The sequence below is a fragment of the Mirounga angustirostris genome, unplaced genomic scaffold (genome assembly GCF_029215605.1).
Source record: "Mirounga angustirostris isolate CCGP_5_RB_7025 unplaced genomic scaffold, mMirAng1.0.hap1 SCAF_3, whole genome shotgun sequence".
NCBI classification, from domain to species: domain Eukaryota; kingdom Metazoa; phylum Chordata; class Mammalia; order Carnivora; family Phocidae; genus Mirounga; species Mirounga angustirostris.
The window spans coordinates 35,272,604-35,560,961 of NW_026991711.1; the positions used below are offsets into that span (position 1 = coordinate 35,272,604).

At 35.2% G+C, this 288,358-nt stretch overlaps 1 long non-coding RNA gene across 1 annotated transcript; it reads left to right on the plus strand.

Annotated features, from left to right (window-relative positions):
* The first annotated feature begins 15,269 nt into the window (after positions 1-15,269).
* Positions 15,270-211,451, plus strand: LOC135363739 (uncharacterized). The gene is made up of 4 exons (XR_010409795.1): positions 15,270-15,411; positions 18,966-19,016; positions 85,794-85,886; positions 211,411-211,451. It is a non-coding gene; the product is annotated as an uncharacterized LOC135363739 (long non-coding RNA).
* Positions 211,452-288,358: the final 76,907 nt, after the last annotated feature.

Below are 288,358 nucleotides of genomic sequence, written 5' to 3' on the forward strand. Positions count from 1 at the left end.
GAAAAAGCATATATTTAGGTGTCAGGCATATATATATTATATATATATGTTATATGTATGTTATAGAACATACATATATATTATGTATTATATGTAATATATAATATATAATTCCCAGTCATGCCCTTGAAGAATTTACTTCCACTGAAATCAGATTTTTTTTTTGTTTGTGTTAAAACTTATTGCAAAGTAACAGTACTTCATTTGTCTTTTCCTCCCTCAACTTATCCCTTTTAAGCTCAAGGATTTTTTTTTCCAATGTGCAAAATTAGTGCAAGTTTATATTTTTTTTAGGTAGCTCTTTTCATTTATGATGTCAAAACTTTTATGATATACCTATTATCTTTTATCTCTCAAGATCAGAGTCAATGATGTTTGTTTTCCTTTGGAAGCTTCCCTATTCTCATGTCACTTTATTTATCATTTAATGGCTTTTTATATCAAATTATTTTTCCTGTTATCATTGATGAGTGTCTTCATTAATTCTATCAATGATTGAAAAGTTATTTATTGAGAATATTCTATGTGTCAGGCATGGTCTAGGGAGAAGTCTTGGAGATCAAGTGGCAAATAGTTCATCATGGTCTCTGTTCCCACAGAGTTTATAGTCTAGCGTCAGGGATAGTCCAGTAATAGGTAACTCTTTATGGTACATTTAAAATACTTTCAAAAATTCTTTGATCCTCCTGCCTTTAAGAAGTGGAGTTAAATTCTCCTCCACCTTGAGTTTGGGCTGCTTACTACTCATGTCTAAAGAAAAGAATAACGTAGAAATGATGGTGTGAGACTGGAGATTAGGTGATAAAAGGTCCAGCAGCTTCATTCTTGCTCTCTGGGTTTGCTCACTCTAAGGAAGCTAAAAGCCACGTCAAGAGAACTCCCCAGCAACTCCCTTAAGAAATCCATGTAGTCAGGACCTGAGGCCTTCTGCCAATGGCTATGTGAGTCAGCCATTTCGGAAGCTGATCCTCTAGCCCCAGGCAAGCTTTCACATGCTAACAGCTCCAGTTTCCCTGAGTCAGAACTCAGCTAAACTATTCCCCAATTCCTAACCCACGGAAACCAGGAGAGAATAATTTTTTGTTGTGTTAAGCTACTGAAGTTTGATTTTGTTGTTGTTGTTATGCAGCAATAGATAACTAGTACACTATTGTAGAGTGGGTAGGTCTGGTTGGAGGAGAGGTAAGCATAGGATTCAATGAGAACTTGGAGATGTAGCATCTACACCAATCTGATGTTTTTGGCTCTAAGTAATGTTTAAGCTAGACTTGGTGAAGGAAGAGAAATTATACAATATTACCGATTTATTTTTCCCTTTTATCTCAGGCTCCTACGTGGTCCGGTTGATCTGTCTCTATTCAAAATTTAGGTTAAGTATATCATCATGAATTCTTTGCATTCTTATTATATATTTTTTTTAAGATTTTTTTTTTTTTTTTTTTTTTGACAGAGAGAGACACAGAGAGAGAGCAAGCACAAGCAGGGGGAGCAGCAGAGGGAGAGGGAGAAGCACACTCCCCACTGAGCAGGGAGCCCGATGCGGGGCTCGATCCCAGGACCCTGGGATCATGACCTGAGCTGAAGGCAGACGCTTAACGACTGGGCCACCCAGGTTCCCCTGCATTCTTATTGATTGTTAAAAATATATCATTAAAATGTTATTTGTCTCAATTTTTTTTTTAACTCCCTTGAATTTTGCACCTGGGCAAGTGCCTCACTAGCCTCATCCTTGTCTCAGCCCTGCTGAGAGAAGAATAACATTTCAGGCATTGGAGAGTGTATGTGCAGAAATTGGGAAACAAGAGGGAACACAGAGCTTATAGTATTTTCATAAAGAGTTGTGACCAAATATTTCAAAGGATGCCCTAAGTAGTGGCCACCTTCTGTTACCAACACTCTGTTATAATAGCTGGAATTATTGTGATGTAGGCAAAAGAAAAGTCTATATAAATTTTAGATTTGCTACTTCTGAATTTATGATCTTCTGCAAGTAACTTAAGCTCTTTGAGCCCCAGTTTTTTGAAAGGTGAGAACCATAATGCTCATGTCACAGATTGCTATCAAGTGAAGTAAGATAATGAACTTGATACTACCTCATTCATTAGAGGTAGGTCAGCATTTAATTAACAATAGTTCAGTTAGTGACTGTTGGCTTGATTCTTTGGGCTATTTTAATTGAGAGCTGAGTACAATTATCTTTGTGTTAGAAAAAGAGTTTGGTTCTTCTGTTGTAATTATTTTCCAAACTGTAGTCTATATATTTTTGCCTGTACAGACAATGTGAGAAAGCTCTCCGGTGACTTATTCTGGCTTAGTATCTTATATGGTATTAAAAAAAAAACAAAAAAAAAAAACATGAGTAATATTATGAAAGATACAAAGGTGGTATTAGTTTGTGCTCATTGCACGCCAAGCACAGTGCTTAGCACATTAAAGATACTGTTTCAGTCACAAGAGAGATATTGCTATTGCCCTATTATACATCTGTGAAAACTGAGGTCTTGAAAGTTTAATAGATGACCCAGGATTGTGCAGCTAGTACATGATGGAACTTGGATTTCCAGGCAGGCATTCTGAGTGGAAAGACTCGACTCTACCACTCTGGGTCCACTGCCTCCCAACATTTACTTATGCACCCACTTTTTCATTTGATTTAGAAAGCTCTTGATAGACTGACTCTGATTTTATCTAGGAAATGCCTGACTTTGTTTACTTTTTAAAATCAGTTCTTTCACCATCTCGTTTTTCCCTTGTAATTAATTCTGTGTTAACTCACATTGTAAGAAGTCTTTTGGAAGTAACCTTATCAAAGGCTTTTAAGTTTCTAAATATATGCAATGTATTGGTTGTTCATTTAATTCACTTACCTCCAAGAAATTGATTAGATTTACAAGGTATGTTTGCCAGTTTCAAGGAAGAATAAATACCTTTTAGATATTTGCAAAATAGACAATACAGGACAGCACACAGGTTGTTGAGTGATTTGTTCAGCCATTCTCTGTGGTGGTAGTCTGATCTGTAACATGCCGGCTATTTTCAGTAAAAATAAGTTCAGCAAAATTTTCTTTATTGTAGTATCAAAGAGAATTAATTTAGATATCATGTACTTTAAGATAACTGTCTTCGTATCATCTCTGCTTTCTTTTGGTCTACTTCTATTGTTAATAGATATAGAGAGAGACATACAGAAATATGTAAATACTTGTATGCACATACACATACATACACACATATATTCACATATTTCTGTAGATACATCTCCTCTTTATTCAAAAAAATTAAATTACAGTTTTGTGTTTAGAGTTTCTGCTTAAATTTAACAAAAATGCACTAATTTTTCATTACATATGATGTTGAAACCATACAGTGATTTATATATTGCACTGAAATGTCGTCAAAGGAATATATCATTGGTTTACAACATAGTGTAACCATTGACCTGGGCTATGTTCAGCTGGTGACCTAGGATTGATGTGCTCTGCACATTGTTACCAGAATAATTAATCACAAATATGTGAACATAAAGAGATTTTAGAGAAATTGGCATCTTCCTAATGATCAAGAGTACTTGCTGTTATCACTGTTATAAATATTTGCGGGGGGACTTGCTTAATTAAAATTAGTATTTACTCTTACTTTTTTTAGAAATTATCTTTCCTTACACTTGGACTTAAGGTATATTGAATACATTTTAAACCCTTCAAAGGTATCCATGGTAGCCATGTTTTCTTTTTCTTTCAAAAAATTTTCAATTGTTATCTGCAAGCAATTTTATTAATCAGGCAGTTTCGAAGTTTTCTATATTCCTATAAAAATTTAACTTTGTTATGTCTGTAACTAACTTTCTTAACAGACCTTATCAATTTTTGTTGCAATACATTGCATTTTCCCTAGAGCAGTAATGCCCTTTTCTGGAGTGGTAGCTAGTACTGTACTACGGAGAATGAGGGAACCTGATTAATTGCTTTTAGAATAGTAAATGAAGCCTTTTAATTTAATGAATATTTCAACAGAATCAATTCACTTTGTCTCTCTAAAGGCAAAATCCATAGGGAGAATTTCTTTGGGGTGACCTAGAGAGCAAATTGGAACCTCTGTGAGGTTGGCGCACAACAATATGTTTTCACAAGCACTTAGATTTTCCGAATACCTCTAATATATTACCGCTAACCTACAATGCATTTGGTTTCAAGAGTTTAGATTTACAAATTATCCTTGGGTATTGTGAGTTGTGAGGCCAGGGCATGGGTTCTCTCCATCTGAGATCTGTCTATTCTAAGTATACCACTGCAGTTGGATCTCTTAAAAGGCTGGAGAGTATAATGGATAGGTTGGTAGACTAAGAGCATGTCTATGTGTGGTAAAGGGAATGAACTGCATCTTAAATCCTGTGAGCATGACACAATACAACTCATTTATATGACATAGCCATTTAGATCTTTGAACTAGCTGGATTTTATAATCATAGTCTAAGATTATAAGCCAGAAATCAAGGCAATCTTTTTCTACTTGTTTAACCATTTGCATATTTCCTTTACTTCCTCTGTTGGGCCTCATTTTCCATTCATTTGAAAATGTAGTAACCACATTGATTATTAAGTAGCTTTCTCTGAACATTCTTTTTCTGTGATGGAAAATTAAAGAATGATAACTTGATAATGTTTTATTTAATTTGAATAAACTATTGTCATGTCTTCATTAATGTATATACATAAATATGTATTCAGGAAAATTTAAGACATTAAAATATTACCGTCAGAAGTAGGGTCAGTATTTATTTATTTATTTTTTAAAAGATTTTATTTATTTATTTGAGAGAGAGAATGAGAGGGGGGAGGGTCAGAGAGAGAGGCAGACTCCCTGCTGAGCAGGGAGCCCGACGTGGGACTCGATCCTGGGACTCCAGGATCATGACCTGAGCCGAAGGCAGTCACTTAACCAACTGAGCCACCCAGGCGCCCAGGGTCAGTATTTATTAAAAGCAGATGCACAGTTTGATCTTTCTGATGCTCTTGGCAATTTAATTTTGCTGATTTTTACAGAATATTCAGACACGTGCTTCATGACTGCTTAATACAAATGTACTAAGAATAATGTAGAACAATTTAAAAATTGTAAGATAATGGATGCTAGCATTCTACCACTCAATAATAAGCCATTTTATATCCATAACATGTTAAAATAGATTGCAATTTCTTTGTTTGCATCTATTTATTTTATATTTTATTTACTTACGATTATATCTCTCCTTTGGCTGTCTGGTTTGAAATTGATACTTCTAATCTTCAGTCCAATAAGGTGTTCTAAATATATTCATTAAACTCAGATTAGTGGAGATTTATAAATATGGTGAGGTACAAAAATTAAGAGGTCTAGCCAACAGAGCATAAAGTTGAATGATACAATAAAGTAGAAAAAGAAATTGCAAAAGCTGTCTTCAGAAGTCTTATTTTTACATCAAGTCAATCCACAAAGACATGAAAACTAGAAAGACATCTCGAAACATCTAATTAGCTATTTGATTCCTTGTATATTAGCATCAACAAAATTGGAAAATAATAAAATTTTATTCCTAATTTTTAGATATTCAAAAATTAGCAATTCAGGTAAATATTTGATGATAAATATAAGTGATATTTTTCAAAAAGTTTTGACCTAGAATGTGTATTTGGAAATAACCTTATAATGAATCTCAGAATAGGACATAAATAAGATAAAACTGGATTTCCTGTTTAAATCTGTGGAGTATCAGAGCCTGTCTGCTTCTGTTTCCTTTATCTTTACTCTCTCACCCCAGCAATCTTTGGGAGGTTTCTGAGGAGGCCATTGGTTGAAAACACCTGAGAAAATTTTCTGAATGGAGGCAGAAAAATTGAAAATATCCAGCTAACAGTGTTCCCCAAATCAAGTTCATTTTCTATATCAGAATAAGATCACATTAGGAAATTTGTATTCTCCACTGAGCTGTTTTACTTTGATTTCATCTCAGAATCTATATTCTTTCAAGGCATTTGCAAAAACACTCATTTTACAACAGTCATTATTATCCATGAAGTGTTTTAAGTTGGACAACTCATATTTTCTCTTTGGAAGGGTAATTTGAACAGCTTGGAGTAGAAGATTTAGGGAGGACATGAATATATGAAGATCCTGAAGAAAACTAATGTACTAGTCTAAAGTTTATAGCTGCCCTCATTAAGCAGCTAGCCGGAACTAAGCTGCAAGAGTGTTTGTTACCGCTGTGAAAATGTGTTTGACCCATTAGGGCCGCTCCCACAACTGGTTAGGAAGCCTCATTCTATGTCACTGTTTCTCATATTTAATAATGCGTAGAACTCATTTAAAAATGAATAGCTTCTGCAGTGTTGAATATCTTTGGGCAGCTATACCAAAATATCACAAAGTAGGTATCTTATAAACAACAGGGCCTGTCTCATTTCTTGGTTTAGTATAGCTAGAAGTATATTAATTTTGTTGATATTTTCAAATACGCAGTTTTAGGCTTTATTGATATTCTTTATTCCTTACCTTTCTATTTAATTGATATTCACTCTACTTTTTCTTTCCCCAAAGTTGTTTTGCTCTTAAAGTGCTCTTCTTTTTCTAGACTTCTGAGGTATAAGCATAGAGTTTTGGTTTGGGACTATTTTTCTTTTCTACAAAGAGCATTTAAAATTGTGACTTACCCGCTAAATATTACTTCAGCTTTATACCACAAATTCAGAAATGTTCTGGGTTTTAATTATCGTTCAAGATACTAATTTTCCTTCTTATTTTTTATTTGACTCATGAGTTGTTTGGAAGTGTCTTAATTTCCAAATATTTATAAGTCTTTTTAAATTGTTAATTTCAAAATTAATCCTCTTCTGCTCAGAGAACATACTCCATATGATTTTGATCCTTTTAAATTTATTAAAACTTATTTATGGACTATAATATCTATATTGGTTAATATCCCCTATCACTTAAAAAGAGTGTATATCATACAATGCATGTGGCAATTTGTTGAAGATAGTTTGTATATTAGTACAGATTCTTTTTGGTCTAGTTTTTTTTTATCAGTTACTGAACCAAGTGTGTTAAAATCCTGAATGTAGGGCGCCTGGGTGGCTCAGCTGTTAAGCGTCTGCCTTCGGCTCAAGTCAGATCCCTGGGGTCCTGGGATGGAGTCCCTCATTGGGCTCTCTGCTTTGTGGAGAGCCTGCTTCTCCCTCTCCTCCCTGCCTGTGTTCTCTCTTGCTATCTCTGTCTCTCTCTCTCTCAAATAAATAAATAAAACCTTAAAAAAAAATCCTGAATGTAATTATGTATACGTCCTTTTAGTTTTGTTGGTTTTTATTTTGTTTATTTTAAAACTCAGTTATAATGTATATCTATATATATAATTATTATATTTTTAGGGAATATATAAATTTATCATGATGAAGTGTTCTGTATTATTGTCTCTAATAATATTCCTTGTATTTAAGTTTTATTTTTCTGATATCAATTTAACTACTCCAATTTTTTTAAGCTGGTTTTTTTTTTTTTGGCAAGGTACTTTTCTGTTTTTACAATTTCAACTTAAGTGTATATATTTGAAGTGTTTATTCTGTAGAAAGCATAGATTGTCCTTATTTGTTTTTTGTTGTGGTGGTTGTATTATTTATGGACTAAAATATGATCTATATTGGTTAATATCCCATATCACCTAAAAAGAGTGTATATTATGCAATTTATGTGGCAGTTATTTGAAGGTGGTTTGTATATTACTACAGATTTTTTTTGGTCTAGTGTTTTTATCTAGTTGTTGTCTTTTACCTCATCTCAGCCTTTTGATTTTAATCTGAGCCTTTTGATTGGAAGGTCTGGTCAATTTGCATTTAATGTAATCAGTGATACAGTTGTATTTATTTTAAACTCTGATATTTTGGTATTTGTTTTCCCGTTTGCCTTCAGTTTTTTGTTTTTGCTTTTTGTTTTTGCTTCTCTGTCTCTTCTTTCTTATTTTGTGTGAGTCAAAAACTATAATATTCTTTCTTAATTCCTTTTGGCATTCTACCTGAATCTATTACATTAATTTTTATGATAGTTTTGAGGATTAAAATATGCTTCTTAACTTATTGCAATCTCCTTATAGTTATTATTGAATTATTTCTGCTACAATATCAGAAGTGTGCTTGCAGTGACTTATTTCCTTTTATACCCTTATTCTATTGCTAATATTTTCATATGCATTATATTCATAGGTGGTGATGATATAATGCTACAATTTTTGTTTTAAACAGTTACATGGGTTTAGGGGAAAAAGATGAAAATGAGTGTGTGTATTTTCCCACATACTTACCATTTTCAACATTTCAGTATTTCAGTGCTTTTCATTCGTATTCATCTTGCCATCTGGGGTGATTTTCTTCAGCTTGAAGAACTTTAGCAATTCCTGCAGTGCAGGTCTGCTGGTGATTAATTCTTTTAAGTTTTGGTTTATATGAACATGTCTTTATATCATTTCATTAAAAAAATAAATTTGCTGGATACACAAATTTTTATTGGCAGATTATTTTTTTTAATATGTGGGATATCATGTTATGTTATAATTGTAATGAGAATCAGTCATTAATTATATTGTTTTCTCCTGTAGTAAGGGGTTTTCTGCTGTTTTTGAAGTGTTTATCTCTAGCTGCTTCCACGATGTTCTCCGTACTACTCCCTTTCAGCTATACTGATTTTTCTTGTTTTTATTCTGTTTGGGGTTTATTTATCTAGAGAAACTTTCTGTCATTATTTTTTCAATTTTGTTTCTGCCTCCTTGTCTTCTCTCACTTTGAGAGTCAAATTTCACTTCTTATTTTCCACCTGCTATTTTCCCATGGGTCTCAGACGCCTTTCAGTTTTCTTAAATCTTTTCCCTCTGTTCTCCAGGTTGAATAATTTCTTTTGATCTGTCTTCAGAATACGAATTCTTTCTTCTGCCATTTCTTTTATTATTATTATTATTTATTTATTTGAGAGAGAGAGAGAGCATGTGCGCACAAGTCGGGGGGTGCAGAGGGAGAGGGGGAAGCAGACTCCCCACTGAGCAGGGAGTCCGACAGAGGGACATGACGTAGGGCTCAATCCCAGGACCCTGGGATCATGACCTGAGCCAAAGGCAGTCACTTAACCAACTGAGCCACCCGGACGCCCCTCTTCTGCCCTTTCTAATCTGTGTCAAAACAATCTGGTAAGTATTTTATTTCAGTTATTATATTGATCAGCATTAGCATTTCCATTTTTTATAGTTTTTATATCTCTTTTTAGATCATCTGTCTCTCTCCTCTTTATGGCTTTTCTTTTCCTTTGATTACTTGAATATACTTGTAAAAGCTGTTTTGAAGTCTTGGTTTGCTGTGTCCAACATCTGTGCTGACGGATTTGAATCAGTTTCTATACACTGCTTTTTACTCTCAATATAGGTCTTATTTCCATTTCTTTGGATGACTATGAAGTATTGGTTGAAGGGCGCCTGGGTGGCTCAGTTGGTTAAGTGTCTGCCTTCAGCTCAGGTCATGGTCCCAGGGTCCTGGGATCAAGTTTCACATCGGGCTCCCCACTCAGTGGGGAGCCTGCTTCTCCCTCCACCCCCATCCCCCGCTCATGATCTCTCTCTCTCTCTCTCTCTCTCAAATAAAATTAATAAAAGTTAAAAATAATAAAGTCTTGGTTGAAAATGATCATTGTAGGTAAGATCTAACAGTGACTCCAGTTCTGTTTTCCTTTTCAAAGGATTCTCAATTTTTGTTCTGCTCTGCTGCTTATTTTAGCCTACTTCCTTTTTACTCTACCTTCCAGAATATTCCTCTGCAGTAGTGTAGTTTGGTGGTCAGTCAAGTATTTAGGTATGATTTATACATAGATTTTGGGCTCACCCTTTTTGTTTCTATGAAATACCTAATAAATTTCTAGCTGTTTGCCTGTCTTGGTCTCTGTCTTCTCAGAACTCAAAGAGTTAGGTTTTAGCTTCCTGCTGCCTAAGCTGTGCAGAGATTATAAATGCACTCAGTTAAAAACAATAACAATGGCAAACAAAAATCTCACCAAGTCAAGCTTTGTCTCTAAAGAGTATATTCTTCTCTGGGCTCTACTATGAAGGAGGACCTTCATAATTCATAGTGAAAATATTTCAAGCCTTTAGTTCCATAGCAAGGTGGTCTGTTAAATATAAGGTTAGCAAAATAACATTTCAGACATGCAAGATCTCAAAAACGTACACCCTATCTCAGAAAGCTACTGGAACAGATTCTCCCATAAAATGGAGTGAATCAGGAAAAAAAACAAAAACAAAAACAAAACACATGAGAGTTTATCTAGGAAAAAGGGGATCTATCTCAAGAAAATGACAAAGTTAGCCCCCAGAATGATAATGAAGGAAGCATCTGTGTTTATGCTATGCATCCAAAATGGCAGAGAAGAAACATTTCTAGGAAACAGAAAGTGATGGAATACTTGAGGTATGTGAGGGAAATAAAAGAAGATTTAGGCTGTTAAGAAAAGTTTGTGTATAAACTGGGTTTAAAATCTACACAAATTAAAAAGTTCAAGAGGAAAATTCCAGAGAAAACAAAAGGTTGTGCAAGAAAGGTTACGATGATCATGGCAAATATAAGGCTCATTTGTGAATAGTTTACAGGATCACAGTTGTGTCCCCAGTGAATGATACTCCCATCAAATGCTTACATAATTATATTGAAAGATTGAAGAGGGATAGGGGTACCAAGTAAAATACAGGATGTTCACTTAAATTTGAATTTCAGGTAAACAATTTTTTTGTATAAGTAAATAGGATTTAAAACATTTTTATACCAAAAAAATTGTTTTTGTACCTTATTTGTACATTAAATTCAAATTTAGCTGGCTGTGCTATGTTTTATTTGATATATCTGACAACTCAAGGGATGAGAAGTGGTGAGGTGGGAGTACATGAAAGAAAGCTAAATTCTCACCTTACCCGTAGAAGATAATAGAGAAAAATTAAAATTTGAAATAAAAAATAGGCAATATACTTATATTTTTAGAGACTTGGAGGTAAATACCAAAATAAATAGCTGTAATAGTTGAAATTAGTTGCCTCTAAGAGGTACAAAATATGTGGGAGTTGGCAAAGTTTTTTTTTTTTTTTTCTTTAGAAGTATTCTAGAACCGTATGCATAAAAATGTAATGAAAAGACAAACAAGGATGCCTGGGTGGCTCATCAGTTAATTGTCTGCCTTCAGCTCAGGTTATAATCCCAGGGTCCTGGGATCGAGGCCCACATCAAGCTCTCTGCGCAGCGAGGAGCCTGCTTCTCCCTCTGTCTGCCGCTCCCCCTCCTTGTGCGCTCTCTCTCTCTCTGTCTGACAAATAAATAAATAAAATCCTTAAAAAAAAAAAGGAAAATAGAAACAAAATAAACAATTTAAATGCAACCAAAAGTACAGAATAATAAAAATTAGAAAAAATAAAATTAATTTAATGAAAAACAAGTTTTTGAGGTTGAAATTGAAACCTCATTCAAACTATGAATCTGGTGTAACTCCAATAGCCATATTCTTTGGAGTTTGGCATGCCTATGCTGGACATAGGTTCCATGTGTTCACTCTAAATGAATTATTTTAGACTTCTATTTTAACTATTACAGAACTTTATTGTGATGGATCAAGATATCACTACGTTCATTTAATAATGAGTGTCTATTTATGTATTAAATATTCCTGTCATTTTCTCATTAACAAACAACATGAAAAATATTATGATGTGGTGCTAATGAGATCATGAACATAAAGACAGGAATGCTAAAATTATTTACTAATGCTTAGATTTAAGTGATTGTCCAGTGAACAGTGTTCTAATGCTAACATTAATTTTTAGTTTAATACTAAAATGGAAACATGAAAGTAAAATATTCATGTGGAAATCTCAGATATCCCTGAGATGACTTTCGTGATACCTAAAATTCATATATGACATTGTGGACAGTGGTGGCTGCCTTGCTTATTTTCTTTCCTTCCTTCCTTCCTTCCTTCCTTCCTTCCTTCCTTCCTCCCTCCCTCCCTCCCTCCCTTCCTTCCTTCTTTCCTTCCTTGCTCCCTCCCTCCCTCCCTTCCTCCCTCCCTCCCTCCCTCCTTTCCTTCCTTCCTTCCTTCTTTCTTTCCTTCCTTCTCCCTTCCTTCCTTCCCTTTCTTTTTTTCTTTCCTAGATTAAAATAAAGAGAGAAATTAAGATATTCAGGTTGTACCTCTAAACTCTCACTGAATAGTCAATTGAAAGGAAAATCTAAATGGCTGCAGAGTTGAAATTTTCATATATATATTAAATATAAGAAATGACTTCTAGATTCATAGAAATTCTCAAACAAATCCTCTTTTTTTTTTTTTTTTTTTTTTTAGAGAGAGAGAGCTCACAAGCGGGGAGGGGCAGAGGGAGAAAGAGAATCTTAAGCAGGCTCCACGCCCAGCTGGAGCTGATGCAGGGCTCCATATCACAACCCTGAGATGATGACCTGAGTCGAAATCAAGAGTCAGATGCTTAACCAACTGAGCCACCCAGGTACCCCAGAAATCCTATTAAGTAGGTTTCATTTTGCTCCTTTTAACAGAGGGGAAAACAGAGCCAGAGAATTTAGGTATCCTGTAGTTAACAAATCTACAGAGGTCAAATATCCAGTCAGAGACAGATGATTATACCCCAAATGCCTAACTTCATTTTCTTCTCTGAGGCTGGGTTGCTCCCTCTAATCTATTAAAAAGTGGTTGCTTTCAATTTAACTATACAACTCTAACCATTTTTGAGCAAAAGCCTATGCTTGCCCATCTTCCTTTGTTCAGTGTCAGTATTACTAATTTCAGTGCATTCAGTATCATTTTTAATAAAATTTCATTCTATGATATTCATAAAAATAAAATATTTTCATAAAAATATATATAATGAAACATATGTTTCAGTGTCTAGTGAGATCACTGTTATCATTAGAGTGCAAAGTTTAGGGCCAATCTCTAACAATTATGTTTGTTTTGAATCTGATACGATTCTGAAAACTGTTTCTTGAAGATGACTTTTTCTTATCTCCATTTAAATTTCTGGATATTGTAGATTGCATAGGAGAGACTGTGGGAAGGTTAACTGCATAAACATTTATCATTTTTAAAACAAAATCACATACTGCAAAAGACACATAGTGAAGCACCAACTTCTACATACCATGAGATTATCCACTTCCAGGATGAGAACCAAAAATGGATCAGCATTCTATGTTTGGTTTACATCTGCCTTTTATGTATTAGGAAATACTCTCTCAACCACTCCTATTTACTTCATCTTTTCAGATGGGAAAACACTTTTCTCTGAATTGATGACTACTTATTTTTCAGCTAAAGTAAATACAGGTCTATATCTCTTTTCATTTGTGTGAGAAGCTGACACATTCTGTCACAACATCGCTTGAGTAAATGGGAAAGTGACAGCTTCCTGGCAAAATTTTAAAGAGATAAACATGTATTTTTGTTTAAACAGCCACTAAAAAAATCAGATAGAAGCTTTCCAGGTTGAAAGGATAAAGAATGCATGAGTGGTGCAAATTGGTAAATGAATGCACGTTCAAAAACTTCTGATGTTTGCCTCTGCAATTTTAACCACAGCTCAGTGTTTTTTGGGATTAAATAATAAGTCTTCAAAGAATAAATTCTATCAAGATGATAGAATTATCAAAAAGTAGATTAACAGGATTACAAAAACCACACAATAATATCCTTAGAAACAATTCCAAATTGAAATATCAAATATTTGCTTTTCCCAGCTTTTGAAATTTGTTTATTTTCGATTCCTAGAAATTCTATTACTGGTTTGAAAATGGCTCTGAGAAAATTACTGTTACTTAGTCTTTAATACTTTTAAAATAATATGTTTTATAATGTTTTCCCTTTCTAGCTATTTTACTGTTATCATATAAGCATTACTATTTTTATCCTGGCTTCTCTTAGAATCTATACACATAGTGTATATATACCAGTATAGTCAATTTTTATCTCAAGTAACAATGTTACTTACAAAACTTGTGTTTTTCCTTCTTTTTGCAACTGAGTCTTTAAAACAGAATTTTATAATTTACTATCAGTTTTTATAATATAGGACGAGTGAACACTTTCTATTAAATTTAGCATAAAGAATTTGGTAAATAAGAAAATTTGTGTTAATTCTGGAGACATAAGATCACATGAATGTCAGAGGTAGGTATTGAATACATCATTATTGGATTTTATGGTTCTCACATTTATAATTCCTGTTGATAGTAACCTTCTCTATATCACTGCAGGATTCTTCTTCAGAATTTCCTGGAGCAAGTAAACTAATGTTTAATCTTACAGATTCTATGTTGTTCCAATAACAGTCAGTGAGCCTTCCATTGAAACAACCATAATGTATTTCTGTATTCCTGTCTCATCTCATTCCACACCTCTCCAACCAAATCACAATTCTTGGAAGATGAGAACAGCAGGGGATTTTAATTTTCTTTTCAGTTACAAAACAGAGGTTGAGAGTCCTAACCTTTACTTCTACATACTGTTACTGATTAAGTAGAATCATATACTGGTAACTGATGAGTTGTATGCTTAACACAATGACTGGCAAATAAACCAAACCAGAATAGTGTTCAAACTATTCTGATACTTAAGCTAAAAATGGATTTTCTTTATAGAAGATAATTGAAGAAGAGTCATAGATTATGAAATGTAACCTGGGCCCAAGAGTGCAAGAGTGTCTGGCTCTGAGAGTCCCAGACAATCCACTTGTCACTGACAAAATCCAAAGGCAGAGGGACAGTGGTAGCGAAATGAGAAAGGAATATATTTCAGTGAGGTCAGCATCAGTGGACTAATGTCCCAAAGCCTATCTCCAAAGTGCTGAAAATACTTCTAGGTTTATACAAGGACAATGTAGGACAAAGGTCAGTGGGTCCATGCAGGGAGCAGTAAAGGGCATGTTGGTCATTGTCTTGGAGTCAATCATACAGGGTCTGGCTGGCTTCAGGGCAGTCATTATTGCCTGGGGTGGTAGTTTCGGTTTCCTCTCACAGGATGCTTTGCCTGAGTTAAAAGATAAACTGGAAAGAAGAACTTAATCAGTTCTTCGTTGTTTCGAAACTTTTGGAACATGTACTGTTAAGGTTTATATGTGAAAAAAAATTTACTAATCTACATATTTATAGAAGCATCTAATCCTGAACTCCATCATGAACTTTATCATGTGCCTCCTCTGACAGTCTTTCTGATTTCCAAACAGGGAGACCTTGGGATTGCAGTCAAGATGTTCAGGAAAAAGCAGAAGTGGATCAGCCAAAATGATATTAACTGTGATGACCAGGATCTCCATTTTTCAAACCTGAGTATCGAACTACTCTGAAGCAAGAAGGAAGAAAGGTGGGCTGAGATTTAAATAAACAGCACATTCATTTTTACATTGTAGTCTCTTGATTAACAGTAGAAGACATCACTCCTGAAAGCATCTGCAGTGTCAGTAATTCCATTAACAAAGAAGCCACTTTATTATCAACATACTGTAGATTCATTTTAATGTGTCATTTGCACTTCAAAGTCACATAACTTTTATTATGGTAAATCAATTAAAACTATTTCTCATGATAATTTATCTTCTGCAGAGTTTATCATCTCAGAGAATGCAATATTTCCCAATTTAACTTCCAAGACAAAAGTGATGTAATTTGAATGCCTTTTACTGAGCTTATTAAGCATAAAGATCACAGAAATTTCAAACCCTGAAAGATAACTGTTTCATCTATGTGATAAAATGGAAGCCACAGTTTTTTGTAGTGGACTATAGGTAGTGGAGACAATATGCTAATTAGTAATATAACCTCATTTACTGATTTTCTGTGTCTCCCATTTTAAAAGATAATCTAGTAAAAGCAGATAGTTTCTCTGATATTACTTTTAAAGAGAACGTAAAGATTTATATAAAAACATTTTATTGAAGATTTGCAGATGAACTGAATTTGAGGATGATAAAGTCACCTGTTTTGTTACTTTCAATGACTTTATAAGAGGATGCTTCAAAGATTTAATTCTTATCTTTGAAAAATGCCAGTATTTTTCAACAGTTATTGAATATTTCTAAAATAAGCAGTTTTAATATCCTTTGCAGCCTAGAAAATGTTTGTGTGAAATGAGGAATTTTAGCTTTCCTAATTTGAGTAAACTTAAAAGATATATTCAAACACTGGCCACATTTTTTTTTTTTAAGTTTATTGTCCAGTTGAATTTAACTCAAAAATTCTATCAATACAGAGATAGAATCAAAGATAAAAGTCATAATTTCTTTATGCATGGTGATCAGAATATGTTAGATAAGTACTGTGTAAAGTACAGGGTATATTTACTTATTAATGCAATTTTAGTAAGGTTCAGTTTATTTTATGATAAAAATAAGCAATTTAAATGGCATTTTTTCCTTCTGAGATATTTATATTTCTTGAAAAACCTCATTAGAAATGGATGCATTATTCATTTTCTTATCATTGTCTCATTTTGTTTCTAAATATTAAGAAATTTGTGCCTAACAAATATCTTTGTACCCATTCATTTAATTTCTGCAAGGAGATTGTAGTATCTACAGGAGAAGTAGCACTTACAAAAATTAAGTTACTATACACTATCAGAAACAGTGTCCTTAATTTCAGCGTTTGTAATGGAGAAGTTAGAATCTAATATAAAAGAGAATTTTGCTTATAAAAATGACTAGAGAGTAAAATCAAGTTAATTATAATAAACTTCCTGCCTCCCACCATCATAACAGTGCCTGAAGGATTTCCTGAAGTCCTTTGGGTCTTGGCAGAATAATTTGGGCACTGAGGACATTGTTGAAAATCATGAGGATTGAAACTGGAGAGACCTAGTCTAAAACCTGATAGATGTTATGTGTGGTTTTTTTGTTTTGTTTTGTTTTTTGCTTTAGAAACTTTACAGTATCCCATACCTCTTTTATTGTTAGTGGTGGTGGTAATGGTGGTGGTAGTAATGGTGAAATGTAATTAATATCAATTATTTTGAGGATAGTACTGCAAAGCATTTGGAATCTAGTAGCATGCAAATCAAAGGAAATACTTCAAGCTAGGACTCTGATCCCCTACCAGTCTGTACCTCTAACCTAGAGATTTACAGCATCCCTGAACCTCATGGCTATGTATTCCAAATTGTAATTAGGTTTCCACACCTAAGAGATCTTTTTTTTTTTTTTTAAGATTTTATTTATTTATTTGAGACAGAGAGAATGAGAGAGAGAGAGCACATGAGAGGGGAGAGGGTCAGAGGGAGAAGCAGGCTCCCCGCTGAGCAGGGAGCCCGATGTGGGACTCGATCCCGGGACTCCAGGATCATGACCTGAGCCGAAAGCAGTCACTTAACCAACTGAGCCACCCAGGCGCCCTACACCTAAGAGATCTTGAATTTAATCAGTCCACCCTTCTTTTCTTCTCACTACCATACAGTGTGACTACAAAAATAGACCTATATCAACCGGAGGAGGATTTGCAAATGAACTAAATTTCAAGATGTTGCAGTTGCCTAATTTTTTTTTTTTTTTGCATTTACCTATCCTGATAATTTTAATGACTTTGTAAGAAATTACTTTGGGGCCTTACATCCGTTTTTTATCTTTAGAAACTGCCAGGATATTTTTCCTCCTTCCTTATTGAATCTTTCTCAAATAAGAAGTTTTAATACCCATTTGCAGCCTGAAAATGTTTGTGTGGAAATAAGAACTTTTATGCTTTTGTAAATGGAATCTAGATATTCTGAGGTGATATCCACACTTTTACATTACATACCTCCATTATATTACATGTATATTTATTGATGTATAGAGCATATCTGTGAACTTTTATACTAATGTATTATGTATTTCGAAAATATAATTTAGTAAGATGTCTTCCTAATAAAAGTGGCTTAACATTATCTCAATGTAACTAATATCTCAAGGGGAAATGTACACTTAAGATAAGGCTATTGGTACCCATGGGTGTAAGTCTACTTTTCAATGCAGTTTTCAATTTCAAATCCTGATAACTTTGAATTATTTTGAACAACTTCTTTTTAGACATGGTTATGTCACAAATGTGTTGCCTCAGAATGAGGCAGATGAAGAGAGTTTTGAGCAATAAACTACCAACTCTGCTATAACCTTGTTGCCCTCCTGTACTTAAATCACTGGGACTATCATCAATCCATATTTTGTAGACATCTTGTTTAACTCACTTGTCCATTTTGTATGGGTTGGTTTAGTTAAAACTGGATGATTAAGTAGCAAATCCATCTAATTATGGAAATATACAAGAACTGTTCAGCAATACACCAAACTCCTGAGGATAGCTCCTTCATGTGGAAATCCTGCTCTCCTCTCAAACTTCCATTATAAATGCAACAGACATGAAATAGACCCGAGAAAGCTTACCATGTCAATTAATGCATTCAAGACTTAAATACCTTAAAGGAGCTATCATTTTTAAAATAAAAATTAAAGATAAGTAGAAATTTTAACATTTTCTTCATATATCTGTGTAGTTTGTCTTGTACAACCCCTGGTGTGTTTTAATTCTGTTTTAGAGCTGAAGTATCAGATGCTGCTATTTGAGCACTGTGATTCAGTTTTCTCCCTCCAGATACCAGCACATATATTATAGGAATTCTTTCTCCTGGGGAAATGATCTTACTTCCCATTGTTAAACTTGATCGAAACACAAGATTTCAGCTCTTTGTGTTCAGCTCCATCTGTTACCATTGCAATCGTCTTCCAGAGAGGCTCCCAACCAGAGATGTTCTAAAGTGGAATTGGCTACTATTTGAAACGCTAAATGCTACCCTTTCTGCCTTTGAGAACCACACCCAAATCTTTGGCAAGTTTTACTTTAAAACCAGAGAAAAACAAAGGGTTTTTTATCTTCATTTCCACTCTCATCCAGGACCATGCGAAGACTCATGAAGCCACCAAAGTTATGCAGTCCGTGTTCCCAGTGAGTTCTCCACTTCCTTCCTCAAGAGATGCCATCTTATAAATTCAGTGTTTACTTCTTGTTATTATTTTAAGGAAGATCTTGTCAATGATCCCAAGATGCTAAGTCTGCTCTACATGAAAGAGGGGGGAAGGATCACTGGTAATGGTAAGGCACTCTTTACAGGCCCTCCCTGAGGGCAAGTGCCCTCAGTGAGTAAAAATTTATATGTAGCATATCCTTAATAAAGAGCAAATGCGAGAGACGATGGACTGTGAAAAACAAACTGAGGGTTCTAGAGGGGAGGGGGGTGGGAGGATGGGTGAGCCTGGTGATGGGTATTGAGGAGGGCACGTTCTGCATGGAGCACTGGGTGTTATGCACAATGAATCATGGAACACTACATCTAAAACTAATGATGTAATGTATGGGGATTAACATAAGAATAAATAAAAAAAAAAGAAAAAAAATATAGAAAGAGCAAATGCAATTTCTAAAGAGAGAGAGGATGCCAAAGCAAAATAAACAACAAAAAGCTCTTTTAACACTTCTAATCCTTTTTGCTATTATCGCTTTCCCCTCTGTTGTAAAACTTCTTGAAAAAAATTGCTCTCTTTCTTATTGACATATTCCTAAATTCTAAATTCATATTCGTGTAATCATCGTATAAAAATGGTTCTTTGGAATGTCACCACTGGCTTCTCTTCCTTGGGAAATGAAACCAACCACATTTAATAACATTAAGTACCAGGAGAATGTCTTCATTTACATAACTTTAGCATTCAACTGTCTCCATTAATATAATGATATGAGTCTGACAGGAAACATGAATAAAAATATAAAGTTACAGGTAACTTTATTGTTTGTTTCAGGAACTTCCTAAGAATCTATTTATCTGATAATACCACTAGTCTTCCTCAAGGATCCTTCCCATAACAATAGATTATTCAAAGGAGTTCAAAAGATTGTGTACTATTGGAGAGTTCTCTAAAACTCTTCCTCAAAACTCCCTTACCTCAGCCTGTGCCTCAATTGTACCATTATCTAGAAAATATTTCTCAATCTTATCAAACCCCTGCATAAAAAGACCTATCTTATACCAGACCCCCAAACATCCTGCCCTTGTCTTCCATTGACTAAAGAAACAAAAGAGCAAGTTATTTTACAACTGACTTTATAACAGTGGAATTGCAATTTGGGACAAGCAAACAATGGCAAAGCATGGCAAGTCCAAAGAAACAATGGAAAGGTCCGCTTGCATTCAGTTTCAGGAGAAATTGAGGAGGACTGTTTTGAACAAAAAGTTCACTGGAGAAGAACTTTAAGAGTTTGAGGTTGTGGAGGTTTCTTACTGGTTGTGAGGTGTGACTAGTGCCTTATGGGGCAGGGGGTGATCTTCCTTCTTTCTGCTAATTAAGCAGGCAGTAATGAGTGGTATGTGTATTTGCACGAGAGCGCCTCCTTCAGGGCTTTCCTTCATTTTAAATTAGGTTGCCCTTTATTCATTTTCATACTTCCAACTTCCAAAAAGGCACTCAAACTCTAAGGTAGCACCTTCCTTTATTCTAGGAAGCAATGACCTCAACTATGCTTTATTAGCTCGTTATTTGGTGGTGTGGTTTGTTTGCTGTTTGTTTTAGGGACTTAGGTATTTCACATATGCTCATCTGTTCACTTGTTTGTTGTGATATCTTAAAAACAAGTATATATATAACATATATGTACATTCTAAAGAATAGTGTTAATAATTAAATGTACTTTTGCTTTCTGATTATTTATGGTACTGTTATGGCAACCCAGCTTTCCTGCTGTAAACACTTGAAAAGATCATATCAAAAGATCAAAATCACACAAATTTTAAAAGCATCATAGCGATACGAGACAATGAAGACTAGATGGACTAACATTCCAGAGAGTGGAGATTTCATTCCAAAGTGCAGTCACAGTTGCCTTTCCTGGCCAGAGAGAAAAATTTATCTTTGCTGGCGCAGCCTGAATTTATGTAGGGGAAAGAGAAACCAACAAAATTTTTAACAACTGCGTGGGGTTAGAGTGAGAAAGCAGAGAACTGAGTGTCCTCAATTGTATGGTCCTTTGCTCCACAAGACATTTTCTGTATTCTGAGGCTCTGCAGAAGGTTAAAATGCTCGGTAGAAAGCTTCTGAAAAATAGAGCAAAATTTTATAAAGTTTACCAGTCTTTAAAAAATAGAGATCTGTGGTGAGGGGTGGGGCTGAGGTGGGTAGAGTCTTTCAACAAAGAAGAAATTAAAGTCCTAGAAGGAGAGTTGAATGGATTCTGAGGACCTGTAGCCATATTTCCTCTGGGGGCACTTCCTGATTCTGGGTGTAGGTGGGGACCAAGAATCTAGGCTTGGTCTCTAACAGAAGGTTTTTGTGGAGGAACAGGAAATCAGCAGAGATTTTGCATTCTCTCTGGGTTACAGTGATGAAAGTGGTGACTGGATGGGCCTGAAATATGTGACATTTCTGTATATCAGGATGTTTGCTGAAGTCTGAGGCTGTGGGGTGCTGAATGGCAAAGAGCAAATCTAAAACCTTCTGAAGGACAGAACTGAGTCTCCTACTGCCTTCCTAGGCGGAGGAAGTAAAGAATGGTTATGTCTTAGAATCAAGGATAAACTAATGACTGACTACAAAAACTGCAGTCCAATGCCAGCCTAACAAAATTTTTGATTTGATTGAGGCTATCAATTAGATTTTGATGTCTTAACCCAAAGAGAAAATGATGGACTGGATACATCTTTGCTGCTTTTAGCCTACTGCCTGAGCTGGTGGGAGTTTGAATTGGAGACCCTTTACATAATAGCTCGATAGCTGAATTAGAAAAGAAAAACCCCAAATCACCTGCATTGATTGGAGGTCATTGGAGATATTTGCCAGTCTCACCTTTGGGAATAGGGGGACACTATTAAATAAGTAAGGAGTAGTTAAATAGCTTCACCAGAAGTATCCATTTAGCACCTTATTGAAGACCAATTTTTGTTTACATATGTGAAATTTCAACGTGGAGTTGTTTACTTTCTGCTTAAATTTAGTCTGCTTTGGACTTTCCTTATTCCCTTACTATTTTTTTTTTTTCCTGGATGATTATATCTTTAACCTTCATTCTTAAGTGAATATAAAATTCCAAGTTTATAATTAATATCTCTAAGTTCTTGGGCTTACTCAATTGGTATCTTTTAAGAATTTTGAAAACTGATCACCCCATTATCTCTAGATACTGCTATCTTCCCTATTCTATTAGATGCTTTGGGATTTTATATGGACCTAGTGATGTGCTGGTAAATGTTTAACATTGGCTTTTCAAAATAAAAAAAGACCTGATTATAGCATTTTCAAATTTCCATGGTGTGACTATTACCATCATGGTCAGTTGTGAGCTACCAAAGGTGATGTTTACAAACAGACTTGGAAAGAGATAATGTACAAACATCTCTTGCAAGCTGATCAGAGCTGGTTCTAGCAAACTATTTTGTAGACTTACATTATTCTGTCTTACTGTGTCTTCTGTGTTACATATTTTAGTTGTTCCTCCAGGTTTGTAACATTTGCCTGAGGTATGATTAATCTGCTAATGCAGACCTTGAGTTTTAAATTTCAGTTTTAGGGGCACCTGGGTGGTTTAGTCAGTTGAGCATCTGCCTTCAGCTCAGGTCATGATCCTGGAGTCCTGGGATCGAGCCCCATGGCGGGTTCAGGGATCCTGCTTCTCCCTCTCCTGTTCCCCCTGCTTGTGTTTTCTCTCTCTCTGTCAAATAAATAAATAAAATCTTAAAAAAAATAAATTTTATTTTTAAATTTTTTCATTTTTGGGTTATGTTGAATAAGTTTTTAAATATGCTAGTTTTCTGCTTTCAAGCCTTATATTTATTTCAACAAATACATATATGTTACATATAAATTACATATATGTAGTTATGTATATACAATATTTTGTTTTCTGCTTAATTATTTCAAAATTGTTTTTGGAAATTTTGTCTGTTTTTGCTGGTTTTGATGCAGAGAGCCTTGTTTTCTTTCATGTTTTGTGATTTTTGACTGTGAACTGCTCATTATTTTTGGAAACTTGAGCTGAAGTTAAATTTCCCAAAAAGGATACATGTTTGTTTCTAACAGTGATTTTTAAAAAATTCTCTCTCAAGGTTTTAGACTGTGTACTATAATTTCCTAAAACAAATCAATATGAAAACGAAACCACCTTGTGGTTACAGATTCTCCAGAGATTTGTCCCTTTCCACCTCGTTCCAGAATTGAAAATGGCACGTTTTCTTGCTGTTATTTTCAGTAAAATAGTCTTTATCTCTCATTAATTGTTATTCACAGTATATACTTTGAGGTCCTGGTTTTACACAGATTTCTCCTATTAGAGTTCCCATGTTACGTGGGCCTAGGGATTTATTTCCTATTCTCTGCAATCTTTAAAATAGTCTTCAAAACAGAAGCTTAAGGTCTCCAGCATTTAGCAGATACCGTCAGGGGGAATCTTTGAGATAAAAATTGGATTTGGTTCTCATCTGATTTTGGCATTCTGGATTTCCCAATTTGGGGGCTGGGAATTGCCCTACCAAGTTTTTGTTTTTGTTTGTTTTGAGGGGTGTCAATTTAACAGTGAATTTTATTTGTATTTACCTTTTTACTACTTTTTCAGAATGTTACTTCTTTCACTGTGGAAAGTAACATGAAATATCTGATCTCTCAAGTTACATACCAAAACCTAAAAACAGGATTTTTTTTTTTAAAGCCAGAATTTTAATCTAATGAAAATCCAAAGCACAGAATACAGCAGACTATGTCAACACTGAGAGAAAAAGGTTGTGCTTTTAATCTTAATTGATGCATGTTTTATCTTTTCACCTAATCCACTTTTAAGGAGCATTTTCAATTTATAATAATTTAAATTTAGAACTTTTTCAGATTGTTAAATTAGATTGAATTTGCCTAATTAAATTGACTCACCTCACTTGTTTTACCCAAAGGTTTTTCCAAGTATAGAATGTAACAAGCTAGTTGAGTTCCTGTTAACCACAGACAACTGCATTTAACATGCATTAGTAACATCAAAATAACTTCTGAAACTGAATTTTACTCTTTAGTTGAGGTATTTAAGAAGCATTTGTTTTGAAGTTCTTTTTCTGGTGTTTAAATTTTATCTCTCTTTTCTCTATAGCTTGTGGTAAAACAGGGTATTTCTCTACTTAATAAAAATTGTCTTCACTCACTGATAGATACAGATTATCAGACCCTTAAAATTGAAGGATTACATTTTAATATTATACCTTTATTGTGGTTCCAAAATTATCTAACAAGAAACTGGTAATTTTTTTCTTTGAGTATGGATATTAAGAATCAAAGCGGGACTTAGTCATTAATAATATACACCTGTCGGGGGAGGTCACCCAAAAGACGTGACCTCTGATTGGCCTGTGAGCTGGACTCAGGCACTGGGAGAGTTCTCTGTCCTTGGTATGTGACTTCCACTTGCTTTTTCTGCTCACAGACCTAGGAATCAAATTGTATATCAAACAAATGTTTTCAGCATTTTGGATTGTGGTAGACAGAATAATGGGTCTCCCAAAATGTCCAGATCCAATTCCCTGCAACCTCTGCACCTGGAAATAGCAAACTAAAACTTGCAAGGTTACATGGCAAAGGGGAATTAAGGTAACATGCAATTAGTTTTGTTAATCAGTTGACTGTCAAATAGAGTAACCTGGGTTACTCAGGTGGGCCCAATGTAATCACAAACATTCTTAAAAGCAGACGAGGGAGGCAGAAGAGAACTAGAGGAAATCCTGACCATGGAAGCGTGGTTAGGGAGCTGCAGTGCTGGCTTTGAAGGTGGAGGAAGGGGTTGTCCCTCCAGGAGATACAATTGGTTGCTGGCAACTGGAAAAGGAGAGAAAATGGAATCTCCCCTAGAGCCTCCAGAAAGAAAAGCATACCTGTCTACACTGAGTTTGGCCAGTGATACCTGAGATGAACTGACCTCCAGAACTGTAAGGTAATATAAATTGGTAAAGTTTTAAGTCACTTAGTTTTTGGTGATTTGCATAAATCTTTTTTTTTTTTTAATTTACAGCTTTAGTGAGATATAACTGACATGTAACTTCTATGTAAGTTTAAGATCTATAGTGTAGTGATTTGATACACATAACAATTGCAAAATAGTTAACATTCGTGGTGACTTGTTACAGAGAAAACTTGCAGAGATATCTGTTAGAGTTCTATGAAATTTATACTTTTGGTACTTAACATTTCATCCGCATTATCCAGAAATCTATTAGTGAACATAATGCAGCTATTTAATACTATTTTCAAAACACTTCGCTAGAAGTTAAAGGTACAATAGTAAACAAGACAGAAATCCTACCTGTGCTCAGAGAATACATAATAATATAGAATTTCCAGCGTATTAACTTTATTATTAACCATAAAAGCAAGCTCATTGGGTATAATACTCTACATAAAGGGATGAAAGCCGTGTCCTCAAAATATCGTTTAATTTTGGAAATTTTGTGGGTATAGAGGAAGATTTACTGGAGCAGACCTGAGGGTGTTGGGTGGAATAATCTCTCCGTCATACCAAATTTCAGTTGCAAAATTGGCCTGTTTGCGTATCTTTCACCACAGTGTCTTGCTGTGCTAGAGCAAGGTTCTCCAAATGAAGGCTGCTCCTTTGTACCTCTGAGTCTTTACCTGTACTGTTCTTTTGTTTAACTGCTCTTCCCGATGCTATTCACTTGGCAAACCCATTGCATTACTACTTCTTCACTTTCCCTCAGACTTGACTTATAGGAAGCGTCCATGATCCTCTTACTAGCCTAGGTTATTTTGTCATGTTTGTGTTTCCACAGTTTTCGGTGCTCATCACTATCCTATTTTAAAAGCATATTGAGGGGCGCCTGGGTGGCTCAGATGGTTAAGCGTCTGCCTTCGGCTCAGGTCATGATCCCAGGGTCCTGGGATCGAGCCCCACATCGGGCTCCTGGCTCAGCGAGGAGCCTGCTTCTCCCTCTGCCTCTGCCTCTCTCCCTGCTCATGCTTTCTCTCTCTCTCTCTGTATCTCTGTGTCTCAAATGAATAAATAAAATCTTTAAAAAAATAAAAATAAATAAAAATAAATAAAAGCATATTGAAAGGAAAATTGTTATGTGACTATAATAGAAAATAGGTGCAAAAGTAAGTGTGTGAAAGAAACCGATTCAGAACCTACAAAGGAAACCTCTGAGAACTAGTTCATGACTAAGCTATAAATAACATTGAAAAATGTAAAAGTATCCTAACATAATATAAAGTATATCAGTATGACAAAAGTGGGCTAATGAGAGAACAGAATTTCCTTGAGAGAACCCTTACCACTTTCTGATGCCGAAAGCATGCCCCCACACCCAGGGAGAAGGATGGAAGTTACTATCTTCCTACCTCAAGATTAGTGCTTTTTTTTTTTCCCTCTCAAGAGACCACTCAGGGAGCTTGGCCTGCATCTCCTGAAGTGGAGATGCTCTGCAAACTGGTGCCTGTTTCACGCCTGAGCAAGCCTGTGTGCCTATGTTGTGGCTGGATGAGCAGGTAGATACTAGCGATAGTATGCTACATTCCTAACAAATGATGAGGCGAGGGATATGAATGTTCCCCAGGGGTCAGGAGAGTTGCTCTGGAGTCCTCACAGGGTCTTCCCATAGTGGTGAAGTATTTACTGACTTTTGTTTTTATGCTCCTTTGATTATAGAATTCCATAGATATTACGTATTTATACCTCTAATACATGGCTGGTGCATTGTTATACAGTAAATTGGATGTTGAATGATGAATGAATGTATGATAAATTGATAGGTTACTGTTTTTTTGAATATTAATCCAAAAAGGTGGCCTTTTAAAAAAGACAGAGGGGTGCTTGGGTGCTTAGTCAGTTAAGCGTCTGCCTTTGGCTCAGGTCATGATCCCAGGGTTCTGGGATCGAGCCCCACATCGGGCTCCCTGCTCAGCGGGGAGCCTGTTTCTCCCTCTCCCTCTGCTGCTCCCCCTGCTTGTGCTCTCTCTCTCAAATAAATAAAATCTTAAAAAAAAAAAAATTTACAAAACAACACTTTCCCCTCTAATTTTTCTTAATATTTATCTTAGGTAGAGAAGACATATTATTAGTTCTGTCTTTCAGATTAGGTAACCAGCTCAGGAAGAAAAAACTAATTATATAGTTAATAAGAACAGAATTTGTTTTTCTAATTCTTCTTTCATTGCATCATGTTGATTTAAAATGTCAATTGAATTAAAATGATGAAAGGGTCCCTATTTTGTGTACATGGAAACATTAGATGAACTTTTTGAAAATTGTCATTTTAATTATCATGATAATCAATATGTAATTTATTGGTTGAAAGTTGAAATGAATAGAAAACCGAGAACTTAATGTACCAGGCATACTATCTCAAAAATCTACATGGATGATAAAATATTCCAAGTATTTTTACTTTTTTTTTATTAATAACATTGCTAATTTAATAGCCACACCTTGACCATGCAGCTTTTTTATAGAATCCACTTTCATTACTAGTCAGTTTTGCCAAGTAAGCTTCAGGGGGAAGTAATTAAATTTAATAGAAGCCACCTTCATTTTGAATCTGCCGTCAATTTAAAGCCATGGGGAAAGGTAATTACATTTAATAGACACTACAGTTTCTAGACGAAGATGTACGGTATGTGACGTTAATCATTAGCCCAACAGTCTGAAAAGTAAAATCTCACTTAGAACAAACTCCCTGTAAGTAAACTAGACCTTCCTTTTTCCTTTTCAACTTAATAGAAGTAAAAAAATGATGCCTATTTGGCTCTTAAATATGTTATTGAACTCTTACTCAGAAGATCCAGTTCATTGATTTCAAACAGTGAAACGAAGTTAGATGGCATTTATGAATCCCACTGCGGTATTATTAACTCTTAAGGAAATATATATTGATAATATTTTTAAATATTTCTTAGACTCAATAACCTCTTTCTCTTTCCTAATTGCTGAGGTTGGCACAATAAACTACTGTTGTTGTTTTAATCCATTCTTATATTAGTTTTTTATGCTGTGCTTTATGTAAATTAAAGATGTTTGTTAAGTTTCAGTATATAGGAGTTTTAAATCAGTGAAAGATCATAATAAATATGAAAGCAGAACATTCCTTTTTGGTAAACACATCTATAAGCCTGACTGCATTTCACTAAGCGTTTTATAGGTTCATTATGCCATTTGGCTCACATTGAAGTCACCTTAGATTTAATTTTTATTTCTTCAGGGTGTATGAATAATTTTTGGCTTCTGTTTAGACATTTGATTTTAAAAATAGTTTTCAAATCAAATTTAGATAATGAGCTCCTATATAGTTCCCATGGAATTTCCCAAGAGTTCGTGGAATTAAAAATGCATCTAGAATTGGTAAAATTTACAGTGCTATTTTAGGAATCTAGGATTATTACTCTTCAGTTATAGTTTTATTCAACACTTTCTTACTTGTACCTATTCAGGCTAGCATAGTCCTATATAGAGAGAGACAAGGAGAGAAGAAGAATATGAATGGGAATAGTTTTCAGGATTGAAGACAATCAAAAATAATATCTTAATTGAAAATAAAGTTGATCTAAATAGCATCTTGCCACTTAACTAAAGAATAGTAATAATTATAAATCTATAACTGTTAAGACAATTTTTTTAGAACTGAAACACTGTAGAAAATTTTGTAAGGAAATTTTAAGAAGTTGGACATTTACCACTTGTGATAAAAACAAAACCACAATTGTCCTTTTTTAAAACATCTATACTTCTCACTTTTAACTAGCAATTTTTTAAGAACTGTGGTGTCTGTTTTCTTTTTTACTTCTGTTGAGTTTGCTCATTTTTCAAGTACTTATTCAGACTCCATTGGTTCATTATCTCAGGGGATAGGTTTCTTTAAGACTAACAAATAGTTATGGGGTCAGGTTTCACTGGATTTTTAAAAAGATTCATCGTGTTTAGTGAAGTACGATTAAAACAGTTGATTGATCACATCAGGTACCCTGGTTGGATGTCTAGAGGCATCCTCCATATTTATGAATTAAATTTGTTCATTTTCAAAAATCTTAAATATTCAGTATTCATTTATAGTTTATCTGAACAATAAAACCTGAACAATTAAACAAGCTCTATGGTTTTCTTTTTGAACTCAACGTTGCTTATCTTACATGTTTGCAACAGCCCAAGGATAGTTAAATTCATACATTTTTAATATTAGTAGTTTTTCTATTCCTCAACCTTTTTATCATACAGTTTAAGTATAAAGGGGAGTTTTATATCACTATCTACAAAGTTTAATAGTCTTTAAAACTTTTCAGTGTAAAGTTTGGTGTTAAAAAAAAAAAAGTTTTTGAAAAGTTGCTTTTTATTTAACCCATATCAATTGCAAAGAGAATGCTCCAAGTGCATCTATTTACACAGACTATTCCAGTGCCCAAGTGTTAGAAAATAATATGCCTTGGTCAAATGATATTTCAAAACTGTTTAAAATTTAAAGTTTTACATTTATCTTTTTCAAATGCTGTATATAAAGAAATACCATTAAAAGCTGCTAAAGCAAATAATCACAAAAAAAATTTTGTAAATTCAATGAATTTTTGATCCCTATGGATTTAAAATATAGCAAAACAGATTAACTCCAAAATTACGGTGTGGTGATTTAGGAATAAGGGTAATATTTTCAGAATAGTATTGTTAATTGTTAGTATTGGTGGATGTTGCTTGAAACCAACCTCCAAATAAGGTACCTGATACCTTCATATAATAAAAATACATTTTACTTGTGGTACATTGTGTACATCCATGCTAAAGCAAGTATACTCAAGAACCTAAGTTTATGAGTATTAGAGTTGAATAATAGAAAAATACAAATTGACTAATCTGTAGCCCATACCCAGCCATGTTGATCCTTATTGTTAAACTGTTGCTTCACAATGTCCTTTATAGAAACTTCCATGTGAAATAGTCTCTGCTTCTCTAAGAGGTCTGCCTACTATGGCATGAAACTCTAATATGTTGCAGTAATACTTTGTATCCCCATTAATATATTTGTCATGTTCATCTGAAAAGTAAAGGCTTACTATAAAAAAGCATGCCTGTTGGCACTGAATATAGCAACAAACAAAATCTCACATGGATTATACAATTAAGTGTATTTTAATACTTTTAATGAATCTGTTTATCCCATTGTGGGCTGAACTATTATTTATTGAAATGTTACTTATTATCCATACATTAGTACGTAGTTTCGACTGGTACAACAAAGAGCTCCAAGAATGCAATGCCCAAACAGGATAGTTTATTTCTCAGTTAAGTAATAGTAAAAAGGAAATGGGAAATTCCTGGCGAGTAGATTTTTGCTCCACAAAACTGTCCAGAGATCCGGGTTCTATTCATATTATTACCACACCATTCTCTAGAGTAGCATTGTGCATCAGAAATATAAGGCAAATCAAATCAAAAATTAAAAAAAATTCTAATCCTATTAAAGATAAAATTAGTTTTAATGTATTTTATTCTAATATATTTCAGATCTCCAGCATGAGCTCTAGATCAATTATTGAAATATTTTACCTCTTTTTTTTTCATACTATATCTTTTCTTTTTTTTTTTTAAGATTTTATTTATTTATTTGACAGAGAGAGAGACAGCGAGAGAGGGAACACAAGCAGGGGGAGTGGGGGAGGGAGAAGCAGGCTTCCCGCCAAGCAGGGAGCCCAATGTGGGACTTGATCCCAGGACGCTGGGATCATGACATGAGCCGAAGGCAGATGCTTAACGACTCAGCCACCCAGGCACCCCTTTTCATACTATATCTTAAAAAAATAGGTGTATATTTTGTACTTGCAATTCATGTCCATTTGGATTAGCCACTCAATTTGGATTAGTGTCTGCTATACTGGACCATGTAGCTATATGAATGGTGGAACCTGGCTCATGACCACTATATTTAGTACCACCCTTAGAGCTGGGCGGGAGGGACTGCTTCCTTGCCTTCCATGCTGCAGAAGGGTCCTGCTCCTTACTCTACACTTCTCAGCATGTAGTGGTGAGCCCAAGAACAAGGGTATATGTGACCTGAAATCTGTGCTCCTCTTTTTAGACTGCAGTCAGAGTACCTGGGAACTCAGAATTTCCTTCCAAAAGTTTCTTGCCTACAGGGCCAACACTTTTTCTGAAGGTAAACCTGACACCAGTGTGGATACCCATTAACCTAAAGGATGACAGTTTGGTTGGGATATACATGGGGCTTGGACGTGTGGTGGTCTGGAGTATTCATGCATGTCTGCAGCCAATCTCACTGTGAAGAAAAGTACATGAGGCAGGAAGAGTGTACTAATCCATCATGGACTTTGGTCTAAGTGCCAGGTTTTCGAGTATTCCTAGTTGTGACACCGTATGTAGATGAGTGGAAATTCTAGATTTAAACCTGGACTTTCAGGTGGTTAGGAAGGTGAAATTATCAAGTTAGAAGGCTACAGCATACTTTATATAACTGTTATATTGATATGTCTCTTAAATATTTCTACATGTATGCAGATGTCCATTTGTACTCTCCAGTCCTTGCAAATGTTAAGGAGGTGCTTGGTTGCATCTGTACTCCGCATGTAGGTGAGCGAGTAAAAGAGGGAAAGGTATTCCCACTCATGTTAAGTGTAATATTCAGAAATTTCAGCCATGATCTCTACTCACAACCCATGATGAAAGCTTAATTACCTAGATTCAATTAACTGTGAAAGAAGCAAGGAAATACTGAGGTGAGAAGCCATTTGACTAGTTAAAATATCTGTAAATGTATTAATATATAAAAAAGAAAATGAATATGGGGGAACAATTAGAGGTATCAGCTACAGCCCAGCATGTGCTTAACATTTCCATCAGCTTTCCTGGTGCTAAGTAATCACCCATGCCTTCAAAAAGTTTAGAGTTTAGTGTGGAACAAGACAACTAAATAAGCCATCATATTACAGTGTAATGAATCTTGTAATAGTGTTAAACATAGTCCAAGTTGCTTTGAAGGGCCAGTAAGAGCAGCGGCCAGTATGTTTTTTGGCAGAGGAAAAACTTGTCTAACCACATTATTTTATCATAAACACATGATAGTACTCCGTGAGTATTTGCTGGATGAGTTAGCTTCCATTAGACCCATTAACAAGCATGCCATAGTTCTTTGTTTTTACATTGAGTCATTTTGATCATAGATTCTCAGAACATGTAGAAAAAACAAGTTATGAATGGTTATTCAACTTCTTAACCAGAAAATAATTCTTTATGGTATTTGTTAATATGTCCTCTAAGTCCTGCTTTAACTTCAGCTACTTTTCAAAAATGTATTCTTACTAATTATTCTAAGCCTCAGGGCATTTTGTGTATTTCTCTAATAGAGACACATTATATTGTGATATACTTATTAGCTCTCTGTATCTATGTTTCCCTTGCTAGAGCGTGGCCAACTCAAGATGAAGCTGTATCCTATTCATCTTTATTTTCTAGCATATGTCCCAGTAGATAACATAGTAAATACTTAGTAACTAAAAATGCTCAAACAATTTGTAAAAGCTTCATCTTTCACAGCTGTGAAAGGTCTAACATGTTCTTCTGCTTGCAAGCTAACAAATTAGTCCACAGGAGCCCAGAAATCTCTAGAAGAGAACAGAGCTCACAAAGCAATCTTATCCATTCCTCCAAATAGCCATGAAGCAACATGAGGGCTTGGTATCCCCTGCATGTACAGGAGTTGAGGCATAGAAGAACCCCAAAGTTGGGGAAACTTGGAGTTTATATAGGGCAGCTGGCTCATCTGTTCCTCTGCACCTCAGGAGAGTGAGAGAGAGACCCTTGCTATGGAATACAAAGAAATCCTCTCCAACCTTCTCCGTAGGACCTATTTTTAGCTTTTCTCCATCACCCTGGAATGTAAACCCATGGCTTCCAGGGGTAAGGATACTTTAAGCCCTTCCAGAGCAATACATTGTGTGCCTTCTAAGGTAACCTTGTCATTCAGTCATCCTTTAACCCAGGAGCTAATGTTCTTTGCTCAGAAAGTCTTTATGTGGGGGAATGTGAAAAATAGTTTCCCAACCTAGTTGGTAAAGTTCAAAATAAGAACCATTTGTGAGGTGGTTTTAGTTTTCTAAAGTTTTAGAAATGAAATCTAACTAACCCTATATATATGTTGGCTGTTAAGTCATTTGAAGCTATGTTCCTGTTATCCCTTTTCCAGCTTCAAGATTTCCAGTCCCTTCTACTTTCAATTAAAGAGGCATCTAGAGTTCTTTTTTTTTTTTTTTTTTTGTAGAACTCATTATGATTATTGAGGTGTCAGTATGAATTTTTTAAAGAAGGAATTAGCCCATTAATAAATTTAACTTGAACTTGCTGAGAAAAAACATTTATTAAATACCATGATCTAGGTAAGAACCTGGTATTGAAACAGACTGGTTTATCTGCATCAAACATGTCTAGTTAGACTACTTTCAACCTGTATAATTGTTTTGAGAGGGAGAGAGCAAATACACATTTTTTCCTCTTTAATTTTTTATTATGTTCAGTTAACCAACATATATTACAACATTAGTTTTTGATGTAGTGTTCAACGATTCATTAGTTGTGTTTAACACCCAGTGCTCCTCACCACACGTGTCCTCTTTAATACCCATCACACTGTTACCCCATCCCCCCTCCCTTCTGTAACCCTCACTTTGTTTCCTGGAGTCCAGAGTCTCTCATGGTTTGTCTCCCTCTTTGATTTCTTCCCATTCGGTTTTCCCTCCCTTCCCCTGTGGACCTCTGCGCTGTTCCTTATGAAAACAGTATGGAGGTTCCTCAAGATGTTAAAAATAGAGCTACCCTATGATCCAGCAATTGCACTAGGTATTTATTCCAAAGATACAAATGTAGTGAAAAGAAGGGGCACATGCACCTCAATGTTCATAGCAGCAATATCCACAATAGCCAAACTGTGGAAGGAGTTGAGATGACCTTCAACAGATGAATGGATAAAGAAAATGTGGTCCTCTTTTTTATTTTCATCACTGCAAGTATTTTGAGCCCATGGTCTTTTAAAAATTGTCTTACATTTCTTCCCAACTTTGATTTTTTTTTTTTTTTTTGAGCTTATAGTTCAGCAGAGATGGAACATGCAGTAAGTTACTAGTACATTACAGTGTGGTAAATGCTATTCCAACATAGAAAATGGGCTTTCCTATCAGACTGCAAGGTCAAGGGTGATCTCCTAGCAAGAGCAATGCTTGAATAGAAGTTGAAAGGTAGACTAGGATTTAACACTAGAACACAAACACGGTCCATCAGAGTTCTTTGTCACTCTCTCACGGAATGGCCTTTCCTCCAATTTACAATACCACATTGCACATCACCATCGGAGACCTCCACAGACTAGCCCTTACTGTCCACATTTCCAGCAACCTCTATTCAGGATTACTAGGTATTGTTTAAGAAAACCAAGGCTTTTCTCTACTGCTCTCCTTTTTTTCTTAGCCCTCATTAAAATCCTCCATAATGTCTATTCACAGCAATGCAGGCTTTTTCTAGCAAGCAGCTTGAAACTCTTCCAGCCTCTACCCATCAACCAGTTCCAAAGCTGCTTCTGCATTGTAGCTCTTTGTTAAAGCAGCACCGCCATGTCTCCATTACCAGTTTCTTAGTCCGTTCAGGCTGCTATAACAGAATACCATAGATTAGGTGGTACAAAGAACAGAAATGCACTTCTCTTCTGGAGGCTGGGAAGTCTAAGACCAAGGTGCCCCATATTGTGTCTGAGTCTCCTTCCAGCTTCATAGATGGCGGTCTTCTCACTATGTTCTCACATGCTGGAAGGAACAAGGGAGCCCTTGGGGACGTCTGATTTTTTTTTTTTTTTAATTTTTAAATTCCAATAAAGTGAACATATAGTGTTATATTATTGTCAGGTATATAATATAGGTAGGGATTCATAATTTACATTACTCTGTATGCATCATGGTAAGTGTACTAATAACCCCTGTCACCTATCTCACCCATCCCCTCACCTACCTCCCATCTGGTAACCATCTGTTTGTTCTCTATAGTCAAGAGTCTGTTTTTTGGCTTATCTTCCCCCCCCCCCACTCCCCGCCTTTTTGTGTGTGATGATTTTTTTTGTTATTTTTTTTAGTTTTTATTAACCTATATCATTTGTTTCAGGGGTGCAGGTCTGTGATTCATCAGTCTTACACAATTCACAGCACTCACCATAGTATCTACCCTCCCCAGTGTCCATCACCCAACTACCCCATCCCTTCCACCCCTGCTTCCAGTCCAGCAACCCTCAGTTTGTTTCCTGAGATTAAGAGTCTCTCATGGTTTGTTACCCTCTCTGGTTTCATCTTGTTTCATTTTTCCCTCCCTTCCTCTGTGATCCTCAGTCTTGTTTCTCAAATTCCTCATATCAGTGAGATCATATGATACTTGTCTTTCTCTGATTGACTTATTTCACTTAGCATAATACCCTTTAGTTCCATCCACGTTGTTGCAAATGGCAAGATTTCATTCTTTTTATGGCTGCATAATATTCCATTATATATATACACCACATCTTTATCCATTCATCTGTTGATGGACATCTTGGCTCTTTCCATAGTTTGGCTATTGTGGACATTGCTGCTATAAACATTGGGGTGCATGTACCCCTTCAGATCCCTACATTTGTATCTTTGGGGTAAATACCCAGTAGTACAATTGCTGGATCGTATGGTAGCTCTATTTTCAACTTTTTGAGGAACCTCCATACTGTTTTCCAGAGTGGCTGCACCAGCTTGCATTCCCACCAACAGTGTAGGAGGGTTCCCCTTCCACAGAAGTTGCTGTGGCTGAGGTTGAAGAGGTTGCTACCTGTGCTCTCCTTTAGGATTTTGATGGACTCCTGTCTCACATTTAGGTCTTTCATCCATTTTGAGTCTATTTTTGTGTGTGGTGTAAGGAAATTGCCCAGTTTCATTCTTCTGCTTGTAACTGTCCAATTATCCCAGCACCATTTATTGAAGAGACTCTTTTTTCCATTGGACGTTCTTTCCTGCTTTGTTGAAGATTAGTTGACCATAGAGTTGAGGGTCCATTTCTGGGCTCTCTATTCTGTTCCATTGATCTGTGTGTCTGTTTTTATGCCAGTACCATACTGTCTTGATGATGACAGCTTTGTAATAGAGCTTGAAGTCCGGAATTGTGATGCCACCAGCTTTGCTTTTCTTTTTCAACATTCCTCAGGCTATTTGGGGTCTTTTCTGGTTCCATACAAATTTTAGGATTATTTGTTCCATTTCTTTGAAAAAAGTGGATGGTATTTTGATAGGGATTGCATTGAATGTGTAGATTGCTCTAGGTAGCATAGACATTTACACAGTATTTATTCTTCCAATCCAAGAGCATGGAACGTTTTTCCATTTCTTTGTGTCTTCCTCAATTTCTTTCATGAGTATTCTTGACACTCTGTTCTTAAGTCCAGTACTTTTTTTTAATGGTCATTTAAATTCTCTATCAGGTATATTATCTCCATTTTTGCTTAGCATGCTTGCTGTGTTTTTTTTTTTTTTTTTTTGTCCTTTCATTTGGGACATACTCCTGTCTCCTCATTTTATCTAACTTTGTCTCTATTTCTATGTGTTAGGAAAGTCTGCTACATTTCCTGGTCTTGAAAACCGTGACCATATGAAGAAGAGGTCCTATAATGCCCTGCAGTGCAATGTCACCTCTTCACCAGAACCTGGTGTTTCAGGTATGTCTCCTATGTGGGTTGCATGTACCCCACTATAGTGGCTGAGCTGCTTTTGCCTTTAGTCCAGTCATCTGCACTGACTTGCTGCTTGTTGTGGGTATGGTTTGGTCTTGTTTTGTTAGTGGACCAGGCTGGGGTCACCTAGGTGTTGAGTTGAATAGACTAGGTGTTTGCCAGAGATGCAGTATCATGGAACTGTAGGGCATTTTCCCTGTGCTGTCCCCTGAGAAGGTTTTGTTGTTGGGCAGGTCCTGCCATCAGACCAGATGTCTGCCCCAGTCCACTGCTGAGTCTTCAGTAGGATTGGCATCTGTGGTTATATTTTACTCTCCTTGGGCAGGGGGAGAGGGGTCACTTTGGTGCTAGTTCCTGTCTGGGCTGCTTACATATTTCCATACTTGTGGCACTACTTTGAATGGCCTCTAGCCAAAGGTATATTGAAGGGGTCAAGTTTGCAGGAGAATGTGAGGATAGGGTGTGGTGATCGAGGTCTGTTGTAAGAGGTGAACTGGTGCTGCTTTAGAAAACTGGGGTGGGGTGGGGCTTTTTTGCAGGAAAGTGTGAGGGCAGTGTCCTTTGCCAGCCGGATATATGAAATGAAGCCTCATGAATCTCCCAGGGCCTGTTTGCTGTGCTAAGGCTGGGGACTTGTGTCCTCTTGCTCTCCTGGCTCTCCAAGAGTAGAGCCTACTGATTTTTACATTTCCAGGTGTGAAGTCCCATTGATTGTGAGAATTCACAAAATTATGCCCCTCTGGTCTTAATGTGGTCCCTGTGCCTGGGGTGCTTGGTATGGGGGTCTATCTTTCCCCCCTTTTTGCACCCATGGTCTCCCTCCCTCTGGTAGACCATCCCAGTGGTCCATTTAACTCCAGACCATGTCTTTGCCCTTCCTACTATTTACTGTTTCTCTACATTTTTAGCTGTGGAAGGTCTGTTCTGCCAGTCTTTGGGTTATTTTCTGGGTTATTTATACTATGTGGGTGTTACCTAGTTGTATCCATGGGATGAGGTGAGCTTAGAGTCCTCCTACTCTTCTGTTTTCCCCCATAAGTACAGGGATGCATTCTATGGGTCCTTTTTTATAAGGGTGTGAATTCCATTCATCAGATCTCTGCCCTTATGACCTAATGGCCTCCCAAAGGCCCTACCTCAAATCCTATTACATTGGGGATTAGATTTCAGCACATAAATTTTGGAGGAACACAAACATTTAGTCTATCGCAATTATAAATTAATTTTAAATTTATATGAAGACTTTTGGCCAATTTTTACTTGTTCATGCATTAGAAACTTTCTAATGATAGCAATCATAGTACAATAGTACAGTTATGTTGTATAGTTGTTGCTGTGTATGGAATTAGTAATATATTTCAAAATATGGATGTATTACTGAATTATAAATATGCATCTTCATTTTTATGTATAGATCAAAAGAGCATTACAGGAACCACACTTAAAAATGGAACAGTTACTTCAAAATGAACTTGAAAATGCATTAAAAGTAGAGGCAGGTGGCGAATGGGCAAAATGGGTGAAGGAGGATGGGAAATGCAGGCTTCTAGTTATGGAATGAATAAGTCATGGGAAAAAAAGGCACATCATAGGGAATATAGTCAATAACATTGTCATAATGTATGGTGACAGATGGTAGCTACACATGTGGTGAGCCTAGCATAACATGTAGAAATGTTGAATCTGTTGTACCTGAACCTAATGTAACATTGTATGTCTACTATACTCAAATAAAAATCATTAAAATATATTTTCTATGATATACTTAATTGCCAGAAACTGATGTTGTATAATCTGTCACTTCAGTAATGTTTCCAATATATTCTTATTCCTTTTACCAGTGCTATTAAGTGGATTGACCACTCTATACAGAGTATCATTTCTCACCTTTCTCAGTGTTTGAATTAATTGAACTTCAGGGATAGCTTATATTACATTTCCAATTTAAAATAAATATGTTGATATAACCTAACTTCTTTCTATTTCATTAGTTTAACAATACCAAATAACACATTGTTTTCTTAGTTTTTTTGAGTAATTTGTAGAAATGTAGTTATTATTGGGTCTTCTAAGTGTTTTAGAGTAAGTTATAAAGCATACTTTCAATACAAAATGTGAGTATATGAAGATAAATTTTTTATTTAAATTGAAAATATTTGTATTTAAGTATCAGTGAAGATTTAGTCAATAAACAAACCTTCAGGTAGCTCCAAAGCTAATGTTTAATAAGCAGGACTCTTAAATCTACCAATGCTATAAATCTTCTTGGTTAGCTTAGGAAGCATGGAATGTGTTTCCTTTCACTTGTTCACCAGTAGTGGATTAGAAAACCTAGCTGTGCAAATCACTGCTAGTTCTGTCATTAAGACATCAGAAATATCACTTTATCTCCATTTGCCTAAGTGAGAGGACATTAACCATATCTTCTAAGCTCCATTAATAGCACAGAAATATGTACCATTGTACTTTAGGGGAAAAATCCATTTGATATACATTTTGTAACTATCTTTCAGCAGGGAAGAAAAAGAACCAGAACTCTATGCAATCTTACCACTTTTAAAAAGTTTCTAAATTCCAGGGTGCCTGGGTGGCTCAGTCGGTTGAGCGTCTGCCTTCAGCTCAGGTCATGATCGCAGGGTCCTGGGATCGAGCCCCAATTGGGCTCCCTGCTCTGCGGGGGCCTGCTGCTCCCTCTCCCTGTGCTGCTCGCCCTGCTTGTGCTCTCTTTCTCTGTCAAATAAATAAAATCTTTAAAAATATATATATTTTTTTTAATTCTAAATTCCATCTATAGAGAAGTAAGCAAACGCATAGGGATTTATATCTAGATGTACTGTCCAAGCATCACTAGTCTATCACATATGCAGGATCTCATAAAATGGGTTTTGCTAGAATAAGTGTATGTATGTTACATGTTTTTACAAAGTTGAGTGTGATTGATTTTGTAATTTTTATAAAAAGGCTATGCATACTGGAATTCAAAATTGTTCAAATAAGATTATGAATTTTGTAAATTTTTGTCAAATAGTGGAGTTTTGGGCAACTCAATTTACCCCTGAAGGCCACTAAAAGTTTACTTTTACTAAAGCTATAAATAATAGATTTTACTATTAATGCAGAAACAGATTGAGATTAGAGCCCAATTATTTTCAGGGATACCATCCACTTGGTGACTAGCAATGATTAAAAAAAAAATACCAAACTATTTCATCTTGAGGGTCTCTACCACGTTTCTACACATGCATCCGGGTGTGTGTGCGTGCTTGTAAACATGCATACCTATACCTATATTCAAAACTACGCAGTGCATAAATGTAAAGGAATAAAACAAATATATGTATATATCTTAAATTTTTATGGAGGTTAGTTGACCTACAATGTTAGTTTCAGGTGCACAGCATAGTGATTCTATAATTCTGGGCATTATGCGATGTTCACCGTAAGTATTAACATCTGCCACCGTATATTACAATATTATTGACTATATTCCCTATATTGTACTTTTTATCTTCGTGGCTTGTTTTATAACTGGAAATTTGTACCTCTTAATCCCCTTCATATATTTTGCCCATTCTGCAACCCTCTCTTTTCTGGAAACTACCAGTTTGATCCATTTATGAGTAAAATCATACAGTATTTGTCCTTGACCTGTTTCACTTAGCGTAATATTCTCTAGATCCATCCAAGTTGTCACATATGACAAGATTGCATTCTTTTTTATGGCTCAGTAATATTCCATTATATATGTATATCACATCTTTATTCATTCCTCTGTTGATGGGATGCTTAGGTTGCCTCCATATTTTGGCTGTTGTGAATAATGCTGCAGTGAACACAGGGGTGCATTATCTTCTTGAATTAGTGGGTTTTTTTGGGTAAATAACCATCTGTGGAATAACGGAATTGTATTTCTATTTTTAATTTTGAGGAACCACCATACTGTTTTCATAGTACTTACACCAATTCCCATTTTCACCAACAGTTGCATGATGGTTCCCTTTTCTCCACATCCTTGTCAACTCTTGGTATTTCTTATCTTTTTGATACTAGCCATTCTAACAAATGTGATATCCTTGTGGTTTTCATTTGGGTTTCCCTCATGAGTGATGTTGAGCATCTTTCATGTGTCTTTGGCCATTGGTATGTTTTCCTTAGAAAAACATTTATTTTTGGTCTTTTGCACATTTTAATTTTTTTATTTGTGTGTATCTGTGTTCAGGTATAGGAGTTCTTTATATTTGGGACTTTAACACCTTATCAGATCTATCATTTACAAGGATCTCTTCCCATTCAGGAGGTTGCCTTTTCATTTTGTTGGTTTCCTTAGTTGTGCAAAAGCTTTTTAATTTGGAGAAGTCCCAATAGCTAATTTTTGCTTTTGTTTTCCTTGCCCAAAGAGCTAGATCCATAAATATGTTGCTACGGGTGATGTCCAAGAGATTACTGCTTAGGTTTTCTTTTAGGAGTTTTATGGTTTCAGGTCTCACATTTAGGTCTCTGATCTATTTTGAGTTTATTGTTGTGTATGGTGTGAGAAGGTGGTCCATGTCCTTCCTTTGCATGTAGCTGTGAAGTTTTCCTAGCCCCATTTTTGAAGAGACGGTCTTTTCCCCATCATATATTCCTGTTTACTTTGTCATGGATTAATTGACTAAGTATAGGTTTATTTCTATTCTGATCTGTTGATCTGTTGGGTCTGTTTTTGTGTCAGTACAATACTGTCTTGATTGCTATAGTTTTTCAGTATATCCTGAAATCTGGGATTATGATACCTCCAGCTTTGTTCTTAAGATTACTTTGGCTACTCAGGGCCTTTTGTGGTTCCATACAGATCTTAGGATTATTTTGGTTCTGTGAAAATACAATTGGTATTTTGATTAGAAATGCATTAAACCTGTAGATAGCTTTGGGTAGTATGGACATCTTAATAATTTTCCAGTCAATGAGCACAAATAATATTTCTATGTCAACTTCAGTTTCTTTGATCAATGTCCTATAGTTTTCAGAGTATAGGTCTCTTACCTATTAGGTAAAATTATTCCTAGGTATTCTTTTTGATGCAGTTGTAAATGGGAATATTTTCTTAGTTTATCTTTCTGCTACTTAGTATATAGAAATACCACAAATTTCTGTATATTTATTCTTGAATCCTGTAACTTTACTGAATTATTCTAATAGCTGTTGAGAGTTTAGTTTTTTTTTTTTTTTTTTTTTTTTTAATGCTGTGTCATGTCCTTTGCAAATAGTGACAGTTCTTTTTCTTACCGATATGGATGCCTTTTATTGCTGGGGTGCCTGGGTGGCTGTTGTTTAAGCATCTGCCTTTGGCTCAGGTCATGATGCCAGGGTCCTGGGATTAAGCCCCACATCAGGCTCCCCGCTCAGCGGAGAGCCTGCTTCTCCCTCTCCCACTCCCCTTGCTTTTGTTCCCTCTCTGTGTCTCTGTCAAATAAATAAATAAAATCTTTAAAAAAAATAAGATTTTCAGTGATATGTTGAATAAAAGTAGCAAGAGTGGATATCCTTGTCCTGTTACTAATTTAGGGGAAAAGCTTTCTATTGTTTAACATTGGGTAGGATGTCAGCTGTGGGTTTGTCATATGTGGCCTTTATTATGTCCCCTCTATATCCACTTTTAGTGAGTTCTGAACATGAATGGATATTGAATTTTGTCAAATGCCTTTTCTGTGTCCTTCATTTTGTTAGTGTGATCTGTCTCATCTATTCTGTAGATAACAAACCATCCTTGCATCCCTGGAATAAATCCCTCTTGATTGTTGTGAATGATCCTTCTAATATGCGATAAACTTCCATCTTAGTACAGTTTTCTTAGTGACACAACGATTTTGGACCATTGTATTTTTACTTTCATTTGTCTGGAAGTATGTTTTGACTTCCTCTTCAATTTCTTCACTGACTCACTGGTTATTTAGTAGCCTACTGTTTAGTCTCCATGTGCTTGTGAAATTTCTAGGTTTTTTTGTTTGTAATTTCTGGTGTTCTGTTTTTGGGGTCAGAAAAAATGCTTGATAAGATTTCAATCTTTACTGAAACTTGTTTCGTGGCCTAACATTTGATCTATCTTGGAGAATGTTCATGTGCATTTGAAGAAAACCTTCCAAAGATAAAATGTTTGTTATATATCTGGTAAGTCTGGTATAATGTGTCCTTCAAAGCCACTATTTCCTTACTGATTTTCTGTTTGTATGATCTATCCATTGATGTGACTGGGGTGTAATATATGTATATTTTATAGATGTATTAGATGTATCCTTATATAGGTCATCCTGTATGTGTGTTCTTAAACAAAACACATTAAGAACTATATATGTAACAATATGGCAGTAGAGAGAGCAAGACAAAGTTAATACTTTTATGAAAAGAAACAAAGGACAATAAAAAATATTTATCCTTGAGAATGGCAGGGGAGAGAAATCCAGGTAAAAAGTACAGTGTAAGGAAAAAGTTACCCAGAGGGAATGTGCCTGGTATGTACCTAAAATGACTGTAATTAAGCTCTCCAGAGGAAGCAGAATACTAGAAAATAGAAATGATAAAGCATTAAAGAGTTTGAAAATGAATTTTGAAATCCATTATTTTGAAATTGGAACTGCCTTGATTTTTAACTTTTTCTTTTCTTTTTTTTTTTTGAAGATTTTATTTGAGAGAGAGAATGAGAGAGAGCACATGAGAGGGGGGAGGGTCAGAGGGAGAAGCAGACTCCCTGCTGAGCAGGGAGCCCGATGTGGGACTCGATCCCAGGACTCCAGGATCATGACCTGAACCGAAGGCAGTCGCTCAACCAACTGAGCCACCCAGGCGCCCGATTTTTAACTTTTTCATACATCAGCTATGCACCCTTGGACAATTGGCTTAATGTGTTTAAGGCTCTGTCTATATACATACAGTGGGGTTAATAATGGGACCTCCATTACCATCAGCAAGTGTTCACTGATGACTAATTTCACAAGTAACCTTTTTTTTTTTTTTTTTTAAATGAGGATAGCCTCTGAAACCTGAAGAGCTATGACCATATCTGTACACGTAGCAGGCACGTGTTGGGATGGTCTCAAGATGGAGGCTAAGCATTTATCCCCTATACTACTTTCTCACAGAAAATCTAATCAAAGTACTTTAAACAAAATGTTTCCAAAAGATGGTAAACATTTCTTCTTTGAAACTATATTTGCACCAATAGTTAAGATAATTGGGAAATCTGGAGAGAATGAAGTTGCATTCAACTGACAAAGGGTACTTTCAATCCAAACAGGTGAATATGCCAACTGGTGAGGTGAATGTCATGTCTAATAGATTTTTCACAAGTTTAAGGGGGGAGGAAAATAGATTTTCTGTGTATGCCTCAGTTTAATACTAGAAAACATGAACAGACCCTCAAAGTATTCTTAAAAGTAATAATTTCCAAGTAACTTAACTTGCTCCTCCAAAATTAGCTTCTTTTAGCTTTAGCATCCTATCCTTTATTTTCAATTACGATTTCCTCAAACTTGAGTCTAGTTTTTAAGCATGATCATTTTGTCTATATTTTAAAAATTGAAACTTATACACAGACATGACAAAATTATTTTGTTTAGCTTGAAACTCCTGTTTTTTTCCTTCTTGAATGATCGAACTAAAACTTTTTTTTCTATTGACAAAATGTCCTAAATCAGCACCATATCTCCACACACAAATTGCATTAAACATTTTTTACTCTTTATCAGTAGAATACATTTCATTCTTGCAGAATTGAAGGATGTTAACTTCTAAACAAGATTGCTGACATTAGTGGGAATGTACTGAACAGGTCCTGTCCCTCTCTACATTCTATTCTGTCAGAATATAATTAAGCAATTAGACATGACAGTGTGTATTGTAATGTAGGAATAACACAGATCCTTGGATATGTTGTGCAGTACAAGACTGAATTCCATTAGTTTTCTCCCCTGCACCAAAAAAATAACCCCACACACACACACACACACACACACACACACACACACACACCAACAACAATTTATTTACAAGAAGAAACCTTACCCTTAACTGAGCACTCCAACAAAACAAGTTTATGTCAGGTCACTTTTGGTGGATTATGGTAAAGTTGGAGAAAAGCAAAGGCTACATTTTGGGTGGTTGTATTTTTCTTTACAAAAACCTATGTTCTTTTGCCTCCAGCTATTAAAGTCAGTTGGCATACTAGAGATGCTATTTTTAATTCCATCCTAAAGTATGAATTTTCTACAGTTTCCTAGGTTTCCAAGTATACCTTCTAAATATAATGTAAATTTTAGTTCTTAAATCTTAAGTCATTGAACCTTTTTCTTTGAAGGCTTGATTCTTATACCTGCATAAAAGTTATTAAAAGGGGTATCATTGAATTTATCTGTTCCAATATGACCAAATATGAATCATAACTAAAAAAATAGGTGTTGATTTCCATATGGGTATGTTTGAGAATTCTAACTTATAGAACAAATATATATGTTCTATAACTTTAAGCTTAGACATATTTTTAAATGTATGAATGTATGCAAGTCCAAATTTTACTATACCGTGAAATATAACCATGTGAAGGCTATGTAATATTAAATAAAAAGATGACAGCTTAAATTTTTAAATCTGTAAAATTTTAAATTTAATCCTATTTAGTTGCAATAGGAAAGTATGAATATTGATAAAACTTTAAAGTAGCTTCTATGAAGGCAAAGACTTTTCTAAAAGAATATTCCTAATTTACAGGAGTAAAATTTACAGTTGACTGTGAAACTAATCAAATTCATTACAGGACGGTTTTGTGTAGTGTATATGTATTGGTTTAAACATGTGTGTACATATAAACATACACATATCTGTAGGCTTACTCTGTATCCAAATTTGTATATAAATTTACTTGAAAACATGTATGTACACATACTTATATGCATATACATATGTGTGGGCACATGTAATATACCACAGGTAGAAAAACTAGATGAATATATTTAGGCCAAATTGAATGTAATAATTCAAGTACATGTTTATTGTTCATACTTGAGATGAAAATAATCCTGAGGTTAGTAACCACTTGTGAGACCTTGAGCCAATCACTAAACCTCTGTTGTTATACACACACACACACACACACACACACACACACACACACGCCCCTCCTGAGTCTGGTTTGTCTCTTTTGGCCCAGCTTGAGGCACTCTTCAACAGTGGGCCCAGGAAATAAGAATTGAGTCATGTCAGTAATTCTGCATAGAGAGAAATACTTTATTTCTATTTAAAACTGCCATTGGACATTATAAACACAAAAGGTAAAATCCATGTTAATTTAAATTGTTCTTAGAATCATATGAAATAGCAAATAAAAAGTAGAAAGAGGGAGGAAATGGGAGAGGAGGGAGGGAGACAATAAGAAAGGAAATACGCGTTATGTATACCTGTTAATGTTTTTTTTTTTTTTTTTAAGCAAGGAGTCAGGCATGTTCATTTTGCACAGGGGCCCGAAATTTGGGTAGTTGGCGTTAAGAACCCAAAAATGTTGTGTTCCTATTATAAAGATTTTTTTTGAACTTAAAGTGCACTATGTGGTAGATTTGGACAATTTGGTACTTGGTTTTACTTTATTATAATTTTCCCATTTGGATTTTCAAGATTAAAACTTTCTTTTTAATCTTGTGTGAATGTATTATATACACAAATGTTTGGTCAAAGTAACAATTTTCATTTATATTTCTGATAAACACTGAATGTTTGTGATGAGAAAATAGAAGATATAAAATAAAGCCATAAGTATGCTATGCAAATTATGAATAGTAAATTGGATACATTGATTGGATTCTTAGGTATAATAAAAAAAAAGTGTCAACTAAGTTTTTGACAGTGTCAAATACACAACTATTTTAAATAAGATTAATTAGCAGAATATGCTATGTGCACTTTTTATATTAAGTATAATACAAGTGACTTATGGTGTGAAGACTACTTCAGGAATTGATGAGTTCTTCAGGTCACGTCTCAAAAACATGTCCAAATTCAGTACTAAATTCAAGGTTTTACAATGTAATAAGACCATGATAGCATTGCATACTTCCTACAGGAGTAATGCATTCCTTGTAGGTGAAACATACGATGCCAGGCTGCTTCTGTATCTTAGTGTGGCCATCCAAACTCTAATATTACAACGAAAGGAAGATCTCTAGATATGGGTTTGAGAGTCCCAAGTTCAAGTTACAACTCAGTCTTACTATCTGTGTGACTTTGGGCAGGAAATTAGCATTACTAAATCTTGGTTTCAGGATCTGTGAAATGGGTATAGCATTCCCTGTGTCTCATGCATAGAATGTAGAAATTTATAGAAGAAATAGTAAACATAAAAGCACTCTGTAAACCTTGATGGACTACACAATCGGGAGTTTCATTAACATTAATGGAATGATTTCCACTATGGGCTCAGTTTGTACTTATCCAGAGAATAACATTGGTAACCCATTGTATTATGACTGTTTGGGGTGTACAAATAAATAACCCTGTGTACAGATTTTTTTTTTTTTTTGTCGAAGACTAATTGTTAGTTATAGCAAGTAACACGACAAAAATAGTTGTTGAGCTGTAAAATAACTGGAGAGAAATGAAAAAGTTCCTAACTTAAAATGAATGGTCTGATAATACTGCTGTGATGAGGAGGGAGCATTTGAGTTGAGTTCTTCTGGATGAAAAAGCTAAATAGGGAAAGTAAACATAAGGCAGAGAGACCGCAAATAAAAAGTAAGGGACTTTGAAATGCAGTGGAAGACCATTTGAAGGGTTTTGCATAGGAAAATGTATACTTTTATTTTTTATTTTTTTATTTTTATTTTTTAAAGATTTTTATTTACTTATTCATGAGAGACAGAGAGAGAGAGGGAGAAGCAGGCTCCCAAGGAGCAGGGAGCCCGATGCGGGGCTCGATCCCAGGACCCTGAGATCATGACCTGAGCCGAAGGCAGACGCTTAACCATCTGAGCCACCCAGGCGCCCGGAAAATGTATACTTTTAAAGGCTCATTTCAGCTGCAGTGTGGACAATGATGGGACAAGGTGCTTAATGGGAGCAGATGAAATAAGAAGCTACTGGGGTAGTCCTGATGAGAGGACCTGGGCTTGGGCAGGACTGCTGTGTACAGTTGTGCAGTGTGTACTTGCAGAGCTCTAGGTCTGCCACTTGTAGATTGCAAAGTGAATGGATCTCTCTAGAGTCGTACAGTTTTTTGTTGTACAACTGTACACAAAGATTCTGCTTGGAGCAGGCTAGTGGTATTGGAAGTGGTGAGAACTGGCTTAATCAAAACATCGTTTGGAATAGAAAAAATTATGCTCTTTAATGTATGGATATCGGTAGAGAGAAATGGGAGAATTCCTATTCTTGAACTTGACAGGTATTTGTTATTCTTAACTGGTTCTGTGCTTTCTTTTTATGTTCCTTATTCTAAACAATTGAATAATTCTTTAAATTTGTTAAAATGGGGGCTCCTGGGTGGCTCAGTCGTTAAGCGTCTGCCTTCCGCTCAGGTCATGGTCCCAGGGTCCTGGGATCGAGCCCTGCATCGGGCTCCCTGCTCAGCGGGAAGCCTGCTTCTCCCTCTTCCACTCCACCTGTTTGTGTTCCCTCTCTCGCTGTGTCTCTCTCTGTCAAATAAATAAATAAAAATCTTTAAAAATAAATAAATTTGTTAAAATGGCTTTTATATATTTTTCATCCCTTGGACAAATAGGCACCTTATGTATGTATATGGTATGAGTTTGGTTTGTCAACATGGAGACATTTTGAAAAGATTAGCTTAACAAATTGGAGACATTATGATCTTTCAAAAACTCAGATAATACACAGTAAGTGATCAATAACTATTTATTGATGATGCTGTCTGCCCTTTGAGGAGCTGTTAATACAATGCAAACCATGTGCTTCTGAAATCACTTGAATGGGGTATTTAATAACATGATTAGACTAATTTGCTGCAAGATTGAGATTCTTATCTGGCATTAATGTGGACTATAGCGTAGGCCTCTAAAAGTCACAGTTGTACACAACGGTGTTTTTTTTTTTTTTGAAAATAAGCTTTTGTAGATTTATATAATATGTCATTCAGATATTGATTTAACCTATTAAATTCAAAATGCTGAAATTCCAAGGCTTTTCTACTTTTCGTTCTGCCCAACAAATCACAGCATGTTGATTCTTTACAGGGTTTAACACATTAACTTGGTCTTAGAGGATTGGTATTTAAGAGCAAACAAAAAACTTCATTGTAAGGAGAATCTTCAAGGCTCCCTTTGAGAGGCTTGGCAATTGATTCAGTATTTCAGTGCGGTCGCTCTGTAATCCGTTGGTGTTCATAATTCTTCAGAGATACTGTAAAGATTAACCAAGTAGTTTGTAAAGTATTTTATCTCTTCAAATGCAAGTTCTGGGAGCTGAACATTTAGAAGCCTCATTATATATAAGCTGTAGTGCGCCAGAATCCTTAAACTGTTAGTAAAACCACTTAAGTGTTGTACTTTATCACTGCTGTCTTGATAATGCAGGGCTGTGCCTATCATATCAGTTTTTGTCTCTTGAAGACTGTTTAAGCATAGTACTATTTATATTTGAAGTACTATTTATATTTGACATTTATCAGAGTTACAGTGATCCTTTTAAATTTGGAGACTATAGAATCTTTAATCTATCACCTACTATTACCTAATGTCAGATCCTATATAACCACAGCCCAGTATTACACAAAGAGCCGTGCTGTTTAATGTACAGAGTATGTGTAACAAACCTCCCAGAGTTTTGCTCTATGACCTAATGTGTTCTCCCAAAAGAGCTTCAAAGTATAGGAAGCTTCCCTAAGCTACCTAAAGAGTAGTACCTCCTATCAATGCAACTTCCCGGATCATTATCATAAATAATGTTGATTCCAGAATGTAATTTCTTCTAGAGAAGTCTTTAATTTCTAGAAAAGAGAGAACGTAAAGTTCTCCAGAATTTAGAATTACCAAATTCTACCGTGTGGAAGAAAGAGGCAATGAAATAGAGTTGTAAGGGAATTCTATAGTGACCAAGCACCATTCTTTTGTTTTGTTTTTTTGTTGGTCACCATACATTACATCATTAGTTTTTGATGCGGTGATCCATGATTCATTGTTTGCATATAACACCCAGTGTTCCATGCAGTACGCACCCTCTTTAATACCCATCACCAGGCTGACCCATCTCCCGGCTAACCCATCCCCCCACCTCTCTCCCCTCTAGAACCCTCAGTTTGTTTCTCGGAGTCCATAGTCTGTCCTGGTTCATCTCCCCCTCCGACTTCCACCCCCACTTCATTTTTCCCTTCCTTCTCCTAATGTCCTCCATGCTATTCCTTATGTTCCACAAATAAGTGAAACCATATGATAATCAATTTTTCTCTACCAAGCACCATTCTTTTGAGTGGTGGGGAAGTGGCTGGATCCTCATTCACGGCTGCTCACAAGGTTTGGGGGCAATCCTGCTCAGGAAGGGACTGTCACTGAACTTACCAAAAGGAAAAACTGCCCATCACTTACAGGCTAGCATTTCTTTTGAGGAGAAAACTTTAATCTGGAATAACTTAGTTGTAAAACATGTTTCTTTTTGCTATAGTTAGAGGAGTAGGGTCAGACTGTATATTCTGGGGGAAAATAAAAATTCAAATTTTGTTATACGATCCACATTAAATCTATATCTAGCTTAATGACGTAAACAGTTGAGATTATTGAGAATAACTTTTTTTTCTTTTCTGATTGGCTATACATTTGTCAAAGTATTTCCTAAGGTTAAGAGTTTCTGATCTAAATATATCAAAACATGTACACCACTGAACTGAAGAGAAGGTAGTGAAGACAGATGAATGAAATAAGAACAGATACCTAAAAATAGGCATAAAATGTGGGGGGAGAAAAGGTCTAGGCATTACGATTATGCATTAAAAATGTCAGTGCCTTTTATTTCATATTTCTGGTTTTCTCAAATACTGGTTTTTATTTTTTATTTTTTTATTTTTTTAAAGATTTTATTTATTTATTTGACAGAGTTAGCGAGAGCAGGAACACAAGCGGCGGAGTGGGAGAGGGAGAAGCAGGCTTCCCGCCGAGCAGGGAGCCTGATGCGGGGCTCGATCCCAGGACCCCAGGATCATGACCTGAGCCGAAGGCAGACGCTTAACGACTGAGCCACCCAGGCGCCCTGCAAATACTGGTTTTTAATCAAGATAAATATTTTTTGAATCATGAATGTTATTTTAATCAGGAAGTGATCATGTTCCTCCTAAGCCGTTTTAAACTACTTGTCACTTGGTCGCCTTTATGCTATATTAGAAGGAAAACATTTCATTGACATGTATCTTGTGTCATTTATATAAATATCTTCTGAAAAACATTCTTACAAATCCCTCTGTTTCAAAGTATAAAAACTATCACCTACCACTGACACAGATTTGGCCTGTAATTCTCAGGTTTAGTTTAAGACTTCATTTATGTAAGAATTTGATTTCTTTACACTATAATGTTTCTTAAAATTTATCTTTGCTGAAAGTTTCTGCTTACATTGACTCTTTGCTACGTATCAAGATGCACTTCATAATGTGTTTCGTTTTTGACAAATACATTAAATCATTTGACAATTACATATCATGATAGTGATATTTTAAGAGGCCTTATATATCAGGTATACCTAATGCTATTTTCCAGAAGTTTTCTACTTGGACAAGTAGGAAATAATTTAAACATTAAGGAAACTGCGGGACAGTTTATGAATGTCTTAAGAGTAAAAAATGAGTTCTCTCTCTAGATACAATTATTGGTGGCAAAATTAGATGCCTCAAAAGATAATTTTTAAAAGCCCCAAATAATGTGAAACCTGTAAAAATTAAAAATTTCAGCTAGTTGGAGTATTCAGTATTTCAGAGGTAATATTGAAAATTCATAACACTTTATAAGAAGTTACTCTACCAGAATTGTCAGCAAGACAATCAAAGGGGAAAAGCGCCACCTATTGATGATAATATGCAAATTATTTGGTGGTCTTTGAGCTTAGCTATGAAGCTGCATTGGAGTAAAAGAATTCACTAGGTTGAACGTTTTTAGCTCTTCAATATGAAATCCTTTATGTCTCTTTCATTCTTAAGAATATCATTCTGTTTAAGGCTATATTCAATGCATCTTGAAACCCTGTCTTAACGGACTTTTTTATCCTATTGTCTTTATGAGCGGCACATCCCAGTGCTCTCAACAGTATGTTTGGATTGTCTTCTGAAATAACGATATATAAACACCTCTCCTTTTTATTCAACAATAAACTTTATAAGTAGAATAAGTGTTCATAATCCTGGGAAACTGGTGTTTAAAAAAAACCACATTTTAATGAAAGAGTTAGATTAAGGCCAAATGTGAATTGCCTGACATGACATCATACATGTAGCTTAACGTGTTTAATGTATATAATTATAAATTGTCATTAGCTACGTATTTAACTTTAAAATCTTAAGGCTTGATAATGAACACTTAATTCGTTGAGTGACATTTCAACAAATCGTATTAAAATTCATGGACCATGTAGGCTGTGTGAAAGGTAACTGTTAGTATTTTAAAATAAACTTTTATGTCTTCATAGAATTGAGAAAGATTGACCTTCATGTGGGAGATCTCTGTTCTTCTGTTATCAATAGAACAGTATTCTTCATCCATACTAGTGTCTCTTATCCTTTGAATGCATAGGAGATTATTGGACCTAAATCCTGAACGTATCTACAGGCAGAAACGGCCCTCAATCTATGAAGTTATGGGGGAAACAATTTAGAGTAAAATTTTAGTGTAGTTCTAGCTTAGCAAAATCACTTAGCCTTTAAAAAAGAAACAATACTGTTAGGCAGTTGAAGGAACTATAGAACTGTAAGTATGACTAATTAGATTAAAATGTGCTAAAATTTTCCTTAAGTAGGATTTCAAAGATACGTTTACAGAAAGAAGAAATACCCAGATGTGCTTACTTGCTAAAGACGTAGGACGTTTATAATTTGCGTATCTGTTTTACTCAATGTGATTGTAATGCCTCCATTTTACTAGCCCCCTGTGAAACTTTACAGGTTATCTTTGTTCTTTTCCAGATCAATAAAGTAACAGCAGATAACTATTAATATATTTCTTTGCATCTGCACAGTGAAAACTTTAAATATTAAAACGAAATATTGCAGCCCATATATCATCTACTCTTACAAGACAAGAATGACAGTATTAAGATGCACATTCCGGATAGCACTCTTTCTACTTTGAACGCTGTCAAGAACAAAGTGCTTTACAGACTTAAAATAAATCTAGGTACTAATCCATTGAATTTCTGACAACAGGAGCCCAAGGTTTCCATGCACTTAGCTGAGTACTGCATAAGAGCTTGTGCATTATTTATGTCCACTAATGGTGTTGCAGTGCGCTTTGTGTGAAGCCGTGACAGTGCAATCTGCTAAGATAGCTGCTGCTGTGGACAAAGCCATACATTTTCTTGAGCTTGAATTTTTGACAGAATACTCTATTAATGCCAATTCTGCTTAAGTAAATGTTGAACAGGGGTCAGTTGTTCCTTTTTCCCCCACCCTTCTCTTATTATTTAAGAAAACAGTGCCATAAAATTGAAAATGATGTTCTGAGGTTTGCTGAATTTTTCAGTACAATAGGAGCCAATAAAGGTCACTCTACTTTTTTGGTCTACTTTTATGATTTCGTGTGATGGTCCACAGACTCGCTAGGAAAGCTCTTAGCACTAGGAAAGGGAGGTGCTATTAATTCTAGTTTCAGTGCCATTATACTCTTCAGCAGATCAATAGAATTAAATGAGCTGAGATATTAGGAAAATATTGGGAAGAAAAAAAAAGGGCAGGAGGGTTGTATTGTTTGACCAAGGTTGGGATGAGTTGAAAATAAAGAGCCATCCACGGCAGCTGTCAATAAATCAGGAAAACTCTGCTCTTACCAAATAGAATACAGCATAAAGCCTCAAGTCTTAAATGCCTATAATATCTATTGTGGTTTCTCTAATTAAACAGTTTTGGAAATAACCATTGTAGCTCTCTTCTATCAAGTAAATTTTAAAGTGCTCACAAAGGGAATATTCCGCAAATGACCTAAATGAGGACAGTTCTGTTCACAAACTTAATATTTTGGTGTGTGAAGCACATCAAAAACAGGGAGATATTTCCGATGTTAAAGATTCAAAATTCTGCTCATCTTTGGGTACCTCTCTAGGATACAACTTTTTATATCATGTATAGAAATACATGGTTGATTTTTCTCTCATATATTGCAACATTTTGCCATTTAAATGGTAAGAAGTCAATACATTTTAGTCTTAATGGCAAAAAATAGTGTGTTTTAGCTGATAGAGATACATATTAGATTGCACATTACTAATTGTCCTTTGAAGAAATAAGAGCAGAAAAGACTTCAGTCCCTGGAAGGGTGAAGTATGCAGCACGATATAAAGTAGGTCACAAGCCACGTGTTTAATTCTTCTGTCATTAAGCCTTACTAGAATTTGGCCACATTTTAAAATGATCTTGCAATGACAAATTTAGGATTACTGTAGTATTTTCAAAGCTAACTTCAAAAATATTGAGAAAAATATTTTTCCTGTGTCTAATATGGTGGAGACTGCAAATTGCTCATCCAGAGATACAGCCTCTTTAAATTGGGCATATTTCTAGACATGTTCTTCGGCCTTTGCAGTTGGGTGTGGGCATTTCTAGAAAAGAATTTGGAAGTGAATGGTGTGTACCTTTTCGAGATTAAGATATTTAAGAGGTGGCTCTGCCACCTCCTGCCTTTTTTCCTCCCTGCATCTGAATGGATGCAAATGATAGTAGGAATAGTAGAGCTACAAAGAGGGAGCCGCAAGGGCACTGGAATCACTATGAATGGGGACACAGGCTTGTTCTGTTATGAAACCAAGAATAATCCTCAGCTCGGTCACTGAATCAGTTGTGTTTGGTTTGCTACCACTGTTTTGGCTTCTCACAATAATAGAGACAATGTTACATAAAGAGTCCATAGTTAACACATATGGTTGTAAAAGAGAAACATGTTACCAATAGAAAGCTCAAATTGTTTTTGAGCTTCTGAGTTTTTTGGTTTGACATAAGTAGCGATTTATGCTATGGTCCGTTTTCCCTTTCATGACTTAGAATTTGTCCTTTTGTGAGCGGTCCTCTCCTGTTTAAGATAGCCCAAACGAGTTTAATTTGACAACATTTTCATTAGGCCATGCAGATACATGCATTGCCAGCAGGATGAAATACAACTGGACGGTCATTTCATTTGTTCTGCCCCCCAAAAAAGTTATTTTAATCATCTTTCTGAACTAGAAATTATAGTTCTCATTCTTGAGAAGAAAACTTTTGATTTCTCTCAGAGCAACCTTTGCAGTTGAGCACAAGTTTGTATTTGGACAAGACGGAATAAGAATTTTGGGTTTCATTTTCTCTAACTTCATGTAGATGCATTCTAATCTCTTGATTTTTGATAAGGTTTCTTCAAGTTTATAAAGAACAGTTGGTTGAGGTAAATGATCTCAGAACTTGGCAGTAACCCTTACATCCATCTTAAATTGAAGACCAAATTTTAAAGAGAACACACTGAACTTTTAAAAGAATAATCAATTAGAAAACTTAAAGTTGTTTTAGCAATGATTGTTTTTCTTTCTAGTTTTAAAGAGATGATAATTGTGTGGAATTAAATATAAGTTCCGTCATCTGTAACTTCTTTTCTCAAGCCTTAGGATTTAGATTGCATAGTATGTTCTTTTCTATGTATATCCTTGACGTCAGCCCATATGTACTTAAAAAATGAATTAGTCTTTATATGATATCAGAGGTTTTTAAAGTTCTAATAAGAATTTAGTACGTATTTGTAAAATGAACACATGAATTAATAAGTAAAATGTTGGTGTCAACAAGTATACATGAGATTTTGGTTTCCCAGGAACTATTTTTAACCCTTAAACTTCCCTAAACTTCCATATCTCAAAGCATAGGAGCAGCTTAACATCTTACAAAACCTGTTAATCACGTGAAATAAACAGATTTCTAACAGTACCTTCTTTAGTTTGAAACTCTACAACTGAGTATAAAGACAGTGATGCAAGAATTCCTAGGACTCTCATTACTGTTAAGTGGTATAGCAAATGTTAGCCCAAAGAATGAGGAATTACTATTATCTGCGTCCTTTTTCTTTTTTTAATTTTATCTGAAATTCCAGGCTTATAAATTTGGTGGAATCAAAAGAAAAATTGAGGAAAATTAATGAGTCCTAAGAAGGATCAAGATTGGTTAAGATCTAATTTGTGGGCAGGAAAAGCCGGCTCTGATTGTCATAAAAGTGAAACTTGTTTGAAATATATGGGAATATTTTACAGTTGCAGGAACCACTGAGCAACAGATTTGAGAGGTGAAGGAACTGGGAATGAGGAGAGTTTCAGCAATAGAAATACATGCATCTTTCTCGAAAACAGTGTTGTTGGTCATGTTCCATTAGTGGCTCCTGAATTCTGCTTAGTAGGCCATCATCAGTACTTAAAACAATGGGTTTTCCTATTTTCTATTGTATTCTATCATAATGCCTAGGGTAATTATTTTGTAGAAATTTTTCTTAATATATACATGTGTGTACTAATTCTGTTCTGTATTATTATCATCCCAGTCAAAAAATTTAAAAGACCTGTATTGACTTAACTCAGTTTCACTGTATTCAAAATACCATTGCAAGGAAAAACCTCTAATTATTTTATCCTGGGCCATATGTTCACTCAAGGGTCTTCATTCAGCTATGTCCACTAATGCAAAGTCCAATAATACAGACCTGGGGCTGTTCCCTGGGCAGCTGCCCAGGAAAAGTAGACTTAATGTGAGATCTAATTTACTGTATTCATTAAATTCATGGACTTCTTTCTGAAACCTAGTGATGATTTTTACTAAAATCAGAAATCTCATTGGAATACTGAATCTATGAAACAATGTACTCTGTTCGAATCTGTAATAATTGGAAAAACAGAACCAGGGGTATATGGCAGTGGTTAGAGTGACTTATTCTTTTTTTTTTTTTTTTTAAGATTTTATTTATTTGTTTGACAGAGAGAGACAGCGAGAGAGGAAACACAAGCAGGGGGAGTGGGAGAGGGAGAAGCAGGCTTCCCACTGAGCAGGGAGCCCGATGCGGGGCTCGATCCCAGGACCCTGAGATCATGTCCTGAGCTGAAGGCAGCCGCTTAACCAACTGAGCCACCCAGGCGCCCCTAGAGTGACTTATTCTAAGGTTGCAGAAATCACATCCTTCTTATATTAAGTGAAATGCAGTAAAACATATGCAAATGCATAACCTCTATTTTGTTTTCTTGAAATGTCTTTTTGTGGAGAACATGCTGCAAAAATATTCTGCCACAGGCTATTTTGGTGTGATGTCAAAATCTCTTTCCTCTTCTATCAATCTGTATGTGGGAAATAACCTAACCTGCCAAAACAATAGTAATGTTCTCTTAAGTACTTTAATAATTTCAAAATACAGATTTACAGTTTTAATTTCAGATAATTTTGTATGTAGCTATTACATATCACTATTACATCTTTCTTTTTCCTAAAATCAAATTTCCGAAATTCATATGTAATTTCAACCTTCTATAGATCTTTCCTTCCAAAAGTAGAATCCCAAAATTTTGTCTTTGGTGACAAATTATTGGAAGTGGTTGTAGTTCAGAAATCTTCTACCAATAGGGAATTTCCTGCTGATTGAAGAATTTTCCATTAACTTCTTAGAGGGACGTTGTCTTAAATTGTGATACAGACAATAATCTGGTATTTACAAGAATTATTTTGATTTCTACTTCTGCCTCTTGCTATTAATACTTATAAATTTTGTTTATCATATACAATTTTGTAAAGTTTGGCTTTAAATTCACCTCCTTCAGCAGCACATTTCCAACTGGACCTAAGTTGTACAATATAGTTTTACTTATTTTTCAGATATACACAACATTGTAGATACATGTAAATGTTTTATCATACACCAATCCTTCTCTCAGTCCTCTAATGTCTCCCCTTTTCCTCTGCCCTCTTCCCTCACCCAGCCTTCATTCCAGCTGCAATAAAAAAAAAAAAAGATAATTTGCAATCAAGACCAGGAATACAGCTGAGGGTCAATAAAGTCTGAAATCCAGGTCCTTGGGTATCACCCAAAGTCTGTGTTCATTCCCTCCATCTCTTCTGTTCCTGCATATTGGTTCAGTATACACATTGTTTTTTTAAACAAAAAAATGGCTGCCACAGTATGGGAGTTTTGCATCTCTCAGCTTCAGAGATCTTTTTTTCTGTGATACCTAGTCCTTTCTTAGTCCAGAACCAATATATCCAATACTGGGTTTGTTGTCCCATGTTAGGTCAGATACTCAAGCATGGACCAAATAACTGTAGCTAGTGTCAAGGTCAGGAAGCTGTTGTGATTATTATAATTACTATTTTAGTGTTTTGTGGCAGAAAATTACTTGGTCTGGTATAAATGCTATGAAATGTGTTGAGATGACATAGGAGCTTAAAATGTGACTGTGTTCAGGATTATCTGGAACCCTGTGGTGAAAGAAGTAAAATCAAATATGGGAAAATAATTCCTACCTATCCATTGGAAGATAATCAGCAGGGAATTGGCTACATAGCTTAGTGTGGAAGCAGCATTGGTTAAATCCATATGATGCAATAAATGGACATAAAAAATGTTCTGAAAGAATGCGTAAAAATAGATTAAATGACTTGGAAATGAAGGTCAAATGATAGAATATAATTTCTTAAAAATCTATGTTGTACAGAAATCGACTCGAAGTCATGCAGAAATCATGATTTCAAGGGAGATTAGGTATGAAACTTACTGTTCTTGCAAAAAAACTTGGTAAATATAGACTTAAATATCTTCTTACTATAAAAAAAAAATGTAACTTTAAGGGCACCTGGGTGGCTCAGTCGTTAAGCATCTGCCTTCAGCTCAAGTCGTGATCCCAGGGTCCTGGGATCCAGCCCCGCATCGGGCTCCCTGCTTGGCGGGAAGCCTGATTCTCCCACTCCCTCTCCCCCTGCTTGTGTTCCTGCTCTCACGCTCGCTCTCTCTGTCAAATAAATAAAATCTTTAAAAAATGTAACTTTAATTAAAATACATGAAATGGGAATCATAAAATTTATATGTATGTGTATATGTGTACATGTATATATACACACATACCTATAGTTAAAGCTGGAGTGGTTCTTAAGAATCCACTAATTCAAAGCTCTAAATGGAGAAATTAAATGACTTTCTCAAAGTCAAGGAACCCAAAGGTGAAAGATCCAATAAGTTTTTACATTTACATTCAAAGTCTAGCCTCTTTTCAATTGTACTACATAAATAATGTAAATTTTCATTAATTTTTGCCATCGTATATATTTTTCTTACAAAATAAAGTTGAATACTTGAGGGTAAGAAGAAATGTTTTTTAAACAATAAACAAAATGTCATACTTCTTTAAATTTAGATCTCATTGGTAATTTCTTTAAAGGCTTACTGGGTACCCAGTTAGCTCTGAGTCCAGTATGTTCACATAGCACTCCTCTTTAGGGTTTATAAAAATCTCTTAGAAGAGCTATCAATAAGAGTGACTAGTGGGTAGGTTCAGACCCAAGAATAACATGACATTATTTCAAAACCACATAATACTGTTGTCTATTGCAAGTGTTCAACTTAAGATTCTTAGAATGATGTCTTAATTGAACCAGATTCCTAGTAAAATTTCCAATGTATTTGTTTGGAATGTATTTATTCCTTACTCAGACATTATACCTTCAGTGCAATACATAGGTCTGAGGAAGGAAAAAAAAATAGACTTGGAATTATAACTTAAAAGTTGTTCATATAAACCTGTATCTCTAGTAAATATATAACAGATGTGCTAATGTGTCCTAAGGTAAATGCATAATGGACAAAGGTAATATTTTCTCCACAATAACATTTTATTTCTTTCACCTGTTCATCTTTTATGCACCTGTGTCTTGTTGGCAGTTTGCTCAGTTGCAATTTGGAAGACGTAAGTATCAACAAAGTGTAACTCCTATTTTCTCTTGTGTGTTGTAAATTGTTCATAAAATGTTCACATAGATTTTTGTATGCCCTTAATTATACTGAGAGTCAGGCTTCTTGGTATTTCTAGTTTGTCTTGACTTTCCCCAATTTTTTTTTCTTTTAATGAAAATGAAGGAATAAAGTTGTCAGAATATTCTAATTTGGGCTAGTATGTATTTAATACTTCTCAAATGTTTGCTTTTTGGTGATTTTGCTATGATTCTAAATTTCTGTCATCCTATTTGACCTCTGCAGCTATGATTTTGGGACACTACCTTTTTGTTCATAGGATGGGGAAGAATAGGTGTTCTTATATGGATTTTTAAATCTTGTTATTCACTATCACAACTGTTATGAGTGAGTAATACTTTTGGTCCAACAGCCAGGGTTCTAGTTATTTAACTCTTAAAGGAAACTGTTTGGAAAAATCTGTATTTTCTTCTAGTAACCATGAATCATGTTCACTTAGGGATAGATTAAATGTTGTCATTGGATATTATGCCTGCCTTATTATTGTCACTCAAAACTTTAATATTCTTACCTAAACCAATGATAAAACTGTACATCTAAACTATATTAACCATTTCTTTTCAGATATGTGTCCTGTCTAATTTGAATCCTAGAAATGAAATAAAACAGAACTACCAAATTGAACTACCAGGAAGTAAGGCTACAAGTAAGCTAAATAGAGCAAAATAAGTTACCTGTTATGGAAAAAAGATGGCAGAAGGTAACTTTGTTTTCCATTATAATAAGATATTGTCTGACAGATGCATGAATTATTCCCACATAGAATATGAAAAGGATGGAATTACTTAATACTACCCATGGAATCCTTTTTTTTTTTTTAAGCCAATAAAAACATAGTAAGTGAAGTATATAGGATAGGGAAGAAAATTTTTCTTCTTAATTTTTTTAGGCAGCCTAAATGTAGCATGGCCAAAGAGTAGGGATGATACTCATATAACTTGTCCAATTCTTAATCTTTTAGAGTTACTATTCAAGTTCAAATGTGGCATCATAAACTACCTATATGAATGTATGTGCCAACTATACTACATAAGTAGTAGAATTCTTAGGAGTATTCCTTTTACTTCTTCCTACATCTTCGCTATGAAATTCTCATGAAAATTTAAGTTGTCATTAGCTACATGTGGCTCGTGGCTACCATTATCAGGCAGTGCCCAAATTTTCCATTATTTACAGCAAGTGTTATGGATAGCACTGCTCTAGACTACTTGCATCCATTTCTTCAGTGTATGTACTTCAGAACAATTTCTAAGCCCACCATTTCATGCTTTCTGTAGAAAAGAAGCAAATACAGAACTTCAGGGTATCAGTGTAACTTAACAAGGATTTAGTGCAGGAGGTAAGAGTTTGTTCTACTTTTCATAACCTGAATAACTTTGAAAATAGGCTTAATTTCAGGTTCTTTGTGTACAAAATAAGACTGATAAAAATATGCCCTCCTTGGATTATTAAGGTTATGTAATATCTAAATCATATAATACAGGGTCAGGTCAGCTACCTAATAGCATTCGGTCAGTATTAGCCATTAAAATATTTATTGATCAGTAGTTCTCTCAGATGAAGTAATAACATATGGTTTACTTCATTATAATATTCTATCCCTTATTCTGCTTTATTTTATCACTTTTTGGGGAACATCAGCAAGTGCTGTGAGGGGAAGAATCTTCCCATTTCCGTGCCTTTTGGAATCGGAACAGTATCATTCTTCCGTAAACTCATGGGGGGCATTTAAGCTAGATAAGCCAGTTAGAAAATTGAAACTAGTATTATAGTATCATGGAGTTATTAGCTGGTCTCTGGATTATTCAACAGAAGTTATAGCAAGTAGGTGAGGGATTTCTAAATAAACAACCTTATTAGTAAATGCAAAGTCATCTTAATCATTTGCCTTCTCAGTCTTTTACACCAGTGGCCTTTGATATACTGCACTTACCATGAATATATAGTATATTTCCCTTGTATGATAATTTCTTGCATGCTCACTTAGGCATTAGAGCTTAGCACCAGATGTGTTGCTGTTTTCGTGTTGAACCTTTTACTGATTTTCCACAAGGAGCAGTAGATTGGTTGTCTATAAATGTACTGAGTGTAATTTTCTGTTTTGTTCGAAAGCAAAGCACTCTAATCATAGAAACTAGAATGAAGCATTTGCTTTTACTTCATTAAAGCTGTTAAATTCTAGTGAATTATTTAGCAATTTAGGACCTATTTAGTCTATATAGAAAGGGTAAGTCTAGAAAGCTAATCTTATTCAGTTAGAGTAAGTATTAAACACTGGAGTTTGAATCATTCTACCACATTTAACTTCATGCCTAATGGAGGTAGATCTGAAATTACAGTATGTCATATACGAAGACTTGATTTAGGAGCTCTTGGCTGTGTGTTCTTCACAGTGCAGTTAGTGAAAGCAATCTGATTTAGTGAGCAGTTGTTAACTGAAAGACATTTTGCAAAAAGCACATTTAGTTTTTAACATGACATGTGTATGCATACGTACATGTTAATATACATGCACTACCACTTTATATGTCTCAATTCTGTTATCTGGAACCAATTAGAAATATGTATTTGTCATCTATTTCTACTGTATATTTTCCCTTTTATTTACTGGATAGTCTTTCAAAATTGCTTGGACTTCCTCAGAACTAAGCTGAAGATGTTGCTTCCTTTTGCTCCACTCGGGATCCCATGATAGAGCCTTGCAAATAGGGAAAGATGGGCTTGAATTCTAGATCTTCCCATCCCATTTGTGGGTCTCTTTCCTCATCCAAGTTTCTTTCCAGAAATGCCAGTATATGAACATGTGATAATTCCTTCAGCTTGCTTGCTGTCCTGATATCAGTCTCAAGTTAACATATCATTATTGAACAGTGTCTTCATGGGGAGATCATTTGAAAATGGGGCTTCCAGAGACTGATTTTCTTAATGAGGTTAGAAATGAAGGAGAATGAAAACTGAAGAACTTACCACAGACTGGAAATCCTCTCTGTTTCTTCTAAGTTAAAAAAAAAAAAAAAGTTGACTGCATTCCAATGCCTGAATGAAATCCGACTTGCATTTTTGTTTTCAAATAAGTTCTAAGAGTAATCAATGTATGTATACTAGAATTTCAAACCTTGGACAAAAATCGTATTATGTGAAGATACTTTCTCTGGATTTAACTTTTTAAGGCATGACAACATTGAGATTGAGTGTAGTTCATATCTTTACTGAATGATTTTAATTTACTTCATTTTTCCAGTAATAAATTTGCTAATATCCTACAGTATAGTTAAAATAACAATCAGTGGTTAGATTTCAAAATCCAGTAAGATTTGATACAGGATTATGATGATCATATGAGGTTACTCTTGCTCTTGATCTTCTCCACTTAAATTTTACAAATAATCCAGATATATTTCTTTCTTCCCATCAAAAAATGTTAACTATGGCATGAATCGAGATGTACCCCTTGTCAAAATATTTTCCTTCTTCTTTTTGACTATTTGTACCCATTTGCTTTGTATCACTTGTTAGCTCTAGATGTTCATAGCTGCCATTGTTTTATAGTTAAAGGAAAACCAAGTTGCTTGGAGATGATACTTAGCCTTAAACCATCAACTGGGAAATCACCAGTATTTCACTAAATGGCTAATGTGAGCTCTTTTTCTGTTTCTGCTGTGTCTGTAATTTTTACTTTCAGTCCTTGTCCTACCTTTGGTTTTTGTGTTCCCCTGTAACTGGACTCCATGATTTCTGGTTTACTTGTTAGTCTGAAATTCCAGTATTTCTGTATCATGAATTCTTCCTGTCTTCTCAGTTCCTTGAGAGCATGAGTTGCATACTGGTATCAAGTGTAACTAAGGATGTTTCCATCAGAGCTGGGATCTGTTGTTTCTAGGATCTACTTCTTAGCATGTTTTCTTGTGATTGGAGAGTCTACAACTTTGGATTTTGGTTTCTGTCTCTTGGGATGCATGGGTTTGAATAGCACTTTTGGCCTTCTTTCACTAGACCACAAGCTCGATGAAGGCATACATCTTATATTTCTGTCTGCCTGCTTCATGCTGATCAAGCGCCTTGAAGAGTAAAACATGCTTATGTATCAAGAGAATCTAATCTGTAACTAGCCACTTTAGCTTTCCTAAAATGTCATAATCTCTGTGAAAAGCAATATTAATCACTCACTTGATATCACTCAACTAAGTGTCATGGCCAGAATTCAAACAAAACTCTAATTGCTGACTTTTTCAGTACATAACTTTATTCAATCAGGAAGAAGAAATAAGAAAATGCTTAGAAATATCTGAAACATAGGAAATAGCCTACGTGAGCAAAATGACTAGTTTCCCGCTAGAAAAAGGTCGTTGGTAGCTTTTACTATATTTAAGAGCTTGAACTTTGAGGTCTAATGTATCTGAGTTCAAATCCTGTCTATTCCTTCTCCTTGGTATTCTACCTTAAACCTCACCAACTAACTTCTTTATGTCCCAGTTTTCTCATTTGTAAAACTAGTTTTAAATCAGAAAATGAATATAAAATACTTTATACACTGGTGTATTAAATATGTGAGCACTTATTTTTGAGACCTTAGATTTCTCCTGTGTAAAAAAACTGACGAATATGCAAATGTGTTTGCTTTTCTCTCCTTCATTACACATATTTCTAACAGAAGGGAAGAATGCTGTTTTTTTTTTTTTAAGATTTTATTTATTTATTTGACAGAGAGAGATGCAGCGAGAGAGGGAACACAAGCGGGGGGAGAGGGAGAGGGAGAAGCAGGCCTCCCGCTGAGCAGGGAGCCCGATGCGGGGCTCGATCCCAGGACCCCGGGATCATGACCTGAGCCGAAGGCAGACGCTCAACGACTGAGCCACCCAGGCACCCCAAGAATGCTGTTTTTATAACCATTGACTCAAATTCCAATATAAAAGACTTATACCTTCTGAAGGATAGACAATTTTTTAATCTAAGATGATATTAATACTATAAAATGAATTTCTGGGTCTACACCCCCTTTATCTTCCTGTGAAGCAAAACTGGAGACTTAGAGAATCCGTACATACATATTCTTATGCTTAGATGTTATATAATCCTATCCCCTATTTGTGTCAGTTTGATATAATTAATTAGAGATGACCAAATAATAGAAGTAGAAAAGCAAGGAAAAGCCTCACTTAGCACTTGGTCCTTTTCAGATTTACTTCTGGAAACACTCTAGCTTCAGTAAAGTAAATAACAGAAATCTAATTGTTCCCAGAAGTGTAATATTTAATCCCATCACAACATGCTGTCTATAACATTTCATACTCTACCTTGATAGAGTAAATTTGGCAAACAACTTTGTTAGAAGTGGTTTTGTGTTTATCATGTTCCTTCTTTCATGAGGTTTCCAAGAAAAGAGGGGTTACAAGCTTGACTAACTCACAACCAGCAGAAATTTTATTGCCATTCTTTTTTAGTAGTTTTAACTGGTACTTATCCCAGAGGGATATATACTAAAAGACAGATGTTGGTTGATTCTTTTTTCTTTTCTTTTCCTTAGGCTAAAAACTTTTCTATTTATTAATCAAGGGTAACATATATACTGACTAATTACTACTCAGGCTCTAAAACTATACACCTTTGTAAATTTTTCTCTTTGAAATCTTTGAAAACAAGAAACAAGGCATGGTTCTTATTTCAGTTTAGCATAAAATAGTTTGTCAAGTCATTTGAACTGACTAGCAGACAAAATGATTTTTTTTCTCTTCAAATATTTGCTTTTTTATTAAGATAAATGTTTTCAGAATGCATTTAACTTAATTTCCATTTGCTATCTTAACTTTTCTTTTATAACCAGGAAAAAGAATCCCTATGTAATTAGAGTATATAGAAGTAAAGATAAAAATGGCAATAACAAAAAATGTGGAAGTTCCTTCCTAATACTTTCAGGTGAACCAGAAAATTTATTCCTTGGCAACAGTGTCTTTCCTTTCTCAGCCAAAGAACAACAAAGGCAACTTCTACTCCTCCTATATAGAATGACATCATAGAGCACTAAACTGTATTGAATGGAAAGAAATCTTCGAAAGTATTAGTAAACTTAAATTTTAGAATAAAAATTAGGAGTTTTCTCAATATATCTAAAACTATTTTAATTTACTAGAATAAAAATTAAATTATAGGAAGCCTAAAAAAAACACTGTCACCACCAACACACACACACACACACGCAAATTTGTACTTTTAAGAGAATCTCACCTCTTTTTTTTATTTTTATTTTATTTTTTTTAATTTTTTTTTAAAGATTTTATTTATTTATTTGAGAGAGAGAATGAGAGACAGAGAGCACGAGAGGGAAGAGGATCAGAGGGAGAAGCAGGCTCCCCGCCGAGCAGGGAGCCCGATGCAGGACTCGATCCCGGGACTCCAGGATCATGACCTGAGCTGAAGGCAGTCGCTTAACCAACTGAGCCACCCAGGTGCCCCAAATCTCACCTCTTTAAAGTATGTAAAAGCATAACTAGGATAATGAAAAATTATATTTGGACAAATATTTCCTTTAAAAGGGTTCACTTTAGAAACCCTTCCTTGATTCTCTACTTAATGAAATAAAGCAAACAAAACTTCTCAGGATTGGATCTGTTCGGTGTATAGGGGTGTGTGTGTGTAGCCTATAGAATTCATATTAGGATCTATTTTATGTGTGTAATGCACTTGATATTGCTAAGTATGTTACTAAAATTTTACAAACTTTATTAACATCTGAAAGGAAGTACTGCTCAAAAATTTCAGTATCCCTCTTTAGAATATAAATCCAAAAATTTTTTTTTTCTGTGTTTGGACTGCAAAGATCAATGTATACAATAGCTGATACTTATAAAGAGATGCCAATTTTTAGAAATATAGAGTGTTTGGTACTGGAAATTATGTAACCACATTCTACATTTGAAATTAACCTGAAGATTAAAAATTGTTTATGAAAAAAGTGACAATATGAAAATGACAGTATACAAAAAGTATTTTCAACATGGCCTTAACATCTTGACTTGAAGGAAGGAAACAGAATTATACAGCAATGCATTTTATAATAAGGAATAAAATTTCATGAAGTATAAATGATACAGGAAGTTCAATTGAATACGGAAGGCCTCCATGTGGGTTCATTTACTGTAAGCTAGTTTTCTATACTCCTTTCTTTTAATGCTTATACACCTTTGAGTTTAGCTTCCTTAACATTTTACAGTGATTCACCAAGAATACGCCATGGTCATCTTTTTTTGTTTTGTTTGTTTTTAATAATTGTCTCCCTGCAGGCATCAAAAATGTTGTATTTTTAGGATTAATCTTTATTTCATAAAACTTCAAATAGCAGGACTGGAAATATCCTTACCTTCAATTAGAAATATCACTAAAGTTTCTAAAATTTGTCTTTTACAATACTTCAAAGAGAGGCACATACAGAATTCTGTGACACACACAGAGAACCCATTTTTGTTTTGCTAATAAGTATCTTCTGTAGCATTAAAATAGATCAGGTCTAGTTGAAGTATTAATTCTAAGAACAGAAGTATGAGAGAAAATAAAAAAAAAGAGTACTTAAGAAATTTCTCTATAGGAAGCAGTATTTTGCTGAATAGCCAACAAATCAAAAGCACACACAAAGGGACTAGTCAAAAATCCATCACTAAGGTACTCATGCAGATCCTTACAGTCATGAGGAAAAACATACAGATGAGGAATATGCAAAATTTCAATTTGAAAATTCCTGTGATCATTGGGGAAGGTAATGTTTCCTAACCATTTAAGGAAAAGTCAGTGGTCTTCTGAGGCAAAGGGTTACTGGGAAAAACCCCACCAAAATATGTAATAGGAGACAGAATACCAGCAAAGGCTTTACGCTGTCCCCGGACGGCACCCAGGTTAATATCTCAAGCAGCTGTCCTGATCTCTGTGGTCTAAGCTTTTAACTAACTTTAATTAAATGGAACCTTTGGTGTGCAAGGGTACATATGCCTGGGATATGAATAAAAGAAACAAACAGCAAAGCCTGGCATATGGTTGCATACACATGCATCATTTGATTTTTGATTTTTTGCAAGGATATTTTAACATTCATGACAGGTAAAAAAAAAAAAAAAGATGAGAGCAGAAATAGAATTGTCTCTCTGGACTTTGACTTTTTGCCTACTATTCTTACCATCACAACTAGCATTAAGAAACACTAGGTCTTAATTGTCAGATGCACAATCTGCAGTATTTAAATGGACCCTGTGGATTTTGGTCCAAAACCAAACCAATTGGTTGCAAGCTATTTTTCTCTTCTATTAGATGTTCTGCTGCAATATTTGCATAAATGTAACCGTGCTGTCCGTCTTTTAACTTTCACTCAATTAATTATGCTTCCAGCCCCCTGCTGATGGACAAAAATGAGACTTCATCTGCAAATAGCTTCAGCAGTTTACAGCTTATTAAATGCCAAAATCTAGTTAAGACAGTTTGAGAATTCTCGTGTCAGGCATTTCAACATGCCATTTTTAACACAAAATTCTTATTAAAAAAAAAAAAAACTACTTCAAGTCAGGGGGAAAAAAATCACTGGTATAAAGGTAATGAACAGATTAGAATTTTATACAAATTGTGTACTTAGCATATGTAGCTTACTCTGAGCACACTTAATTGGTTTGCCTAATAATGAAACTGCTATGAGAAAGACTACCAAGTTGACAAGAAAATGGTCTTTACAAATTACAAACAGCTTTCATCTATGGAACCACCTTTTATAATTTATATAAAAGTCTGTGTATAGTCTAGAAAAAAGAACGATGAATAGGAGTTATATACTCAAATATTCTTTTAAAAATAACTTTTACTTCATGTGACAGGTTTTACATATTACATCAGACATCTGGTGCATTCGTGATCTAGTATTCTTTATGCCATTTGGGGTTAGCTCTTCATTTCAGCCAGAAAGAGAGAGAGAATAATATATCCATTAAAGCCAAATGAATAGATAAAACCTACAGCATTTTGCATCCTACTCTGAAAGGATTGAAATAATTCTTTCCATAATTCAATGTGATAATTTGACCTCCCTACATCCCCATGAGCGTGCTTATGAAATTAGATAAAATCAAGATGTCCTTGAGAAACACGTTTTGTTTTTTTTTTTTTTTTTCCCAATCAGGTGCCTCGCAGTAAACGTTTAGTTTCTGTAGACACTTTATTCTTGGTTTATTTTATAATATTTCTAGTAATAAGATACATGTGATTCAATTTCCTTAGTTTGGGGAGTGGGGGAAAGCATTCTGATTATTCCACTGAAGGAATTAAAATACTTAGATACGTTTGTGTTTAATTCTGCTTTAAGAATATTTTAGCTATTGTCACCTAAGAGTCAGCTTAGGTTCTTATAGCAATTGGCCATCCATCTCAAATCTGAGGTTGTTGATTTCTTTCTTCAGTCTTATGGCCTATCATATGGTACTTTACCGTATTGGATTTTATTGACAAATTGTGTCATGTTTATGTTCTCTTCTTATAAACTACCATGATAGAGCTGAATGTGACATGATGATCTATGACAGAAATGTCAGATTATTTTAAAAGCAATTTATGTCTGATCATATACCAATTAACAGCTTTCATAACAAATCCCCACATATGTAGTTGGCATTTGATCAAAAGCAACATATTTTATTGCTGATATTTGAATATTTGAAACATGTTAAAGGATTCATGATATCCACTCAGTGGCTAGGACTCTGGAAACCCTCAGTGGCTAAAACTATTGCTTTGACACACAATATTCTACATTACTCCAAGCACATGTTACACACCCTCTTTCCAGAGCTTCTGGTAAAAGGCGGGGGGTGGGATAAAAAAAAAAAAAAAAGTCAAGTGTTTTCTGAGTTTTAATGAATCTGGCATGATTTCTTATGTATGTTTGCTATTAGCAACCAGAAGGGTAGATTTCTACAGCTAGATAGAAGCCACCAAGATAATTTGACCCAGAAGGAAAATTTATAGTAGCCGGAGCCTTACATTATGTACAGTGTTTGCAACGATCTGTAAATTGTGTTGTGGACATGGTTAAACAGTTCTGGGATTTCTTGGGACTTCTTTCCATGGGTGATTTATGTGCAACAAGTGGGATGATAGAGCAGAGGGCTTGCTTGACTTTTTGTTTCTTAGTTAAAAATGAAGAATCTTTCATTTTTTTCATTTTCAGAAAGACTTTGAGATATAGCTGTGTGTGTGGTTGTAATGGGAATCTTGGGATGTTTTATGGGTGTCTGTCTATTGGGATATAATAGAATGTAGAGTGTTTCCTCCTCAGCAAACATTTCAAGTATGTTTGTTTTTGTTTTATCTTATTTTGCTTTAGTTTTCTTTCTCTGCCTCTTTGTGCATTATCCCTCATTCATTTCTGGGCTTCTGGTAGAGGATTTGCATTGTTTACAAAGTTGAAGCAGAGTTGAGAAATACTGCTCTAACTATGGCATGGATCTCTCTCTCTCTCTCTCTCTCTATATATATATATATATAGGCTAAAAATTCTACAATGTTCTAGCAAAAATTAAAAAAAATAGAATGTAGAGCAACTGCACCTGATCTGTAAGGCAGGTGATTTGACCGTTTTATCTGCTACAGCAGAATTCTGACCTACTCCTCCAAGAGGGTCACAGATACACAACTTTAGTGCCACAGACATAACCTAGGATTTGTTAGGGAGAAAACCTTAAAAGCAGAGAAGTAACAGCACACATACAATCCTCTGAATTTCCATTATTGCAGAGCACAGACCAGGCATGGGTGTTTGATGTGTGTCATGGTCAAGGTTCCAGCAGCTGAGACCGGCCTTAGCAGCCTGGAGATGGGCCATATGATGGAGTGGGGCTCTTCAAGAAATAACCAGCTTCCCCTAAACCCACCTGTTTGCTTTGCATATTTATAGGTTAGCCTGAGAGGTTGGGGGGTACTTGAGTAAAAGAAATCTATCCTCAAGGGGTCTCCATACCCAGAAACACCACTAAGGATTATGCATACTCAGGCCCTTGTCTGCTGGGAATGATTAAGTCAGGCCAAGGCCGCCTCTCTCAGCAAACTGGCTTCGTGCAACTGAGCCAGCTCTCTAAAAAACCAAAGGCAGAAAGGAAATAGGGCCTAGGGCCATCCAAACTTCTCTCTAATGAAATAGAAACTTAGTCTCAGACTTTTCATGAACTTTTAAAAGTTCTTTCCTCTCCTCCTACCCGTTCAGGAATTTCACATTATCAGTCACCTTTATGGTTAAAAAAAAAAAAAAAAAAAAAATTCTATCTTTGTCCTCTTATGTTTTTCCAGCTTCCTGTTTCCTTCCCCTCATAATCAAACTACTCTGAAGAATTGGCTGCACTCGCTGTCACTTTCACTTCCCTAGCCTCTAAACAAAACTGGCTTCCATATCCACTCCATTGAATCAGTGGTCACTAAGGCCACTAATTACTTTCATAACTCCAAATCCAATGTCCATTACTCAAGTTTTAACACTTTTTTGTAGAACGTGTTCTTCTTTTGGTTATTTTGTCACTACATGCTCTAGGTCCCTTATTGTTGTCACTACCTTACACGTTTCTTTATAAATTCATTCTGTCACTTGACCAGTATATACTGGAGAACTGTAAGACTTGACTCTATCCCATATTTTCTTCTAGAGTCTCACTAGGCAACTTCATCCATGCTTATGGATTCAATTAGTGTCATAAAGGTCATGGCTTCCAAAGCCATAGTCCCATCTAATATCATCCTTGAGCTCCAGAAACATGTACCTTCTTGTTAATATTTCTACTTGGATTTTTCAAATCTACCTCAAACTAAACTCCAAGACAAAAATCATGATTTTCATCCCAACACTGGTTTTCTTGTGTTCTCAAAAACAGTGAGTGATAACACAAAACATCCAGCTGGAATTAACACCTGCCACGTACCTCCCCCATTGTTCTATCCAGTCTCTCAGCAAGTCCTGTCAATTTTACCATGTAAATATCTCCTAAATTTATACATATCTATCACCACATCCTTTACTGCAGTCTTACCTAATATTTGCTTAGATTATCTGTAAACCCTCTCTTATTGCAGCTGGACTTAAATTTTCAAAATAAAATCTTACCATTAAAGCCCCTCAATGACTTTGCATTTTTCTTAGAATAAATTCCTTAACACAGGCGAAGATTTTTGTGATTGTAACCATGTTTATCTTTTCAGTCTCCTCTTGTACTACTTGTTGCGCTTTGCCAACTCTGGCTTCTCTGAAATTCATTCTAACATCTAGAATTATATAGCATGTCTGCTCCATGTCCCTTCCACCAACACCAAGGTTTTCCCATGTTGTCTGCTCCCTTTGTCAGAGTACAAACCCAGTGTTAACAGCCAGTTGTGAGGCCATTCCTTTAACTTCATAGAAGCCTGAGGATTTTCTTTGACCTAATCCTCATTGCAGTGTGAAATCAAGGAGTTTATAGACAGACACGGAATCCAAAATAAATGAGAACCTGAGAATCCGATGTACAGAGACAAGCACCTGTCCCTTATTGAGGTAACTTGCTGAGTAAGGAGTAACTGGTATTAATGAGATACAACTGCACTGGAGAATGGATTCTATTCGCATGTCTCTGAGGGGTACAGAACTATACAATATAAAATCCAAAGGAACTCACAGCTTATTGATTCCCTGTTACAAGGTAGTTTGCCCCAACCTCCTGGGCACAGTAGGCATCCCCAATGTAACTGCTCTGAGGCTTCTACGATGCTTCCGTCGTAAACTTGAGGTCTCTATCTACCCTATCACCTCCCTAAAGCAAAATAAATTGGTGGTGGGTGAAACTCAGTCTACCTCGTATATTTTATCAGGCCGAACTCAAGAACACAGGTGCTGGACAAGCAAAATAGATGTGTCACATGGAGATACATTACTATGTGCACAATAGCCCATTACTTATGGTCTTCCTCCTCCTAATCTCCCCTCCATTAATATTTCTGCAGTGAAAACTTCTTTTAAATAGCAATTTAGGTTACAAGTTTTTACTGGAATTTCCTTCAGATCCCTATGTCTAAAAATAACAGTCTTTCGTGTGATTTATCTACCTAATTTACCTTAGCATCCTCCTTGATTTAAGTTCCAGAAGAGCAGATACCATATCTGTTGCATCTATCCTTGAGTATCCCTAACCCCTATCATTATGCTTGACATGGAGGAGAGTTAGTAAGTACTTGTTAAATAAAAGAACGCAGGGGCAAGTTCTGTGCTATCTCACTATAGTCTAATAACCTGGAGCTTACTGCTACACTGCTGGAAGAAGTAACATTAAGCTAAAACCTAAAGTTGGAGTAGTGATTGGGGAAAATTAAGAGTATTGCATTTCAGGCAGAGAAAATATCTGTTCAGGTTTTGATGTGTGGGGAGGGAGGATGGGGGATCATGCCACACTCAAGAATTGAAAAACAAAATTGAGTAAGGTCAGATTATAGCTAGTGAGACAGGGAGAGAGACTATAGAGTTAATCGAGCATTGAATCAGGAAAGCTTGAGTGGCCATTTTAAAGACACTGTTCTACAACTTAGTTAATGGAACTCACCGAAGGAATGTCAAAAGATTTTATTTTTCCTTCTATCCAACTTGCACCTGAATTCTTAGCCTAATTCCTAACCCATTCTACTGGTAGTACCCTTTGCAACTTCTTAGTCTCATTTTCATTTCTGTTATTGGTACATATTACTTGATGTAAGCTAACACTTATAAGTCACAAAAGCTAAGTGGCTTATACAAAGGAAGTTTATCTTCTAGGTTACTTAATGGTTGAAATTGGTGTAGCTGATGGGTGGGATTTTTTTCTTTACATATTTTTCTCAGAAAACTTGGATTCTTCATTCTTATGACCCTTCTAGCAACTAAAGCTTTGGCCAAGACAGGTACACATTTCTTCCATTCATATTTTACTGGCAACATTTTGGGCCACACTTAATACAGGGTGACTGGGAAATCTATCTAGCTGTGTACCCAAGAAGAAGAAATTCTGAGCCTGGTAGATATTTAGAAATCTCTGCCATAGTTACCTACAACTATCTGTACATACTATACTTACAAAAACAGAAAATACTTCTCCTTTCCACAGAGTGTACTATCTAAAATTTCATTGAGTCTGTGCATTTGGTTCAGTGTCAGGCATCACTGTTTTCTCCATTAGGTCTAATTATGGTTCCTTTCAAGCTGGTCTAAAAGACTTGTTATCTACTTCCATCCTTATACCTCTAGTCCCCAGTATACGCTTTTCTCAAACACTCAATGTACAGCTGTTAAACAGGGACAATAAAATGCAGTTAAAACTCATTCAGGAAAGGGGAAAGTGTGCGATCCAAAGAAGTCACTGTCTGTTAACAATAACAGAACTTTTCTTGGCAGGCATTGTAAGGCACTTTCTCTGCCAGGGGGAATTTTCTTGATTACCTCCCTAGGCCTGTGAATGAATTTCGGAGGGTTCTAGATCCATAGACCCACGAAATCACACATGTAGGAAACCTGCTTTCTTGCCCTTAATGCCCTTTTTGAATGGTTAGATGAGGAAAATAAATAAACTTGTGTTTGAGACCTACATTTTGGGGGTTGGTTTGTTAGAGACACTATCATTTCTCCAGCTAATCATACACATTGCAAAAGCAATGTTAGTTTGAGACTAAAGCCATGTTATAGGAAGGAGGGAGCAGTTGCTTATATGGGGATGTCGTAGCATCAGAAAGAAACAAGAATGTGAATGCTGTGACTAATTCTGTTGGCTGGTTTGTAACAGATAATATGGGGATGATAAAGATGGTGATTTATTTAAAGATCGCTGTGTGGTTTTTAGAGAGAAAAACAATTACAACTAAGAGCTTTCTTTCCATTAAAGAGAATATGAAGTGAGTTAATAAAAGTGATAAGCATGCATTGATCCATTGAGGGGAAGTGATGAATATAGGCCCTGAAACATAATGTTCTCATGTTAAATCTCAAATTTACTAATCAGTGCATTTCTTGAATTAAGAAATGAGACATTAAAAATGTAAGGGTTTTTGAAGGAAAATTAAATACTTGCATGAAACAAATAGCAAAATTGCTTATTAGAAAATCATGTAGTAGTGCAAAGTATTTTCCTGAATTAATGCAAATTCTCTTTGTACATGCCACTGTAGATGACTTTTGTCACAACAGCTCTGGGAAAACACACTACCAGCTATGTTCTAGAGACAAGTTACAATAAGGCTCAAATACAATTTTAAAAATCTTATATTTGTCTTATTCCATCCTTTATTCCAAGTTTCTAAACATTCAGAGCCCACTGCCAACTACTTCTACAATACCTTACTGTCACTAGCTTTCATTCAGTGTCTTCCCAATCAAACTATCTGTTGTGTCTCATTTCTTCAGAACTATATTTTCTTGCATAAGACTTAATTTGATAAATGTGCAGTGTTGATTTTGAGTGATGATATTAGGGTGTCTTCTAGGCTTTATAAGGTAATATCTATCATACAGAGTTTCCTGAAGACATAGCATTAATTCATGTGAATAACATTAAAGATAGGAAGTCCCCAAAGATAGCTTTTTTCACTTCTTCAGTCCACATATTCATTTTTTGAGCACTAGGTCATAGGTACAGGCGTGTATGTAGTAATGAGTTTAATAGTACCTGTCTACACCCTCTACTCTAGCCAATACGTGCTTTAGCAGGCTCTAGAGTATGCCAGGTTCTCTTACCTGTGAGTCTCTGGACATATGTTTCCCCTAAACAGATTATCTGCAATGACTCTTGTGCTTCATTTTCAACAAGTTTTTTAAATACAGCTTAAGATCACTTCTTCATGATCGTGTTTTCCATTCCAGTCTGCTATTCATCAGAGTATCCACTAGCTGTCCTCTAATATATTTGCTTACCAAATTTTATCGTAACTGTTTTCTAGTTTATCCATCTTAACATTAAACTTTGTAAGTTTGAGGACAGTTTATCTTTGTGTCCTTGTAGAAAGCAGCACTTTTCTTATCTTGGTAATCAGATACAAAGAGATGTTTGTGGAATGGGTGAATGAATGAATGAATGAATGCAGGAGTAAATCTGCAAAGGGAACATTGTGGCAGATAAACTATAGTAAGATGGAGCCAATATATGAATTAGAGGTGACATTTATTAGAGGTGCAAATTATGTTTGATCTATTAAAGGTATCTGTATTGTGGCAGACTACCTTTTCTTTCACTATTATAAAATATTCCAAAGAACACCTTGTCATCTGTAATCCTTTTGAAATTCACATTAACATATTCTTCTTTAATTAAAATCTTTCTAAGCCATCAGAATAACCCAATGTTTTGTTTTACTAGGGGCATGAGGAATAAAAATTGACCTTAGACCAGTTTCCAGAACTTCCCGATTCAGTGGACTCATATGGGATCCACCAAATTATTCCTCCCTTGGGCACTAGAATGAGTCTCAAAGCTTGTCACTAGATACAGTCATGAGCAACATCGCCCACACTTTCACGCCTGTGTCTGTTTGTTACCTGTGTCTGGGACAGACCCACATCCCCTATAGTATACTGTCTCAAAGCATATACCATATGTCCTAAGAAAACACCTCAGCCTTACAAGATACATCCTTTCTGCTTTAGCAGTGCTAGATAGGTAGTAGGCCTATCTACTATTCTACAAGGCCATTTTGTCCTGTATTAGATAACTGGGTGCATACTAAAACCAGTGAATTCGCAATGGATTATCTCATTACTTCACACTGGGAAGTAAATTTGGATGCTGTGGTTTGCAGGGTATCATTTGATGAGTATTTCTGGAAAGGACAAGACAAAAGAAATCTAAATCAAGAATGAGTGTCTCTTGATAGGGATTGCATCAAAATACTATCAACTCTTTTCAAAGAAATGGAACAAATAATCCTAAAATTTGTATGGAAATACAAATGGAAAAGACCCCGAATAGCCAGAGGAATGTTGAAAAAGAAAAGCAAAGCTGGTGGCATCACAATTCCAGACTTCAAGCTCTATTACAAAGCTGTAATCATCAAGACAGTATGGTACTGGCACAAAAACACACCTAGATCAATGGAACAGAATAGATAGCCCAGAAATGGACCCTCAACTCTATGGTCAACTAATCTTCGACAAAGCAGGAAAGAAAGTCCAATGGAAAAAAGACAGTCTCTTCAACCAGTGGTGCTGGGAAAATTGGACAGCCACATGCAGAAGAATGAAACTGGACCATTTCCTTACACCACACATAAAAATAGACTCCAAACGGTTGAAAGACCTAAATGTGAGACAGGAGTCCATCAACATCCTAAAGGAGAACACAGGCAGCAACCTCTTTGACCTTAGCTGCAGCAACTTCTTCCTAGAAACATCGCCAAAGGCAAGGGAAGGAAGGGCAAAAATGAACTATTGGGACTTCATCAAGATAAAAAGCTTCTGCACAGCAAAGGAAACAGTCAACAAAACCAAAAGACAACCGACAGAATGGGAGAGGATATTTGCAAATGACATATCAGATAAAGGGCTAGTATCCAAAATCTATAAAGAACTTATCAAACTCAACACCCAAAGAACAAATAATCTAATCAAGAAATGGGCAGAAGACATGAACAGACATTTTTCCAAAGAAGACATCCAAATGGCCAACAGACACAGGAAAAAGTGCTCAACATCGCTCGGCATCAGGGAAATCCAAATCAAAACCTCAATGAGATACCACCTCACACCAGTCAGAATGGCTAAAATTAAGTCAGGAAACGACAGATGTTGGCGGGGATGCGGAGAAAGGGGAACCCTCCTACACTGTTGGTGGGAATGCAAGCTGGTGCAGCCACTCTGGAAAACTGTATGGAGGTTCCTCAAAAAGTTGAAAGTAGAGCTACCATATGACCCAGCAATTGCACTACTAGGTATTTACCCCAAAGATACAAATGTAGTGATCCGAAGGGGTACGTGCACCCTGATGTTTATAACAGTAATGTCCACAATAGCCAAACTATGTAAAGAGCCAAGAGATCCATCGGCAGATGAATGGATAAAGAAGATGTGGTATATATACACAATGGAATATTATGCAGCCATCAAAAGGAATGAGATCTTGCCATCTGCAATGACGTGGATAGAACTGGAGGGTATTATGCTGAGCGAAATAAGTCAATCAGAGAAAGACATGTATCACATGATCTCCCTGATATGAGGAATTCTTAGTCTCAGGAAACAAACTGAGGGTTGCTGGAGTGGTGGGGGACAGTGGGAGGGATGGGGTGGTTGGGTGATAGACATTGGGGAGGGTATGTTCTGTGGTGAGCACTGTGAATTGTGTAAGACTGTTGAATCACAGACCTGTACCTCTGAAACAAATAATACATTATATGTTAAAAAAAAGAAGATAGTAGGAAGGGAAAAACAAAGGGGGGTTATCGGAGGGGGAGACAAACCATGAGAGACTATGGGCTCTGAGAAACAAACTGAGGGTTCTAGAGCGGGGGGTGGTGGAGGGATGGGTTAGCCTGGTGATGGGTATTAAAGAGAGCACGTATTGAATGGAGCACTGGGTGTTATACGCAAACAACGAACCATGGAACACTACATCAATGTGTGGTGATTAATACAACATAATAAAAAAAAAGTTAAGGAATGTTTGCTAACTATGTTTTCCCCCTGACGGAAGGGTCCAATTTCACCAGTATGCTGAAGACTGGCAGTGTGGAACTATATCAGGAACTCTGGGCTGTTAAGTATTTGAGAACTCAGCAGTGAGTTGAGTGAACTCATCCTTGGTAAGGGAATGTTTGTGTTTCTTACACCATGAAGATCCTTAACCCCTGAGACTGTTTCCATGAGAACAAGCTGCTTTGTCGTTTTGTCTGTTTTAGTCCTTATTTTGCTGCATCACAGCCTGGAGCAGGGTCTGGCACGTGACAGAAACGTAAATATTTGAATTAATAACCCCTTTGTCCATGGGTGCTTTGTTTTTGAGCCCATTTTTTTTTTTTCTGTACCAGTTAGGCTGACAAAAAGAGCAAGTAACATCCTTAGTATGTGTTCTGACCGTTTTATTATTTAAAAAATACATCATCGCTGATACATCTTTGAGAATTTGCACAGAAATAGTTGATCTCAGATTCTGGGCTATTCCAAAGTGTGCTTCTATGAATCTCTTCCCATCGTCCTTTTCACTAATCACTGTACAGCTTAGCCACTGCCCAAGAATATGTATAGCTGTGCCTCATCCTGTCTTTTCTAAAAACTATGAGAACCATATCTACTACTTGGAATTATGTTTATAAGATTTCCTCATCTACTAGTCTATACAGGCTCCAGAATCTAGGCTCTAATTCTGACTTTTTATTCAAAAGCTTGGTGTGTGTGTATGTGTGTGTGTGTGTGTTTGTTTTTGTTTTGTTCTTTTCTTTATCAGGCTATTGGATAGAAGTAAATGCCCTATGTGACATAGATTGGAGAGATGACTTTCAGAATAGTTTCTTTGCTCTTCTTCCATGCCAGAGGAAAATCACCTGATAAGCCGGAATTGACATGGTTTCTTTAAACTTAATCGAAGAACCTGGTTGTCATAGACCAAGTGGCATAATGGCAGCAGGACAGAGTTAACAATTACATCTCTGGAAATGAACTGACACTGAGGTGCTTGAATATGCCTAATGAATAAGTGGGTTCCCAGAAACAAATGTGACAGGCAAAGTACTGAGGCCTCATTTGATTTTTATAACAATCCAAACAAAAAACACCTACTTTCAGCAAACAGAAGGGTTCAGACACCATATTAGAGACTCTTGGATCTTAATTTTATATACTTGAGTCATTTCACAGAGTTCTTGAATGAAGGATAGGCTGAAGGTGCCCTTGAGCAAGGACTCAGTATTGGTCTTTTGAACAAACAAGAACAACAGGTGCTTCTCACTTTCTGTCTCTTATACAACTTACACCTTCGCCAGTAGCATAGAAAATTTTAGCTCATCATTTCTGTATGATAAATAACTGTAATTTCATTTCACTTTTCTCATATTGAAATCTTCTTCCATTTTAGAATTTATATTACCTCCTTGACACACAATTATGAAGTCTTAGAAAGCTATAATCAAGTTTTATTCATTTTTTCCCAACATCATACCTTCCCCTATATTTGCTGCATTTCACTGAATGGAAAATGTAGTTCCTTTCAAAGTATTTTTTTTTTCTACTTAAAAACAATGAACCATAATAAAGCCTATTTTAGAAATGTGCTTTCTCTCAATTTCATCATTTTTTAGACTTAGCATGTTCCTAAACAATGATTAAATGAAGGAAGAATATGGGGGGAAATTCCCAAATCTTTACGTGTGGCAAAATGGTAGGTTATTTAAAAATGAAAACAAATATACTTTAAAATATGAATAAGTGCTCTAGGTCTTCGTTCTGTGTTAACATTGTTGGACCATAGACAGATACATTGGCCAACTAACCATTGAGACCAGCTTTGTCAATGGTAACCAAGAGTACAAGCAGAAAAGAGGAAGCAATTGCATCATGTTCATGATCAGTAGAAAATGTAGCATGATGAGATACGGAAATTTGAAAGCATTTTCTCGTTTTGATATCCCAAAATACATCAATACATTAATTTTTAAAATCCAAATAAATTGCATCATTCTTTATTAAAATCAATCATTACCTTTCCAATAAAATCAAAATTCCGTAGTGTGAAATATGAAACCGATCATGATTTTGTCTCCGTGCCAGTTCTATGGCTTTATATCTCACTATAAGTCATCTCTCTTTTCCAGTTTATTTCTTCTCCTTTGCCTCACTTTGGGTTTTCTAGAAGCAGATCCTGAGATGAAGTTTGGGAAAAACTGTTAGGGAGTGGGAAGGTGGGACAGAATATGTGAGAAAATGTGTGCTGTCAAGCAAGTTAATGTTGGGGGGAACTGGAGTTGAATCCTGTGGGAACTCTGGTAACATGGAAGACCACAGCCTCGGAGCTGTCCCGTAAGAGGAGTGATTGTGCCAAACTCCAGCAGCCATTGTGTAGTCACGGATTCCTTTCTAAAAGTTTAGTTACCTGGGCGCCTGGGTGGCTCAGTCGTTAAGCGTCTGCCTTCGGCTCGGGTCATGGTCCCAGGGTCCTGGGATTGAGCCCCGCATCAGGCTCTCTGCTCCGCGGGAAGCCTGTTTCTCCCTCTCCCTCTCCCCTTGCTTGTTTCCTCTCTCGCTGTATCTCTCTCTCTGTCAAATAAATAAGTAAAATCTTTAAAAAAAAATAAAAATAAAAATAAAAGTTTAGTTACCTGACTTATCTCTATTATACCATGAATATATATTGTTAGCTTCCTATTCAGCTTTTTGTTTTGTTTTGCCATGGGAACAAATGCTCAAATTTCTGAAAATTAATAATTATGATGTCAAAAAGTAGAACTCTATAGTGTAGATCTGAAAATGTGAATGAATACTTCAAATCTCGGTTTTTATGGGGGAAAAAAAACCTGGAAGAACATTCATAAGGAGCATAATGAAAGTCTACATACTCATCCTTACATCTCTTAGTCTTTTTCTCTGGAAAATTAGAACAAAGTAAGCAATTTTAGCAAAGATGCTATGCAGGTTTATGTTTTGTTTGGGTTCTCAATGAGAATGGAGGAAACTCTTCACTATTTTGGTTTTCATTTGCTTTTTACTGTTATGATGTCAAATCATATACAGTATATCACAGTAAAAGCAAACATGTTAACCTTATGGTGCTTTTTTGAGTGTTAATGATGATGTTTTTCGTTATTTGTTTTTGGAACAAAGCATTATGGTGCCAATGGAAAAAATAAGCCTTGTAAAACATTTTATCACCTATTCATCTTAAACAAAAGTTTCATATATTTCAATATGGTGCAATATTGCAGTACAGAATTACGCAAACTAAAAGGCATTTCCACCTGCAGAAAAACTGATTGTTATTACAGAAGTGGAGGAATGAAAGCAGATGAAGAAAGTCACCTGTGTTGTATTGTGGCAATAAGTTTTTTTTTTTTTTTTTTTAAAGATTTTATTTATTTGAGAGAGAGAGAATGAGAGACAGCATGAGAGGGAAGAGGGAAGAGGGCAGAGGGAGAAGCAGACCCCTTGCTGAACAGGGAGCCCGATGCGGGACTCGATCCCGGGACTCCAGGATCATGACCTGAGCCGAAGGCAGTCGCTTAACTGACTGAGCCACCCAGGCGCCCCAATGGCAATAAGTTTTAAAACATTCATAATCTAGTGATGTCAGTAGCTCAGTTATGATCAAATATATATTTTCATTTTGTGTCAATGTGCTGGCCCATGCTGACAACAAGTAAGATACCATCAATCATAAAGTGAGAAAATAAAGCTAAAAGCAAGTGACACAAACTACAATACTGAGTGTTATTCTATACTAAACAAAGTTTGTAAATCATCTTGAAAGATATAAACAAGTATTGGATCCCAGAAGAATCTATATAAAATATAAGCTCCTAATATCAAATCTAAACTGTGCTGAATAATATTTTGCACATGTGGTCTGTAATGTGGTCTCCTATTTAGAATTCTGGATTCCAACACTTAATTGGTTATAAATCTTACCTCTCTGGACCCACTGCCTGATGTATAGAGTGTGAAAAATAAAAGCCCTCTCAAAGAGTTGCTGCTTTTTTTCAGAGCATCATTTCTCAAGGTAGGCGCTGTGAGCGTCCCACCTCAGAATTTCTCACGCACATGCTGGAAAACCATGACAGTGTCTAGCTGAGTGAGGATCAGAAGGATCAGTGGGAAAGGGGGGAATCCACATTTTTAACAAGCTCTACTGCTGATTTTCGAGACCTCATTGCTAATCTAGTGAAGATTTTGGTGGGACTTTAATTTTATAAGTTTATTATGTTCTGAGATCCTTTCTCAAGTATTTGAATACTGATGTTACAAAAGATGATAAATGATTTTTTTTTTCTAAGCCAGATAAAAGACCTTTTAAAAATACTATAGTCAGGAATAAACCTGTTTCACATAATACTTTGGCAAAAGAGTGTTTCAAAACTATTGTGAAAGAAAATGAAATTTTGAAGTATTTTAAGTTGTCTTAAGGAGTGCTCATTGTTTGCCATCTGTGTCTGTATATAGTTATCTTTGTCTAGGATTGCTGTTCTTTTAAAATTTTGGTTCTCAAGTCCCATAACTGTTCCTATTCAGGCACTGTTCTACTATAGCTGCAAAATTTCAGGTCTGGCTGTAAAATAATAAGGTTAAGCATGTAGAATATAACTCTCCTGACTACTAAAGTACTATTTATTCTGTCTTATTCCAAAGGTACTTAAAATACTTAAAATACATCCCTTCCAGATGAGTGTTTTTAAAAGTAGTACCAAAGGTATATAAGAACATTGTATTATATAGAAATATATTCTGTAAGTTACTCCAAATTCAACTTCCACCCGATGCAAATAATAAAAGGACAAAAGAATACTTCTGGAGCTGTTAGATGTGTTTATGGCATAGATGGGTGATTTTATGGATGCATCCTTATTTCTGAACTTCCCAAGTTGTATACACTAAATATATACAGTTTTTATGTCATTCATACTTAAAGTGGTATTTTTAGGAGGCAATTAATGAATAAATTAGTGGACTAGGTAAAATCTGAGGTAATAAATTTTTCTGTGTGCTCTGAATTGATCATGTGACCCAGTTTATATACCTTAACATATAAAAATTCACAGTATAGAGTTCTCAAAGAAAGCCAGCTTCCATGATCTGTGGTCCTTGGGCTCGCACTCAAGGTTTGGATGCCACCCCTACTGGCTCCCATAATAACCTGTGAATAACTCTGTTGTCACTCTCCATACAACATTTTAAATATCTGTGAATTGTCATCCCACTGGACTATAAAATCCCAGAGAACGAGAGATGTCTTTCTTGGCATCTCCAAACACTAATTTGAGTACTCAATAAGTATTAATTAAATGTTATGAATAAAGGAGCACTCCCTATACAAAAGTGGGAGCTACCTTCATTTCATCTTTTGAGAGAAATAATTCCAATGTCCCAGGTTCCACTCATTAGTGATAAACTCTTGTTTTGCAAAGAGATTCACTTTATCTTTCTGCAAGTTGAACTCTTGGTTCCTGATAAAAACTCACAATTTACATACGTAGATTACCTTCTCCCAGGGACTGTCCTTAAATTCACAACATATAGTAGATATGGAATGGAGATCATTTAATTCCCCTAAAATATACTGTGGAGAAAGCAAAGTTCAACTCAGCTTGTCAAACTACAGAGTTAAACCATTGCATGAGCTTTTACAAATTCCGTAGCTTAGATTACTATACAATAAGTCATTATATAAATAGGATCTGTTTCAGCCAAGAATATTTTAATTTGGTTACATATATTCTCTGGTAGTACTCATGATCTAAATAGGATACCACATAAAACTTGAGAAAATTGCTAGAAACTTAAAGCTGGCAAAGGTTGCTTGCAAAGAGGGGAAAAAATAACTGAGGTAGCAGTAAGGTTCATGTCACCATGTTCTACGAATCTTAGAATATCTGAGGACATTTAGACATAGAGTTCTTGTACCATTAAACTTTTTGTTCTGAGGTGTTTTTTTTAGATTTGAGTTTTCACAGATCAATAAAGTTGGCTTGCATTTGTTCTGTTTTAGGTATAGTTTTCATCTGGTCCTTCGTAGCTATTTCTTCTGTATTGTTAGAATGCCATACTTTCTTAGTAGTTTCTAAATGGGAATCACTTTAATAAATTTTGCTAATGTTACTGGGGGGCCCTTTGAACACTTAGGACCTTTTCAGCTCAGAAATGTTCTGTTTACATTTATTCTTTTTTCTTATTTTTCATAAGAAATACTACTTGCATGGACTCTTGACTTTTGTCACCCAAATCTATTATTTTCTCATATTTCTGTTTTTTTTTTTAACCAAGGAATTATTTGAATTCTATTGGTATTTCTCAAGTGTGAGCTGTGTATCAATGGTTTTCTACTCTATCAAGTTTGGCATTACAAATACGTCTTTTATACAGGATTAATCCTCTCCCATCCCCCCCAGTATTTTTTTTTTTTAAGATTTTATTTATTTTAGAGAGAAAGAGCATGGTAAGAGGGAGAAGAGGAGGAGAGAATCCCAAGCAAACTCCCTGCTGAGCACAGTGCCTGACGCAGGCTCGATCCCATGACCCAAGATCATGACCTGGGTTGAAATCGAGTCAGATGCTTAGGGACACCTGGGTGGCTCAGTTGGTTAAGCGTCTGCCTTTGGCTCAGGTCATGATTCCAGAGTGCTGGGATCGAGTTCCACATCAGTCTCCTTGCTAAAGGGGGGAGCCTGCTTCTTCCTCTGCCTGCCACTCCCCCTGCTTGTGTACTCATGCTTTCTTTCTGTCTCTCTGACAAAGTCTTTAAGAAAAAAGTCAGATGCTTAACCGACTGAGCCACCTAGTTGCCCCATTATCTGACCTTGTGACTTACTTCCCTCTGAGGCTTTTGTTGTTGAGGTTTTGATTTTGTTTTTTTTTTTTTTTTCCATCCATTTCCTCTAATTTTATTCTTCTTTAAGGGAGGTTATGAGTTCCTATCTATTGGAATCAATGAATAATTTTTCAAGAAATATATTCAATTTCTTTTAGCAACATTCCTTTGTTGTGCTATGGAAATTTCACAAAGACTGTTTTTCCCCTCCTTTCACTTGATTTGATAATGCATTTTCTATCCAACTCTATAGGAGGAGAAGTTTTGTGTGTCGCCTTTAGCCCATTCCCTGTTCTTGTGATCCATGCAGGGAGAAGCAGAGAGCCTGTGAATGAGGCAGGCAGTCTTCCATTGTCACTGCACTTCTGGATGGGATGCTGACTGTTCTGAAGAACCAGAGGAGGTATGTAACTTTAAAAAGTAATAATTCCACTAATGACATCAACCAGTACAATTTTATAAGTACCCTCTATATACCAGATGCAGTACTCCTATTGACTCTCATTCAGTTATTGACCCTGAAGTTTAGGTATTGTTATTACTGAATCTTATAGAGGAGAGGACTAGAGGTAGATTTAAATTGTTCTTTTCATGTATTAAATTTTGATAGAAGAAAAAATATGGATAGTCAAGTAATGAAAGAACAAAGCTTTGATAAACAAACATGAAAGAACGAAGCTTTGAGAAACAAACATGGGGTCGAATTCTGTAGTTTTCAGTATTCATTCCAAAATACTCATACAAGAGTAAATGCAAATTAAAATGTGTTGTGAGAACTAAACATTAGTGATTTGGTGATGTGTCTGTAAAACTTAATCCGAAGTGGTATTTACATAAGTGGATCTTCAAGACGTGATCAGCCTGTGCAGTTTTATTTCTCCAACATTGTCTGAGGTAAATGAACACTAATGCAATAAAATTACTTTTAAACTATTGCTATTAGGAAAAATTTATTGAACTTTTTTTGGCCATTTTACCTGGTCACGTTTTCATTTCAGTCTCACATATACAGATGTCTTTGGCACTTCAGTTTTTCTTGCATAGTATGGGGGGAATGTGCTATATAGTTGTTTAATAATGTTTGCTGTTTCTATTTAAGCTTCTTGAAAATAGGTTAAGGGCAGCTAAATGGATCAGGATTATGTTGTAATTAGTATTAGTAAAATCTAATACTTCTTTGCCTAAATCACAGTATGCTTTTCCTCAATTTACTTTCATCAAAGTAAGTCATTATTCAAGAACATATAATTAGCTTGTTTTAATCTTATCATTTTCAGATACCTGCTAAAGTAATTAGCTTTCTTTTCTTTTTAGTTAAAAGATAGCTAAAGGATCAATGCACAATACATCATTTTCTATTCCACAACACCAATTACTTTGACCCTCAGTGTAAATTTATTGATTTTTCTTAATAGTACATTATCACCAGTTACTCACAGCATGGTATTTATTAATTAGTAAGAGAAATATAGATTCATTTATGAATAGCTATCCTTTTAAGTTGCTTGTCTAGAATGTGTGGTAGTATGGTTGGTACCTGCTAATCGCATGTAGAATTTAAGAATTCAGGTTTATTTGTCATTCCCAAGGTTTCCATATTTTTCCTCTTGAGATGCATCATAAACTCAAAGTTAGTAAAAATAGAATTTCTTATGTAAATTAATAAAAGTTTCATTTTTCTGGCTTTATTCTCAAACTGATTTCATTTCTTTTTCTTATGACCAAGAAATACAAAGCAGGTGCATTGAATACCTCTTTATAATATTGGTTATTGCAATATTGTATCAAATTGAAATGATAAAGATGAAGTACATATAACTTGGTATAATGAGGGAATACACTTTTTGGTTATTTTTGTGCATTTATTAACCTCCTACTTTGAAACTTTCTAGACAGCAAAGAAAGAAAATGAAAGATAATTTTGAATTTTCTCATCCACAGTCAGGGCTTATTTTACCATTTATTCAGTTTTGTTCACTTGCCTGGCATTAAAGATGCATAGTTTTTGCCATAGAAGTCTTAGACAGTTCTTATTTTATTCGTAGGTACTTCATTGGTTTTATTGATGTCTTTTATGAAATATGTTTGTACAATTGGCTATTTATGTGTTATGTAATTCCTTTTAGTGTTTTAATGGATTTCAAGGGAGGAGAACAAAGCAAAATATCTTCATTTTCTGTTTTTTTCATTTTTATCTAAATGTGAATTTTTAAAACCTCAAACTTGAGCAGCATCATTGCACCCTTATATAATTAATTAAAATTCATATTGCTTCAGTGAGCTGCAGAAACTGTAATTCAGTACTGAAAGTAGTGCATGGCTTTAGCAGACTGTCCTGAAGGAATTAAGTTTACATATCAGAAATGTTAACATTAGGGTTACCAGTGTCTATATATTATCTACATTATGCTTTACTAAGTTTACTAAGAAGAGTAAGTTCCTTGTAAGTAGCTTTGAGGACCAACATGCTCCCTGTTCTCTTCCCTACATCATTACTATGCTATTGATCTTGAATAGGATTTTTATTTTCCCTGCTGTTTAAATCCATTATTATTGATAATTATGTAAAACACAGTTGGAAGGACCATCAAATGAGTAAATACAGATGTACTCAGGCCTTGCTGAAGATAGGGTGAATTTTGTTTTACATTTTGATTACTAGAAAAGTGTAACGTACGTGTGTGTGTGTGTGTGTGTGTGTGTGTGAGAGACAGTAACATAGATCACTTTCATGGGCTTAGTGCCCTGAATATTTCTTTAGGGCTGGTGTTACCAGTTAGTAGTTTTGACTAGGTCAAGTGTTAACTCTTAGTTCTTGGCTTATGTAAAGTAGTTTTGAAAGAAAAACAACCTAAATCCTATCATGTACAAAACAGAATACTAACTGATACGTTGATTCAGTGATGACTGTTCACCTCTCTGTTTTATATGATCACCATTGCCTTCTTCAAAGCCCTAACATCTGTGAAGGGAGCTTCTTCTGTATTTCTGTCATTCTGTGAGCACTCCTTACCGCTTTCCTATTATGACAGCCTTGATGTTCCAGCCTATAAATATAATTATATCTCAGTACTTTTCTTGGTATTGTTTCAGAGTTGAGGCTCTCGAACCAGACATTGCGTTTCAGCCTAGATCCCAACACTTTACAACTGTATGAACTTGGGCAAATTGGCTTTACTACTCTGTGCCAGTTTCCTCATCTTTATATGACAAAATAGTAATTGCCTCATTATTATGTTTCTAACTGTAAATATATTATTTTACATATATTGGCTAGTACGACATCTGACATTCTTAGCAAGTATACTGTGAATTTATTCCCTCCCCATTGGGGCTTTTACCTTCTGTATTGGTTCAACATGTATTATTCCAAGTAACTCCATCAAATGTCATGATGATTTTGTAAGTTTTATAACTTTCAGATTTAATGATTCAGTGAAATTAATTGGATTTTTTTTTTGGTGTTGCATTGTATAAGTTTGTGTGAATTGGTTGCAATTTATTAAACTTTAAACAAAAATGAAATAAGGAAATTCTATCACTGAATGTCCACACAGTGAATATTAAAATTTCTAAAAACCTTGAGGTGCCTGGGTTGCTCACTTGGTTAAGCATGTGATTTCAGCTCAGGTCATGTAGTCGGGGTCCTGGGATCGAGCCCTGCATCAGGCTCTCTACTCAGTGGGGAGTTTGCTTCTCCCTTTCCCTTTGTCTGTACTCCAGCTTGTGCTCTCGCTCTTTCTCTCTCAAAAAAATCTTAAAAAAAAAAAAGTTTTTTCTAATAACCAATGTTTAGGCACTCAATTTTTGAATCAAAAGGAATTTGGATAAATGTTTAAAGTGAAAAAAAATTCAGGTTAAAACAAGAATTTATAGTTAAGAATTTATAGTTACTGGTATAAAATGCTTTCATAATATTTCATCATATTATAGCTCTGAAATTTTTGTGTGCATTATCAGTGGAAAGTGTTCTCTTAAAATGTATAAAGTCACATAATTTAAGTGACTACAATTTATCAGAGTTTAGTTATTTAAACTTAGTGTAGACCACTTAATTTTTAAACAAAAAATTCAAAAGTTATAGAAATAACCAGGCTAAAAATTAGTGTATAAATCAGGGAAGGAGGCATTGTATGAATAGGGAATGTGCTTAGTCTCCGATCAGCTCCTCCATGTAAAGTGTTTCTGTATTCTGTGATTCTGTCCTATTTCTTGGGTGGCTCATTCTGTTTATGATAAGACGGTATAACTTTTTTTTGGATATGACTTTATCTTACTGTGTTGGGAACTTTTGTTCCGTTCTTTCCCTTCAACGAATCTTTTTTTTTGTGCTAGACAATGAAGTCCATTTTCTAATAAGGCTGATAGGACCCTGGCCTGTGAGGTTGATTCTTTGTCTTTGGCTGTGTCAATCCAGACAATTAAGATGAAAAGCACATTTATATGAAAGTAGAAAACTGAGATTACAGAAAGCAGTGTTAGCTTTTGTTATCTTAGTAATGTTCTAAATTTTATTTGCTCTGGTTGTCAAGAATAGTGGAGTACAAGGGATTTCTTTCACAAAAGTTAGTTCACCTGAAAGTGAGGTTGATTTATTTAAGAGACAGGAAGAGCATAATTGATGGGGCCTGTGGCCCTGCTATCTGTTTTACATGCTTGCATGATTTCATAGGGTTTTTCCCCTATGAGTGGCTGTTTTTCCATGTGTTTGGAAGGGCTGGAGTAGGGAAAGCAGTAGGGGAGGTGGAAGAGAAGGAGAAAATTATTGAAAAAAATACATAATCCCAATGGAATGATAACTCCTGGATTGTTGCCACACTAATTTCCACCCGTCTTATTTGTTGTACAGTGTCTGTGACTTCATTATGAAGTGATTCTGCACTAGAGTATTCTAAGCATGTATATTTTTAGAGGATATTTTGATATATGTATATCATATTATGTATATATTACATATATATTAGATATATGTTTATATACATAGATTTTCCATTTCCGTGTATCTGTGTGTAGTATACACAAAGATATAGATGATATAGATATGGACCCAGTCTCCCTGTCTATGGAAATTACAATTGTATGCTTTATTATATTACCTCAAGAAATAGTATTATGGGGTTGTTTTCCTTTGTTGTCATAAAAATAGATGTAGCAAAGACTGAGAATACCAAACTGGTTTCAAGTAATGTTTCCATTCTAAATGATTATTAGTAGTTTCCCAAAACCTTGGATTAAGAGGTCCTGAAGACTTGTTCTGGTAAAATGGGACAGAACTGTGACTAATGCTAAATATCTGAGAGATACTGTATGTATGTATAGCACTGAGCTGTATGCTTTCCACCCCTGTCTAGATAATCAGGCATTAAGAAATGTTTATTTCTGGGGTGCCTGTGTGGCTCAGATGGTTAAGTGTCTGCCTTTGGCTCAGGTCATGATTCCAGGGTCCTGGGATCGAGCCCCACATCGGGGAGCCTGCTTCTCCCTCTGCCTCTCTGCCTGCTCTTTCTCTCTGTATCTCTGTGTCTCAAATGAGTAAATAAAATCTTTTAAAAAAAGTTTATTTCTTCATATTTTAGTAGTTATTTTAATCTTAGCACTTAGCCTAAGTTTACTTGCATATTCAATTCTTTCCAGAATATTTTTGCTTTCACACATATTTCTCACAGGTGTTTAATGTCTGTGACCTTTGAGTCTGGAATTATTCTTTTATTCTTTCATTCTATACATGATTCATAGACCACTATGCATCTAGGTGTGCAACTCCTATACCTAGGTCATCATGTTTGACTCCTCCTACTCTGTGCCTCTCCCATCATATTCATTCATGGGGCACATTGATATAGCCTCCAAATTAAGAGCCACAAATGTATAGATGCAACCTTACCAAAGACTCAGATTACTAATCAATCAACATTGTGGCTCCGTCAGTGACAATTTGCATTTGGATTAAAATTTGTCATTTGGATTCCAAATATTTATCAACTATATCCACTCTTTTTTTTATTTTTATTTTTGAATACTTCTTTTTTTTTTATTCTTATATTAATCCCCATACATTACATCATTAGTTTTAGATGTAGTGTTCCATGATTCATTGTTTGTGCATAACACCCAATGCTCCATGCAGAACATGCCCTCCTCAATACCCATCACCAGGCTAACCCATCCTCCCACCCCCCTCCCCTCTAGAACCCTGTTTGTTTTTCAGAGTCCATCGTCTCTCATGGTTCGTCTACCCCTCCGATTTCCCCCGCTTCATTCTTCCCCTTCCGCGACCTTCTTCTTCTTCTTTTTTTTTCTTAACATATATTGCATTATTTGTTTCAGAGGTACAGATCTGAGATTCAACAGTCTTGCACAATTCACAGCGCTTACCAGAGCACATACCCTCCCCAGTGTCTATCACCCAGTCACCCCCTCCCTCCCACCCCACCCCCCACTCCAGCAACCCTCAGTTTGTTTCCTGCGATTAAGAATTCCTCATATCAGTGAGGTCATATGATACATGTCTTTCTCTGTTTGACTCCAAGCTAAGCCCGCAGGGCTCAATCTTATGACCTTAAGATCACACCCTGAGCTGAAACCAAGAGTCAGTCACTTAACTGACTGAGCCACCCAGGCGCCCCTCTCCACTCAATTCTAACTCAACTTCTACCTTCCTCATTCAGGCCAGTGTGAACCAGGATTGTGGTAGTGACTTCCTCACTGGCATCCTTGACTCCAGTCCCATTTTGCCTTTCTGTTAATCTCCAGAAAGTCACCAGATTGACCTATATAAAGCAAAATCCTAAAATGATCCTCCCTCCCTGATTCAATTTCACTGTCTCTCCATTGCCTCAAAATAGAAACTCCTCTGTATCCTCACAAAAAAACATGATCTGATCCTTGCCTACCCCTCCATTCTCATCTCAACCTCCTGCCTCACTTTTAGTCCTTTACGTACGTACTTCATGATATTTGTCATCTCAGTTTTGGTTGTTGCCTACTTGTCTAAAATTAGTGATTCGTTCATTTAAAAATATCTATTGAAGACTTTCTATGTGTTGGGCGCCATATAAGACACTAGGAATGCCTATTTTTTCACCTCCCAAAATTTCACTTAGCAAATGCTTATTTTTCCAGCATCACTTCACCAACGGAGATTCTTCCCACTGTTTGTCTTCCCTCTGCAGACTGGATAATATAACTATTCCCTGTTCCCTTTGTATTATTGACCTCTTTTTTGTTGTGTAAATGGCATTTTATTATATAGCTGAGTATTTTACTAATAGAACATTTATGTTTAAATTTTCTTTTGAAATGTGTTTTTTAATATTATACATAAGCATAAAACCATGATTTATAAATGTTAATTTTTGAAAAGCATAATATTTCTGTAATAATTGGTTACAAACCTTCATTTTTATTACCTGTGTGACATTATTTGAATTCATATTGCCTCAATTTTTCCATCTTTAAAGATCGAAGATACCACCGTGCCCAACATAATAGACATCAATAATACCAGCATAGGATTCCTATTTCAAACTTAATATCCTATGAGTTGAGTTAGGTGAATTCATTTCTCTGAATTATGGCATACTCATATAAAATACGGTAAAATATATATACATATAGGGTTCCTATCGCTAATATAATCAACATAAAATTATTTTGTGTATTATAAAGCATTATGGAAATATAATATGACCAGATATTTTGAGTTAATATTTCACTGGTAGTTGTGTAGCATTATTGGTGTCCTCTTCAGATCCCCAAGGTACCAGATGGCCAGTGTACCAGGCCCCAGCTGCTATGAGCCTTGGCCGTTAAATGGCACCCTCGACCTGGCCATGTCTCTGCAAATTTGCCCTCAGGCTAAACAGGAGCCTCTCCTCACAGGAGTTTGGATACCACCACTCCCAGCCTGCGTACAACAACTGCTAGACAAAGGGGTGTAAAATGCAAGTTTGAATGACTATGAGCTGCAGTTCCCATGTGGACATCCTGCCCTTGCTCAGCTCCTTCACCTGCCCTATCCAGCTTCCTTCACTCTTTTTCTCTTTTAAGAGCAAGGCCTGAATATATCACAAGTTCCTCAACCCTTCTCTCAGGATCTACTTCTAGGGAACCCAAGCTAAGACAGTGCCTTATGTGAATTAGCACCCCTCATTCTCTTCTATTTTCTCCTAAGCCTCTTAACCTACTTGTTAAATATTGAATCCATTTGGAGAGAGCAGGACATTTTAGAACACAATAAAAAGCAATTTGGAAAAAATGTCAGTGCTCTTACCTAGGATATTCAACATTTCAAAGTACATTCAAAAATGATGAGAAAGTGACACTACCTCTGGATGAAGGGAGATGCACAGAGAACTGGCATGTTTGTTTTTGGGGAAAAAATTTTAGTGGGTTTTTCAATGATAATGTGAAGAAGAAAGATTCGTCTCATGAAGAAGACTGTCTCCTAGATTCTGTTTCTTAATCTACTTACATTGCTTTCTCCAACCTTTCATTTTTAGTTAAAGGTTAAAACACATAATTTCTGCCTACTTCTTTTTCCTATATGATTCAGAGTATCTAAAGAGCTCTAGATACACTTAGGAAAAATGCGTTCCCCCCCAGTAGGAAATATAAATACAGGAAAAAAATTATTCTTTATAAGTTCCAAAATATTTAAATGTGCCTTTCCACATTAGCAAATGACTAATCCCATTATCATAATTTATTAACCAGATCTTTTGTTCTATGTAGTAATACACTGTGTTTCCATGCTGTGTGTTTTTTATCCAGTGACCTAATTTGCTTAAAAGGAAACTCTTAAAACTCCCTTGTTGTAATGAATAAAATGTTAATGAAGAACTACAGAGAAATCCCCTCTGCATTAGTTCCATATTCCCAGGAACATCATCATAAATGTGTTTGCCTGCTTCTGACAATGGTAGTGATGTTCCAGCTGTGCAGAAGCATAGTAATGCTAAATGGTTCTGATGGAAGAGTTAAAGATGTTCAAGGCACTGTCATCTGGGATGGACTCCGGGAAGTTATCTTTTGGAGGGAGGATTTGATGGATTTGGCTCTCGTCCAGTTTTTTTAACATTTATTTTTTGCACTGATAACTATATTACTAGAAGCTTTTTCAAAAATTACAAATGGAAACTATTCAAACAGACATGTTTTCAGCAGAAAATGAAAGATTTTATTTTATTTATCTTTTATTATGTTATGTTAATCACCATACGCTGCATCATTAGTTTTTGATGTAGTGTTCCGTGATTCATTGTTTGTGTATAACACCCAGTGTTTCATGCAATGTTTGCCCTCCTTAATACCCATCACCAGGCTAACCCATCCCCCACCCCCCTCCCCTCTAGAACCCTCAGTTTGTTTTTCAGAGTCCATAGTCTCTCATGGTTCATCTTCCCCTCCGATTCCGCCCCCCTTCATTCTTCCCCTCCTGCTAGCTGCTGTTGCTTATTTTTTTTTTTTTATAACATATAATGTACTACTTGTTTCAGAGGTACAGGTCTGTGATCAGAAAATGAAAGATTTTATATTGGTGGTTTTTTTCTCTCCAGATTAGCCCTCACAAATTTCTTAATTGTGTGGGTATAAATATAAAATTTAATGACTAAACCATTAAAATGCTTTAAAATTATTCTTGATCATACTATTTAGCTTAATGTTCATATTTTTGTGCCTAGACCTCTGCTCTGCATGATGAATATGCAATTAATTTAAAAAGTAATTTGCTTAATATTGGTAATTCAAATCAACTCCTGTGGATATTTTTCATTTGAAGTGTTGATAAGTTTAAGTGTCACTGATAAAAATTGCTAAATGCTGGTAGGAAAATTGATACTCAGCTTGAAACTTGAGTGTCTATAAAGTGTTTAATCTTCTGTATCAAAATCTAGAATATATTTTCACTCACCTTACAAAAATATTTCATTTCAGAAATACTAAGATCATAATACGTTAGTATCAATTTTAATTCCTCTAAAAAGTGATAAGCTAGATAACCAGTAAGTGGGTATGCTTTTATATCCACAAAAGAACTCAACATGTGTTTCTACATTGAAAATTGAAAAAGCTCAACATCAAACTAAAATAGCAATTAAGGATATAGAAGCTGTAGATCAGAATGAAGACTATATATAGTTAATGTCTTTACCATATCCCTGGGGTTGTTGTGTGTAAAGAGAAATATATATTTTTTTAAAAAGATTTTATTTATTTATTTGGGAGAGCGAGAATGAGAAAGAGAGAGAGTATGAGAGGGGGGAAGTTCAGAGGGAGAAGTGGATTCCCCGCTGAGCAGGGAGCCTGATGTGGGACTCCATCCTGGGACTCCAGGATCATGACCTGAGCCGAAGGCAGTTGCTTAACCAACTGAGCCACCCAGGCGCCCCCTGGGAAATATTTTTCAATACTTTTGCTTTGGGGTATAAAACTCTATCATTCTTTCAATTTGGTTGTCTGCATTTTTATCAACTTTTCTAACAATCTAAAAACGCTTTCTCTTGTTTTATACTCAGAGGATCTGTATAGTCACTGTTTTTCTAACTTCAAAGAGAATGCCTTGTTTATATTCACTTTGAAACAGATGCAAGATAAATAACAGAGGTCTATAGTGTAAGCAACATATTTACCTTTGTGAAATATTCAGAAAAACAAAGGAAGAACCCCAAAATATGTAAAAAACAATCATGTTAATTAGTCCTCAGTGCTTCATTTGAGTTAAGAGCTTGGGAGAATAGGATATAATAGAATGTCTCTAATATTGAACTGTAATCTTTCACGTTGTGAAAATCTCCACATTTTTACAGACATCTTGTTAGAGATAGTTATCCTTTTACTTATAATAGAAAATTCTGTTGAAGTGGCAAGTGTTGAAGGTGAAAGAAAATAGAAATTTGATAACTATTTTGAGATTTAGATATATTTTAATTTTCAAAGATCCTATTGTATAGGTATTACTGTACCCATTTTATAGTGGAAGGGGACAGGATTTGAAAGTTAAAACTTCATATAGTTCGCAAGTATGGGTGGGTACTACAAATTGTATTCAAGTATATCTGACTCCAAATCCCATATATTTCCCACTACAAAATAATGCCACAACATTAATAAATAGAAAACTTTAACACACTGCAAGGCTGATTAGCTATAAAGTTATGAAGTTTTATCAGTAACCTTCAATTGCCCGAGTGTCCAACAATGCTAAGGGTCCTATGTTCACATATAGTAATATTATCTTCTCAAATTTGTGAAATTAAAATACATTGATGTAATTAGTTTTTACTTACATTTTTTGGGTGGGAATCACCCAAAATAGAATGTATCTCAATTTCTGTGTTTCTAGGACAAATTCATTACAATGCTACAAAAAATGCATGCATCTGCATGAGATTGCTTAGTTTCTTTTTTTTTTTTAAAGATTTTATTTTTTTATTTATTTGACAGAGAGAAAGAGAGACAGCTAGAGAGGGAACACAAGCAGGGGGAGTGGGAGAGGGAGAAGCAGGCTCCTGGCCGAGCAGGGAGCCCGATGCGGTGCTCGATCCCAGGACCCTGGGATCATGAACTGAGCCGAAGGCAGACGCTTAATGACTGAGCCACTCAGGCGCCCCAAGATTGCTTAGTTTCTTCACATACAATGACATTTAGGGTTTATCTCCAGTGACTGTAATTTTGCATAATTAAAACGTTTCAATTCAGATGTCTTGTTACCACAGTTTACGCTCAAGATATTACCTTTAGAAGAAGAAATCAACTATAGAAAAACCTAGAAGGTACTGAAAGGTTCATCTTTTTGTTTTATACATACACACACACACACACACATATATATATATATGTATGTATGTATATACATACACACATGTGCATGCATGCACACTGATGGACAGAACAGAAAGAGCATGGGTCTTGCTGACAAGGCCATGATGTATATACAGTGAGATGGGTATCAAATGGAGAAACAAAATCCAAGATAAACCAAATATAATGGAAGGCAACAGGTATTACAAAATGCTTATGGCTGTATCCTGGCCAGAATCTAAGACAAGAATGTGAATATTAACCCAGTAAATTAGAAATTTTTCATTAAGCTATTCCTTTGACCTTGTAGGTATTGCTAGAAATTGATGGAATGGTGCTCAGCACTAAAACATGGCAGTGGAAGAATATATTTTACTTAAGACATGTTTAATTTTTATTACAGATGCATATCATATATGACCGGAGCTTATTCATGAATGCAGATCCATGGGAAATACTTAGAAATGAGGACATATCTGCTATCTCTATAGAAATATGTAATAATAATGATGGGCTTCCACCCTGCAGATGTCCTTTATAAGGAATTGTTCACTGAAACGTAAAATTTGCAGTCAGATTCCTCTAAAATATTCAGTCGCTGTGCTTTCTGTGAAACAAATTCCAAAATGCTATTCACCATTTTTTTCCCCAGAGGAGCAAAATATTGAAATATAGACAAAGAGCTCAGATTTTAGAGTCCTGTTGGTTTCAAGTATGGCTGAACTACTTCATGGTTGTGTGAATTCCCTAAAGCAAAGTTTCCTCATGAAAAGTAGAGATACGAATTTATAACTTGTCAGTTTTTATTTTTTTAAAATGATTTAAGGAAATGTGTATGTAAAGTGTCTAGCCAGTTGAAGGCCAGTAATAACTGGCAGGTATTACTCCTCTCGGGTGTTTACTTAATTGTCAGACCTGTGCTCTTCACTCCCCTAATTCAGTTTTCCTGGATTTATTTATTTCTTTATACATTGAAATTGTACATGTTCATTCACAAACGGCACGGGAATCTGAATCCTCCCTTTCTAGAAGTTCTCACACTAGTTTTGGTTGTTTGATTAATGCCAATCTAGCCATGTGACTGAGATTTTATTTCTGCATTTCAATTTATTTATCATATGGGGGAAGAGCAATGATTTCATTTCTAGGTACATTTGACCTAAAGAATTCAACTGTATCTGTTTAACAAAAGTCACACAAACCAAACAAAACAGAATACCCCAAAAAAAAACAATTTTCATGAGTCAAATGTCTTGTAATGAAGCTAAAATAGGAGAGATTGTTTCCCTCTCAGCATTTCAGATTCTGCACTATTCCCCTACTGAGGGAAGTCCTGCTGGGGACCACTGTTGTCGGGTTTGTATTTTTAGGTTTGCTTGATTGGTTGATTTGTTTGTTTGCGTATAATGTGGCTCTTAATGCAAATCGACTACCTCAAGTAGTGCTCAATTTGAGAAAACATTACCTTATTTGAAAGTGAATCCTAAAAAAAGAGATTTTTGAAGCAAAGAAGCTAGTACACATGAAGTCTTATTAAATATTAGAGTGCTCTCCCATATAATAAAATTTGATTTTTGAAAGGATATATTCTAAAGATGGAAGGGAGAGCATAGAATTTATGTGAATTTAAAAGAATACCATAAGCTTCATTATATCTCAAGGTACTAGTAATGGAAATATCCTGAAGTCAACAATAGTTATATATTAAATATATCAAGATTAACAATAGGAAAGAAATGTGACTCTTGCTTAGGATATATAATATGATGGTGTTGAAAGGGTCTAAAACATGTAATGCACAGAATGATTGAAAAAGCTAAGGTCTGTAGTGCTGGCTGTGATCAAATATGGGAAGTGCTGTCATGAAGAGCAATTTAAATTCTTAGGTTGGGGCACCTGGGTGGCTCAGATGGTTAAGCATCTGCCTTCGGCTCAGGTCATGGGATCAAGTCCCACATGGGGCTCCCTGCTCAGCGGGGAGTCTGCTCCTCCCTCTGCCTCTCCCCACTGCTTGTGCTCTCTCTCAAATGAATAAATAGAGTCTTTTAAAAAAATAAGTTCTTAGGTTGTTTCAGATAGCAGAAAAGAAACTTAAGGATAAATGTAGAATATAATTAAGTTAAAGTTATTTTCTAAATATTAAAAATTAGAAATATGTGACTTTCCAAAGAATGAGTATATTGTTACTAAAATATTCAAACAAAACAGGCACCCATTTGTAGTCGGTTTCTTTTTTTTCTCTGTGAAAGATTTGTTGGTACTTTGATAGGAATTACATTAAATCTATAGACTGCTTTGAGTAGTATGGACGTTTTAACAATATTGGTTCTTCCAGTCTTTGAGCATGGACTGTCTTTCCATTTGTGTTATCTGCAATTTCTTTCATCAGTGTTTTATAGTTTTACCTTCTTGATTAGGTTTATTCCTAGGTGTTACTTTTGGTGCAGTTGTAAATGGGATTGTTTTCTTCTCCTTCTGCTACTTCACTATTAATGTAAAGAAACACAGCAGATTTCTATTAATTTTGTATCCTGTGCTTTACTGAATTCATTTATTCTAGTAGTTTTTTCGTGGGGTCTTTAGGGTTTTCTATATATAGTATCATGCCATCTGCAAATAGTGACAGTTTTACTTCTTTAGTGATATGGATGCCTGTAATTTCTTGTCTGATGGTTGTGGCTAGGACTTACTAGGACTATGCTGAATAAAAGTCCTGAGAGTGGACATCCTTGTCTTGTTCCTGACTTAGGGGAAAAGCTCTTTTTTTCACCATTGAGAATGCTGCTTGCTGTGGGTTTTTCATATGGCCTTTATCATGAGGAGGCATGTTTCCTCTAAACCTACTTTGTTGAGGGTTTTTATCATGAATGGGGTGTTGTACTTTGTTAAATGTTTTTTCTGCATCTATTAAGATGATCATATGGTTTTTATCCTTCCTTTTGTTGATGTGATGTATCATCTTGATTGGTTTATGAATATTGATCCACCCTTGCATCCCAGGAATAAATCCCACTTAATCGTGGTGAATGATTTTTTTAAGATATGTTGTTGGACTTGACTTGCTAATATTTTGAGGATTTTTGTGTCTGTGTTCATTAGAGATATCGGCCTATAGTTGCCTTTCTTCTTTTCCTCCATCTCTCTGTCTCTCGTAGTGTCTATACCTGGTTTTGGTATCAGGCTAATGCTGGCCTTGTGGAATGGATTTGGAAACTTTCCTTCCTCTTGTATTTTAGAATAGTTTGAGAAGATTAGGTATTACCTCTTCTTTAAATGTTTGGTAGAATTCACCCGTGAAGCTGTCTGGTCTTGGGCTTTTGTTTGCTGGGAGATTTTTGATTACTGATTCAATTTCATTGCTAGTAATTGGTCTGTTCAGATTTTCCATTTCTTCCTGATTCAGTTTTGGAAGGCTATGTTTCTACAGATATATCCATTTCTTGTAGATTGTCCAATTTGTTGGCATATAATTCCTCATAATCTCTTGTATTCCTTTGTATTTCTGTGTTGTCGGCTGTTATGCAGCAGTTTTTATATAATGAATAACTAATGCACTGTTTTGAGACTAGACTAGATAAACTCTCATATTTCATTTGCCTTTAAAACTCCACATCTCTCTAGTGTTTCTGAAATTTATATTATTTTGAGTTTGTTCTCTATCTTAATTTACATAATCTATGATTTGCTCCAATGTCCAAATTATTGGAGAGAGTGGAAGCATGAGGAGGGAGTACGTCTGGCCATCTTTATCAAACAAAAAGACCCATAAGACCTAAACCAAAAGGAAATAATTGTCCATAGTATGGTTTTTTTCAGTCTGTATCCTGTCTAATGAAATTTTTTTCTAATATCTATAAAAACTGGACATTCATCCACCGTATCAGCAAATTAAAGAATTTTTTATATTGAACACATAATATGTGCAAGCTCTTATTCTAGGCATATATAAATACATACTATGCATATATGTCTAAACGTGTGTATATTTGAGACTATGAGGTATGTATAGATCTTTATATCTTTCTATACCTCATAGTCCCTATCCTCATAGAACTTAAATTTAATGAGATATTGAAAGTGATCTGATAAATGGAGTACAGTGTTATGGGAATCCACATAAAGGACATCTAATTCCACTTTTGAAACTGAAAAGGTCTTTGCAAATTTCTGAGAAATTGTGAATTTTCTACAGGAAACTTCAACAGTTGAGGCTGGCAAACCAGACATTTAGTCTCCTTTTTGTATAGACAACCAATAAAATGTTATTGCCTTCTGTACAAAATATAGGTAGTTTTTGAAGGACAATTTTTTAAAGATGATGTAGTTTTTGCTTTTAGCAGCTTGAGATCTAGTTGGATAGAAATATCTAAACACATGGAATATATGGGATAATGAAGATGGTGACAGAAAGGAGAAGTATGATAATGATGTTGTAAAAATGATACTGTTGATCCATAAGATTATAACATAGTTTCACATATATTTAAAATATTAGATAGTAATATCTAGATAGTAATATGAACTTTGATTTTAGCTTTAATTTTAAAATATTTTTCAGTTAAAATTTGCATTATATATCAATTCAATTTGATCATCTCAAAACTCATACCAGGAAAACATTTTGATCCAAATTTTATAATTGATAGAGTACATGACTTGTTCAAATCATTTGGCTGGTAGGTTGATGTTTCTGCATATAACATTAGATCTGATGACTTAAAGGCTATTTTCTTTTAAAATGAAATATATATTGGGCGCCTGGGTGGCTCAGTTGGTTAAGCGACTGCCTTCGGCTCAGGTCATGATCCCAGGGTCCTGGGATCGAGTCCCACATCGGGCTCCCTGCTCTGCGGGGAGCCTGCTTCTCCCTCTCCCACTCCCCTTGCTTGTGTTCCCTCTCTCGCTGTGTCTCTCTGTCAAATAAATAAATAAATAAAATGAAATATATATTAAAATACAGACGGTACATAAATAACTGTTGTAAGAGATGGAAGTTTTATATGGATTAAGTAAATTATGACACTGCTCTTAGAAAAGAGGAAGATACTATCATGTTAAGTTATGAAATGTTTTATCCATTAGGTATCAATTTATAGGGAGCTCATAATGTCCTTTTATATAAAGGAACTATTAGCTCATAAAATATTAGATTAGAAGAAGTCCTTAGACTCTGAAAAACAAACTGAGGGTTCTAGAGGGGAGGGGGGTGGGAGGATGGGTTAGCCTGGTGATGGGTACTGAGGAGGGCACATTCTGCATGGAGCACTGGGTGTTATGCACAAACAATGAATCATGGAACACTACATCTAAAACTAATGATGTAATGTATGGGGATTAACATAACAATAAAAAATTAAAAAAAAGAAGTCCTTAGATATTTTTAAGTATAATTATGTCCGATTAGAGTTACTTGCAACTGCCTTCTTGTTCCTAATTTATAAAATGAAGACCCCTAAAAACAAATGTGCCCAATTCTAGCCTAAAATGTGTAATTTTATATAAGTATTTTAAGTCATTCCATTATCAAAAGCATTATTGATTTGACCAATTTTGCTTAAATTGAAATGTTCTTGTACTCATCTTATTAAAATAGTTGATTTTCAATATAAAAATTAATGAAAAGAGCTTTTCACCAAGAGGCACTAACTTAAAATAGTTTTGTGGAGTTAAGTGTGTCCATTGAAAGAAAAATTGAAAAAAAAAAAGTATAACCTTGATTCCAAGGTATAGCCAAAGGCTAAGAAGAGAAAAGTTTAGTAAATGACTCTTATTAATCTAGCTTTAAAACGGATGAATAATATGTTACAACCTCCCTGACATATGGTGAGGTTTGCAGCAAGTTTGGCATAATGGTTTCACTTAATAAACACCTGATTAGCATTGTTTAACAGGTTTGGAGTGCATGAAAACAGTCAAATAGCAACATTCTGTCTAGTTAATTCCTCATTAGCAGACTCACAGTCACTGCATTTGACAGATTGTATACCAGTCTTGACACAAGGTGACCTCTTGCTTGGACCTGTTCATCACCTTCAGTCTGTCATAAATGAAGTCAGTATAAATGTCAGAGTGAATGTGACATCACCAGAGACTTCATCTGATGCCTTGAAGGTTATTATTTTCCCAATATTATTATTATAGACACAGTGAAAATATATGTAGCTATAAACAAAATGAGAATGATAAACCAGAAAAAACTGACATATATGAAAGCTTTTGATTAATGTATTGCTATAAGGCAGGTGACCCATATATAAAATTCGGCAGTATTATTTCAATTTCTTGATATCAAATATTTTTGTAAATAATGCTTAAACTACAACCTAAATTGACAGTGTGTTTGGGGTTTAGAAGATTAATAGTGAAGCTCAACTAATTATTAATAATGTTCTTTCTATTTAATATACCCATAGCAATAGCTTTCCTTCATAGTTTATATATTTTTTAATGAAAGAAAACCAAACATTGAAATAAAGTTGAAGAATTGATTTGGATTAAAAACTGTAAATATGAAGAAAGCTTTTAAGGAACATATTTTGTGAGAAAAATCTTTGATCATTATAACATTAAGTATTTGTAAATTCAACATTTCAATGAGAAAATTCTCCAAATTCCAAGGAAATACTCATTTACCATTTTTGTCATCCTTGATAAATTATCTCTACTAAAGAGCCTCTTTTGAATCACAAAATCAATTATACAATTGTACAACATTTATATTCTTCTTCTTGACAAGAAGAAATTGAACCAGTTTCAATTTATCTGAACGAAGCCTTGATTAATGCAATATGTTATTATAAACAAAACAAAATAGACTTAATGCATTCTTGCTCTTTCCATCCCTTTGTAAATTTTTATAGTCCTAAAACTTAAAACCTAAAATAAATCAGAGGGTACACATTGCAAAGAAAGAAAATAGTCATTTGATAAAGGCTGATTTTAGTGCATAGAAAGAATTATGTTCTCTACTGATTTGGATTTTTAAGTATCAAAAAAATTAAAAATCATATTTTCTTTGTAAGAAACAACCTTTAAGGCATGGACATAAATAAGACAATTTTTTTTTTAAATCTGTATTTTGAAGAGATTATTTTAAAAATTACATTTTATGTGAAGTTTTTCTCTAGCCTTATTTAAGTTTTGCAGTTTTAAATAAAATGGTTATAATTGACAGTTGCTGAGTATCATTTGTACCCCCTTTTAATATGTCTGCCATATTTAATTAGATATACTGATTTTGAGGAATTTAGCAAATAAATCATCGTAACCAAGGGTAGATAATTCTAAGGATGAATGAAGAAATTAGAAGTTAGTCTAACTTCAGGTTTGAAATGATTCCATACATCAGGTTCTTCTTGTAAGCTAGGTCTTTAATACGTTACTATTATCAGCCCTTGATGCAGATCTTCATGTCTTTAACAGGGGAGGAAAGTGAAGATGAAAAAAGCTAAGCAGCTTGCCCAACGTCCTGCAGCTAGTAAATAAGAACTGGGGGCTATAAATTGAGCTCTGTTATTTCAAGAGTCCACGGCTACAGTATATCTAGTCATTGGTTACGAATGCATGTTACGAATCCATGACACACTGTTTTCATATCTTCTTAATAGCTCATTCTGTGTTATGATTTTTTTGTCTTCATTGTTTACCATATATTTTTCTTTCAATAGTAGTCTTTCTGTAATTGCGTCTTTGCTAGGTTTATATGTGTTGTATAAATGTAGACTTATTTTCTTAATTATATGTTTTTCTCATTTATAATTTTGAAATATCTTCCATTGAATCAGCATCTTCCATCGCCATTCATTAATTAAGTATAGTCCATTTCCTTTTACCCCCAAACTAATTGCTAGTGATTCAGTGTACTGGTATACAATTTTCTTAATAATCTATGATATATCACATCAGGGGCAGCTGATCTATAAATGCTCATTTTTTCAAGTACAATATCCCCTTATCTGCCTTTCTCAAATGTCATTCTTGAATGCTTTTCATTATTTTCTAATTGTCCAAATGTATTTTGTACATTTTTATTGTCAAAGGTTTACCTGAGGCAGGGAGTTAAGGATATGAAGCAATTCAGATCCATTAATAATTTTATGCACTGGCTTAATTGTCTTTATTGTCATTTTAGTAATTATTTTCTAAATATCAAGAGAAATTTATAAATAAAAAATCTCTTAAAACTAACCTTATAAATGCGTCCCCGAATTCTTGTGAAATTGAATAAAAATAAGCAAATTCCCTTTTGTATTCCTTATAAGAAATTAATATTTTACAAACAGGACTTCCAAGAATCCTGCCTCATTGTGCTGATAATAGCTAGAAGCTTAAGGGAAAGGATAGCAAATAAATGGTCTTGTTTATATTAAGTAAATTTTCTTAGAGATAATCTGCTGTATTAGTTTCTTCCTGTTATTATGTTAGCTTCATTTACTTTGGAACTTTGGATGATAATATTTAAGAAATAAGCACAAACAAAACAAAACAACAAAAACAAACAAACAAAAAAACACCAAAAAACCTCCCACAAACCTTTTTGGTAAAATGACTCTCTGCTTTCCCTTATTTTGTCGGGGAAACTTGAGAGGCCACCCTGACCTGAAGAAGACAGGGACTCCTGTCTGCTACCTTTGTATAAACTCAGGTTAGTTTCAGTTTACATTTCTGGTATTCATTCCAGAATAACAATAAAATCTCAGGCATGCTCTAGACTCTAGGCTTGTTCCTTATTTATTCCAGTCCTCCTTCTCTCCAGTATGCTTGGTGTATCTGATCGATGTTTCTCATGCTGATCAGATCTGGGTAGAATTAATCAAACATTTTGGTGCATTCTTAGTCTCCATCTCCGTTCTCTCTCCCCTCTCCCTTCTCTTTCTTTCTCTTCTTTCTCTTTCCCTTTGTGTTTGTTTTATCTTCCTTGTAAAAATAGAGCCTGTGGCATGTAATTACTTTGATTTCCACCTCCCCCCCACCCCCCAGCCCCCGGTTCAGTATTAGGGCCTGTATATAAACTAGAATGCATTATTGTTTCTTCACTAAATTAAATTTTATTGAAAATGCTCACTTTGCTCATTTTCTTAGTGGTATCATTTGGTTAAATTTAGGGCCCTAGAACATTTTTATGGAGGTTGTATCTTCTCAATTTATGGGCTGATGAAATACTTACCATTGGATTTCTGTTGGCCAAGAACTTAGGTAGGACTTCAGTAGTTGCTTTAGGAAAATTACACAAAACGTGTGTGAAATTTGAATGACTCACATGTTTGAAAAATGCAAAGTTGTTTGAAAAACGCAAAGTTGTTCAAAAAATTTTGGCAGAGAAGTGTGTGGACAGGTCTTTGAAACAAGTTGAACCATTTCTGAATCTGATGATTGTCGGTACAGACTGAGCCATTTACGGCAGGATGTGTATAATGCATCATGAGTATTATGAAATATTACTCGTTTCTAATTCATTACAAAAATACTTTCCTAAACTTGCATATGTGATGGATGGCAAGAAACCAGGTATTCACATCTAATTATAAAGGTTTTTCTTTGTGCTAAAATGGACTCTATTTATCTATCAGTGCAATCAATCCCTGCATTTTTCTTTATGTCTGTCACCGTCCTACCTAAGCACTTAGCAAAGATATTAAATTAGCCAAAAAGTGTGGAGTGGGATGTTTTCCTTGTCTTTACTACATTTATCTAAGCCAACCTAAAGCTAAGCAGACTGTGACTAATATTGGAAGCCTTATTCTTATCGCAGACAGAGTTGTTTTCGTTCTTGTTATTATTAATTGGTTGAATGCCAACAGTATATTCAGCACAGGACATAATTGCACAATATGTTCTCTTTCCTCCAACCTAGAAAGGGATCCACTGCTTTCATCTACTAACACTGATGCCAGAGTGATGAATGCCTCTTGATAACCCCCAGTTTCCTTTTCTGCCTCTCTGCGTGGACCTACTACCCTCACCAGTTTCTTTAAAAAAGAAACCCATTAATAGTTGTCTCTTAATTTTAGCAAAGGATTTTAGGGGGAAAAAACATAGCTATTGTTTTTTTTATTATTTTAATTTTTTCAGGGTTTTTTTAAAAAAATATTTTTAATTCCAGTATAATTTATCATAGAGGCGTATATTAGTTTCAGGTATGTAATATAGTGATTCAACAATTCTATACATTACTCAGTATCAAATGTAGAGGTATAAAAGAACAAATGTATTTGTCTGAAGATAATACGTGCTTGCAGTTTCTGGTGATACACTTCTGGGAAAAACATCAATATATGTATTTAACTCTTAAATTGGATCTATGATCTATAAGGTAAAAAAGTAATAGATTATGGATATGAATTATGTTTCTGATACCCCATACATACCACAAGATCTTCAGAGACCGATTTTCATACATCCCTTTTTCTCAAAGAAGTTACTGATACTAACATTTTGTACATTTCACTCTGACTCTGTGTGCATCCTCTAAGAAAGAACAAGGGCAACTTCTGTTTCTTTGGTTTAGCTTCAGAGCTGCTTTCCTGGAAAGGCTCCTGGGTTTTTGTTTTTTATCTTTTTTGAGCTATTTAACTCCTTGAGAATTGTGTAAAACTGTCAGCTTTGTTAAAAGTAGGAAAAATTAAAGAAAATTTTTTTTGCTCATTTATATACACATAGTAAATGGAAGTGTACTTTCCTTCTACATATTACATTTGGTCAAGTGGAAATTCAGGCTGGATGGATTGACAGGGAGCCAGTGGCTACCAAACCTAGGGAATGGGAACCATGAATAGTATCAGAAATGCACACTTGACATTACATAGACACTCAGGAGCAGGGACACCAGTGGTGCAGCATCATTACGTAGAAGTTACCCTTTGTGATTTGTCCTGCCATGATCTTCTTTAAGATTTAGCTCCAGTCATACTCCGGTATGGTCCAGGACCTGAAAGAGGCCCTATAAAGGAATAAATGGGTGCATTAGCATATCTGATTGAGCAAAACACAATTTCTAATTTTAATATGTTATAAAGGCTTGAAGGTACAGGACAAAGGCTGAACTGAGTGAAAATATTCGAAGAGCTTTCTGTAATAAGAGATCTATAAAAGAAACTATAATATATGGCAGAAAGTATAAAGTAATATAAAATTACAAATTGCCATGGAAGTTCAGGAGAATATAAATCACTTAGCTGGCATAATCATGGAACTCATCTACTTAAACTGGGCTGATAGAAGAAATGCATTTTAGCAAGTAATAATATTTGTAACTTTCTATGACTGTAATAAAATTGATTTTTAGGTGAAGTTTTCATAAAATTGCAAAGATAATTCTTCAGCTTAAATTAAGAATAACAAAGTAATATAAAAAAACTTAATTTGGGGAAGAAAAATCTACTCTGTGTATTATACAGGTAAACAGGAATTAGAATCTAAAGGATGCCAAGATGTAAATCTTTCATATGTCCTATTTTGTATAAATTTAAGCATTTCACACTAATTCAGAATCACTGATACACCTAAATATAAAAAATAGTCAGCATTTCTTTATTTTAGTACTTAGATCGGTTTTATTTTCTAGAAGTTCTTTAATTAAAGTAGAAGTTTAATCATGAAAAGTTTTATACTTGGAGTCCTAGTATCCTTCTTCAAAAGTTTTTTTTATCCTTCTATTTTATAGTATTTTTCAGTAGAGGGAAAACCAAGGAACATGAGCAGTAGATTGTTAAGTGCTTAGAAATTCTGTCTATAAATCTTTAATGCTTAAAAACATTAGAAGTTTATCATGCTCATGTAAAATCCTGGGCAGATGCAGAGGTCATGAGAGAGAGACTCTTTTCCACAAAATTATGCAGAAACCCAGACAAGAGATGCTCTGTCATCTCCCACTTCTAAAACATAATGGTTATGTACCAATTTTCAAATTACCAGATGGAAAAAAGGAGTATTTTAGGGTAGTTTTACGGGCCAGGCCCTGCAGTGGTATACGTTACTTCTGTTCATACTCTTTAAGGCAGAGGTCAGTCACAGGTCCGTACCTAACTGCAAGTGTGGCTGAGACATCTGTCTAGCTGGGTGTTCAGGTTGAAGAGGAAAATGTAGATTTTGTGACAACAAGCATTCTCTGTCACCAGCCACTTTCATAGTTACTAAACATATGCCCAATTCCCCCACACAGAAAAGTCAGTCACCTTGTCTCTAAGGAAATCAATACAAAGTGATTTAACCAATAACTGCATACAGCTCAAAATCCAGGATTTACATAATTCCTCACGGTTTGAAGATCCATAAACTAGACCAGTTACCTGCTTCTATTTCCCTCCTAATATACAATTGAGGAACAGATAGGAAAAGTGCACACACAGTAAACTATGCGTGTTCCATTTTGAAACAAGGATAAGAAGCATAAAACCGTGCTGGTCCATAGCCATAATATAACCTCTTGGGGTAAGCATTTTAAAGACCCTCTTCCCTTTTCCAGAGAAAATTCCTTTATTGTACCCAGACTCTGCTACGGTATAAACTCTTACCGGTTTTTCTCATTTACCCCCTAGTTCCACCTACTGGGAGGTCCTGTCTCGTCCATTACCTCTTATGGCCACATCTGAAGTAGGTGCTGGGAGTATGTTCTCCTTGAGGGCCTCCCAGCTCACATGATCTGCTTTCTTCTGATGAGAGTTTGCAAATCGAAATTTGATTTGCTCACACGGGCTTTCTCAGCACAGAGTCAAGGAAATACACCCCCCCCCCCCCCCCCCCAGTATCTGGAACGCTTTTGACCAGTTTGCTTCAAGGCAGTTCTGGGACCTATAAATAGACCCAAAGCTTTTTACTTGGCCTAGTTCTCAAATATGTTTTCTTTGCTTCTCTCTCTCTCCTCATCCTGGTGAAACATGGGTAACAGATTTTAATGGGAAGGTACCAGCTTTCCACTAAGTACCTGATCTTTATTCAAGGGCTGGATGCTTTTTTACTTTTTAAGCTGAGAGGTCTTTATGGAATTTGTTGTTCTCAAACTTTTTTTAGACTTCTGTTTAGAATCCAGAAACAGCTGCCTTCTCTAACCCTGTGAGTTTCCAGTTTTATGAATATTCTCCTTTCCCTTTCATTTACGTTTGCAACCTGGCCAATTCTTTTTTTAAATCATTTCTTTCTTGTAATATGTTGCTAAAAACAAGTAAAAATGATACATAATACCATTTTGGGTCTTTCCAACATTTCCCTCTAGAGCCACAGGCTTGGTAAGTCCTTTCAAATTGTTAGTAGCAACAGTTAAACCAGATGTTATGCAAAAGTACAACAAACCCCTCAGGTTTCCTAGTCTACTCTGTGTTCTTGCTGTCTGCTGCCTGCCTTTCAAAGCACAACATAATTCAGCATCCATAGTTTGATTGTTTTTACAACAATATTCTATTTAAGGTAAAACTTCTGTATCAGTCAAAATAATGATAGCAATTCTTACATATAATAAGTCAAATATAAATAATAGCTCAAACATAGTTTATTTCTTGCTGATCTAATAGTTCTGAGTGAGCAGAAAAGACAGCGAGGCAGGACAGTTCTCCTTCATACTGTCAATCAGGAACTCAGGAGGGTAGATGTTAGGCCATTTCCAACATTTGTCTTTATTTTTTACTTTGGCCATCTTTACTGTAGCCAGCTGGAAAGGGAACAGAGCATGGATAAGAACATAGAGAAACCGTTGGTAGCCCAGCCCGGAAATTGGCATATATCACTTCTCACAGTCTGTTGGCTAGATCTTAGGCACATGGTCATCCTTTACCACCAGGGAGTCTGGAAAATGTTGTCTAGCTATGTCCCCTGGCAGAAATTGAGATCAGTCTCAGATATATGGTGAATGAAATGAAACTTGTATTCTAGCCTGTCGGCCAACAACTTACTACGTAATAAATCTGTGAATTATAAAACACAAAGGCAAAATAAGTACCCTCTAGTAGGCCATATTGAGTAGTTATACTCAGTAGTTTATAGAACTATGCAAAAATTATTAGTCTTATTTCGAAGTTATTGTATAAAAGGGGTGGCAAGCTCTGTCACTTCCGTCAGCATATTATAGAACATCAATAAGCAGTGATTCAATGGTAGATTGCAGTAACTTCTAGGCCTATAGCACTTTAAGTTTTACTACTCTCTGAAATAATTACAACTTACTGAAGTAATGTGTATTGGCTTTCCGTTCAAGTGTCATCATCAACTTTTGAACATATCCATATTTTCTTAGGAAGAAACCTCTTCCCTCTCAAACTCCTTAGGTGGTATAAGCTGAAGAAATTATTCTTTAGTATGAGGTCCTTTTATTGCAGAGAGAACATTGCCTATAATTTTAAGTTAGTTGAACAGATTGCACTTTCAATTTAGATATTAGAGGAAAACCTTCATTATAGCAATGAACTCTCATTCTGTTGGTGTAAAGGATGTTCCTGACAAATTATACTTTTTGCTCCATTAAAAATGATTCTGAAAACTTCCAGACTGGTGGAAAGTACTATTCAGTTGCAGTTGATATGAAATGGGCTTTTTAAAGTGCCATTTTTCTGCTTAACAAAATCAATAGTCTTTATTATATACAATAAGCATAACCTGCTGCCATTTCCCAGATCAATAAAATCTCCTCTTCCTTTTTGATATTCAAGTGCCTTGGAGACAATGTAGCCATTTGAATATTAATTCTGCTAGTGGATACTATGTCTTTATTAATTCTTAAATCAGCAACATGTGTCTTAATTTCTATTGAAAATAAAATGGTAAGCCTATTTTGGAAAAAAGTTATGGATATTAAATATTTACCATGTTCACTCGATTCAAAGATTTTTTTGAGATTATAGAGATTCCACTTGTTGATAATCAGAAGTGGTATACCTAGTTGTCTGCTTTGGACATGGTAATCAACTGCCCCTTCATTTAGATTGACTAAACAAAATGCTGGATTCATTATATTTTCTTCTTAAAGATCATTTCTTAATTACAGCTTCTATGTCACTGTCACAGAATAGGGTGCACCGTGGACAGTAGTAAGACATGAATTCAAAACATTTGCCAGCTTCATGCAGGTCAGAGGAAAATTCCATCACTTTGTTTTTCTCTTATTTACAGAGCTCACCAGCTTATTTATGTTACCTGGGTTTCAAAAAGCACAATGTGTGTTAAAGGTACTAGCTAACTCTCTTCTATTAAAATACTACATGGGATTTGTCACGCTGCATCAAAGAAAACATTTGGTCTTTGCAGCATCTGTGTATTCCTGAATTCTTTTATGCTGGAATACCTTATAGTGAGATTCTATATTCACTTATTTGAAATGTATCCAGTGTGTAGGTATATAACTTTTAAAATTAAATGTGTTGTTTTTTAGGTCTGATAAATGATACAGAAAATCAGTCTAGTAAATTCAATGTGTAGATGAATAAAGTGAGGTTTGTAGAGATTAGGCGACTTACTGATGATCAGTTACTTTAGAGGACAAAGACTAGAAAAATAGTTCTTCATCTCAAGCTGATACTTTTTATATCATCAGGCATATTTTTAATTGAAATATATTTATCATATAGAAAATAACCCTGCTCTTTAGAAATGTATTGTTGAACTTTTCCTGTTCAGGTTTACGGCCACCTGACAGATGGACACGGGACATAGATTGCTGGAGATAGAATTACTAGCAATATCAATAAATTCGAGGTGGATGTATGTTTTTATATGGATTAAAAAGTTAATAACTTTTGCTGCCCCTAAATAATATTTCCTTACCAAATATGACATTAGTGTCTATATTTTAATATCATATTTTATATCTTATAAAGAATCAAAGTATGGTAATGAAGCTTTCAACTAAAGAGCCTTTTGAAGTGGGGAGGGGACATTTGAGGTTGTCCACGTTACTCAGGGATGCTATTGTTGTTTAACGTCTGAGCTCTGAGTGATAAATGTCCTCCAATGCTTGAGTCATTCCCACGTTTAAATAGGATACTAGTTGAGGACCAGCTATGAAAGGAAGCAGCTTTATTTTTATGAAATGTCCATTTCAGGCCAGTCGAGGAAGTCCTAAGTTAGGCCTCTCTACTCAGGGGCAGAGTACGAAGGAGGATGCTGCCTGTCTCCTGGCAGGTAGATCTAAAATGATGAGAAAGGCATGAGTGGAACTGAGGGTGTCTGCCCATGACCCCAAAGTCACCAGTCGGCTAACTCATGAATATATGACTAGAAGCTGTGTTCTTCCTCCTCTGAAGAACAGGGAGGTGGCTCTTCCTGTTTGTCTCTCTTCATTCTTCGTTTTTTTCCTTTTTCTTTTATTCTTACTCCCTCCCTCTCTTCCCCTGTCTCTCCATTTCAGTGGTGAGAGATTTGTTCTTATGAGGACTTGCAAAATAAGTAAGCAACCGTAGATTTGTTAACTTTAGCCATGATGGGCATTTCTGGGGGCCTATGTTGCTGATGCCTTAGCCATCTGCTCATCAGTATCTTTGGTACCATAACATTACAGAATCAGGATTTAAACTGTATCATTAACAAACATAAGGAGAAATTGACACTATAAGAAGAAAAAGAGAACATTCTTGAATATCTTTAAATGCCTTTATATTTTGTCATGTGAAAAATAAAAATCTTAAGTTGTATATTGCATTTAGGTGGGCCACAAAAAAGTATTAGAGGCAAGGTATCAAATATTCATTGAATGTAGGGTATCACTGCCATGCAATAAGCATGTGCTATAAATTGGCAAGGGAAAGTGCATGCTTAGCAATATGACTGGGAAAAACTAAAATTTATTAGATTTTGTATTGTTGTAATAGGTTAGATTGTATACAATTAGTCTCTAGTTTTTATTTGGTACTGCCATTCGCTTTGCCAGTAAAAACAGAAACACCTCACCAGGGCAGATGTTCCCGAGTACATAATCAAAAAGTTTTATTTTAGTGTCTGAACAGAAGCCAGCATGATTTCACCTAACTAAATATTAGCACCCTTTTAAGCATGTTAAGGAGAATAAGAAAAAAAAAAATCACTGAACTTTCCCATAACTATTCCATTATTGTCCAATTGTGGAAGCCTAAAAAAGTAAAAATACCTACCTTCTTCCTTTATAAACTTGAATAAACCCTTTTCTAAAGAATCAGTAGAGGAAAAAATTGCAAAAGAAAATAAATTTTTAGAGTATTATAAAAATTTGAATCTCCTTAATATTGTTAAGTTTTATAAATTAGTAATAAATGGTGTGCCTGGGGGGGGGCATATTTAATCCACAACATAGTTGGCGGCAGAGGTTATTATCTCCTCTTACAGAGAAGAATCTGAGAATCATAGAATTTAAATAACTTTCATAATTTCATTAAACCAGCCAGTATTGAAGACAGAAATATTATCCAAGTTTACCTGATTCCAAAGCCAGAATTCCTAGCTATTTTCCACTGAAGAATCCTCGATAGCCTAAAACTGAAGAAGTCTTGAATCCTACTTATTAGGCAGATATGGACACAGAAAAGTAAAGCTAATTTTCAAAGCAGTATTTATGTTTTTATGGAGAACAAGACAAAGGAAACCTGCGGTTGATAACTCGGGGGGAAACAACTATTCCTACTGATGTGATATGCTAGTTCCTTATTCTACCTTCCTGTAGGTAAAACATATTTCTTTTAAAATATAATCTATAAATTTTCATTGGAAATTAGAGTCAAGACAGTATATTTTTTCTATTAATATCAGTGTCTGATTATTCATTAAAGCTAAAGATCATTGTTAATTTATAATATGTCTAATGCTATGAATGGGCTATACTAATTCATCTACAATGAAATTAATATGATTGGTATTTTTTGCTTTTTTAATAACTACTTAGGGTTTGATAAAAAATTAAAATTGCCTTTAATTATATCCCCTCTACCATCTCTCTATTTATTTTGGCAACAAATCTATTTTGCAATCATAACTTTTCAAGTTTGGAACGTTATTTTGTTCAGCTAACCAAGTATTGAGGTGATTGTGAAAAGAAGTTAAACACACCAATATAAGTTTAATAAAAACAGATATGGTTAACAATGTGGACTTCTTTTTGCCAACAATATGCTGGACTGTACTGTTAAGTGTGACCTAGTTTGCTAATAAGTGCTCTTGAGCTGTTGGGAGAGGAAGAAGTGTACCTTCTCTGATCTGAGGACTATATGTACACTATTTTAACTCTTGCAGTAATCCTAGGGAAATAAATACTCACATTTCCTTAGAAGTAGAAAGTGAACTAATATTTAACTTACCTAAAAGACCATTGTAGAAAGTATTGGCAGTAGAATGGGAGCAGGGTCAGCCTAAGCCTTTCAGGCTATTCCATCAATTCTGCCCTTGCTCCCAACTTCCCCATCCTCCTCGCCTCCATTATTAGACCTCCCTTATAATCTGTGTATCCTATTAAAGTGTGGCCTTAGGAATCAAACAGACCTGGGGTGAATTTCAGGTATGCCACTTACTAGCTGTGTAACTTTGGGACAAACTACTTTAAGCATTCTTAGTCTGTTTTTATACTAGTAAAATAATGGCAGCAATAACTACCAAAGAGGGTCATCATGTGTATTAAGAATAATAAATACAAATCACTTCACAGAGTTTTCTCTACATTCATGGTATTTAACAAATTCTGTTGAGTATGTTAATGTAGGGTAAAACAAGATAATTGATTTAAAAAGGGGCAGTTGTATCAAAGTTCATTGCAGTAATTGAAACAACAGTGAAACAATTCTAGATATTTTGAGGGGAATGGAAGTTAACATGGAGTATTTGATTGCTTACAAAATTTGGAAGGGCCAGAGAAGAAACACATTTGAGTATATCCTGAAGTCAGGGGGCCAGGACACTAGCATTGATGTTGCAACTGCCACTAATCCCATCCTTGGATCAACTGCCTCTTTTTTTTTTTTTTTAAAGATTTTATTTATTTATTTGACAGAGAGAGACAGCGAGAGAGGGAACACAAGCAGGGGGAGTGGGAGAGGGAGAAGCAGGCTTCCCGCGGAGCAGGGAGCCCGATGCGGGGCTCGATGCGGGGCTCGATCCCAGGACCCTGGCATCATGACCTGAGCCGAAGGCAGACGCTTAACGTCTGAGCCACCCAGGCACCCCTCAACTGCCTCTTGACACTGAGAGTCCATTATTCATAATTGGAACACAGAGTATCGCCACTCCTCACCCACTCCTCCATGATCTCATTTTCTAGAATAGCTGTAGGAAGATGGCTTCACTTTTACTACTGTCTTCAAATCTGGCACCAGTACTCTTGCTTGGAGAAACCTAACTACAGTAGAAGACGGGGGTGGGGTGGGGTGGGGGGGCATATTAGTGAAGTAGCAGTGACCAGAAAGATAGGTGGTAGACTTGAGGATACTATTAAGTTACTTTTATTATTTCATCAAACCTAATCTTAAAGCTATTGGCAGTGTTGTTTTTTTTTTTTTTTTAAAGATTTTATTTATTTATTTGACAGAGAGAGACACAGTGAGAGAGGGAACACAAGCAGGGGGAGTAGGAGAAGGAGAAGCAGGCTTTCCACCGAGCAGGGAGCCCGATGCGGGGCTCGATCCCAGGACCTGGGATCATGACCTGAGCCGAAGGCAGACGCTTAACGACTGAGCCACCCAGGCGCCTTAAATCATCTTTTAAAAAAAGAGTAACTCCCTTGACCTGTATCTCCCACTGTTTCCTCTGCTTATAGCAGATTTTATCAAAGAGAGCTGTAAGGGGTCTCAATGACATTTTTCCCATTTCAATTTGAATAAAAGCTAAATGTGTTACCTTGGGGATAAGGCCCAATGGAATCCACATGTTAAACACTAAAACCGTGCATGGCTGGCACATATCAAATGTTCAGTGTAAGTCAGGATTGCCATTGTCTTCACTGCTGTTTGATCTGTGCATGCTTCTTACCTCGTCTTTCTCATGCTCTCTTCTGGCCACACTGACCTTCCTCCCTCTCTCTCTTTCTCACATACCCAGCTCCTTTTTCTGAGCACTTGTGTGTCTCTGTTCCCTGCACCTGGGATGCCATTCAGCGAATTTCACATCTTTGCCCTTGACTGCTTTCTATCTTGGCTTACTGGTAACTTCCATAGAAGCCATCTGTTTACTCTCTCCATTCATCCTATACCTTGTTCTAACATTTTCTTTTTACAGTATCCCTTCCCACTACTGAAGGTATCTTATGTATTATTTTATATGTTACCTCTCTCCCTTGATTATTACGGAAATTCCATAGGAGTGGAAACTATGTGGTGTAATACTGAATGATATTCAGAAATTTTTTTAATCTAACAGCATATTTCACTCTTAAGTATATAATTACTTATTATGTAGGAAGTCTTTATTTTGATTTTTATACAGTTCAAAATAAATTATTCTGTTTAGTATCAAATACGATGTCATTTTGTCTTGTGTGTTGTACTCCTATACATCTTTTTCACCTGCAGGAAACAATACCAAAACAATTTATCTTCAGTTTTTTGTTTTGTTTTGTTTTTTTAAGAGAGCACACACAAGCAGGGGTGGGGGTTGGGGACAGAGAACAGTAAGCAGGCTCCGCACCCAACATGGAGCCAGACATGGGGCTTGATGTCACACCATGAGATAATGATCTTGAGCTGAAATCAAGAGTGGGACACTTAACTGACTGAGCCACCTAGGTGCCCCTTATCTTCAAATTTTACCTTTAAATTTTTATTGCAACATTCACCATAGGGCATTATATCTTTTGTTTTCCAAAGTGTGGTGTTCTTATTCTGCTATAGATTTTGCCCAAACATACTTTATTGATTAAGCTGATGCATGTGACTATATAAATTGATTAGAGTACAATATTAGGAAATGATAAACATAAAGAGCTATAAACTAGTTTAATATTTAATTGATACAGTTATTGTAATTATACTCTGGAAATTGGGTTATAGGGTTAATATTATGGCTATTGAAATAGAAGCTATAGTACAATATTCATTTGTTCACTAACAACCAGAAACGTAATATGCAACTGGGCTTTACAGTCATTTTAATAGATTGTTCACGTGTTACAGCAGGAGCTTTAGGGTTCTTTTGTAGCTATTTTACCTGAAATTTTATTACCTGAAGTTTTAAAAAAACAATTACTATGATCATTGTAATCCTAATCCGTATCAAAATTCCTGTAGGTACTTGTTTTTGCCTTTGTATTTATAAAGCATCTTTAAGAATTGTAAAGATTTACATACATGCCACTCCATTCATCCTTTTGAAACTCTATAGATTCTCTTTTGTTTATTTCCTTTGAATTCTCCATTGAACTTTTCAAAGCATTCTTTTGTAACATTAAAAATTTATAATTTTTATTGCTGCTATAGAGCTAAATGTTTCATGAACATGCAGTATGTAGCATTATTTTCTAACTTCTTTTATGAGTGTCAATAGCATTTATTGTACAAGACAAAATTCTGCAGCCACCATTTTTATTACAAAAGCGAGAACGAAAAATTTCCCATTATTTTGCTCTATTGTCTCACCTTGAAGATGGTATTAGGCTTAACTCCCAAGTCTTCAGTAAAGCCTTGCAAAAGGAGTGATTCTTTATCTTTCAAGCAAACCAACACAGCTAGTTTTAAATATTTGCCTAGGTATAAATGTTCCACAGGGGAAGTAAAGTTCTTAGTTATAATTGCAGGTACTTGAATGCTCTCCTAAACAGCCAAATTCCTCAGGGACTGTCTTTGTAAATACCTGGCTTTGCAAATAGCACTTTAATAAATGAATATATGTTTCTTGAGAAAGCAGTCATAACCATGTATTGAGGGTACCCTGGAAAACCATTCAGTACATAAATCTTATACCACCAGTCTAACCAGACTACATTTTTGTTGGGCTTCATAATCTCTAAATTGATACCTGAATTGAAGGTCACCATAATTGTCCAGCTGTTGGATGTTAATTTACAAAATTCCTTAGAATAATTGAGTTTAAATAAACAACCATATATAATATCACAGACAGTAGTATTAATTCAAGTCTATCCCATAAAAGTATAGAAATGATTCAAGAAAGAATTGCTTATCATGTAATGTTTCTCACCCTGGATTACCTGGATAATTACTAGTATATAAACTTTCATGGCGGGGGGGGTGGGGTGGGGAGGAAAACAAAATTTTCCCCCTAAATGGAAATAACTCAGTGTTATTTTAGTAAATGTTATTCTAATTTTCAGTCTCAGTATGAATGGTTTTGGCATTATATTAAAATTAAATTTAAGTTTTAAGCTAGAAACTTTTTCTGGAAGTCCATGGTCATCCATCTTGAACTCCAGGCATGTGGGAAGACATAGGTAGAAGTATATTAAATCTGACAAATGACCTCCCATGTGCAAAGGAGGAAATAAAGATTCATTCTCCGTGTTTGTGAGATCATTTTGATGAAGGAAAGGCTAATTGAGGATGACATACATTCTAAATCTAATTCAAATCAGCATTTTTACATGAAGACTCATCACATTTCCAATGGTACACGCTACCATAAAACAGCTTAGTAAAGACATTTTGAATTTGATTCTTATAATTTTTTTAAATGCTTCATCAGAACTGACATTTTTAGGGGTAATGAGTTTCCAGTCTTAGTATTAGCTCAAACTGGACACCAGTGGTATTTTACACCTTTTATTAAAAAAGAAGCATTTTTCTTTAGCATAATTAAGTCTTATGTTGCAGAGAAAATTGCAAATAATATGCGATTATGCTTAGAAAACATGTGGGGAAAGTGCCAACACAGGGTTTCTCACAGTAAAAGCAAATCACCTTGAAATGATTAAAATGTTAAATTATGAAGGACTCCTCCTTTGGCATTCAAAGAATAATCATATTCCAAGACCAAGTAGCACTACTGTTGTTTTTAAAATGAAAAGGTGATTGCTAACTCTTCCTCTTGAAATGCTCCAAAATTAGCTTTAATATTATCTTATTAACACACAGTTAACAGCTCACTCTGTAAAAAAAACCACCACATCTTTAATAGGTAGTTCTGTTAATTCTGCAAATTTCATACTGTGGATGTCATTTGCTAAAAGTCAGGGTCATTTATGTTTTATACTTAGATAAAATTGTATCTTGACTATATTTACACAGTGACAACTCAAACCATGGAGGACAGCCACTTACTAAGAGGTTAGACGGAAACAGTATTCAGGAATTGCTGCTTTTAAGATGATATACTATATTCCAGTCATTCTAATTAAATTTGGAAACAAACATTAGTATGCAAGTCAGTGGTTGTAAATATGTCCTTTACAAAGATCATGAACATGGCCTGTTTATGGTATTATATTCCCACCCATATCATGGCCATTTGGCTTTCTTCCAAGAGTAAAACAAAACAGAATGTCTAGATATCCAGTTTTGGATTCAAGAAAAAAGTACTTTTTTTCATAGTAGAATTTATCTGTAAAAATATGTCAACTATATTTTCAAGATTGAGAATTTGGAAAGATTTGATCTTACCTAAGGATTGAACAATGGGCCTCTTTCTATCCTGTATATTGTGAAATATCTCCTATATCTTGATGGGCAGGTATAGGTGTAGTTATGCACCCTGCCTCACCTTAGTTTCTGAAGTTGTGTATTTACCTTTCAAAGCAACTTAATATCTAATTCATCTGCATATTGCCAAAAGGAATGCCTAAGGAATTATGCTATTGATCTCTAAAGATAACAGGATATAATGGGTATCACCTATGGTCATTTACATTGATGGAACAATGTACAATCAAGTAATTTGCTCACTTATAGGCTCAAAAATTAAAAAAAAAAACGACTATGAATCTAGATTATTTTTCCGTAAACTCCTCATATGTAGGCCTAACGATCTATCCCTAACAGTACTGGAGATTCCTAGAATAAGTTTTAATTAAATTTATTCAAAACATACAATCATTAGATTATTTTGCTGGCATGTTGTCACTGAGGAAATTGAGAAAGAACATGAAACACTGACTTTTTTATGTCAGAAAATTCTTTGGAATTCCATATATTTTCAAAATAGTTTTAGAGTTCTGAATCATACCACATGAAAATAGATAATAGTTCTAGATATTCATATATACTCTTTGGTTTGTAGATAAGACTTTATCAAATATATTTTGAGTTTGGGTGAAAAATGGATTTTGGAGCCAGCATTACTTTTACCATCTTTGTTAGCAACACTGCTGAAGACTAAAGATATGCAAAATTTACTGTTCCAAACCCTTTTCTCAAAATATTTATAAAAAATGTACACAGTGCACCTATGAGCTTGTTAATAGTCTATACATAAGGAGACTGAGACATATAAAAGCTACATAACTTGACAAAGGTCTCACATCTACTCAATGGCAGGGCTAGGTATTCAGTCATCAGGGTCATTACTCTTAATAAAAATAAATTAATGAAGAAATACTCTGACATGAGAAAATACAATTGCAGGAAGGATATTATAGTGTTCTTTTTTTTTTTTTTAAGAAAAGTTAATACATCATTCATTGGTTCATTAAAAACACATTCTTAATATCTAGTATGTTGCTAAAACAATAAAAGTGACTCACAATCAAAACATTAAGGGCAACGTAGGCAAGTGAGAGAAAACAAAAACAACTTGTAAGCAAATATAGTGGCAGTGCAGAATAATATAATTTGTTAAGGAGATGGAGTGGGTTGGACCTTTAACCAGGATAGGGATAAGTCAGGGAAAGGTGATATTTGAGTCATAAATGGGTGGGAGTAGAGTGAGTGCAAAGGGGTGAATATTCTAGGCAGAAAAAAACAGAGCCTTAAAAATCTACACTCTGGTGTGGAAATTGCACATATTTTACTATGGCTGGAGATAATATTAAGGTTCGGGGAGTTGGAGTGATAAAGTTAGGCAAAAACGAAGACTTCAAAGGACCTGGCTTAGAATCTTAAGAAGGGACAAACTTCTTGGCAAAGTAATTTGTAGCAAGTATAATGTTGCAGAAATATGATTCTGGCAGGATCAAATATGGTAGATTGGAGGAGGACATTCCTGGAAGAAGCAAACCAGCCGGGAGACTGATTAGGAAGGCTAATTGATGAATGTGTTGAAGGTGCAAAAATCATCAAGACAATGGAATTGACTGGAAATATATATGGGCAATGGCTTCATAAGACAATATAACTTGGGTAAGACTGATTAAATAAGTTTAAGATAGTTTTCAGGTTTCTGATCTGGGTAACTTGAAGGGAGTTGGCAAATAAGGATGTAATTAGGTGAGACAAAATCCAGAAAGAGGGGTGGGTTTGAGGAAAGCTGGTGAGTGAGGATTTGTCTGTCTACCCAGATGAGATGTCAAGATGCAACTGGATATACAGATCTGAAATTCATTAGAGCTCTGGGTTGAAGAGCTGGGTTTAGTAATAGAGAAATTCTTTGTTGACTGCCAACTGGGTACAACTGTTGAACCTAATTGGGTTCTCATAAAATCCATGAAAGGACTGTACTATATTCATAGAGAATGATATATATATTTATTGAGGAAATTGATGCTCAGAGAGAGGAAGGAAAAAAAAAACTTTTCTGCAGTTAGGAAGTATAGGGCTGGAATTTAAGTCGTGACACTAAACCCATGTGCCTTCCACTCATCTACATGTTCATTTATTCCCAGGCAACACTTAAAGCTACAGGAATGACTGAGATTACAGAAGGAGGGTATTAAGGGAAAAGAAGGCTGCAGACAGATTACTGGAAATTTATAATTTTTAAGAAGCCAGAGAAAGAGAATCCAGCAAAGGAAACATAAACAGAGAAAAGAGAAAATAGTGTTACAAAAGCAAAACCAGAATTTTTTAAAGATAGAAAAATCCACACCATCAAATAATGAAAAGAAATTAGGGGAAAAATACCTTTTTCAGTTAGAAAGGGTTTGCTTGCTACCTTAGACTGATACTTCCTGGGAGTTAAAATTCCACACTTTATGCATCATTTAAAACCATCGGTTTTGGGGCACCTGTGTGGCTCAGTCGGTTAAGCGGCTGCCTTCGGCTCAGGTCATGATCCCAGGATCCTGGGATCGAGCCCCGCATCGGGCTCCCTGCTCATCAGAGAGCCTGCTTCTCCCTTACCCTCTGCCTGCCGCTCTGCCTACTTGTGCTATCTCTCTGTCAAATAAATTAAAAAAAAAAAAAACCATCGGTTTTGAGGAGATAAATAAAAAGATAAATAAAAACTGTATGTAATATAGACATTTCTGACTGGTTATACTTGTATGGACATGAGAAAAGGATATGAGATCAAAGTCTTCAGCTCAGATTCCTTTTATGAGGGTGAGATATGAGGAGGGTGAGATAATGAGGAGTGGGAATGATGACATTTTGAATTTAGAGCAAGATTTTTCTGGAGATTAAGTGGAGATTTTTCGTGGAGGTGCAGTGAGAGGATTGGAACAGTTAGCTGTGAGACATAGAGGCTTCAAGGTGTTCAGTTATAGCTCTGGCCTGATATAGATTATAACTATCAATTATCAATTTTTCAAAGAGACATTTATCAGTGACAGCTTTGAACTTCTAAGAAACAACGTCTACTTTCCCACAATCCTGATTCTTAAGAAATTGCATAGTTTCAACATGCCCTGTGAATGAGGTTTATCTGGAAGCCCTCAAGAGCTGATGTAGGTTATTTTCTTACTCTGTACTCTTTGCTTAGGAAGGCACATCCATGCCCCTGCTTTTTAGTTAGCATCTATCCTTCAAAGACTTTACACAGTTTTTCAGCTCAGAAGTCTCTGAGCACCACAACATACCCGTCCAACTGCTTTTTCAGCTCTTTTATATGAATGCAGCAAAGAGACTTGCCTCTGATGCATCTAAGGGTCATCATGGTCCTTCCATGAAATCTTCATATCTTCTTTCTCTGAGTTGGATTATTCACTAAATTGCACAAGGTGAATCCTGGAAGGGGTTTTTGGTTCATCTTTCTATTTTACCCTTTCCATGTCTAATCTATCACCAGGTCCTACTTCTTTCCTTTTAAATGTAAATGGAGCATGTTTGCTTTTCTCTATCCCCACTATCTATACCTCTGTTGTCCAAGCTCCTGTCATCTTTGGTTGGAATTACTGCAAAAGCTCTTAGCTGCTTTCTTATAATCACTTTTGCACATACCCACCCCTCCCAAATGCTTTCTCTACATTGGAATCAACTGGATCTTTTAAAAGCTCTAATAGAAATATCTTAATTCCATATTTAAAATACTTTAAGTTCTTTCCATTTCTCATAAAAATGGCAAAAATATCTTAAGGTAGTTATTAAGCCCCATATATTGAACCCCAGCCTACCTGTATAACCTTCTCTTATGCCACACTCCCTAGCCATTTGCGTACTCCAGCCACATGGACTCATTCTCCATCCTCATGTGTGTCCTTGCTTCCTGCTCAGTGAATGAATTCTTGTTGTTCCCTAAAATGGTCCTCATCACTTTGTCTAGTTAATTCCTGTTTGTCCTTCCTTCCATCTCAGTTCCAAGATACTTTCCTAGGGAAGTCTTGGCAATCCCTTCTCTAGTAAGTTCAGGCCTTCCCTCTTTATGTTGCTGCACTCAGAGCACTCTATATCTTATTCCATGACACTTAAAGTGACACTTAGAAAACCTTTTAACACTTAGGAGGTTTCCAATAATGTGAAATAAATATTGAAAAATATGAGGTCAGTGTTCCCAGTATTTTTTTTATTGTATATGTTAATGAGAGACAATACAGATTCTTCTGAAAAAAATTTATATAATTAGGGACACCTGGGTGGCTCAGTTGGTTGAGTATCTGCCCTCAGCTTAGGTCATGATCCCAGGGTCCTGGGATCGAGTCCCGCATCGTGCTCCTTGCTCAGTGGAGAGCCTGCTTCTCTCTCTGTCTGTCACGCTCCCTGCTTCTGTGTGTGCACGTGCGCTCTCTCTCTCTGACAAATAAAATCTTAAGAAAAATTTTATATAACTGTATAACTATATATAATTTAATATATGTAATATGTATATAAATCCATGGCATAGTAAGGTCTTGGAGACTCAGATATTACTGAATAACTGTTTTAGCTTTATATAGGCCTGGAAACCACCTTATGACTTTTTTCATTAAATACACTTAAGTCTGAGAATATGATATGTAAATATACTTTGCAAACCAGGAATTCTAAAATAAAGCTCAGTGACTTGAAGAAATTACTTCCTTTATCAATGCATACTATGTGATATTTGGTGTTAAAATATGGAAGTTGACTCCACATTCTATTCTTCCCCTGTGTCTTTAACATGTTTTTGCTTGGGCTGAATAAATTAACTGCAAACAAATAACTGCTCTTATCGGTTTTCATTGAGCAACAAGAGTGTATTAAAATTACCCATGAATAGTTCAGGCATTCAGGTATCTGTTTTTGGTGCCTGAAGATGCGTGCTTTAAGAATCTTTAGTCATTAATATCAACTCAGAAGACACTAAGGGTAAAAGGCCCGGTATAATATATATCTTAAGATGCTCCACTTGTAATGATTGCATTGTTCTTTTAAGGCTTCATTTATTCTTGACAGAAACAATTATGTGAAGTAATTATATCTAAAGTCAGGCATTGTGCAGTGTTCAATTTGGAAGGTAAAGAGCATTGTTTGACTGTTGTTACTAGGCACATTCCTGATAGAGAACAAATGCTTACATCAGTAGGAATCATGCACTTCGTAATTTATTCTTTTATTTCGCATATGCTGTTATAATAATAAGTGCCAGGTTAACCATCTTAAACACAAGGACAAAATTACTAGAATAACATCAATGGGGGAAAGCAATATAGAAGCAATTCATCAGTATTTTGCTTGCATGGCTTGTTATTTTATAGGGCTCTTTCTCTTTGCATGGCCAAATGTTGCATAATTGACTGGACAGGATTATTCCACGAGACATCCAAACAAGATTGAAAGACCAATGTCCTTGGTGATTAAACTGGATAATACTTAGAATTTAAAACAATTAATTCTAACAAATCCTGAAAATTAAATGAGGTATTCTTTAGATATAAGTATTTCTCACAAATTATTTCATTTTTAAAGATAGATGCTTGGATACAAATGATCTACATTAATATTAATTCCCTTGTAGTTTGAAAGAGTTCTCAAATTCCCTGAAGTTGTCTAAATTGTAACCAGCCAAACTGGCGTATTGGTTCTTTGCTTACATCTAAATAACTGCATATTATATAAATGTACTAAGCAATTTATGGTAAAAGAGAAAATACAAATAATGAAGCATTCGTCCTTGAATCTCTAAGTCTTGTTTCTTTTCAGTGTTTTACCTGAAAGGCATATATATATATATATATTTCAAGGTGTCTTATATTTATTTAAAGCATTCTCTTACAACAAATCAACAATTCGGCATAATTATGATCTTTAGGCTAGCAAGCATCTCCAGACATTGTATTGAATATACCACTTTGCCTTGTCAAAAAAAGATTGTTTTATTCCTATCAAATACTTTAAGTATGACTATTACAGCATTTGTTTCATTCCATAAAAGTATTCTATCGTATGCAATAGGCTACTTAATACCAAAAGGAACTGGCCAAAATAACCAGGTTGAAATGATTAGCAACTCCGAGTACACATTTCATCTTTACTCCAAGAGAATGTGAACAGCAATTAACTTTACAATTGTATGTAATATAGTGAAATCTTTTCAGGGTTATCCTTCTTCCTACTGCCCTAGTACCTTCAGTAGTGAAGGAATGAAACCTTAGTATGGTCTCCAAACTGAAGTTATTAATTAAGTAGTTAATGCCAGTGATTCTAGATCCTACATGTGCAGAGTTCTTAATTTGAGTTATGTAAATTTCCAGGAACGAGAGATTACCTTTAAGGATCCATGAACTCTTGATATGGTGTGTAAGTTGTTGATTGTGCATTTTCTAGGGTCAGGGTAAGCAATTTTGGGCATCATGTCAACTATGATTCCTGTAACTAGTTATAGTGGCTAATCATTACTTTGATTCTGTAGGCCTTATTGTCTATCCATCTGGAACTAACATTCTTCACCCAGATTCCATCCACATAGTTACTGTTGAAATTGACATACTGAGTATAGTGGTGGAAACATGACCCACACTTAGTCCCTACTGGGAAATGTACTGATAAAATTGTGAGACATAATGGTCTCTCTAGCTGAACTAAGTTCTAAGTTATAGTATATAAAATCTGAAGCTATAAGAGGCCACATTTACTTAACATAGTGCAGAAAAACAGAGGAAGTCAGCTTGTTGAGAGATAAACATCAAAGGAGACACAAGACGGCATCAGAAGAAAAAGATAGTCCTAATGATAGTTGAAACAATGGGATGCAGTTTATGAGTTCCTGTAGAATAACTGACCTCAAATTATATAAAACCCCTCAATAATTTGGCTGAAATTGTTTCTTATAACCAACAGAGCAATAAATAATCTGTTAAATATGATTTTTAAGCCAGTATTCTTGAGGAAAGATGGTGATGTAGAAATAAAATCACCAAACTCTGTATTTAAAAAAAAAAAAATACAGTAACAAGATGTATACAGGAGAAAAAATGTCAACTCTCAGACTAAGGGAAACTAAGGTGTAAATACTAAAAATACAATATTATAGGAATCAATTCATATCCTGTACCACTCCTCAGATGTGGTAGTGGAAGGAAAGAGGGGGGCAAGTGGAAAGAAAGTAAGTACAAAATTCTTAAAAATCTCATTTGGATCCCTCAATTTAGAACACAGTGAATGGAGGAAGTTATGCTAATAGACATGATGTGGTGTTCTGTAGTGGAAAAAATTTCCCACCACCATGGAAAAATACACCAAAAATGGAAAGGCCAGGAGTCACCATTTTATTTTTTCCTAGTTTGGAGGAATTTATATTAGGGCACAAAGAATGGTTGTTCATGTTTGTAGTTCTGCAACAAAATAATGGAACAGAAAATATTTAAAAATGAGAAAGTAGGAGACTGCTGTGAAAGATAGATACAAGGAAGGGTATGAAAGTAGTTGTAATGGTAAGTACTGTGGTGACTGAGCAATGAATTACATGGTTGGGGAACACTGCACTAAGAAATTATGTGTAAGATCCCAATAAGTTCCCCTTCTTCACTAAAAACTATTAACATGATGGTCAAAACCAGTATCTTTGAAATACTCATTTTTCTAACTTAGAGAGGTTACTACCTTAAAAAGGAAATGAAATTCAGTTTTAATGGGGAATAGTGTTAAAGAAACAAGAAAGGAAATGGAGGAGAAAATATAAAACTGAAAGACAATAGAAAAGAGCATAATGGATAAGAGAGCAGATAATATTTCAAAAATCAAATTTCCAAGTTATAAAAATAAGCATGTCCAAATTTAACAGAACATTTTTTTTTCTGGGATTAAAAAACAAACACTGTAGGTCAAAAAGGTACATTGTGCTATAACAACATTGTTACATCATGATTGTTCCTTAGATATATCTTAGTGAATTCTATGAACTTCAAGTTATAAATGTCCAGGCAGAAAAACAAAGTGAAATGCAATGGGGGGGGAGGGGCAGACAACAAAAGAAGATAAAACAAAAAGTGAACCCAGGCATTATGAGAAAATTTAGTATGAGAGTGTATTTAATGTAATTCTGACACTAATTGCCTGGAGTTAGTGCAGACCCCACAGCTTAAGGGCTCAATTCTACAACACTGACTCCAACTGCAAGTGGTGGGTCCCCAGGTTATCCACAGCCTTGTCTGAGTTACCTACAAGCCAGAGATTCCTAAGACTTCCTCCCCAGTTTTGATCCCTTGCTAGAGCTGCTCACAGAATTCAAGACACAGTTCATTTACCATTACTGATTTATTATGAAGGCTATTGAAGGATACAAAAGAATAGGTGAAGAGATAGAAGGCAAGGTCTGGAAAGGACCTTCTGTCCCTGCAGTTTGGGGTGACCACAACCTCTCACAACCTGGATGTGTTCTTGTTCACCAACCAGGAAGCTCTCTGTACCCCATACTTTTGGGATTTTTATGGAGGCTTTATTACATAGATATAGTTGATTAAATCATTGGTTTTGGGGGATTAATTCAATTTCCAGCCCCTCTTCTGTCCCCAGAGGTCAGGGGTTGGGGCTGAAAGCTCCAACTCTCTAATCACAAGGTTGATTTCCCTGGCAACCAGCCCCACTCTGTGGTTATCTAGGGGCTTTCCAAAAAATCACCTCATAAGCATAAATTCAGGTGTGGTTTGAAAGGGGCTTGCTATGAATAACAAAAGACACTCACCTTTATTGTTCTGGAGCGATTTCAGGAACTGAGTACAAAAGATCAAACGTTGTAACAAAAGATGCTCCCATACCTCTTATCCCTTAGGAAATTACAAGGGTTTTTAGGAGCTCTGTGCCAGGAATGCGATGAAGACCAAATATATATTTCTAATTATAAATCACATTACCACACATAAAAATTAACAGAGTCAACGAAAATAGAAAAGCCCATAAAATGAAATGCAAACCTTTTAAGTAAAATAAAAAGAAAAAAAAATATTTAGAAGTACCTTAAAAAATAACATGCCACAACTTCACTACAGTGGATTTTAGAGGTGTTTGAATGATGCAGAGTTGGCAAGTAAGTGTTCATTGGTAAAAAATAAAAACCACTAAATTCGACAAATTTCAAAATATATGCTTGATTTCAAAACAGGAATATAGGAATAATTGTCATTTTTATTGATTATAAAACAATTGTCTTTCACACTGTTGAAGAGGAAACAATTTTATCAACCCTTCAAGATTCTTCTGTCTGACCTAAGAATTGACAAGACAGATTAATAGGAGAAAATTAAGTTTAATTCACACTTGGGGAGATCCCATAGATATAGGACCTAAGAAATGACCAGGGCAGGAAGCTGTTATATTTTTTTTTAGATAAAGAAGCATAAATCTTTGAGTAATTGATAGGACAAAGAAAACTTAGGTTTTCTTCAATTAGTATGGAATTCTAAACAGAAATTGGCCTGGGGTAGTAAAATCAGCAAAAATAAGTTTTATTTGTATTGGCTTCTCTGACCCTGAACTCCCTGTCTCTGATAAGGATGCCTCTCTCCCCCCGCCTCTCTCTCCCTTTCTCTCCCTCTCTCTCTACCCCTCTCTCCCTCTCTCTCTACCCCTCTCTCCCTCTCTCTCTACCCCTCTCTCTCTCCCTCTCTCTCTCTCTCTCCCTCTCTCTGTCCCTCCCTCCCTTCCCCCTCCCCCCCAATCTCCTAGTGCAAGGGGAGGGTACCTTTCACATTGGAGATTTATTTCCTGCTTTCTGGAGACAAAGGAGCATCAGAGTGTTCTTGGACTGGATTTTTTTTTTTTTAAGATTTTATTTATTTGAGAGAGAGAATGAGAGAGAGAAAGCATGAGGGGGGGAGGGTCAAAGTGAGAAGTAGACTCCCCGCTGAGCAGGGAGCCCCATGCGGGACTCAATCCTGGGAGTCCAGGATCATGACCTGAGCTGAAGGCAGTTGCTTAGCCAACTGAGCTACCCACATTCCCGGCACTGAATGTTTCTTAAGTAACTTTAATTCAGAATCATCAGTATGACACTGTGGCATATCTTGGGGCAGCCTGCATGTTACAGGGCAAAAGCACAGAACATGTATCTTCTGAATAGGAGATCATTATCAGATGTTTCCTTTGCAAATACTTGTAGAGTTTCATAGAAATAAAGTCATGCAGCTTATCATAATTTTGTCTTTATTTTTCACTCAGCACAATTATTTTGAGATTTATCCATATTAATCGTGTACCAGTAATTCATTCTGTTTTCTTGCCAACCAATATTCCAATGTGTGGATGTTTCACAGTTTGTTCATTTTTCACCAATTGATGGATGTTTAGTTGTTTCTAGTTTTTGTCTTCAGTTTGTTGACATGGTGAAATACATTGATGCGCTTTTATACTGCAAAAAGTCAGACAAAATGATTTACACAATATACCATATGGCACTCTTTAGGAAACTCTAGGCAATGAAAATTTACAGTAAGAGAAATTTTAGTGGATATGAGGGACTATGGGTGGGGGTGGGGGAAGAGGAAAGAAGGATTGAAAAATGAGAAAAAGAAACTTTAGGAGAAAAAGAATGTTCACTATCTTTATTGTGGCAATGGTTTCACAAATGCATCCATTTGTTAAAATGTAAAATTATTCACTTTAAATACAGGGAGTTTATTGTACACACTTATATCTTAATGCTGTTAGAAAGCACTGGGTGTTATACGCAAACAATGAATCATGGAACAGTACATCAAAAACTAATGATGTAATGTATGGTGATTAACATAACATAATAAAATTTAAAAAAAAGAAAAAGAAACACCCTAAAATTTAAATAAAAGCAAAGAAAAAAAAAAGACAGGTTTCATCTTTCATTCTTAGCTTATAGATGGCATCTGAAATGCTTTTGAAGTATATCTGCATTGATGGGGACATACAGGATCATCCTTATTTTATAAGTCTTCCCCATCAATAAGTACACCAAAGTTCATGGTGACATCTGTCAAAGTGTCTGAGTTCTGTAATGTATCAGGGCTAATGCCTAGGTCCTCTAAATCCTGAAAGTAATGGTTATATAAATTATAGTCCATGGTTTGGCAATAAATGGATTTTACTTTAATTTGTTTTAAGAGGAAGGCAATTTTATCTCATTGATTTTCAATCTTTTTGTACTCACCTGTTTATTAAACATGGCTTTATCTCCCTTTGGTTCATTTTTATCTGCAGTAAATATTAATTGTTGATAATGAAGACGATATATATCATATTTCCATTCAGAAGGATAGATTGCTTAATGCAGAACTTCACTTAATATTTTCTGCAATATGTAAACATTAAATGTTCATTTTACAGATGAAAAGCAGACATTAAGCAATTGTTTTTTTTATCACAGTTACAGTAAAACCAGGATATAACATGATAAATTATAAGGATTCTGGAATATCAGTCTCCTGTCATATAGCTTTCTGCATACATTAACCTATCATCAGTAGTCTTCACAAGTGCCAAGTGGGTTCAACCAGTGATGTTTCCTCCATTATATCATAGTTGTCTAAAAATGTATACCGTTTTAAAGGATTTTTGTGATATGAATGTGTTTTCAGTGAATCCATCGAAAAAGAGGGACCATTTCTTATTGAAAAAGTTTGAATATGTAGTTAAATGAAATAGTGTATAAAAATATTAAGAGAAGGGTGCATAGTATTCCATCTTCTTTATCCATTCATCTGTTGATGGACATCTTGGCTCTTTCCATAGTTTGGTTATTGTGGACATTGTTGCTATAAACATCGGGGTGCACGTACCCCTTCGGATCACTACATTTGTATTTTTGGGGTAAACACCCAGTGGTGCAATTGCTGGGTCATACAGCAGCTCTATTTTCAGCTTTTTGAGGAACCTCCATACTGTTTTCCAGAAATCTTGCCATTTGAAATGACGTGGATGGAACCAGAGGGTATTGTGCTAAGTGGAATAAGTCAATCAGAGAAAGACATGTATCATATGATCTCACTGATATGAGGAACTCTTAATTTCAGGAAACAAACTGAGGGTTGCTGGAGTGGTGGGGGGTGGGAGGGATGGGGTAGCTGGGTGATAGACACTGGGGAGGGTATGTGCTATGGTGAGCGCTGTGAATTGTGTAAAACTGTTGAATCACAGACCTGTGCCTCTGAAACAAATAATACATTATATGTTAAAAAAAAAAAAGATAGTAGGAAGGGAAAAATAAGGGGGGGGGGTATCAGGGGAAGATGAACCATGAGAGACTGTGGACTCTGAGAAACAAACTGAGGGTTCTAGAGGGGAGGGGGTGGGGGGATGGGTTAGCCTGGTGATGGGTATTTAAGAGGGCACGTACTGAATGGAACACTGGGTGTTATATGCAAACAATGAATCATGGAACACCACATCAAAAACTAATGATGTAATGTATGGTGATTAATGTAACAAAATAAAATAAAAAAAATACTGAGAAGAAATGATTGATACAATAAGGAGAGAGGTAGGGGTACTGGGGAGAGCTGATGTCTAGGAAGCACTGGTGTCTAGCTGATGTTCTTTGTACAAGCCTGCTGTGTTCCAGAGTGAAGTTAAGAGCTGTAGATGAATAACCTGGCCTTAAATTTATTTATGACCAAACTGGGACCTCGTCTTCCACCAGAGTAGTTTATCTCAGAAATACATTTAGACATTTCACTATCTGATCACTTCCTTTTACTCTTCAGGCTTTTCCATTTACTTACTCCCTCACAAGAGATCTCTATTTGGTCTGCAGCTTGTATTCGAATCTCTTTTAAGTGTAGTCAACAATATGTCCCATTACCTTTTAGTCTAATTTTCTTGCAACTCCTCAACTTTGAAGGAATCCAAATTTTTCTTGTTTTGGCCTGTAATGGAGTGTGAGGGTGAGGGGAGGGTTCAATGTTTCTAGAAAACAAAAACAAAAACAAAAACAAAAAACAACTCCACATACCAGCATCTTTTCCAATGCATGCTCAACTGTCCTACAGGCCCAACCATTTTATTTTTTTAGTTTGCTCTCCCATATGCAATAGATATTTAAGACATTGTCTCAGTTCCTTGAATCCTCCTGCCGTACCTCCCCACTTCCCTCTTGTTCTCAGTAGCTGGTTTCAACACACTCAGCACTGCAACAAGTGACAGAGAAACACATCTTACTGATCCATGTCCCTAATGAATTCCACAAATTCAGTCATCTGCATTTGCATTCTCCTTTTCCTCTTCTTTTCTAGATGAAGTGGAAAAATACATGCTTTCCTGTTAGCCTGATCCTGCTATTTTCACTCTAGATGTTGTCTCCTTCCACCTTCCCAAGTAAGAAAATGCCTCTATTTTGTCTGTCTTGTCTCTCTCCCTTTCTCTCTCCCACAGTGCCTTCAACCTCTCCTTCTCTTTTGATAAACTTTTGTTACCTGTATTACTTAAGGCATGTATTTCTTCATTACAAATTGATTCCTTCCTTCCCTATCTTCATTCTGCATATACTTGCCTTTACTTTTTTACCTTAACCTATTACAATTTCCCTTCTACTTCCATGTCTGCAAAAAGACTGTCTTCATTTAAATTCTCACCCACCATCACATGTTAAGCTCTAACAACACTGGACATTGTTAACCTGTTGATCTGTTTTGAAACTCTCCCTTTATATCTAAGATTTGCCTAGAATTTTTTCCTACTACTATTTTTTAGCTGCTCCTTCTTGGTCACCTTCTCTGCCTCTTCCACTGTCACATGTGTTGAGATTCCTCTGGATTGTAACCTAGGAGTATTTTCCTTCTCACTCTACAAACTCCCCTAGATGTATATCATCCATGTCCTGATACTCATTACCCATTGCTTGTGACTAACCTCTAACTCAGAGGACTCTCCTCTCTCCTGAACCACATTTGTGTAACTACTGAACTTCTCTATAATCACAAAACTGAAAGTGTAATCTGAAGTAACCATTTACCATTTTCACCACTATTATGTTCAACAGTAATGAAAAATAAAGAGTAGTAATACCTATGCCCTATTATCACAGCCAGAAACCAGTTTAGTTATGATCTTTTCCTCTTTCCCTCATCTTCACATTTTGTTCTTAAGTCTTGTCAACTCCAAGTTTGTCTCTCAGATCCATCTAATAATTCCCTCTCTCCAGGGCGACCCCTTGGATTCATGTTTCCAATGCCTCTCAGTCTACCCCAGCCCTGTTACACAGAATTGCTGTCTTGTCTTGACTGTCTGTCATTCTTTTATAGGTCTGCTTTTTAATGGTGGGAGAAACTAAGTCTGGAATCGGACTAGTCTTGGAATGGAGTCCTGCCTATCCTACTTGTGAGCTTGTGTGATCCTTGAGATGGGCTTAACCACTTTTTCTCACCAGTAAATGTAAATAATCTTTGTTTTATCATGGAGCTATTAGGAGAATATGAAATAAAAGCTTCATAAAAATACCCATATCCTGAACTTGAAATATGATCAATAGATGCTACCATGGAGAAACATTGTCATTATGTTAAAACAGAAACTTCATGCTGTTCTCACGTGTCCTAACTTCCATTGTCGTTAGGTAAAATCCCCAGTTCCTTCACATACCTAATGATGTCCTGAGTTCTGCCAGGCTTCCTTGGGTCTGTTTCATACCTCAGCCCTGGCCCATTCATGCCATTTGTGTGCATACCATGGTACACCGCTCTCCATCTGAAATGGGACAGAAGAAACTATTTTAGGCAGCAGTAATGACCAAGGCCCTTTAGGTAGGAAAAATGTTGGCAGTAAAAGACCAGAAAGGAGGCTGCATGGCTCAAGTGGGAGTGAGTGAGTGAGGAGATTAGTGAAAATTCTGTTGGATTGATAGGCTCCCAATCACTGAAGACTTAGCAGGTCAAGTATTTTCAACTTGAGCACTATTGACATACTGGACCAGATAATTATTTGTTGTGAGGTGTTACTCTGTGTATCTGAAGCTGTTTAGCACCGTTCCTGGCTTCTGCCCACTGGATATCAGTAGCACCTTTCCAATTGTGACAATCAAAAATGTCTTCAGGTATTGCCAATATTACCCAGGGGACATTTTGCCTAGTGGCAAAATTGCCCTTGGTTGAGAACTGTTACAGACTAAGAGTATGCTTTTTTTTAATCTAGAAGAGCGAGAGAGAGAAAAAAGATAGCTGTGAGAGATTTTAAGGAGTAGTGTGACATGTTCCGATTTACATTTTATAAAGATCACGTTGACAGTGAGGTTGGAGAGAATATACACATAAACATCAGACCCTTCCATATTGGTAATAAGATTTGATGATTTGCTATGAAACAGGTGCTATAGCCTCAATTAATAAGATATCAAGGTAGTTGCCTTGGAGCTAATAAACAGCTGCATGGAGATAAAATAAGAGCACTGTGGTCGTTTTCAGGAGGCTTAAAGGAAAAGCAAATTTTTTTAACAGAGTAGTGGGGGAAGTTGCGGAATATCATGCCTGCTCCCTGTGGAGGTACAGAGGGACAGAAAAGCCTTACTAAAGGAGACAAATTGAGGAAACCCTGTCTCAGGGAATGAACTGATGTCTAATCCCAAAGTTATCACGTGAAGGTTGGCTGTAGAAGGTTGTTTCCATTAAATTGGAGTTGTTGTGGGTACAGAGGGGAAAAAAAAATGGAGTTCAAAAGTGGGAGGAATATCAGAAAAGGAGTGTATAGCAATATACACACAAATCTGATCATCTTATTCTCCCAAAAGAACACTTTTCTGACTTCTATTATCCTTTGGAAAAAACGGAACTCTCTGACAGGTTTTATGAAACCTGAATATGTTTAGCCCTCCTTTCCTGTCTAGCTTCTAATCATTCCATATGTGCCCTGGAACCATTGTACTTTTTCCAGTTTCCTCAGAGTTTATTCATCTATTTCTTTCAGGTTCTCTTCATTTTTGGTGGCCATCTTCTACTTTCCCCTGAATATTTAGCAGATAAAGGATAAAAATTAATGTGGATAAGGGGGTGCCTGTCTGGCTTAGTCAGAGGAGCATGTGACTCTTGATCTTGGAGTCGTGAGTTTGAGCCCCATATTGGGTGTACAGATTACTTAAACAAAACATAAAAAAAAAATAAAAGGGATAGGAAATAAAGAGGGAAGAAAACTCATGAAAAAGGTGGAGGAAAACATGCAGGCTATAACGTCTTTTTTATCATTCTGGAGCCTATTATCATTTTCAATTTTGGTTTACAACCATATCTGTAGTCTTCACTTATTAAGAAATATTAAACACTTATTATGCTCTAATATTCTCTTAGTATGCTTTGGTGCTTAGGACAGAAGAACACAATAATTTAGAAGCCTTGTAGAGCTTACATTTTAGTTGGCAGTGTGCACAAATTAAAAATTATGTTAAATAAAAATGAGGCAAAAAGGGAGGATGGTGAGTTGGTGAGTTCTGGGTTTCTAGCTTACATAAGGGCATTAGGGAAAACCTCAATGCCAAGTGATACTTGAGAGTGGGAATGTGAACCCACTAACCCCTGCAGGCACCATTGTCTTCAGCCTTGTTGGAAACAAGATTGTGCCGGAGATAGAGGGTGGGCTGGCATAATGCTGAATCACCCTATAAAGGTTAAAGATCCAGAATCTGATAGGGAAAAAAAGATCATGAGTTTAAAAACCAGATTCATATGAAGATTTTCAGTCAACTAAAGCTCAGATTAGCATCTATCCTTTTATTGCAATTTGAAATTATATATACACACATATCTGTATTTATTTTGTTTTGAGTTATCCTTGTGTTTGTTTGAATTCTGTACTAGCTCAAATCCCTCTTAGATGAGGACTTGATCTCTTTACCTATTGTATTTTTACTGCCCAGCAGAGTACCTGGAATTAAGGAGGTTCTTCACTAAAATTTGTTACTGAATAACAGTACTTAAGGTGATGGGAATATCTACAATTAACTAAAACAATCCATTAAAAATACCAATGATATGGTCTGTAATTTAGACATTTTATGTATGATGTTCATGCAAAGTAAGAGGATATAGTATAACCACTTTTACATGGATGACACAGTGTAGTTAATAAAAAGGAAGTAGATTGCTCATGGTTATGTATCTAGAATATGAGAAGGGGCAAAATTTAACCAAGGTCTCTTAGGTCCAGTATCTACTCATGCCATTATATCTCAGTGCCGCTCAATGTAGACTAGAGATTGCTTTCAGAAACCCATAGTGAAATTTAATATTGTATTATGTATATCCTTTTCATGTATTTTCTCTCATGAGCTCTCTTGCTTGCTGGAATCTTTAAAGTTCAACAGAGGATTACAGCTAAGAGTATAAACAAAATGCTGGCTAGTCTAAGAATAGGTATACTTGAATATGACTGTGAATACTTAATAAAAGCCTAGGTCTTTTTAGACCTCATTTATTAACTGAGGATTGTATGCACTGTTTTTCTTCTACTTGCTATTTTTTTTTAATTCTGTTGGGAATTAATATTGATAACCTGTCATAATTTTCACCTGAAAAATCATCTTTTTTATTGTTCTTGATTTTTATTGCCTCTGGTCTTAACATTTCCTCTCTGAATATCTGGTCCATTATTTTATTAAGTATTGATGTCATTCTTTCAAGTTATTGGAGATCATTCTTTTTAACTCTTAAAAGTAATCAATACAGCATTTGTTTCCCTCCAGTCTTCCTTGTCTCCCCAGATCCCAGGAATTTTTAAAAATATTTTTAAGTGGTTTAGTAAGTAGGTTAGCTAATACTTTTAAAAACCTAGTACATAATCCATCCATCACTTATATTTGCTATGCATGACACCTTTCATGCAAACATCTCAGAATGCTTTCCTGTTATTACTGTATAACAGAATATAAAATTAAATGGCAAGTTGCAATCAATAAGTCTAGACTTGATTTAAACTTAGCCAACTTTTTGTATCAGTAAATATGGAAGGGGAAAGATAAAAAAATAAAAGCAAAGGTAAGCATATGATTATCATCCAAACCAAGAGAAACACAAGATTTGGATCCAGCAAAAGTTTGATTTGTGCATCTTTTTTTCCAAACATAATTGAAAAATCATATGAGAGTAATTATTTCATTTCTTGGAGGACCCATTAGGAAAAATGGAAATTGTTTTATCCCATCTCTTTAACTAGATCACTGAAAATCTGAAACCCATAAAGTGTTACAGATTCTACATCTTCTGTCTCATCCAAACACCTAAAGGTCTTGCCTCCTTTGGTGGGAAAAAATAATTCCTATCTCCTAGACATTCTTTTGGGAATGAATTGGAAATTTTCTTTTTTTTTTTTTTTTAAGATTTTATTTATTTATTTCGCAGAGAGAGACACAGCGAGAGAGGGAACACAAGCAGGGGGAATGGCGGAGGGAGAAGCAGGCTTCCCGCCGAACAGGGAGCCCATTGCGGGGCTCGATCCCAGGACCCTGGGACCATGACCTGAGCCAAAGGCAGACACTTAATGACTGAGCCACCCAGGCTCCCCTGAGTTGGAAATTCTCTGTGGTCCTTCTGTGTATATTTATGCAATTATATTATCCTCAAAGATCTTACAAAATGAAGCTTATAGAGAAGCACGAAGGCATGCCAAAGACTGTCACCAGTTTCAGGCTGGTGAACTTTTACCCAAATGTTTTAAAAGGTAGAAAAGGAGAAACCTCACAAGAGGCAGACTGTTTTTGTTTTTTTTTTTTCTCCTTCAAATTGTTAACCATTCTTTCTTGCCTGTCAATAGGGAGTAGATCCAATATAAAACATGACTTGCTAAAAGAACCATGAGAGATTTTTAACTTTTCATATGTTTTTCCTTCTTGAAAGCTAATAATGCTGACTTATTTTGATCCCTTAAAATATACTTTTAAAATAGGATTCATTATTTGCAGTACCTCAGGCATCAAGGACAACAACTTTAAAACAATTTTTTGACCACAGATGCAAGTGAACTAGGGGACAGGACTTGAAAAACTGGATTTTGACATGGTATCCAGCTTAGGCCTACACATATATTGAAAAACTAATAATTTTATTGTACTGATTGGTACATAATATACACTGTAACAGGAAGTATAAAAAATTCTTTATTCTGGGGCACGTGGGTGACTCAGTTAGCTAAGCGTCTGCCTTTGGCTTGGGTCGTGATCCCAGCGTCCTTAGATGGAGCCCTGCATCAGGCTCCCTGCTCGGTGGGGAGCCTGCTTCTCCCTCTCTCTGCTGCTCCCTCTGTTTGTGCATGCTCTCTTTCTCTCTCTCCCTCTCTCTCAAATAAATAAAATATTTAAAAAAAAGTTTATTCTAAGATCCTCTCTTCTCAAGTCTTTCATTTTTAATGTTGTAGTCCAGTTATTTCTCCTGTTTAAGTAAAGCCCTGTTTAAGTCAGATGCTTTCTAGATCTTTCCTTATGTAAAAAATATATATAAGGTTGCTGATACAATCTCCCTGTAGAATAAAACACATCTTCAATCTGTGTAGAGAAGTTGCAGAATAGAGAATAACACAGTGGGAGAGACTACTGATGAAATGAGCTATGGGCTAATATTTCAACTAGCTGGACACTGATAACAGACTTCCATACTATTTACTTTAAGAATGGGTATATGTACCAATTACCTAACTCACAAAGATGTTTTTTTTTTCCCCCTAAAAGCATATTGAGATTTGAAAGCCTTTGTGTACATATATTGTATTTTAAAATTATGGTTTTAATCGTAAGTGTGACAAGGCATTTATCTTTTGTACATACTCTGTATGTCTTGTATATTCTTCTACCCTGTCATATTTTCTTTTTGTCACTACCAAATTTTATTCTCTTTTCTAATTACTTTTCCTTCTTTTTCCTTTAAATTTTATTTGTGCATGTACAACTTTCATATAGGGATATCCTAATTAAATCTGAACCTAATCTGAATATTCAACACAAAACAAATTATTTTCAAACTTTACAGGTGAAAATTTATTGTTTTCATAATATAGTTATGCTTGTATGCATTATTTAATCATAACAAAGGAGAACAACTAAAAGGAATTAAATAAGTTGCCAGGGAATGTATGTATTTTTATTAGATAAGGGCTTTTTTTTTTAAACTTTTTTTTTAAAGATATTTATTTATTCATTTGAGAGAGCGAGAATGAGAGAAAGAGAGAGCACATGAGAGGGTGGAGGGTCAGAGGGAGAAGCAGACTCCCTGCTGAGCAGGGAGCCCGATATGGGACTCGATCCTGGGACTCCAGGATCATGACCTGAGCCGAAGGCAGTCGCTTAACCAACTGAGCCACCCAGGTGCCCCGTAGATAAGGGCTTTGAAAGTTCAAAAATAATTGATCTTTTCTCTTGATTGATATTGGTTCAGTAATTTACTGATACGATAAACAATATGAGTTCATAGATCTAATTCCTATGGCATTATTACTTACACAACTTAGTTTCTACCATTTTTAAATGATACGGTTGACTGAGATTACTTCTTTTTTTTAAATTTAATTTTATTATGTTATGTTAGCATACATTGCATCATTAGGTTTTGATGTAGTGTTCCATGTTTCATTGTTTGCGTATAATACCCAGTGCTCCATTCAGTACATGCTCTCCTTAATACCCATCACCAGGCTTCTAAGGTCACCTCCATGATTAAGGTTCTTTCATCCCTCTATTTTTTTCTCCTTTTTCTGTTATAACACAATTTTTATCATTATTTGTTCAGGTCATTTGGGTAATATTTTGTCTACATAATTTTAAAGATAAATGAATTGTACCTAAATACAAATATGGTTTACACATATAATTTGGTAATGTAGTTAAATATTAAGGATTTCATCTTACCACCATTTTATTTCTGGAGCTCCATTACTTGGTGTTAGATTTGGCTTTACTACTTGATTATATGCTTTCGATCACAAAGCTAGAATAATTATTTCTGAAACAGTACTATTGAAAGGATAAAACCATAATCAAAACCTATCCTCTTTTTTTTTCCTCAAATAGGTTGTATTGCACATGATTCAGAAAGAACTATATGAAGTTGAATATTGTTTTTCCTATTAGTTAACTCCCTTATGTCCATTTGTCTATGTCTCTGAAATTCATTACAGTGGCAATAAGGAATCAATGAAGTTGAAACTAAATAAAGGGTAAAAGTGTATGTACCATTATGCTTTGAAATAATTTTATATAATAGGGCATTGTGACATTTGTATAAAAGTTCAAAGAGAAATGTAGGCTATGACTTCATTGAGAATTTATTTTTAAGACTCTTAGATAATTCAGCAGAGAATTCAGACCTGGAATGCAAAGGGCAGAACAAGAACTATTAAGTAATTCAGTCCATTCTATAAAGCCAAAGAGAAAGGGTATGAAGGTGTAATCACTCATTTTCTGAAAGCTAAGATGTAAGAATCAGCTTAAGGATGGTGAGGATATTAGTATGAGATAGAAAGATTCAATGGCTGCGTTAAGTTGACAGCAATTGTCTGGCTGCTTCTATGAACCGAGGTTACTAAACAAAATTATGCTTACTCAGAGAAATCATAACCAACATCATTGAAACTGAAAACTACAATACAATTTATTTTTTGCATTAAGGTAATACCACACAAAGAACTCTGTGATACATCATTTTTCTGTCATTAACTTATATTTATAAGTTGATTTAGGTTGATAATGAACTCCATTATATCATTTTTTTCAACATCAAAAATGGGACAAGGCATAGAAAAGATACAACTTAAGTTAATGGATATCCTAGGCGTGGTTTCATTTCTGCATATGAAGGCACACAGTCCTGCAAACATAATTTTATTTTAAGAGTAGCTAATCATTCAAGAAATAAAGTTTCATAGATAAAGGACAAAACTGGGAAATATCCTAGATCATAGGCCCTAAAATGCAGAAATTATATAATTATAGGAAATCTTTTTGGAAGAGAAACTTTGAAAACATTGATTTATATTATACCAATTGTTCATATTGTAAGTAAGTGTAATATTCTTTGAAGACTGTGACTTCTGAGTAAATTTATTAGCTGTTCTTTAATTATTAAGCTATGGAAATATGAGCTATTCACAGGAGATTCTAATCATCTTATTGGTTAAGACTCATTTTTATATCCTATTATATGACCCATGTGTATATCAGAGTATTTATAAAATGAATAAAAGAAAAAAATACATGGATTAAAACCTTGATAATGTACTAAATTATAATAGGGAAGACCAATTAACAATTTCAACAGTCAGCCTATATTTACACTTTTATCAGGAACTTTAAAGTGATATGTATTTTACTAAGTAATATTTTCTTAAGATTTTGGCATATTTCAAAAAACGCCAATGCATGTTAATTTTTGCAGATATGTTTAATTTTTTCCTTGGGTATAGCACAATATGATTTAAAATATACTGTAACATCTTTGAGGACAGGAATTGATAATATATTCTTTTGGTCTGTGAGAGTAACTGATCTTGCTAGGTTGAATTTAAAACCTTCTCTTAAAAAGAATTTCATTCATTTTTCATTTTTACAGTAAGACTTGAGTTCTGATTCTGTAACTTTGAATAATCCCAAACAAATCAATCTTTATCATGCTTGTCTTACATAAGCTTATTTAAACTCAATTTACTTTACTGTATTCAGGCATTAAGAAACATATACATCCAATGTTATGTTACTCAGCTTTAAAAAGGAATGAAATTCTGATATGCTACAACATTGGTGACCCTTGAAATCACTATGCTAATAAGTAAACCAGACAAAAAAGGTGTATGGTTGCACTTGTATGAAATACATAGAATAGGCAAATTTATAGAGACAGAAAGTAGAATAGTGGTTACCAGAACTGGGGAGATGGAATAATGGAGAGTTACTGTTCAGTGGGTATGGAATTTCAATTTGGGATGATAAAAAAGTTCTGGAATTAGATGTTGATGGTTGCATAGCACTGTGAATGTATTTAATGCCTTTTAATTGTACCCTTAAAAATGGTTTAAATGGTATATTTTATATTATGTGTATTTTACCACAAAAAACTTAAGAATATATAGGCTTCTTTACTTTTAAATTTTTCCTTACTGAAACAAGAGTGATGGTATGTTAAAATATCACTCAAGTTACTGTCTAAAAGATAGTGTAATTTTTAAAAATTTTTACTCAGATTCATTTACAGAATCATTAACAAATGATTCTGCAAATTAACAATGTAAAATTTTTTTTAACATATGCTGGCTAGATTTATTGCTGGTTGGATAAATGATTCTGGCAGTGTTTTACCTGAGGCAGTTCTACGGGCTGTGTACCCTTAACATTTGTTTAGCCTATAATAAATGTTGTGCAAATCCATCTTCTTGATACGGTATTATGAAAGTAATGCTTTTATTTTTAATGAACTTCCTTGCCAATTTGGCCAGAATCCAAGGGAAAATTAGTTCTAAGTTACCAATTTGGGGGGAAAAAGAATATAGTCCTAAGTCATATGGGAATTGAATTTTCATTACTGTAGCTTTGTTAATTCTATAGTGAAGGAACTTTACTAAATATAACTTTCATTTCAAATGACCTATTGGTTTCAATATAAAAGGATTTCTTGTATTTCACACCTTTATGAATGCATAGTTTGTTGGAATTAGGAATTACGTGCTTTTTTTTTATATAGTTTTGTTTACTATCCCTCTTTAAAGTTTGGCTTTTTGTAAAATGTGTATTTCTTTTAAAGTATTTTATACATTAAAATGAATATACTCTCTTTTGAGATAACTTGTATACTCTTAATATTTAAAACACCATGCCTAGATAATTGCTTTATGTAATTGCCTTTTGCAACAATGAATGTAATTATCTTACAATTTACTAGCAAAAGTAGAGAAGGAAAGTATTATAATGTACTTATGTGGTCACACTACTGGATGAGCTGAAGCCAAAGATGCACATGCTAACATACAAGCTTTACAGTTAACCCTAAGGGTGATTTCTGAGGATGTACTGGGAACATTCCCTTTAAAGTAACTCTTCATATTACTATCACAGACCTGGATGAAGACAGAATGCATATTTACCCAAGCCTAGCCTAACAAGGATTACAGATTAAGTCATAGAAATGCATATCCTATTAGGGATTTTTTTAAAAAAATGTAATTGTCACATTAAATTTAACAAGTTTGTATAATCTTGTTTATTCTGCCACAGAATAATACTCACAGTATTACTGTATACAGGAAAATGATTTTAGAACCATATATATTCTACTTACACTGCTGAGATTTATATATATTGCTGGGGAGGAAAATTTTTCCTTTACTCTTAAAGCTTCAGCTGCCTGTTCTAAGAATTAAATTGACATAAGACAGACTAACAGGAAAACAGTTTACTTCATATGTATGGAAATCTCATAGATCTGGGACCTAAGAAGTGACCAAGACAGGCAGCAGCTATTATACTTAGAAACAGAAATATTATACAAAGAAACAGAAGTCTTTAAGGAATTGACAGGACAAAGAAAACTTATGTTTGGGAACTTCAATTAGTACATAATTCTAAATAGAAATAGGGTTGGGGTAATAAATCAGTAAAAGTAATAAGATTTGTTTATATAGGCTTCTTTGGCCCTGAATTTCCTGTCTCTGATAAGGATGTCTCCCTACCTCCTGGTACAGGGAGGGTACCTTTCACATGGGACATTTATTTCCTGCTTTCTGGAGACAAAGGAGGGTCAGTGTTCTTGCACTGGCTGTTTCTTAAATAACTTTAATTCAAGGTAATCAGTATGACATATCTTGAGGCAGCCTATCCTGGGCCCCCACAATATCAGCCAAGGCAAACATCAAAGTCTCGTAAAGGAAAGAAAATCCCTGTAACACCTCATACCAAAATACAAGGGAGGAAAACATTTTAGGTAGTCAAGGAATGAAAATATGAACTAAGATTTTTTATTTCAGCCAAGCTGACTTTACGTATAGAGGCCAGAGACCAATAGTTATTAAGTTATTAATATGTCAGAACTAAAGGATTGCTCTCTTGAGAGCTTCTTGAGCAATCTCCTAGGAATGAACTTCAGACAACCAAGAAAAAAAACCTAGAACAAACTTCAAAAAAATGTCTGGTGGAATTGTTGAAGTATATGTAAATGCAATTTTTGTAAACAATACTTGAATTAAGCTGAGGGGGAAAAGATTACCAATTGCCCCACAGGTATTAGTTTGTGATTAAAATATTACTTTAAAATAAATGGGGAAAGAGTGACTGAATGGAGAATAAATTACTAGCAAGTTTAATTATTGCACAGAATGAGGATATAGAAAATTTTAAAACCGTATAGGAGCTAATTAGTAAAATTATTCTTTTGAAAACTAGATACAAATAAATATAACGAGAGGGGCAGTTAATTTAACAAATAGGTCCTATTAATGAATATAAATGGCCCTATCTTACCAATCAAAAGAAAAAATATAGTTGCTAACAAAGCAAAATTCAACTCCATTTACACTGTATATTATATAGTAAAATACACATAAAATGAAAAAAAAAAACAAACCAAAATCCAAAAAAGTAAAAAAATAAAAAGACATGTAAGGATATACTAGAAAATGAAAATTAAAATAGGGTAGTGATCTTGACACAGGACAAGTACAACTTCAAAAAAAAAAAAAAAGATAAACAAAGACCATTTATAATGGGAAGGTCTACAGTCCACAATGAAAACACACCAACACCTTTCACAAAAAGTACCAGACAAGCAAGGAGAAATACATTAAGTACAATAATATGAGATACTAACACAGCTCTCTGGCCAAGATGTATTGAGTTTGCAACAAATTAACAAGGATGTAAAATATGTAAACAGCATAAGCAATATGGTAAATATCAATAGGGATATTTATCTAATTCTGAACCCAAGCTCTAATGAATGTCTTTTCAACTGCACATAGAACATTCACAAGAGCTGACCATATATTAAGTGAAAAAGAAACTATAATACTCTAAATAAAATGATACAACCAACATTATCTAACCACAACATAATACACATTAAAATTCATTTCTAAAGTACAATTAACAACAAAATAACAAAACAACTCCTTTGAATTAGAAATCCTAAAGAAATGCCAGTAAACAACTATTGGTACAAAAATAAAATTGGAAAATACCTACAAAAAAAAAGGATATATATATAGGAGAATCTGTGGGACATTGCTAAATCAATGCCTAGAAATAATTCATAGCAATCAATAATTCTACAATCAAAAAATGAGGAAAAATGATTAAAAGTTCAGTTTATAAAATATCAGCAAAAGAAAACAAGAAAGTATAAATTAACACAAAACATGATTTGAAAAACAGGACTAATTAAAACAATTATAAAACTATGTCATGGAAAAATATTTAATAAGCAGTCAAAACCCTACCCAACTAATAAAAAACTTTGAGAGGATGTGTAAACATCAAGACAAAAATGTAAATGACAAAGAAGAAATAGCCATCAAAAAGTAAACATCTTAAAAATGACATTAAACAGCTCTCTGCATATAAATTTGAAAGCCTTTAAAACTTTTAAGAAAATATGTTTTATCAAAATAATACCTGAGTAATATTAGAATGCCTCAACAGAACTTACAGAGAAAAACTGGGAAGATATAAAAGACTAGCAGGTAAAAAGAAAAACCACGAGATAGGAGTTTTCATAGGGCATTTAATGACTTCTATCAGGTAATTCCATTGTTACTTAAACTATTCCAGAGGATGGAAAAAGAAGGAACAGTTCCATATCATTTTATGAAACAACAGCTTTTGAAAACAAATCCTGAAAATCATGGCCCAGTAGAAGAAAATGTAATGGCATATATTCTAAAGGAAAAGAAAATTTACTGAGAATTGTTTTTGGTTTTTGTTTACCTTTCTCCCTTTTTTTCCTTCCATTTTTTTTAAAGATTTTATTTATTTGACAGAGACACAGCGAGAGAGGGAACACAAGCAGGGGGAGTGGGAGAGGGAGAAGCAGGCTTCCCACTGAGCAGGGAGCCAGATGTGGGGCTCGATCCCAGGACCCTGGGACCATGACCTGAGCCAAAGGCAGACAGTTAACCATCTGAGCCACCCAGGTGCCCCTTTTTTTCCTTCTATTAATGAACATTGAGATACTGTTTTCACTTACTGGATTTTATAATCTAGCAATCAAGATCATTGCAGTATGTCTTTGGGCACATGTTCAACTTCTGAGGAACATACACGTAGAAATAATAAATGATGTGCATTTTAAAATTTGATGGAAATCACAGATTTGCTTTTTAAAAAAGCTGTTCAAAACCCACTGTAGCCACTAAGATATGTAAATGTCATGTGTGCATGCATGTTTTTCCACATTCTTCAACACAATGAATATCTCCATTTTCTTTCATTTCTGATTTTGTCAGGTAAGAGATGTATCTCTTTGATACATTAATGCATATTTCTCTGAATTTTAGAAATAATGAACATCATATATTTTTTGGGTCAAGTCTCAGCATGGTTCTACTAAGAAAAGGAAGAATATTCATAGAAGAGCTGCAGGGGTCTGGATAATATGTATGGGCAGGAACTCAAGAGTATGCTTTCAAATAGACCTTGAGACTCCTGGTCTAGGGGAACAGAATTTAAACCTGGATAAGGGAGAGTTTGTTGATATGAGAGCATGCTCCCCATGGCTAGGATTTAATGTCCTGGCAAGGGTACCTGGAGCTGGTCCTAATATATTCTTGGGTTTCTTCCTGAACACTTGGAAAATAATGTTGACTCACATTAAATGAAGTGGAGGTGTCATGTCTCCCCTGGTACAATGCTGAGAAAGGGATCAAAAAGCTCTGAGAGAGAGATCCATGCTAGAGTGGATCTATAAGCCCAGGAACATAGCAGATGTCTCTGTCTTTTGGAAGATTCCAGGGGGTACTTCCCTCACTAAAGTCTTAAGGAATGTACTAGTCAGAGGACTCCAGCATTATCAATGAGCTCAGTAGAGCTTGTGCTTTCTAAGACAAGACTTTGAACAGGAGATGCTGTTATAGAACTGGGTCTCCTAGTGTGATCACAGAATTCTGGAATAGCAGAAGCTGTAATAGCACTTCAGTCGTCAGAGTAAAGTGGACATAATCATCATCATGGCCTTAATTGTTAAGGACAAAGATGGAATGGAGGGAGGCTGACTTAAAAGAATCTATGATGATAGCTAATTGTGATTGGAGTTCCTACGGTTAAGGTAAATGTCTAGGTTAAGATAGGCAGCTAGAAAGAGTATTGTTTGCTTAAAATAAAGAGATCAAGAGTGGGTAGGAAAATGGCCTGACTTCTAGTAGCCATTGCCAAAACTTGGCCTCTCATTTTGCATCCTATTATTCCCACTGCTATCACTGAACCTAGTTCTATTATCAACATCTCCTCTTGCCAACCATGGCCTGCAGAGGGGAGCCTTTATTGAGCTTCTTAGTGTTGGTGTTGTCCTTCTCACCTATACATCGCTTGTGCTTCAGTAAGCAGTATATTCTGTAGGCACTCTCATGGAACAAGATCATCTGGTGAGTTTTCTAGTATTCCACTGAATCCACTCCCTCAGCCTTTTACTACCTTCTCCCACTGTCAGCCAAAATGGAATTTGTACCTTGCTCAATGGACTGTTGCTCTCTCCATGCTTTCAGATCCATCCAGAAGCATATTAACACCATTTTCCAGGGTCCTTGATAGGGTCTTTATATCTGTAGTCTGAAAGAACACTCCCATTCTGATAAATGCTCCCTGATACAGCATCCCTTGATCCTGCATCCCCAGAAACCAGCTCTATAAATTCTCACCCAACTTCTGATGGCACTTGTCAGCTCTGCCTTGCAGCTCCTTTTGGATAGAGTCCCTTTCCTTCCTTAGCAGGCCCAGCACTCCCCCCGGTGGATTCTACTGTGATTTTATTGTTTATTGGCCTGGTTATAAAGAGGGGAGGTGTGGGTCAGATCCTAGGGTCACATATTGTTTACAGGGAAGAGGCATATGCATCATATTCAAGGAAGGGTGATGCACCATATATTAAGGAGATGTGGGTCACATTTGTAGCCTCAGAGGATTCAGGGGAATTGAAAATTGAAGATTTTGGGTGTCCTCGTCCCCATTACTTAAGTTTCATTACTCCTAAGCAGGACCTGACCTTCGTATAACAGATCTAACCAGATTGAGGTTTTGACCTTCTTTGGAGTTCTTCTAGACCAATAACCCAAAAAATAATTAAGTCCAGAGTTAGGACCTCTGCTTCCTCTTCCCTTGGCTGCAGACGATGAGCCTCTTTTTATTTGCTACCAATATGGAGTATAGCTGCCTCTTAATCATTTGCAGCCTTTTATCTTTTTCAAAAGCATCGATGACAATGGCTGTCCAGTTCCATTGTTCTTATAAGTCTGATCCCTCCCTTGTTTAGCAAAGACCTGATTAGTACAATTCTTTCTGTTGGTATACTCTTCTACTTCACTATCAGTGGAAGTTCTACACTGCACTTCCAAGTTCCAGGTGATTTCCACTCCTCTCCAATAACAAGCAATGAAGTCCTCCTTGCCATGTGGCTGGCTGCTAATCAGCTGCAAAACCCCATCTCAGCACTGATGCTTCAGACAACTCTTGGCTCCAAACTTACAGACTTATGTTCCTCGAAAGATTGGTATAGAGATTAATAAGCAGGACATTTTAGAGATAATTTTAGCATCCTTTAGATTCGTCCTGAATTGGGGGTAAGGAGGCTGAGTTTCCATGTGCTTGTAATGTTTATCATTGGATGCACGTTGCCCCAAAGAAGGGATGGGACATTGGGAGAAAGACCTATCTCTAGCCAAGGACATTTCTCCAGATGGCTGACAGCTCTAGAGGATTTTCAACTGACAATAGTTCCAGCAACTGGAGGAATAATCCCTTTGGTCCTGAAGGGGAATCTTAGTTTTGTTATTGCTGTTGTTGTTTTAATATTTATTTGCTAAAGAGAGAGAGAGTGTGCACGCACGTGCACACACACACAAGTAGGGGAAGTGGTAGTGGAAAGAGAGAAGCAGGCTCCCTGCTGAGCCAGGAGCCCGATGCGGAGCTCAATCCCAGGACCCCAGGTTCATGACCCAAGCTGAAGGCAGACACTCAACTGACTGAGCCACCCAGGTGCCCCAGGTAATCTTCGTCTAGAATACTGTGTTGGGACACGTGAGTGGCTCAGTTGGTTAAGTGACTGCCTTCGGCTTAGGTCATGATCCTGGTTTCCCTGGGATTGAGTCCTACATCCAACTCCCTGCTCAGCAGGGAGTCTGCTTTTCCCTGTAACCCTCTCCCTTCTCATGCTCTCTCTTTCTCTCATTCTCTCCCTCTCAAATAAATAAATAAAATATTTTAAAAAATTAGAAAACTGTGTCTTATCAAGCCAGTTACTACTGTAGTTAGCTAAAGAATAATTATAGTGATGAACTCTGGAAGTCATACATGTTTGAGAATTATCCTGCCTGAGAGGCAATGAAGCTGTGTATTTATTAGCCTTTGCATGGTGGTGGTTCTGGCACAAACTGGAAAGGGCGATGATAGTGATAATTGTCTGGCCCTTCAGTGTGAGCACGTGTGTGTGTGTGTGTGTGTGTGTGTGTGTGTGTGGAGAGTGTAATCCAGTTGCCAGAAAATACTTCTGAGCCTGAGCATGGAAATCTGTATATAATCTATAGATTTGAAACTAGTAATTTGTACAAATTATAGGGTATAGAAAAAAGGCATATAGCCTTGCATGGGATGTAGAACTTACCTCACACAATATCATAAAATGAGAGATAACATGAAAAAATTATTCTTCTCTAGCTCCTTAGAGAATGATATTCTATTGAGAATAGATGGAAAATGAATTCATATAATAGCATAAACATATTTAAAAACACAGATTTCGGTCGGGGGGAAGATGGCGGAGGAGTAGGGGACCCTATTTCAACTGGTCCCTGGAATTGAGCTGGATATCTACCAGACCACTCTGAGCACCCACGAAACCAGCCTGAGATGTAAGAAGATCTGGATCTCTACAAACAGAATATCGCAGGCGGTTGGTTTTGAGGTATGAAGCGGAGAGCCGTGATTCTGCGGGCAGATATCGAAGGATAAACGGCAGCGGGAGGGTGCCTGGCCGTGGGGATCCTACACCGCCGGTGAGTGACAGCCTCACATGCTACAGACGGGCACAGACTCCCAGACCGGTAGCGTCGGGAAAGGACTTTAGGGCAGCCCCCGGGGTGGAGGACCAGACCGGCAGGGTCGCGCGCACGCGAACTGCAGCCGCCCGGACAGAAACCCAGAGCGACGGTCGCGCGCACGCAAACTGCAGCCTCCGAGACAGAAACCCGGTGCACCGGGGTCCCGCCGGTGAACTGCAACCTCTGGGGTGGAAACCCCGAGTGGCAGAGTCGCGCGCTCGCGAACTGCAGTCCCCGGGACAGGACCCCAAGCGGTGGAGTCGCGCGCGTGCATGAACTGGGAGTGCTGGCGGTTTTAGAAGCACAAAGGGCAGAGACGTGCCCGACCTGGAGGCAGGAACTGGGAGCGCTGCAGAGGGGCGCACAACCCAGGACGCTGCAGTTTATAGCAGCACCGACAGAAACGGAGACGGTGTGGCCTGGAGAGCTCACGGAAGAACAGACTGAGGTCTCCCTGCTCTGAGGCAGAGGGTTGGAAACGGTCTCTTCTGCTCTGACTCACGGAAGAGACGCAGAAAGCTGCCAGGGAAAGGTGACAGAGAACAAAAGTCCCAAAGACTGATTCCCACTGAGCCCATCCCCAGCCACAGGGGCGCAGGGCAGCTCCGCCCAAACAGGGTTGCCTGAGTAACAGCGCAGCAGGCCCCTCCTACAGAAGACAGGCTGGGAAAACAAGATGCCAGCAACCCTAAGGTCCCAAGAAAACAGGTGCATCTTGCTTGGGTTCTGGTCGATAATTTGGACTCTGTACATTCCCTCAAACACCCATCAACAAAATGACTAGGGGGAGGAGCTCCCAAAACAGAAAAGACTCAGAGATTATGACTTATGCTGCAGATTTACAAATGGATGCAGATATAACCAAGATGTCGGAGATGGAATTCAGGCTAGCAATTGTGAAGACAGTAGCTAGAATGGAGAAATCAATTAATGGCAACATAGAGTCTCTAAGGGCAGAAATAAAAGGTGAATTGGCAGAACTTAAAAATGCTATCAATGAGATCCAATCCAATCTAGATAATCTAACAGCTAGGGTAACTGAAACCGAAGAGAGAATAAGCGATCTGGAAGACAGTATAATAGATAAGAAGGGAAAGAGGAGGCCAGGGAAAAACAACTCAGAATCCATGAAAATAGAATCAGAGAAATAAGTGACACCATGAGGCATTCCAATGTCAGAATAATTGGAATCCCAGAGGGAGTGGAGAGAGAGAGAGAGGGCTAGAAGATGTATTTGAGCAAATCGTAGCTGAGAACTTCCCTAATCTGGGGAATGAAACAAACATTCGAGTCCTAGAGGCAGAGAGGACCCCTCCTAAGATCAAGGAAAACAGGCCAACACCCCGGCATGTAATAGTTAAACTTGCAAATCTTAGAACCAAGGAAACCATCTTCAGGGCAGTTAGGGGGAAGAGATTCCTTACGTACAGAGGGAGGAACATCAGAATAACATCAGACCTATCCACAGAGACCTGGCAAGCCAGAAAGGCCTGGCAAGACATATTCAGGGTACTAAATGAGAAGAACATGCAGCCAAGAATACTTTATCCGGCAAGGTTTTCATTTAAAATGGATGGAGAGATGCAGAGCTTCCACGACCAGCAGAAGTTGAAAGAATATGTGACCACTAAGCCGGCCCTGCAAGAAATATTAAGGGGGGTTCTATAAAAGGAGAAAGACCCCAAGAGTGATCTACAACAGAAATTTACAGGGACAATCTATAAAAACAACGTCTTCACAGGCAACATGATGACAATTAATTCGTATCTTTCAATAATCACTCTCAACGTGAATGGCCTAAACGCTCCCATAAAACGGCACAGGGTTGCAGATTGGATAAAAAGACAGGACCCATCCATATGCTGTCTACAAGAGACTCATTTTGAACCTAAAGATACATCCAGACTGAAAGTGAAGGGATGAAGATCTATCTTCCATGCCAGCGGACCTCAAAAGAAAGCTGGGGTAGCAATTCTTATATCAGACAAATTAGATTTTAAACTAAAGTCTGTAATAAGAGACACAGAAGGACACTATATCATTCTTAAAGGGTCTATCCAACAAGAAGATCTAACAATTGTAAATATCTATGCCCCCAACATGGGAGCCGCCATCTACATAAGCCAACTGTTAACCAAAATAAAGAGTCATATTGATAACAATACATTAATTGTAGGAGACCTCAGTACTCCACTCTCAGCAATGGACAGATCATCTAAGCAGAAAATCAACAAGGAAACAAGAGCTTTGAATGATAGATACATTGGACCAGGTGGACCTCATAGATATTTACAGAACATTCCACCCTAAAACAACAGAATACTCATTCTTCTCGAGCACACATGGAACTTTCTCCAGAATAGACCATATACTGGGTCACAAATCAGGTCTCAACCGATACCAAAAGATTGAGATTATTCCCTGCATATTCTCAGACCACAATGCTCTAAAACTGGAACTCAATCACAAGAAAAAAAATTGGCAGAAATTCAAACACTTGGAAGCTAAAGACCACTCTGCTCAAGAATGTTTGGGTCAACCAAGAAATCAAAGAAGAACTTAAACAATTTATGGAAATCAATGAGAACGAAAACACATCGGTCCAAAACCTATGGGATACTGCAAAGGCGGTCCTAAGGGGGAGATACATAGCCATCCAAGCCTCACTCAAAAAAATAGAAAAATCCCGAATTCACCAACTAAGTCTACACCTTAAAGAACTAGAGAAAAAGCAACAAACAACGCCTAAGCCACGCATTAGAAGAGAAATAATTAAAATTAGGGCAGAAATCAATGAATTAGAAACCAGAAACACAGTAGATCAGATCAATAAAGCTAGAAGTTGGTTCTTTGAAAGAATTAATAAGATTGATAAACCACTGGCCAGACTTATCCAAAAGAAGAGAGAAAGGACCCAAATTAATAAAATTATGAATGAAAGGGGAGAGATCACGACTAACACCAAGGGAATAGAAACAATTATTAGAAATTATTATCAACAACTATATGCCAATAAACTGAGCAATCTGGATGAAATGGAGGCCTTCCTGGAAACCTATAAGCTGCCGAGACTGAAACAGGAAGAAATTGACAACCTGAATAGGCCAATAACCAGTAATGAGACTGAAGCAGTGATCAAAAACCTCCCAAAAAACAAGAGTCCAGGGCCTGATGGATTCCCTGGGGAATTCTGCCAAACATTCAAAGAAGAAATAATACCTATTCTCCTGAAGCTGTTTCAAAAAATAGAAACAGAAGGAAAACTTCCAAACTCATTTTGAGGCCAGCATTACCTTAATCCCCAAACCAGGCAAAGACCCCATCAAAAAGGAGAATTTCAGACCGATATCCCTGATGAATATGGATTCCAAAATCCTCAACAAAATCCTAGCTAATAGGATCCAACAATACATTAAAAGGATCATCCACCACGACCAAGTGGGATTTATCCCCGGGATGCAAGGGTGGTTCAACATTCCCAAATCAATCAATGTGATAGAACACATTAATAAGAGGAGGCAGAAGAACCATAAGGTCCTCTCAATTGATGCAGAAAAAGCATTTGACAAAATACAACATCCTTTCCTGATTAAAACTCTCCAGAGTATAGGGATAGAGGAACATTCCTCAAGCTCATAAAATCCATCTATGAAAAACCCACAGCGAATATCCTCCTCAATGGGGAAAAGCTGAGAGCCTTTCCCTTAAGATCAGGAACATGTCAAGCGTGCCCACTCTCACCATTGTTGTTCAACATAGTACTAGAAGTCCTAGCAACAGCAATCAGACAACAAAAAGAAATAAAAGGTATTCAGATTGACAAAGAAGAAGTCAAACTCTCTTTTCGCAGACGACATGATACTTCATGTGGAAAACCCAAAAGACTCCACCCCCAAATTACTAGAACTCATCCAGCAATTCAGTAATGTGGCAGGATACAAAATCAATGCACAGAAATCAGTTGCTTTCTTATACACTAACAATGCAACTATAGAAAGAAATTAAAGAAACGATTCCATTTACAATAGCACCAAAAACCATAAGATACCTCGGAATAAACCTAACCAAAGAGGTAAAGGATCTATACTCTAGGAACTACAAAACACTCATGAAAGAAATTGAAGAAGACACAAAAAGATGGAAAAATATTCCATGCTCATGGATCGGAAGAATAAACATTGTTAAAATGTCTATGCTACCCAGAGCAATCTATACCTTCAATGCCATCCTGATCAAAATTCCAATGACATTTTTCAAAGTGCTGGAACAAACAATCCTAAAATTTGTATGGAATCAGAAAAGACCCCGAATCGCCAAGGGGATGTTGAAAAAGAAAAACAAAGCTGGGGGCATCACGTTGCCCGATTTCAAGCTGTATTACAAAGCTGTGATCACCAAGACAGCATGGTACTGGCACAAAAACAGACATACAGACCAATGGAACAGAATAGAGAGCCCAGATATGGACCCTCAACTCTCTGGTCAAATAATCTTTGACAAAGCAGGATAAAACATGCAATGGAAAAAAGTCTCTTCAATAAATGGTACTGGGAAAATTGGACAGCCACATGCAGAAGAATGAAACTCGACCATTCTCTAACACCATTCACAAAGATAAACTCAAAGTGGATGAAAGACCTCAATGTGAAACAGGAATCCATCAAAATCCTAGAGGAGAACATAGGCAGTAACCTCTTTGACTTCGGCCAGAGCAACTTCTTCCAAGATACATCTCCAAAAGCTAGTGAAACAAAAGCAAAAATGAACTTTTGGGACTTCATCAAGATAAAAAGCTTCTGCACAGCAAAGAAAACAGTCAACAAAACAAAGAGGCAACCCACAGAATGGGAGAAGATATTTGAAAATGACACTACAGATAAAGGGCTGGTATCTGAGATCTATAAAGAACTTCTCAAACTCAACACCCAAAAAACAAATAATCAAGTCAAAAAGTGGGCAGAAGAGATGAACAGACACTTCTCTGAAGAAGACATACAAATGGCTAACAGACACATGAAAAAATGTTCATCATCATTAGCCATCAGGGAAATCCAAATCAAAACCACACTGAGATACCACCTTACACCAGTTAGAATGGCCAAAATGGACAGGGAAAGAAACAACAAATGTTGGAGAGGTTGTGGAGAAAGGGGAACCCTCTTATACTGTTGGTGGGAATGCAAGTTGATACAGCCACTTTGGAAAACAGTGTGTAGGTTCCTCAAAAATTTAAAAATAGAGCTACCCTATGACCCAGCAATGGCACTACTGGGTATTTACCCCAAAGACACAGATGTAGTGAAAAGAAGGCCCATATGCACCCCAATGTTCATAGCAGCAATGTCCGCAATAGCCAAACTGTGGAAAGAGCCGAGATGCCCTTCAACAGATGAATGGATAAAGAAGATGTGGTCCAGATATACAATGGGATATTACTCAGCCATCAGAAAAGATGAATACCCAACTTTTACATCAACATGGATGGGACTGGAGGAGATTATGCTAAGTGAAATAAGTCAAGCAGAGAAAGTCAATTATCATATGGTTTCACTTATTTGTGGAACATAAGGAATAACATGGAGGACATTAGGAGAAGGAAGGGAAAAATGGGGAGGGGGAATTAGAGGGACAGATGAACCATGAGAGACTATGGACCTGAGAAACAAACAGGGCTTTAGAGGGGAGAGGGGAGGGGGGATTGGTTAGCCTGGTGATGGGTATTAAGGAGGGCATGTACTGCATGGAGCACTGGGTGTTATACGAAAACAATGGATCGTGGATCACTACATCAAAAACTAATGATGTATTGTATGGTGACTAACATAACATAATAAAATTAAAAACTACAAAAAATAAAAATAAATAAAAATAAAAAAAACCCCAGATTTCAACCATACATATATTCCAACTATACAAATATATAGAAGTAATATGGATGTATATATGCCAACATATTTACTATATTCCAATCTAATATTGGAAAAATCTAAAATGTTTTACATACACACATTTATTTATTTATTTTTTTGAATCTTGGTCATGATTGTCCAAGAGAATGTAAATTATTCTAGCTTGGCTTTGATTCAAGAAAGGAAGAGCTATGCCTGATGAAGCTATGCCTGTGAAGATCAAGGGTAACATGTTTCCAGGTATTCCTTAAAAAGTTAATGGCTATGAGAAAAATCAAGGATGATCCAAAATATCCCCTTTGTACTTTGTTTGACATTTCTTCTATTGGGATCCCCTGCTTATCTCAAGACCAGTGTTTGGGGTTTTTTTGTTTTTTGTTTTTTTGGTTTTTTTTAAAGATTTTATTTATTTGACAGAGAGAGCGAGAGCAGTAACACAAGCAGGGGGAGTGGGAGAGCGAGAAGCAGGCTTCCTGCCGAGCAGGGAGCCCGATGTGGGACTCGATCCCAGGACCCTGGGATCATGACCTGAGCCGAAGGCAGACGCTTAATGACTGAGCCACCCAGGCGCCCAAGACCAGTGTTTGTTAAACACTAAATTACTGCCGCAGTCAAAAACAATTCTTTTTCTGGATTACTTTTTATTCTGTCCTTATTATGATTACATTTTATTATAATTTTAATGTAGTCTAAAATTTCCTTTTAACAATCTCCATTATCCTCTATATTTTACATCTATTTGGGGAGAAATGATATATTAAAAGCTGTTGCTGTATGAACTTGTGGGCCTGGAAGGAGAGCTGAATTTTCTTTTGAAACAGAATTAATATATTGTTGGAAGGAGTAAAAATTATGATAGATCATAAAATTATAAAATATAAGGCATGCAAGTATAACATAAATTGGAGACATTTTAGACATAGTTTTAAATTATAAACCTTGTCACATAATAAAATTACATGTATTTGGCTTTAACTGGGATATTGTTTTGTAGAGTTTGTTAGCTTGTTTTATTTTAGATTTTATTTTGTGGGAGGAATTTGTTATGGGTATGAGGCTTGGGACTGCAAGTAGAAATGGTCTCTTATATGGAGAGAAAGGCTTACATATTTTTAGGAACAATGATGTGTTGGATTGAATTCAAAATTATTTCTTTTTTAAAGTTTTGTATTTTTTATTATGTTCAGTTAGCCACTGAAAATTATTTCTTATTTTACTGATAAACCCTCTTTTACACGTAAAAAGTCAGTGTCTACTACACATCAACTTTATGGACATAATCCTTCAGTAAATGAAAGAACAAGGATGAACATCTCGGTGTTCCAGGCAGTGGCTAGGTGTCAAAGGAGCGGAAGCCTGAGGCAGAGCTGGGACATGAGTATGAGTTCAACAATTGTGGATAAGTTAGCTAAAGAAAGATGTGAGTCAGAAGTAAGCATTATGCCAACCATTTCCCAATATCACAGGTGACTGCTGCCCCGGGTAGTGAAGGATTGATGGGGAAGCAATATGATCCTCTTATGTATAGAATGATCACTTGAACAATTTAATTTAGTAAGTAGAGGGAAGGGTGATGCCACCCTTGTGATATTCAGCTGACACACTCTGTGATTTCATGTGTAAGTTGTGTAAAACATTTTGACACATTTTATTGATTTATTAGATTTGCAAGTCTTCCTCAACAAACAAGAAAACAAATTGTTCATCATTGTCTCTAAGGAATCAGTTACCTTTGGGATAAATAGGTTATTTTTTCTCCTGGGGGGTTCGGTGAGATGAGGTGGGCGGATGTAGACACACACACACACACACACACACACACTTCTAAGATAATGTATAATTTTTCCCACTGGTCATAGATTCACAGTTCAATAGATTCACATATGCAGGGAGTTTAAGCTATTTGCTGTCTTTTTTGCCTCTGACCACTTTTATTGGTACTTGTTATCTGCAGTAGATCAGCCATGCATTGTACAGCTGGACCAGTTTGCCACTATTAAAGGAAACCTGTCCTTGCTTGCTATGTTCTAAATCACGTGTGACGGAATTGTTTTATTCTCCAAAATCTGGAATCGGTCTTCATTTAACTAGGAGCTACTTCCCTGTAAATTGGCTTCTTTTTCGCATTTCCGCTCACTGCAGCCATGAGAGACAGGCAGATACATCCCTGAAGGGAATAATATCATCAACCTCACACTTGGTAATATCTTATATTACAAGATTATATTATAAGGAAGTTTGCTTAGTTGATTAATTCTTTCATTTACTAGTTATTTTCTTTTGTAAAATATGTATGGCTTGTAAATTTGAGATAATCTTATTTGTAGAGGAATTCAGAGTTAGCCATATGTGTTAAATATTCACGACACTGAAGAAGTTCTGAACAACTACTGTTTGGATTAATTCAGCTTCTTAGTCAATGTATTCTATTATGTGTTGATCACTTTTACCCCCAATTTATAATGTATTTCCTCTTCTGCAGAAGAGTCCTTTTCTTTTGAATGAATGACTGAAAACTTGCAGATACTGATTTTCTAATATATCTAAACTATTTGTATTATATGAATCAATGAAAATTATGTGAAGCATGTCTCTGAGACTAGGGTTCTCTCCGGTGATTCATTCAATTTCCCTATAGAGCTTTAATATCCAATAGTGGTTTTATTTTTTTTGCAATTAAGATTAAATGCCAAGTTCCACAAATCTTGGCATAATGAAATGCTATTAACTGGTCACTGTCCCATTGTAACATTGTCATATTCCAATTCTGCAAGTCTTAACAGACGACTTTGGTTAAGAGTCTCTATACTCCAATGCTGAATTTTAGTATCAAATGAATATGTGATATCAAGAACAGCAGATAAGAATAATTGGACACAGTTGAATTGACAGTGCTACTTGACACTTTATTTTCTATTCACAAAAATATTCTACATCTTAAAAATTCTTCTAATTTCCAAAATTCTATCAAATTTTTTATTTGAGTGATGTTTTTCTTCCCATCTCAGTTATATTTGTTAGTCTATTGAGTAAAAAAATATCCTTGTATGTCCTGTGCAAAGCACTTTAAAAAGCATATTAATTAAGCTAGAGGAAAGAAAACATTATTAAGAAAATCATAAAAAAGAAAATACATTTACAGTGTTGTGTTGTATTAGGAAGGAAGGGAGGAGAGAGGAAAGAAAGAAAAGGGAAAGAAAAGGAAAGGAAAGAAAAGAAAAAAGAAGAGAGAAAGAAAGAAAAGAAAGAGAGAAAAAAAGAAAAGAAAGGAAAGAAATCATAGCAATGCATGAATATAGTTGACCCTTGAACAACATGGGTTTGAAATGCATGGGTCCACTTATACAGGGATTCTTTCTTTTCTTTTTTCTTTTCTTCTCTTTTTTCTCTTTTCTTTCCTTTTTCTTCTTTCTCTTTTCTTTTCCTTCCTTTTTTCTTTTTCTTTTCTTTCTCCTTCCTTCCTTCCTTCCTTCCTTCCTTCCTTCCTTCCTTCCTTCCTTCCTCCCTCCCTCCCTCCCTCCCTCCCTTTTCTTTTTCTTTTTCTTTCTTTCCTCTCTCCTTCCTTCCTTCCTCCCTAAATACAACACAACACTGTAAATGTATTTTCTTTTTTATGATTTTCTTAATGTTTTCTTTCCTCTAGCTTAATTTATTGTAAAAATACAGCATATAATATATGAAAGTGTGTTGACTGTTATTGATAAGGCTTCTGGTCAATAGTAGACTATTAGCAATTATGTTTGGGGGAGTCAAAAATTATTCTCACTGGACTGGAGAAAAACAAAACAACACAACAATCAAAACAACAAAATACCTTCTCCAGAGGACTTGTAACAAAACTCAGAGTTTAATTTTACATTATTTGAAATGTACAGATAGAACCCAAAATTACTGGACAAAGATTCAGGACTATCCAATAAATATTCAAAGGAAAATTCAATTGGTAGAAGCAAACCAAGAGAACCCAGATTTTGGAATTATTGAAGACTTCAAAGCAGCTATTCTAAGCACACTCTAAGAAGAAAGTATGTTCCTGAAACCGAAATATGGAAGAACTGAACATATATAAAGTGACCAAATAGAAATTTTAGAACAGAAAAATATAACAATACTCCAAAAAAAGTCACTGCTATGAATGGATGAGATCATTAGAAGAGTGGAAAGAACAGCTAAAAGAGTCAATAACATTGAAGATAGAACAATAGAAACTGTTGAATTTGAAGAACATTAAGACAAAATATTATTGGGAAAAGGAACAAAGCCTCAGAGGCCAAAAACAGTATTAAAAGTTTAATACTTATGCCATTGAAAACTCAGAAGGGGAAAAGAAATTTCACTGCAGAAAAAAAAAAAAAAATAGGAGTAAGTGTTGTAAATTTCCCCAATTTGTTGGAAGACTAGATCAAGAGGATCAGCACACCCCAAAGAGGATAAATTGAAAGAAAAGCACACCCAGAAATACCATAATCAAGCTGCTGAAAACTAAAGATAAAAGGACACTTTGAAAGCCTCCAGCGGAAAAGAAAATTGTGTATTACATATAAGAATATAATAAATGCCTACGAGTTTGTATTCAGAAACAAAGGAAGCAAAAAGAGAGTAGAACAATATTTTTTAAAGTGTTAAATGAAAAAAAACTGTCATCCCATAATTTTGTGTAAGGCAAAAATACACTTTGAGAAATGAGGGTAAAACATAGATGTTTTCAGATATAGAAAAACTTAGAATTTGTTAATGGCCAAACTGCTCTAAAAGAAATACTAAGAGTTTTTCACTGTGAAGGAACATGATACAAGAAGGAAACATAATACTTCCAGAATAAGGAAAGAATAGGTAAGATCAATGTCTGACTAAATATATACTATTTTTCTCATTTAAAATCTTTAAGAATGTGTGTAACTATTGATCCTATAACGTTGATCTTTAGTAATGTCCTGATTATACTACCTGATGTTGGCAGTAGTTAGATTCTCTCTCCCAGTCAGTCTGGTTGGACTTTTGTTAAATTTATCCCCAAATATTTTGTTTTGGGATGCTATTATAAACTGTTTTCTTGATTCATGTTCAGATTATTACTCGCTAATATAAAGGTATTTTATCTATAGATACATGAGTAGGTAAGAAGCATATGAAAAATGTTCATCATTATCATTAGGGAAATGCTAATTAAAACTAGAGTGAAATACCATTACACAACTAATAAAATGGCTATCATTGAGAACTAATGGTACCAGGTGTTGAAGATGGGGAGAAACAGATGGGAATGTACAATAGTTTAGCCACTCTGGAAAACACTTTGGCTTTTTCTGAAAAAGGTAAACATATTGTATAGTAACATACAATTCAAGAATTCCTCTCCTAAGTATATATTCAAGAAAAAGGAAACATTTGTCCACACAAATTCTTGAACATGAATGCTTCCTATAGCATTATTTGTAATAGTCAAAACCAGGGAATAGTCCAAATGTCCATCAGCTGATAAATGGATAAACACAATATAGTATATTACCAGAAATGCTAAACACATGGATGAACTTAATATATTTTAATCAAAAAAGATGCTAAAACTACATAATGAATTATTCCACTTAATATGAAAATTCTAGGGAAGGCAAATTTCCAGAAAATGAAAGCAGATTATTTACCTAGGTCTGGGAGTGGGCAGGGCAATTGACTGCAAATGACAGACTGAACTTTTTGATATGAAGGGAATGATCTATTACTAGATTGTAGCTATGGAACTATAAATTTCCTAGTTAGCATTGACATATCTACTTACCATGAGGGAATTTTATGGTTTGTAAAAGGGTTAAAATACATATTTCTTTTAACAATTATTTCTAATATTCCTTTGAAAATACTCATATGCTTTGACATTCTTGCTAAACTTTTCTGCTGGCTGAGCGACACAAAAGGTAGGGGATATCAAAAGAGCAGCAGGCTACCTGGAGCAGTGTGATTTTTCAGACTCCTCTCATTTCTGAATGCTATTTTCCTGGTGATTCCCACATGCACATAATTTTGGAGTCAGCTGGGGAACCGGGCAGAGTTTGTAATCAGGTTTTGATCCCATTCCCGGGATTTTCTCTCTAAATTTTCAGCAGCTCTGCTGATTCATGACTGTGTCCTCTGCCACCTAGATCTAGCAAAATTGTGAGTTTTGATAGAAGGGAGAGTACCTGCAGACACAAACAGCCACAAACTTAAAATTCTTTTTTTAAATTTTATTTTATTATTATGTCCAATTAGCCAGCACATAGTACATCATTAGTTTTTGATGTAGTGTTCAACAATTCATTAGTTGCGTATAATACCCAGTGCTCATCACAACACGTGCCCTCCTCAATACCCTTCATCTGGTTATCCCATTCCCCCCATCCCCCTCCCTTCTGTAACCCTCAGTTTGGTTCCTGGAGTCCAGAGTCTCTCATGGTTTGTTTCCCTCTCTGATTTCTTCCCATTCCGTTTTCCCTCCCTTTCCCTGTGGTCCTCCATGCTATTCCTTATGTTCCACATATGAGTGAAACCATATGATAATTGTCTTTCTCTGATTGACTTACTTCACTTGGCATAATCACCTCCAGCTCCATCCATGTCGATGCAAATGGTGGGTAGTCATCCTTTTTGATGGCTGAATAATATTCCATTGCATATATGTAGCACATCTTCTTTATCCATTCATCTGTCGAAGGACATCTCAGCTCCTTCTAGTTTGGCTATCGTGGACATTGCTGCTGTGAACATTGGGGTGCATGTGCCCCTCCTTTTCACTACATCTGCATCTTTGGGGTAAAGACCTAGTAGTGCAATTGCTGGGTCATAGGGTAGCTTTATTTTTAATGTCTTGAAGAACCTCCATACTGTTTTCCAGAGTGGCTGTACCTAAAATTCTTATGCATCATAATATGTTTCATTTAAAAAGCTCTGTTGCCTGCATAAACACTTTCTCATACTTTCAAGTAATTCTTTTTGTTTGTTTGCTTTTAATACTTTGTATTTCTAGGGAATAGCTCTTTATTCTAAATTGATAAAGCTTGTTTGAGATCTACTACTTTGAAGCTATAAAATCATTTCCATTGCATACCATGGAAACTCAAAGGGTTAGAATATGACTGGGGATTGTGTGAAAATGTTTTGCTTGAAACTGTGTGAAAAGAACATAGTGATAAAGATGATGTTTCTAGTACAACTGTGGTTAGGAAATAGAGAAGAAGTTTTGTAATCTTCACTCAATAATAAGGGAATCTAATTTTTCCTTTATCTGTCTATATATATTGCATTCTTTATGAGAACATTGGGAATCTTGTATAGATTTTTGTACTTCCATTGAAAGCGATAAGAAGCTTATGTTAGCTTGTTAAAAAGGAATTTATTAGAAAGAAATTACGAGCACGTGGACTAGATGGGAAGGCTGGCTAAAGTAGGTCTGAATATTGAAAAGACTCCAAGAAAGCCTCCAGAGGACTAGGAAGGAGGAAGTAAGAAACTGTTCACCAGTCAAGGTGCAAACACTGGGAGAATTAATCACAGCTGCCTTGGCTTTCCCTTTGTTATTCACTCAAGATTCAAATATGAAGGACCCAACTGGCCAAGCTCAGATCGTGTGCTCACCTTGGCCTTACTGGGAATTGATTGGACAGGCTGTACTTAGATTGCTTTCAGTATTCTCAAATAGACATCTGTGTTTAATTTTCCCTGGTCTACACAAAAGGTAGAAGAGGCATCCAAAAGGAAGTTGTGATTCTATAATGTGATGGATACATAATCGATACATTTAGTGTAGTTTCTCTCTCCACCATTACAATAAACTTACAAGCAAGCTCTATCTTGTTCAACTTTCAACTCCCAATATATAGGCAGTCCCTGACACATAGTTAGTTCATGTTTACTGACTGACTTAGCATCCTATTAAATAGAAATCCCTAAAATTGAATGATAAAATTTTTTATTCATAAATCTTAAAACTGATAAAATAATTTATGATATCTTTGCTTACGATTTTCTTTTAGTATGATTAAACAGTATAAATAATGAGTAAATTCTGCCATCATAGAGTTCCTTCACTTAATTTTTAGTGTTTTAATAATTGAGAAAAACTAACATTATAAATTGACTGGGAAAGCAGAAAATGAAGTCAGGCATGCCTGTAACAGATGGTAAAAACAAACTCATCATTGTTATCATTTCATCATTTCTCATCAAATTCATTATTGATTCTAACACTTGTATTTGCACCATGTTTCCCAAGATAGAAGAAAAAATGCTTTGTATATTACTCAAGGGGAGAGAGAAATGCCTTTGATGATCTTTACATATAAAGAATGGGATTTGATTACTTATAGTTACAGTTACTTGCTATTCACATAATATATCTAGAGACAGAGTGAACCAAATCCTGAAACAGGCTGAATGAAAAACAGGGGCAGCAGAGTGAAGGCAAGAGGTAGAAGTAGACAAATTGATCTCTCCTGCAAAAAACAAGTTGGAATATCTAGAAAAATGTTCAGTTGTGCTAATGTTATTTGACTTAGAGCAGTAGTGGAGTTTGCGTCTTGCTTTACTGAAGTCTTCCCTTCTAATAGATGATACAAACCATTGAAAAATTCTAAAAAAAAAAAAAAGGATTTGTAATATATTAATCTCTTAAACTGATAACCTGTTTCTGAAGACCTGTGCCCTGTAAGAATTACCGTATTCATATCAGTGGCATTTAAAATCGGTCCATTTCCTCTCTGAGTTTTGTTATACCCTCGTTCATTTTGTGCTTACATATCCTTCAGGTCATTCTTTGCCAACATGAATCAGAAATTCACATGTTAGCCATGTTAGCAGCAACTCACCTAAAATGAGTTTTCCTACTCGTAGCTGCTAGTGTGAAATCCTCCATAACAGCTGTCAAGCCCATGTGAATCATGTAAATGACACTGACACATCATTATGGAATAGACTTTATGACAACTCTTGAATCCTTTACAAACAAGTAGTTTCTCTTATGAATTCACAACTATCCCAATGTCTGAGAATGTTGGCATTGTTCTCTAAAGCAGAAATGGGGAGAAGGAAATAAAGGAACAAATGCCAAAAAATTTTTGGTCCTTTTGACTCTGGGCCAAAATAGAGAATTGGGATGGAAAAGAAGAAATTGATGAGAAGGTAGAAAAGGATTTAAGGAGAATGTCTTCCTTTTGGTGTGTGTGTGTGTTTGTGTGTGTGTATGTGTGTCTGTATTTACTTTTTCAACTTTTTAAAAAATTTTATAGAAAAGTTTGAATTAATATTACTTTCTGCTCATTTTATCTCACAAGATTTGTTCCTTTTAGAAAGACGAAACTGATAAATCTCTAAGTGGACAGGCAAGAAACATGATTCAATATATCCAATCAGAGCAAGGTCAAAGACACTGATTGGTAAGAGATACAAAGTTTTATCTCAGAAATAGTAATATTTTCAGAAATACAATTCACAAATCATAAGCATCCTGAGATTACAAATAAATGATAACACTTTCCAATGGTGAAAAAATTGGTACATTACTTTTTCATAATTCACTTTGTCTCAATTGCTGTTTTACAACAGTGTAAGTTAAGCAGTACATCATTAGCCACAACTGTAGAAGAGGCAACGGTGATTCTGGAAAGTGAGTTAACTTGATTTGTGGAACATTATTACATAGGGACAGAATCAGATGGAGAATCCCCTCCTACTGATTTCTGGTACAGGGCATTTAATTCAGTATTATACTTCCTGAGTGGAAGTTGTTTGAGTAATAGAGGAGCTGGAAAGCTAAACTCATTTATATTTTATTTTCTTGCACTACAGAAAGCACACACAGGTAAAAGGACAGATCCACATCTGGTAGCCTGCATAGCCCTTGAACCTGGGGATTCACATAGAAATGCACCACCAAATACGGTTTTCTTACCTTGTGGTAGAAAATATTGCTTCCTTTAGTTGGAATAGGTGAAAGGCACTAAAGAAATCAGAAGGTTAATGGTATTAAATAAGATAATCATAGAAGTAAAAAATAGAAGCAGTTACATCCTAATTGGATTCCACATGTTTTGTTAAATTTCAAATTCATAATGGAAAATAGTTGTTGAGCTACATTTAAGAGCCTAGCACTTTACTAGGTGTTGAAGGGGGCAAAAGAAAAGTCCATTTTGCAGGATATTTCATTCTTTTTGAATTCCTCAAGATCCATGTTAAGAAATAACAAATTATCTATTAGTCTTTGATGTTATTGTAGTTTAGTAAGAGGAATCTTGGGGCTTTGTTCCAAATATTATGGATACATTTAAACCAGTTTTTCCCATTTAACAGAACTTTTTTTTTTCCTTACACAATGAGCAATCTGATAGATGCTATGAAAAACTGAAGTTCATTGTTCAATAATTTTGTGTAAAAGTTAAAGTAAAACTATGTTGTTACCATGAAGTTGAACAAAGGAAGACAGGTATTATAACTTTAGCACTTATTCAAGCAATTTACAGTATAATTTTTATGAATCCCCTAGTGAGGAATATAAAATGCAATACTTCTGTATTTGCAATCGGCTATAATCCAGGAAGTAGAATGTTAAATGAAACTCTTGCCTTGCACACCTTTGTATTCTTAGACAAATTACTTAAATTTGTAATTTGTAAGATTGTAACTTTAGAGAGATTACTTAAGTTCTCTGATTTTTCATTAGTAAAATAGGTAAATGTGTACAGTTTTGAGGGGACTTATAATTTATTACCCTAAAAATTAATACTTCCATAAAGTCTCTGTGTCATAGAGCACATCACTGAACTGTTATTTCCCAAAATATGCATTTGAAAGCCCTGAAATATTTAATATTTAATCATCTAGGAACCAAAGTTATTAGGTACATGCCATGTACCCGTTAGTTTCATTTAATTACACACACGTAAAAAAAAAAATTTAGGCAATTATGCCCAGTGCTTATGATGAAACAGAAGTGTTGTTACTGGTCTTGTATTTTATGGCTAGGGAAAAGAAGATGTGGGGTTTGAACTTATATATAACTGACTTGAAAATTAAGACACTTTTCATTATACTGCATAAAATTTCTAAAATGATTATTAAGTGCCTGTTATAATGGAGTGCATCCATAATGCACTAGGAATTTTATTTACACTAAGGCTGTTGTCTCTTAAGCTGGCCCCATGAAATTCTTGAAGTCAAGATTCTGTTCACACTGAATCTGCGTGTCTCATAAGTGGCCTAAGACGTGGTTAGTTTCTGATAAGAACTTGTTCAATGAATGAATGAATGTTTACTCTAAATTTGAAAGATGCAGAGATAGCAGGAAACCTAGTGAAAGTTGGAAAAATGTCTAGTGGAAATGCTTAAAATTGTGGTGGCCAGGTGGTGCCTGGGTGGCTCAGTCGTTAAGCGTCTGCCTTCGGCTCAGGTCATGATCCCAGGGCCCTGGGATCGAGCCCTGTATCAGGCTTCCTGCTCCGCGGGAAGCCTGCTTCTCCCTCTCCCACTCCCCCTGCTTGTGCTCCCTCTCTTGCTGTGTCTCTCTGTCAAATAAATAAACAAAATCTTTAAAAAAAAAAAAAAAAACTGTGGTGGCCAAATATATTCTGGCAGTAACATTGACTAACATTTAATATTCAATACGGTTATTTTAGTTTCCTAAGATTTAAACCCGTCCTTTATCTCTCCCACAAATCTTTTAAAAATTCTATTGCACTCATAAATTATTTGCATGGTGTTCGTTGTGAAAAGGATTTAAGGAAGGGTGTTCATTTCTGTTAATCTGCGTAGCACAGAATGGAGCCAGAGTGAGATAATGTAAACTTTGTAAACATTTGCAAAAAGTGTTAAGATGGCTTTTCTTTTAAGGATTTTCTTCATTCCTTTCGCTATCATCTGGGTTATGGACCACTGCACAGTTTATTGAGGTTTCTTATGATAATTGAATGTTACAAATTAGATGCACCTGAAATTTTATACAAATTTTACTTAATGACAAAATGGATTTGTTTTACATCAGGATTTGCTTTCTTATATGAAACTCAGAAGTTATAGGATATACCATGATCATTTTTTTTTATGAAGAGCTTACACATTTTTCATTAGAGAAATTGATCTCTTGGCAAATTATGTACTCCCTTGGTGACAGAGTATTTCCTCTCCTGGGCTGCCATAGGAATAGAGCCAATGATTCTCAATTCAAATAAAACTTCATCTGAAGCTTCAAAAAGCCATGTTATAGTTTGAAGAGATGTTATTTTGCTTATTGAGGGAATTTGTTTTCATAAAATTAAAATGTTAAAGTGACACACAAGCATCTAAGCTAAAAGAAAGATCTCTAAATTCCTATCTAAAATATTATTAAATATAATTATATAACACAATATATATGTAATACTAGTCTACACAAAATATATGATGTTATAATAAATATAAGGGATGGAATCACTTGGTGAGATAACATGAAAAATTTGTTCAGATAAAAATGTCCTTGTCCCTTTCCATTGACAGTTACCTTGCAACCAAAGATTATTTTTGCAGATGTGCTCAGGTTGCTTCTCTTCACTTTTTAATACTCTTCCATTCTCTTAAGATAAAAATAAAAATACTTGTTATAAGGCTTTACATACTCTGGTTTCTATCTTTTTCTTTGGAATCCTTGCTAATCAGCCTCCTTCCCTCTTGGCGAATCACTCCCAGTGACCTTATTTTAGCCACACTACCCTCTGTTTTAGATTGCATGGATTTTTTTTCTCTCTCCTTATTTTGCCAGATTGCCTTTTACTTAACCCGTAAATTTTATCTGAGATAGCCTTCCTTAGGGAAACTTTGCTAATTATCCAGAGATGGTCATCTCTCTCCTGATCTTTGTTCTCATGCTTTAAAGTTCTTATCAAAGTTACTCAAATAATTACTCCATCAATTTGTGCCTCCAACTGTAATCTCTATGAAGGTAAAGGTCATGACCGGTTTCTTCTTCACTCTATACCAAGACTGTTCTTGATATCTGTTGAACAGAAGAATCCTCAATAAATATCTTACATGTCTAGCTTAAATTAAATAATCATATGTTTACAATTTTATGGGCATATTATCAATGATGGGATAATGGAAATTACAAAAACACATTTCACAAATAGTAACTAAATTTCTAGCTTTTTTTTTTAAGATTTTATTTACTTGAGAGAGAGAGCAAGAAAGCACAAGCAGGGATTGTGGCAGAAGGACAGGGAGAAGCAGACTCCCCACTGAGCAACGAGCCTGATGCGGTACTCTATCCTAGGACCCCGGGATTATGACCTGAGCTGAAGGCAGACGCTTAATGTAATGAGCCACCCAGGTGCCCCCTAAATGTCTAGTTTTAACATTTAATACTGCTACTGCCTAAACCCTGTGGAACAACATTTTCCACATTTTCAAAGATGAATACAGTAAGTTTAATAACTTATTAAATATAAAATATATATTTTATTTTAACTATATCTTGGTATCTTCTTTTAATGAACTTTATGTATCAGATAAAGCTTGTTTTTTTAAAGATTTTATTTATTAGAGAGTGTGAGCGAGCACACAGGGGAAACAACAGGCAGAGGGAGAAGAAGGATTCCCGCTGAGCAGAGCCCGACATGGGGCTCAATCCCAGGACCCTGGGATCATGATCTGAGCCACCCAAGCACCCCAAATTTGGGTTTAAATAATAATTCTTTTCCTTACTGAAGACTGGTCCAAATAATGCTGCATGAATTCCCAACCTAGGATAGAAAAGGAAACACTTCTTCGCTTAGCCATCTTGGGATACTCATCCTTAAGCCCCACCACCATGAAGTGAGGATGCGCAGGTCATGTTGTAGGGGTTCAGGTAAAAACCCTGCTGAGGTCTGGTCACTTCCAGAATCAAATGCCACATATGAGTGAGGAAGCCTTTAAGATAACTGAGGCTTCACTCCTGTCTGATTGCAGGTGTGTGAGAAAGTCTGAACAAGAACTACCACCAGAGTCCATCTAAGCCACAGAATAACCAATAAGGATAACCAATAATTATAAATGATTGTCATTTTTTATGCCACTTGGTTTTGGGATTTTTAAAAAATATTCATTTATTTGAGAGAGAGAACAAGCAGTGGGGAGGGGCAGAGGGAGAGAGAGAAGCAGACTCCCTGCCAAGCAGGAAGCCAGATGTGGGGCTTAATCCCAGGACCTAGAGATTGTGACCTGAGCTGAAAGCAGATGCTTAACCAACTGAGCTACCCAGGCACCCCTGGTTTTGGGATTGTTAACAGCAGATTAATCACAATAAAAAAATACCAATGAAATAATAGACATTGTAGTAGAAACTATCTCTACTGAGGTAAATAGAAAAATAAAAGAACATCAGTTACCCTTGGGGAAATACTAGATGTTGTAATTGAAGTCCCAAGAAAAAAGAAGAAATATTTGAAGAAATAGTGACCAAACATTATCAATTTTGTTTCAGATTATAAATTTAGAAATCCAAGAAACTGGACAAATCTAAAGCAGAAGGATGATATAATTAAAAATGTAAAACACATGGCAAATTGTTTACAACAGTGATAGATACATTTTACAAGAGTCAGAGCAAAAGAAAACACCACACACAGAGAAATAGAAAAAACAATTACAGTAGGTATGTTATCAGATGACTTTATATATATAAAGACAGTTTTTATAGCAGTGAAAAACTAAAGCATGCCAGTATAAAGTCGGCGCTGAAAATATCTTACAAAAATGAAGACAAAATGAAAACTTTTCTAGACAAGCAAGAGCTGAGAGAATTTATCACCAAGGGCCTATACTTCTGAAAATGGATTTTTTAAATTTTAATTCCAGTATAGTTAACATACAGTGTTGTATTAGTTTCAGGTATAAAACATAGTAATTCAACAGTTTTATACATTACTCAGTGTTTATCATGATAAGTGCATTCCTTAATCTTCACCTATTTCACCCATCTGCCCACCCTCCTCTCCTCTGGTCACTATTAATTTTTTATAGTTGAGTCTTGGTTTTTTTTTTGTTTTTTTTTTTTGTTTTTTTTTGGTCTTTTTTCCTTTGCTCATTTGTTTTCTCTCTTAAATTCCACATATGAATAAAATCATATAGTATTTGTCTTTCTCTGACTTATTTCACTTAGCATAATACTCTCTAGCTCTACCCACATCATTGCAAATGGCAAGGTTTCACTCCTTTTTATGGCTGAATAATATTCTGTGTGTGTACCTTTTTGTTGTTTGTTTACTTATTTGAGAGAGCACATGAGTGGCGGAAGGAGCTGGGGTCGGGGGAGAGGGAGAGAGAGAATCTCTCAAGCAGACTCTGCACTCAGCATGGAGCCCAACTCAGGGCTTGATCTCATGACCCAGAGATCACGACCTGAGCTGAAACCTAGAGTCAGAAGCTCAAACAACTGAGCCACCCACTTCTTCTTTATCCATTCATCTATCAGTGGGCACTTGGGCTGCTTCCATAGTTTGGCTATTTTATACTGCTGCAATAAACTTAGGGATGCATTTGTCCCTTTGAATTAGTGTTTTTATATTTTTGTGTGTGTGTAAATACCCAGGAGTGTGGTTACTGAATTGATTACTGAATGTGAAAACTCTCCATTAAGAGAGTTCTGTTTTTAATGTTTGAGGAGCCTTCATACTGTTTCCTATATTGGCTGCACCAGTTTGCATTCCCACCAACAGCACTGGAGGGTTACTTTTTCTTCACATCCTTGCCAACACTTGTTTCTTGTGTTTTTGATTTTAGTCATTCTGATGGGTGTCAGGTGGTATCTTACTGTAGTTTTGATTTGCATTTCCCTGGTAATGAGTGATGCTGAGCATCTTTTCATGTATCTGTTGGATGTCCTCTTTGGAGAAATGTCTTTTCATGTCTTCTGCCTATTTTTAATTGGATTATTTTGTTTTGGGCTGTTGGGTTTTAGAATTTCTTCACATATTTTGAATGCTGACCATTTATCAGACATATCATTTGCAAATATCTTCTCCCATTCAGTAGGTTATATTTTAGTTGATTGCTTCCTTCTCTGTGCAGAAGCCTTTTGTTTTGAGGTAGTCCTAATAGTTTATTTTTGCTTTTATTTTCCTTGCCTCAGGAAACATATCAAGAAAAATGTCACTGTGGCTGACATTAGAGAGATTACTGCCTCTGCTTCTCTTCTAGGATTTTTGTTTCACGTCTCACATTCAGGTCTTTAAACAATTTCAAGTTTGTTTTTGTGTATGGTAAAAGAAAGTCGTCCAGTTTCATTCTTTTGCATGTAGCTGTCCAGTTTTCCCAAGACAATTTGTTGAAGAGACTTTTTCCCATTGTGTATTCTTGCCTCCTTTGCCAAAGATTGACTATAAAATTGTGGGTTTATGTATGAGTTTTCTTTTCTGTTTTCTTGATCTATGTGTCTATTTTTGTTTCAGTACCATACTGTTTTGATTACTACAGTTTTGTAATATTTGAAATCTGGACTTGGGATACTTTCAGCTTTGCATTTCTTTTTCAGGATTGCTTTGGCTATTTGATGTCTTTAGTGGTTCCATACAAATTGTAGGATTGTTCTAGTTATGTGAAAAATGCTGTTAGTATTTTGATAGGGATTGTATTAAATGTGTAGATTGCTTTGTGTAGTATAGACGTTTTAACAATATTTGTTCTTCAAATACATGAATATGGACTGTTTTTCCATTTGTGTCATCCTCAGCTTCTTTCATCAGTGTTTTATAGTTTTGAGGGTACAGTTCTTTCACCTCTTTAAGTTTATTCCAAGGTATTATTTTTGGTGCAATTGTAAATGGGATTGTTTTTTTCTCTTTCTGCTGCTTCATTATTAGTGTATAGAAATGCAACAGATTTCTGCACATTGATTTTGTACCCTGCCATTTTACTGAATTCATTTATCAGTTCTAGTAGTTTTTTGGTGGAGTCTTTCTGGTTTTCTACAGTGTCATCTGCAGAGGGTGAAAGTTACACTTTTTCCTTACCAATTTGGGTGCCTTTTATTTCTTTTTGTTATCTGATTGCTGTGACTACCACAGAAAATGTAAGTCCTTCAGAAAAAAGGAAAATGATGGTAGATGGAAATATGAATATAAGCAAAAGAATAATGTCAGGAATGGTAAATATGTGAGATTGGCTTGCCTAAAGCAAAGATAATAATGTACTGTGTTGTGAATCACATATGTAGAAATGACACATGTGACAGCAAAAGCACAAGATGGTGAGAAGAGAAAAATTAGTGTACTGTTTTAAGGTTCTTGAATAACAGATGATGTTTTATTATTTGAAGATATATTGTGCTAAATTAAAGATTTCAGAAGTCACAGAATAACCACTAAAAATATAAAGCAAGGTATTTAGCTCATGAAGCTAGTGGTCAATTAAGCAACAAGAAAGCAGAAACAGAAGAGAAAGGAAACAAAATTGGGGCAAATAGAAAACAGAGGACAAGATGGTGTATTGAGACCAAACTGTATCCACAATTCCAGTAAATGTAAATGCTGTAAATACTCCAATTATAAGGAAACAAATATCAGCTTGGATAGATAATGTAAGAACTAACTATAGTCAGTTTATGAGAAACTCACTTTAAATATAAAGATGCTCAATAAAAGTAGGAGAATGGAAAACTATCATGAAAATAATTCCCATTTTGAGTAACTATATTGATATAAGGCAAAGTAGAATTTAGTTAAGAAATATTACATAGGATAAAAGGGTCAGTTTATCAAGAGATAGCAGTCCTAAACGTAGATTCACCTAATAATACTGGTTCAAAATCCATGAAGTGAAAGTGATAGGCATAAGAGAAACTTAGGGATTTAAGTGTTAATATTATAAAGTAAGTATTAAGTTTAGTGGTCTAAGCATCTACTTTAAGAAACTAGAACAGAAAAACATAGTAAATCCATATAAATAGAATGAAGTAAATAACAAAGGTTAAACAAAAATCAATAAAATAGAAAATAATAGAAAAAATCAATGAAAATCAAAGTTGGTCCTCAAAAAATGATAGAACTGATAAACCTATAGCTATATGGATGAATACACACAAAAAGAAAAAGGAGAGGTACTAATACATATTCTATTAATATTTTAAAAATAATGAGATAATGGGGTACTTGGGTGGCTCAGTCGTTAAGTGTCTGCCTTCGGCTCAGGTCATGATCCCGGGGTCCTGGGATCGAGCCCCGCATCCGGCTCCCTGCTTGGCGGTAAGGCTGCTTCTCCCTCTCTCACTCCGCCTGCTTGTGTTCCCTCTCTCGCTGTGCCTCTCTCTCTCAAATAAATAAATAAAATCTTAAAAAAAAATAATAATGAGATATTTCAGCTTTATAATAATAAATTTGACATTTAAATGCCTTGAGACACATGTATTGCCAAAGCTTATTCATGAAGAAGTAGATAATCTAAATAGCTCTACATTTAGATGATTAATACTGCCACTTTCAAATTTTACCACAGTATATGCTTCTAAAGGTAGACCCTTACGCATTCATAATGGATTGGAAATAACCAAATCTCTTTAAGTAAAAAGTTTTTCACATAAATCCCTACTCTCAGATATATTTCCTAGTTCATACTTGTTTGTTCATACTTAAAAGATAAATCTACATTTAATAAAACATTATTTTTGCATATCAATTTATTTTTATCCTAACATTTTCTATAGTGAAGATAAAAAATAATTTTATTACTATGATAAAATATTTCCTTAAATTAGAAAATGTAATATCTTGAAATTTCAAACTATAAATCCATGTTTTAAGTGGTATATTTTAAATGCTACAGGTCTAATTAGTATATAAGTCAGATGGTTATTTGGCAGTACACCAAAGTTATAATTTAAGACTGTTTGAAAATCCTAGTTTGATCCTTTTCTGCTTCCTGTGGCATATGCTTCTTCTGATGGAAGATCAGAATATGTGATGAAGCAAATGATAAAAAAGGACATATGGTATATATCTGTCCATTTTTAATAAAGTCCAAGAGTTTAATAATTGTGTTTAAATGCTTCAGTGAATCTCAAACTTAGCAGTGTGTTATTGCATTTAATTATTTTTGTCTTTTCATAATTATGGAGTTATTTTAATAACTGGTCTCTTCAGTTAATTTTGAGTAAAATTGCTCTATACATTCTGGGAGAAGATGAAATACATTGTTTAATCTCAAGGACAGTAAAGTCAGATAGTTCGTAGTTCACAGTTTGTAGACTGTGCCAGCAACCTAGAATTTTTTTTTTTTAAGATTTTATTTATTTATTTGAGAGAGAGAGAGAATGAGAGAGAGCAAGCACATGAGAGGGGGGAGGGTCAGAGGGAGAAGCAGACTCCCTGCCGAGCAGGGAGCCCGATGCGGGACTCGATCCAGGGACTCGATCCAGGGACTCCAGGATCATGACCTGGGCCGAAGGCAGTCGCTTAACCAACTGAGCCACCCTGGCGCCCCAGCAACCTAGAATTTTTGTAGAATGGCATTTAATAATAGTTCCTGGGAGTATATCAGTGATTAAATAAAATAATGTATGTTAAGGATTTAGTAGACTACATTTTGAAAATATTGAATCATTATTATTATTGTTAGTATTCTATCAATTATTCTGTCATTTCATCCACATAATGATGTTAGTTGTTTTTCTGGTAGTCATTATAAATATATGCTGTATCATTTATATAGACAACATGTTTACATTTTGTTCAACGTACTAGAGAATTTTCATCTTTTTAGATAGCATCTTAAGTTGAGGTACTTTGGCTTGTCAAAAGATCCAGTAGTCCCTATATAGCGGTGACTACTGCAGCTGTTAGGTGGGTATTCTAATCTTCCATATACTCAACCTGTAAAGAGACAACATGCCCAACTGGCTTTGTTCATGCTTTTTATTTTCTGAGTATAGTTGACACACGATGTTACATTAATTTTAGGTGCACAACAGAGTGATTCAACTTCTCTGTGTTATGCTATGCTCACACGTGTAGCTACCATCTGCCACCATACAAGGCCATTAGTTAATTACTTAACACAGACAAGATCAAGATCAGCATGGAGTCTGTCATCTGTGTGACAGAACTAGAGGGACTAGATAGTTGGTGTCATGAGCCAGTGGTTTGATCTGCCACCAAGAAGCCAATCTAGACTGTATTTAAGTGGTTTTATAAGGGAGGTGAGACTAGCTCTAGAGAGGTGGATGAGAAACTGCCTCCAGTAAGAGGGGGAGCCTCCCACAAGATAGAGAGGTAGATGGAAAATGGCCCTGTGATAGCCTCTTACAAGACTGCCTATCTTGACATGTTCTGGGAGAATCAGAGGGCATTCTGCCATGTAGGTTTTGGGTGAGACTGCACTTGAGCTTCACCTGTTTTACTTATATGGAGATGTACAAGGTCACCATGATGCCATGGCAGACCCTTCACCTACGTGTCTATGAACAGACTTCTCTCTTTTTGTATGAAACTGACAGTATTTTTAGAATATTATTTTTGCTTAAAATTTTGTCGGTGTTCAAGGTTATTTTATCTCTACTGATACTGCCACCACCATTGTCATCATCATTGTGTCGTCACTACAGAAACCTTTATAGGTTCCAGACACACGTATCAATACCATTGAATCATCACAGCAGCCCTAAATGGTTGGTAGTGTTAATATCTCAATCTACAGATGAGTGATGTTAAGTAAGTCATGAAGCCTGAATACAAATACATGGTCTGTCCTTCCAGAAAAATATTTTTATCAGATTTCTCAACGTTCATGAAGTATTTAGCCCCATCTCCAGATGAATTGACTTTAAAACATATAGCTCTGTATTCTTTGGGTAAATACCTAAGTAGTGCAATTGCTGGATCGTAGAGTACTTCTATTGTTATCTTTTTGAGGAACCTCCATACTGTTTTCCAGAGTGGCTGCACCAGTTTGCATTCCCACCAATCGTGCAAGACGGTTCCCCTTTCTCCACATCCTTGCCAACACCTGTTGTTTCTTGTTTTGTTGATTTTAGCCATTCTGACAGGTGTGAGGTGATATCTCATTGTATTTCCCTGATGACGAGTGATGTTGAGCTCTCCTGTGAACCCTCCACATAAACTAGTTGATGGGGGCATAGATCACTTTCATTTATCTCTATGTTTTAGAAAAATAAAAGTATATAGAGATCAGCCTGATGGGCATTCAGTCCACGCTTTAAATCTATGTGTGCTATATAGTTTTCTTACTTTGTTCAGGACCAACAAAAGCCTTATAAACCTTCATTATTTTGCTTTTCTTAATACTGTTTTGGTTAATTGTAGCCGGCCCTTTTAATATTGCCCTATTTTTAAAAGCTCTTATTAAAAGAACTCTGAAACTCTTTGTATAATTATAAATACTGTTGAGAATATTGTTAAATAGTTACTTTATCATCTTTATGTAAGTATACAAGATAAATTTCTGATTTTCATTACGGAAGTTTTGTCCCTTTTTGAGTAACTAGTTTCTCCTTTTGATAATTGTGAATAATTTAATTCAGGCTTTTAAAAATTCCTTTTTGAGGAAATTCTGCCCTGGTTATGTTTTTAGGTGTTTTAGGATTAAAAAAATCCCTTTCACTAATAAGTATGTTGGCTTAACCAAGAAGTTAATATAGGTCACTTTTTTCCCATGTTTTTCAAACCTTTATTATGTGAAATTTGAACTTCCTAGAGAGGAGTATAGTATATTGAAAAGAAAAGTTTACTTGATTAAGTATCTTGCTTTCTCAGTGCATCAACCAGTAATTAATAGTGAAACTGATTTCATTAACCATATTTTTCTTTACCCTAACTGCTAAAAAAAGAGATACCTTAGTTATGGCCCCATATTAGGAAGTGGGTAAGACTGAAGAGTAATCCTGGTTTCTTATTTTTATTGTTCTTTTCTCTGAATTTCTCAAATATTTTCTTTTTTTTTAAGATTTTATTTATTTATTTGACAGAGAGAGACACAGCGAGAGAGGGAATACAAGCACTGGGAGTGGGAGAGGGAGAAGCAGGCCTCCCGTGGAGCAGGGAGCTCAATGCGGGGCTCCATCCCAGGACCTGGAATCATGACCTGAGCCGAAGGCAGCTGCTTAATGACTTAGCCACCCAGGCGCCCAATTTCTCAAATATTTTCAACTGCAATTTCCTTTTATGTTTTGTGCATAAATACTTTCAATACATTTTTTCAAACTAAAATAGTTGATAATACAATAAATGTTGAACTGATAATGTTTTAATTATAGAACCATTCCTAATTATTATCATCTCTAGTCACCTAAAACTCATGGCAGCACAGTAATAGTATATGTAGCTTTTTTTTTTTTTTTAAGTGCAGTTTTATTATCTGGAATATTGTGTAATTTGGTTCAATTTTTAGACTTTGCATAAACTGTACCATTGAGCCTAGTGTAGAAAAAGCATTTATTTCTAAATTATTTTTTATATTATAATAAGATTATGAAACAAGCATGCATTATTAAGCCAATTGAATTTTCTTAAACATTTTCAACTCATACTACAAGTTCACAAAATCCGCCTCAGGCACTAAAAAACTTAAAAGCCAGTCTGATAGTGTTTCTTACAAATATTCTTTGAATTTTATGACTTGTCTCCCACATGAGGCGTAATAGTTTCAATGTTCTAATTAGTACTTGTGTATATTGCTATTACTTTGTCTCTTTAATCACATTATTAAGACTGTTATGGAGATTCCTTATAGAATCACACTTTATAATAGTGTTTCTAATTTGAATATGTCCTTTTTTATGTTGTCTGATTCTGAAACATCATAAACTCTTTTTATGGATCCTTTGATAGTAGTCACTTTCCTTCTTTATGCTTGATTAGAACATACAGTACTAAGTAATAAAGAAATTTCCTGAAGCTTTAGAGTTTTAGCATCAGGAAGAAAAAATGAACTTCCTCTCCCTGGTGTTTTTATGCTGGGACAAGACAAGGTATTTTTAAGCCAATACCGTTTTTGAATTCTTTATTGGAATTCTGCTGAAGTTATATTTGAATTTGTTTTTTTTTTCTTTTATTGAAACTTAATTGCCCGAGCCCTGATATCCTTAAGACTCTCATCTGTAAATGAATGTTCTGTGGGCTAACATGCATCATTTTAAAAAGAAATCCCTTAACTTTTTATATTTTGATAAACAATACAATAGGAGAGTGAAAGCCTGATACCTTTCTAACAGCTCCTGAAATGAGACTTCAAGATCATTGACTAAATCTCTGCCTTTATTTCTATCATTTTCCCTGAAAAGAAAAATTGGAGAATTGAAAATGGAAAAATTTGGCAAAAACTAAGTTAGATGTTGTGGCCTATGTGTATTTAGGAATACTTTCATAAAATCCTTTGCCTGTATAGGGAGTTTTAGTCTTAAACTTTCAAATGTTTTGCCAATCACTTGGAAAATGCCTCATATACTATGACATAGACTTACTCCAATCGAAACAAACATTTTAAAGATTTATTTATTTATTGAGGGGGGTAAGGGCAGAGGGAGAGAGAGAGTCTTGAAGCAGTCTCCCCGCTGAGTGCGGAACCTGACATGGGGCTCGATCCCTGGGCCCTGAGATCATGATCTGAGCTGAAATCGAGTCAGCTGCTTAACTGACTGGGCCCCCCAAGTGCCCCAGATGCAGAAACATTTTAAAGGCTTACATGCATTTTTGTGTTGGTTTAATTTTGAATCTCTAGAACAGAATTACAGAAATTCTTCTCTACCATTTGCTTAATTCTTTTTTCCATTTTAACTGTCCAAATCCCTTATATTAAAATAATTTCAGCCATAGCTGTGTGCTTCCCATTAACCCAGACACATCTGTAAATCCCATCACCATTATAGTAAAAATAAATATGCAGATTGATTTCACCGACCATAAAAATCTTCTAGAATAGAAGTTCTGTTTTCTCACTGCTTTCTCTCATTGCTTTGGAAAAGAATTTGATATAGGGTTATCAGATTTAGCGAATGAAAATATAGGACATCTGGTTAAATTTGCATTTCAGATAATCAACAGATAATAGTTGTGTCCCATGGAATATTTGGGACACATGTATACTAAAATACATATTTGTTGTATATCTGAAATGCAGATTTAACTGGATCTGTTAAATTCTAACTTGGCACAGAGAGGGCACGGAACAACTGTTAACTCCTTCTGTTCTAAAGGTGGAAAAGTGTGAAAGTAAAGCTTCTGTATAAGTGCTTTCTAGTTTGCCAAGATAGTTGGATTATACTTGTCACACTATTTCCACTTAGCATATGTAATTTAGAATATAGTCAAAAGTCACTTTAACCTTAAAATTTAAATCTTAAAATAGGACTTTTGAGGGCGCCTGGGTGGCTCAGTTGGTTAAGCGACTGCCTTCGGCTCAGGTCATGATCCTGGAGCCCCGGGATCGAATCCCGCCTCGGGCTCCCCTGCTCAGCGAGGAGTCTGCTTCTCCCTCTCCTGCTCCCCCCCTTGTGCTCTCTCTATCTCATTCTCTATCTCATTCTCTCTCTCAAATAAATAAATAAAATCTTAAAAAAAATAGGACTTTTGAAATCTAAGGCACTAGTTTCACTATATCCACTTAAAGATCAGGGAATGACAGTTCTGGCCAATGTCAAAAGTATTTTTGTATCTTGGGGAGCTTGGGTGGCTCAGTCGGTTAAGTGTCTGCCTTTGGCTCAGGTCATGATCCTGGGGTCCTGGGACTGAGCTCTGTGTGGGGCTCCATGCTCAGTGGGGAGTCTGCTTCTCCCTCTGCCTCTCCCTCTTCCTCTCCCTCTTCATCTTCCTCTTCCTCTCTCTCTTCCTCTCCGCCCCCGCTTGTGTTTTCGCTCTGTCTCAAATAAATAAATCTTTAAAAAAATATGTTTGCATCTCAACTGAAGATATGCTGAGCTTTAGTTGAGCAAGTGGACTGGGAACTTACACAGGTGGTTGAAGAATTAGGTGAGGACCACCAGATAGGACACAGCTGGAGGGCAGTTAAACACAGTTTATCACGGAAAGCAAGTTGGAAAGGCAAGCCAACCAGTTAGCATCAGTAAGAGCACGGTAAACAGTCTAGAGCTGTGGTTTCTAAGTGTGGTTTTATGTCCATTTACACAGGTGAGAAGGTCTGACAAAAGCAGATTGATGATAATAGAGGAGTTAACATGGCAAATTACATATGACGGGCTCCACCCTAGGACATTCAGTCTAGTATATCTAGTAGGGCAGCTGTCATTTTTAAAAGAACCAAAAGGAATTCAGGTGCGTAACTGTGGTTGAGATCTCTGGAAAGATCTCCTTTGCTTAAAATATTTTAATAGTAGTACAGTTTTTCCCAGTGTATCATTTGTATTTTAAGACTCCTTATGTAATGATTATATTGTACATTCCATAGACATGTGGAATTTAAATTTGTATATACATATGTGTGTGCATGTGTGTGTGTGTGTGTGTGTTTATGTAGGAAATAAAATAATATTTATAGCATTCCTCCATTTGTAGTGCCAGGAAAAATTTATTTAGGTTAGGCCAGGATATTTTCCTATTCTACTTAGATTAGATGCACAAGTAAAATATGCTCTGAGTTCTTATATATATTTCAATAGGTTCCTTTCATGATAACATGCAAATATTATCTTGACTACTTAGAGGGTTTTGGAGATTTCTGACCCTTTCTCTCATTAGTTGGTATATGCTACTCTATTCTCATTTAGCTCCCAGTGTTGGAGAAAACATATAAAAGTGTAATGCGAATTCCTTTGTTAGTAAACTTTTGTTTCTGCCTAAGAGGCTGTGGGAAAATCCCATTATATTTAGATTTCAGGAACTGTGAAAAGTTGCATTCTATCAAGTTTTTAAACTTTCTTTGTTGAATTGGGAGTATGTACTACTATAGAAATGGTCTATTAGTAATATTTATGTGCCCCAGCAAATAAAATTCTATTTGATCTATAATATACTATGTCATTCAGAACAAATGTTCAATAAGAAGCCTGAGTTTCGCCTGAAAAGGCCAACTGGCCAACTGGCCACTGAGAATAACCCATACATGGGGGTGGGAGGATTCACCATTGTCCATGGTTTGAATGTTGTGGCTGAGAAAACTACTTTTGTTATTGACCCAAAGTTGACCATGCCCCAGACCATACTTCAGTTTGGAAAGTTCATAAAATGTGAAGTATATAAAACACAATATGAAAGTATTAATTTATAGGGTCACCTGGGTGGCTCAGTCGGTTAAGCATCTGCCTTCGGCTCGGGTCATTATCCCAGGGTCCTGGGATTGAGCCCCACATCGGGCTCCCTGCTCAGAGGAGAGCCTGCTTCTCCCTCTCCCTCTGCCTGCCACTCTGCCTACTTGTGCTCTCTCTCTCTCTCTCTCTCTCTCTCTGTGTGTGTCAAATAAATAAATAAAATCTTTAAAAAAATAAAGTATTATAGTAAGTGGTAGAATAAATGGGAATGCAAGATGTTGAAGTTAGCCTAGCTAGCATATTTTTCTCCCCGTAGCCAGCCTACACTTATATCCATAGTGTCTAGAAGTCATATAGTGATCATTCTTTTATTTAGGAATAAAAAAAGTATTGTTTATTGAATGTCTACCATGTGCTACGTACTGTCCCAGGTGTTGGATATAGAGCAGTAAATAAGAGGCATGATTGATGATTCATGCCATCAGTAAGCTTATATTCTAGGGGGAAAGACAGATATTTTACAAACAACAAAAAACTAAATGTCAAATTACTAGGACTAAGAGGCTAATGGTTTTCAGAAAGTACAGAGTATGGGACATAATGTAGTTTGGAGTCAAAAGGAAGTATGCCCTGGGAAGATGATATTCTAGCTAAGATCTGAAAATGGTTCATTAGGTGAGGAGGTTAGTAGAAGCACATTGAAGATAGAAGACTGCTTGGTATGCTGACTCCAAGGTAGGAAAGAGTTTGATTTTCAAGTCACTGAATGAGCCTGGAGGGATGCCTATGCCTGGAGGGATAGAAAGCAAGAGCGCTAATGGTTAGAGAAGAGAGAGAAATACAGAAAGGGGGCAGGTCATGCAGGGTCTTCTAGGCATTACAGGTTTTATTCTGAAGGTAATAGAAAGTTTTTGAGCTGTTTTAAGTTAATAAATAATCTGACTTTTACTAAAAAAAAAACCAAAAAAACAAAACACTCTCAGTGCTGGAAGGAGGACAGGAGCAAAATGTAAATGATGAGACCAGTAGAGGAAGAGAAAAGAGACTGTGCAAGTTGGAGTAGGGTTACATCAGTAGAGATGAAAAAAAAAAAGAAAACTTTACATGTATTTGGAGATGGAAATCACAGAATTTGGTAATGGCTTGGATATGAGAACTAAATAAAGAATAAATAAAATAAATAAAAATAAATAAAATAAAGAAGTTAGTGGTAATAAGTTTGAGCAAATAGATAGATGGAACAGTCACCTAAAAATACACAGAATGTAGAAGGTAGAGCGGATGAGAAGGGCAGATGATATCAAGATTTGAATTTTGGAGATGCTAAAGGACAAATGTGACTAAGATATAAAAGTAGAAATATTGACTGAACATTTGAATATATATGGAGGGAGAGAGAGAGCGAGCGAGATCTGACCTGGCACTACAGTTTCAGAACGACTGGCGTAAAATGATATTTACACCCCATGGGGATAGAAAAGAGTTCCTCTTAAGACTATGGAAAGTGAGAAGTAAAGAGAAATTTATCCCTGAATCTGAGGAAACTCCAGTACTTAAAAGGGGGCAAAGAAGAGCCAAAGAAGACTAGAAAGGAACAGCCAGACACATATGAAAGAAATAAGAAAAAATGTTGGCAAAGCATGCTTACAGGAAATTAAGAAGAAACCTCACAGATTACTTGGGCTTAACTAAGTTAATTATCTTTCATGATCCTAACAATTGATAAAACCAGTAGAGACTGAGTTGATAGGTGAATTGAGTAATAAGTGATGAAATGAAGATTATGAAGGTTGTTCAAGAAGCAATGCTAAAAACAAAAGAGAAAAAACAAAGCAAACGAAATGAGATTGGAGGTCAAGAGTCTGCTCTTTTTCAGAGTGAGGGAGATTAGAGCTGGTTTCATATTAAAATTATCCAGTAGAAAAAGACAGATTTGAAATCCAGAGAAGTATGAAGATAAGCATGTTGAGAATGCATGAGATTCCAGCATATATGAGAGTGTTGACATTTGAAAGGAGTTGGTTCTTCATTCCCTGTAACTGGAGTGAAGAATATTCTGGAAAAAAAAAAAAGATACCAATATTGATTGTCTTTGGTGGAGAGAAAATGGGAAGTCTGAATCTTACAGCTATTGTTTTTTTCTCACCAGAATATGAAGGCAGCTGAGGTTTGGAGGTGGGAGGTAGAAAATGAGTACTTGGTTCAGAAGGAGTTAGAAAACAGAATGAAATATGTGATGTAGTGAGTAAGAGAGGAAGCTTACATTTTACGAATAACTGAATGGGAGAAAGAGAATTTCATTGTATTTCAGGAATATATTGAATGCCTATATGAGAATGGTGATCACAAACGTATAATAATTCCAAAATTTCCTACTTTCTGACTTTCTTCATCAGGCAGAGAGGAGAATTTTTTGGGTTAATCTGAGACTAGAATATTACAGGCGGATTACAGATGTGTGATATGTAGAGAGAACAAGGGATTCAAAGTTATATGCAAGAGGTATGATTAAAATAAAGATGTGTACTAGGATGCCATTTTAGCTGCATTGAATAATGGACAGATGCCAATGGCTTAATTAAGATAATTTTTCATGAAACAGTCTAATAATCAGTCCAGAGTTGATACAAGAATTCTGTAATGATAGGAACCAAATTTTTCTATGTCTCTGCTATGGCAGCCTCAGTATCAGCTTCCATATTGTGTTCTACTCTTATGCACCAGCTCTGCCATTACATCTACCTTCTAGCCAGAAGAGAGAGGAGAAAAACAAGAGGAAACCTGTCACTTTCCAACTAATGGCTTAAGTCAGGACTTGAGCTCAGCACCTCTGTCTATATTCCACTGAACAGAATGTATTTATATGGCCACATTTGACTACAAGAGAGCCTAGAATATGTAATCTTTCTGACTGTTCCTATGCCTAATTATAATTATTACTAGAGAAGAAGAGGAAAGCTAGCAGTGTCTGACACAGGCAGTATGGAGTGTGTGTTGAGAAAACAGAAGGGAGAGGAGGCTACTTAGTTAATAGCTCCTGCATGTGTTTGTCTCACTTTAGAGAAAGGTAATCAGAACAACATGGATTTCAAGTATAAGTGTTGTGTAGCAAAGGGTTAACTCATTGGGCTTGGGATGCTCAAACCCTGCATACTCCAAAGAAAGAAATCATAAATTAGAAATGACATTTGTTTTGGAACCAACAGGAGTTTGACAAATTAAAAATAAATGTCAAATTTGATATATGTGATGAGTTTTTTAAATCATGGAAACAGAGTTTTGGTTTTTTTTATGTACCTTGACCTTATTTTTGTTTACACTTTAACAATAAAACTGGATTAGTCCATAATAGGACTAAATTATTGGAACATGATCTAGCCTCAAAGGTTAATGAAAATATAATTAGTATTGCTTGTGCTACATGTAGCTGAAAAGAGTCATAAATCCTATTAATCCTTCTTAGTTCACAAATTATTGACCTGATAGGCAATAATCTCTTAGCTTTATTATGTCAATTTAGCTAAAGTATTTGAAAACTATCTTGAGCTTAAAATTCTTTCCTATTTTTTCAGTGATTTAAAGAAACACAGAATATTTTTTGAAACAGAATATTTTTTAATGAAGAACAGACTATATAACAGAAACTTAATAAGATTTTACATAAGTCTATATATAAACATTTATTTATGTGCATATATATGTATAAGAAAAATATTTGGATATAAAATATTTGGATTTAAAACTAGGAAGTTATTTCAGAAATACTTCTGAATTTCTGAACATAATGTAAATAAATATATCTTAGGCATTGATACAATAATTACAGGTTTTATTTAGTTATATTGGAAGAATTTGTATTAAGATTACTCAGCTTTGAAACTTCTTTCAGCCTACTCCAGTCAGGTAAACCAATCATAGTATGGAGATTACGTGTTATAGTGAAATTGATACAAACTTGGGGTGAAGGTCTTGGGTTTATATTCTAGCGTTTTCTACTAAAAGCTGTATAACTTTGGTTGTGTTTTAAAATCTTGGTAATTTTCAATTTCTTATTGTAAAATTGGATTGATAACAAGGACCATTCATTTTTGTTGTGGAGACTGATTTATCAGTATATGCAACCCTCAATAAATCCTAAATGAATCCAAATCTGTTGAATGAGCACTGACCTATATTTCCAGAATGCTCACTTAATCTTTAGAGTAGAGCTCTTGTCTTGCTACTCCTGATGCTTCTCAGCATTTATCATGATGTGTTTTTCAATGCTGTGTTAACTTGTGGATTCTGTGCTTTAAATGCCATTCAGTTATTCGTAAATGAATATGTATTTAAAATGGTTAACTCTCTTCAGATTCATTTTCTTTTTTTTTAAGATTTTTATTTATTTATTTGAGAGAGAGAATGAGACAGAGAGAGAGCATGAGAGGGGGGAGGATCAGAGGGAGAAGCAGACTCCCCGCGGAGCAGGGAGCCTGATGCGGGACTCGATCCCGGGACTCCAGGATCATGACCTGAGCAGAAGGCAGTCGCTTAACCAACTGAGCCACCCAGGTGCCCATCTTCGGATTCATTTTCATCCTATACCCCTCAAAGTAACATTTACTTAACTTCATTTGTCATTAGGTCTTACGATGGAAACTTTGCCCTATCATTTAATTAAGAGACATAGTATAACATTCAGTAGTTGAATCTTTTAATAGTAATGAAAGCAAATCTTGTACTTTTAAAAGACATTGAGCTACTCTATAAACTGTGATAATAACTTACTTAACTTATGATGAAAATTGAAACTAAAAAGTTGGATGAACACTAATATAGTCTGTAATTTTATTATGCCATAAGCATAGGCTTTTATTAGCTTTAATTAAGGGATGAATTAATCCAGAATCTTTCAGTTGTAAATAATAGAAATCCAACTCAGTCTTGCTTCAGTTAAGAAATTGTTATTGTCAAATAACTGGCAAGTTCACAAAAATATCATTACTGATAAATGGCAAATATTAGATGAGTGCTGTTTTGTTTTGTTTTTGTTTTTGGCAGGGGGATAGTCAGTCTCTTACAGACAGTCTTCCAAACCCTGCTCAGCCCCCCCCCCCCCCAAATACACACATACACTGGGTCTTGGGCTTGGTACATGTCCATATCAAGAGATAACCCACAGAGCTTATCATCTTGTGTGGAAATGTCTTTCCTGTCCCAGGCTCAATGAGTCCTCTTTTGTCTTTGCTAAAAGCATGTACATCATGTGGCATGTGGTTAACCCCACTGCTGTGTGTGTCTTCTGCACATTGAGCAATTGCCCTGTGTCGACCAAAGAGAGAGATACCCTCTGGCCTAGAAGATGGTCACCCACTATTGGAGCTGATCTTGCTTTGTCTTCTCAGTAAAATGTTCCATCCGGTGCTTGATTCTGTTGTTTTCCTTGGTGACTCAATACCAAGACACCATAGCCAGAACAGTCTAGATTACTCTCCCTTGAGGTTCGTAATTGGTGCACAGTACTCTGCTTGACACACTCTTAGTTTAAGATGGAGGGCATCTGAGCATGCTTAATATACTTTGTTTGCCTCTTCTGGGGCACAGTTCTAAGACTTCCTTGGAAGACTTTCCCTGGAGCTATAATCCTGATCAGAGTAACCCACCTAGCACTAGAGTCCCTCTATGCCTGGCTTCTGCACAACTTAAGACCCATCCTCCTTCCTGCAGTCACTGTCATCTTGCTTTCCATGCACCAGATGCCCAGGTGCCTAGTCTGAAATTCAAAGTAGTCCCTGACAGAAAAGTGCAAATCATTTTTCACATCTTGTCTCATCTACTTGTTAAGATACCTTATTGCCTTGTATTGACTCTTAGCCTATGACACCTACCCTTTTGCTATCTGGATGAAATTTTCTCTTAGGAATGGGCTTTCTTGCAGCATCAAGCTGGCAAGACTTCTACAAAATCTTGCCAAACTGTCAAATCCCTATACTTTCTTAGAAAAGGTATAAAATCATCCAGTGTATCTAGCAAGCATGGTCATTTGGAAAAGTATGGCATACCTGTGGAAAGGCGTATCACAATTTCTGAAATCCAAAGTGGTGCTCGTGTATGGAACAGAAAAAAGTTTTTGTTCATTCCTCTTGGAGTGATTATGAGACTTCTTTACAAGGAAAGGCCTATCTTAGTTAAAAATCTTTGCCAAGAGTAGAAAACCACAATAGAAATAGAATAGAAAACCAGATCTTAAGGGGGCCTAGCACTATCAAGGGTAGTTTTATTTTGCTGCATCACAGTAAAGGGAGAGAGATGGAAAAATAGGACTCAGAGCTACAAGACAGCGGAATGCTGTAAATGACATAAACTCCTTCCTCATAACATCCTAATCTTCGATTATTTCCAAAACTCATTAGATATTTCATGTGAATGGATATTTTTCTCAAAACCACTGAAGGGGATATCTGTGAATCCAGGTTAATATGGAAAAGGACTGATCCAGGAAATTAGAATTCAGAATAAGAAACTAGCAAATCATGAGGAAAGAGCTTTCATAAAGTCACAGTATCTAGACCCTCACAAGTTGTGAATTTGGGAACTGAGTCATTTTTCACAATCTCCATGTGGCCTGGGAGTCCCAGCTAATTCTGAATTATATGTAGGGGAATAGCTAGCTAACTTCTAGATATTAGACACATTTAGAAAGTGTCACCATTCCTCTGGGGGGGGGGGAAGTATAATGTATTGTCTTCAATAATTTATAAGTAATTTGGTGCATATATCGAAGAATAGGTCCTTCAGTGTTAGTAATGCCCCCCACAAAGAACATATGTCTTTCTGTTTACACAGAATAGGCAAGTAATTATGTGGTCAGGCATAATTTCAGAAAGGATGGGAAAAATCCAGAAAGACAAAAAAACCCACTACCCTCCAAATGGACCACATGAAACTCTTGGCTAAACTGTGTAATGTTTACTATGTCAGGCCCTTTTAAATCACTTTAAAAGTATTAACTCATTTAATCCTAGCAATAATCCATATCCAGCATTACCTTTCAGATAAGGAAAGTAAGGCAAGAGAGCTGAAGACCTAGCTGAAATTCCACAGCTAGTAAGTGACAAAGGCAGAATATAAACCCAGGCCCTCTGACGCCCCAGAGTCACATCATGGATAAGGCTTTGGAGAAGTAAATGATGAATTGTCATGTATAAACATGCCCATTTTGAGCAGAGTGTGGCAGAGTAACAATTATGTGAAATAGTTCTTGCTGAGAGAGAATGCAGGTGCCCCAGAGGGGACACGAAGAACAAAAAGGCAGCAACTTAAAAATCTGTACTCTTCTCTCTTTGTGAATCCTTCTCTGTACAGAGAGAAGATCACCTCAGAAACAAGAAGATATTTCTTGTTTCAAGGAGCATTGCTAGGAATTGTCCCAAACAGTACTGTACTACGAAGACCTAGAATAATTGAGAAAGAGAAGAATGAGCTGGTTGCATAGAAGCACTCTAAGGAAAGGGAGTTATTGACAGCAATTTTACTGACAAAATAGGATCACAATATAAATAGCTTACTTTTAAATAGTACAAGCTGTTTCTTGAAGTAAATTTATATACTACATTAAAACATTTTACCATAATCTGCAATTCTGCTGTCTCTGATTCACTTGGGCAGTAAACATTTTCTCCTTTGTTTATAACATGTTTATTTTAAGTTACTCTCTGATAACCTTTCCTAATTGGTGAAGTTATTTTCACAGTTGTTAATAAAATAAACTCAACTATTCATGTATAGTCACCAGTGAAACTAATTGACAATCTTTCTGTCACAGTTGATTTCAAACATCTCTGTAATGAATCCTTTGAATAATTAAATGAATAAATTCTTAGTAAAATAAAAGTAACTGTATTTATAAGACAAATTTTAGATAATTCAGTACAGAAATAACCAGGAAGAGGCAGTGGGAGAATTATTAAAGAAACTGTTAAAATAACAAGTCTAGAAAAGCAATTAAAAACAAACAAAAAGAAATAAATATTAGTATTTCAATTTATTCCCTGTAGCAAGCTTAAAATTCTAAATATTTAGCAAGAAAATCAAATATATAATGCAAATGAATGAAATTCATGAAAATGGAAGATGGAAATATGAAAGAAGAGATATTTAATGAATATGAAATGAGGAAATATTTAAAATTTTAATGTGTCTGGATTTTATACATATGCACACACAATATTTTATACTTATATATAAGAGGAACTAAATATTATACTATTTTAATAACATTTAATAATTTATATACTTATTACTAAGTAAGAAAGGATAGGAAAACAGTGAAAAGCAACTGAACATCATAATTGATATCTTTATCAATCAGACTATTCTAGTTCCGATGAAAACACTTACTGCAACCTGTAAAAAACAATACTGCCAGTAACTTTCCACAATAAGACCCCACTAGGCCACGTAGGTAATTTCTAAATACCAAGGCTAATTGCCAATCTGATCGATTTTTCACTTTAACAGAAAATAATTTTTTTTTGCCTCTTTATATCTCTTTTTTTTATAATCACTCACATCCTGTAAATAATCAAAATGATTGTTAGACCTATGTAAGGGTCCTAACTTGATGACTCTTAAGACTCTGGTAATACCGAAAGTAGCCTTCTTTTTCACTTGTCAAATATGATGGTAAATTTTTGAAATAAACTTTCCTCCAATTTACATGTTATATTTTTTTTTATTTTAGTGAAAAATTTGTCATTTTTAAAATGAATGAATAAGCTACCTCTTTTTTGCACTACTCTTAATTGAATTTCTGCTTTTTGTTGCAACAGTACTCCTGACTATCCTATAGCTCTTTCTCTCTATGCTTTTAGTTATCATAGACCCCAACTAATCTTAACTTCAATCTAAAACAAACATTAAAACAAAATAATATAAATTGTATAATTAAAACAATATAAAACTAAAATATTACAAAATATTTAAACTATGTTAGGAAAAAATAGACAAACATAGGAAACACACAAAAAATAAATACTATAATGGTGAACCTATATTTTACCATTACATTAAATGATATGGACAAAACAATACAATTAAAAGGCAGAGACTAACAGATGGATTTAAAGAAAATCAGTAACTGTTTTCTACAGGAGACACATGTTAAATAAAAAACTACCAAGTATTTTGAAAATAAATTGATGTAAAAAGATACACCATGTTTATAGTATGCATAAGAAGCCTGAAGGTGCTATGTTAGTAAGAGTGATGTATGTCAAGAAGATTAATAACAGAGAAAAAGGATACTTCATGATGATAAATAAGTCAGTTCATTAGGAAGACCTAGCAATTGTATACGTACATGTGACTAATCATAGAACTTCACTAGACTTGCAAAAATAGAATTAAAGGAAAAGCAGACAATACCATAATAATTGTTAGAGATTATAAGCCCATCTTTCAGTAAATTGATAGAACAAATGGAAAAAGTCACAACCCATAGATGATTGAAAAACACTATCAACCACATTGACCTACAATATAATCAACCATTTCAGAATAATCTTGATTTTTAAATGCACACGATTGACCATATGTTGGGACTAAAACAAATCTGGTTGCATTCAAAGGATACATATCATTCAGATATGGTGAGAGAACAACCTTAAATTAGAAACACATATTTAGATACCTTTTTGATAATTATTTTAAATAAAAAATATAAGAATAATAGAAATTTGGGGGATTTGAAAACTATACTCAAGAACATTCTATATCTCAGGGCGCCTGGGTGGCTCAGCCGGTTAATTGTCTGCCTTCAGTTCAGGTCCTGATCCCGAGGTCCTGGGATTGAGCCCTACATTGGGCTCCCTCTCGGTGGGGAGCCTGCTTCTCCCTCTGCTCTTGCCCCCTCCTCATGCTCTCTCTCTCTCAAGTAAATAAAATCTTAAAAAAATATATATATATCTCAACATTTCTGAAACAATATTTACATTAAGAAATAAACCATGAGTTTTACATATTATGCTCAAACATTATAATTAGATAGCCAAAGATAAATTATTACTGAATAAAAATTATGAAATATTTTAATATTATGTTACTATATATTTTCTTATGTCTTTAACCTTCCTTTAAAGCAATATATAGATCCAGAAAGAAAATCTTAAATGTGTACTTATTTTACATTTTTCAATCCTGGGAAATCATAAAACCGAAAATAATAATATATTGGTGATTCTGTTCACATCTCTTACCAGCAGAGTTGATAACTTTGATTGACAGTGGCCAGTGCTAGAAACTGCAGAAACTTCTTTGACCAATGTTAGCATGTGTCTCCTTTTAGTCACACAAATATTTATGTTTCCTTGTTCTTTTATTTTTTTATTTCAATGATATTTTGGTTACATATTTCAGATTTTTTTTTTTACTTAAAATCAATTTTCTAAAAGAAAATAATCAACAACGTTATTTCTTCAAAAGTAAAATAGCAGACATATATCTGTTAGGTATTTTATCACGTTGTGAATAGGAAACAACGGTTTATAACCATGTACCTATAGATAATGCAAGCTCGACTTTCATTTATGTCAAAAACTACAATTTACTGCTTATTTCAAGATTTTCTCTTGTTTTGCTTACCACTTCTACATCATACATCTAGGTAAATGCAAAGCAAACCTAATTGTCTTAACAATTTTTATTGTATATCTAGGAATGATTGTCAGGTCAAATGTTTTATATGTTATATGTCTTACATTTCATGTCTTAAATTCGCTTTCCTATTTCATTTAAGAGTATATAATTAGTAATATCTCAAGGACTGTAAGAGCTTGAACCACCCATTGGGAAGTAGGAATTTCCTCTATAGATTGTCCAGTGTGACCATATTCATGCAAAGGTCTTTTGATATTTTCTTACCATATAAATTATTCATTTCCTTTCATCATTCTCAGTTATGTGAAATGTGTTAAATATATTGGCAAAGGCGTGTAATTGCATGTATGACTTTTTCTAAGGCCCATTTTTGTTCTTCCTTTTCCCTCCCTTGCTCCCTTCCTTTCATCCTTCCTATTGTCCTTCCTAACCCGTTTCCATGGGTACTATATCAATAGGGAGTTTCAAATTGGCATCCCCAGATGTTTTGTCTTCTTGAAATAGTGTTGTCTACATAAATCTGATTCTCACTTAATACTAAGAGAAAGTACATATCAGTTAGAATTACTATTTTATTTTTCATTTCTTCCCAGTAGAAAGTATTTCCATATACTTTATATTCACAGTGATTGATATTGTAACTAGAGGCCATTGTTCAATAAATTCTAGATTCCATCTGATTTGTGTACATATTCCCAATTCAGACTACAGATTTTTATAGAAGTGTGGATTATAACATGAGAATCAAGTCAAAGTTATGTAGTTGTTAACTGAGGCAAGGAAAGAGCTGTGTCTTTTAAGTAGAGCCCCCAAATGAGCAGTAGTCTAATTCCTCTTTTCCAGAGAAAATAGGTTCAGTGTTTTCCCCCAGTATTGGTCATTGGTGAGCACCTGATCTGAGAGGTGTATCTGTGAATAGTTAAGTATTCTCTTGCTCTTTAGTACTCCCTAAATTGGGAAAATTGGAATTATGTTAGACTTTTCCTGGAAAAGTGTGGAGATGTTTAGATTTAGGCCCTTTATTAGTTGAAATAGATTTTATAAATTAGTTGATACGTTTTTGCAGTTTAGCTACGAACATGTGTATTGGGATGAAATATCTGTATTCTCATACTACCTTGAAGTAACCTAGTAACTAGTAGGAAAAGTAAGTACTTCAGTATCTATTTAATGACATATAATATCTGTATGTTGAAAATTGCAGAATGCTGCTAGTAGAAATTAAAGAATACCTAGATAAATGGAGAAGGCCACGTGTTCATGGATTGGAAGTCTCACATGGAAAATGTGTGTTTTCCCCAGATTGATCAATAGGTTTAAAGCAATTCCTATCAAAATGCCAGCAAGGTTTTATGTGTACATAGATAAAGCTTCTATTTATATGGAACAACTCCAATTTTAACTATTGAGGAATTTATAAAATATTGTAGCTGATTTAAGAACTAATTGTTATAAAAAGACCCCGAATGAGGTCTACAAATGCTAATGTCCTTCATGTCTTCTTATAATATGACATGGGCACTATTTTATCTGCTATAGTTATCAAATTCTGTTTATAATATAAAATGGGCCCATTTTCCATGTACAGTCATCACATTTTGCTATTTATAACATAACATGGAGGTTAGTAAGTTGTCAGTAAAAGTCACTTGTATGACAATTTTATGGGATGTGCAGTTTTATGCCATGAATTTAGGTAGCATGTGAAAAACTTTACTGGAATTATGAAGCATGTGAAGAAAACATTGGAGATATTTATGTTATCTATTTACACCATGTTAAAATTAAAAAAAAAAAAATATATATATATTCTGAAAAGAAGTACATTTTTTAAAAAAGCCATAGTAAAATGCTGGTGTACTTCTTAAAAATTATACTTTCCATGAGTTTAAAGGCAAAAGAGGCATGAGATTATAAAAAACTTAAATGAACTCACATGGAGTTCATATTTCATGTCATGAAGCACATGTAATAAAAATTGCCAGCACTTGGTATATTACACAGGAGTATTACAATGATTAAATTAGTTAATGTTTATAAATTATTTAGAGCCTTGCACCTGTAAATACTAATTATGTTGATTAAAATAAACGTAGTAGAAGTAAGCTGAGAAATCAGAAGTGGGTTGAAATTATTACTTCACCACTTAGTTTTATGCCTTTTTTTTTTTAAGATTTTATTTATTTGACAGAGAGAGACACAGCGAGAGAGGGAACACAAGCAAGGGGAGTGGGAGAGGGAGAAACAGGCTCCCGGCCGAGCAGAGAGCCCAATGTGGGGCTCGATCCCAAGACCCTGGGATCATGACCTGAGCTGAAGGCAGACACTTAATGGCTGAGCCACCCAGGCACCCCAAGTTTTATGCCTTTTTAAAAGGTACTTGACTGTCTCAACCTCATTTTACCATTTGTAAATTGAGAATAATACCTAACCAATTTTGGTGGGAATAATGACAAAATGTTTTAAATACTTAGCATCATGTTAGGTGCATAATAAATGCTTGATAACCTTTAGATGTTAGGTTAATAAACACTGTGGCATGACCACCATATATACATATGTATACATGTTCCATATGTTTATATGTATACATGCATATATGTATACACACACCTATATATGTACGCATACGTATATGTAAATATACACACATATATAGATGCATGTATAAACATGTGTACATGTGTGTATGTGCATATAGTATATGACACATATACATATATAAAATGCATGTGCACACAATTTATGTACATTAATAAACATGGTGACATGACCACCATATATACATATGCATATGTGTTTTATATATACACATGTATATGTTTTATATGTATATATGTATAAATACATTATACATGCACACATGCATACATATAAATATGTTGTGCATATAACATATAACAAACATGCACATACCTATATACAGATGTGTACATATATATGTGCATACACTATATGTACACACATATGTTGTATACATACATCTATACATATATTGTATGTGTGTGCAGATACATATGGACATAAACATGCATTGTGTGTATATGTATATACACATATACATACATATACAAATTTAAAATATGTATGCACATATATTTTATAGATACACGATTCATTCAGAGTTAGGTTCTTTAGTTATAAATCTAGATTGAGTTAATGTATCCATAGGTGGGATTAAGTTTAAGTAATGGCTTTTCATAATTTATAAGGGACCTGAAGCTAAGTGACTACAAAATGAGAGAAGGTAGCTGCAGAGCTTTCTCCAGAATGACTTTAGTAGAAAGAGCACTAGACTAAGACTCAGGAAACATGAGTTCTTAATCTCAGCCTAACTACCTAAGTATTATCTCTTCCAAAATTCACTTCATCTCTCTGGATCTCAGCTTTAGCATCTGAAAAAAAATGTGTGGAGGTTGATGCCAGTTTTGTCTCCTGATAGGATTATGGAGATGATCAAATGAGATAATTAACACATGTCTTTGAATTTCAAGTATCGTGAAGCACAATATCATGAATGGTGAGCCACGCTGAGTAGTTATACGAGCAAACCTAATCTCCAACCTATCAGATGCCTAAACAATGTTTCTGACAGCAAGTGCAGTTAGGTGTGCATCTGGTGGCCAGATGAGTGTTGAGCACAAAGTAGTAAAACATTTTTTTGGTTTTAAAAATCAGAAAGATCAGGAGCAGTATAACTGGTAAAGCCTGTGGGTAAAACTGTGTTACAGACCAAATCTAGTAATTTGTATGGGGAAAAAATCATCACTAAGATGAAAAGTCAGGTCCCTCTGGTGGTGATATGTGAGGGGTCATGCACTTGAGCCAATGTGGTCATTCTGGGTACAGGTGTCAAGATACTTTCAAAGTTGAAATAGAAAAATGCAGGTGTTGATTTTGATGAAGAAAGAGACGGAGAGAAGGGTAGTTACATATGTTTGTGCATTTTCTTTCCTTACACAGGTGATAGCATATAGACATGTTATTTTTTTCTGTAAAATGATTCCTGTAAAATGAAGGAAGCTGATCATACTATAATTGATTAGAAAGCAGGTATTAACAGTGTTGATGGGAGTAAATCACACGTTTGACATGTTACTGCAATATATATAACTCCCTTACCCCCTTAATCCCACTTATATTCAGAAGAACCTTTTTTTTTTTTAAAGATTTTATTTATTTATTTGACAGAGACAGAGATAGCGAGAACAGGAACACAAGCAGCGGGAGTGGGAGAGGGAGAAGCAGGCTTCCCCCCGAGGAGGGAGCCCGATGTGGGACTCGATCCCAGGACCCTGGGATCATGACCTGAGCCAAAGGCAGACGCTTAACGACTGAGCCACCCAGGCGCCCCAGAAGAACCTTTAAAATCAGGATCAAAGGGTATGATAAAATTCCCAATGAATAATCCAATGTTAGCATTCAATTGCATCCATTTCTGTAGTACTGCCTGACTGAATGTCTTTCCACTGCCTATCACAATACTTTTTTTTTCCTGTTAAAAAACCAAAAAAATTGATAAAGTTGAATTTTTAGGAGAAAAAATGCCATTTAAACTTTTCTTTAATGTGCTTAGTTTCAGGAATACAGAAATGCAGAAACACCCACACGATAGCCATATACATTTTATTGAAAAGAATAAAACGGACATTATTCAATTCCATTTTAAATAAACTCTTTGAATTTTCTAACAGGCACTTATTTTAATCTGAAAACGGACTGTAAAGGGGCAGGCCATCATCATTACAGGAAGCTGGTATTTACAATAAAATAGACCTCTCAAATTTCAAAGATGTGCCTTAAAAATCTATAATAGGTAGTAAAAAAAAAAAAAAGAATACTGAGAAAATTCTGTGGTTACATGAGTTCAGATGAGTTAAAAATGCTTTCCTGTTTAGAGAGAGGTTACTTCAAATTGCCCAACCGTGAATTTTGTAAATCCTAAATGAGGAACTTAACTGAATTACAACACAAAACATTAAAAATTCATTAAATGTTAAGTAATATTTCTAGATGTATTTTAAATCATGTTATTACTACATATTTAAACTATAAAAGCTATAATTGTGACTACCAAGATGCAAATAACAGAAAACTGGAAAATCAGACATAGGAAAAAGGGTACCCATATTCTCCATTCCACCCGTTTTCAAATCATTATCACCATTAGCATCTTTGAGAAATGGTTACTCTCATACACTGATGATAGGAGGGTAAATTGTATCCTTTGGAAACACAAGGTGTCTTAAGATCCAGCTCTGATATTGTTTGTAAATAACATAAGATTATTTATGTGCATCATTAAATCAAAATGTTACAAGAATCAAAATCTCTATATATCAAACCTTGAATGTTAACATTAGTATTCAGGTTTGAGAAAAATGATTTACTTCTATTGACTATTTTGAAGGATTTCAACTCCTAACTATAAATATTTAGATTTTTTGTTTGTTTATAAGAAGAGAGTACAGCCCAGTATAGCACAAGAAATGACTTATTTCTGACATATTTATTTGTTAGATTTGGGTGATACCATACCCTGCATGAGTTAATCAATATTGTGATGCCCTATTAATTGTTATGAAAGGTACTAGTAACCCCCAAGCAACCCAAAATATGACTACCTCAGAATGAGCATGCAACACGCAAAACATCCCTCAAATACGTGCACTTAGCCATCTGCCTAGTTGTCTAAAAACTTTGCCCCAGAGAAAATTGTGAGAAGTCACTTTAAAAGAGTTTATATATGTCAGTTACAGCTGTTAAGAAAGCTTGGAAGAGCAGCTTAGAGTTTATAGGCTATGCTGATTCCCAGCTTGAACAGTAAAATCTGTATTAAATGGGGTAGGGATAGTTTGGGATGAGTTCCTGTTGCCACATTATTCTCTGAGGACTTCTGAAGCTATTCTTTTTGTTTTCAGCCTGTTCAATGTGTACTTTTGATATAAAGGGGAAGATTGATTGAGCCCCTAGCCCATACTTATTTTACTAGCTAAGAGGCCCAGGAGAAACCTGAAGATTTATATATCACTAATTTTTTTAAACTAAATTCATTCATTCAAATGTTCATTCACAGTCATATTTGAAAACCTACTATGCACTAGGCCCACAATGGCCTAGTAATTTTGGCAAATATTTTCAGTTATATTATGTTATTCATTTATTTAGGAAACACCTACCATTTCTTAAACTTCCAAAAAATACTCTTTTTGATTTGTGTGAGGCAGCATGGAACTGGTTTTTTTTGTTTGTTTTTTTCCTCTTCCAGGTTTATTCTATTTCGCTTAAGTCTTCAAATTTACCTTGGCATTTTTATGAGGCCTTTTCTAAATGTGTTGACATTGTTATCCCTGATCATTTTTATTAGAATAAAGACTTGTATTTTAGAAAACCTTAAATGTCTAACATCTAACAGAGATTTCACCCAGTATTTTTGAGCATAGATAAATGAACATTCTAGAAGCAAGTTTTTTGTTTAAGGGTAGCCTTTTCTAGAATAATAGTTTCACAGCACAGATGGATTAATTCTTAATCAAATAGTTGAAACTAAGCCTTGTTTTCTTAACCATATTTTCCCTTATGCATTGAAATAAAATGTAGAAAAATAAAATATGATCTAAAACTTAACCAACAGTTTTTGATCATACTGAAGATACATATAAAACATGGCATATATAGCAAGCTCTGCCCACTGTATCTCTGTTTAGGATTATGTCATATTAAAGATCATCTCTCTGTCTTTCTAGAAGTTTCAGAAAACAACAAAGCCAATTTCTAAAAGATTAAATTCAAGGATTTAATAACTGGCTGTCGTCCATTTGTAGCCTTCCCACTAATGAGGCAATACAGACAAGGAGGTGATATTGTGTAATAAACAGGACCTCAATTCCCACTGTAAGATAGAAGCTATAACTAAATACTTATTTAAGTGAAATGAATAAATTTTGATCTGATTTCTCCTTTTTTTTAAAGATCTTATTTATTTATTTGAGAGAGAGAGAATGAGAGAGAGAGAACACATGAGAGGGGATAGGGTCAGAGGACGAAGCAGACTCCCTGCCGAGCAGGAAGCCGGATGCGGGACTCGATCCCAGGACTCCAGGATCATGACCTGAGCTGAAGGCAGTCGCTTAACCAACTGAGCCACCCAGGCGCCCTCTGATTTCTCCTTTTAAACAGCCTAAAATATAAGATTTTATTGATAGAAGATTCTATTTGATAGTTATGATTCTCTTTTTTATAGCTTGGCTGGTGTTCTTAAGCTTCAGATAAAGGTGCCCGCTCAAAGACAGAGCAAGTAGAGCTGGTTGGTTAGATGCTTCCTCTGATGATTTTTTTTAATTGAACTTAAAGGAACCCAAGTTTTCAATTATCCCCTCTTAAAGTGGGAATGATAACACTTACCTCATTTTTTTCATCAGTTATATTCATTCATTTGGGGAATAGTTAAATGTGTTATTGTTGCTAGACAGTGGTCCATGGGTCTCATGCACTTCTGTTCCTCTTACGAAGCAAAGCATTAACTGCACTTTGTTACAGACCAACTTTTTAAAGATACTTGTGTAGTTGGATGATAGAGATAGTATCTCCCTCCAGAGCAAAAGCCAGGCATCCTAAGAGTCCAGTGTAAGAAACACAAAGCCTCCCTTTGGAGACATGCCTCCATGCATGCCTATAGCCCATTATAAAGATTTGAGTTTAAACCTTAAATTTCCTGTCCTTCATGCAACTCGCTATGTGTCCAGAAGTCCGTGTGGTTTATTTGTGTTACTATTGAGGAATTGGGGAGGAAGGATAAATGACAGAAATAAGCTGATCTCATGCTACTTTCTCTGAGTCATGAGTCTCTTCTTGCCCGGGAGATTCATACCTTATGCCAGCAGTCAAGAAACTGAGGCAGGCCAATTTGAAAGTAAGGTGATATAGGCATGATGCTTGTAAATAGGGTAACATATCAAGTTCCTCACGGTTCTTGACAAATGTGGGCCAGAAACCCAGGTTGATGCCAAACTAAAAAGATGAGTCTGATCTCATAACTGCCTTTGAGAAGTTTGATCTATGCATTGCTACAGTTCAGGTTATGCTGCTTGTGAACTGTGGAGAGATTTGTGGGGTTACAGAAGGAGGTTATCTCTGCTGGCTGAAGGGATGATATGCAGTGGGTCACTGCCACGTGTTAATATATGATGCTCATCGTGTATGAAATGCATTTACATTCTCCCTTTAAAAAATATTCTTCTTTGTGGAATTATTTACCAAGAATGGATTTTGAATTTTTCCAAATGCTACGTTGAGATTTATCGAGATATTTTTTCCTAAGACAACTGTGATATAATTATATCATTCTATAAGAGTATAAGATTTATAAGATTTATCCTAATATTGCAGCATCCTTACTTTTGTAAAATAAACCTCATTTCATCATGGTTTACTATACTTTTAATACGTCTGTTGCCTTTGTGAGTATTTTTTACATAAATATACATAATGAGAGAATTTGTAGCTTTTTTTTCCATTTAAAATTTCAAAGTTACAGTATTATTTTTACTTAAGGATTTGGAATGTGGGTTTTTTTCACTTTTATATGACTTGTAGCTAGTAATATTGAATTTATCCAATTAAAAAAATTTTTTTTAAAGATTTTATTTATTTATTTGACAGAGAGAGACACAGCGAGAGAGGGAGCACAAGCAGGGGGAGTGGGAGAGGGAGAAGCAGGCCTCCCGCTGAGCAGAGAGCCCGATGCGGGGCTCGATCCCAGGACCCCGAGACCATGACCTGAGCCGAAGGCAGACGCTTAACGACTGAGCCACCCAGGCGCCCCTCCAATTTTAAATTTTTGATAGAATTCCACAGTGAAAACATATATGCTTAGTGCTTGTCATCAGGGAGAAAGTGGGAAAGGGTTGATCTCCAAACCTTTCCCTAATTTTTTCTCTGGAAATTAAGTTTGCTTAACTGTTCCAGAGTCACTTTTGATAAATATTTCCAGTACAGTTCCTACAGATTTTTAAATATTTATTTTAGAAAATGTATCTTATTGCTCTTATGTTTCCTTATCTATGGATAATTTCCCTTAAGCATTTTGGTTTGTGTATTTGTGACCTCTTTCCGAAACTTTTCTTTTCTTAATTGGGTTAGCTATTGGCTTCTCTGTTTTTTAATTTTTTTGAAATGAGTATTTATAACATATTTATTCCAGTATCTTCAATGCATTATTTTTCCCTTTGTAATATCACTTTTATTTCCATTCTGTTTGTATTTTTTCTCTAACTAGCCAGCTTGGATTATTATTTAACTTTATATTTCATATCGGTGTAAGCTTGAATGCTCTGCATATTTCTCTGAGTTCTGATATGGATATAGTCAGGTATACAACAGAACATGGTTGTTACATTAAAAGGTGTTACCTTAAAAAGTTAATGAAAGGACTATTATAAGAGTGTGGGATGGGGCAAATATATTTATCATTTTGTATTGCCAAGATACATACAATTGACATTACTTTCTGTAATTTTAAATTTCACATTAGTTTTAGTTAATAGTTGTACCATCAAATGTATTCATTCTTATCAGTCCTTCAGCTGTAGTCTTCGCAATCATATTTTCATTGCTTGATGTTTGTTTTCCAGTCAGTTTCTGAATAGTGGCGCACAGCAATAATATTTCCTGTGTTCTTTCATGTTTATTGCTATTGAATTTGAATGACTGGAACAAAACGTTGGTTACATTTTCTTTGCTTGAGAATTCTGCATGTATTAGTGTGAGCCAGAGGATACAATTTTTGCCCATAGAAGTGACAATATTTTGCCTATCTGCCAAAACAGAATCCCCTTGAAATTCTGAAAATATTGCTAGGATCTGAATCAATAATTATTCTTATCTAATTTACCCTGACATACCATGTGACCTTCCATATTTTTAAATTTGTTTGGCAAATATTTTGAATTATACACTTAAGGTTTTTTTTTTTTTTCCTTACTTCAGTGTTTCCTGCAGCTTCTAAAATTTGTGTTTTATTTCCTTGTGCTATTGTCCATTTAATTTTTAAAATTATTTTTATTTGCACATTTTTGTCATTTTTGTCCTCCAAGTCTCCTACCAAGCATATCACAATCTCTTATTTCTTATATTTATTTTTTCAACTATTTCTCTAGATGTTTTTAATGCTTTGATATGAATTTCCATGTTCTATTTTCTTATACTGAATCATGCTAATTCTTTGAGTTCCTGCGATTCTGCTTTGTCATAATGCTTCATAGGAATAATTGCACTTTTGAGGGTTTATGCTTTTGTTTTATTTTGATTAATAAAATTTAGTCATAAATTTCACTCTGTAATATTTTTCTGATGAAGTTTCTTTATAATTATTTCTATCTTTATTCCTTCCTTGGCACCATCATCCTTTTTTTTTTTTTTTATATAGTATCTTTGTAATGGTGCTATATTGACTCTTTTTTTTTTTTTTTTAATTAGCCATTGAAAGATGTAGATTTCTCCAGGTATTTGGAGTAGTAGTGTATTTGGTTTGCTTTACTGGTAGGATGGTATAGGGCTCTACTCCAAATTAACTGAGACTTCTTTTAATGTTAGGTGTTGAGATGTAGCCTTAATGATAGCAGGTCCAAACTGGAAATGAAAGGCTATCAACAATGCTCTTAGGATTGCAGTTCATTAAGCATTCTAGATTTTATTTTAGCCGACATTTGTTATTTTTGTTGTCATTTTTTAAAATTCCAGTATAGTTAACGTACAGTGTTATGTTAGTTTCAGGGCTACAATACAGTGATTCAGCAGTTCTATGCATTATTCGGTGCTCACCATGATGAGTGTACTCTAATCCCCTTCACCTATTATACTTATTCCCCCCAATGACCCCTCGAATAACCATCAGTTTGTTCTCTATAATTAAGAGTCTGTTTCATTGGTTTTTCTCTTTCTTTGTTGTTGTTTGTCTTGCCTCTTAAAGTCCACATATGAGTGAAATCATATGGTATTTGTCTTTCTCTGACTTCTTGACTTAGCATTATACCCTCTAGATATATCCATTTTGTTGAAAGTGGCAAGATTGCATTCTTTTCTACCCACTCATCCCTTGATGGACACTGGAGCTGCTTCCATAATTTGGCTATTGTAAATAGTGCAGCAATAAACAAAGGGGGGTATATATCTTTTCAAATTAATGTTTTTGTGTTTTGGGGGCATAAATACTTAGGAGTGGAATTAATGGATCATATTGTAATTATATTTTTAATTTCTTTTAGGAACCTCCATTCTCTTTTCTGCAATGGCTGCACCAGTTTGCATTCCCACCAGCAGTGCATGAGGGTTCCTCTTTCTCCACATCCTCACCAATACTTGTTGTTTCTTGTGTTTTTGATTTTAGCCATTGTGACAGAGGTGATATCTCATTGTGGTTTTGATTTACATTCCCCCTGATAAGTGACATTGAGCACCTTTTCATGTGTTGGCCATATGTATGTCTTCTTTAAAGAAGTGACTATTAATGTCTTCCCCCCATTTTAAATTGGATTATTTGTTTCTTTAGGTTGTTGAGTTGTATAAGTTCTTTATAGGTTTTGGATACTAACACTTTATCAGATATGCCATTTGCAAATATCTTCCTATTAAGTAGGTTTTCTTTTATTACTCTGCAGAAGCTTTTTATTTTTATGTGGTCTCAATAGTTTATTTTTGCTTTTGCTTCCCTTGCCTCGGGAGACCTATCTAGAAAAATGTTGCTGTGCCCAATGTCACAGAAACTACCGCCTGTGTTCTGTTGTAGGATTTTTATGGCTTCAGGTCTCCCATTTAGGTGTTTAATCCATGTTGAGTTTATTTTTGTGTATGGTGTAAGAAAGTTGTCAAGTTTTATTCTTTTGAAAATAGTTGTCCAGTTGTCCCAGAAGCATTTGTTGAAAAGACTGTCTTTTTCCCATTGCATATCCTTGCATCCTCTGTGGAAGAGTAATTGACTGTATAATCATGGGTTTATTTCTGGGCTCTTTATTCTGTTCTGTTGATCTATGTTAACATTTGTGCCAGTAACATACTGTTTTGATTACTACCACTTTGTAGTGTATCCTGAAATCTGGGATTGTGTTACCTCTAGTTTTGTTCTTTTTCAAGGTTGTTTTGGCTTTTTGGGGTCTATTGTGGTTCTATATACATTCTGGGGTTATTCTATTTCTGTGAAAAATGTTGTTAGATTGCATTAAATATGGAGATTGCTTTGGGTAGTATAGACATCTTAACAATAATTGTTTTCTCACTCCATGAGTGTGGAATGTCTTTCCATTTGTTTGTGTCATCTTCAATTTCTTTCATCAGTGTTTTATAGTTTTCAAAGTACAGGTCTTTCACCTCCTTGGTTAAGTTTATGCCTAAGTATTTTATTTTTTGTACAATTGTAAATGGTACTATTTTCTAAATTTCTCATTCTGTTCTTTATAGAGTATAGAAATGAAACAGATTTCTGGATATTGATTTTGTATCCCGGGACCTTACTGAATTCATTTATCATTTCTAGTAGTTTTTTTGGGGGGGAGTTTTAGGGTTTTCTATATATAATATCATGTCATCTGCAAATAATGAAAGTTTTACTTCTTCCTTACCAATTTGGATGCCCTTTATTTCTTGTCTGATTGCTATGGCTAGGACTTCCAGTATTGTATTGAAGAAAAGTGGTGAGAGTGGACATCCTTGTCTTGTTCCTAATCTTTGAGGAAAAGCTCTGTTTTTCACCGTTGAGTGTAATGTTAGCTGTGTTTCTTTCATAAATGGTCTTTTTTGTTGTTGAATTAAGTTCCCACTAAACATACTTTGTTGAGGGTTTTTATTGTGAATGGATGTTGTTCTTTCTTAATTTTTTTTTTGCCTCTATTGAAATGATTGCATGGTTTTGATCCTTTTTCTTATTCATGTGATGTATCACATTCATTGGTTTGTGAATATTGAACCACTCTTGCATCCTGGGAATAAGGCCCACTTGATCATGGTGAATGATTTTAATGTATTATTGGATTAGATTTGCTAATTGTTTGTTGAGGATTTTTCATCTATGTTCATCAGAGATACTGGCCTGCAGGTTTTTGTTTGTTGTTGTGTTGTTGTTGTTGGTAGTGTCTTTATCTGATTTTGGTATCAAGGCAATGCTGGCCTCATAGTATGAATTTGGAAGCTTTCTTTCCTCTTCTATTTTTATTAATTTTTTGGAACAGTTGGAGAAGTTAGGTATTAACTCTTCTTTAAATGTTTGGTAGAATTTACCTGTGACGCCATCTGGTCCTGGACTTTTGTTTGTTGGGAGTTTTTTGATTACTGATTCAATTTCATTGCTAGTAATCAGTCCGTTCAAATTTTCCCTTTCTTCCTGCTTCAGTTTTGGGAGGTTATGTATTTCTAGGAATTGATCCATTTCTTCTAGGTTGTCTAATTTGTTGGCATATAACTTTTGATAATATTCTCTTACAATTGTTTGTATTTCTGTGGTGTTGGTTGTTATTTCTCCTCTTTTATTTCTGATTTTCTTTCTTTTCTTATAAATCTGATTAAAGGTTTATCAATTTTGTTGATCTTTCATAGAACCAACTCCTGGTTTCATTGGTCTGTTCTATTGGGTTTTGTTTTGTTTTTGAGGTTTTTTTGTGTTTTTTTTTTTTTTTTTTGGTTTTGTTTTTGGTTTCTATTTCATTTTATTTCTGCCCTATTCTTTATTATTTCCTTTCTTCTGTGGGTTTTGGGTTGTTTGTTCTTTTTCTAGCTCCTTCAGGTGTAAGGTTAGGTTGTTTATTTGAGATTGTCTTGCTTCTTGAGGTAGGCTTGTATTACTGTAAACTTTCTTCTTACAACAGCTTTTCCTATATCCCAAAGGTTTTAGACCATTGTGTTTCCATTTTCTTTTGTCTCCATGTATCTTTTTTAAATTTCATCTTTGATATCTTGGTTGACCCATTGTTTAGCAGCAAGTTATTTAACTTCCATGTATTCTTTTCAGATTTTTTCTTGCAGTTGATTTCTATTTTCATAAAGTTGTGATCAGAAATGTTGCATGGTATGATCTTTTTGAATTTTTGAGACATATTTTGTGGCCTACCCTGTGATCTATTCTTGAGAATGATCCATGTCCATATGAAAATGATATGTATTCTGCTGTTTTAGGATGGAATATTCCAAATAAATCTGTTAGATCCGTCCAGTCAAATATGTCATTCAAAGCTGCTGTTCCCTTGATGACTTTCTGTTTGGTTGATCTATCCATTGATCTAAGTGAGGTGTTAAAGTCCTCTAGTATGATTGTATTACTATCGATTGGTTTCTTTATATTTGTTATTAGCTGCTTTATGTATTTGGATACTCATGTTGGGTGCATCAATATTTATAATTGTTATATCTTCTTGTTGTTATTGTTCCCTTCATAATTATACATTGTTCTTCTTTGTCACCTGTTACAGTTTGTCTTAAAGTCTCTTCTGTCTGATATAAGTATTGCTGCCCCAATCTTCTTTTCACTGTCATTTGCATGATAAGTGCTTTTCATTATTTTCACTTTGCATCTGCATTTGTCTTGAGGTCTGAAATTAGTTTCCTGTAGGCAGCATATAGATGGGTCTTGCTTTTTTATCCATTCCATCACCCTGTGTCTTGACTGACAAGTTTAGTCAGTTTATCTTCAAAGTAATAATTGATAGGTATGTACTTACTGCTGTTTTGTTACTTGTTTTGTGGTTGTCTTTGTAGTTCTCCTCAGTTCTTCTCTTGATCTTTACTCTCATTGTTTGCTGCCTTTTTTTAGTGCTATTCTTGTATTCTTTCTCTTTATTTTTTGCATACCTATTACTGTTTGTTTGATTTGTGGTTTCCATCCAGTTTATAAATAACATGCATATAATAGGCTATATTAAGTTGAAGGTCACTTAAGGTTGAACTCATTCTAAAAGCACTAAATTTTTGTTCCTCTCCCCCCCCAGGTTTTAGGTATATAGTGTCATATTTTACATCCTTTTATTTTGTGAGTCCCTTGACTGATTTTTATAGATAAACTTAATTTTACAACTTTTGTGCTTCTTACTTTTCTTACTTACTTCTGCTTATGGTCTTTCCTTTTTATTCAAAGAGTCCCTTTAACATATCTTGTAGGGCTAGTTAAGTGTAATGAACTCCTTTCACTTTTGTCTGGAAAACTTTTTATCCCTCCCTCTACTTTGAATGACAGAGTATTCTTGGTTGCAGGGTTTTGTTTGTTTGTTTGTTGTAGCACTTTGCATGTATCATGCCACTTTCTTCTGGCCTGCAAAGTTTCAGCTGGGGACTTATGGGGTTTCCCTTGTTTGTAATGTTCTTTTATCTTCTGCTTAAAAATTCTCCTTTATCACTAGCCTTTGCCATTTTAATTAATATCTGTCATAATGTGGACCACCTTGGGTTGATTTTGGAGGGAGACTGTCTCCTGAATCTGAACTTATAATTTCCTTCCCCAAATTGGGAGAGTTTTCTGCTACTATTTCTTCAAATAAATTTTCTGTCCCCTATTTCTCTCTTCTCCTTCTGGGATCCATATAATGCAAATGTTATTACACTTGATGGTTTTGCTGAGTTCCCTTAGTCTGTTTTCATTTATTATTATTATTATTTTTCTCTCTCCTGTTCATTTTGATTGCTTTCCACTGACTATATCTTCTAAGTTGCTGATCTGTTCTTCTGCTTCTTCTAATCTACTACTTATTTCTTCTGGTGTCTTTTTAATTTCATTTGTTGTGTTCTTTATCTCTGATTGTTTCTTCTCTTATATTTTCTTTCTCTTTGTTGAGAGTGTCACTGAGGTCTTCCATTCTTTTTTAAAGTCCAGTGAGTTTCTTTATGATTATTACTTTGTATTCTCTGTTAGGCATATTACATATCTCCATTTCATTTAGCTCTCTTGTTGTGATTTTGTCCTATTCTTCCATTTGGGACCTACTCCTCTGTCTCCTCATTTTGTCTAATTCTCTGTGTCAAGAAAGTTAGCTATATCTCCTGCTCTTGAAAGTAGTGGCCTGGGACGCCTGGGTGGCTCAGTCGGTTAAGCGTCTACCTTTGGCTCAAGTCATGATCCCAGGGTCCTGGGATTGAGTCCCGCATCGAGCTCCTTGCTCAGCAGGGAGCCTGCTTGCCACTCCCCGTGCTTGTGCTTGCTTGCTCTCTCTCTGACAAATAAATAAAAATTAAAAAAAAAAATCTTATTAAAAAAAAAAAAGAAATAGTGGCCTTATGAAGAAGAGGTCCTATAGTGCCCTCAGTGCAATGCCCCCTGTTCACTGGATCCTGGTGCTTTGTGGTATCTCTTGTGTGTGTTGCATGCACCCTGCTGTTGTGGTGGAGCCATGTTTGGCTTCAGTCTGGTCATCTGAAATGGCTCTCTTTGCCTGTTATGGGCAGGATTTGGTCCCTGTGTTGTTAGTGGGCCATTCTGGGGCCACCTTGGGCTTACAGTGAGTCCGACGAGGCCTTAGCCAGAGATGCAGTAGCACCAAACTGCAGGACCCTATCCTTGTGTTGTCCCCTGAGAAACTTTGCTTGGTGGATAGGACCTGTGTCAGAGCAGATGTCTGCCCCTAGCCCACAGCTGGGGCTGCCATCTGTCTGGTATGTGTGATCATCTTCTTCTCTCTCCAGGTCAGGACACTGTTTGGAGTAGTGCTGGCCCCTATCAGAACTGCCTGAATACTGCCAGGTTTGTGGCACCACCGTGGATGGGCTCTGGCTAAGAATGTACTCAAAGGGGCAGGTCCTCAGGAGAACATGGGGTGGGGTATGTGGTGTCAGCAAGGTCTACCCTGGTCCACTGCAGGAAGGGACTTGCATCTGTCTGGGAAAATTTCTGCATGTGCTGGCTGGGTTGGAGGGGTAGGAACCTGCAGAAGGGCATGGCAGTGGTATGTGGTGCCAGCAATGTCTTCACTTTTTGCTGTGGGAGTGGGCCCTGCAGCCACTTGGAAAACTCTTGTCCAGACCAGATCGAGGGGTGGATCTGCTGAAGCATGCAGGGGCAGGGTGTGCTGTTAGCACGTTGGGTGGAGAGTGCTGGGGCCGTGCTGTTTCCCCCAGGGGTCCGTGTATCTAGGCTGGAGGGGGCTGCTGACGAGGGAAGGAAATGGCACCTGCTAGCTCTTTGGTTCTGGGAGAAGTTTCCCAAAGATCTCTGCCCATTTGGCACAAACTCTGAGGTTAGTAAATAAATTTCTTTCCTGTATACTCCAGCTGTTTTTCACACTGCTGCTTCGATGCTGCATCTCTGCAGTGCAGTTTGTTCTGATATATTTTTTTAAATTTTATTTTATTATGTTATGTTAATCACCATACATTACATCATTGGTTTTTGATGCAGTGTTCCATGATTCATTGTTTGCGTATAACACCCAGTGCTCCATGCAGAACGTGCCCTCTTTAATACCCATCACCAGGCTAACCCATCCCCCCACCCCCCTCCCCTCTAGAACCCTCAGTTTGTTTCTCAGAGTCCATAGTCTCTCATGGTTCGTCTCCCCCTCCGATTCTGATATATTTTTAAAGGTGGGGACTCAGTTTTTCATCTTTCCCTCCCTGCTCTCCCAGAGCTAAGTTCACTGATTTTTAACATTCCAGGTGTTAAGTTCCACTGATTGTAAGAAGTAGCAAAGTTGGGTCCCTCTTGTTTTCAAAGCCAAGAGTTGTGGGGATTCATCTTCTCAGTGTGGGTCTCTGTGCCTGGGGTTCCTAGAATAGAGCTTATTCCTCTCCTCTCTGTGTGCCCACCATGTCTCTCTCTCCCTCCATGGACAGTTCCCTCATGGACAGTTCCATGAGCCCATTTGGCTCCTGACCCCATCTCCTTTCTTCCTACCCTCTTCAATGGGGCCTCTTCTCTACATTTAGTTGTGGAAAGTCTGTTCTGCTCGTCTTTGGGTCATTTTCTGGATTATTTACACTAGGTACACATTAGTGTACCTAGATGTAGGTGTTATCTAGTTGTATCCATGGGAGAAGATGAGCTGAGGGTTCTCCTATTCTGCCATCTTCCCCAGGAGTTCTGTCATTGTTTTGTTTTTCTTCTCTGCTTGCTCTTTTCTGTGTTTTTTTTTGTTTGTTTGTTTTTGTTTTTAATTCTGAAAGCAACTACTCCAAGCTCATTAGCTCAAATTCAAAACCAAGATTTTATATGTAATTGCAGTTTGAGATTTAGATCTTATCTCATTGAAATATCAGAAATATCCCTGAGCCAATGGGTTAGCTTTTTCAAAATCTTTCCTTAGCGATATAACTTTCTTCTCCATTCTTCTTAAAATTATCCTTCATTTTGTGCAGTAACCCTAGGATAGAACAGGGTCAGAATAACGTTTGCAGTTAGGTAACGAATCACTGCCTTTTTTTTTTTTTTCTTTCTCAGAGTTTCCTGCTCCAAAGTAAGAGGGACTCTCAAGAGGGTCCCTTTACTTATTTCTATCTCATTCAAAAGAAGTTCTGAAAGTCTTGAGAAATATCCTAGCTGCCTTCATAGAAATTACTAAACAAAGCCATAAAGAGGGTATTAACTTACATTAGGTAATGATGTTAAGAAGACAGACTGATGAAGAGGAGACATGTATGGGCCCCAATTTGGAGAGTACAAATTAGAGGAAAATGCTAAGATACCACTTCATCTCTACCAACTATCAAAATAAGATAAGGGGACACCTGGGTGGCTCAGTCGGTTGAGCACCTGCCTTCAGCTCAGATCACGTTCTCAAGGCCCTGGGAATCAAGTTCCACATCGGGTTCCCTGCTCAGCAAGGAGCCTACTTCTCTCTCTGTCTGAATTTCTCTCTCTCTCTCTCTGACAGATAAATAAAATCTTAAAAAAAATTTTATTTATTAACACTTACTAAAATTACAATTCCTCCCATTATTATTATAGCAGGCTAATGAAATATTGTAGCTAGATTAGCCTGACCTATTGTCCTTTAAAAACTGCTGAGGTCCTTTGTCTTATCAATTTTATGAAAAATAATAAATTGTATAACCATAACAGATAACATAAAAGTTTATTTAACACCCATTATTTAGTAGAGTTTTGAGAAATATAGGGTGAAAAAGATAACTAATTCATTCATCAAAGTGCTTTATTTTCTCACAAAAACTCTCCTGGGCTGACAGAAGCAGCACAGCATTAACAGCTAAGGTAACAGATGTGGAGAAGAAGGTGCAGGAAACCACATGTTTAATAAATAGAGGAGATTCCTCATCCCCAACACTGAGTCTTAGGCATAATCCATTTTTAGTATATGTTCATGAAATTGATAAGACAATAATATACAAGTATTCACAATCTGTAACTTTTTGGCACAGAGCCCTAGAGGCAGATACATTTAGGGGCAGCAACTATATTCATAAAACAAAGAGAATAAATCAGAAAGGTGAAAGATGAACATACAAACATGCAACCAGTTTGTACCAATAACATGTTTTTCTATTACATTATTTTAGTTCACTTTTACAAGCTGTATAATTTGATTGAAATGTATGTTACATTTTACAAGTGGGGAAGCATCATAGAGATCCCACTATACATCTTTTTAATTTTACAGTCTGTTTTTCTTATATAGCAAAACCCAATTATTTCTTGTTGATTGCCTGACTGAACACACACCGTACAGAATTTAACAGAACGTTACTTGACCTGTTTATCGCCATTCTGCAGACCACAAAGGATGAAATGCTTTCCTGTCTAAAGCCATAGAAAAAGACTAGACAACTCTGTATAATATAATATTTTTGGTTTCCTTCTTCCAGGACAGTAAGTCCAGGCTGACAGAAATATCCACTTATGGTAATAAGAAGTAACTAAGTAGATAACCATGATATATTTTAAAATCCAAAAAAGGCACATTTAATACTATTAATAGAATGAAATTAAAGGTTTTAGAACCCCAATTCCAGCAGAACTGAAGGAAAGATCAGAGAAAAAGGAGATAATTCTGCCAAGTTCTGAGATCATGTTTCCTACAAGACCGAAGATGTGAAGTTACATGTGGAAATGGATTGGGATAGTTCTCTTCACAGTCTTAGTGTTTTTAAAAGGAAATCAAATTAGATTGTCATTATAAAATCACAGACGTATCCAAATTCCCAAAGATGTTAAGAAATGTAATGAAAGTGATGGAAAGAGTACATGAAATATACACTCAGTAGTCAATTCATTTGCGTTTAGAACATTTGAAGACAGACACAATTTTAATTTTATTAGTGTAAATAAGACTGATTTCTTCATTTCCCTAGAGACATTTATGCTTGATAAGAAAAAAAAAAGTCTTTTTAACAAATCCCAAACCTTTTACCTCACCCCAGCTGTTAGATGACTAGGGAACCAGGAAGGCAGAGATTTGTTTGTACACACCAGCATAATTGTGTGCTAGCTTTATTTGTATGCATTCCTGTAAGAGTACAGTCCTAATGTATTTTACTTGATAAATTTTTATGCAGATCTTACAGCACATTTTTTGACCACATGTTGGAACATTTGTGCACAAAAAAATTCCCATCTTTATGTTTGAAATTTATGGGAACACAATTAAAATGAGAGGGGTCCAAAGGTATCAAGATAATTACATTTTTCTAATCTTACTAAACAAGATAAATTACCTGCAGGCCCTCTTATAAAAGATGAAATCTTCATAATAAGTGAATTAATCAAGCAGCAGCTTGCTACTGCACTTGCATTTATAACAGAAATGATTCAAAGACTTATTTTATGGGGAAATTAATGGAAACAGGCTTTTCATTCTTCTGCACCAATTGAAAACCTCAGCAACCAGCTGCCCACTTGTCAAGAAAGCAGAAAGAAGCTGGAAACAAAGATAAATAAAAACACCTTTTTCCTGGCACTTTTGAAGAGGAAAAGGAGCTCTCATTTACAGCGGCCATCTGTTTGTTATTTAATATGGGTGAATTACATGCTGTAATGAGTTTGTTTCTGCATCACTCAGTGCGATGGAACACAAGTTCACTCTCATAATGTGCAGCAGTTTTTAAAAGCTAATCATTTAATTGGACACAATCGTCAATGACAAATGGAGATGTAAAAACTTCAGCCAGCTGTAGAGTGAATATGTAATCATTGTGAAATCATATTATTTTACACGCTTGAAGACTTCTTAATAGTATCTGATGTTGGTCATCACTGCAGACTGAAGAACTGAAGAAACATGGTGAAAAACAGCCTTTCAAAATGGCTTTATGTAATTGGCCCACGTTAATGCTGCTGTTAGAACCACGGTTTGACTTTGGTACCTAGAGTCTCTCTAAAGTGTCGGTTGCTGTCCTAATTCCAGTTTTGATTTTCACGTATTTTTCAAATATTCCGTGGTTTAGTAGGCAAGAGTTATTGTTCAGGAGCAGCTTGGGTATTTATATTTTTGAATCAGCTTGAGTAGAGGCATCCACTGATTTGTTGCTTTTGCACGTGACCTCACCTACAGATAGACACAGAGACCTGGGAGGTTGTGTGCCCGCAGATTTTTTTTTTTTTTTTAAATCACACACAAAAGCTCTACTTCAGGAAACCAAACCTGAGTGCCTACACCTGCATGCATTACAGTCAGAATTTACCCAATGCTGCCATAGTCTTTAATAGAAGAATAAAAATCTCCATTACAAAGAATTTTCCCTTTGGATTTTCCACAAAGGCACTGTGCTTATTAGCAAATTTCTACAATGACAGTCATCTTCCAATTTCTAGGCATCACAAAGAAATAAAAACAAAAAAAATCAAGTTATTGAATAGGCTATTTCTGTACTTAATTATGCAATTTCCGGATGTTTTAGGTATTGTGTTATTGTGGGGGACATTATAACAATATATATTTTCATCTTTATTGTCCTTCCAAGAATGTTAGATTTAGTAGAAAGTTCTCAGGACTGAAAAATGTATTGGGCATATCATTATGTAATCAATTTTCTGTAGGTCTGTCTCTATACTCCATTTAATCTTAGACTTTTAAAACATATTTCAGAAAGGGAAATGAGAGAGAAACCCCATTTCAGAAAACTCCTGCTATCCTATCTCCTCTACAAAAATATTTAAAACATAATCATTCAATTCCAATATTACACAAGAGTTCCTGTCCTTCGAACAACTCCTATCTCAAAACATTGTGTTTTCTTTGTTATGCGAATTTTTGTTCAGATATGCTTATAATTGTATGTGTCCTTCTTTTATATTCAAAATCAAAATTGTTTTTCGGGTGTGCTAGCCCTTAAAGAACGAATGCGACAATTTTGTTGGTTTCTCTTTACAGCCCTACCAGCCTTTTAACATAGGGACCCCTTAACAAATAGTGTTGAACTGAACTTACAGTTTGTTAAAGAGAAAGCAAGCAAACTTCGAACTCTCTTGCAGAATAAACACATGAAGAGGGGGCTGTTGTTTTAATCTTTTTGTTAAGTGTCACATTACTGTTTATATATAGAAATTCTTGACATTGAAAATGAAATACAATACTAAAAATGTAAGTCCACAACCAGAAAAAAAATCGCATTAACACAAAGAAACAGACATTTAAAAACAGAGCAGAAAAGCAACTTCAACATACTAGAATAATCACCCAGGAAATAAGATAAAGACAGATGCCTTGTAAATTAAGAAAACAACCCAAATGTGCAATGCAAGTGTGAGCTGAAAGAAACCACTGTGACATTCTTTTTAATGAATGATTAACAGGAAAGATAGGAAATCTGAGTAAATTAAAAAGTGAAAGAGAGTTACTATGAAGAAACCAGAATTCAACCCTAAACATAAATTCACACAACTGCAATTAGCTAGGTAATTATTCTTGGGTGAACCTCATCCAGTTAAAATATTTAAGTTGCATTCATTTGGAAAACCTATTGGGATATGAACAAACAATGGCAGAGAAGCTCCTTGGAGTAGAGACCCATGGACTTGGACATCAATGATATATTTAAATGCAAATTACACATAGGAGACAGTGCCTTATTTTTCACTTTGCCTTGATTTGCTCTCAGAAGTACTACTTAGCGATAGAAATCAAAGAAGAATTCCAAATGAAATAGTAGTTTAAAAAGGAGAAATGCCAGTTGATTCCAAAGTACCCTTGCAAAGAAGAGGGAAAGTAGTATTCTGGGATTTATGTTCTAGAAAGGTACATGTGATCACCAACACCTCACAACTGAAAATCTTTCAATAGCTCCCCATTGTCGTGAACATTTAATTTGTGAAGACCTTTCACAATGCTTTCATATCTCTAATTTCATGTTAACTGCTCTTTACAGAAATACTTCAGCTAGGGGTGCTTGGGTGGCTCAGTCGTTAAGCATCTGACTCTTGATTTCAGTTCAGGTCACGATCTCAGGGTCATGAGATTGAGCCCACCTCAGGCTCCATGCTGGGTGTGGAGCCTGCTTAAGATTCTCTCGCTCTCTCTCTTCTTCTGCCCTTCCTTTACCCCACCCCCACTTTTACGTGCTTGCTCACTCGCTCTCTAAAAACAAAACAGAACAACAACAACAACAACAAAAAAAAAACTTCTGCTAAACTGGAAGGGAAGACATTTTAAACATTTGCAATTCCTAAGTTGTTATGCAAGATTTTCTTTTCAAAATATTGGATTCTTGACTCTGGGAAACAAACTGAGGGTTGCGGAAGGGGAGGTGGGTAGGGGGAAGGGGTAACTAGGTGATGGGCATTAAGGAGGGCATGTGATATAATGAGCATTGGGTGTTATATGCGACTGATGAATCACTGAACACTACATCTGAAACTAATGATGTACTATATGTTGGCTAATTGAATTTAAATAAAAAAAAATACATATATTGGATTCTGTTACTCCAAAGCCAGGTTCATGTATCATCTCTTCTGTTGGGGTCGTCTCTGTGGTCTCAGTTCACAGTGATGTTGCCCTAAGCTAAATCTCTAAAGGACTTGTCTGCACCATTTATGTGCAGTTACTGCATTGTTTATGAGCATATTTTGTTCTGACTGCTCTTTTCATATGACAAGTGTTCAGTAAATATTTGATTAGGTGGTCATTGAAACTTTTTGGAGGACAAAGTTAAATACTGTTTGCATGATACTTTAAATGGGTCCAGCCGTTGATATTAACAGTGCCAATTAGGGCTCATGTAATTGGTGATCTCAAATGTCAACTTTTTCAAAAGCTCATGGACCTTTTAAGAGTCACTCTCCCTATCACACCCCATAGTCTGTTATAAACACACAGTACTTACCTTGTTATAATACAGTTCTTTATTACAGTTCAAGGGTTTGTCTTATTCTTTTTTGAGACTCTAATGTCTTGCCATAAATTCTGGAGCTATTTAGAAAAAAACTTTGGATATTTACTAGTATCTGTAATGCAGAAAAAATTATCATAACTTCCTTCTCCTATTTCTGAGCAACCCTGAAAAAAACAGCATCACCAATCATATATTTTTCCATCTTATTGCACAGAGAAATAAAATCTACTTATACAGAGATCATTATAAATTTGGAAACAAGACTATGACTAATATTATTTTAATGAATTATAGGTGTGAACATCTTTCTTTTATTAGGTATCAGAGATTATTTTCATGCCAGTATTTTAGTACTGAAGAACACTACTGATTTTGTAACATGTTATTTAAGCTCCATGTACTTGTGGTCTTTTTTCTTGTGGTTGGCTTTCCTACTTTCCTAGCTTTGTGGTCAGAAAAGATGCATGGTATGACTTCGATCTTCTTGAATTTGTTGAGTCTTGTTTTGTGGCCTAATGTCCTATTTGGGAAAAGCAATACTACTGATTTTGAATCTTGGGTATGTTAAATGACACATAAGGAAGTTAAAGAAATAAGAACTTGGAAAGCATAATTCTATCCCAAACTATGATCAGAGGAAAGTTCTGTATAGATGGAAGCCTCTCAGATTTATTTTCCCCTCTCTATAAGCATGCCTTCCCAAAATATCCTATGAACAATGGCTTTCCTGAGGATGAGGTAGCCCTCAGCATTGTAAAGGTGATGAATTAAAAAAATACTACAAGTATCTCCTAATGCATAAAGGTAGTTTAGGAGAGGAAGACTGAGGTGATTAGAATAAGAATATTTTCTTTGTATTCATTCTTTAGATCCCTGTGTGAAATAGAAGATAACATCTGTGTAAAAGCCCTACTTTGACTTACTTATGTATTTTATTCCACACATGAGTCAGTAATGTGTAATATTATTACTGAATATTTTCATTGAAAAAGTACAGTGTTTTTCCTCTGTTTGCCAGAGTGAAAATGTTTGGTTTATTGTTAATCTATATTTTTATACAGCTATAACGAGCACAAAAAAAATAGAGGCACAGTTTTTTTTTCCACCTGCCCAATTCATTACATTATAAATGAAGTTCCAACAATTGCATACCATTTAGCCGTCTCTTATTGTTTCACATTTATAAAGAAATTTACATCTGTCAATCAGTAGACTGGATATCCGCGTTAAGTAAGGTAATTGACCATAGTTCCCACCTAAATTCACGCAACCCCAGGGTAATAAGGATATTGTTCAGAAGGTAAATTATTTCCTTTAACTGAGGAATTATAAAAGCATTTATCATAATGTCCAGATATTTTTCTTACTGATATTGTAACTCATCCATTTAACTGTCATGGAAGCCCCTGCATCTATGCTCCTAATTTAAGTGAACAGGAAATAACAGGTGAATGCAATATCTGAGTTAAAACAAAAGAGAAAGCAAGACTAAGCATGATGTATTTGCTGCAGACTACAAATATTAAATAATTTTTAGAACTATTCTGTTTAACTAGTATAATATATGCTTTTCTAAATGTCATTTTTCAGATGATTTTTTTGTTTCCACATTGTGCTAGACACTTGAAAGGTTTGTCCAACATAGTTGAACAGTATAAAAAAGGACCATTACTACCACTTTACAAAATTTCTGTTTTTTTGGAAAATTACAGAACAGATGGGTAAATTACTATATATAAATTTTCTTTTTATCTCCTCTCTCTAGGCTTTTCTAATTATTTCTTTCTAAGATTTGGATTCATATTGGCAATTACTTTGTTTCTCACACTTGTATGGAAATACATAAGAAACAAAATATAAACTTCTCTATTTGTTTTATAATAACAGAAAAAGGAAATAGTTTATTTTTTAAATTATCCCTTGAAAGAATGACTCATGTATTAAGAGAAAAATTTGCCAGTTGCCAAGCGATAGAGATTTAAATTCTCCAAAACTGGAAATTATAAATAAGAAGAAATGTCACTTATAGAGGGATTTTTACAAATAAAATTTCTACAAATAAAAACAATAAATTCACATGAGGGTATGCGATCCAAACTCTGCCCTTTGAAATGTGTGACCTTGAGCAAGTCATTTTCATTTGTAAAATGGTGACAATATATTGTTCAGGACTTATCGTGAGTGGTAAACATGATATGTATATAAAATAGCATTTAATTATTTAATAGTTGTCTAAAACTTTGGAATGAGTACAATTCAGTGGCCAAGAACATAAACTCAGACTTGGGATCATATCTTGGAGATATTATACCCTACCAGATTTTTGTGAGTATCCAGTATACCAGCATTTATAAAATACACAGCATCTATATTAAGAGTCCAGTCCATCTCTATCAAAAGGTGAAGATAAAGGCAATCAAACATTTATTTATTTTTTAATTTTGATATTAAGAGAGGTAAGTTTTTTTTTTTCAAGTTGCATTTTTTTAATCTGCATTTTATCATTTCCTCATTTCTTGCTTAGCTTTTAAATCCCCAAATGTAAAATCTAGACTGAGTTACTTCAGTGGAAGGTAAAATTAGAAAAACTCAGTCTCATTACAATAATTTCCTGGGGAATTGTCAGGATATTTTCTGGAACGTGGTAGGTACCCAAACTATTATTTAAAAGGAATGAATAAATCTCTTGAATTCTGTAACATTGACTAGCTAACATTTATTTTTTCTATTTAGTCATTAATAAGTATTATTTGAGCATCTACAACATGATTTGATGAGAAGGTGACGATGTATAGATGGATGGCCTTAAGAAACATAATGTCTAATGACGAGAGAGAACGAGAAACACACACACCATGCAAACTTGTCTTAACAGAGGAACTATAGAAGATGCTGTAGGAATATCTAGATGAAGAGGATGGAGGATTGGTGGTTTTGGACACTTCTGTGGCACTGCATTTGACTTGATATTGAAAAGAAAGAAAAAAAATATCTAAGTAGAGAAGCCTTTCAGGGAGGAGAGACTTCTAGGCACAAGAAATAGCATGTTCATATGCCATGTATTTGAGAGAGGGTGACTAAGTAGTTCAGTGTGGCTGTTAGTGGTACAAGTTTTAAAGTGCTTTATATGCCATATAATAACCACTATTTAGTCTTCATAATTCAAGTGAATGAGGAATATCTTAGACTGTTCAGGCTGCTGTAACAAAGAGCATGGGACTGAACAGCTTATAAACAACAAGCATTTCTCACAGTTCTGGAGTCCAGGAAGTCCAATATCTTGGTACCATAGATTCAGTGTCTGGTGAGGGCCCACTTCCCCATAGATGGGTCCTCACACTGTGGAGGGGGCAGGGACCTCTCCAGGGCCCCTTTTATAAGGGCACTAATCTCACTCATGAGGGCTCTGCCTTCATGATCTAATCGCATCCCAAAGACCCTGCCTCTTAATACCATCATTTAAGATTTCAACGTATGGATTTGGTGGGAACACAAACATTCAGTCCACAGCAGGGAGCTAGTGCAAGCTCTTACGTAGAGGAGTGATTATATATATATATGGGTGATTTTATATATATATAGAGAGAGAGATTATATATATATATAGGAGTGATTTTATATATATATATATATAGAGAGAGAGAGAGAGAGAGAGAGAGAGAGAGAGAGACAATAATTGCACCATGCACACAAGGGGAAAACCTTAATAAATACTCTTATTAGTAATATTGAAAGCCTTGTAGACATTAATCAAAGAAGAAAATATATAACACAAAGCAAGTAACTAGACATGACATTCTTCTTTTTATTATTAAAATAGAGCCTCTCAGCCACCATTCTTTTCAGTGGTCTGTTATCAAAATAAAACAGCCAATGAAAAACAAAGACATTATTTAAATGTATTGGTCGACATGAAGTTTACCTTATTATGTTTTGCGTGATCAAAGTTCTCCTCCCTTTTATGAATGATTTATTGTGTGTCAGTGTCCTATATTACTATGGTACATTAAGTTGTGTTGCAGAGAAGAAAATCACAAAAGGATGAGTCCCATAACTTGCAAGGAGGCAGAGTGGATGTTATGAGATCTTACTTTATTTAGCCGCTGCTTTTATTAAAACCAGAATTTCAATTAGATCAACTTCTTCATTATCTGTAGCAGCACATAAATATTTCTAAGAACGGTGGCTTGGATGAGTACAAATAAGATGAGGCTGTGCCTTACCCAGAGAACTGTAATTCAGAGTTTTGCTATTTGATTAAGAATTATAATGACCTCTCTTATTTTTGCCTGTCCATTTCTAAATATTTGTGACACTATCTTGATCCTGGTAAAACTAATGAAACATGATACAAATAACACTTTGTGCTGGATTATTTGAAAGTGATGAAATGTTAATTGATGACCAAAGCACATCAGTAGGCTTAAAGTAGTAGATTGAGGGTAATTGGAGCTCTTTAATATCTGTAAATTTAGTGTCTTCTGGGATCTACCCATCAGTATGGTCGTAGTTTAGTATCCAAACCAGGACACTTGTGAAGTGAGAGGGGTGCAATTAATAATTAATTAATAATTATGTCAAGGCAATAGGTTTAAACTGAAACTGCTCTAGGTAAATGGGGATGTATGGTCACCCTGCCAATAGCATAAATAAGAGAGGATTTTTGCTGAAGAGAAATAGGTCTGTGGCATTTTAAACAATCATTAGCACATATAAAACTATCCAGTCATCAACATAGATAAACAATTATGAATGATTAATGTTTGACAAATTTTCATCGTCTCGGTTTTCTCCATCGCAACACTGGTAAAAGTTGACCTCTACCTTAGAAATGATTGTTTCCTTAGAAGCCCTGTGTTTAATATCAAAGTCTGTAGTTCTTCTTTAGAAAAATCTCCACCCTTTGTGCCATGAGAGCTAAAGCTCCTGGTGCTGCCTCTCTTGTAAAACAAAACAAAACAAAACAAAACAAAACAAAACAAAAACATGAGAAGCAAAAGTGAATACTCTTCTCCATTTGAAATGTGTTCTTTTTCAACATGAGTCCCAAGTCCCTCCTGGTTCCACCAGAGTCCTTGCTTAACTACCAATCAAAGTGACATTAAAAAAAAAAAAAAGGCAACTTAGAAGGAAATCCAAGACCTGTCCTTGTAAAGAGAACTCACCTCCAACTGGAACACCCAAATCCTGAAAGCCTCCATAATCAACAGCCATCCTAAGGTCCAGTCCTACCTCCTAACCTGTGAATCCTCTTCATTATATCTAATCCTACTACACTTTGGATATAGTGTGCATAAGTGTGTTTATGTAACTTAGTTTTGTTCTACAAAGGAGGAGAGTATATTCTACAGATACACACTTGATTTCCTGTGGTCATAGGTGAGGATCCTGAGCCTCAGTTTTTCTATCATCCTCTGTTAGAACATGGAAATCTCACAAAGAGAGTCACAACATAAAGTTAGATTCCATAGTTTCTTTAATTGGTATAGAGCAACTACCACAGAATGATTTCAATAGGCTTTTAAGAGCTTATCAGTAAAGTCATAACTTTTACAGGAGTTTCCAGGAAAAAGTTTTGAGTTTCAAACATTAAGGACATCACACATTTTTAATTTAGTGCTGTATTTTCTAAAGTTATTACAACATCCTACAGGAGTCCATTCTGTTTGCTCCAGATTCATTCAGGTGATTTTTTTTTTTTTCATCGTAAATGTTAATGCCTAAAACATAGCCAAATTATGCATTTTTTCAGTGACAGAATTGTTCATTGAAGCTTTAATTATATCCAAGTTGTAGTTGGGGTAGATGTACTCTCTCTTTGTAAAATAATGGGGAGAAAATTGCACACGCAACTTTAGTCTTTCCTCATGGCTATGCTTCAGTAGATGTCTATTTCACACAGATATCAATTGGAACATACTTAAGCATTCAACATTTTAGTTTCCAAATCCTTGGCTTATTTTTAACTACAGTATGTTGGACTACCTGGTCCATGAATTGGGCCCCCAGCCTTTAAGCCCTGTCAAGCTTCTAACTCTGTGTAGCCCCTAACAGCCCCTGCCATAGACATACCAGTCAGCCAATGACAGTATCTGTGCCCAGACTTCTCTTCATCTTGGTTCTCCACTAAATCTGTATCCTTTTGATGCCTATATTTTGATGATGTTGAGTACTGTGCAAAGATTTGTTGAGAAAGGCAAAAAACTCCATTTAGCTTCCTAAATAATTAAGAATAAAACTGAATGATAAAATGTATAAGCTTGAATAATTTGCATTATCTCTTTGAATCACACACTTGTGATCCTTATTTAAAACTTCAAATCTCAAACCTCATCTATGCTATCTTTATGATTTTTACACTACCTTTTGTTAGATTAATAGAAGTATCATCTATGCTACCTTCTCCCAGTGTATGCAAGTTCACATTATACTCTAAAAATACAGAACTGGGGCACCTGGGTGGCTCAGTCGTTAAGCGTCTGCCTTCGGCTCAGGTCATGATCCCAGGGTCCTGGGATCAAGCCCCGCATCGGGCTTCCTGCTCCGCGGGAAGCCTGCTTCTCCCTCTCCCACTCCCCCTGCTTGTGTTCCCTCTCTCGCTCTGTCTCTCTCTGTCAAATAAATAAAAGCTTTTTAAAAAAATAAATAAATAAAAATACAGAACTTAAGGACATTCTATGGTCATTAAGATTTTTTTTAAAGCCTGGGTATATGCAGATGTGCATACTCTAGACGTGAGGAATATAGGATGCTTTATTAAATGATTGATTTCCCTCATTTCATTTATTAAGTTCCTTATTAATCAAAAAAGCCCAGCCTTTATACCTTTATTAAAATACACTGCATTATTTTCTCATGCTTCTCTTTATTTGTCACCATACATTATGATATGAGTATGGATTTTGGATTTATCTCCACAGTTCTGCCTTTAGAATAAAGTAATACATTTTATTTGTTAGAAGAAGAAAGTGCCTAAGATTTTTGACTGACTAATATAATTACTCTTGAGAGAAAAGCAAAGCAGAAACCTAGTTTATTTTGATGTTTGCCAGCATACCTAAAATGCCAACATGGAAGGAGCTCAGAAGAAAAATGCTAGAATCTTTCAGATGTTAAAGGGAAGTAGGATAACAAAAAGCACGAAAAAGACAGCAAAATCAATAGATGTGCTGATCTATTCACTTTTATTACTGAACTTTGGGGTTTTGAGCTGAATTTCAGCTATTTCACATGTCCCTTGATATAATGAAGGGATGATATAGACTTCAGTAAGTTATGGGGTTTATCTCATACATGTGAGCACCTCATAACTTATTAGTGCCCGAAGCTATAATGAGTTATGTTACAGTTCTCATACAGAGCCTCCAAAACTTGTAACTCACCAAAACCTTGGGCAATTTCATTTATTTAATGCCTTTTTAGTATTGGAGTTCTAATCCAGAATTTGTTAATTTTTTTTTCATAGTTGCTGGGTAGTATCCCCCGTGGTATGTTAAATTCAAAAGGTCATAAGTCCCTATATATTTTGCTGAAGTGAACACTCTCTGCCACAACATCTAAAGAATAACATTTGGGGGTGGCACGCTAATACATCATGTCTAGCTGACATTTATATCATGAAGTTTACTGTTTTCTGGTGATATTGTTCATAATATAAGCCTTTGACTTGTTTGCAATCACAAGTTGGTAGGATATAGTGTTCTGTTAAGCATCTCTGGTGGTGGTTTGCAATGAATATGTGACTGCTCCACAAATTTTCAGAGATGTTTTGCCCTTTCATTTTGGTAGGAGTATAGAGAAGATGATAAAAGGCTCTATTCATCAAATGTTGTTTCTGTGGGAGTGTCTTCAAATTTTCCTGGATTCTCTTTTCAGGTGGCCAGATGTGTATATATGTGGTTCATCATTCTGAACAATAGCCCTGTAGAAAATTGCATTTGTTGTAACTGATTCCAAAAACAAAGTTGTATTAAAAAATGTGGGTTTTTTGAACATAATAAAACAAGATTGTTTTTGGTTGAATTTGCCTCTCCACTGTATTATGGCTTTTGGTGAGCTTTGTTGTAGGATGCAATAGACAAAAAAATAATGGAGACATTTTTGTAAAAATGGAGAAATTCGTTAAGTGCTGAAGTGCATTTCTCTTGGAAAAGAAGTATAGAATTATTTTACGAGAAACTTGAAATCATTTCATGAATAAAAGTGTTCTTGAAAGAATTCAACCTTGTGTACTTACAGCCCTATAATGAAAGTTACATTTTAAGACCTAAAAACAGTAAGTCCTTGATTAAATATGGCTACTGTTTTTGGTTTTGTTTTGTTTTGTTTTGTTTTGTTTTAGTTAATGTGATAGTTTTGTTAAGACACAGTTTTCCATTATCATCATCCTCCCATGCAGAATCTGCCCTTCATTTCCAAGATGCTTCCAGACAAAGGTGCCCTCAGTCTGCTCTCACCATTCCAGTTGGCCCAGTACTTCCATCCACAATACAGTCCCAGGAAAGTGCTCCATCCCACGTTATATTCATGTGAACTAAGTTGGCGAGGCCATGCCCTGGACTCCTATAAAGGAGTCCTCCACAGATTGGGTTGTTTCTGCTCTGTATGGCTACTGTTTTTATTCCTTTCATCAATGGTTACCTAGTCCACATATGAAGATTCTATCTATAATATACCTACCTGCCCTCTCCCCCTACCCATGTATATTTAACAAATACAAACCAATGGTACATGAAACTAGAAAAAATATAATTAAAAAAGTCTGACTGGGAACAATATAACATAGTCTATTTCAAAGTCAAAAGTAATTATTATTGGATTGTCTCCTTTACTGGAATATCTGTACAACTTCTCTCTATTCTTGGGAGTAATTGAGAGATGATGGCATTTATATCTTACTTTTTTTAAAGCACTTACATTTGCTAATTCCAAAAGCAAAAGTCCATTAAAAAAAAAAGACCTAATTAAAATAAAGTAGTTGAAATCCCTGGAGAAAACTAGTTTTTCCCCTAAGAGCTCAGCTGCAATCAAGAAAAGCAGATAAACATTCATGTCATAGAACTTGACAGACCTAAAATTGATTCCTTTAAAAGTTAAAGAATTTTTATAATGGGTAGTATATTTGTAAGTAAACTGAAAAAATTGAATATATCATTTTCCTTATAATAGGTGTTTTCCGTCTCATCACAATTTTGTTCTTTTCAATTTATGTTTATTTCTAAATTTTGGTCAATATATATTAAGGAGTAATTCTTTGCATTATGAATGCAATATAAAACTAATTTAATGAGATGCTGACAAGCCCAGAAGAGAGATACAGGGAAGCATTATAAAGGCAAATGAACAAGGACACTCTCTGGTAAATGCTAAGAACCCAACTGCAAGGGAAATGAGTTGTTTTCACAATACAGTGGCAAGCTGTTTGATTTGTATTTTCTTGCCTCCATTGTCCTCTTACCACTTAAACAAACAAAAACCTATAGAGGCCCCCTGACTACTGACTGGAGCCAACATTTTGTTTCTTGATTTTAAAAGAAAAATACAATGTTTGTTTTAGAAATAAAGTTAAAACAGAGTGTACCTTGCCCTGAAAGTGTATCTGAGTACAAATTCAGTTACTTAAATCATTTTCAAAGTCCACGTAAGTTGTGAATGTCGGGAGAGACCATTGATATGTGGATAAACCAAGAGTGTTTGGCACAAAGAATCTTTAGGGCACACAGCAGAGAAATTAATATCAATTTTAAAATATCCAGTTCTTAGATTATGTGAGCAACTAAGTCTTGTTTTCAAAGAGTATCTCACTCTAATACTGAATATTAGCTATAGAAATTACACAAAAAGTGCATAAAACAACCTATAAATGGGAAACATTTATAAAATAATTTTTAAAAAGATTCTAAAGCAAAGTTATTATAATTTTGGAATTGAAAAGAGTTAAAACCTGGGATATTAAAACCAGAAAAGAGACCCAAAGAGGTTAATGAACTTGGTCAAGGTAATAGAATCTGTTAATAGCAGCAATGAGATTAGATCTGTGTTACATTCTATGATTTTTGTGTCTTACACCATTGTATAAAAAAGGTCTTCTTATACTGTTGCTCAACCAAAACATTTAATGTTTTATATTTATAGCTTAAACGTCGCTAAGTGAAATGTAATATGTAAGCTGCGTGTTTGTGTGTGTGTGTGTGTGTGTGTAAAATCATCAGGGAGTGTATTAACTAGTATATCTACATGTGCCTTACTTCTCCAACCTTAAAGTAAGATTCGTCATTGTAGCACTGTAAACCTAATTATGTATTATTATTCTTATAGGTATCCAAAGCTAAGATTTTTTTTCCTGGGATAATTTTTTAAAGCTGCTATAAGACTCTAGCTGGGGTACAGATTAATTACTGTATTCTTGATGAATATATCATGCCATTTCTTACAATTACCTTTTATTTCCACATATTTTGTTTCTATAGTGGTCTTATTTAGAAAGTTTGATACTTTCAAAAAATATACTGATTTTTCAAAATATACTGATATATTTCAGTATATTTTGATATATATACTGATATATATATATACAATATATATACTGATATATTAGAATATATATCTGATATATATATATTAGAATATATATACTGATATATCAGTATATTTTGATATATATACTGATATATATATATATACAATATATATACTGATATATTAGAAAGTTTGATACTTTCAAAAAATATACTGATTTTTCAAAATATACTGATATATTTCAAAAAATATACTTATTTAGAAAGTCTGATACTTTCAGAAAAAAACAAAAAGCATTTGGGAAAACACATCCATTCCTATATACAAATCTTTGTTGCCATGTCTTCACAACTGACCTGAAGAAGTAGTGATCTTCCTTAATGACCCTGTTTCACCAAGAAGCTGTCCCAGCTATTTCAAATAATTTAGATTTGCAGAGAGGATAATTAAATAGAGGGCTCTAGAAGAATGCTGGGACTTCTGTGATATTCCTTCTGGCTGCTAGCAAAAAATACCGTAAACGAGAGAAATGTATTTATCTCAATCCTGGAGACTGGAAGTTTGAGACCAGGGTGCCAGCATGGTCAAGTGAGAGCTGTCAGTTTGGAAACTTCTGGTTATTCTCTCATAGCAGAAAGGACAACTTAGCTCTCTGGGATCAAGAGCACTAATTCCATTCATGTGGGTGGAAGCTCATGACCTCAGGACCTCCCAAAGTCCCCACCTCTGGATACCATCACATTGGCCATTAGGTTTCAACATTTGAATTTGGGGGCAGGGGTTGGGGGGAACACAAACATTCAGTCCATAGAAACTAAAGAATGGCGGTCTTCAAAAAACAAATCTCTTCATGGTCTCTTCATCTCATATATATATGTGTGTGTATATATATATTTTTTTCATATGTATAAGGAAAAAAGTGGTAGATATTTTGTCTTGGTTTTTTTTTTTTAAAGATTTTATTTATTTATTTGAGAGAGAGAGAATGAGAGAGAGCAAGCACATGAGAGGGGGGAGGGTCAGAGGGAGAAGCAGACTCCCTGCCGAGCAGGGAGCCCAATGCGGGACTCGATCCCGGGACTCCAGGATCATGACCTGAGCTGAAGGCAGTCGCTTAACCAACTGAGCCACCCAGGCGCCCATATTTTGTCTTGTTTTTAATAGGCTTCATTTTTTAGAGCACTTGTAGACCCACAGCAAAAATTAGAGGAAGGTAGGGATTTCCCACGTACCTTTAGTCCCCACACATACATAGCCTTCCTTATTATCAACACACCCCTCCCCTAGGGTGGTACATTTGTTGTAATTAATGAACTTACATAGACACAGCATAATCATCCAAAGTCCATAGTTTACAATAAGGTTTGCTTTCAGTGTTACATGTTTGGTGGATTTGGACAAATATCTAACAACATGCATCAACCATTACATTGTCATACAGAGTAGTTTCACTGCCCTAAAAATTCTCTGCTCTGCCTCTTCATCTCCCTCCCCTTTAACTTCTGGCAACCACCAATCTTTTTACTGACTCCATAGTTTTGCCTTTTTCAGACTGTCCTGTAATTGAAATCATACAGTAAGTAGCCTTTTCATACTGGCTTATTTCATTTAGTAATATTCATTTAAGTTTCCACCACGTCCTTTCTCAGCTTGATGCCTCATTTTCAGTGCTGAGTAATATTTCATTGTCTGGATGCACCACAATTTGTCCATTTACCTACATCTTGTTTGCTTTCAAGTTTAGGAATTTCTGAATAGAAGTGTTATGCCATGGGCAGTTCTGTGTGTGTGTGTGTGTGTGAACATAAGTTTTCAACCCCATTGAGTAAATACCAGAAAACATGATTGATAGACTGTGTTGTTAGAATATGTTTAGTTTTGAAAGAAATTGTCAAACTGGCTTCCAAAGTACTGTACCATTTTGCATTCCAACGAGCAATGAGTGAGTTTCTGTTACTCCACATCCTTGCCAACATTTCGTGTTTTCGGTGTTCTAGATCTTGGTCATTCTAATAAGTCTATAGTGCTATCTTGTTTTAATTTGCATTTCCCCAATCACGTATGATGTGTAGCATCTTCTCTTATGCTTACTTGCTATCTATATATTTTCTATGATGAGGTATCTGTTAAGGTCTTTTTTCCCATTTTTAAGGTTGTTTCTTATTGTTGAGTTTTAAGAGTTCTTTGTATATTTTGTATAGTAGTCTTTATCAAATAGATCTCTTACAAACGTTTTTTCCTAAGATTGTGGCATATTTTTTTTTCTTTTCATGGAGCAGAAATTTTTAATTTTAATGAAGTCCAGCTTATCAATTACTTATTTTATGGATCATGCCTTTGGTGTTGCATCAGAATTCATTGCTAAACTCAAGATCATCTAGATTTTTCTCAGATGTTATCTTCTAGGAGTTTTGCAGTTTTGTGTTTTATATTTAAATTTGTGACCCATTTTGAGTTAATTTTTATGAAGAGTCTGTGTCTAGATTTATTTTGTAAACATCTGTTTCTCAATTTTTTTTTTTGTATGTACAATTGTTCCAGCACCATTTGTTGAAAAAAACTGTCTTATCTCTATCATATTGCCTTTACTCCTTTGTCAAAGATCAGTTGACTATATTTAGAAGGGTCTAATACTGGGCTCTCTATTCTGACTTACTGTTCTATATGCTCTTCTTTCACCAATACCACACCATTGATTACTGTGGCTTTATAAAAAGAAGACATCAAGTTGAGTAGTATTAGTCCTTCAACTGTGTTCTCCTTCAATATTATGTTAGCTATCCTGGGTCTTTTGCATCTCTATGTAAAGTTTAGAATCTGTTTTTTGATATGCACAAGATAATTTTCCTGCATTCTGATGGAAATTGTTTTGAGTCTGTAGCTCAAATTGGGAAGAATTGACATCTTGATACTACTGAGTCTTCCTATCCATGAGCATGAACTTTCCATTTATTTAATTATTCTTTGATTATTTCTTTCATCAGAGTATTATAGTTTCCTTCATGTAGATCTTGTACATATTTTGTTTAATTTATGATGGGTTTATTAGGATGTAACCCCATTGTAAGTCAGAGAGGAATCTGCATGGTCTGAACAATGTTTTTTGTAGCTATCTTTATCAAATTAGAGTAATTCCTTCCTATTCTGCTAGATTATTGATATTTTACTCATGAATGGGTGTTTATCAAATGCTCTTCCTGTATTTATGATAATGATCATGGGATTTTTCTTCTTTAGCCTATTGATGAGATAATATTAATTGAGTTTTTGAATGTTGAATGAGCCTTGCATACATGACAAAAATCCACCTTGGTTGTGGTGGTAGTAGGTGTTTTCAAAAGCAGATAGTAAGTTCAGAAACCTATTGTTCCGTTTGTGTGATGAATAGGGAAAAAGCTATTGCTGTCCATCAGTAATTTGCATGTGCGCATGTGTGTGTGCGTGTGCATGTGCACACAGGGAAGGAGAAGGAGAGGGAGGAAAAAAAGAAGGGAGAGAAACAGAGAAACAGAATTTGGAAATAGGATTTGAGAATCCTTCTATGAAATAATCCATGTTGACTATGAATGCATTTTTGAAAAAATTGTATGTATAATGGTCAGGAATGTGGTTGCCAAAGCCAAACCATCTAATTTCAGATCTCATTTCAAGCACTTATTGTCTGACCTTGGTCAAGCTTCTTTGCCACTTTGTCTTTGTTTTTTCATCTATAATAGGAATGATGATGAAAATTATAGTTTCTTCTTCCTAAATTCACTTTAATAAGATGGTTAATGTAAGTGAAGGACCGAAGAAAGCACCTGGCATTGGTCATTCATGTTTAGTATCTATGCTTACAGATAAAGCAATGAATTCAGTTTTCTCAAGATATTTATGAATTACAAATGGAATACGTGTGAGAAGTGACAAATTAAAAGGCCACAAACCTCTAGTCAAGGCCTAAATTTTCTCATTCTTTGTGACATTAAAGTTATGTAAGTCAAGAACTTCACACATATCTTTCAGTGTGTTATTTTCACTCATATTTGATTGACTTTTCCAAGGTATATTCCTGTCTTATTTGATTTGGGGTTACTCTGAAAATTCTCACCTTTTGGATAGGTTCTCTCAAAAAGAAGCATGCTTATTGGCAAGTAAATTGATTTCCAAATAGGTATAATAACCAAAGCGTACACGAAGTTACACATGGATGTTTTAAAAGAGATTAATTACAAATACTTGGAGTAAATCATAGAAATAAAAGTGTTTCATTAATATATCTAGCCTAGATAAAAAGTTTGTTGCAGTTGCTTTTCTGTAGAATTCCCATGTTTGTTAGGTCAGTACTGAAGTGATGTGCTGATAAGCAGAATTTTGTGTAAACCGAGTCACATACCTCCTCACAGCAGCCTTCAAATGGTGAATGGGAAAGTTAGCAGTGACTTTCTATGGGCCATGAGCCTTTGGGTGAATGACTTGTTAGAAACTTTGTATAGAGCTGTAAATAAAGTAATTTGTAATCAGGTAGTTAAACCATTACTCTTTTGTTTGAGGGAAGGCCTGTACCCTGTTTCTTTCTACACCATCTAGCTTTTTATCTACTTCTTAGGGTAGCTGTAAGCTATATGTGGTGTCACTTATAATAAGTGCTTATAAATCAGTCAATGCATATATATCTCACAAAAGAATATTCTTTATTTACATCAACGAGTTTTAGATCATTTTAAAAATACTGTTGATGCAAGAGGCTGTTCTTTTGGTGTTTACTTTTTTCCCCTGATCATAAGATGGAAAAATTACCCAAAACCCACCAATCAGTATATCAGAACTATTGAGACTGTGGTAACACATTTAGCAATAGCTTTTGTTCCTCTTTTTGGCACACGAATGAGATGAGATATCTATGAACTGTCAACCCACTTTAAAAAGGAGACTTTATACAATGCTGTTTCCTTATAACCCATAGCTTAATGTGTCAGCAAATACTTTGATCTTTATTGTTTCTAATGTTTAATTTTAGCTACATTTTGCCAGGGGGTGGGGGTTACATTTATTTTTCCAGGAAAAATATTTTCTGAGTCATAACTCACTCTAATCATAAGGAATGAGTAGAGTAGAAATTTGGATGTCTTGCTTTGCTGAAGTTTTTTTTCATTCTTGAGACTGGTATAAATTGGTTCTTTGTTTTTTGAAGGTCAGGTGACAATTACACTAACTATAAACATTCATTCTATTTCACTGCTAAGTGATTTCTACTTGAAATTGCTTCTAAATCTTTTCTTACCCACCTTAAATCCAATATTTATTTTAACCTTGAGCTGCCTAAGACCTTTAATAGGAAGCTTCAAAGCATTTTAAAAATCGTATCCTTTTTAAATCTTTCTCATTTGAATGCAAGTGCCTTGAAAGCTCAAACAGTGTTGGTTGTTCTTATTGAAGTTTATAATGCTTTAGATATTCAAATCAGCTCTGTGTCTTCCATTTGTTATGCAAATCTTTAAACTTTATATACTGCATGGTTTATCTACATTAATACAGCTTTCACTAACAGGTCTTACCAGAGCAGACATATACTCTAAAGGTGCACATTTTTAGTGTCTTGAATTACCATAAAATCATAAAAATAGTGTGTATTGCTTTACTCTAATCAGACTCAGTTTTATGTGGTTGTTGAAAGCCCTTTTACATTCCATTCTGTGTCTGGAGGTCTGTGTATAAAACTGATTCAGAAAAAGCAAAGTGAAGACACCTGCTGGCTTATAGCACAAATACTAAAATATCTTAGAGCCTGCTGAAAGGAGAATTGGAACAATATGTCATTACTGAAGGCTCACTTGCAAGTTCTAATGTATTATAATGAAAACAGTATGACAAACCTAATGAGACAGTGAAGATTTGGGTAATTGTTCCTACAATGTATGGTAACTTTTCCAGCCTTTATTGGCAAACATAAAACCTAATGAGATTTTATTAATTTAAATGCAGTACATCTGCAAAACATTTCCTTCCTTGCATTCTCCTCTGATAGTCTTCCTTTCCTCATGGACTTGATCCTTTTAGGTTAATTGTTCTGTATAGTACACTCTCCAAACAAAACACTTGACATAAATTCGAATCAAACTTTTTTCCATTTATTTTTGTATACCTTGTCCTGAAGTGTAATATTACATGCAAGCTTGTGAAGACAGTAAGTATGACATTGAATGTATAACATAATAATTGGGTTTATAATAAAAAAAATATTTTGCTGGACTATTTTGAGTGTCCTTTAAAAGCTCTAGAAATGTCATTATTTTCTTAATTTGTGAAGGGAAGAAATCAATTTCCTGTTACTTTCAGCCATATGTTTTAAATTGTCAAAAGACAAAAAATGATCGGGCAGGACTGTTCGGCCCATGGACTGCCTCTCACTCAACCAGTCACTCTTTGTTAATTGTTTAACTATGAAATATGATCGCGAGGCTCAGTCTAAATTTAAATTTTCTAAATGTCTTTACATATGCGGCACAAATATGTTTCCATTTAAAAATGAAAATGTTTTCATCACAGAGGATTTTAAAAATAGCACTGTTTTAGGCATGAAAAAACATGAAGAGAATGCTAATTTGCTACTATTAACCTTTAATTCTTTTCTGTTTTGAGTTTAATTCATTTTGCTCTTTTTCAAGCTACGGTGTCATAAACACATGATAGGCGAGATCTTGAAATCTTGACTTTGCAGTGTCAGGTGAAAGAACGTTTCTTGATGAAGGCACGGGTAACACATTGCCAGCTCATGGTAGAGAAAGCAATAGAGCTGTCAGGAAGTTCAAAAATTATATTGTCTCTGCCAGAATAACTGGAAAGAGATCATATTCACTTTCCCCCTGAGTTTTGCAGGTCATTTTGGATTTACAGTACAGCGTTTTATTACAGTTTGAAAACTTTATAAAAAACTTAGTTGTCTAGTTTATTGTTATCAAATGCTTTTCCATGCAAACAGATACAGTTGGATAAAAATACACTTAACTATTTCTGTGTGATTTTTCTACGTTCTCATTATAAAAAAATAATTGAAGCAGAGGGCTATTTTCCTTTCTATTTTGGCCTTTGAATACATATTTCATATTATAAATGGGATGAGTTTGTAAAATAACCTTGAAGATTGAAGTGGTAAATAGTTTTATAATGACCTTTCAAAGGTTTCAGTAAAAAAAGAAAAAAAAATCTGTATTTACCCTAAATGTCAAATATTTGGATAATGAGTTTAGAGCAACATGGTATTAAATTTACCATATGTTCTATGAATATTGCTTGTTTTCTCTCTCTTCCAAAATGTGGATGTTGCTTGAGGGAAGCATTTTTCTGTAAGGAATTACAAAACAACTTCTACCGTAGGAGAAAATACAAGCATATTGTCCTCTCCCTCATTGATTTTGTGAGGCTGTTAGGCACTTAATTAGTAAACTGTTTAGGTAAGTATATGATTTTATTAATGCTACTTTTAGAGTATTTTGATATAGCATGATCTGATGGTTTCCTTTATCCTGTTATATTATTTCAGAGAGGTGTATTTTTACTATAAAAGACAATGAAGAAAAATATAATTGAATGGCCTAATATCTATGAATTTCTGTTGCCACCCATATTTTTATTACTGAAATTTTCTGATGGTATTATGATTAAAGAATGAGATCTCTGGGTGATTACTCTAAACTTTGTTTTATATTGCTATCTGTTGAGTGCTATCTGTTGATATTTTAAGCATACCCCGTACAGGTCACTGTCTCCGATTTTATCTTGGCTAGACTTCTCAAAAAGCATAGATGTAATGAGAACAGGTGTATAAAAAAATAAATCTGTGTAATCTCCAAAGTGTGAAAGTAATAAAATATGCAGATTCCAAAAAAATTTGCAGATTCCTATTGTTTAATTGCTATATAACCAAAAATAAGTGGTCTTAATTCTGACTTTATATTACCAATTTATATAGATTTTTTAATGATTTTGCAACCAAATATTCAATGTAAATCTCTCCCTCTTCCTCCCTCCCACCGCCCGCCACCCCCCCTCCCCCCCACTGAATACACTTTAGTTGGATCATTTGGTTCTTTGGTGATAACAGTTAGTTAAAATGAGTCTGTGAAATAATCCCTGAATTAATCATTTCCATTAATTTATTTAATCAGAGACAATAATCCTTGCACTACAAACTAAAATATAAATATACAGTAAGAACTACCATTTTTTTTTTTTTTTTTTTTTTAGTATGGCTGTCTTTTTCCCATTTAGATCTTTTCAGGAGCTCAGGCTCATCTTTCCTATGTATATTTCGTAATCTGCATTGTTGGGGCAATGGGAAAATAAGCTTTTAGTCAGACTGATCTTGATACAAATTCTGTATGCCACTTAATAGCTATGGAAATTCTGGTGAGTTATTAAATTTTTTTCATCTCTAGTTTACCTACCTATAAAATGGAGATAGGTATGAATGCTTTGGAGAATAATTGAGAATGTTATGTGAAATAATGTATAGGACATGCTGACCTCAAACTATGGCACATAATAAAGTCTAAATAAATGCTGCCCTTCCTTTATTTTAAACATTTTTTTTTTGCTTATTTAATCACAACTTTAATTTAGGTTAGTAGAACTTAATTTTCTTCTCTTTCCATGAACGTAGAAATGATGTGACCATGTGCCACAGTGATCATGTGCCCCTTCCTTAATAGTTTCAACAACCCATCCTCTCTATACACTGAATGAAATGTATTTAATAAAATTTTACTTGGCTGGTTATGAAAAGAACACTCATAAATTCAGGAAAAGCTCTTTTATTTTCATTCCCATCCTCCAACTGTCATGCAGTTCTTGCTTTTGCTTTTCTTCCCAGAGACAAAGCTGCAGTGCTAAAATTTACAATTGTGAAGCATTGTCTTTGGGGTGGGGGGCGGGGAGTGGCAGTGGAGGAGGTTGCTGATGAACAAAATAAATTTCCTGCCTAGCTGCATTTTTAATGGGAATGGTATGGTTACCATATTTCTCTAAGGAGAGAGGATTTTACATTTTGGAAACTGATAAAAAAAAAAATATCCCTAGGGTGAGAGTGGGAGAAAGCAGTAAAGGCAATAAGAGAGCATATTATCGGTAGAGAATTTCAAAATCGTAATAATACTGACCAAATGTCATCTACATTTTACCATAACCATAGTCTTAGTAATTATAAACAATTCCAGTGATAAAATTCCTCAATCTGGCTAGGCCTCACCCACCGTGCCGCTTAATTAAGGATGGTTCCAGTTCCGTCATCTCAAACTGTGGATGTGAAAAGTATTTTTCCGACCTATATTTAAAACAATAAGAGTAGTCAGTGACCTCTACTTCCACTGGTGCAGAAGTTAGGCCACCTTATCCAAAAATTTACTTAGGTCCATGAAGCGTATTTTATAATGAAAAATAGCATGTAAGAGTTTTGTAAAAAATGCTGTGGATCATACTCAACACAAAATTCGTTAGCTTTGTTTTCCCTGGGTACATAGTTTAGGTTCAATTTTTGCTAATATCTGTGTCCTTGAGAGCAGAGTGGCAATTACAGTTTTATGCTTAAAAAAAAAAATAACCTACCTCCCTTAATAACAACTGATCACATGGTTCAAGGAAGACTTCACAAAAAATGTTGAGAGAGAACTGGATTTTCTGTCCATTTACTATGAGACATCATTTCTAATTCATATGCCATTTTATAGTATTTGAAAAATGTGTAATAAATTCATAGATTAAATACCACTCCAACTAAGAATAATCAATCAAAAATGACAGCTGATTGATTTCTTTTGTAAATGAGAATATACTTATTGTTTAATTGATTTCAATATGCTCCAAAGGTGATTGGAAAGTCATATATTCAAAAGAATATTCCTGCTGTTTTAGTGAAGATTTTAGAAGTTCAAAAAAGTGACTCATTGACTGACTTAAGATCTTTTTCCCTGTCAAGACAAGGAAATTTATGACCTAGTCACTCATTTTGAATTCACTGTGAATGTAGATAATAGGAAAGAAAATTAGACTTATAAAGAAGTCTCAGTTTTTAATTTTATCAACAGTTTCTTCCCAGTTACTTTGGAGTTTGAATCAACTATTTATTTTGAATAAAATGCAGAATGCCTCCTATATCATGAAGAAAAATTAGGATCTCCCTTGAGTGCTATGATTATAGAACTTAGGTACCATAACAGGCAAGAAACAGATGGCTCCACAATACAGGAACATTTTAAAATAAACATTAATACAAGTTAGAATAAAATTCTTATTAAGAATGCAGTTTTCATCACATTAACTGTTGTTGACTTCGCTACTTAAAACTATTTCACAGATCCTAGAAAGGGAAAAAACCAATTAGTACAGAATATGATGAATGTATGGCATTAACTATATTATTTACGGTAAAGTTGTCTCGGGGGGGGGGAAGCGTTGTATTTTGGTTTCATAAGACATGGTCTATAAATATTTTTAATTGCTTTCATAATATTTGAGTAGGCTTATTACATGTGTCTACTCATTTTCTCATCCTAAAATATGTTTGTTTGTTTATATGGTAGCCTACCACATCCACACTAAGGAATTTTTTTCTTTGGCTTGGTAATCTTAAGTGTTTAATTGACCATATAAAAATGTGGGTCATTTCTATATTGAACTAAGCGAAGGCATAATGGTTAAAGATACATTTTTTTTTTTTAATAGCCAGCTTCAGTGTCTTCAAAGGCATATTTCCCTGGTAATAACACACTACACACATAGACAAAAATTGCATTAAATATATTTCTTACTCTGATAGAGACTTAAGGTTGGTGATGATGATGTACATGTTTTGTTTTTGTAGGGTTTGATTTTCACAAATGACTGACTTTAGTTAGGTCTGTTTAGGACAGATAGGCATACTCCCTCGTACCTGATCTTCTGTAGATCTAGGAGAAATACGGGAGCATGCCATGTTAGAATATGGTGAAAGGAAAATGGACTGTGACATTAGACGTGGTTTGAAAATCTAGCTTCTGCATTCTATTTTGCATTGTTACTTATCTGCTCTGCGCCTGTTACTCTGAAAGCAGAAGGGGTAATTATATATTTTGCACCCATTTTGTGAGGAGTAAATGAGTTATAATACATGATTTGTTTGATGTGTGTTCAGCATTTCAAGTAATCTTAGTTCCTTCTTCCTTCCCTTTTCTATTTCCTAGCATAAAGTTGTAATATGATTTGTTAAAACTCGGCAAAATAAAAATTTAATTTATAATCTTGAAGGTCACGATTTCCCTCTTGGTTCTATACCCATCTTTCCCCACATCTTCCCTCCTTTAAGTTTTGTCTACTACATGATAATTTTCTGAGCTATTCCTATGAGCTGTGGCTCAGAGCTTTGCCTGAGTCCCATGCTCTGGTGTTTAGTGCAGTTCTTTTCCCACACATTTAAAATAGAATTTTAGGATATGAAAAGATTTTAAACATGACAAAATGTGAGCTCTCTGGTTGTGGGAAAGAAAATGGTGACTTGCCTAAAAGCATGCAACTAGCAAGGGGCAGATCTTAATTCAAATAAGTGCTGTTCTTGTTATTTTTTCATACTATTGTTTCATATCAATATATTATATAGGTGTCTTTTTTTTTTAAAAGATTTTATTTATTTATTTGACAGAGAGAGACACAGCGAGAGAGGGAACACAAGCAGGGGGAGTGGAGAAGGAGAAGAAGGCTTCCCGCTGAGCAGGGAGCCCGATGTGGGGCTCGATCCCAGGACCCTGGGATCATGACCTGAGCCGAAGGCAGACGCTTAACGACTGAGCCACCCAGGCGCCCCTATATATGTCTTTAATATAATTTTTTTGAGTAGTATGCCAAAGAGAGAAAGAATCACACTGAGAAGAATTAAAAAGTCATTTAAGCTTTTGGATTCTAAGTCACATAGAATAGTTGTCTACCTGAGAGCAATCCCAACTATCATTTAAATGATAGTCTAAAGGTGACAGATCTGATATAAACAGATGATTTTGGCCTTGAAAAAAATCTGGAGAAATCATAATATTTCAGGATTTCACTGATGTTCTTCCTAGTGTTTCCCACCCTCCTTCAAGGGGAATATTCACTGCTTTACCAATTTAATATAAATGGGAATATTTTTATGACAAAACTAACATATGATCACTAAATTAAAAAAATAAATGCATAAACACATACAGTTGAATCATTCATACTATACGTATTTCCCAACTGAAAATTATACTTAGAGTATGAAACTTACTTTCTCATACCACCAAATATGAGCAAACAAGATGCTGTTTAGTGTATATAATAGTTCATTTCATAAATGTATTATTATATATACACAAATTACACATATGTAACAATTATATCCTATATAGTTATATATGTAGCAATTTTTATTATACAGTTTGGTTGTTTTTAGAGTTTTTCCATCATAAATTAAAGACCACATTTCTGAACATATGTGATTTTATCCCTATGGTAAATTCTTGAAAGAGAAATTTCCATGTCAAAGTTATATGACAGTTTTTTTTTTTTAAAGATTTTATTTATTTATTTGACAGAGAGAGACACCACGAGAGAGGGAACACAAGCATGGGGAGAGGGAGAAGCAGACTCCCCGCTGAGCAGGGAGCCCGATGCGGGGCTTGATCCCAGGACCCTGAGATCATGACCTGAGCTGAAGGCAGACGCTTAATAACTGAGCCACCCAGGTGCCCCGTATATGACAGTTTTTAATGCATTGGATAAATATAGTCAACTCACATTTTAAATGATTATATCAATTTATATTTTTTGTTCAGTTAATTTATTTCTTTGATGTTATTTATTTCCCTATTGCTACCTGGAGTTGGAAGCCAATAGTTATGCCTCAGTTGTGTTTAATAGCTTTTTCCTGTTTACAAAGGAAATATATAGAACATCATGGAAGGAGGTAGTACAGTAGAAATTAGACAACCCGACATTAAGTACTGCTTCTGTTTCTTGATAGGTATTTTTCTTTTCTGAGTATCAAAGTTAGGGCTAAAGTTCTTATTCTTCAGTCTCTAAGATAGTTGCATTGTCACAACTAGGTACCTGGGTATTTGGGAGAAGATACTGATATTATGAATTAGGAAGGAAGCCCATCCTTCCACAGAGAGTCAGGAAATCTCTGAAAGGATATATGTGGATGAACATGAGGGATTGTTTTATTATGTGCTTCATTAGCTTGTTATTATTTTAGAGTTGTAATTGATGATGTACCTCACCTATTAAATATTTAGGACTGTATAATGGAAAATTCTAGCCATTCTAATCTACACTCACAAAAATGAACAGTTAATTTTCTATGCCTTAACAAGTAATAATTATAATATTTGACTTGCAGCCATAGCATTAACAAACAAATAAATAAATAAAACCCAACGGTGTATAAAACCATTTTTCCAAACTGATAATGTCCTTAAGATTAGAGCCAGGATCCCTGTTCACATATGCCAGTTGATGGCTTGCCAATATTTTTCACTCTGACAGTTTAACAACATACCAGTAGATTTCCTAACAGAACACACTAAGAAAGGTTAGTGATTGTATCTTTTAAAATCAGAGTAGGGGAGTGTAGGTGGCTTAGTCAGTTGAGGGTCCTGACTCTTGGTTTTGGCTCAGTTCATGATCTTAGGGTCATGAGATTGAGCCCTGCATCAGGCTCCACTCTCAGCGGGGAGTCTGCTTGAGATTCTCCTTCTCCCTCTACCCCTCTCCCCACCTTGTGCTTGCACTCTTTCTCTCTTTCTCTAAAGTAAATAAATGAATCTTTAAAAATAAATAAAATAGGGGGCACCTGGGTGGCTCAGTTGGTTGGGCGACTGCCTTCGGCTCAGGTCGTGATCCTGGAGTCCCGGGATCGAGTCCCGCATCGGGCTCCCTGCTCGGCGGGGAATCTGCTTCTCCCTCTGATCCTCCCCCTCTCATGCTCTCTGTCTCCCATTCTCTCTCTCAGATAAATAAATAAAAAATCTTAAAAAAAAAAACTAAAAATAAATAAAATAGAAAGTAAAATGTTTAATGTCAGCCTCATATATACTTTTCACTGAATTACACAGTCTGACTCCAAATCTATATTAAGCTACCCAAATAAATGTACTTTTGTCACTTGGGCTATTATTTTTTGTCTAAGGTCTTTTTTTAGGCTTACCTTTCCAAGCATGTTATTATTTGTGTAATGAGAAATACATAGAATCTGAGTCATAGAAAAATTGATAGATGAACAGCCTTAATGTTTGGTCCACAGTCAGCTCTCTGAGACTTGCCATCTGTGAAAATTAGCTACAGTTAGTTGATGCCTGAAAAGAATCCATTTTGTTTTGAGTCAACTAAAATGATTGTAAAATTCTCTTATATATTGAATAAACTAAGTCTGCTTTTACACTCTTTCCTATTTGTCCAATTTTCTCACTTTTAGCTAATACACATGTAATTGGCCTCCATTATTCATAGTCCACCTTTTCAAATCTAAGAAGGCAGCTTATTTTATGAACCAAGAGTTGAGTCCACGCCAAACCTTAGCTTTTGATTTAAATATCTCTAATTCTTTCAGTAGTTTTGAAATGATAAGGTTTTCAGGACTTCTTTTATTCTTTTTTTTTTTCTGTACTCACTAATCCTTTATCATATGGTTTATTTGTTTCGTGAGAGTTGTTTCACTGAAATAGAGTTAACTAGAGCTCTCTTTTAGAAGTATTTTTAGAAACCATTTACCACTCTCTGAAGTATATTGTGATAGTGGTGTAGCCAAGACCTAAGATAGATGTATTTTAAAAAATTAGAAACCTCTTTCACTTTTAAGGTATTATACTATGATTCAGACTCTGTTTAAAATCATAACTCTTCATTAAAAATAACAGCAAATATTAACTAACATTCTCTAAATCAGATAGGAATAGTGTATAATAACAACAGTTATGTAAAAAAAACAACAAATATGCAAAAAAATAAAAGAAAAAAATCTGTTCTCTCTCATCAGTTGTTGTTAATTCCAAATAGATTAATCTTAGATTTTCTTGTCTTACCTCAAAGAGCTTGGACCTCTAAAACTATAACTCCTCCAATATCACACTTTGGGCGAAAACCATCTTTTCAACTGCTGCTGCATTAACAGCAATTTAATTCACTCACAAAACTTACCAGGGAAGGGTTTCAGTGTTGCCTTTGGACTTGGCCAGTTCTTTGGTAAATTTTCTTTTACCCATGCTCTGCCTGTTGGGACATCTGTCCTTTTGGTGAAATATGAAAGGAAAATGAATAACATACCATGTAACTCTTATCTATGAATGGAATTTTAGCCAGTCAGAAAGAAAGAAAAATCTTTTTAACAATACCCCCACCTCTGTAACAATGACATGTGAAAGCTTCCCTGCCAGTTGTTTTAAAATTGAATTATTCCTACCATCCTATCAGAAAAGTTACAGAGAAAAAGTCATCTGTTTCAATAGTGATAAATTGAACTTACAAAGTGAGAGAAGACACTGGAAGGGCATTTGTGGAAACTGAGTCACAGATCTATAATTTTCCAACTTCAGAACTAAAGCTAATAACCAGTAGAACTGAAATCCAATCCAAATTTCATTAGTCCCAAAGTCTATATTCTTTCACTGATACTTTCTTACAAACATTTGGAGTCTTAAAACTAGGATTCTTGTAAAAAAAAAATCAAATCTGAATGTGATCAAACAGAAGTCATATATTTAACTAGCTCACTATCAACACAGAAGAAATAAAAGGGATAAAGGGAAAATTGAAAATGGCCACAGCTGTGCAATGAAAAAAATCAATGACCTGACAATGGACAAGCTACTTTTAAAAATAAATTGCAAGGAATAGAAAGAGAAAGGGACGGTAGATTTACACATTAAAAGTGATGTAAGGGTATTAACTGATTATATAGATTTACTAGGAACAAGCAATTAGAAAAGTAGACAATTAGGGAAATCTGGCATACTAACTCAGTAGTTGATCATAATAAAGAAATTGTTAATACTTGAAAAATTTGGCAATATAGAGCTTTTTTTAAGAAATGATTCTGTATTTTCAGAGATACATATAAAATATTTACTGATCAATTATATGATGTTTGGCACTTCCTTTAATATAATCTGTGTGCCTTGAGAGGTGGTTAAGTGGGTAGGATCTAGATGAACTTAGGTTAACAATAGGTGATGGATACAGGAAAAGTCTTTATACCATTCTTTTACTTTATTGTGCCTGAGAATTTCCTTAACAATAAGTTAACCATTTTTAAAATACCTTTATTTATAGAAACACTGAAAAACTATTTACGTATTTATTTTTAAAAATATATCAATGTCATGCTATAACGGGGGAGGCCATCATCTTACTAGGTAACATTTGTAATTTGTTGAATAAGACCATTATTTCTTACATTACATTGTGTTTTTATCTACCACATTCCTAATGTTTTGGTAACATATAATCAAAAGTAAAAAGGCAGTTTGAAAACCATTTTTAAACATTGAGAATATTTCCATTAATAAGAATTTTCTATCAGAGACATGAAGTCACAGTCTTTTTTGGTTTGGTGGGGGTGTCAGATATTCTGTCTACATTTTCTATTATTAGAATGAATGTCAACACAGAGAAAAGGATGTTCATGCTGTCACAGGGCGTATACTTAGACTACTTCTGAACATTATTTTTCAGGAAGAATTGTTCAATGATTTGATCACTTGTCAGAAGCGTCTCACTGAAAGATCTTGCAAAGCTTTCAGTTTTCTTTTCTTTTCCATCTGGAAAACAAAGAACAAAGGCTTCATTCTTTAGTGTGGTGTATTAAAATCCATGCATTTCATAGAAATCCTTCTGAATATCAAGAACTATATTGAATTTTCCCACTTTCATCACTCCTATTACCAATTTTGTTATTGTTATTATTCACAGACTTAATCCAATTTGCCCAGATTTTGGGGGGCTTGGAGGAAGTTGTTATATAATTATGTGTAAGACTTTTAAAAAGAGTTCTGCAACCCAGTTGTATAGTAGACAATGCTGATGAATATGTTGTGGAGAATATTTTTAAGCAGATGGTATCCACAGTGGTATATCTACAATTTCCCCTAAAATTGCCTTCTGTCATTGAATGAGCCATACTGTAGCTGAAAGTAAAGCCTCAAAAAAATACTATCTCTGAAAAAGATGTCACAGTTTGATAACTTGCTCCCACCTCACAGGAATGTTGGGTAAACAAATGAGATAATCAATGTGAAAATTCCTTGAGCATTTGAAGAGTAAGGTGCAAAAAAAGTCCAATATTTTTATATTGTTACCGTATTTTAATTTGGGAGATGATACATTTTTATATATCTGTCTATATATAGTTATGATTAATTATAGGATATGAAAGAATGCATTTTCTGTTTTCTACAAAAATTCACTGGCATCCTATATTCTCAAATTATCATATGAATAATACATGAATACATTCTTGTGCTGTGTTTCATCTTCATACGTGCTATTTTTTTTAATCTGATGAAGAAAAAGCTATGTACATTTGCATAGACTTGGAAGATACCAGTCTTTGGTATCTTGGCAAATAAGGATTTGGATCCCACTCCTCCATTTTTTTTTTTTTCTTTCCACTCCTTCATTTTTAACCCATCACTACAAAGGTCCACAAATGTGTATTTCCTTAATTGGTAAATAACATTTGAATGCATTTAGGGACACATGATTGGCCCAAACACTTGAAACTTTATATGTAGAATTAAACTTCTTTTGAATAAAAAGAAAGAAAAAATTTATCTGAATTCATAAATCTATAAAGCATCAGTTTTGGCCAGTGGCTATATCTGTAGCAAATTACTCTACATTTACCAATTCAAAAATATCATGGAGGTTGTAGGAAGCCAAGTTCTTAACCCCAGCCAAATGATAAAAGATGAAACATCTGACTTCACAACTCTGGAGGCTACCCTTAATTTTTTTTTAATTTTTCCTTTTTTTGTAGAAACTTCTCACTTCAATTTAGTTCTGAATTCTTACTATCTCCCTACATAAAATTTCTTAAGACATACTTGGAACTTTCTCACAATGTCATATAAATTATTGATAAAAACTTTCTTAGGGAGATTTACATATTAAAAGGGATCAAAAATGTAAAATTGTTGCCCTGGATCAGTAGAGTTTCCTACTGTATGATTATAATTTAATCACTACATGGGGTGAAATAAATTGTAGTAGGGGTAAAAATTAATACTTACTGAGAGCTATCATTATCTAGACCCTTGAGATTTAATTCTTAAAAAAAAAATTCTGCCAGGATTTGCAGAATGCAAGGGCTCAGTGAATTCCCATCAAAATTACTAGAGGACAAAACACAAGACATACCATCTTGTAATATCTGAATACCATGTTTAGTGATGAGTTCATAGAGCTTTGAGATGAGCAAAAGCTTTATTTTTTTTAAATATGTAGAATGACATTGCATTGCTCATTAGCATCTAAGAAATTTGGAACACATGATACCTTAAAATTCTGAAGGAAAATTATTTCAAATGTTTAATTCCATTTCCAGAAATCTAAACAATTAAGATGGTAGAATTTTCAAATGTAAAGGAAAAAAAAAATCCTCTATCAGCTTTCTCATCAAAGTAGAATTTGGAGGCCTGTTACAGAGAGGACTTTTATAGGATATCATATTTTCACCAAGACTTATGAGTAAAAATCTAGGTAGGAGTAACTTCCTAGCTTCCTTTTGAAAACATTTTGACTTAACTTTTATTCTCCCACCTATAATGCTAGTCTAAGTGTTTACACTTGCATCTGTCTCTTTGTGTGGGAGGGGAAAAAAAGCATCCCACCTGACTCAGTCCTATTGTTATTAAAAAAAAAAAAAAAAAAAAAGGGAAAAAAATCCTTAGAACTAAACTGGAAATAAAATGTCCAACATACTCAGAGTCTCCCTCAACTGCATTTCAGATAGATTGCACTGTGTTTAAATCCAAATACTTTGCACTTTCTTTTTTTTTTTTTTTTTAAGATTTTTATTTATTTATTTGAGAGAGAGAGAGCACATGAGAGGGGGGAGGGTCAGAGGGAGAAGTAGACTCCCTGCCAAGCAGGGAGCCTGATGCGGGACTCGATGCAGGGACTCCAGGATCATGACCCGAGCCGAAGGCAGTTGCTTAACCAACTGAGCCACCCAGGCGCCCTACTTTGCACTTTCAATAAATAACTTTAGCCTGGGGTGCCTGGGTGGCTCAGTGGGTTAAGTGTCAACTCTTGATTTCTGCTCAGGTCATGATCTCAGGGTGGTGAAATGGAGCCCTGCATTTGGCTCTGTCCTGGGCTGCAGAGCCTGCTTAAGATTCTCTCTTCTCCTCCCCCAGCGCATACATGTGCGCCCTCCCTCCCTCTCTCTCTTAAAACAAACAAACAAACAAAACATACTTTAGCACAAAGAGTGGAGTGGCTTTTGCCAGGAGTAAGGGACAGTAGGGAAATTCAGCATGAATTTTGATACTTATGAGGTGCCCATCTACAAAGACATAATCTAGATGCCCATGGAGGGCAGCAGGGTAGGCTGTTCTTTAGATCAGAGCTATTGGGATTTTAATGAAATAGAAAAATCAACTCAATCAAGCTAAACAAAACAAATAAAATGATGTCAAAATCTGAAGCCAGGCCCTAAGCACAGGGAGCGAGACAATTGCCCTATTTACTATGCTAAAGGAATTGGTTCTGTTTGACCCAACTTAGTGAAAAAGGTGTAGAAATACGGATTTTTTTTCCCTTTTGCTGTTTTCAGGTTATGTCTTCCACATTTTCTAGCAACAGCAATGTTATTTTATTGTTGTGTCATCTACTGATATCTGTAGCTATTTTATATACTAACTTGGTTTGAAGTGCTCTCATGTCATTAATGTAATTAGCATTTTTACTTCGGCCATTTACTGATAGAACTATTACCATTGCATCATGCCACTTCTGTATAAATCCAGACACCTTCATGATTTTTAAAGTATAAAATCAACATTCAAATAGGATTCTCTTTATTTAAATAGACTTATTAGAAATTTAAAGCAGATGAAGATGGTTTCAATGAAATGAATAAATAATTAAGGCAAATCTGTATACTTGTCAGAAATTCCATATTAAGAATCAGGTGAGGGGAGACAGTCTCCTGACAGAGCTGTCATTTTTTTAGTTAAAGGTAATGTTAATTTTTTTTTTTAAATCTTGATGTTCTTTTCAAGTTTACTTGATCAAACCAAAAGCCAAAAAAAAAAGCTGCCAGATAACTTACACAGGTAATAATCAGAACCTTTAATCACACATAAAAAGAGCCATTCAATTCTGTGTATTGCAAAAATCATCAGCTGGTTGGGAAGGCAGGTTTTTGTACTTCAAGCAGTTTTAATCATTGATCAGGTCGTGAAATAAAATAACAGATTGCATTTTACAAACTGGTCACTAGCAGTGCCTCGTCAGCAGACCTAGACAATAATGCCTGAGTGTTGTAGGACCGCAGCTGTTAATAACCTGGCTTGTTAGTTGAAAGCTGGCAAAGTCTCAAGCATTTAAGAGGATTACTGCTATAAACCATATTAATTTTTTTTCTTAACATTCAAGTCCATGGTGATGAAGAGCTTCTGTAATAGAAATAGTAAAGTCAAACACACAGCAAAACCCCGTGCAATTCCTTTTTGTTTAGTGACTGATTTTACAAGAGGAAAATAACTGTCTAGCTTCATTGTACTAAGTTGGAATATTAATTTTTGATGAAATAGTTTTTAATTGCAAATCCTACAAAATAAAATAAGACATTATGTTAGAGAAGCTTGCCCAAAGGATTTGTTTCTAATAAGACTTGTTCAAACAGATTTTTTTTTTTTAATTGGCCTCTCTCACTTACCTTGGAAAGAATTAGGCAAAAAGCCCAATAAAATCAAAGCTTCCAACTTTTGACCTCAAAGAAATTTATCAATCTCATGTCAGAGGCAGCAGAGTGTGAGTTAAGAGTATAGAGTCTGGCCTGACTGCCTGGGTTTGAATTCTGGTTTCATCGCTTTAGGCCAGCACAGGGTCCTGGGTAAATAATATAGCCTCTCCTCTTGGTTTCCTCACCTGTAAAAAAAGAGGTAATAACACCTAACTTTTAGGATTGCAATAAAGATTACATGATTTGATACGTGGATAGTTCATTAAACAGTGCCTGGCATATAATAAATTCTACATACAGTTCGTAAAATTAAAACCTGGGACTATAAATTAATATATGTCAGAGATACGATAAAATCAGTAAGTTTTATTTATTGGCCTTTAGTGGTAGAATGCAGTCTAAAATAGAAAATAGTTGTTCACTCAAAAATACTCAAGCAGCTGGTATTTACCGACACAGCCAAAGGTAAGTTTGAACATATACCTCTGAAAATTGTGTACTTAAAATAATTTCCATACAGTCACAGAAAAGTTATTTTAGTGCCATCGGCCAGAAAATTTGAGGATGTATGTTCAGCTAATGTGAACATTTTTAAGTGAGGATATTATATATTGTACTCCATATCAAGGCTTTTTTTTTTTTTTAATGGAACATTATTTTTTGAAGAACTTGAGCTTGTGAAGGGTCAGAATACCAGGGGTTCTTCAACTTAAAAATGCTTAAGAAACACCACAGGAACTTGTTAAGAATGCAACCTTGGGGATTCTAACTCAGGTGCTATGTCATTGAGTCCATGAATCTGCATTTTAAGAAGGGTCACAGAATATTTTGGAAGTTCTCTTGAGAATACATTTTTAAGAAACAATTTATAGTCAAGTATTGCTGCCTTCTAGTATTGCAAAGCATTAGTAATTTTGCTAAATTATATCAAGCCTACGAAAATACCAGGTAACTTAAACAAATCCACAGTATCAAATTGTTTCCTTACCTTTCCTCTCCTTTTCAAAGAGTAATTATATTTTAACCACATTATTTAAACTTTTTGATGAAAGAGTTAAGATATTGTGGGATTAAATGTTTTTCTAAACACATGCCAAGAGAAGAATCCATATATTCTATTCAACCCAATAAAAATCGTGATTCATATAAACCATGTTACCTAGTCATTAGTTTTTAATACTGTTGTAGTTTTAAAAGATGATTATAAATATGCCTCCAAATAGTCATTTTTTAAATTACTAAATTGATATCATGCTTCCTTATTTATTTGGAACTAGCATATTTTATGCAGAACATTAAAATTTGAGGAAATCAACAAGCACCTGGATATTCCGCCATTCAATTGAATGCAACTGGTAAGGAGCCAGTAAAAGGGGAATGAAAGATCAAACAGAACATGTGCTATAGAGTTATACTAATACTCTGTTCCTATTCAAAATTGTTCAAGAGTTTATCCTGTGTTCTTAAGAAGTTATTCTGTACATAGAGGTCTGTTTAATTGTGAATTTGTTAGGAGGAGAATCTAAACATTGATTGATGCAGTAATTGTCAGACTGACATAGGGTATCTGACAAACATATACCCAAGGAAGGAAGTTCTGGACTCAATATCTTTTGCACTGATTTGCTCAGTCAGTGACCTTACTAAAAGTTATGTTGGCTTTTTGAAGAATTTTCCTCAGTAATACAAAAAGAAAGTTAATTTTTAAGGTCCTTTTCACCATTGTAATACTTAGTGTCCCAATTATTTGTGACAGTTGCCCTCCATCAAAGGCATTTTGTCACTGTAGAGATAACTTCTGTTGACATGCCCAGCCAGCCGGTTCTATATATGTTCAATTTCATATCATGCCTAATTTAATTAGTTTGACAAAATTTAAATAATACCTTCAACATTTATTGTTTACTCCACCTAAATGTGCCTTCTAGTATTGCAATTAATCTTCACAAATTTAAGACATGGTTATTGTTGTTCATCTTGTTTTTTAGATCAGGTAACTGAGTCTCTGAGAAATAAAATACATTCAGGGTTACACAGGTCATAATTGACAGTATCTAGGTCTCAAGCCTGGTTCTCTTTGAGAAGCTGCTTATATATATATATATATAAAACAATATATAATATCCTCACTTAAAAATGTTCACATTAGCTGAACATACATCCTCAAATTTTCCTTTTCCCCACGCCTTGTCCTGTGGATTTCTTCCATCTGGCTGTTCCATGTTGTATCCTTTTATATTAAACCCATGATCTAGTAAGCAAAATGTTGAGTTCTGTGAGCTGCTCTAGCTAATTAGTCAAACATGAGGACGGAGTCATTGGAACCTGTGATCTGTAGCAGGTTGTCAGAGGCTCGGGTGACAACCTGCACTTGAAACTGACTTCTGAAGTAGAGTAGGGGGAGGGATGATTTTGTGGGACTTAGCCTTAACCTATGGAATCTGATGCTATCTCTGGGTACAAATTACAGGCACCCAGCTGGTGGTGGAGAATTGCCTGGTATGGAGAAACACATTCCACGCATTGTAATTGATTACTGGAACTGTAATGATAATACAATTTGATATCCAGTTTATAATTAAGAGCTTACAATTACTTTTTATTCTGAATAAGGTAACTCTCTGGAATTCTCGATGTTGGTAGACTCTGTAACACCCACTCATTTTGATACTTTTACTGTTATTTATTTTCATCAGCCAGTCGAAAAATGCATATTGACTGGTAGAGTCTGTCTTGGCTATCTAACTTAATTTTAGGCAGTTCTAATGGCAAGTGGTTCACTAAACTTTGAGGCAACCAGTTCAATTATTTGTATATCTCTTGTTGTTAAAAATGTCTTCTTTATTTTAGCTGAGCTCTGTCACCTATTACTAGTCCTGTATCTATAATGCAAATACATGCATATATTCATAAAAGGTAATATAGAGCCTAGGTACAAACTTGAGAAGGTGCTTGCCCACGATATGCTACATGTTTTTACAAAATCAGAATAATTGATACAATTTTGTATTTTAAAATCATGCTGCCTTATTGCATAATATTTTACTTTATTCTAGATGATATTATTTTCCTTGTTTCTCTGTTTTCCCAACATGCTGGCACTTTAAGAAATTATTTTTTCTATAGAATTATTTTGACAGCACCATGCAAATAGATGCTTACTTCTGGCAATGTAAAGAAATATAGTGGAAAGAATGAACTCTGAAATCAGAAAAGCTAGATGAAATCCTTGATTCTGTCACTATGTGACTAGGGCTGGTTGACTCATTTACTGCAACTCTGTTTCTTCATTTGTAAATTACAAGTGCTATCCAACTCAAAGCAACATTGCTCTGTGGATTTGTCATGATACATGGACGGTAATCTCCATCAGTGTTCTCATATAGTGTCATCCATTTATTGCATGGGGAATTCTGACAGCAAAATTCTATATTTAATTAATTAAGTAATTAATACATCAGAGAGTCTGGAAAACTGTTTAGTATGTCTTACATAAATTTGTTAAAGACCATAAATGTGATGCTTTTCAAAATTTTGACAGATTGAAATATTCAATTCTGTAAAATTTTCCGGAAGCCCGAGTCACTTAATTTTGTTGACTTTGATAAATACTGCATCAGTAATAAGAACTTTAAGTATAATTATTGAGACCACATGTGTATACACATGTACTTATTTATCTCAAGTATAAGAACCCAATCTAAAGTATATTTTCAAATCCCATAACTTAGTGACCTATCCTTTGAGGGTCATTCATAAATATTTGTTGAGAGTGATGGCCAGATGATATTTTTCAAATGTCCTCACTTACAAGAACCATTTGACCTTGCATATATTCAGAAATATATAACACTTTTTAAATGTCCTTATAACTCTCTTACGTTTTTCTTCTTTGTTAAATAAAAAATAAGCAATCCCTCTGCCATATCTCCAACTTATTCCTAAGACTAAACAATGTTTATGTAATGTATATTAATCTTTATTAATATTCTAATGGAAAGATTCATGAATGTAGTTTTTTTCAACATGAGAATCAAATCTATCACACTCTATTGATAAGTATTCCATAAATGCACATTGCAAATACGATTGAAGTTCTTTTTCACCAAAATCTAATTTCAGAATTTATTGATAATTCTATTTAAAACAATATTAAATACAACTGAAATCGTAAAGGGTAGGGGTGAGTATTGGTAGATATAGATTTATAATGTAACCTTTCACTTCTCAGTTGGAGGTCAAATCTGATTCTGTCAGCTGAACATGATTACTGTTCAGATAAATTTTATCTAAAATTATAATTCTTTACTGATTTAAATGCAGTTATATGTGTTTTTCTTTATTCCAGAGAATCAGGCACATATTAAAAAAAAAAGATTTAACTCTGTTAATAAAAATATTTCTTTGTAAGTCAGTCCACAAAAAAAAAATCCCATAAGCTATATGCCATGACAGATTAATATGCAGTAGTTAAGAGTCAGATTACCTTGAACCTGCAAGTCTGGAAAATAATTAAGCTATATATAGAAACATTCTGTTGAGGAATTCAAAGATTCAGTTGGGTCTGTGGATTAGTAATGACATCTTTACTACTAGTTTAAGTACAGGGAATCTAAATTCTCAGCCATCTGCTGTTTTGGATCTGTTTTCTAAGAATTGCTTACATGATAGCTAAAAGATTTAGAAAATATATTCAGCTTTCAGTGACCCAGTATGTGACAGTATTCATATGTCCCACTACAAAGTGGCTTTAGAAAATATCAGGATATTATAATGTATATCATATTACACCTGTGAGAAAAAATACTGAAGTATCACTTCAGTGATATTAGGGTTTTCCTTATTTTCAAATATATTTTCCCAAAACACAGATTAAGTAATTCCAGAGGTAGTATTAAAAAAGTTGTCTTTGATATTTTGAGGTGTGTAGTAGAGTTGTAGTTGTTGTTTTAATTAATAGATAGCTAAATTTCTAGAGTCCTACTTTCTATAGGATTCATTCTACTTACCTATTTCAGAGTAAATTTCAGTTAAAGGGCGTGGGACAATTTCTGGAGCTATCTTCCTTGAAAAATATAAAGAGGATGTTTTTGGCTAGTTTCGCATGATTGATGTTATGATACAAAATCAGTCCTCTTCATTAAGTTAAATCGAATGACCTACCATTAGTTATCTGAAGAAGACATATGCTAATTCATAAGGGTCAGTATATTTTCTCAGTTAAATTGAATTAACGTAGGAGATTAATAAGCACTTTGAACTAACCTGGCATCAAAGTTACTGACATATAACTAGGATATATGTGTTTATCTATATTTGTAAATAGGTAGGTAGATAGGTACAACTACATACACATGGATATAGATAGATATGTAAAATTTAAATATATATGTATATATAATTTTAGATATTTTAATTATAAATATATCTATATCCAAAAAATTCACAGTTCTGTATTTTTTTTTATTTGTCAGAGGTCCTGACAGAATTGAGCTCTCAATGAATATTTGGTGAATGATTAGCTGCATAGCAAAGACTCATATCCAGATACTCTGATTCACAACCAGTTCTCTTATCCCCACTCTCTATACATTAAACTCTCTTATTGCTGTATAAATTGGTGGGATTTGTTTTCTTGTTGAAATATGCATTCTTTTGCTTAAGCCTATTGAGGGTACTCCACTGGTAAAGGGAGACAGAAGAATATGATGTTGTTTTTACTACTTCTATTTGAAAAGAGTATTAAGTAGGAATTAGAATACGTAGTCTTGACTCTGCCACTAAAAGCTGTTTGTTACTCGTTCTTCCTGGAATTATGATTATTCCTTTGTGCCTGTTTCCACACCTGTGAAATGAAAATGATCGTAGCAGCTACTCTGCAGAAATCTTGTACTTACCAAGTAATACGTACAATGGGCCTTTCACAAAGTAAGTGCGCACTAAATATTTTCTATTAGCAGTATCATCTGTATTTAGAGAAAGGAAAACTGAGACCTACAGTCACTGAGTACTGTTTATATTCATTCATTTACTTTGAAGTTTTTATACACTTTTGTCATAGTCATTTAGTTGTTCCAACACTTCTAGAGGCTGGTAGCACTCTCCAGTGTCCTCTCTATCCCCCAGCTGTAGGTAATACGTCAGTTGGTCCAAGATTTTGAATAGGAATAGGAATTCTCACTCATAACTGCTGCTTCCATATTTATCTGTTCCTACCACCTCATAACGAGTAATATATTTTACAGCTGTATAAAATTATAGATTAAAAGAAGACCTATGTTTTGCTTATGTAATTTTTTAGTAATTGGTAAATATATGAGTTTTGAACTAGAGGAAACAAATATATATTTTAAATAAAACAGCCAACTTTGCCTTTCCTGCGTGTAAATTTGAGACTGATCACTTATTATGTAAAACAACTCAAATGCCATTGGAGAAAAAAAGTCTGTTAAAATTCTGCGTGCCAGAGACATATCAATAAAGTAATTATACGGAAAACATTTTCTGAATAATGTATTTATGTATAGGAAACATTCCTTCTAAAACACAGGTATTATCTACATTAAACTTTATTAAAATTATGGATCCAGTCCTGTTCCCCTAAGAAAGTGTACATATATTGTTCAAATTTGAATACTATGCTAAAAATCAAATACAAGAGACTTGTGATTAAGATTGAGTAACAGGAACCAAATTTAGCCCCCCTGCTTACATACAGAAAAAATCTGACAAAATATATAAAACTGTGTTCTTCAGATACAGGAAAACTGACAGTGCAAAATAGGGATCTCTGGGAAAGCAAACAGTGTGAGCCTAAATTGTCCCAACTTATTGCCTGGAGGAGTTTCCCATCCACAGCTAAGGAATGAGAATGCAAATGGATCATGATGATCTTCCTTAGTAGAGAACCTAGAGCTGGGGACCTTGAGGGCAAGGAGGTCAACAGTTGACAAGAAAAAATAACAGGAGAGAACTACATGGAGAGAGAGCTCAGGAAATCCGAAGAGGGTCCCTTTTGAATCTTCAGCTAAATACTTTTAGAGCATTGGTGTGAGGAAACAATGTGAAGCTGATGAGGTTAGCCTGGTGATGGCTATTAAAGGGGGCACATTCTGCAGGGAGCACTGGGTGTTACACGCAAACAGTGAATCATGGAACACTACATCAAAAACTAATGATGTAATGTATGGTGATTAACATAACATAATAATAATAAAAAAAAGGCCATATGAATGGAACTGAGGAACAGTCACTAAAGCTCACACAGGACCCGGAATGATCTGTATTCCCCATCAGCCATATTTGAAAACCCTGATAATGTTGAGAAATCAGGTGGAGTACTCTCAAGGGCATTGCCTCATTATTGTGGTTGCTCTGGTCCCATATAAAGAAGCTTAAAAGCAAGCCTCTCAAATATGGTTTTTCAATAATGGCTCTATTGACATTTTGAGCCAGGCAATTCTTCATTGTGGGACTGACTTGTGATTTGTCGGATGTTAAACAGTATCTCTAGTTTCTATCCACTAGATTCCAATAGTAAGCAGCCTCTCTTGCCTATAATAACCAAAAATGTCTCTAGAAATTGACTAATGTCCCTGGGGGGAAAACTACCTCTAGTTGAGGAACCATTGTTCTAAACATAAATCTTTTTCCAAGAAGTTACATCCAAGAACAGAATATTTATAGCAATACAAAAATATCCAGCACTGCTCAAGGTAAGACTCAGTATGTCTAGGTTGCATGTAGAAATTGTCAGGCATGCATAAAAGCAGGAAAATAGAACTCATAATAGGGAGAAAAATATATCAATTGAAACAGAGAAAAAATAAAACAGATTATGGAAGTAATAACCTCAGACACAAAAACAGTTAATATATGTTCCATACATTCAAGAAGACAAAGACTGAGCATGTGAAGAAGAGGACATCGGAGATGTGGGAAAAAAAATACAAAACTAAACTAAATTCAACTTGTATGGTGGCTGAAATGAAAACTGCATTGTATGATAGTAACAAAAATTATATACTGCAAAAGAAAAGATTACTGAACTTGAAGAACTAGCAACAGAAACATTCTAAAATTAAACAAGGGAAAATACTGAAAAAAATGTGAAAAGAGTATCAGTAAACTGTGGGCTAATTTCAAGAAGTTGAATAAAGAAAGAAAAGAAACAAATATATATATATATAATATAACATATAATATAAATATAATATATATATTTACATATAATTAGAATTCAAGAAGATTGAAGGAGCAGAAAAGATATTTGAAAAAGGCTGAGATTTTTCCACATTTGTTGAAAACAATAAGCTCATAGATCAGAGATGCTCAATAAATTTCAAGCATTAACAAAGTGAAGAAAACTTGGGGTGCCTGGGTGGCTCAGTCCTTAAGCATCTGTCTTTGGCTCAGGTCATGATCTCAGGGTCCTGGGATCGAGCCCTGCATCGGGCTCCCTGCTCTGCGGGAAGCCTGCTTCTCCCTCTCCCACTCCCCTTGCTTTTGTTCCCTCTTTTGCTGTGTCTCTCTCTGTCAAATAAATAAAATCTTAAAAAAAAAAAAAAGTGAAGAAAACTATACCAAAGATTAAAATCAGAGATATAGAGAAAATCTTAAGAAAGCATCCAGAGAGAAGAAATTATGTGGAGATGAAGGAGAACAATGACAGCAGGCTTCTTATAGCTTATAAAAGTGCAAGCTGCAAGATAGTGGAGCAACATTTTTAAAGTGCTCAAGTAAGAAAAAATAAACCCAATAATAACAATGAAAAAACCATATGCAATTTATAATTCTATACTCAGGGAAAATCTATCAATCACAAAGGTGAACTAAAGACTGTTTGCAGACATGGAAAAGCTGAATGCATTCATCTCTAGCATCTCTGACTTACAGTAAGTGTTAAATTTTTTATTTCTTATGGAAAGGAAACATTAGATGGAAATCAAAAAATACTCAAGAATAAAAGCATCAGAAGACATATATAAAAGATTCTTCACTTACTTTTAAATTGGTTAAAGAAAAAAGTAATATAGATTTGGATTTATAATATATTTGAATTAAAATGTTTGAAAAACAGCATAAATGCATGGAAGGGGAAATGCAAGTTTATTTTTATACAAACTCTTTAAGAACATTGAAAAGTTATGGAATATTCTGAGACCAGTATTATTCAAATAACAGAGCCAAAGACATTTCAGTGAAAAAAAAAAATTAAAGTCAAATATCCCACATGTACATAGAAATAATAAATAATAAATTTATAAAAATTCTTAAAATTTGTGCAAATCAAAACTAATAATATATAAGAGGGAATAATACATCATGAGCAAATGGGATTTATCCTCTAAGTATAAATTTGGGTTAATATTTAAAAATTAATGTAAACCATCATTCTACCAGATTTAATACAGAAAAAAATGATAATCTGAATAGGTAAGTGCTAGACATATATCTGACAAAATCTTATATCCATTCTTAATTTTTTTAAAAATCCCCATAAATTAGGAATATAAGTGCATTCCCTCTTCAGTAAAGGGCATTATCAATAAGTTGGGATGATTTTTTCCAAAGATCAGGAACGGAGCAAGGATGTCTGCTCTCAGAACTTCCATCACCATTGTACTAAATGTGCTGACTAGTGCAATAAGGAGAGAAAAAGAAGTGTCCATATTGTATAATAAGAAATTAGCTTGTATTCACAGAAGATGTATTTTCTATATAGGATCTACGAGATAGTAAGAATGCTGGATCCATGATCAATAAACCAAGAGGTTAAAAAAAAGTATTTCTATATGCTAGCAACAACCAGAAGTGAAAATTAAAATAACATCAAAATATGAAATATTTGAAGATAAATTAGACAAAGTTGTATAAAACCTTTACATTGACCTTTGAAATGCAGTGCTAAGAGAAGTTAAAAATCAAAGTAAATTAAGAGATCTGTTTATTAAATCAGTGATTCAATGTACTTAAGATACTAAGTTTCTTCAAATTTATCTGTAGCTTCTACTCAAAATCTAAGAAAGTTTTGGTGTTTTGTTTTGTTTTGTTTTGTTTGTAGAAATTGATAAGCTACTTTGGAGTGCCTGGGTGGCTAAGTTGGTTAAGCATCTGACTCTTGATTTTGGCTCATGTCATGGTCTCAAGGTCATGAGATCAAGCCCAGCGTGGAGTTTGGAACTCTGTGCTCTGTGGGGAGTCGGCTTGGGATTCTTTCCCTCTCTCTCTTCCCCTCTGCCCCCCACCCCGCTTTTGCTGTCTCTCTAAAATAACTAAATACATCTTAAAAAAAAGAAATTGATAAGCTATTTCTAAAATATATATAAAAGTGTAAAGAACCTACAACAGCCAGAACAACTTTGAAAAAATAAAGATCATTTCAACATGTATTATAAAACTACATTTTTGGCATAAAGATAGATAGGTCAATCATTGGAACATAATTGAGTCTATAAATAGACTTATACATATGAAGAAGGGATAATCTTAATAACAAATAGTACAGGAGCAGTAGGATAGCCATATCAACTTTTACTGCATACTTTTTACATGCACTGTGTCATGAAGAAATGACACAAAACAGATTTTGGTTCTAAAGGTAAAGTGTAAAACTATAACGTTTCTAGAATTAAACTGGAGAATATTTGAGTGGTCTTTGGTTTTTCAAGGATTTTCCAAATAGAACACAAATAGCCTAAGCTATTAAAAAAATCAATATATTAAACTTCCTCAAAATTAAAATATTTTGTTCTTCAAAAGATACTGTTGGGACGCCTGGGTGGCTCAGTCAGTTAAGCCTCTGCCTTTGGCTTGGGTCATGGTCCCAGAGTCCTGGGATTGAGTCCCACCTCGGGCTCCTTGCTCAGCAGGGAGCCTGCTTCTCCCTCTGCCTGCAGCTCCCCCTGCTTGTGCTCTTGCTCTCATTTGCGCATGTGCGTGCTCTCTCTCTCTCTGACAAATAAAATCTTAAAAAGGAAAAAAAAAAATACTGTTAACGAATGGGGGTGGAGGGTGCCATGGACTGGTAGAGAATATCTAAAAAACCATTACTAACATAGGATTTGTATTTAAAATATATTTAAAAATCCTACAGATCAATATTAAGAAGGCAGACTAGTGTAAAAAAAATGGGCAAAATATTTGAACAGACACTTCCCCAAAGAAGATATACATATAGCATATAAGCATATATACTATGTAGAAAAGGAAATGAGCATCAAAATTTTGAAGTAGAATTCTACACTACTGGTGCAAATATAAAATTGCACATCCACTTTGTAAAACAATTGGCAGTTTCTTAGGAAGTTGACCATATAGTTACCATGTAGCCTATTCATTCTACTCTTAGGTATTTATCAAAGTGAAAGGAAAGCATATATCTACACAAAGAATAAATGCAAAAATTCATAGCAGCCTTATTTTTATTAACCAAAACAACAAAAATGTCCAACTGGTGAAAGAATAGACAAATTATAGCATATTCCAACAATAGAATTTTAGTCAGCAATGAAATGAAATGTACTATTGATACATATTACAACATTAATTTCTAATAATTATGGTTTAATCCTAAATAATTATTCTGAGTAAAATAATCTATTTAAAAATTAGTATACATAGTGTATGATTCCATTTGTATGCAATTCTAGAAAATGAAAACTTACCCATAGTGAAGACAAGCAGCTCAATGTTTGTGTGAAGTTTGAGGAAAGTTTGGGGATGAGTGGAATCCAAAGAGGTGCAATCTGTGATTTTACAATTCTGAATGTGGTGTTGATTTCATGGCTGTATACACATGTGTATGCATATATGCTTCATGGGTATATACCTATGTGAAAATATATCAAATTGTTCAGTATAAATAAGTGCAATTGATTGTATCCCAATTACACCTGTTAAAATGAGTTTCAAAGGCCTAGATTTATTATTACCTCTAATATAACTTTTTAAATACATTTTTATATTAATAATCTTGCATTGTATTATGATACTATTATAAATATTATATAGCTATCAATATGACTTGCTGATATAACTTTTGAACACTAAGATCATTTTGGAAAATATAATTCAAACCCTTTATATCATTTTAAAATTATATTTGGAACCATAATCATTCATGTATGAAAAAAATGCAGCTCATGTCAGTAATAGATCACACAAATGAAGGTGTTTTGCTTTTAAAAAAGAAATGTTAAATATTAATCCAAATCAGAATAGTTGTCAATGGTCCTGAATTTGAGAGGTTTTTGTTGTTTTAACATTTGTTTTTATTTGGTACCATATATCAGTGAGAATATTATGTAGTTTCTTTCTTGGGTGGACTTCATAGACATAATTTTCCAATCTCTGACCTGATGAACTGACCTTTGGGAAGTAATGCTTACTATAAATTACCTTCTTCAATTTCCACTTGCAGTTCTGGGCCTGTTCCTAGCTACACTCATATCTGGCAGATAGTATCCTAACGATTGCTGGCTGTCATAGACTGCTTTTTATTTCTCACCTTTTTTCATTGGTTTTCTCATGTATAAAATAATTCTATTACTGCAGAGATAATTTTTGCTGAACAAGAGATGATAACTAAATCAGTTAACAAAATGCCTTGAATACAGTAAGTACTATGTGTGTTTGCTATTACTATTTTTAAAGCATATTTAAAAGAGAATTAAGAGAGGAGCTGAAAGGGAAAAAAATTGAACAAAAAAAGTGTGAAAACAAAAATAGGGGTGTCTGGGGCGCCTGGGTGGCTCAGTTGGTTAAGCGACTGCCTTCGGCTCAGGTCATGATCCTGGAGTCCGGGGATCGAGTCCCACGTCAGGCTCCCTGCTCAGCAGGGAGTCTGTCTCTCTCTCTGACCCTTCCCCCTCTCATGCTATCTATCTCATTCTCTCTCTCAAATAAATAAATAAAATCTTTAAAAAAAAATAGGGGTGTCTGGGTGGCTCAGTCGGTTAAGTGTCTGCCTTTGGCTCAGGTCATGATCGCTGGGTCCGGGAATTGAGCCCTGCGGAGGGCTCCCTGCTCAGCGGGGAGTCTGCTTCCCCCTCTTCCCACCCCCTGCTTGCGCTTGCTCTCTCTCGCTCTCTCTTAAATACATAAATAAAGTCTTTAAAAAAATAACCAAACAAAACAAAAATTAGAGACCTGGCAAGCATTTTTCAATGGAACTTTTGGAAAATCTTCACCATCAATAGTCATCTAAACCAATCTAAACATATAGAATCCATTTGTTCACAACTTTCTTTAATGTTTTCACTGTTTGAAATTTCAATATAATATAGTAATATTGTCAAGGAAAAAAGTGGAAATAACATAAGTCAAACCAGGTACTTTGAAATAAAACCCATTTGGAGATCAGTGTGTCTAACACAAGGTAGGTCAAGGGAATGGCTTGTACATTTAGATTAAAATTCTAAATTTTGGGTTTACTCAATTAGTTATACATTTTTTCAAATTTTTTCCAAGGTTAACTTTGGTAGAAAGTGAACATGTGATCACATGTTCAAGAATCAGTGTATTTTATTATTTTTGATATACTCAGTGAATTGACAAGGAAGGAAAAGAAGAGCTATTATCTAAAATTCTCAGTTTGATCTTAGTGAAAATACTGAAAAGTGATCTCAAGGGTACTATATTATCCATTGGTTTAACATTTCCTTTGGTACTCATGCTCTTTGGCTTCAAAGAGATTCCATTTTAAAGATTGGATCCTATTTTTCAATGTCATCAGTGGCATAATAAGTTTTGATAAGGAAAGATATACCAGTCTTCCATAATATTTAACAAAAGTATCTTTGTTGACTGAGATTTTGTCAGCAAATGAGAATACAAGGTACATTTGATAAAGAACAATGACCATTAGCTAATTGGAATTAATAGTCCCAACCAAATTCAACAAAGGTATACTACTATATGGACTGTTAAATGTTTCCCTTTGTTTTGAAGTTAGTACAATGTATCTAGGCTGTATTATGAATGGTTTTTATCTGGTAATGGTGATTTAGTTATTCTATTTATAGAGCCTCAGTACATATACTTAATGTAGTGGGTAGGGAGCAGGTAGGATAATGTTTATAAGTTTAGATTCTGCAAACTACAGGAAAGATATGACCAGAGTTTGGCTTCTAACAGGTGTGCCAAATTGAATACAGCTATTTAACTTTTTTTTTTTTTTTGCTTCAATTATTTAACTTCTTTAAGTCTTCTTTCTATTTCTCATGTCTTGTTTGGGGTTCCACCAGAAGCGCAGTTTTAGACAAGGATTCTAGCACAAGAAATTTGGGTATAATTACAGGAAACCCTAGTGAAGCATAAGTGAAGTGAGACAGAGAAAGGAAGGTACCCAGTTAAGTTTGCATTATCTAGACAATACTACTGAACGTCATTGGAGCTTAATCCTGCTGGACTGAACAGGCTCTTCAGAGTTACTCCATCTGAAGAGTGAGGAACTAGGGTGTTCGTGGAATGCTGTTGGGTGGGGTGATAGGTGTAGAGAAGGGAGAACTATTCTCAGGAATGTCATTTACATTTGAGTGGGTTCTGGCCTGAGAGAAGGTCCCCCCAAAAGAAATGCAGATCTAAGTCTAGCTTGTCTATCTCAGACCTGCTGTCCTTTACCAGACCAAGTTTCACAGCACAAAGAGAAGTAATAAATAAATAGTAGCTCCTAGCGTGGCTTCTGAGATTCCTTGGCATCCTCCTTGCTATTTGTTATCTCCATCTGGGAGATAACAAAACTTATCTCTGAGATCCTCTGCGGGATTTTACTTTATTTAATGTTTTTATTTATTTTTGCGAGAGAGAGAGCGAGAGCACACGAGCGAACACAAGTGGGGGTAAGGGGACAGGTGGGAGAAGTAGAGGGAGAAGCAGGCTCCCCACTGAGCAAGGAGCCTGATGCAGGATCCAGTCCCAGGACCCTGGGATCATGACCTGAGCCGAAGGCAGATGCTTAACCGACTGAGCCACCCAGACGCCCTCCTCTGTGGGATTTTAGTGATAAAATACATAGAGTGTCTGGCCCATAGTTAAAGGCTATTAAACTGTGTTATTCATATTTCTTCAGTGTTATTACTTGTTTATTGTGATCAAGCTATGAATTCAAAACTAGTCCTACCTATAGCATGCCCTAGTCAATTTACTTAAGCAGGAAATAATTTAGTGTATTGTAGTACAAATATCAAAATTTTAAAGATACGATGGCAATGTTTTTATCACTATGACTCTTGTCAGTATTGGTATGTTAACCACCACTTTTGGCCTGACTCTGAAAATATAGCAAAGGAAAAAATTCCCAAAGCTTTTGCAACCAGAATTATCCTACCAAAAGTTTTCTTGCAGGTGCTACAATTTCCAACACTTTCTAATAACTTCCAACTGCAAAAGAAAATTTCAGAACGTATTTGTCCTAGGTGCTAAATACTGTACACATACTTCATTTTAATCTAAAAAACCAAATTATCTTAAAAAACATGAGATGTTTTATACTAACCTGAACTAAGTTTCTTTTATACTGCTAGCAATTATTAAAAACATAGTAACTGAATACATGTTTGGTGATTTTGGTCTTTTGGTATTATGTATTAAATATTTTGTAGATTTCCCCCCTGAAAAAAAATGGAAAATCGTTTTTCTTAGAACTTAATGATATAAATTAAATTCTTAGAAGCCATAGAACTATAAACCTAGGAGGAAACTTGGGAACTGTCTACTATAAACACACCATTGCACCGATGAGGAAATTAAGGTCCAGAGGGGGTGTGTGCCTTGGCCAAGGTTGCATGACTCATTGGCTTTTTGTACTTCACTACATTGCATTTGCTAATCTTTTCTTTTTAAAAACCATAATTAAAGTATTCATTTCCTTCACCTTGGAAAAATTACTTAATATTTCTTAAACTTAGATTTCTTTTACCCATTACGTGATGATAATTTGATTAACACATTTTGTTAAATTCACATGTAGTTCCTGTGTGCTGGGCATTCTTCAAAGCGCTTTACAAGTGTTTTACAGGAGTAAATGCTTTGCAAGTATTCCAAGTATTTGATGCTTACAGCAACCCTGTGAATTAGGTACTGTCATCATCATCATCATCACCACCATGGAAAGGATGTTACTACTGAGGCCCAGAGAGATTTTGTGACTTAGCCTAAAGTCACACAGTTAATAAATCACAGAGCAAGGCTTCAAACCCACGCAGCCTAGCTCCAGAGGCCATGCTCTTAATTAATTATTATAACTCATACTGAAATCACAATAATGTATGGAAAACCAATGGAAGCCAGTGTAGTCAGTATTATTTTTAAAAATGTGGGAAAAATGAAGATATCTAAGATTTTCTTATGTTTGAATACTGGCTCCATCGTTATTAGCTATGTGGCACTAGAAGAGTCACAAATTTTTTGATTTTCAGATTTTTAATGTTATAGTGGAAGTAGTAATTATTCATTTAATGAGATTGTTCAAGGAAATATAAATATATTAATATGTCATATATTAACATATTACACTATATTAATATAGTATCTGTGGAAGTTCTTTATAAACTTTGAAGACTTAGGTAATGATTCACTCTGAGGAGAGATTGTAAAATGTATGATATATGAATGAAGAGAATCTAAACACAGCTTGAATTATTAATAATTAAATTATTAATATGAATTATTAATAATTATTAATAATTAAAAATATTTCTCCATCTTTAAATCAATAGGTTGTAGAAAATGTGAACAAAAATAGTGAAAAGATAATAAAAAGTAGATACCTATTGTGGAGGCCACGGAACTGAGCTTCTCAGATTGCTTTCGAGAGAACCTGCTATAGGGCAGAGTTGATTGATAGCCCCATTTGCTGCCCCTTTTGGATCTTCTATTACATTCACAGTAGGGCCATACTTCCCCTAGCCGCTCCCAGCTGGTGGCTGAGCACAACCAGCCTAGAGTTGACATTCCTATATGACACAGATCTCCTCTAAAGGGCAACTTTTGCTTGGGGTCTCCCCATTGTCCTAGTAGAGATTTTCCCATACTTACGTTGAGGTCTAGGGTCTGAAGCTCTTCCTAACCAACCTTTCCATCCCCATCCTCCTTTCACAAGTGGAGACCTACCTCATGGTCTGGAGACTTTCTCCTTGCCTTCTCCAACTCTCTCTCCCTTTATGTTTCACAGACTTCTCTTCACTGAGTCCCTTGAACTTTTAAACTCAGCAATTGTTTCTTAGAGGACCTGACATGACACACTTACATTCCCACCATCCAGAAATTACCTACACTTACATTTAGTGTGTGGCATGCTCCAGCCAGCCTGTACTGGCTTTTGGAGCTAAGTGTTTGTCTCTTCCCGGATCTGGTAGCTTCCCAGATATTTTACACAGGTAGCTTGAAATCAGCCAGGATGTGAGTATTTACACTGCAGAAATCTGTTTCTTCCCAGAAAGCTAATTACTAAACATTTGCCAGCACACCACCAGTATTTTTCTTATGTGTATATTATATATAAGACATATATATATATACATATGTATATATGAAACAATACATTATTTGGGAAGCTATTTACTCCAATTCACTAAATGGTGAATAGTCTTCCCTCACCGGTGGAAGTCTTTTACTACTATATATTTTTTTTATTTTTTTTTAGATTTTTTTTTATTTATTTATTCATTAGAGACAGAGAGAGAGAGAGGCAGAGGGAGAAGCAGGCTCCCAAGGAGCAGAGAGCCCGATGCGGGACTCGATCCCAGGACCCTGAGATCATGACCTGAGCCGAAGGCAGACGCTTAACCATCTGAGCCACCCAGGCGCCCTTTTACTACTATATTTTTAATGCTTTCATATTATTCGGTCTTAGAGATAAGCATACTATAAAGCTAATCCTTTACTGCTGAACATTTAAGCTATTTCCAACATTATTTTTGTCAAAATATTGCCAGCATAAGCAATATTACACTTCCAAGTTTTTGATTATTCATACAGTTTAATTTTCAACATTTTATTTTATTTTTTTAAAGATTTTATTTATTTATTTGATAGAGAGCAGCCTGATGTGGGACTCGATCCAGGGACTCCATGATCATGACCTGAGCCACAGGCAGTCGCTTAACCAACTGAGCCACCCAGGCGCCCAATTTTCAACATTTTAAGCTCAAATAGTAATGAACACAGTCAGGAGTTTTGTTACAAATTCCCATGCTTCTGACATAAATTTCATGACAACAGAGCAAAGATATTTTAATGGTTAGAAGTATGGGCTCTGCTTTGAGGCTGCTCTGTTCAAACCTGATCTTAGCACTTCTCAATTAAGTGACTTTGAGGACTTTATGCTTCAGCTATTTCTTCAGTAAAATTGATTTAATAATAGTATTTACCTTACGGGTTTTTTGTGAGTATATAATTAGTATATAAAAAGGGCTCAGAAAAGTGAGCACACATAGTGAGCACTACAGATCTGTATACTGTTGTTATCACAATTGTTATTATTTTTGTATCACAATTATTATTTAAACGTAGTCCAAAACATTGATAAATGGAGTTTTCAGATAGTATGTTAGGCTTCAGTCAGGAATTTCATATATGGTTGTTTTTGCGTGAGATATATAAAGAGATAATACTTGTAATTTGCTAATGTTTTGCATGTAATATTAAATATATGTCAGGAATTATTATTATCCCACTGACAATATTTATATTTCAGTGGCCAAAATTTGGCATGTAGTTAAGCCTAACTTCAGATGGGTAGGGAATTGTAAGCTTTCTGGATATCCAGAAATAGAGAAGAACCAAATATTGGTGTATATTTCTAATATATACCACACTCTCAAAGATCCAGTTTTCCAATAGACACAAATTTAAATTTGGAAAAATTTTACTTGACTATGAAGTGGAATAGTGTTCTTTTTTCAGATTATGTTCATAGTCAATATCCATAATAATATCTGGCATTAATTCAAGTTATTTCACATGGAATAAGAGCATTCATATAAGTATATATCATTAACTTTATTCTACAGGAGAAGTACTACAGTTTGTGTACTCTATAAGTGATGGAGATTTAAAACAAAGCAAAACAAGTTGTATAAATCACTGTCTCTGCCCTGAAGTTTATAAAAGCTAAATCAGTTTTCAGCAAATTAAGACCTGTGGGGCAAATCCAGTCTGCTGCCTGTTTTTATAAATAAAGTTTTATTAGCAGACATTCACAATCATTGTTTATGGATCCTCTGTGGCTGCTTTAGTGATCCAATGGTCGAGTTGAATAGTTGCAACAGAGATCTTATGGCCTGCAAAGCATGAAATATTTACTCTTAGACCCCTTTATATTAAAAGTCTACTGACTCCTGCTCCGAAGACAAAGACTGACATGGAAATTAAAAACATAATGCAATCACCTGAAATTTCAAGGAACAAGAGTAAAGTGATAGGGTTAGCATATACAAAGGAATTAACGCTAGTTGAATTTTGACAAGGAAAATTCAGATTCTTCGCAACATTAACCGGACAGACAGTATAACCAAATTACAATACTCCTTCTTTGGTAACCAGAAATCACAACAATTATGCATTTAAATTACTGGTAAACTCTAGCAGTTTAAGAAAATCTGAGATATTTCTTAATTTGAGATCCAAAACTTCACCACATTTTTTTTTTTTCAAAGAAACGTGACCTAAAATACTGTTGTGCTGGGATTTTATAGAAAAGCCAAGTGAATAATTAGGGTAATTATGTGGAAAGTTTGGGTAAAAGCCACACATTTGCCTCAATTACAAGCAATTTGCAAAATCACTTTCCATGGTATAATTTGGTAATTTCTGAGATTAAAAGGGAAGTAGGAAATTTGGGGGAAAATTGTGATGCTTTAAAGTTGGGGTGATTTTGTGTATAATGACTGAGGTAAATCTTCATTTTTAATGCATATTACTACTTTTAATGTGCTGTAATTGAGGATAAGAAGCCAGGAATGGTGGTTGTGGTATAAAAATTGTAAATTATTTCATCCCTTTTCATTCTTATCTCGTTGTTTTTATTTGACCTCTGATTATTAACTAGACTTTGTTTATCTCCAGCCAGAAACAAAGTGGAAAATGTTTTATGAGCTAAGAACAAGGCCTTGTCTTCTACTTTGGCTTTTTACCTTTATACTATGGACACAAAGGAAAAAAGGGCTTCTGTGTGAAAGGGTCCCTAGAGGCAACCCTAGAAACCATATATCTCTCTACAGTTTAGGTTTTCATCATAGTTTTAAATTAATAAGGTAGACTACCTCAGAAGCTTTAATCTAAACTGTGGTATTGAGGAACGTACATTAGACATTTCTGTTTTAATTTCTACAGAGCTTGATATAAAAAAGGTCCTTTTTTTTTTTTCTTTTACATTTGTTGAAGAGTATTGAGGACCTTAATGCAACATATTGACAGAGTAATAAAAATAGCAAATTGCATTTCAGGCCTTGTGCCAACATCATTAAACTCCCAGTCATACCCAAAATAATAATGAGGGCAAAACAAAAGCTGTAGCTCTCCTCCAGCTCAACTAGGATCCCCGTTGAACTATAGTCAGTAGCCCCTGACTTGGGTTCCTTTTACACTGAACTGTTGAACAACAGCTCTAGTATATTTTGGCTTCAGTTATATAAATAGCCTGCCTTTCTTTCTTCCCAGGTTTGCGTTTTAAAGAAAAAGTTTCATTGATACCTGGTCTGTGAGTTGGCCACTTAGATGCTAACTATTACAAAATGATTGAGTGTCCCTCTCCCCTAACCAGCCAAGCTGCTCTTCAGATTTACATGCAAAGAATTTAAATGTGCCAGAATTAATACCCCTTTTAGTTAAATCAGTGACCCAAAAAAAAACCCATTCCACAATTTTAATACTGCATTTGTCCATGGCAAATTGAGCAATAGAAAGGGCTGTTTGACCCAGTCCACCAAAATACAACCCTGTAAGTTATCAGAATAAATTAAAGTAAATCTTGAAAGTGGTCTACTCCATTTGAAATCAATCAGAAAAGGATAATATCTGATTACTAAAACTTTTTTCCGGCTGGCACAAAATAATATCTTGAAAAGAAAATTTGGATTTTAAAAGAAGTATGGTGCTCTTACAAATATTTTGATGTTTAAAAATAAATATATAAATATTACAGCCTTTAATTCATACCTGCATTACATATAGTCTACTATGTCTGCATTCATTTAGAAATAAGAAAACATGGGGCGCCTGGGTGGCTCAGATGGTTAAGCGTCTGCCTTCGGCTCAGGTCATGATCCCAGGGTCCTAGGATCGAGCCCGACATCGGGCTCCTGGCTCAGCGAGGAGACTGCTTCTCCCTCTCCCTCTGCCTCTTTCCCTGCTCATGCTCTCTCTTTCTCTCTCTCTGTATCTCTGTGTCTCAAATGAATAAATAAAATTTAAAAAAATGAGAAAACATTAAATGCTTTCTTTTTTTTCCCCTTTATTTTCACTTTCTGTCCTTTAGATAGGAAACATATTCTATTTCTTAATTCCAAAATCATTTTTAAAGAAAATAAGTACCACTGGAGATATTGGTAGAAGAGCAAATCAAGAGAACCATGCCACATATACTCAGGACAAAGTTTTTATCTGTTACTTTTCTGAAAATTGTTTGTAATAGAGAGTGCAAGAGTATAACTGTTCAACATTACACCACGCCATCTTCGATTGCTTTATACAATATCTCAGGAAATGGTCCAGCAGGTTTGTAGTAGCTCAAATGAGATTCATCTCCAAAATCGATTCAGTTATCCCGTGACAGCACTCCCATCTTGAAAGTTCTCAGATGCTTTGAAATCCTCATTTTTGTTCAGTTGACTGTGAACTTAGCTGCTTGTTCTTTCAAAATTGCAATATGTGGGCAAGGTTTCACTAAATTTCTTCATGAACCATTTAAACCAACCTACATTTAAGAACTTCTGGAACTACAAACTCAAAAATTTTGGTACTTTTCTCTCCTCCAACCTCCCAATTAAATAAAACTAATAGTGAAATAGTTCACACTTATTTATTTTCCATCATTTCATCTTCTATATTACTGATTCTCTCTTCTGCCTCATTTATTCTAGCAGTTAGCGCCCCCATTTTTGATTGCACCTCATTAATAGCCTTTTTGATTTCTACTTGGTTGGATTTTAGTTCTTTTACTTCTCCAGAAATGGTTTCTCTAATAACTTCCATATTTTTTTCTAGCCCAGCTAGTATCTTTAAAGTGATGATTCTGAACTCTAGATCTGACATCGTACTAATGTCCGTATTGAGTAGGTCCCTGGCAGTCGGTACTACCTCTTGTTCTTTTTGTTGAGGTGATTTTTTCCGTCTTGTCATTTTGTGCATTGTGCAAGACTGTTGAATCTCAGATCTGTACCTCTGAAACAAATAATGCAATATATGTTAAGAAAAAAAGAAGAAGAAGAAGGTAGCGGGAGGGGAAGAATGAAGCGGGGGAAATCGGAGGGGTAGACGAACCATGAGAGACGATGGACTCTGAAAAACAAACTGAGGGTTCTAGAGGGGAGGGGGGTGGGAGGATGGGTTAGCCTGGTGATGGGTATTGAGGAGGGCACATTCTGCATGGAGCACTGGGTGTTATGCACAAACAATGAATCATGGAACACTTCATCTAAAACTAATGATGTAATGTATGGGGATTAACATAAGAATAAAAAATAAATAAATAATAAAAAAAGAAAAAAAAAGAAATAGTTCACACTTAAAGAACAGTACAAAAAAGTGAGCAAATAGTCTTGCATCTGTGACTCAGTACAGACTGGTGTGCCTAATACAAAACTAGGTTTCTATTTCAACATGACAGGACTATTGCATGCACCATGGTGTGTGATCCCTATGAGGTTATCCGTGGATGTAGTTTGAACAGAAAATGGGAGTTACTTACTAAATAAGAGTTTTTACTTCCACTGAGCTACAATGCTTCATCTCAAATCATAGTTAAAGGCTTAGTGAACTAAAGGTTAGAGAATCACCTTTTCAGAGACCTCAAGGAGGGAGAACAAAATCATCCAGAAGAAAGGGGCACTCAATGAAATGGAAATCCATTGGTTAATAAGTTTCATTGACTACTAACAAGGAAAATTTCTTTAAAAATTTTTAGAAACCACCCTGAATTTTGCTAAAATTAAATTTCTTCAAATGTGGTTGTTGGAGAAATCCATATATGTTGCCTGTGTGGGACGATAGTTTTAAGATAAACATTCCCCCTTAGAGTAAAGTAGCCCAGAGGTAGATTTCATCAAACAGGAGTATTCGAGCCTGTGTTGTGGACTTCAGTTATTTTTTTTTTCTGGTATCTATTCCTCTTGTTATATTGGTGCTGTTATTTCTGCTTTTTACTAATGAGACAAGTAGGACACAAGAATTTTAGTATCTTGCATAAGATCACTAAGATTGTTAAGTGGTAGAACCAAGATACAAACTCAGAAAGTCTAGCTCCGAATCAATATATACATATACATATCTGTTTTCTCCTCCATATTTACTAGCTATCCTATCACATTTTCCCCCCAACTCCTTAACTATTTTCTGTTCTCAGAAAATTTTCCTTCATAAAAATACATAGTTTCCTCACTGTTGGTCACATTTGCATGATATTTGTGTAATTGTAGCATAATTTATTAAGTCATCCCCCATCCATGAATATTTATTTTTTTCAATCTTTTGCTGGTACAAAAAATGCAATAAAAATCTTTATAGAAGTTTACACATTTAAGAGTGCATTTTTAGAATGCAGCGTTTGCTGGATCAAAGAGACTATTTAAATGTAATCTCAACTGATGTCATCTAATCACTTCCCAAAAGCAAAATTTCGGTCTCCTTATTTCCCCACAGCTGATTAGAAGAGTGTTTTATCAAACGTGGCTTTAATTTTTTTAGTCTTACAGATGAGAAAGGGAATCTCAGTTTGATTTTACATAGAAACTCTCTCATTATTGATTGAAATGGAGCATATTTTTATACCTTTAAGAGTCATTGTATTTCCCTTCCTTCTCATTTTCTCTTCATATCATTTTTCCATTTTTCTATTCTGGTCATTTTTTTTTTCTAAGAGCTATTTATACATGAATGAAATTAGCCCTTTGTGATATATTTGCAATCCTTTCCCCCACAGATTTGCAATCATTTTCATTTGTCTTTTGATTTTCCCTACCACTAAGACATTTTTGGGTTTTTCCTTTATCTTTTTGTTTTAATATAGTCAACTATAGCAATCTTTTAGTTTAAGGCTCTGAATTTTGTGTTATCTATTGAAAGTAAGGCCTAAGACCTTTTTCATTTGAGTTTATAAAATAATTTCTCCATGTTTTCATTTCGTTTCACTTAAGAACATTTAGTCCACTTGGAATTTATCATTTTGTCTACTTGGGAGTTATATATTTTATATGTGATATTTTTGGCTAGGGCCAGGCAGGCTATCGAATTCTTTCTTCTTTATCCATTTAGTCTTTCACTTGTTCACAAACGTGAGTTGAATTCTCGTCATATGTATAGGCTATGGCCATACAAATATGTTTAAAACTCAGATGTTAAACATGTCAAAGGCAATGACCCTGTAGTTTCTGCTTCTTGGTTTCTACATTCCTACAAATCCTATCTTATTCTCATACTCAAAACTAAATTTTGATAACAGAATGCTAGAAAAAAATCAACAAAAATACCTAATCCAGAGAAGGCTTAAAAAAAATCTCTGAACATTATTTAATTTAGAAAGTTATCAAGCAATAAAGTGGTATTTCCACAGACTAGTATCCAAGCATAATTGCTGGCAAGATCAAGGGAAAACCTTTTTAATGGCATAATGGAAGTTCTGTTACTTGGTGTAGTTTCTCTTCAATGAACTATAGTTCTGTTGAACTGTTTTAACCCTCTTCATTCTAGTGAAATTAATACTTTAATAATATTTCTACTGTATGTAGGGATGGACAATTGTAGAAGATTAAAGTATCACCTGAGGACCTGGTGAGATTTTTGTCTTACAGACCTCCTGCTGCCTTGAGTGAATTTTGAAATCTCAGGCATAAGATCTTTCATTTGTGTAAAAGAGTTAGAATAAATGGCCTCTAATTTCACTCTCAGTTCTAAAATGCTATGATCCTGGTTGTTTTAAACATTCATCTGGAGTCACTGATTACTTGATAGCTTAGTTCAAACAACAGAATTTGATCTTAGTACCAATTTGTTTTGAAGGCTGGTTTTCAAAAAAAAAATGCAATAAAGTCTCATTTCTTTATTTTTTAACAAAATCTAAAATAATCATTTGAAATTCTCCTTAAGTTGAGGCATAAGTTATTAAACCACAAAAAAGTAAATTGAGTAGAACATTGTATAAATAACAATGGAGAATCACAACATTAAAGTATTACTGGGTAATTTCCTAGCCACAAAACCTGTAACCAAATATCAACTCATGAAGGCTTCTGTCTCAGTTTTGAGTCATTCAAAAGATTCAAAATAGCATATTCTACCACATCAATTTACTCTGTTCATAAGAGAGTAACCTTAGTGAACTTTGGCCCATCTGTAGTTCCTAACCATCTGCTTCCAAAGGAAAATGATGCTTTCTTCAATGAAAAACATAAAAACACCGAGTATATGCCTAATTGCCCAGCTGGCTGAGTTTAGAATATAACACTGCAAAGCTGATTGGTGAATTGATTTTGCCATTTGCTGTGGTTTTCTGCAAGCATCTAATCAATTGGATAGTTTGTGCTGACCCATTTTTGGGTTATTGTGTTCTCTGTAATATTTATCTTCAATACCATTTTAGCCTTATATATTTTTATACATTTATAAAATGAAAGCACTCTCCTTATGCTGATTCTAGAGATTTCGTATGACAGGTATATGTAATGTATAAGTATACATAATTTAAAAAATTAAGCCAGTGTTCAGCATAACAAAAAGTTTCTACATCAAATATATTCAGTATAGAATTTTTTTTTTTTTACTTAATTAAGCTAAGGGACAACAATTTGGGGATACAAGAATTTGAATAATACATCAGTGGCCAATTTGAGAGTTTTTTCTTTATATTTGACCCATTAATTGACAGATTCCAGAATTTGGAAGTAACCTTAAATGTCCTCTATTCCAACAAGCCTAATGCTGGAATTCCCTCTACAACATCTCCACCATGTGGTTATTTGGCCTAAGTCACCACCAGTGACAGGAAACACACTATGTCCAGAGAAAATTAATTTTATCCATGTTCAGCTGACTGTTGCGTAGTCCCTTTTTATGTTCAACTCGAACTGATCTACTTGAAACTCCAAACAACTGGTTTTAATTCCACCCATTAGTCCTTAATGCACTGAGCCTAAATCATCCTCACTAACGCTTCCTTCCCATTGAGAGATCTTCCAATACAGTACAATATCCTCGTTTTAATATCCTCTAAGTCCCTGTACATTTTGACTGATCCCTTCTAAATACTCTGTAGTGTTTTCATATTCCCATTAAAATATGGAATTTAGAACTGTACATTATGCACTTGGCGGTAGCCGGATATCAGAGTAAAGGCAAATTTTTACTTTACCCGCCAACATTTGTGACGTGATACTTCTGTTAATGTAACCTGAAGGAACAGTGATTAAAACCACTATCGAACTGTTGTCTATGGCCCTATGGCTACATCCGTTTTCTGTAATCGTGCAGTTTGCTTTTAGCTTTCCATATCTAATGGAATACATTTAAATTTGCTCAGATTAACTATGAGCTTTCAGCTTTCAGCCTTTCATTCAAATTAAAAGCTTAATGAATTTGATTTTAAATTTTAAATTCACTATTTAATATCTATAGTTCTATTAGTTCAGCTATATATAATGAGAAGAAATAGTAACTGTGGCTTAAACAAAATAAAAATGTATGCCATGGAATCTTCAGGAGGTGAGTCGTCTGGAGCTGCTACCCTGGCTCCAGAGTGCAGCCAGTGGCTCAGGTTTCGAGTTCCTTCCCTCTCAGGCACATGGTTTCCTTCTTCCAGAGCATTTCATGTCCTATAGGGAGTGCTCACGCTCCAGCTGTCACCCCCCAAGTAGCCTCTATCACCGTAGAACCCCTGGGCTTAAAAAGAAAAAAAATCAAAACTGATATTACAGATTATCTAGAAATCAATTAACCACATTTCATGCCAAATCACCTATGATTAGCCACATGGTATTCAGAAGGAAATGTGAAGACTTCATCATCTTCCTTATCAAATTTAAAGAAAAAAGTAAAGAAACTAAGAAATTTTAATTTTTTTAAATGAAAGAAAGTAGAAGTTTCTTAATGAGCTGACGTTGAATAAATAGGAAAAAATAAAATAACCACTGATGTAAAGATGAGAATGTCATTTAAAAGCTTAGTGAGATTGAAGAAGCAAGAATGAGGACAAAAATACAGATGTTAAGGGAATATTAAGTAGATGGAACCATAGATAAAGATAGAACAAAAGACAAAAGTCTGTCTTTACAAACTTACAAATATATGGTAATTGAATAATTAGTGAACTAAAAATATCAACATTTACACAAGAATGATTGGAAAATAAAACATGAAACGTTGATTTAAAATCTTTCATTAAGAAATACAGTAGAAAAGGGGCACCTGGGTGGCTTGGTTGGTTGTCCGACTCTTGATCGCAGCCCAGGTCTTGATCTCAGGGTCATGAGTTTGAGCCCCACTTAAAAAGAAAAAGTACAGTACAATAAAATGATTTCACAGCTGCGTTCTGTATGAAGCTTAAAGAATATATCATTCCAAGTGTAGAAAAAGCTCCTGATTTCTTTAATGTACCATCATAAATTATAGCAAATTATAATAAAGATGAAAAGTAAACTTTTTAGACCCACAAACATCGTTCAAAACTAAAAGATACTGAATTTATTTTAGTTAATATAAGGAACTAGATCAGCATTTTTGCTATTGCACTCATAGTTTTTATAGCAATTGCAATAAAAAATAAAGTATGTCTAATATAAATTTGCATTAACATATAATAATCAACATATACAATATAAATGTATTTATTTATACTTAAAAAGTTAAGATCGTCTATTCCTGGTGACTACACGTTGTACTTTAAGGCAACCTAAAATACTCTGGGGGAAGAAGGAACCTACTAGAATTCACAAAAGTGACTGACAATGAGGTAATACTAAATATTAACTGCTCTCATAAGCAGTAAACACTTAAAATTGAAATGTGGAAAGTAGTCTGCATAATAACAACAAAAAGACATAAAGCACCTTGACAAAAGTTAACGAGAAAAACAGGACCTTTATATATAAAACTGTAGTGATTGAAAGGCATACATCAAGATAAGAATAGAAATAAATAATGCATTCTTGAATAAATTCTTAATATCATAAAAATATAAATTTTCCAAAATCCAAGTATATACTTTACCACACTAAACAATTCACATACTAATTTATTTTAATTACTATCCTGCCAGAGTTAACTACACTGAAAAATGTACTTCAATATATTTGAGGACATGGTAAAGGGAAATATGACAAGTGGCAGTCAAACTAGTTGCCTGGTACACAGAATCATGTGTACCATGACCTTGACTCATGACATCGTTGCTACTCATCAATAAGTACTTGCATGAGTGGTTTTGGCAAAGAGTGCATTAAAAGTATTAGGCAATTTCTACTATTTGAGCGATGCTGGCATTTCCGGAAGTTATTTTAAAAACACGATTTCACATGTAATAATAATTGCCAGGTATTCTCATTATTGTTATTCTCTTGTTGTCACCAAACAAATAGCAGGCATGTAAGCTATGGACTCTCTCTAGAATCCTGTATCTGTGACCTTATTTTCATTGTCTTGGAAAGCTGATCATTAGAATATACTACTAATGCAATATACATGTATTTTACTTTAAGTTAGCTAGTCACATGCCAACTGCTTGGATTCTTTCTTTTGTGCATTATCCAGTGTTTAAAAAAAATGACCTGCCACTCTCTGAGTTCCGTGGGCTAAGGCTCATCTTCATCCCCAGCTAATGTAGTACGTGCGCTCTCAGAAGACAGGAGCCGGGTCGAAGGAGGAAGCCTCCACATGTCTCCTCCTGTGGCAGGTGTGCTTCCTTCCCCACTGTTTTCTTCATTAATGCTAATTTAGTCTTTTAAGAATTGGCAACTGTTGTGCAAAATCTGAGCATTCTTTCCCCTTAGAGGAATAGGTCTGAGGATTTGCAGGATTGATTAAATTAAAAAAAAAAAAAAAAGTTATGGAGTAAGCCTCATGGCCTCACAGATATTACTCTCTGTTTCCCAACCTGAGCATGTCATTTACTGGCATGATTCTCAGCACTGTAAACAAATCATCATTCCAAGAAACCTCATTCTGTGAGGAATTTGAATAAGTAGTTTGAAAAATAAAATATGTATGTTCTTTTACAAAAGCAGTGAAATTTGACTATTATCCTAGAACGAATCCCATTCTCCTACCCTGCAAATCTTTAGCATATGCAAGAGTGCAAGATCTGAATGTAAGAGGCAGTAACTTCATAATGTTTGTGTTCAGAAATAGAAGTCTTTTTTTTTTAAAGATTTTATTTATTTGACAGAGAGAGACACAGCGAGAGAGGGAACACATGCAGGGGGAGTGGGAGAGGGAGAAGCAGGCTTCCCGCCGAGCAGGGAGCCCGACGCGGGGCTCGATCCCAGGACTCTGGGATCATGACCTGAGCCGAAGGCAGATGCTTAATGACTGAGCCACCCAGGCGCCCCCCAGAAATAGAAGTCTTTTTAACTTGAAGAATGGGAAAGAGATTTTCTATGCTCCTTTTTTGAAAACTAGGAGAAACAATATTCTCTTATTTCCATTTATTCACTCCTTCACTCAATAAATAATTGTTGAGTTTCTTAACAATTCAAGGGGTTGTTGTATTTGCTGTGAGGATCAAGTACTGTTTTCAGGAAACCGATTTTAGTAGGACAGATTATATGTTTGCAGTAGTCCTAGATGAAGTGGGCAATCATGAGAACTTTAAAAGGAATTCTGACTTGGGGGTAAAGTATATTCATGAGGTACTTCTTACAAGTCGGAGTGCTCAGCGGTAGGCAGCTTCTGAAATGTTTCCCCCCCTTGGCATTCTCACCATTGTGTAATACCCTCCCCTTAAATGTGGCTGAATCTAGTGATGTGCTTCTATGTAAAAGCATGGAGCTGAAGTGATGGGGAGTCACTTCTGAGGTATAGGTATAAGAGGGACTGACTTTCATATTGCTCATATGGTCTCTCAGACTCTTCTCCCTTACTCCTACAGCAAACGCACTGCAATGTTATGAGGTACCCTGTGGTGAGGCCCATATGGCAAAGAACTGAGGTCAGCTCCTGGCAAACAGCCAGCAAGGGACTGAGGACCTCAGCCCATGAGGAACTGAATGCCAACAAACATACATATGAACTTGGGAAATAGATCCTTTTACAGTAAAGTCTTGAGATGACTACAATCCTGGTGGGCACCCAGACTACCACACTGTGAGAGACTCTGAGCCGGGGGTCAGAGTTCCTGGATTCCTGGCCCACAAAAATTATGATATTATAAATGTTTATTGTCTTAAGACACTGGTTGGGGGTTATTTGTAAGCAGCAATATATTACTAATCTAAACCTTAAGTAGTGCTCAGAGGAAGAATCCACTAATTCAAGTAATAGTCGTAGGAAAACCACTATATGCTAGGTACTAGTTATGCAGTAATGGACAGAACAAAGGCCTATGTTCATCAACCTCATGGGCCGCTAACAACAATAATTGTGCAGATAATTATTTAAGTTGTGCTAAGTTCAGTGAAGGAAATGTGCCACATGCAAGGAGTACGTAAAATCGCAGTATCCAGTTTAGGCTGGGGGATAAGTAATGACGTCCATCAAGATATTATATTTAATGCTATGAAAAAATTGGGTAGGAGGTGAGAATAGTGGGTGGGATACAGAGTAGAAAACTCTCCTTATAGAGAAGGCAAAGTGCATGCAAAGGCCCTGGGGCTAGAAACTAGTTTGACAAAGACTTCAACATGTTTAGGTTTATAGAACATTAAATACTTGGGATTACTTCCTAAGAGCAATAATTAGATATCAAAGTTTAAAAAAAGGGTACTACATAATCATATTTGACATTTTAGATGAATCACTCTAGTTATGTTGTGGAGAAAGCATGGATGTTGGGAGTCCCATTAGGAAGCTGCTGGATGATGGTGGTTTCATTTAAGGTGGCTATGATGGGGAAGAAGCGGAGAGACGAATATAACTACTCTATAGAATGTAATCAGGTGTGCCACTGCAACAAGTATTTACAAAATATCTAGGTTTTATAGAGACACAGAATATTTAGTAATATGAATGCCTTTTGTGCAATAAACAAGAAGTACTTAATGATAAGTTGTAATATGTAAAAATAGGCTTCACATATGAGGAAATAAACCATACGGACAGAAAGGCAAAAAGAGAATACTTCTATTTTGCTACAGATTTCACTAGTAAAATACTGTTTCTTCCCTAGAGAAAAAATGATCATAATAACTTATTTAAAGCATTTAATTTATGCCAAGAATCAGCTAATGGTGTTTATATTTCCATGTTTTGTTTTCTAGCATAGCTACAAAGATTGACACAAATTGAAAAAATATATATATATATATATTTTCAAATACATGTGAGGAAGAGATAAGTACAAAGTATATAATAGCAGAATATTATTTTTCCTTTACAACATTTACTCCGAGAAGGATCACAGTTCAAGGAATCAGGCATGTAAAATGATATAATGCCAGACGTATTAAGAAGTGAATTCTATCAATGGACACTTGGAAGATCACCTTCTACTTTAATGTGATAGATTCCAGGAGGTAATCCAGCCCAGTCACTTGAAGGAAAACTTTCTTTCCAACCTGCTGTTGTACAGAGAATGATAGTTCCTATTTTAGGATATTCCATATTATTCTGTTGTACAAAACCATAGTCAGATCATTTGATCTTGCTACATCTTTGATAATGAGATCACATAGCAAGCAGGATGGTTTTTCTGTCCTAAGAGTCACTCAGAGGGAAATTAAAAATAGCATATTTTGCCCTGAGATGGTACTTTGCTTTTCATCTTACACTCTACCTCAGAAAGATAAATATAACAAGTATGGAATTTCTCTAGCTAGATCCTATGTTGTAAAGATCACCTTATGAAAAAGAATATACTGTAAATTGCAGAGTCAGTATTGTGGCTATTATAAAGTTATTTTAAAAGATAATGTACATTCATTCCTCTCCAGAGGACTATGAAATTATTAGCTTTCCTAATGTGCATACTTTCTCTGTAGCAAGGTTTATACAAGTATCATATTTAACCATGCCCTCTTAATATGCTAAGAGGCAGCATCTAGAAATTTGACTTTGAGTACAGTCCAACCTTCAGCTCCAAATTCTACAATTCTCTTGATAAAAGCAGGTCTTGTTTTGCCAACCACTGGTGCTTTCCCAGGAGTCTAGTTCCCTGCCTTCATTTAATGATTATTGGGCATAATTGTTCAGGTTTCACTGATTAGCATCTATCACCTTGACAGCCATTTTAACCTTATTCTGATAAAGGGCAAATACTGTCTCATCATCTTTGGGTTATTACACTTGGTTCATACTCAGTGATTATTGACTCTGTTCCTCCAACTCAGATTTAAATAAAAGGCCACTTATACCATATTAGTCAACCCATGCTTTAATTTTATGAAGGTCATGCTTATATCAGGTGCTGTTAAGCCATCAACCTAGACTCCAAACATCTGCTCAGGGTTAGCATTAAATAGATCCCCAGAAATCCACAGTAGAAATACAATGAAATTATATATGGGGAAAAAAAAGAATATACTTATTATTGTATTAAACAATACTGAAGATAAAGCTATTTAAATATTATATTTGGGGGCGCCTGGGTGGCTCAGTTGGTTAAGCGACTGCCTTCGGCTCAGGTCATGATCCTGGAGTCCCGGGATCGAGTCCCGCATCGGGCTCCCTGCTCGGCAGGGAGTCTGCTTCTCCCTCTGGCCCTCCTCCCTCTCATGCTCTCTGTCTCTCATTCTCGCTCTCTAAAATAAACAAATAAAATCTTAAAAAAAAAAAAAAGAAAATTTCACATTTTGAAAGAGATGAAGAAATAGTGTAAGAGAAACACAATCAAAAACAAAAAACAGGGGCGCCTGGGTGGCTCAGTTGGTTGATCGGCTGCCTTCGGCTCAGGTCATGATCCTGGAGTCCCGGGATCGAGTCCCGCATCGGGCTCCCTGCTCGGCAGGGAGTCTGCTTCTCCCTCTGACCCTTCCCCCTCTCATGCTCTCTCTCTATCTCATTCTCTCTCTCAAATAAATAAATAAAATCTTTAAAAAATATTATATTTGGAGGATTATTCTTGTCACTACAACTTAGGGTACATAGAAATTTGGTAAATAAGCATTGATCATCTATAGAATAGTAAAATACAGTATTATACAAATAAAAGATAATAAATGACTTCATTCTTCTTTCTTCACCACCTAAGGAGTTTTCTTATAACAACAACAAAAAAATAAAACACTGTAATAGGAATATTTGTTAACATATTTTTACAAATTTGTATTGCTGAACACCATACTTTACCTAGTACCTTAGAGAAAACACTTATGCAATGTTTTTTCATATGATAATATAGTTCTGTAATACTGCCAAAAACAGTAAGGAAGTTGGTCAAATAATATCTTCTTCAAAGCTTGGCAGGATATCATGCTCTGTTCTTAAAGATAAAGAACGGCTATTGAGACATCTGCCTTTGTCACTTACAGACCAGTAGACTACTGAGAATTGTTTCACAGTGCAGCTCTGTTAAGTGGAAAATAACTAATAGAGGAAAGATAAAATAGACCACTTTTTCCTAAGCCTGAGTTACCACTGAATCACTGTTTCTCATTTTGACAAATTAATCAGTTACAGTTTGCCCTCATTGTTGCATTAGTTCTCGTAACGAAATTGAGTCATGGGCATTTTTATTTCATTTTCACAGGGAAGACAACCAAAGATCATAGAACCTCAAAAATGTACCAAGACAGTGAGAGTTGAGGCCAAAATTTAACTCAAGTCTGTCTGATCACTAATAATGTGAAATTGGTGAAACTATAGATTTTTTTAAATTAAGTCTCTAACAAGTTCTCCTTTTTAAGAAAATAAGCCTATTATTATCCTGACCTGTAAAAACTAAATGGTATAAACCCCCTTTTACAAGTGTTCCAAGATACAGACTTTTGACTCAAATTATTTATCAGAACATTTAAAAGACATGGAGAAACCCAGACATTTTCGCTGCCATGGAAAACATTTGTTGGAATTTCTTGGTCCTAATGGTGCCAGAAATTTAAATCAGTTATGTAGTTTTTACAGTTTTGTATACAGAAGATACAAACTTGTAGTTAATATAGAACTAATTCCAATTATTATAAGATATGCAGAACAGAGACTTGTTACAGCTCACTAAGATCCATGTATTTATGGGGACGTATTATATGATGTACGTGATACAAATCAATGAGAAATTAAGGGCTGCATTTGGAAAAACTGACTTCTTATTTGGAAAGAGGGGAAAAAAAGATTCCTACCTAATATTTTACAAAGATAAATGATTAAAAGATTAAAGACCAAAATATGAAATGTCAAACTCGAAGGCTAATACAAAGAAACATACGATATTAGTGCTGGAAAGAACCTCTTAAACTTGACATGAATGACACAGTCTATAATGTGAAAATGAGATAGATTAGATTACACTGATATTATGGACTTCTATTGAATAAAAAACACCAAATAAACATAGGAGTCAAGTGACAGTTTGGTAGAGGTTATATATAACCTTGAAAACTCACAAAGAATTAATATCCTTTGACTCTACCTTCAGAATATGACCAGAATTCCAGTAGCTCTAATCACATCTACAGTTAACATCACATATAAGTCCTCATCATCTTGAACCTGGATGCTGCCATGGCTTCTGGACTGGCTCTCTCCTTTTCCACTTGCCTGTCTAATACCCATTTTCAACACACAGACAGATTATTTTTTTTAAATCAAGAGCCAGACATGTCCTTCCTCTGCTCAACAATTGCCACTGGTGTTCCATCTCAGTGAAAGCTGTGTTTCTTCTTAACTAGATGCCCTCCTCTTCCCTCTAGCTTTCATAGTCTTTCTGTTGCATTAACTTGCATTATGTTAAGTCTTTGATTAGCTTCTCCTTGGAATCCTTCCTCCAGATATCTTCAAAAATAATAATCATGACTTTGTCAAGTGTTTATTTAAATGTCACCTACTTGGATAGTTCTCTGCTAATTAATCATCCTTCTCTCAATTTCTTTATTTTGTTCTACTTTTCTTTTTCCTAGCACCTGTCCTCTCATCATCTTCTAACAGACTATTCTCTCATTTATTATTTACATGTGTATTATTTTGTACTCGCCCCCATCTATTTCTCCTTCTAACTAAAACATAAGCTGCGGGTTATGATCTGTGGTCTCTATCGTTCACCAGTGTAAGTGTCTAAAGCAATGGCTACAACATGATAAGTGCTCAATAAAAATCCAGCTAGTAGATGAATCAATGAATGGATAAAAATAATGAAATTATAGAGTAGTTCTGAAAATCAACCATAGAAAGACTAGAAATCCAATAGAAAAATGGGCATGCACATCAAGTGGTTCTTCATTCAGAGAAAATTCAAATGGTTAACAGGTAGAAGAAGAGATGTTCAAATCCACTAAAGGAACACAAATTAAAACTGTTATGAGATAAACTTTCCATGTAAGATGCTGGAAAAGTTAGAAAGTTGGGTAATATTCTGGTTTAATTATGTGAAGAGATCAACCTTCCTCGGGCACTGTTAAGGAGTACAAACTGGTATAACCATTTAGGGATATATTCTGGCGGCTCTTTGTTAAGTTAGTTATGTTTATCACCCATGGCTCAGTGATCCCTTGGCTTGACAGTCCTCCCAGAGGTGCGCGTACGTGTATTTGTCACAGCAATGTTTGAGGCAGCGGGGGATTGGATGTGACTTAGTTATACATGATTAAAGGGGTGGATAAATAAAATATGCAGATACACACAATGGAATCCTATGAATTAGTTAGAAATCAGGAATTTGATATATATCAAGCACATGAGAGTGATTATAGAAATGAATGTGGAAAAATATGAAGAACATAACTGATACAAAATTTTGGTGTACACAGATTACAAACACACACTGCTTATTTTACAAGGACATCCATCTAATCAAGAATTTAGAATAGCCTCATGTAGTTGTTGTCTGTTAGAGGGGAATGGGCATTATGATCAAAACCAACTATAAAAGTATTTCCAAAAGGACAAGAGCAGGATCTGGCTCCTGGGCTTCATTCCAGTGGTATTAGAAACTTCTGTTGTTTCTGCAAACCCTCTTCTTTAAGCTTTGAAGTCCTCCTAACACCTTTGCAACCAAATTCAACATCTATACCCATATCTCTCTGTATCTCTATATCTGCACCCGTAGAGAGAAGACCAAGAAAATAATCATGGATATTGTACCAACAGGACTAAAAGGACAGGTTTCCCCCAAGAATGGGGCCTAGTTTTAGGTAAACATGTCCTTTGTCATGAGGGAAAACCCTGGGAAGAGGGTCAGCTATCACACCTCGGCAGCCTGTACCCCTGACAGCTGGAGATTCAGGGCATCTGAGCAGCACACGACCGTGGCCAAAAGGTTCAAGTTTTCTGTTACACTGCCCGTGATACCAGCCTGTCTTTCCTCCTTTACCATCCATGCTGACAGTGAGAATGGGCAGTGCCTTATCTACCTTTCTTCCCCTTCCTTGTCTCTCTTAGCAGTACTCTTCTAAACAATCAGTAAGGTGGGATTTGTGTTTATTATTGATAGCAGATAAAATATTTCCTTTCCCACTTAAAAAGATTAGAACAATACTTAATTTTTAATGTTTTTTTCTTATATTCATCCAATGCGATTTTATTGTATAATTACTATACGTTTAGTAGTTAAAAATTAACTTTTATTTTTGAAGGCATTCTTATTCAGCTAAATACTTCCCCAGGTCTCTTCATATAAACCTATATCTTGATATCAGGATAAAATAAACACAATATGATGACAGCCTAATGACAGAATTCCAGGAGCTGCCAAGAGGAAATGAAATGTTAGCTACAATGTATCCAAATCTTTCTCCTTCACATCTAGTTTGTCTTGTAAAGCAAAGAGGAGCTATATTTCAGAGAGCAATTTGTAGACAGGGAAGTTAAAACATTTCCGTCTTTTTCCAATAAACATGAATTATGATCTTATTCAGTGGAAATCTTAAACTCATTAAAAAAGTAAACTCTTCTTATTAGAGAATCATAAAATGAACATTCACACTACACTGATACTGACAGCCAACTCCATATATTAAAGCATCTGGTATTCATATAGTACCTCGACTTTTTGTGGGGTTTTGGTAATAGTATAAATAATTAATATTTTGATGCAACATAGTCCTGTGTTCCATTCCAGTGAGGTAGTATTGAGTAAATTACTTAATAATTTCAAGTCTCAGTTTTCTCCTCTGTAAAATGTGGATAAGTATGCCCATTAGCAGTGGAAAGAATTAGATTTATTAAGACAGATTAATTTGATTTTTAAATCTAAAGAAACAGAATTTAAATATCTGAAATAGTAATTTACGTAAATGTCACAGATAAATGTAGAATGGATAAACAACCATTGTTCTACACTTAAGGAATCATCAATTCTTTTAAATTAAGATTGCATGCATATATATATATATACACACACATATACATATATAAAACTTATATGGGCTTGTGAAGTAGTAGAATTAAATGTGT